We start from the raw sequence: 275,691 nt of genomic DNA on the forward strand, positions 1-275,691 counted from the left end.
GTAGTAACAGTCATTTGATTACTGTGCAGTGTCTTGAGTCAGAGACATGAAGACTCCTAGGCGGAACCGAAGGCTGAAGGAGACCACTTATGTAGGAAAGGGTGAGATCATGGAAGCACTAGGGATGGGCAGCAAATACTGACCCAGCTTGCCACAACCACATCCCATGAATAAACTAAAATAAAACTGAAGGTGAGGGTTTAAAATACAATGTGTTGAGAGACACTTGAGAAATCAAGTTGATGAATTAAAACAAAATAGTGAAACGTGTATTTCAACAGTGCTAGAGGAAGGTTGCACAGCCTTTTGTGATATTGTGACAGTGGAAATAAACAGTTTTTGGAATGGATACAATGTGAATTTTGAAGCTACATTTTGGATTTGACAGTGAATCAATGTTTTACCAGTTGACTGGATAGGCGGAAGGCTAAAATTAGTGGTAAGATAACATTTTATAGTTTCAATATTTTCCACATGTAATTGTTTTGATATATACATTATTTGCTGTGGTGTGCACTGCCTCTCCCCCATGCCCGCCCCCCATCCCCTTCCCACTGGTTATCAATCTTTCACAAATGGGAACAGTCTATTGCTACCTGCACTGTCCACACTCCACGTGAGCTTGAATATCTCTACTAAATCCCCTCTCAACCCTTTCTTTTACAAGAGAACAGTCCCAATTCTCTAATCTCTCTAGCTGATCAATATTCCTCATCCCTGGATCCATTCTTGGGAACTATTTCGACACCCTGCAATCCCCCACCCCACCGCCAATGTCTTCAAATCTTTCTTAAATGTAGTGCTCAGAACTGGACACAATGTCCAAAGATGAGCCACTGTTTTAAGTTTAACACATCTTCCTTGCTTTTGTACTCTGTGCTCCTGTTGACAGAACTTGGGATGGTGTTGGTTTATTAGCTGCTTTTTCATTCTGCTATTCCACCACACACAGGCTCATGAAAACCTTTTCAAATTGCACTCCTTAGTTATTACTGTCTTTCTGTAGTTCTTCCTACCAAAATAAATTGGATCACACTTCTCTATATTAAGATTCATCTGCCCGTTCCAGCAATCTGATTGTGCCCTTTTCAAGCTTTATACTGTCCTCCTCGTGGGTCACAATGTGTCCAAGTTTAACAAAGTTAACAAATTTTGAATTCTTTTCCTGTACATCAAAGTTTGGTCATTAATACATGACAGGAAGAACCGGGATCCTAACACTGCACCTGTGGAACCTACCATAAACTTTCCTCCTATTTAAATGAAAATTGTTCATTTTGTTTCATATTTTAATAGAAAATACAAACAAGCAGCAATTTCAATAGGCTGTGACTGAAGTACAAGAGATGGGTTTTTGATTGAAACATTCTCTCTCTTTGCTCAAGAAGAAAGGCCTGGTATAAACAATGGCCATAAAGAACAAGAGAAAACAGAACCTAAAAGGTAATTGCAATGTTGTCCACTACTAACTGCTCCAGAAATCAACTAACCAAGTGTGGTGATAATGGGAACTGCAGATGCTGGAGAATCCAAGATAATAAAATGTGAGGCTGGATGAACACAGCAGGCCCAGCAGCATCTCAGGAGCACAAAAGCTGACGTTTCGGGCCTAGACCCTTCATCAGAGAGGGGGATGGGGTGAGGGTTCTGGAATAAATAGGGAGAGGGCGGAGGCGGACCGAAGATGGAGAGAAAAGAAGATAGGTGGAGAGGAGAGTATAGGTGGGGAGGTAGGGAGGGGATAGGTCAGTCCAGGGAAGACGGGCAGGTCAAGGAGGTGGGATGAGGTTAGTAGGTAGGAGATGGAGGTGCGGCTTGGGGTGGGAGGAAGGGATGGGTGAGAGGAAGAACAGGTTAGGGAGGCAGAGACAGGTTGAACCAAGTGTGGTCTCAGGTTAATCTTCTGCACCTCATTGATGCCCAAAAGATTAAACTGCAGACACTTTAATCTTTTTGAGTGCCGGATACTATCCCCTTTTAACTTTGTATGTATGTGTCAGTGTGTGAGAGATATTACATTAAGGCAATATGCATAACATACATCAATTAGTTATTTTTTTCAGAATTATGAGATAATACTGTTGTTGTTTGTGAAACTAAAGAAAACCTTCTTACCTTTACAGTAACAACTAGTTAACTGCATTTGAAGTGGAGAGAGGCGTAACCTCCCCTCACCTACCAAGATAGGTAAGAAAGTATATTGTTAAGCAGAGGTAAAGAGCATGCAATGGAAGTTATTTGATAGAGTGAGTGGACAAATACGTAATAGGTAAGTATAATGTGGAAAAATGTGAACTAGTCTACTTTGCCATAAAGGACAGAAAAGCAGCATTGTATTTCCATGGAGAGAGATTGCCAAACTCAGACGTACAGAGCGATCTAAGTGATTTGGTGCATGAATCAAAAGAGTTAGTTTATAGGTACAATAAGTGATTTGGAAGGCAAATTTCTGTTCCTAATTCTTACATTCCTATTAACACGCATTTGCTCAGGGGACTCATAATTTAGTTCTGACTTATTCTTTTTAAAAGGTTCTCAAGCACTGAGGGTAAATTAACGTTTATAACATTTGCAATTCTCCAATTCCATGGCACCATCTCTGTGTTAAGAAAGATTGGAAAATTATGGCCCGTATTTCTGTAATTTTTTCAAAATTCTTTGGATACATCTCATTTGGTCCTGGATTCTTATCAAAGTTAAGTACAAATAGCCTTTCCAATATCTCCTTCTCATCAATTTAACACAATCCAATTGACTATACTACTTCCAGTTTCACAATGATTTCAGCAGCATCTTCTTCCATGGTGTAGAATTCATTTGTGGGAGGGGTGTCATGCAAGATTTTGACCTAGCGACAGTGAAAGAATGGTGATATATTTCCAACTCTGGATGGTAAGTGACTTGAAGGGGTATTTGAAGGTGGTGGTGTTTGCATGAAGGTATTGCCATTGTCCTTCTAGACAGATGTAGATCGGGGTTTGGAAGGTGCTGTCTAAGGATTTTTGGCAAAATTCTGCAGTGCTTCATATGGATAGCATACACTTGCCAATGAGCGTTGGTGGTGGAGAGAGTAATTTTTTTTTAGTATGTGGTGTCAGTCAAGTGGGCTGCTTTGATCTGGATGGTGTCACCTTCTTGAGATTTTGGAGTTGCACTCATCTAGGCAAGTGGGGAGTATTCCGTCACAGTCCTGACATGTGTCTTGCAGATAGCAGACAGGCATTGGGTAGTTAGGCATGAGTTACTTGCTGAAGTATTCCTAACCTCTGACCTGCTTTTATAGCTACTATATTTGTATGATGAGTTCAGCTGAGTGTCTTGTTCATGGTAACCCCAAGAATATTGGTAGTTCTCAGTTCAGTAGTGGTATGCCATTGAATGTCAATGGGTGATGGTTAGATTGTCTCCTGTTTGAGATTGCTACTGCCTGGCATTTGTGTGTCACAGATGTTAGTTGCCACTTTCGCTCCAAGCCTGGATATTTTTCAGATCTTGTTGCAATTGAATATTAAGTGCTTCAGTAGGTATGCCTGGTGCTGCTCTTGGCGTGCCCTCCTGCACACTCCATTCAACCAGTGTCGATTCCCTTGCTTGACGATAATGGTTGAGTGGGGGATTTGCTGGGCATGAGGTTTCAGATTATGTTGGAATACAATTCTGCTGCTGTTGATGCCACAGTGCCTCATGGATGCCAAGTCTTGCGTTTCCACATTGATTTGAAAAACTGTCAAATTTGGTACAGCCTCATGACACAATGGAGGGTATTCTCAATGTGAAGGTGGGATTGCTGCAAATAACTATTTTCATATAATTTGACCATGGGAAATAATGTTAATTGCAAAGTTGGCACTATTGACGGTGAGCTGCACTGAAGGGGAACACTGGTTGGAATGAGGTCTCAAATACTGAATATCAATTTTACTCTCATCCATTTCTCGTTGTCTGTAGACACAAATCTTTAGATCCTACCTCAATAAATGTGTATGTTATTCATTACACATTTTGCTGTTCATTACATTTTCTATCATTACCAGTATGATCCTGACAAACAAGTTTTTTTTTTAAAAATTTGTTGTTCATTACAGAAAGCTTCATGCTTTCATGCATATGGTATTCTAATTTAAAACACTGCAATTAATATATTACCTCCCTAATTTATAATATTTTATTGTACTACTTCCCATTATTTGCTCATAATAGATACGGGAATTTCGTTTTTATTAAGGACTGAACAATATTGTTAGTTTGTGCCACGTCACATAGCTAACACTGTGATATTAACACTAAGACTGGCACTTTACGGGAATCATTCTCTCGAGGGAATCGCACAAATAACTGGCATTTTTTTATCCTTGTTGTGGAGATATCAGTGTCAGACTGGGGCGGACGAAGACAGAAGACACGTGACAGCAGGTTATAGTCCAACAGGTTTATTTAAAATCACAAGCTTTTGGAGTGCTGCTCCTTCATCAGGTGAAGTGGAAAAAGGCCACTCTCCACTTCACTTGATGAAGGAGTGGCGCACCAAAAGCTTGTGATTTTAAATAAACCTTTTGGGCTATAACCTGGTGTCATGTGACTTCTGATATCTTTTTTCCAGACTTTATTGAAGCCAGTGCATCATTGTCACCTATAGTGCCAAATTTGAATACTGCTTAGAATACAGCCATATTTCCGAAAACAAAACAACATTTTGTTATGGGTTTAGATTTACCTGACTACATTAGTTGCAAAGGAACTTTTAACTACTTCTCAACACATTTAAAGGACAGGGTTCTTTGAAGCAGAAAATCCTTTTGATATCACTCTGGAAAACAAGTATGTGTAGGTAGACATATTTCCTGTTAATTCCTATTATGTCCTGTTAATTAGCCAGTTGATGGTGCCACATTTCTTTCTTTGAAGTTCTCTTCCCCTTTCCTTTCCTGCTCTACATACTTCTCTTTCTAGAATTAAATTTCAAACTTCTGCATTTGCCTTTCTTTTCACTTTTCCTCTATTTCTAGTTCAACTTTCTCATTTTCTATTTCTAGTTCAAATAGCTTCAAGCACGTTCAAGTAGTGTCAGCAGTGGTACAAATTGAGATTATTGGTGCATTCCCCGTGCAGACAGCCTAAAAGCCCTCCACTTCTTCCTCTCCCGCAGACCCGACCAGTCCCCCTCCACCGACGCCCTCATCCGCTTAACTAAACTTGTCCTTACCCTGAACTTCTCCTTCAACTCCTCCCACTTCCTACAGACTAAGGGGGTGGCCATGGGAACCCGTATGGGCCCAAGCTATGCCTGCCTCTTCATGGACTATGTGGAACAGACCCTCTTCCATAGCTACACTGGCCCCATCCCCCACCTCTTCCTCCGTTACATCGATGACTGTATTGGCACCACCTCGTGCTTGCACAAGGAGCTTGAACAGTTCATTAACTTTACTAGCACCTTTCATCCTAACCTCAAGTTCACCTGGACCATCTCTGATACCTCTCTCTCCTTCCTGGACCTCTCTGACTCTACCTCTGGTAACCACTTGGAAACTGATATCTATTTCAAGCCCACCAATTCCCACAGCTACCTAGACTACACCTCCTCTCATCCAGCTTCCTGCAAGAATGTGATCCTCTACTCCCAATTCCTCCACCTCTGTCGCATCTGCTCCAAAAATGGGGGGTTCCACTCTCAAATATGCCAGATGTCCTCTTATTTCAAGGACCACAACACTCTTCAGTGGTCAAAAATGCTCGCAACTGCCATTCTTGCGTTTCCCACACCTGTGCCCTCAGAACCCCTCCCCCAACAAAAACAAAGACAGAATATCCCTTGTCCTCACATATCAACGCACTAAACTCCACTGCTTCTGCCACCTGCAATCTGACCCCACAACCAAGGACATATTTCCCTTCCCACCCCTATCTGCCTTCTGTAAGGACCGTTCTCTCTGCAACTCCCCTGTCTGCTCCATACTCCCCACTAGGTCCACCACCGCCGGCACCTTTCTCTGCAACTGCAGGAAGTGCTACACCTGCCCCTACACTTCCCCCATCATCTCCATCCAAGGAACCAAAAAAACCTTGCACATCAGACAGAGGTTCACCTGCACATCCACCAGTATGGTTTACTGCATCCGCTGCTCCCGATGTGGCCTCCTCCTACATCGGTGAGATCAAGTGGAGGCTCGGAGATCACTTTGTAGAGCACCTGCGCTCTGTTCACAACAAACAACAACACCTTCCAGTCGCAAACCTTTTCAACAACCCCTCCCACTCCCTGGGTGACATGTCCATCCTGGGCTTCCTCCAGTGTCACAGTGACGCCAGCCAGAAACTGGAGGAGCAGCACCTCATATTCCACCTTGGGAGCTTACAACCCAATGGTTCAATGTGGACTTTAACAGTTTCAAAGTCTCCCCAACCCCGGCCTCATCCCATGACCAACCCTCCCTCTCATCCCCGCCTCCTTGACCTAACACAACCTGTCCATCTTTTCTCCCACCTATCCACTCCCACCTCACTGACAAATCCCCACCACTGCCTACCCGCAAACACCTATCACCATCCAACCTCACTTCCCTAACTGTTCACTGGAGAAGTACCAGACGATTGGAGGGTAGCAAATGTCATTCCCTTGTTCAAAAAAGGAAATAGGGATAATCCTGGAAATTACAGTCTTACTTTTGTGGTGGGAAAATTATTGGAGAGGGTTCTGAGAGATGGTATTTTTGATAATTTGGAAAAGCACAGTTTGATTAGAAATAATCAGCATGGCTATGTGAGGGGGCAGGTCATGCCTCACAAGCCTTATAGAATTCTTTGAAAATGTGACAAAACACATTGATGAAAGTAGAGCAGTAGATGTGGTGTATATGGATTTTAGCAAGGAATTCAATAAGGTTCCACATGGAGAAGGTAAATTCAGAAGTAAGAAGGCATGGGGTTCAGGGAAATTTGTCTGTATGAATACAAAACTGACTGTCCAATAAAAGACAAAGGGTGGTAGTAGATGGAAAGTATTCAGCCTGGAGCTCGATGACCAGTGGTGTTCTGCAGGGATCTGTTCTGGGACCTCTACTCTTTGTGATCTTTATAAGTGACTTGGATGAGGAAGTCGAAGGGTGGGTTAGTAAATTTGCAAATGACACAAAGGTTGGAGGAGTTGTGGATGGCGTGGAGGGCTGTTGTAGGTTGCAAAGGGGCATTGACAGGATGCAGAGCTGAGCAAAGAAGTGGCAAATGGAATTCAACCCAGAAAACTGTGAAGTGATTCATTTTGGAAGGTCAAATTTGAATACAGAATACAGGGTTAATGGCAGGATTCTCGGCAGTGTGGAGGAACAGAGCGATCTTGGAGTTCATGTCCATAGATCCCTCAAAGTTGCCACCCAAGTTGATTGGGTTGCAAAGAAGGCGTATGGTGTGTTGGATTTCATTGGCAGGGGAATGAAGTTTAAGAGCCATGAGGTTATGCTTTAGCTGTATAAAACTCTGGTTAGACCACATTTGGAATATTGTGTTCAGTTCTGGTCACCTAATTATAGGAAATAATTGTAGAAAGCTTTAGAGAGGGATTATAGGAAATAATTATAGGGAGCTTTAGAGAGGGTGCAGAGGAGATTTACCAGGATGCTGTCTGGACTGGAGGGCAGGTATTATGAGGAAACGTTGAGGGAGCTAGGGCTTTTTTCATTAGAACGAAGAAGGATGCGAGACGTCTTGATAGAGGTTTATAAGATGATGAAAGGCCTAGAAAGAGTGGATAGTCAGAGACTTTTCCCCATGGCGGAAATGCCTATTATGAGGGGACATAATTTTAAGGTGATTGGAGGAAAGTATAAGGGAGATGTCGAAGGTAGGTTCTTCACACAGAGAGCAGTGGGCGTGTGGAATCTGCTGCCGGCTGTGGTAGTGGAATCAGATACTTTTGAGACTTTTAAGCAACTCTTGAATAGGCACATGGAGGATAGTAAAATGTAGGGCATGCAGGGTAGATTGATCTAAGGAGGATAATAGGTTGGTACAACATTGTGGGCCAAACGGCCTGTACTGTGTTGTACTGTTCTATGTTCAATGGAACTGGAGGTATACAAAATCTTGAGGAGGATAGGTCGGGTTGATAGGAATAAACCTTTACCCTTAGTGGAGGTGTCAATTAATAGGGAGCATAGATTTAAGGCAAGGTCTGGAGGTTTAGAGGAATTCAAGGAGAAATATATTCACCCAGTGGTTGCTGGGTAATTTGAACCATCATAGCATCCCACAGTCCAAAGATGTGCAGGTTAGGTGGATTTGCCATGCTAAATTGCCCATAGTGTCCAGGGATGTTTAGGTTAGGTGAGTTAGGCAGGGGTTGCAGAATGAGTCAGGGTGGGATGCTCTTCAGAAGGGCAGTGTGGACTTGTTGGGCTGAATGGCCTGTTTACACACTGTAGGGATTCTATGATAACCCCAACTTTCCTCTCTCTATTTATTTCTGAGCTCCCTTCTCGCTCCCCCTTTTCTGAGAAAGGGTCCTGACCAACTTTCCAGCTCTGCTGATGCTACATGGTCCTCTATGTTTCTCCAGCTCCACACAATGTTATCTCCAACATCAGCATCAGCAGTTCTTACTATCTCTGAGGTTATTGGTGTGATCTTTTAACCATTATGGAAATTTGGTCACAAGGAGCTCAAAGTCAAGAATAACATATTCAGCAGTGTAGTGTCATAATGAGGTCAGCCAGGTGGATCTCATAGAATATGAGTTCCCTGATTGGTGCTGTTAGCCTGGTCCAATCAAGGAGCCCTGACTGACAGGTATAAACAGGACTGTAAGAGTTTCTGTTTACTTGGAGAGCTGGCCCCGAGGAAGCCAGACCAGTGTCAAAAACTTTCCAAGTAGCAAATGTGGATGCCTTGAGTCACCTCCATTGGCAGATACACCACCAGTTGTTCTGCCACTGAAAGAGTCCATTCTGGTTTTAAACTTTCTGGACACCCTTCTAGTCACTGCTGACAATATCAGACAGTGGACACAAAATGGTCTGGTCCTGGCCAAACTAAAACAGCTGACATTGATGGGAGAAACAAAAGGGCCATCACAACCAGGATTGCAACCTTTCTGGATATGGTAAGACCAGATCACTGTAGAAGATGGAGTGTAATTGTGGGGAGCAATAATAATTATTCCAAGCGAAGGTTGCCACCAGCTACTGGCTGAACTGTATCAGGGTCATCCAGGTGTGTCCATGATGAAGATGTTAGCGAGAACTTATATGTGGTGGCCAGGATTGGATAAAGACATAGCTGCATTTCTGGGCCAGGGCCCAGAGTGGCAACGAGGATAAAAATCACCACCAGCAGCTCCCCCACATTCGATGAAATGGCCAGGCTAACCCTGCACTTGGTTATGTATCAATTATGCCAGTCCATTCATGGGCTCAACATTCTTAGTCATTGTGGATGCCCACTCAAAATGGCATCAAACATGAGGATAACGATTGAAAAGCTGTGAGGCTCTTTTGCAATATATGGATTCCTGGATGTGTCAGTCACAGACAACAGGCCATCATTTACCAGCAGGGAATTTGAGCATTTCCTCAAGTCAAATGGCATTCAGCATGCAAGGACAGGTCCATACCATCCATTGTCCATTAGTCTGGCAAAAAGAACAGTCCAAACTTTGAGGATAGGCTTAAAGAAACAGCCTACAGCTTCACTCAATCCCAAATTGTCCCGGTTCCTATTTGATTATCCGACTACTCATCCTGCAACTAGAAGGATAGCTCCGACAGAGTTGCTGATGAGGAGAAGACTCCACACCAGGTTAAATCTGATCTTCCTGAATTTGGGAGAGGGCTGGGGGAATGGCACGAGGAACGTCAATGCCAGACACAAGACTCTTCTAAGTGAGAAAGACAGTTTGCTTCAGGGATGAAGTTTGGTGCCAGAGCCACAAAAATGGCCCTGCACGGGTAAGAGGCATGGCCGATGCAAAGATAGGTTTTGTGACATACAAAGCTTGGGTATGTGAAGTGATCCTAAACAAGCACGTGGAGCACATGAAAGCAGCAAACTTGCAAACATGGCAGGAGCAAAACACACCACTCCATCTAGCGTCGAAGAAACCTCAGAGTCTGAGATGGACGCAACAGATGTCACAACTTAAATGCCCTAACCGCCTGAACAAGATGATTTCACCCAAGGTGATCCGGGTGGAAGAAGCAGGTGACAGTCCAGTGCAGGTCACCCGTATGAGAGGCAAAGTCGGAGGAACCAGGCCTAGTGCAAGAATGCCTCTGGGAGAGCTATAAGAAAAAGAACAGGCCTATATCCCCAGACTTCAAGTGGGAAGGATGTAGTGATTATAATGAGGTCAGCCAGGTGGACATCATAGAATATGACTTCTCTCATTGGGGCTGTTAACTTGGTCCAATCAGGGAGCCCCGGCTGACAGATATAAACAGGAATGTCAGAGGTTCTGAGATAACAAGGTGTAGAGCTGGGTGAACACAGTAGGCCAAGCAACATCAGAGGAGCAGGAAAGCTGATATTTTGGGCCTAGACCATCTAGGTCTGAAATGTCAGCTTTCCTGCTCCTCTAATGCTGCTTGGCCTGCGGTGTTCATCCAGCTCTACACCTTGTTATCTCAGATTCTCCAGCATCTGTAGTTCCTACTATCTCTCACTAATATAAACCCAATTAATAAGAAGCAATAAATTATAACTTAATCTCCTCAAGTTAGCACAGACTGTTTTCTGGAATATTGTATTGTCCCCGCTGTCTTCACAAACATCATTTTTCCATTAATTCTGCTGTCAGGGATGTTTTATTTCTATAATTTCTTCAATGAGGATTTTGAGCTAAAATATTGTGGTATCTGTGGTTAATTAGATGGGCTTTCTCTGGGAGCTGAACAGTACTAACACTGGCAGATGGTAGTTATCTCTCTCTTTCAGATGACAGTTGGCTCTCTCTGATTTTCCGAATGCCCTTGTCTTACATACCCGTCATGTCAATCAAATGCTTACAATATGATTTGTTTCAAGTTGTCAACACCATCAGTTTTTAAATTCAATTGGCTTTGAATTGCTGAGTTTGGTTTTAAATTAATTGGCCAAATTCAAACTTGTTGTCATAACATCAAAACAAGACTGCTGCTTTGCCTGCCACCTGTAATTTTTTTTGATACACTTGTTTCACTTTTTGAGGCTCTCTGTACTAGCGACCTCAGTTGCTACTCAGAGACATACTTTTAAAAATATTTCTAAGTACAGACAAAGCACGAATATTTTAAAGAAACCATATATTTTAGCTTTTTGCTTTCCACTTCACAATTACCCTTCCCAACTTCTATGCTGCAGGGAAGCATAAAAAATCGTGAGGCAAATAGGGAAAATGAAAAGATAGTACATTGATTGTGTGTCAGTGTAAAACATCTTCTCGGGAACAGTGACCATAACATGATGCAATTTAACATTCCATTTAACAGTGAGAAATCTGGGTCAGAACCAATTGTGATAAACATAAGTAAGCATAATTACTTAGGACAGAGGACAGAATTAGCTGGAGTGGATGAGTAAGGGAATTTAGCAGAAAAGATGGGAGAGAAACAATAGCAGGAATTTATGAAAATAATTCATGACTCATAAGAAAGATATATGCCAGTAAGGAAGAATGATTATGGGAAAGGGACAAGTTAGCCATGTTAAATAGATAAGTCAACAATAAAGTAAAATATGCAATGAGGCAAAGATTAGAGTTAAACCAGAGGTTTGAGAAGGTTTTAAACTAACAGAAAAAATTGAGTTAAAAGGGAGAAAATAATCTTGAAGGTAAACTCGCATTTACCATCAAAATGGACAGCAACAGCATCTTTAAATATACAAAATGGAAGAGAAACACCGAAGTGAAGATAGGCCCTTTAGAGAATGAGGCTGGGGAAATAATAATGGTAACTAGGACGTGGCAAAGGAGTTGATTAAATACTTTGCACAGTTTCATAGTAGAAGACATTAATACCATTACAAAATTACTAAATAATCACGGAGAAAAAGTGAGAGAGGAAATAAATACAATAACAATCACTGGAGAAAAAAGGGAAACTAATGAGGCTTAAAGCTAATACCTGTGGGTTGCATTCTAGGATATTATAAGAAGTGTCAACAGAGATGGTGGATGCACTGGTAATAATCTTTTGAGAATCTTTAGATTCTGCAAAAGTCCCAGACAATTGGATAACTACCAATGTAACACCTTTATTCAAAAAGGTTGGTGAGGGAGCCAAAAAAACAAGTAATTATAAGACCATAAACTAAAGGAGCAGAGTTAGGATACTCCGCCCATTGAGTCTGCTCCAAAGTTCAATCATAGCAGGTATGTTTCTCAACTCCATTCTCCTGCCTTCTCCCTGTAAGCCCCAAACCCCTGACTAATCAAGAACCCATCTCCATCTTAAAGACACTCAATGACTTGCCCCTCACAGTCCATTGCAGCATTCAGTTCCACAGATTACCAATCCTCTGAGAAATTTCTCATCATCTCAGTTCTAAAGTGTCATCTCTTCATTCTAAAGTTGTACCCTTGAGTCCTAGTCTCTCGTACTACTGGAAACATCTTCTCCATGTCCACTCTGTCCAGGCCTCTCAGTATTCTTTCAGCTCCCCCCTTCAACCTTGTCAACTCCATCGGCGACACACCCAAAATCCTCAAATGCTCATCATATGACAAGTCCTTCACCTCCAGGATCATTCTTGTAAACCTCGTTTGGAGCCCCTCCAAAGCCAGAACATCCAGTCTTAGATAAGGGGCCTAAACTGCTCACAATATTCCAAATGTTATCTGACTGGAGCCTAATATAGCTTCACCAGTACAGCTAGCCCTCTTGAAATGAACAACATTAAAGTTGCTGGAAAAGCCCAGCTGGTCTGGCAGCATCTGTGAAGGAAAAAAATAGAGTAAGCGTCTCAGGTCTGGTAACCCTTCCTCGGACCCTTCCTCTTGAAATGAATACTAACATGGTATTTGCCTTCCTAATGGCCAAATGAACCTGCATGTTAACTTTAAAAGAATCCTGATCTAGGACTCCCGAGTTCCTTTGTGCTTCAGATTACCGAAGCCCTTCTTTATTTATAAAATAGTTTATGCCTCTTTTCTTTTTACCAAAGTGCATGGTCTCACACTTTTCCACATTGTATTCCAGCTACCACTTCTTTGTGTACTCTTCTAGTCTGTCCTTCTCCCCACTTCCCCAACACTAACTGTTCCTCCATCTTTGTGTCATTTTCAAACAATAGCAGCAATGGTCGTAGATCATTCATTGAGATCACTCATGGATAACCTGAATTATTGTCCTCACACTGACCCCGAAGGAACTCTACTAGTTTCAGGCTGCCATCCTGAAAATGATACACTTATCCCCACTCTCTGCCTTCTGCCAGTCAGTTAATCCTCTGTCCATGCCAGTACCTTGCCCCTTATACCATGGGCACTTGTCTTATTTATCAGCCTACTGCATGGCACCTTGTCAAATGCTTTCTGGAAGTCCAGATAGATAATGTTCACTTTCCCTCCATTGTCTAACTTGTCTATTACCTCCTCAAAGAATTTTAAGAAACGTATCAGGCATGACCACCCCTTGATGAGGTTATGCAGACTCGGCAATATTATACCTTGCACTTCCAAGCACTCTGTAACCATATCCTTAATATAGGTCTCTAAAACCTTACCAATAACTGAGGTCAAGTGAACCAGCCGATAATTTCTTGTTTTCTACCTCTATCCCTTCTCTGTGACCGTCCCTGACTCCAGTGATTCCTAAAAGATCATCACCAATTCCATCACAATATTCTCAGCTATCTCCTTCAGAACTCTGGGGTGTAATCCATCTGGTCCAGGTGATTTATCAACCTTCAGATCTTTCAGCTTCCCCAGAACCTCTTTAGTAATGGCCGCTACACTCACTTCTGTCCTGTTTTGAAGTTCTGCTATGTTACTGGTTATCCCCACTGAAGACTGATGTGTAGTACCTGTTCAGTTTTTCTGCCATTTCATTGTTTCTCATTACTACTTCTCCAGCCTCGTCTTCCAGCAATCCAATGTCCACTCATCGTTCTCTCTGACATTTTATATAGCTAAAAGAACTATTTTAATCTTTTTTAAGTCACTAGCTAGCTTACCCTCACATTTCAAGTTCTCCATCCTTATTGCTCTTTTGGTTGTCATCTGTAGGATTTTTTTAAAGGCTTCCCAATTCTCTAGCCTGCCACTAGTCTTCACGACGTTGTCTTTTGCTTTTATGTTGTCCCTAACTTCCCTTGTCAACCATGGTTGTCTTGTCCTCCCTTTAGCATGTTTTTTCGTCCTTGGAGATGAATTTCTACTGTGCCTCATGAATTACCCCCAGAAGCTCATTGCTGTTCCACTGTCTTCCCTGTTATGCTCCCCTTCCATTCAACTCTGGCCAGATCCTCTCTCATGTCTTTGTAGTTACCTTTCTACAGTCATAATACCATTATATCTGATTCCAGCTTCTCCCTTTCAATCTGCATTGTATCGTACTATGGTCACTGCCCATTGGGGTTTCTTCATCTTAAGCTCTCTAATCAAGTCTCCTTATTACACATCATCAAATCCAGCCCTACCATAAGCAGTTTCAAAAAACGTCTTGTAGACATTCCACAAATTCCTTTCCTTGGGATCAGCAAACAAGCTGATTTTCCTAGTCCACATGCATATTGAAGTACTCATAGTTATTCTAACACTGCCTTTCTACATGCCTTTTCAATCTCCTGATTTATTTTCTGCCCATGTCCTGACTACTAATGGGAGAGCCAAGGATTGGGAGCATGAAATTGCTTTCCCAGTCTTTCCCCCTGCCCATAACACCCATGGTTTCTTTGCATCTGTTTTACATTTGTGTAGGGATAGTTTTATAATAGTAGAGTTATTTGTTGGCAATCTACACTACAATCTATTTTATGTGGAATAAGTAATGATTCTTGCTAAGTGTTTAACCTAGTCCATGCTTTCTGTCAACCTGGATCTAAGACAGGTAAATTTGAGAATTTTGCTGAGTTTAAATATAGACTTTAACTTTGTGATGATTCTGGGAATATCAGGACCTGATTTCAAGCACACTACCCCAGTGAGTTATGACAATGTAGCAGGAACATTTAAAATATTAAGATCACTCTACCGTCTGAAGGGAGTTCCAAGTATAATTGTGTCTACAGAGACTAGTGAGAGGCAGGAATAATTTCCACCTGTACTTCAAAAGGATCGCATACCACCTGAGATGTATACCTTCATGTTGTAGTAGGGGTCAGAGACTCATTCTTTTAACTATTTTGAAAACAAATTGGAAAATTCAAGAGGAAACACAGTACAGACATAACAAGGTGTAGCTGGATGAACACAGCGGGCCAAGCAGCAACAGAGGAGCAGGAAAGGTGACGTTTCAGGTCTAGACCCTTCTTCAGTTTCTACTATCTCTCACCACAGTACAGACATGTATGTTTATGTGTTTATTTTAAAAATCATAAAAATTCTTATTCTTCTTATCAAACCATTTAGTATTCTACAGTCTTTTTTAAAAAAAATGAAATCTTCTGTGTTTAATCATATAATAAAGCTGTTTTCTCGAGTGTTGAGGAACTGACAGCGAGTAGAGTTTTTGGACTCATCTGCAGCTGCTTTGACTCGCCCGGAAGACTTTTATTGGGAACTTGTAGCGTGAACTCGGATTCCTTGACGGAATGATTTAGGTGTTACATAAGGCCTAAAAGGCCGAAATGAAGATTTAGGATTTGCATTTTACATACACTCGGGGAGTGAAAAAACATTGGAAGAAGAAAGATTAGCGAAGCCCAGCGAGACGCGGCCGGGGTTTTGGTTGAGAGGAGATGGCGGGGAATTTCTGGCAGAGCTCGCACTAGTGAGTGTTTGATCTTTAGGCTGAGGCCTAAACACCAACAGAAAAAGTAGATTCTAGAGAATTATTTTCAAAGCCTCTTATTTCAGACGCGCACGTCTTGCTGTCTGCATTATTTCTGTAATTTATTTCGGTGAAGCTGCTGCATTACATTCCGGCCTGTTCTTCTTGTTCCAATCTCTTTTAAATGTGAAAACAGACTTTTTTTGGGCGGGGGGAGGAGAGGCGATGAAGTCATTCGTAGCAAAGAGATAATTAGATTCTTCATGTATCTGTTTCGGAGTGGGGGTGTTGGCTTTTGTTTTGCCTAGGGATAGCAAAGCCAACCTATAATTGCTGTATTTATAAACATCTTCAGAAAATCTAGTGTAAATGTAAGTGAAATATTACCATAACCATCTGATATAATGGGACCGTAGGGCTAAGTGGGAATTCTATAGTGAAAGTCTATAACGTCTTAATGCTGTAATTTTTTCTCAATGATATGATGAGGTTTTATATATTTCTTGCGTTTTTTGACTTCTAACATGTTATTGTCTTCGCGATTTCGTGGCCACGGAAGCTGCTTAAGTATTTGCTTACGTTTAGAGGTGATTCATTTTATGAATGAATGTTTTCAAGAGATGTGATGCATTTTGTGCGAACTGCATAACTGTCGTCAGTCGAGCTGTGTTTTGTATATTTCTACTGTTTCATTGTTTCAATGTGAAAGCTTTTTGCGGTGGCCAAACACGAGGTAGCCATCCACACAAACAACAATTTGCCTACAAAATAGTGTGTCAGCAGCTTTTCTTCCCGACAAGTCTAAAATCCGATGAATAGCTGCCGAACAAAATTTTCACAGCCCATGACTTGAAATCCTCGAGTCTTCATAATATTACCATTTTAAACGTTTCATTATCAGAACAAGTAATCTCTTTATTAGTGCTGCCTGCAAAAATAAACACATTCACACACTTTGGAATACAGATATTAATCTCTAACAATCCCTGACAGATCGTGGCTCTCCAAATGCAGATGTAGTCTGTCAGAATTCTGATTCTGCAGATGCAGGAATAGGCTTGAATTTTAACCTAAAAATTTGGTAAGCAAGTTTTTTGCCATTGGTTGGTTGGAGTCAGTTAGTTTGTTCAAGAGGCTTTTATAAAAGAAAACAAACTGTGAAAAGCTGATCTTTAAATAGTTATTTTCTGGGATGCAAGTGCTGTTGGCATTTATTAACCGTTATTTTTTCTAAAAAAAAATGTATTCATGAGCTCCTCATGAGAAAGTGGTAGTAATCTGTGTCCTAGAACTGCTGCAGGCAATAGAGTCGTCGAGCTGTCCAGCATGGAAACGGGCCCTTTGGTCCAACTTGTCCATGCTGACCAGATATCCTAAATTAATCTGGTTCCATTTGCTGGCATTTGGCCCATATTCCTCTGAACCTCTGTACCCATCCAAATGCCTTTTAAATGTTGTAACTGTACCCACCTCTACCACTTCCTCTGGCATCTCATTCCATGCATACACCACCCTTTGTGTGAAAAGGTTGCCCATTAGGTCCCTTTTAAATTTTTCCCCTCTCACCTTCAACTATGCCCTCCAGTTTTGGATTCCCCTATCCTGGAAAAAAGACCATGGCTATGCACCCTATCCATACCCCTCATGATTTTATAAATCTCTATCAGGTCACCCCTTAGCCTCCGATACTCCAGGAAAATAAGCCCCAGCCTGTTCAGCCTCTCCTTGTAGTTCAATCCTCCAATCCCAGCAACTTTGGAAATGGATCTGGCTTTTGCTCCGAACCCTGGGAAATAATCTCCCCCAATAGATTTTAAAAACAGTATATCTCTGATAGAGAGGGAGATGGTTCCCAGAGGACTCCGGAACTAACTGCCTTCCTCTTCTCTGCCTGATGATCACTTATCCAGTTTCTGCCTGATCCATCTTTAGCTGTGAAGCTGGATAAACACAGCACGTCGGACCACATCGGAGCAGGGAAGTCAACATTTCAGGCTGATGTGGCGTTGGTATACCTGTAGCGCTGTTAGTAAGGGACTGCAGGTTTTTGATCCAGTGACAGTGAAGGAAGATGAAATATTTCTAAGTCAGGATGGTGTGTAGTTGCTGTGGTACTTCCAGGAGTTTGGTTTTCCCTTGCATTTGCTGCCCTTGTTCTTCTTGGAGTAGGTGTGGAAGATGCCGGCAAGGGATATTTGGTGAAGTGCTTTATTTTATAGATCATACATGTGGCTGCCGTTTTGTGTTTAGTGGTGAAGGGAGTGAAAGTTAAGGTCAGGGACAAGGTAGTAACCTCGTGGGCTGCATTGTTTCAGATGGTGTTGAGGTTTAAAATGTTGTTGGGACTAAACTCCTTTGGGTAAGTCAACAGTATTCCATAATTGATAATGGGAACTGCAGATGCTGGAGAATCCAAGATAATAAAGTGTGGAGCTGGATGAACACAGCAGGCCAAGCAGCATCTCAGGAGCACAAAAGCTGACTTTTCGGGCCTCGACTTTATTCCATCATATCCTTGGCTTGTGCTTTGGGTAGTGAGAAGATAAGTTAGCGAGTTTTGAGAAGATTTTGTAGCTCAGGTTGAGGTTCTGGATGTGAGTTTGCTCGCTGAGCTGGAAGGTTCGTTTTCACTATCCACTATCACTAGTATCCTTACATACAGATGAGGAAGGGCACCACTTTGATTGGGACAACACATCCATCCTAGGACAAGCCAAACAGAGACACGCACGAAAATTCCTAGAAGGATGGCATTCCAACCGGAACTCCATCAACAAATACATTGATTTGGAGCCTATCTACCATCCTCTGAGAAAAAGAACAGGAAATGACATCACCAATGCAGGAAATGACATCACCAACCCAAGGAAACCTAAACAGATAAATAAAAAGCGGGACATTAACACCAGCGCTTCACTGGCGGCTCACTGATGTTACCTAGAATGGTGACGAAACATCTGAAAATGAACCTTCCAGCTCAGCAAGCAAACTCACATCCAGAAGATGAGTTCCCTGTCTCAGAATTTCCAGCCTCTGACCTGTTCTTGTAACCATAGTACGTGGCCAGTCTTGTTCAGTTTCTGGTCAATACTAACTCCAGGACACAGGATATGATTTTTGTTGACAGATAATTGAATGATTTTTTACATAATGATGAAAGAGAAGAGCAATTTGTTGTATCCAGAGTCCGTTCTTTTAACGCAGCAAAATAAAGCATGATTACTGCTTCAACTGATGAATGACTGCTTATCAGTTACATTTATTACTTTCTCAAAAGTATTGGAAAAATAGGAGACAAATATTCTCCATCTTATTATATAGGTAAAATGTCTGTGCATGTTATTCGGTATAAATCTGGAAACAGTCTTTGGGGTTTTACGTGATCACCAGTCTGAATCTCTCAAAATTAATTTGTAATATATTGAAACATGTCATTTGCCTACTGTGTAACACACTGGCATCTAACACCGTTTTCAATACTGCACTAAATGGCTGCTTGTTCTGACTCAGTTTACAGTGGATCCTTGATAAGCAAGATGTAATGAAGGAGCGACAGAAAGACTTGAAATTCCTCACAGAAGAAGAATATTGGAAACTACAAATATTTTTTGCAAATGGTAATCCTGTTCGTCAGTCTATGTCCGTTGTTGTTAAATGAGGAGTTTATGTGAGAAAAGCTAGTATAATCCATTTTTCAACAGTAATTTTTTGACTTTAGGAGTGCATTTTTCTAGCTTCACCTGTTGCTAATAATTATCAAGTCTGAATTTGGCAACTTACAAATCCTTAAATTATTGCCACTATATTCTCACCATTATTTCCATATCAATGGAGAAAATATTAAAGCACATCTCTTTATTAACAGTATATTGTTACACTGTATGTTTTAATAGTGATGAAGGGGGTAAATAGGGTGCTATTAAAGTACAGCGTTAAATCTTGGAAATTACAGATGTGAGCGACAGGACACTAATTACAATACTGCAAGAACAAGACACTGCAGATGTTGGAAATCGGCAATAACACAGAAAATACTGAAAATGCAGAAAATGAAATGCAATTATAGAGTTGGAAACAGACCCTTCAGTCCAACTCCTCTGTCGACCAAAAGACTACATAAATCTAGTCTCATTTGGCCCATATCCCTCTTAAACCCTTCTTGTTTATATACCCACCCAGATGCATTTTAAGTATTGGAATTATACCAGCCTCCACCACTTCCGCTGGCATCTTGTTCCATACGTGTGTCACGCTCTACGTTTAAAAAAAAATTTCCCCAAGGTCCCTTTTTTAAATCTTTCCTCTCTCACCTTAAACCTATGCCCTTTTGTTTTGGACACCCCACCCCGGGGAAAAGACCTTGCCTATTCCCCCTCCATGCCCCTAATGATTTTATAATCCTCTAAATTCTCCCCTGAGCCTTCATGGCTCCAGGGAAAATAGCCCCAGTTATAGAGTCATACAGCTTGGAAACAGATCCTTCAGTGCAACCAGTCCATGTCGACCATAATCCCAAACTAAACTAGTCCCACCTGCCTGTGCTTAGCCCATATCCTTTCTTATCCATGTACTTATCCAAATGTCTTTTCAGTATTATAACTGCACCCACATACAGTACTTCCTCTGGAATTTCATTCCTCCACATGTCAGAAAGGAGACACAGGCTGGGAAGAATGCACGAGGGAACAGCTGCGTTCTTTGGCGTTTGCAAGAAATGGATTCTATTCCCACCATTCTTTTTGAATCTCTGATTCAAAATTACAAGTTCCACAATGTACAGTTCTATAATTTTAATTTGAAAAGGGAAAAAGAATGAATGTGTGGGAAAAGTCAAAAGGATAGACCCAAGTAAACTGCCCTTTCAAAAAATTCTTTATTCCATCCGAGGGCTGAATTACCTCCTTTGTGTTGCAGTATCGTATGATTCTAAGTTTTTTTTTTCCCTTCTGAGGCAGCACTGGTTCAAATTATATTACAGTTCCAAGTTCCACAATGCTATTGAGATGTTGACTTCTAATAACTTTGATAGATACATAGCAACACACTTTTTAATGTACATGTACAAAAACAGAAATGAAGAAAAGTCTTTTTTTACACATCAGGGGGGCCCCCCCCCACCCCATTCAGCTGCTCCCTGTAGCTAGAACCCTCAAGCCCTGGCAACGTCTTTGTAAATATATTCTGATCCATTTCACGTTTCACAACATTCTTCCTATAGCAAGGAGACCAGATTTGTATCCTGTATTCCAAAAGTGGCCTAACCAATATCCTGTACAGCCACAATGTGACCTCCCTATACCTATTCTCAATGCACTGACCAATAAAGGCATTGTAACTTCCAAAAAAAATTGTTTTGCATCTTTTGACTACTGGGGCAAATTAGTATCAAGAGCCAGGCTAAGGTCCAGCATTGTATCCTTTTGCAATGTAATGCATTTCTGTACATCGCTAAATGGTGAGCAAATAAAGTAAACATTTCTTCTTATTTCTTCTTGTTTCACCAATAGTGATCCAAGCTCTTGGCGAACACCTCAAATTGAGGCAACAAGTTATTGCAACCGCAACAGTTTACTTCAAGAGATTTTATGCCAGGTAAAGCACTTACTAAATTTTACATTAAACTCCTCTGTCAGTATATGTTATACACAGGTCTCAACCTTTTATCATCATAACCTTTTTGAGACCAGTGATCTTCAGCTCAAGATCACTTTTTGAAATTAAGTCAACTTGGGATCTACTCTGAAAATGTAATAGAATAAACAGTTTATTGCTAGTGTTATATAAATGTAATTATAAACAATTATGTGATTATTGATTTTTCGGGAGGAATGATTGATTTTCCTTTGTCTTTGGTTTTTCTCTAGCATTTTCTTGGGAAGTTTGTGTGTCACCTGAGACTGTACATTATCTGCCAATTCCTTGAAGTCTGGTTAGTAGTTTGAGACCACTAGCCATGCACAGTCCAGTCATGGCACTCTGAGTTGGGTTCCTTGGATTTGTTTGTCATCATCTGGAGGAATGCTGTCTCACAGAGATATGTGCTGTCAAAAGTAAGCACAGGTGATAGAAGTGGCTATTTCCTCTAATTATGAATCCCCAAAAATCACTGTCCCTTTATCTTTCAATTCCAAATCATCTTATATGGTTATTATCTCCACATCAACGCCACTGCTTTGTAAATAAATGCCTAACAGAATTTGGTGTCCAACCCACTCATGTCTGCTTGAAGCACTGGTATGAAGTGGGGGGATCGGGTAGGGAATTGTTTCCCTTTGTGGTGGGAACAGTGACCAAGGGGCAGGAAGTTTCGAGGGGATGAGGGCAAAATGTTTTTCACAGAGGGTGGTGGCAGCCTGGAACTCACTGCCTGTAAGTGTGGTAGAGGCAGAAACTATCGTAACACTTAAGTATTTATATGTATAATTGTGATGCCAAGCCATTCAAAGCTATGGACCAAGAGCTGGATGTTGGGATTAGAGTAGTTAGATGGATGTCTTTGACTGGCACAGACTCGATGGACTGAAGGGTTTTTTTCTGTGCTGTAGATCTGTGACTCTGACATAACATGATGAGTTGTTCCATCATATTTAATTACAGAAATAACTTGTTTAATTCCTCAGATGACCACTTCCAAAGTGCAAAGAAATTTTTCGGGAGGAATGATTGATTTTTCTTTGTTTTTCTCTAGCATTTTCTTGGGAAATATTGCAGTGTTTTTTTAGTTCGGGAGACCACAAGTCTCAGTTCAAATTTTTGCGTTCACTACAAACAAGATCAGTTTATTCTGTTTCAACATCATATCTCGAAGGAATCCAAAGTAAAGCAACCACGCATTTACTGACAGATCACTGCATACTTCATTTCTTATTTTAAGAAAGGTGATAGTATGAGGCATCAGGCCTCAGAATCTTTTGCGGGACCTTCCCTCAACTTGTCCTCCAAACTGATGTGAGGTGGTTAAGTTCACCGTAATCTGGATATGCCATTGTTGGACTGGAGTGGACAAGGTTAGAAGTTGGAAGACACCAGATTATGGTCCAGCAGGTTTATTTGAAATTGCAAGCTTTTGGAGCTTTTACCCTTCAACTGATGAAGGGACAATATTCCGAAAGCATGTGATTTCAAATAAACCTGTTGGATTATAACCTGGTAATGTCTGACTTCTCACCTAGTTCACCATTGGCAGCATCAGATTCACTGAGTAAGGGTTTAAATGTGTAGTGCTTTAGGGTTCTTGTTCAAATTGGGATTATAATTTAACAACTTCCTTTATGTGAGAGAGGCTATAAACTGGAAATGCTTGCTGGTAGACAAAAGAGAAGAATTCAGAATATTTCTGCAAAATGTAACCAAGCCTGCATTTGCACCAAGCATGACTGGTGTACCATCAGTTGTGATGAAGCTGGTTTCACTAGGCTGTTGGTCATGTTGATGGATTCATCAACCTGCAGTGAGAAGCATACACGGTCTTTCGTGTTCTGCAGTAGTTGCAGAAAGACATGTCCAGTCTTGTTACTGTGGAAGTGTCAAATAACGTGCTCTGGCTTGGCAACATTACTTCTTCTTTGTTCTTAATGTCTTTGAGTAAAGAATCAGCAGCCGTGTCCATTGCTTCTTTCATTATTTCACTGCCCGTGAATGATTTCTGGTGTTTTGCTGGAAGGTGGCAAATGCTAAATCATGTTTCTGTGCGGCCTTACCTCTTGCTACTGGTTTGAGGAAACAAAACTATTTGATCCTTCAATGTGGCCTTCAACTCATCAAATTTTCTTTTGTCTGAAGTATGCTGTTCAATGGAAAACAATTCTTGAATTTACTGTGCGTTGTTATGTAGTGTTGTTCCGAGCTTCCCTTTTTATTAATCAATACCCTTTTCATGACATACAAGACTGGAGCAATTCAGCTATGAAGAGAGACCATACAGGCTGAGGTTGCTTTCTGTAGAACACAGAAAACTGAGGGGTGATCTGATTGAGGTACATAAAGATTTTAGGGTCATATAAACGGAGATGGAATTACAAGTTAATCTTCGATAATTGAGTGTGGAAGCCAAGAAACATAAGCTGTTTTTTTTTTAAGTGTTATGCAAAGCTTAATTGAATATATTTTAGTGCAAGGAGCCTGTGAAATACATGAACTGAGGGCTCAGAGACACAGAAGTATGATATCATCAGGTATGTCTGAGACTTGACTGAAAGGTGATAACAAAGTGTGGAGCTGGAGGAACACAGCAGGCTAGGCAGCATCAGAGGAACAGGAAAGCTGATGTTTCAGGTCGAGGCCTTTTCTGAAGAGGGGTCCTGGCCTGAAACATCAGCTTACCTGTTCTTCCAGGTCCACACTTTTTGTTATTTCGAACTCCAGCATCTGCAGTTCTTCTGAATGGTCAACAGGATCGGCAGATCAACTGATCCCTGGCTAGAGGGTGTTCAGACACGACAGAGTGTGGAATAGGGGTTGTCACAATCTTAACAAGGATTCAATTGTAGCAGTGAGGAGGGTTGATATCCTGGAAGGATCATGAAATGAGGTGATTTAAGTAGAAGTGAACAAAACACAGTGGGCCAAAATGTTGGTAGGAATGCAGTATAGGCCTCCAAACAGTTAGGGAGGAATAGAGAATCAAATCTCTGACCAAGTTCAGAGAAATTTAAGAATAATATGACAGCCACAGTAGGGATTTTAATAGCTTTTACTTTAAAACTGTGATAAGTTTGTATGCTAATAACAAAGTTCACAAATTACATTCCGAAGAACTTATTTAGCCAGTACATGGACAGCCCAATGGAGGAGTGGGCAGTTCCAGGTCTGATGTTTGAAAATAAGCCCAGGCAGGTAGAAGGCATATGAATAGGGGGACATTTGGAGGTAGTGACCATAAATTAGATTCAGAATTCTTATGGAAAATCATGAGGATGAACCAGGGATGAAGGTTCTAAGGTGAGAAAGGACTAATTTTACCAAAAGAAGAAGTGGACAGTTATCAGCTTTGATTTAGATAGCATTCGAGGAAGAAATAGTACAAAGACGGCAAGTATGTACCCGTAAAAACAAGAGGTGGGGCCAAAGACCAAAGATACCTGAATGTCAAGGGATATAAAAGGTTAGTATTAAGTGGGGGTGGGGGGGAAGAAGCAGACACAGAAGGTTGCTACAAGCGATAACATGGTGCGAAGCTGGATGAACACAGCAGGCCGAGCAGGAAAGCTTGACGTTTCGGTTCGGGACCCTACAAGAATATGTTTTTTTTAAAAAAAATGTAGGGGAGATTGGAGAAATGAAAATTAGAAAACAGTCTATAAAAAGTATTGGTGGGTAGAATAAAAGAAAACCCAACAATATTTTTTAAACAGAGTTCTATAAAGAGGAAGAAAGCAACTGGGGAAAGAGTAGGACCCATTAAGGACCAAAAAGATGTTGTGTGTGTGGATCCAGAAGACACAGGAACAATCCTCAATGAATACTTTTGTGTCGGTCTTCACATTGGAAAAGAATGATGCAGATTTGACATCAGTGGATGACTGTAAAACATTACAAGAAATTAACTTGAAGTGAGAGGAGGTGTAGCTGATATAGCAGCCTGATAAGTGGATAAATCTGCAGGCTTGGATGACATGTATCCCAAGGTTGTTGAAGAGGCAAGGAAGGAGCTATCAAGAGCCTTGGTGTAATTTTTCAAATCCTCTGTGTCCATAAGGAATGTGTCAGAGGACTGCTAATGATGTTCCATTATTGAAAAGAGGAAGGGAGGGATAGACCAGGGAATTGCAGGTCGGTCAGTCAGTCAGTCTTAATCTCAGTGGTGGGTTAGTTATTAGAATGCTGGGGTACAGAATACGTCTGCACTTGGAGAGGCAAAGATTAATCCGGGATAGTCAGCTTGAATTTGATACGAGAAGGCTATGTTTGATGTGTTTTTTTGGCATAACTGGGAGTATTAATGAGGGTAATATATTCAATGTGGACTTTGAACAGGGCTTTTGATAAGATCCCTTATGGCAGACTGGTTGAGAAAGTATGAAACCTTGGGATCCAAGGCAAAGTGGCAAGTTGGATCCAAAATTGGTTGAGAGGCCACAATTGGAGGGTGATGGTAGAGAGAGGTTTCTGTGACGAGAAGTTGGTTTCCAGTGGGGTTCTGTAGGGCTCTGTTCTGGGGCCTTTGTGTTTGTGTTGTATGTAATGTTTCGGACTTGAACGTAGGGAGTATTGAGAAGTTTGCAGATTGCATGAAAATAGTATGGTGGCAAATAATGAAGGGGATAGCTCTGAGCTGCAGGAGGATAGCAAAAAACTGCTTGAGTACACAGACTTGTGGCCACCAGAATTCAAATGTGCGGTAATGCCCTTTGCATGGCCCAACAAGACAAGGGATCCTGCTATGAAATAGTAGGACTCTGGAAAGTATTTGATAATCCGAGGGGGCCTTGGTGTGTGTATCCACAGATCTTGTGCGGAGTAACTGACTCTTGTGGTCAGGTGTCCCTTGGAAGGCAGGTCTGTCCAGTTACCTTTTATGGGAATTTTACTTAGATTCGGACTGCTTTAGTCGCACCTCTTTGGCTCTGCTGGACATGCCAGCAGCATTACCTCTGGGTGGCCAAATGACATTGTGAGAAAAATCACAAGCCTGCTGTAGATCTGCTTGAATCAGGACACTAAGGTGTCAAAAACCCAAATCACGTATTGAAATAGAGGGTCCCCTGAATAACCCATATCAGTCCAGTTGGGATGTGTCCTGGAGAAACAAATCTTACAGCTGCATTGTGGCAGCAACGTGTGCAAAATGCCTCAGAAATGCCTTTAGAAATTTAGATATTTCAGTGATAGTGAAAGTAGAGGATACAATGTGATACACCATTATCCAGTGCAATGGTGCAAAACCAGTTGAACAGCAGGGACCTAAACATGGTTGAAGTGCAAATTCATATTTACGTCAAAAATTGGCATATGCCAGCATGAGGAACAGAGCCACCCAGATCTACTTAATGAAAAGCACCTGGAATTACTAAGTGCCAAGGTTAAACCAGAGAGGTGGGAATATAAATGTCCAGAAGAGGAAACAAGTCTTGATTTGCCAACTGGAGTAAAAATATGTTGGATGTTCATTTAACAATAAAAAGATTGTGGACATCCTTGCAATAAAAACACCTAAGTGAACTTTGGATAAGAGAAGGATGTTCCAGAGCACCCATGCAGCAGCCCAAACTACAATGCTGGATGTTCCTGAAGATGATAATCCTGAGGACAAACTTGAGACTCCTCCACCAGACGATGAATCCCATCAAGAGCCCTCTCATCCATTCAAAAGCATTATCTGATGTCTGGCCCCTGCCCCCAGACATCATGTTTTTGATTAATTAATTCATGCCAGAGAAACAGTAAACAAGAGAAGTAATCAGGATTGCAGGACACTTGGTTTGAGCCTTGTGGATAGTACTTTTTGAGTAACAGAAAGAACCCCTGAAAAGTGACCCCAGGGTCAGTGATGGAAAGACAAACAGATGCAAGAGGACAAAATAAAAAGAACACTGGAGCACAGATATGATGGGCAATCAAAAAAAAATCAAGTTTCAGATAGACTGTTATTCTACAAACATAACAGAAGCCTTTTGGCACGGCAAATTATGGTGAGGCTGGCCATAATGTTATCCCCCATCTCAGTGGAAGAGTTTGAGAAAATGTTCATTACAGAAGTTTTTAATACTGTATTAGACAACTATGATGATTGGTTAGTGAGTGGATTCTGATTGTTAGAGGCAGTGTTGAGAAGAATGCACCAGCATTGAGGAGAACTCATCAAGAGTGGCATTGAAGGCAATTCTGCATAACAATGCCTCTGTTTAGTAGAGCCCACTTGCCAACTAATCAGTGCCTCTCCTCGACGACTCTAAATACTCCTTCCTTTTTCACTTGTACTGTTAACTTCTTATTTGTGACTCTGAATTTTTTTTCTATGCTGGGAAACCAAATGCAGGTAGGGAAACTGCTGTGTGGAAGTTGCCTTTTTAGAGCCTTCTGCGCTCCATCCAGTACCATAACTTTTCCTCTGCACATTCCTCACCTCTCGTTACATTTTACGAAAGGGTTTTCCTTGTGTCACCGCTGATTATTTCTTAATCGCCTTATTTTGTGCTCTGTCATTATTGATTCTTCAGTCATTAGTAACAGTTTCTCATTACTTCCATTTTAAGCCGTTTTATGATTTTAAATACTTCTATCAAATTTCCTCCTGTAAGTTGAGACCCTTAGCTTTGACACTACATTTGCGTAAGTGTAATTCCTCATCCCTGAAGTAGTTCTTGAAAGTCTGTCCTGCGCCTTCTCAAAGCCATTTGTGCTTCCTAAAATCGGGTGCCCAGAATTAGTTGCAGTATGTTGCGTTGATATGTACGGATTTATCAATGGAAAGTTGAATTGTCCATTATTACTTGGAGCAAATATTTTTGCATTAATGAATAAGCTGTTTTTGTAACCTTTTTTATCATTTCAGATATTCGCTGAAAAGTATAGATCCAGTACTGATGGCTCCAACTTGTGTATTTTTAGCATCAAAAGTAGAGGTATTTTCAAATAATTTATTGTTAATCCGGTTTCTGATTATAGACACTCAAATAATAGAGCCTCAGCACCTCAAGTACTAGGTTTGGAATATGATATTGTTCTAACAGATTAAGTGTACAATTTTTTTAGAAAATTCATGAGGGAATACTTAACCCAGAAGTAACTATAAAGCACTAATTTGTATAGGCTTTAACTTGGAGTCAACACTGACGTGTTTTCTAATAACTCTGTATCCTGTGGAGCAGTTACTACATTCTGTTTGTGGTTTTGGGTAGTGATTCTAGTCCTTTTATGGGACAAGTGACCTGCAGGGTCCCTAAAAATATTTAATGTTGTCAAGTGACGTTTTCAACAATATTATTTGAACTCTGGGGGGACAAAAGGACAAGAGATAAGAATCAAAAGTACTGCAGACAACACACCAAAACCTAAAAGGATTCTTGACAGCTAGTTCTAATTTAGTGCCAGATGCTAGTTACATCATGGATTGTCAATGTTGAATGATAAGTTATGTTAGCGAGTTTTGAGAAGATTTGTAGCTCAGGTTGATGTTCTGGATGTGAGTTTGCTCGCTGAGCTGGAAGGTTCGTTTTCAAACATTTCATCACCGTTCTAGGTAACACCATCAGTGAGCTGGTGTTATGTCCCGCTTTCTATTTATTACAGAATAATAAATAGAAAGTGGGACATAACACGAGTGCTTCAGCGGAGGCTCACTGATGATGTTACCTGGAATGGTGACGAAATGTCTGAAAACGAACCTTCCAGCTCAGCGAGCAAACTCACATCCCTAAGTTATGTTAATTAGTGGAATCGTTGCAAATAGGGGCATCTCTGATTTGTTTGTTTGAAATGGAATTTACTTTGAGAATCATAGGACCTAAAAAGATATTCTGGAATTTTATCAAAGGTTCTATTGATTTTCTGCTTTGGAAGATTACGAGAAATCTAGAACGATGAACAAGCCGATCTTGTTTCATTAAAGTAGATTGCATGGTTTAGTGGTTTCTTTATTTATATTTTTGTACCTGTTTGTAGGATTTCTTTTCTGGAAACAACAGAGAATACCTGATTATAATGTTGTTTTGGCATTTGGCATTCACTGAAAAAAATTAACATGCCTGATTTACTGCAAACATTTGAGCCATTTTCTATATATAACAGAATATTCTTGCACTGAGCTGTAGCTACCACTGATAAATATAGGGAGTTTCTATTATAGAGGAAGTATTGGTCATTCATGTTCTGTAAATTTATGCTGTTCAAATTACTGATTTAGTTCAATTAATGAACACAGTGGAATGTTTAGCCTGTATGTTTGTAACTAATTGTTGAAGTATGGAATGTAAACTAAAGATTCAATTAAATTTATTGCCATTTTAAAATTATTTTAAACTGCCTTTCATCCATTTAGGAATTTGGTGTTGTCTCAAACACACGTTTAATTTCAGCTTCAACTTCCGTGTGTGAGTACAAAGGTTTTTTTAATACCTTTCAGAGCTAAAAGTTTTGATTTCATCATTATACCGTTAATAGGAGATTTGCAACACATAGAATAAGTGCATGAACAACAACTGTGAGAAATCTGTTTCGGTATAGACGGATGTGAGGACAACCACTTTAGGCCTAAAAAGAAAAAGGGCATTTTCTAAATGCTGAAAAGCTATACACTGAAGATTGAGTCTTGCAGATCCATGTATGTGGATCTGTAAAATGTTATGAACAGAAATAGAATGTAATCAGAAAGGCCAAATGAAGATAGGCCTTTGTACCCAGAAGACAAGAATACAGAGGAGTACAAGTCATGCTTCAACTATACAGACCCCCTGTTTTACCGAATCAGACTATTGAGAGTGAATGGGTGTGCCAAACCTTTAGGAAGGATATTTGTGTCTTCAGAGGGTTCAAGATGACACCAGGACTCCTGGATATAGTTGGAGGTATTTGGTAGACAAGGGTTGTACTTCCTGGAATTTAGAAGTTGAGTTATTTGATTTTTACTTACTTGAAAATTGAGGGGAAAAAAAATTCAGGTAGGTGGAGAGAAACTGTTTCCACTGGGACTCTCGGCACAAAATGCACAACCTAAAAATTACACTGAAATTATGAGACACCTATATACATAAGTAGGAGTTTGGAGCTTTTTCACAAATAATAGTTCATGCTAGATCAATTTAATGTTCTGATTGACAGATTTTTGTTAACGAAAGCTTCCTGCATTGTGTATAAATTCTTGGTTAGAGTCAGTTTTGTTGCATGCAAAAGAATCACATAACTTGTGAACACTAATCACAAATGTGCACTGGAGACTTCTTCACAAGTGGAATAATTGTAGTGATTAATGATTTCAGTTATGTTTTTGTTCAATTTGTATATGATTGTTATCAATTTCCTAATAAATATTCGCCTCAAAAATGTAACTTCAAATTCTTTCCTGTAACACTGCACATTGTCATCACTGCATTTAAACATTTATCAAAACAGACAAGTATATAGTGTATGATGTGGCAGCTTTTTGGAAGTGTTGCTTTATGTATTTATTTGGAGGGCCTTTGGCGTATTGGTTTGTGCATCAACTTGAATCAGCTTGTGCATGGACACTTACCTATCACTGACAATTTTTTTGAAGCCAGCCATGTTGAGAGCATATAACAAGTTTTGTGCATTTTTAAGCTGTTAGTAGTAAGTGGTAAAATAGCTATAGCTATTATTTTGGAAATTGTTTTTAAACACGTTTGCACACTAACTTTCAATTTTATGTGATGCACGTTAGTTCTTAATTTGGCTTGTTAATGTTACTTGATTGCATAATATGAATATTTGAAGACTTAGCATGTCAGCTGTGGCCCAGTGAAGTAAGCTGTTAAGTTTCAAGTGCTACAGTTGAGGGGAAAATTAGTGCAAGGGATGTCAAAGGTTTTTTGTTTTCTGGGAAGCGTAATTTCATGTTATTGGATCCCATAGGGTTGGTGGAGGCGGGGGAAGTTTCCTGGTTAACCCTTCTTTCAAGCATTGTCATTTGTGAATAGAGAAAGAATTGAGAACATGCCTGCTGCATATAGTATATATAAATCTGTTGGACTTTTTTTGTTAATTTTAAATTAATCACCTTCTCTTTTACAACATAGTAAAAACCAGGTTTTCTTATGCATTTCCTAAGGAATTCCCTTACAGAATGAACCATGTAAGTAGCAAAGTTTATTTTTTTAATAGCTTGTAATTGCTCACTGTAATCTTTCTCATTCTGTGATACGAGCTCAATGAAACTGATCTCGTCAAAGCTTTTCTTTATCTGTTGTCACTTTGAATTGGGGCTGACTGTTGAAATGGTGATTCATTTTGGGTGGGGTTTTAACATGTCTACAATATTGTAAGAGCTTGTCACATGCCATTCATGTTTCACAGTGCAGCGAATGGAATTAATAATATTAATAGGATGGAGAATTTGAGGTTGGTCATCTTTTGCATATTTCAGACATGTTTGTTAATCTGAGACGCTGTTATAAAGAAGTGAAATGCTGTTATTTCGCAGATGTTGAATCAACAGACATTTTAATATTCAGCCTTCTCTACTTCAGGCACTGCATCATGATTATATTGCCCAGCTTAAATTGTGTCTTTAAAGTTTTTAACTTTTTTTGTTTTGCTTTTTAAGGAAAACCAGAATGAATATTGCTTATTTTTCTTTGATTTTAGTAGGTTATGAAATAACATGACTTTATTTTTAGAGATAACAAAGTGTGGAGCTGGATGAACACAGCAGGCCAAGCAGCCTCTTAGGAGCACAAAAGCTGACGTTTCGGGCCTAGACCCTTCATCAGAAAAGGGGGATGGGGAGAAGGTTCTGAAATAAATAGGGAAAGAGGGGGAGGCGGACTGAAGATGGATGGAGGAGAAGATAGGTGGGGAGGGGATAGGTCAGTCTGGGGAGGACGGACAGGTCAAGGGGGGTGCGATGAGGTTAGTAGGTAGGAAATGGAGGTACAGCCTGAGGTGGGAGGAGGGGATAGGTGAGAGGAAGAACAGGTTAGGGAGGCGGGGACAAGCTGGGCTGGTTTTGGGATGCAGTTGGGGGAGGGGAGATTTTCAAGTTTGTGAAATCTACATTGATACCATTGGGCTGCAGGGTTCCCAAGCGGAATATGAGTTGCTGTTCATGCAACCTTCGGGGGGCTTCATTGTGGCACTGCAGGAGGCCCAGGATGGACATGTCATCTCTGGAATGAGAGGGGTAGTTAAAATGGTTCACGACTGGGAGGTGCAGTTGTTTATTGCAAACCGAGCGTAGATGTTCTGCAAAGTGGTCCCCAAGCCTCCGCTTGGTTTCCCCAATGTAGAGGAAGCCACAACGGATACAGCGGATGCAGTATACCACATTAGCAAATCTGCAGGTGAACATCTGCTTGATGTGGAAAGTCATCTTGGGGCCGGGAATGGGGTCCAGGGAGGAGGTGTGGGGGCAAATGTAGCACTTCCTGCGGTTGCAGGGGAAGGTGCCGGGTGTGGTGGGGTTGGAGGGGAGTGTGGAGCGGACAAGGGAGTCCCAGAGACAGTGGTCTCTCCGGAACGCAGACAAGGGTGGGGATGGAAAAATCTCTGATCCCATTATCTCTGCTTTATTTTTAACAGTTTTCTAAAATGCAAGGTGAACATTTCTAGCTCTTTTTGGCAACACAGATTGAATCTGTTTCTCAAATTGTACAGGTCTACCATTCCCTTTCACCTGGTGGCTTTTCTTAAAAGAAAACTTTCTTTAAATCTCTTCAGACATCATGGATTATAAATTTCAATAACTCTTGGATACCTGCACCCCTCAATCCTGCTTCCTTTTTGCTGTCTTCTGATTCGGTCCTTCTGTCTGGTTATACCCTTTGTCACTGGATGAAAGGGAATGGCCTGTTGAGCCTGCTCTGCCATTCAATAAGTGCGTGGCTGATACGACTGTGGCCTTAACTCCACTTTTCCTGCCATCCCTCCCAAATCTCGACTCCCGTACGTAAAATGTCTGTCTAACTCATCCTTGACTATATTCATTGATTCAACCTCCAATGCTCCCTGTGAAGAGAATTCCAAAGATTTAATAAACCTCTCGTTTCAGTTTTAAATGAGCAACCCCTTTCTTCTGAGATTCTGCCTTTTTGGTCCTAACTGTCCTACAAGGGAAAACAACCTTTCCATGTCAACCTTGTCAACTCGCCAAAGACTCTTTGTATGTTTCAGTAAGGCCATTTCTTATTCTTGTTCCCAATGCGTACAGGTCCAACCTATTCAACGTTTTCAACATAAGTCAGTCCTTCTGTACTCTGATATCAGCTCAGTGGATCTTCTCTGGACTGCTTCCAATGCAGTATATCTTGCCTTAGATAAGGGGCCCAAAACTGCTTAAGATATTCTCACTATGATTGGTGCCTTGTAGTTTTTGCAAAGCATCCATTCATTTATAGTCCACTCCTTTTTTGAAATAGGACCAACATTCAATTTGCCTTCTGTACTACCTTTCGAACCTAGATGCAAGTGTATTTTGATTTGTGCATTAAAGACTCTCAAATCCATCTGTTGTGTAGCTTTCTGCTGTCTTTCTCCATTTTAAATAGTATTTAGCTCCTCTGTTCTTGCTGGCAATACATAACTTCACATTTTCCCTCATCACGTTCTATCTGCCAAATCTTGCTCACTCACTCGTCAGAAGGAGTCCTATTGCCATTTTGTCTTACATTGTTTTCCTTGCACCACATCAGTTCTACACCCTATCACAGACATTTCCTTCCTCCCTCAATATTAACTTCAAAGTTGGTGCATCTCAAATATTTTCCAGATGTGATTAAAGGTATACAACCTGAAATGTTACATTGTTTCTCTTTCCACAGATACTGCCAGACCTGAATATTTTCAGATTTGTATTATCCTCAATATTTTGCATTGATATACTTTGCTAGAAACGTCATTAAAGGGGATGAAATAACTGTTATTCTTTCTACTATAAGCAGCTGAGTCAAAAGAAACCAAAAGAAGCAATGTACTGAACGTAGTTCAAAATGTTACAAAAGCAAATTTCATGTGGATGCTGAAAATCTAATGTAAAAACTGAAGTGGCTGAAAATACTCGGCATCTGTAGCTGGAAAAAGGAGTCAACGTTTCAGATCGATCACTTATCAGATTGTCACCCTATATTGTTCACTTTGTATGGATGCTGTCTAATCTGCTGAGAATTTTCAGCATTTTTAATTTAAAATATTAAAAATAAAATTAAGGATTGCATGAATATTAATTGCTGCACCATTGTCAGTTGTGCTTTCAAACTGGAAGCTTTGAAATTTTGACATTAAACCCCTCCGCCTCTGTACCATTATCTCTTTTATAAGATACTTGTCAAAACTACAGCCTCTCTTATTTATTGCAACAGCCTCAATGCCTGTCCCTAATTACCCCTGAGCTGGTTGGCTCTTTCTGCCATTTTAGAGGGCTGTTAAGAGTCAGCCATGTTTCTGTGGATTTGAAATAACGTATGTTAGATCCGGTAAGAATGGCAAATTTCCTTCCCCCAAGGATGTTAGTGAACTCCATGGGTTTTTATGACAAACGACAGTGGTTACTGGTTGCCATTAGACTAGCTCTTTTAATTCCAGTTTTAGTAAACTTCAAATTTCACCATCTGCCATGGCGGGATATGAACCCATGTCACCAGGACACTGGTCTGAGCTCTGGATTATTTGTTCAGTGACAATATCACCACCTCCCCCCTCCATGCCCTAACATGTGGCACTGCACCAAAGCCTGTGTACTTTAGGACATTATACAGTGACAAGTACTATATTGTTGTAAATGTTGTGAGTGAGATTAATATATTAACCTCCAGCCAGTATGGTGCATTACTCTGGCTAATAGAATTATTGAAAATTTCTATTACATATGGTAGGAAGGTGTGTTTTTTTTATTCTGTCTTGCCGTTTGGTGTTTAGCGTTTGATTTGTTCATTTTGACATTGCCAAAATAAATCTTCAATTGAAGACAATTCATAGAAAAATAAAACGTTTTAATTTTATTTTCTTTCCAATCTTTTTGATGTGTACAATTCCCCCCCCACAATGAGAGCTGGTGAAATGCCTGCCCTCAGACTTATCAGTCTTGTTCCTAAACAAATGTTCCTGTGCCATGCTTGTTGGTGTGACTTTCTCACCTATCACTGTTATCACTGCTTCGGAAGTAGGCACTTGATAAACAGTGAGTGAAATAATTTCTAATCGGTGGCTTTTCAATGTTCACGGTTACCTAATGAATAACTTCATTCTGCTGCAAAAAAATGATTTACCTACAGTTAGTTGGCAGTCATGAAGGTGTTTAAAACATCCATTTATAGAATGAATAAATATAAACAAAAGTATTTATAACTTTGCAAAGGTACTTTTACTAATTGGAAGCTTTTATTTAATATTTTACAGATATTGGAATGTGAATTTTATTTGTTAGAGTTAATGGTGAGTACTTTGGAGTTTTTTTTATATTTGTAAGGGATTTTAGGTCTGGAAAGCAGAAAATGACATCCTATGTGAAGGACCCATATTTAATACCAAACACCCCAAGCCAGTTGTAGATGTAGAATAACCTCCCCTTTGCTGTATCAGTGTTTCTCATCACCAAACTCACCAACAGTGTGACATTATCATCCTATGATCTCTGAGTGAGACTTCTGTGTTATTTGTTTTGTACTGCCATTTTGGGCTGATTATAAAATGACCAAATATATTTCAAATATCACCCATACAGCTATAAACATGAGAGAAGTCAGTCTCCTCAGTTTGGCATGGATTCAAGCCCTGATTCCAGACATGCAAAGATATTTTGCTAACCTACCACACCATCCAGTTTTGACTTTCTTCTGAAACTGCTTTATATTCTATAATAGGATTGCTGTTTAATAGTATACCATCCATATCGACCATTGCTGCAGTATGTACAAGATATGGGACAAGAAGACATGCTGCTGCCATTAGCATGGTAAGATTTTCTAATGATCAATAGTCTTTATATGCCTGTCCTAGTAAGGGATCAAAGGAGTTTCAATTTACCATATGGTTTTACTTAGTAAACATTACTGATTTCATTTCATATTCCTATGTTTACAAATGTTTGGGATTATGGTTTGGTTCTTTTCTCTTCTGACAAAATGCCAGAAAGAGAATTTGCATTTGTTTAGTACCTTATCACATTGGCTGTTAATAGCAGGATTATTTTGACGTGAAGCAGTAATATTAAAACGGTGAAGAATAGAGTTGTTATCAATCAGTACAGTTCAAATAGGAGAATGGTAGTTGCAGCTGCGTCTGTTAGACTTTTTTCTCTTCAAATATGTAACATACAACTTCATGTTAATGAATTGTTCATTGTCCATTCTTAACAATCTCCCTACATTTAATGAGCATATCTACTAGAACGTAGCAAAGAGTAAAGGAGAAAGAATTTGCATTGATTTTAGCACCTTCCATGGCCTCAAAATATCCCAATGTGCTTCACAACCAGTGAATGATATTTGAAGTGCAGCCACTGTTTTGTGTGAAATGGTGGCAGCCAATTTGCACACAGTAGTAAGATAAGTGACCAATTAATCTGATTTGGTGGTGTTGGCTGTTCGGCAGGACACTGGGAAAATCCCCTGCTCCTCTTCGGAAAAGTGCCATGGGATCTTTTTCGACCACTGAACAGACAGACAGACAGAGCCTCGTCTGAAAGATGGCATCTGTAACAATGCAGCACTCCCTCAGTACTGCACTGAAGTGTCACCCTAGATTATGTGGGCCTGTCCTGGAGGTGAGACTACTAGCAACTGAGCCAAAATAAATGAAACATTAATTTTCTTTACACCTGCTACTTGCAGGAACACAGATGCCAGAAATTGACTGGTATTTAGATACAAATATACTACTTTCAATGAGATTTTTGGGTTCTGGCAATAAGGCTATTTGGAAGTAGCATTGCTTAGTTTATAAGACAGATCAGTTAGAAATATTTGTAATTATATATAGAAAAATACCTTTTTAAAACAACATTCCTTAATCTGCGCAGGAGGATAGTGAATGACACCTACAGAACAGACCTATGCCTCATGTATCCTCCGTTCATGATAGCCTTGGGTGAGTATGTAGTCACTGGACTTGGCATATAGTTTGTTGGGTATCATCATTCTGTCTGTCAAAATTGATCATTTCAATGATTTCTGAATTGGTATTTTCAACTAGAATTCATATGTTTTGTCAATTTTCCATGATAAACGGTTTTAATAATTATTGTTAATTTGCAGCTCAATTGTTGATTTATATTTGGAAGCTAATTTTGAATAGAAATCTTGACATTGGTGTTAAAATAAGGAACATGATTAATTTTGAAGGACAAAATTATGCTGGGGTCTGAGCATTTGAGTTATTTGTACCAAACCAAAGTACTTGAACTGCTAAAGTGGAGAATTTGGTGTGCAAGCTTACTACTACATCTGTAAGCCATATTTATAATTTCCACTTTGCTGGCACCAAGCATAATAAATAGTTTTTTTTAAACACATTGAATAGATTTTTGAACCAGACAATCTCTAGAATATGTTGGTTTCAAATTAAGTGACTACTCGTGAGACCTCACTTCTGTTAAGTTTCAACTTTTAATTTCTAAAAGTCAAAGTTTAGAGGACTTGAAGAAAAAGGCTTTCGAAACATCTTCACCTCTGATATCTGTCCTGAGTGTGAGGGTTGGACTGAACTATAGATGTTTTGACACCAAGAATCTACCACCGTAGAAATTCCCAAATAATGGTTTTAGAGATCCCTTATGAATGGAACCTCTGTTTCACTGCTGGATTCCCTTGTCAAATGTTTTGACTCTCTCTAAATTAATCAAGAAGATAATACTTAGTAGAATAAGCAACTAGGCTGCCTACCCACTTGATCCAAAATATCATTAACTGGGGTACCTGCCAATTTCTTATAATTTTTTTTTGTTTAACAGGTGGCAGTACTTATGTGACTTAATACTTTACGTATTCCAGAATGTAGTTTGTGAATTATAAGAATCATTGTAGTAAGAACATATTAAATAGGAGCAGCAGTCGACCATTCAGCCTATCATGAAGTTTGCTTTTCCATTTGGTAAGATCATGGCTAAAGTGATTGGAACCTTAACACCATTTTCTTGACTATTCTCCATAACCTTTGACATCCATCTTGATCAAATATATATCTAACTCGCCTTGAATATAGTCAGTGCCAACCTCCACTGTTACTTTTTTCAAACCGATAGATCAAGTCTCATTTCTGAGCCCATGTAATAACCATGCTGGTCTTTGTTTGCCGAGTGTTAGGCAAGAGAATTTCAGTTAGGCAATCACATTTGTACTTTATTTTAAGTTAGCTTTGGATAGGTTAATGCCATTTAACTGGACATGTGAATAACACCTGAGATTAGTGTTAGATTTTATTTGGCAATGTCGCAAGCACGCAGTTTATCCATGCATTTGTTATAGATAGGGATGATTTGTAAAAATTGAACAAGTAGTAAATTGAACATGTTTCATTTCCCTTTACAGCCTGTTTGCATGTAGCATGTGTGGTCCAGCAAAAAGATGCACGTCAGTGGTTTGCTGAACTCTCAGTGGATATGGAGAAGGTGATGCAATTATGCAGCAATCAAACTGATTGTGTATTTTGTCTTCTAGTTTTCCAATTTTTAAAAGACCAACCACATATTAATGAAATTTTGACCTTTTGTTTACTTGATAAGCTTGCGTTATTACACCCAGTTGTTTAATCCTTCACAACATTTCCACAGGAAGACTTTCACCATTGGTCAGTTTAAAAAGTAGAATAAAAGTACTTTCCCTCGAACAACAGCATATGTTATAGAAATTGTAACAGAAATAAAATTTCTCTTAGCTTAGTTGTGTACTTCAAACTTTTCTGTTGCATTCACTGCTAATTCCGTTGTTATCCTCCCATGTTCTGCAGTTATTGCAATTGGTACATTTTTCTTTTTTTTTTGTTTTCCGGTTGCTAAGTATTCTTTGCATTGCCCACAAAACATCAAGAGTTTATTTCTGAGAGAAGAAGCATCTACCTGTAACTTGTGTAAGTTTGTGGACTTCCTTGACTTCCATATTTATCAGATATGTCTCTGCCTTGGCTCTCTCCAGCTTGGAGTTAGTCATACAGCATGGAAACAGACCTTTTGTTCCAACCAATCCATGCTAACCATAATCCCAAACTAAACTAGTCCCACCTGCCTGCACGTGGCCCTTTCCCTCCAAACATTTCTGATTCATTCATTTATCTAAATGTCTCTTAAATGCTGTAACTGTACCCGACCCACCACTTTCTCTGAAGTTAATTCCCACACAAATCATTCGGTTTTTCTCTTAGAATTGTCCCTGGTATCTTGTTTAAATCTTTCTTACCTCAGCTTAAAAATCATTATTGTGATTGTAATGAGGTCAGCGAGGTGAATCAAATGGAATGACTTCCTTGACTGGACCAGATTAACAGCCCCAGAAGTTCACTTCACACTGAGAGCTAGCTCTGAGGGAGCTGGATCATTGTCAAGGACTCTCCACATCTAAATAAAGGGTGACTTGGTGATGGGATACCAGCTTCTGGAGTTACTTCACTTTATAGTAGGAATATATTTATTCTGAATACTCTAAAACATCTTTGTTTGCCACCATGTGCCTATTGATCTATCCCCTAGCCTAGCACACCAATTCCCGTCAACAAGCTCAACATTCATGCCCGTGTAGTTGCCCTTATTTAAGTTTAAGCTGCTAGCCTTGGACCTAATCTTCTCCCACTTTTTTAAACTGGGTGTAAAATTCAATCATGTTATGGTTACAGCTACCCAGCGATGCCTTCAATCTGTGATTATTAATCATAGAAAAGTACAGCATGGTACAGGCCCTTTGGCCCACAATGTTGTGCCGTGGAATAATCCTAATCCAAAATTAAAATAACCTAACCTACATTCCCCTCAATTCACTGCTGTCCATGTACAGGTCCAGCAGTCGCTTAAATGTCACTAATGACTCCGCTTCCACGACTACCACTGGCAAACTATTCCATGCACTCACAACTCTCTGGGTGAAGAACCTCCCTCTGACGTCTCCTCTATACCTTCCTCCTAACACCGTAAAACTATGACCCCTCGTGGCAGTCAGTCCTGCCCTGGGAAAAGGTCTCTGGCTATCGACTCTATCCATGCCTCTCATTACCTTGTACACCTCAATCAGGTCACCTCTCTTCCTCCTACTCTCCAGAGAGAAAAGTCCAAGCTCAGTCAACCTCTCGTCGTAAGTCAAGCCCTCCAGTTCAGGCAGCATCCTGGTAAACCACCTTTGCACCCTCTCCAAAGCCTCCACATCTTTCCTATAATAGGGCGACCAGAACTGGACACAATATTCCAAGTGTGGTCTCACCAGGGTTTTGTAGAGATGCAGCATAACCTCGCAGCTCTTAAACCCGATCCCCCTGTTAATGAAAGCCAAAGCGCCATATACTTTCTTAACAACCTTATCCACCTGGGTGGCAACTTTGAGGGAGCTATGGACTTGAACACCAAGATCCCACTGTTCCTCCACACTGCCGAGAATCCTGCCTTTAATCCTATATTCAGCATTTAAGTTCGACCTTCCAAAATGCATCACTTCACATTTATCCAGGTTGAACTCCATCTGCCGTTTCTCAGCCCAGCTCTGCATTCTGTCAATGTCTTGCTGAAGCCTGCAATAGCCCTTGATACTATCAACGGCACCTCCGACCTTTGTGTCATCAGCAAACATACGAACCCACCCCTCAACATCCTCATCCAAGTCATTTATAAAAAATACATAGAGCAGAGGCCCAAGAACAGAGCCCTACGGGACACCACTAAGCACTGACCCCCAGGCAGAATACTTACCATCTACAACCACTCTCTGCCTCCTGTCAGCCAACGAATTCTGAATCCAGACAGCCAAATCACCCTGTATCCCATACCTCCTGACTTTATGAATGAGCCTACCGTGGGGTACCTTATCAAATGCCTTGCTGAAGTCCATGTACACCACATTCACTGCTTGAACCTTGTCAACCTGTCTCGTGAGTTCCTCAAAGAACTCAATAAGATTTGTGAGGCATGACCTGCCCCCCTCAAAGTCAGGGTGACTCCCTTTAATCACGCTATGCTTTTCCAAATAGTCATAAATCCTATCCCTCCGAATTCTTTCCAAAACCTGGCTGACCACAGACGTAAGACTGACTGGTCTGTAATTTCCAGGGAATTCCCTATTCCCTTTCTTGAAAAGAGGAACAACATTTGCTTCCCTCCAATCTTCCGGTACGACTCCCATGGAGAATGAGGAAGCAAAGATCTTCGCCAACGGCTTAGCAACCTCCTTTCTCGCTTCCCGGAGCAACCTCGGATAAATCTGGTCTGGCCCTGGGGACTTATCAATCTTAATGTTTGCCAAAATTCCCAGCACATCAACTTCCTCAATCTTGATCTGTTCAATCCTGTTTTCCTGCTCCTCAAAGTTCTCATTCAGAACAACGCCCCTTTCCTTTAGTGAAAACTGAAGCAAAAAACTCATTTAGGGCTTCCCCTATCTGCTCAGAATCCACGCACAAGTTCCCTACTCTATCCTTGATTGGTCCTACCTTCCCCCGATCATTCTCTTATTCCTTACGTATGAGTAAAATGCCTTCGGGTTCTTGCTAATCCTTCCTGCCAAGCCTTTTTCGTGCCCCTTCCTGGTCCTCCTCAGTCCACTTTTGAGCTCTTTCCGAGCTCTAAATCCTCTAAAGCTGTGCTGGATCCTTGCTTCCTCCACCTTACGTACGCTGCCTTTTTCTTTTTGACAAGAAGCACCTCTGTTCCCGTCATCCGAGGCTCCTTAATCTTACCCCTTCTTACCTGTCTTAGAGGAACAAATTTATGCATCACTCGCAACAACTGCTCCTTAAACAGCCTCCACAAGTCTGCTGTGCCCTTTCTGTGGAACAATTGCTCCCATTCTGTAATTCCCAACTCCTGTCAGATAGCGTCATAGTTTCCTTTACCCCAGTTCAATATCTTCCCCTGGTAACAGCTCCTTTCCCTTTCCATGGCTATGGTACATGTGAGGCTGTTGTGGTCACTGTCACCAAAGTGTTCTCCCACAACGAGATCTGACACCTGTCCTGGCTCATTGCCGAGCACCAAATCCAAAATGGCCTGTCCACATACTGAGTAAGGAAACCCTCTTGAACACACCTGACAAAAACGGCTCCATCCAATTCATCAGCACTAAAGAGGTTCCAATCTATATTGGGAAAATTGAAGTCACCCATAACAACAACCCTGCTACGTTTGCACTTTTCAACAATCTGCCGGCCAATGAGATCTTTGATCTCCCTATTGCTATTTGGGGGTCTGTAGAAAACCCGCAATGAGGTGACTGCTCCCTTGCTGTTCCTAACTTCCACCCATACTGACTCAGTCGACAAACCTTCCTCCGCAACCTCAGCCCATACCACCTCAGTAGACGAGTCCTCATCAAAGGTTCTTTCAGCTGCTGTTATACTGTCCTCGACCAACAAAGCCACTTCTGTTATTTTGTGTTAATTTTGTAAAGTGTGATTATAACCTGCTGTATGAATAGTTCCAGAAAATGCTACTCTAAGAAACCATCTTCAAAGCATTCCACATATTCCTCTTTCAGGCCAGTACTGCCAATCTAATTTTTCCAGTTTATATGTAGTTTAAAGTCACCCATGATTTACTCCATGCATCCAATATTTCTTCTTGTAGTTTTTTTTTTAAAATCCATCTATCCAGACATGTTATGACACACTTCTTGAACAGGTGGGACTCGAAGCTAGGACACTGCCACTGCACCACAAGAGCCTCCTAAACAGAACTAAGGTGTGAAAACGTTAGTTTGGGGCCTCTGGGTTACTAGTCTAGCAATATTACTAATGCACCACAACATCCCCTGTATTACGATTTGTATACTTCTCCTACATTGTGATTAGAATTTGGGGGCCTGCAGATTACTTCCATTAGTGAATGTTGTCCCTTCCTGCAATTCTCCGATGGTCATTTCACTATTTTCCTCTCACCTTCTGTCTACTGTACCATGTCACCCAATACTTGATTTTTACCCCTGTAATTTAGTTTAAAACCCTTTCTATTTCTCCAGTTAAGTATTTTGCAAGAACGCTAGATCCAACAATATTCAGGCATAGATGATTTCATTTTATGAAACTTAATACTTACACACCAGTTTTGAGCTGCAAGTTCATCTCTTAAATTTTAAGTACCGACAGTACTATTAACTGATTAAAATTATGGATGGACAATTACTCCAAAGTATTCAGAATATAAGATGCAATATATGTACATATTCCTGATGGTGAAAACCTCTGATTTTAGTCAGCAAGGGAAGTGAGATTATATAAAATTTATATGAAGGCAAATAAGAGGACTGGGAGAAATATAAACAACACCAAACGAATGTGAAATATGTGGTAATAAGGAATAGGAGAACAAGCTTACTAGAACTGCCAAAAAATGACACAGGTTTTTAGGAATACATTCTTTTTAGCCTTTATTTAACAGTAATCTCTGCCACCGAAACAGATACAAATGTTACTGACCTTAGAAGTCAGGAAGTGGTACTTAGAGTATGATGACTTTGAGTCAGTCTTCACGGCAAATGAAATAAATGACTTGAATGAAGGAAAATGAGCTGTATGTCTGAGGTGCTAATCATACTAAGACAGGTGACCGTTTGGAGCGGATAGTTGCAAAGGGACCTTTATTAGATTAAGTAAATGAGCAAGTCAGGCACATGAAATGTTCTCAGTGGCTGATATGGGGGTGTGGAGAAGGTGTTGGTGAAGGCTCGTGACAAAGGATCATAGTTTTAGGTTACAGGATGAACCATTTAGGATTGGATGAGAAATTTCTTTGCTCAAAATGCTGACTTGTGGAATTCTCGACCATATAAGGTGGTGGAGAAAAAAAATCCCTTTTTAGACACAAAAGGGAGAATGTTGTGTGAGTATGGTGGTGATATAGAAGATCAACCACATTGGATGGCCTACTCTTGTAACAATTTTGAGTTCCTCTGTGTTAAGAGTTATGAAACTGGGACAGGTATAAATCTGCCAGGAACTAATAAAACAGTTGAACAGGCTTGATGGGCTGAATGACTTAGTCGTGTTGCTATATCTGTGGTTTTCTCTTCTGAAGTTATATTTCAGACATCATATTGTCTTTGATAATAAAGTATACATTTGATGTTTGTAAGGGATTTCAGTGCCTAAAGACCATAGATTTCAATGATGTGCAGGTTAGGTGGATTGGCCATGCAAAATTGTCCATAGTGTCTGGGGATATTTATGTTAGGCGGATTGGACATGGAAAATGCAGAGGTAGGGGAATGGATCTGGGTGGGATGCTCTTCAGAGGTGCAGTGTGCACTTTGTTGGGCAGAATGGCCTGTTTCCACACCGGAGGGATTCTGTGATTCTGAATAATGATGAGGCTGATGGTTACCAGAAAATAATAGGAACGGACAGAATGTGTGAATGTCATATTTCACCAAGAAATTATATTAGAGAAGGGAAATTTGAATAAATTTTTAAAGGCTTTGTATCTGAATGCATGAAAGAATTGGAATAAAATTGATCTCCTAACAGAGTAAGTATACACTGGTGTGATTTGAGATTAATTGAATATCTAAAGGATACTCTGTTTTGGAAGGCAGGAAGGAAAAGAATGTGGTGTCGCATTGTTAGTAAAGGAAAATGTCGGAGAAATGATACAGGCACCAGAAATCAAAACATTGAATCAAAACCGTGGAAGGGTCACTGGACCCAAAATGTTAACTGATCTTTCTTTGCAAATGCTGCCAGACCTGCTGACCTTTTCCAGCAACTTCTATTTTTGTCTAAGACATAGAATCCATCTGGGTATAAATAAAAATATTAAAGAAGTCTCTAGTGGGACTACTGCAAAGGTCCTGAAACAGTATTTCTGTGATGGGGCGCAGCATAAACCAGGAAATAGTGGGGAGCTGTAAGAATGGTATGGCAATAATGATAGGTAATATTAATATGCAAATAGACTGGATTAATGCACACTCGCCAGGGTAACCTCTCAGGAAAGTGTTTCTCTGGAGCTATATGTTGTGGAACCACGAAGGGAACAGGCTGTTTTGAATTCAGTAATGTGTATGAGGTGGGATTAATAAAACGTCATGTCATGCTAGAATTTCAAATTCAGTTCGAGGGTGAGAAACTGGAGTTCCCCACTAGTGTTCTGGAATTACACAAAGGTAATTACACAGGCATGATGACAGACTTGGTCCTAGTGGATTGGACCAGAAGACTAAAAATTAAACTGGTCCAGAATATAAAAAGGAATAGCAAGAGCTTATAAGTATATTGAAGGAAAAAAGAATAGCTAAAGTGAATGTTGGTCCTTTGGAAGCTGAGACTGGGCAGTTAATAATGAGAAGCATAGAAAAGGTAGAGACACTGATTCAATGTTTGGCATTTAGTTTTCACAGTGGAAGACAGTAGCATCCCAATATAAAGTAATACGGAAGTTGTAGGAAAGAAGGAATTTAGAACAATCTTCACTAGACGAAATAGTACTGAGCAAACTATTAGGATTGAAAGCAGGCAAGTCCCCTAGGGTCTCGAGGATGTGGCAACAGAAATAGTGGATCCATTGGTTATAATGTTCCAGGTTCCCATGCATTGAAAGAGTTCTAGTATAACATGGGAGGGAGGCAGAAAGTAGGAAACTAGACTGGTTAGTTTAAATTTCCCAATGACAGGTGTTAGAATCTATTATTAAGAAGTACAAACAGGACATTTGGAAAGACAAAATTCAGTTTGTCAGAGCTAGCACAGTTTCATGAGGGGTAATTGACAAATTTGTGAGTTCTTTGTCCCTATTGCATGTAACATCTTCAATGAAGATCCTGAAGATATAGTATCCTTGGATTTCTAGGAGGCATTTGACAAAGCACTGCATAAAAGGTAAATGCATAAAAGGTAAATATACAAGGCAAGATCACAGTGGGGTTAGGGATAATTTATTAGCTTGGATAAAGGATCTGTTAACCAACAGAAAGCAGAGAGTTATGATAAATGGATTTTGTTTGGTTGACCAGATTAACTAATGAACTACAACATGGTTTGATCCTTGGGCCCCAACTGTTTACAGTCTTTATTGGTTATTTGGATGCAGATGTAGAAGGTACTATAGCCAAATTTGCAGATGACTGAAAAATAGTGGGAAAGTAAGTTGTAGTGAAGAAATAAGAAAATGATAGATACGTTGATGTGTCTTTCTTCCCAGCGGATTCGCAGGATCTTGCGTGGGTGACGGTGGTACTGCTCCAGTGCCTTGAGATGTCAGCCGTAGACAGTCCTCTTCTCAGAGCCATATGGGAGGGTGGGAACAACCACAGCTCTGCAAACCATGAACTCGATGCCAGCTCTGATGTTGTCCTTGTGCACCCTTTTCTTCAGATGGACAAAAGTTGTGCTCGCATACTGAAGGCATAGTGGATCTCTTCATCAATAGCTGCTTTGACCAACAGGACATTCCTGAGGTATTGGAAGTGGTCAATACCTCAGGCCTGCCTGTGGACCTTGATGATTGAAACTTTGCTCCGTGTTCCGGGCCAGGTTGTTGGAAGAACTTCATCTTGTGGGTGTTCACGGTGAGATCCATGCTGTCAGCAATATGTCTCAGAAATGGTACTGATGATGATCTGGAGTAGATCGGCTGAGATTGCATGTATGCAAGCATCATCTGTGCACTGCAGCTAGATGTCACAGGTTGGGGTGACTTTGGTTTTGACTTGACAGCAGAGATTGAATAATTTCCCACTGGTCCTGTAGTTAGCTCCAGTCTAGCGGCGAACTTGTCACTGGTGGTGTGAAGCATTGTAGCTTCATTGGGCCTCTAGTGTGTTCTCCACTGACCACCTGTTCTTTGTATCACTGGTTTGTTTTTGGACCTCTGCCTTGAGACACCTGTAGGCCTGCCTTTTCTCTTCTGAGTGCAGTTGTTTTATACTCAGAAATGCCATGTGCTTCTGACTTAACAGTTAGATCATAAGACCAAAAGACAAAGGAGCTCACATTAGCCCATTTGGCCCATTGAGTCTGCTCTGCCATTCAGTCATAGCTGATAAGTTTCTCACCCCCTTTCTCCCACCTTCTCCCAAAAACCTTTTATCCCCTTAACAGTGAAGAACCTATCTATCATTGTCTTAAACATACTCAGTGACTTGGCCTCCACAGTCTTCTGTGGCAGTGAGATCCAAAGATTCACCAGTCTCTGATTGAATAAGTTTCTCCTTATCTCTATTCTAAAGGGTCTTCCCTTTACTCTAAGGCTGTGCCCTCGGGTCCTAGCCTCTCCTGCTAATGGAAACATCTTCCCAACATCCACTCTGTCCAGGCCTTTCAGTATTCTAAGTTTCAATTTGATCCCCCTTTATCCTTCTAAATTCCAATGAGTATACACCCAGAGTCCTCAAACATTCCTCATGCTAAGCCTTATATTCCTGGGATCGTTCTCGTGAACTTTCTCTGAACCAGCTTTAGAGCCAGTAAATCCTTTCTGAGACATGGGGCCCAAAACTGTGCACAGTACTCCAAATATGGCCTGACCAGATCCTTCTAGAGCCTCAGAAGTACATCCCTGCTTTTATAATCAAGCCCTCTCAAAATAAATCCCAACATTTCATTTTCCTTCCTTATTACCGACCCAACCGCCAGTTAACCTGACGACAATCCTGGACTAGGACTCCCAAGTCAATTTGCACTTCAGATTTGTGAACTTTTCTCCCCATTCAGAAAATCGTCTATACCTGGAATTCCCTACCAAAGTACTACCTCACACTTTCCCACGTTGTATTCCATCTGCCACTTCTTTGTCCATTCTCCTAACCTGATTAAATTCTTCTGTAACCTCCCTGTCTTCTCAATGCTACCTAACCCTCAACCTATATTTATACCGTCTGCAAACTTAGCCAGAATATTCTCAGTTCCTTCATCTGAATCATGAATGTATAAAGTGAAAAGTTGTGGTGCCAACACTGATCCTTACAGAACACCAATAGTCACTGATTATCATGCTGAGAAGGATCCTTTTATCCCCAATCTCTGCTTTCTGTCAGACAACCAATCTTCTCTCCATGCTATTCTTGCCTGTAACACCATGGGCTCTTATCTTACTCAGCAGCCTCCCGTGCAGCACCTTGTCCAAGGCCCTCTGGAAGTCCAAATAGATGACATCCATTGGCTCTCCTTTGTCTAACCTGCTCATTACTTCCTCAAAGAATTCCAACAGATTTGTCAGGCATGACCTCCCCTGATGAAGCCATGCTGATTTTGCCTTATTTTACTATGCACTTCTAAGTATTCAGAAATGGACCCCATATTCACAATGGACTCCAAAATCTTTACTAATGACTGAGGTCAGGCTTATCAGCGGGTAATTTCTTGTCTTTGCCTTGGTTCCCCCTCAAACAGAGAGGTTACATTAGTGATTTTACAGTCCTCTGGGACCCTCCCTGAATCCATTGATTCCTGAAAGATCGCCACTAACACCTCCACTATTTCTCAGTTATCTTCTTCAGCACTCGGGTGTAGTCCATCTGGTCCTGGGAGTTTATCCACCTTTAAACCTTTCAGGTTTTCTTGCAGCTTGTCCTTGGTGATGGCCAGCATATTCATCTCTGCGCCACAACTATAGAATTTTTAGGATGTTACCCATGTCTTCCACCATGAAGACTGACGCAAAGTACTTGTTCAGTTCCTCTGCCATTTCTTTTCTCCCCATTACAATTTCTCCAGCGCCATTTTCCAGTGGCCCAATGCCTCTCTTTTTGCCCTTAATATACCTAAAGAAGCTCTTTCAATCTTCTAGCTAGCTTACTCACATATTTAATCTTCTCATTCCTTATTTCTTTTTTACTTGCCCTTTGTTGGTGTTTAGGCTTCCCATTGCCCTAAGCCACATTATATGCTTTCTCTTTTGCTTTTATGCTGTCCCTAACTTCCTTGTCAGCCATGTTTGCCCTCCCCTTAGTATGCTCCTTCTTCCTAAGGATGAATTTTTGCTGTGTCCCCTGAATTACTTCCAGAAACTCCTGCCATTGCTGTTACACTGTTTTTCCTACTAGGTTCTTTTCCCAGTCAATTCTGGCTAGCTGCTCTCTCGTGCCTTTGTAATTGCCTTTATTCAACTGTAATACCATTAAATCTGATTCCAGTTTCTCCCTTTCAAATTGCAGAGTAAATTCTATCATATTATGGTCATGGCCCTTAAGGGTTCCTTCACCTTCTGCTCCCTTATCAAGTCTGCCTCATTGCCAAAGGCTAAATCTAGTATTGCCTGTTCCTAGTGTGTTCCACCACAAGCTGTCCAAAACGCCATTTCATAGACATTCCATAAATTCCTTTTCTTGTGATCCAGTACCAATCTGATTTTCCCAGTCCATGTGCATATTCAAAGTCTCCATGATCACTGTAACTTTGCCTTCCTTACATGCCTTTTCTATCTCCTGGTGTATCTTTTGCCCCACATCCTGACTATGCTTGGAGGCCTGTACAAAAATCACATTATGGTTTTTCTTAACTTTGCAGTTCCTCAACTCTACCCACACAGATTCCATATCATCTGCCCCTACGTCGTTTCTTGCAATCGATTTAATGTCATTTCTTCTAACAAGACAACCTCATTCCTTCTGCTCACCTACCTGTCTTTTCAATGGGATATATAGAACATAGAGCATAGAAAAGTGCAGCACAGTACAGGCCCTTTAGCTCACAATGTTGTGTGTGGAATAATCCTAATCCAAAAATAAAATAACCTAACCTACATTCCCCTCAATTCACTGCCGTCCATGTGCATGTCCAGCAGTCGCTTAAATGTCACTAATGACTCTGCTTCCACGACTTCCACTGGCAAAGCATTCCATGCACTCACAACTCTCTGGGTGAAGAACCTCCCTCTGACGTCTCCTCTATACCTTCCTCCTAACACCTTAAAACTATGACCCCTTGTGGCAGTCAGTCTTGCCCTGGGGAAAAGTCTCTGGCTATCGACTCTATCCATGCCTCTCATTACCTTGTATACCTCGACCAGGTCACCTCTCTTCCTCCTTCTCTCGAGAGAAAAGTCCGAGCTCAGTCAACCTCTCAAATATGACCTTTATATAAATATGTGTCCTTAGATATTTGTCCTATATGTCCTTAGATATTTAGCTCCCAGTCCTGAAGCTCTTGCAGTCATGTCTCTGTGATGCCCACCACATCTGCCAATTTTAATCTGTGCCACAAGCTCATTTATCTTATTCTTTATACTGCATGTATTCAAATACAACATCTCCTGTCCTGTATTTATTGTCCTATTTCTCCTTGTCATTCCTTTTATCCAATATACTTGAAGTTCGATTCCTAACCTTTTCCAAACACTCTGCCCTATGTTGTGTTCTAGAGATTTTAATAAATTCTCCTGAGTTCTCCTTTCTTTTCATTTTGTTTTATACTTTTCCATGCAGTTGAATCCACCTGCACAGATGTTAACTTGCTGCTATGTTTCCCATTGGCCATTATACTTTTTAGAGTTTTACCCTTCTCTTCCTCCACCTCAATTCTTATACCTCCTGATCATTCTCCTCAAGCTAATCTTGGTGTTTCCTGATTGAGTGACTGACTCTGTTTTGGTGGCATTGATGATGGTGGCCTTGAGGGGAGGTCAAAGGTTTTGGGATTCTGCGATTTGGTGCCATGGAGGGTTGCTAGTTTTGTGGATAAGAATTGGTTGAATGAGCCTGTTTTTTCCAGGTCTCGTTGAATTTCTTGTGACACATCTTTTATTCCATCAAAGAGACAAAGACAAGACAACATGGCAGCACCCTTGCTCCAAATACTGGCAGCTGTTTGACTATGTCATCGACAGTGAGGGAACAGAGTGGCTTTAAAATCATGCCCACCAAAACAGTAGGCGATAACTACTGGATGGGCCATTGCTTTATCTGATCAATGTAAATGTAGCCCTGTTACAGTGGAGACACAGTGTCAAAGGTATTGGGATCCCAGATGCCTGACTCAGCAAGAGGCAATACTGTTGTCAAAGGTGAATTGTTTTTGAATGAATAGTAATGGAATCCTGGGCTATGAAATTAGTTCAGTGGCAAGAAGAGTAAAGTACGGTCCCGAAGAAACTCGCATGCAACTGTCATTTTGAATTTGGTATTAGGAATTTTCTTGCATTACGCCTCTGTTTGTGAAGCTTGACTTGTTTAATCCTGCCATTGAGGACATAGCCCAGTATGTAGAAAGAATACATTTTTTTTCTGGGCAATGACATTGTGGCAGACAGAATAAAATGACAATCTTCCTGGCAGCCTGTTGAGCAGCTGCTTTTTCTGTCATTAGGAGTCTGACTTTTCCTGAGGCACCAGAGTCTAAAACCTTTCAAGAATTGACTGACAAAGTTAAGGAATATTACGACCCCACACCTCCTCTAATCCCAACGACTGGCAGATGTGTGTAAATTTGGTTTAACCCTTGATGAAATGCTTAGAGACCATCTAGTAAGCGTGATTAACGTGTGACTGTGCAAAAATACCTACTGTTTCAACTGGACTTCAAACAGGCGTTTCAGCTGGCCTTAGCATTGAAAAATGCAATAAGTGTAACACTTGACCTGTGAGGTATTCTGATGGAAGTGGACAGCCTCACAAGTCTGCCTGAGCTTGGGGAACACTACTTGAGTGCAGCTGCACAGCCTTGTTCAGGAATTATCCTGATGAGAGTAACTGTAGATTGCCTTGGCTATTGTAAAACCCCAAAACAAAGCCAAGTCTTTGCCAAATAGCTGGAATTTTCTTCAGGATCCTGCCCGAAAAGCCATTGTTAATTGTAGTCATTTTGCAGATTTGGAATAGTAACAGAGTTCTACCAGATTTAAATAGAGCAACAAAACTCATAGGATGGTATCTGGGAGCATACCCAGAAGAGTTCATACTCTCGAAATTCCACGTGCATCTGGTTTGGAACATTTAAATTGCTTCCAACATCTAAATCAGAACCAATCAAGATGAACAACTGGTTAAATGGCCAGCTGGGTCAAATGGAAGATGATACCGGGGCCGCCATATCAGTGGTTGCGAGACCAGTTTTTATCAGAATTCACTTGGACACTAGCCCTTTAATTTGTGCAAGATTTCAGCTAGGCTGTGAACCAATACTGGCAGAATAAGTTGAGAATTAGAATTAGATTTATTATCACATCAGATAGGGTGGACAGTAAGAGCCTTTTTCCTCAGATGGAGATGGCTAACACAAGGGGACGTAGCTTTAAATTGAGGGGTGATAGATATAGGACAGATGTCAGAGGTAGGTTCTTCATTCAGAGAGTATTAAGGGCAGGGAATGTCCTGCCTGCAACAGTTGAAGACTGTTTAAGGGCAATTAAATGGCCATTGGATGAATATATGGATAATAATGGCATAGTGTAGGTTAGATGGGCTTCAATTTTGTTTCACTGGTCAGTGCAACATCGAGGGCCGAAGGGCCTGTACTGTGCTGTGGTCTTCTATGTTCTATAGGTTAGGTAAATGGGCCAAAATTTCATAGATGGAGTTTAATGTGAATAAGTGTGAAATTATTAATTTTGGTCAAAATAGAAAGGCAACTTGTTATCTAAATGGACAGAGACTTCAGAGTGCTTTGGTGTGGAGGGATCTGGGTGTTCTTGTGCATGAATCGCAGAATATTAATCTGCAGATACAGCAGATCATAAGGAAGTCAATGGAGTTTTGGCATTTTGATACTAAAGGAATACAGGGTAAAAGCAGGGAAGTGTTGCTGCAACTATGCAAGGCAATAGTGAGAGCATAACCTGGAGTATTGCTTACAGTTTTGGTTTCCTCACCTTGAGGGATGTAGTTGCACTAGAGGCAGTTATAAGAGGTTTACTAAATTAATTCCAGAGATTAGAGTTTGTCTTCTGAAGAGAAATTGAGCAGTTTAGGCCTATACTAGTTAGATTTTTAAGGAAGTGAAAGAATATCTAATTGAGTTATAAGTGATTGTAAAGGGAATTAATAAAGTAGACGTAGTAAGGACATTTCCTCTTGGGGCAGTCTAGAATGAGAATTATAGCTTTGGGATAAAATGTAAACAGATCAGGAGAAATTGTGAAGCTGTGGAATCTCTATGCCAGACGGCGGTGGATGCTGGGACATTGAGTAAATTTAAGAAGATAAACAGATTTCAATTTAATAATGGGTTGAAGAGTTACAAAGAGTGTGCAGGGAAGTGGAGTTGAAACAGATGAGGTTAGCCTTGATCGTATTGAATGGCAGAGCAGGCTTGAGGGGCTGAATTACCTATTCTTCTACTTATGCTGTGCTCATATGTACTGATGCCTGATTATTGCTAAACTGCAGCCCTGTAATAATGTTTTTCTTACCCAAAGACCAGCCCAGTGCTCTCAACTCTGTCCCTGCCACTTTAGTGCATTAAAGTGGAGTCACAGTAGGAGTAAGGCTAGGAAGCACTACTTTAGGATCCCTGATTTTTAATTGCTGTATTATTTATTTTGGTTTCCTTGACTCTCAGCTTTGGAATTCCAGTAACACACAAGCTCTTTTTAAAAAATGTCGTCCTATTTATAACCAATGTAATATTTGTGACAGGACATACGTTTGGTTTATAGTAACTTTTAACATTCTGGCTATTGTGTGGGCAGATCCTGGAGATAATCAGAGTCATTCTAAAGCTATATGATCTTTGGAAGAATTTTGATGATCGAAAAGAAATGGCTGCAATACTCAACAAGATGCCAAAACCAAAACCACCTCCAAACAGGTACTCAGTACAAAACACAGGAGGCCCTTTGGCCCATGAATATATTGATATTTGAGGGTAAGGCTGTTTTAAACATAAGGTGACTTTCTATGAAAACAAATGCTTGGGGAAGATTGTTCCACAATGAGCTGTTTCTGAATTTTTGTTGTACAATGGAACTAAGCTTACAAAATATGCTGTTTTGATTCTTCTGCTTCCCACCTGGATATTTCATCACAAAACAGAGGGAAATTGCCACTATCGCTTGGGTAGATGGCTATTATAAAGATGGTTAACTGGGTCATGTGATTGTTTTGACCATTGACAAGGGCAGAAAATCAAGAAATGGCTTTCAAAATGTTGCATTAATCTTTGCAATCTTTTTGGGTATTTTACTTGTACTTTAATTTATTTTCTTCCTTTTAACAGTGAAGGAGAGCAGGGACCGAATGGCAGTCAAAATTCAACCTACAATCAATCCTAATAAACTGGCAGTTTCATGTACCAAAAGCTGTGAAATGGAATGGATTCAGACTGTCTGATAGACAAGGGAAATTCCTTTCACTTCAAAAAGACATTCTGTCGGTTAAGGTGGTGGAGAACACGCTTGGGTATGGTTTGAAAAGCTGGACGTGAAATTATCGTAATTGTTCAAAGAAAATCTCTTGTTGGAAACAAAGAAAATTACTCAGTTGCTGCTGCAAAAACACTCGTTTCATTCATGCTTGTAACTTTGTTGTGTGTTTCAGGGGGCATTGCCCTGCTCAAGCTGTGCTTTAGAACTGTGTACAATAAAACTATGCCAAATTTTAAGATTTGTGAAAATTCCCTATCAAGTGAGAAAAATCCATGGAAAAGTAACTGAGCAACAGGGAATGATACAGTAGCTTAATATTTATAAGCTCTTGAAAATAAGACAGTAGTGTTATACCTTTTAAAAAAAACCAAACACTCTTGTTTGGTACTTGAGCTGTTGTATGGAATCAATTTCCATAATTTTTGAAATGCAATCTGAGGTTTGAAAAGGCATTGTTAACCATATAATCAAGTCAAAATCAGACCTCCCAATGCCACTTTCCAGATATAATGGTAAGCATTGATCCTTCAGTTTTGAAATTAAGTAAAATTGTTGTTTTTCATCTTTTTTGTTAAATAAAATCTGAAACATATCATTTCCAAAATGGAATTTCAAAATGAGTTATTTCTATCTTCAGTGGACGTAGGGGGTCCTATACAGGGTCAGTCAGTTAAGGTGAAACTTATTTTGGATTGCTGTATTTGTTTAATAAACTCAATTAGCTGGCAATATTTAAAAACTAAATGGATCGCTGCCACAGTGAGTTTACTGGTGGTTCTTCAACTGTATTGCCATTAGTATTGCATAAATGTCTATTTTCCACTTATCTAGCTGAATTGTGACCCTCACACACTTTCCTTCTCTGTTCCTGCACTTTGGTTATAACGTGCAAAAATAAATTTGCCAGCATTTGTGGTGTCAATTTTTATTGACTTAACAAGTATAATTGAGAGATTGCAGCTGTTATTCCTACAGTGATGAGACTTCAGTATTTAACTGACTGTAAAATGCCTTTGGATATCTTGAGGTAAAATGCACTATATAATCCAAGTACTTTTTATCCAGTCTCTTACAGAAAATGATGCACATTTGTGAAGACAGACATTAGTATATTTTGAGCCATCCAAGAACATGATTTTAACATTTCTTTACAAAATATTACAGCATTTCCTTGAAATGTATTAGTTGAAGAATCATTCTAATAGAATGTTACATGAACAAAGTGAAAGTTTTACAAACATTCTTAGCAAAAATACATCTGAAGAATGTGCTGTTACAATGGTTTTTACAGCTGTGAATTGCTTTTGTGGAAAAATCTGATTAGGATTAGGGAATGTGGCAAATAAAATTTGTATTGAATTACCACATACCCAATTGCAAACCACTAGTTGCATTTGATAGGTTTGAAAATGTTTTAGACTGAATTTTCAACCAACCAAGAATACAGTACAGTATGGACTGTCATATCTGCCAAAACTAGCATAGTTGTGTAGTTTTCACTAGGGCACACTAGTGTTGCAAGGGTGGTGTTCTCATTTAATATCTACCAGATTTGTTCTTTTAAAAAAATCCATCTGTGCTGATGATACTTTCTAGCTAATCACAGCTGGTTACAAAATTCAAATACTCACCATCAAGGGAATCAAACATAATCAGGTGTCTGAGAACTATCTTTACTAGAATAGCTATAAATAATGAAAATCAAGCATTCAAACCTACTTGTCCAATACTGTAAAAGTTGGAGTTTTTAAATACCTCTTTAGTTGATGTTTACAAAAGATGTAAAGATTACAGAATAAAACAATTTAATCACTTAAACAGATGGGGCTTTGAAGATTTAATGTTCTGCACTAATTTCTAATGTTACATTTGAGAATCATGACAAATGGTATAGCATTAAGTTACAGTACACACGTCTACATGAAATTACTCCGATCTTGCTGTTCATGTGCTTGAGTTTTTAAATAAGAGCATGAAATTTGGGAGTTAACATACCTCTAGCTGAAATCCTTCAGTATCTTAAGTAACGTTCAATCTCTAGCTGAGTGGATTCAGAAAAGCTAGATTACTGTTTGGAGCAAACTAAGTTGTTAAACATTTTCCTCATTCTCACAAATATCCAACAAAATTTAGAGATTTATTGGTTCACTGAAGAAGGTTTTTATGTTCTGTTAGGTAACATCCTTGTTTCTAAGCGAGAGTTATCTAAGTGATAACTGAGTATCACTCCCAGACTTGCATCGCAACAAGATGCATTTGCAATGAGGCCACGTGTGTATTAACTTGATACAAATGGCACATCTCAAGATATAAGAGATAATGGGAACTGCAGATGCTGGAGAATCCAAGATAATAAAATGTGAGGCTGGATGAACACAGCAGGCCAAGCAGCATCTCAGGAGCACACCTCAAGATATAGTCTCTCATGACTTACCTGTTCCAGTAAGAAAAGTAGCCACAGTCAAGCATACTTAGTATGCCTCACATCACAAGGTGCAGGAAAGCTTCAAACTGATTTTGTAGTTGCCATTATTGGATAAATTGTTTCTAGTGACTGCTTAGGCAGCATAGCAAGTTTGTGTTGCATATATTTACAGGGATTTAAAAAACAGGTGTTCTTATTTTTCCTTCATTTTACTTAAACTGGATACTTCTCAGAACAAAGATGGTCCTAGGCCAATAGCTTTTGAATAATAAACAATGATAAATTATTTGATCAGGCTGGCTTTTTTTTGCAGTGTGGTGTTGACATGAAGTTTTGGGGAAGGTACATGGTGGGTACATGGTGTTCAATGGTAATTGTCTCTCTCCACAGATGCTGCCAGACCTGCTTGGTGGTTAATTGTTAGTTATCATTAACTGATACATACATCATGGCAACACATCCATCACTAGGCGCACTTGCCAACCACTGTGGTTTGGCGTAAATGCTGTTTTCCCTTTCCTTTGATGTTTCTTGTAATCTGTTCTGAGTGCAAGTTAAAATTTCAAAGTGATTTTCAACAATAATTAAATATTCAAAGTTGTAAAACTATTCCAAAATATAGTTCCTCATGCAGTTGTTTCAGGTAAAAGCTCATATTCTATGCACAAGTGGCTTTCTGAATGTGGGACAGCTTTAACATGACCAAATGTGCATAAAATACACATTAAAAGAAAAGCTATACATGCAGTGACACCGCCAGGCGTAAGACCTTAGATGAAGTTAAATTGGGAGGGCGTGGCAGAAAGTAATTCCATGTGAACCAAAGTATTCTTAAATTTTAGTGACAACTTAACCTATTATTTAGCTGTCTGTCAAAACAGGTGCATGAAGTTTTAAAAAGTACAATTCTGTCATACAGAAAAACTTAAAATGCAGAGGTTTGGTTAATAGTTATAAATCACAGCTTAATACAAATTCTGCTGACTCTCAAATAAAAATACAGTAAATTGTTAAATTTAGCCTACTGGGGTTTTATTCCAAAAGCATAACATGGTAAAGTTTGTTGCCAGTTTTGAAAAAACATATCTCAAATCTTTCACAATTCTCAGCTATACATTTTAGCTACAGAAAAAGAAGTGATGTTTAGGCAAGAAAAGTTCAATTATTAGAAGTGAAGATTTAATGTTCCTGAGTAGTGCTCATGATGGAGAATTTTTTTTTTATTTCTTCATATTTCTTTGGGGAAAAAAATTCTCAAAGCAGCTCAGCGCTGACGTTCAGCAAATTCACGTTTCACCCATTCTTCCCAACCACCAGGGAAATGTAGAGCTCTGAAACAAAAAAAAGCACTCACTTCTTGATGTCAGATGATGAAAGGTCACACAACAGTATGAATTTATATTTCACTAATAAATAGGGGAATGAAGTATAAAAATATTAAAAGTGATGATACAAATTGTTTCAAAATATCTGATACCACTTGGAGTACAGTATTTGTTCTGGAATTGAAGATAATCACTTGTTTTCATTGAAGAATGACATGTCACAGACATATGAAGGTAAATTAACATTTCCTGAAAAACAATATTATTCTGTAATATCAAGAGGTAGCTGGATGCACTGAACACTGCAAAATTTATGGATCTTGACAATATTCCAATAGCAGTATTGAACTTAAGACTTTAAACTGCATGTATGTTAGCTAAATCGAATTATTAATACGAATGGCAGGATATGCTTATAATGTGAAAGGGACAGTTTTCTGGATAAATCTGTTGAGAAGCCACCTCGAGAATGGGCTATCCTAGACTGGGTATTGCATAATCAGAAAGGAATAATTGGCAATATAGCTGTGTGAGGCACTTTGGGGAAATGTGACCACAAATAATGATAGAACTCTATTTTAATGAAGAGCTCTATCTTTGATTGAGACTAGATAAACAGCAATAATATCAAGGCACAAGCTCGCTATGCTAAATTGGAGAACTTTACTTAAAGGATGTGGTTCACAGGCAATGGCAATCATTTAAGAAGGGTACGTGGGGTAAAATATTTTAGTTCTCTCTTCATAGAAGTGGACATAAATAACATTCCAAAAATGTCAGCGAATGAAGATTTTAGTGAGATGGAGGAACTGAAGGATATCAGTATTAGAAGGGAAAATAATGTTGGGTAAATTGACGGGATTGAAGGCCACTAAATCCCTGGGGTCCAATAATGTACGTCTCGGATTACGCAAGGAAATGGCTTTACAAATAATCGATGCATTGGTGGACATCTTTCAAGATTTGAGAGAGTCTGGAACTGTTCATATGGATTGGACTAGCTAACATAACCCCATTATTTAGAAAAGGAGTTAGAAAATAAAATTATAGATTGATCAGTAGAGGTAGATCTTAGAGCTAATGGGATCAACACTACACAGAGAAAACAGAAACAAGTTACTGATTTGGATGAACAGCGGTGAAAATATGAAATGATTAGCAGGCTTAAGGTGTCTACTGGACAACTCCCTGTTCCTTTTTTCTAAGTTTCATTGAAGTTTGTTGGGGCACAGACTCAAGATCCGTACGTTATCAGTGTTTGATTATTACAGCTAACCGAAGAGGAAAGACCATAAGACACAGGAGTGGAAGTAAGGACATTCGGCCCATCAAGTCCACTCCACCATTTAAATCATAGCTGATGGGCATTTCAACTCCACTTTCCTGCACTCTCCCCGTAGCCCTTGATTCCTTCTGAGATCAAGAATTTGTCGATCTCTGCCTTGAAGGCATCCAACGTCCCGGCCTCCACTGCACTCTGTGGCAATGAATTCCACAAGCCCACCACTCTCTGGCTGAAGAATTGTCATCTCATTTCAGTTTTAAACTTACCCCCTCTAATTTTAAGGCTGTGCCCACAGGTCCTAGTCTCCCCGCCTAACGGAAACAACTTTCTAGCGTCCACCCCTTCTAAACCATACATTATCTTGTAAGTTTCTATTAGATCTCCCCTCAACCTTCTAAACTCTAATGAGTACAATCGCAGGATCCTTAGCCGTTCATCATACGTTAAAACTACCATTCCAGGGATCATCCGTGTGAATCTCCGCTGGACATGCTCCAGGGCTAGTATGTCCTTCCTGAGGTGTGGGGCCCAAAATTGGACACAGTATTCTAAATGGGGCCTAACTAGAGCTTTATGAAGCCTCAGAAGCACATCGCTGCTTTTAAATTCCAACCCTCGAGATAAACGACAACATTACATTCGCTTTCTTAATTACGGACTCTACCTGCAAATTAACCTTTAGAGAATCCAGGACCAACACTCCCAGATCCCTTTGTACTTCTGCTTTGCGAATTTTCTAACCATTTAGTAAGTAGTCCATGCCTGTATTATTTTTTCCAAAGTGCAACACCTCACATTTACTCACATTGAATTTCATCAGCCGTTTCCTCGACCACTCTCCTAAACTGTCTAAATCTTTCTGCAGCTTCCCCACCTCTTCAGACAGGGATCATTGCTGTTGTGTAAAAAATTAGAAGTGTGTTCATGGAAAACCTTTGAAAATTAAGTGGGGTAGAGGCTCCTTGGATACACAGATGATCATAAAGTTTAATCAGCCAGAGTGAGGAGCCATGAAAAGATAAACTGATAGTTTGGTCTGCAAACTGGGGATACAAAATTAATCTTGAGCTGCAGTTGGATTATAGTGTGCAATTTTGAATTTCTCAATACAACATGAAAAAACGTACAAACTGGAAGTAGGTTCATAATGATCAAGCTTTATGGGTTGCTGTTTTGAAAAGACTCAAACTTAGTAATTTTTCATGACATTTTGGAAGACTCTGCAGCCATGAGAACATTTCAACATTCTGAAGACCTATAATATCAATAGCAAACACTTTCCACAAGACAGCTAGTAACAAGGCATCAAACATTTATGAATCAGAAAGAATTAAGTAAATGCTAGAATAAAACAATTACCATGTGGTTGGATTATTGTTTTCTTTGCTGAGTGCATCAGAGAACCAATATTTATTTCCATGGAGAATTACAGTTTTTCTTAAAAAGCAGCAAAACAAAGCTACAGGGTACGCATGGGATTGGGAGTAAACACTATAGCTTTTGTGGATAAAATACTAGCAGACTGGATATGACAGGAAAAGAACAGGGCGTGCACGGTGGCTCAGTGGTTAACACTGCTGTCTCAGTGTCAGGGACCCTGGTTCAATTCTGCCCTCAGGTAACTGTGTGGAGTTTGCACATCCTCCCAACATCCCTTTTGGTGCTTTGGTTTCCTCCCACGTCCAAAGATGTGTGGGTTAGGTAGATTAGCCAGGCTAAATTGCATATTCAGGGGCATGTAGACTAGGTGGAGGGGGTCAGCCATGGGAAATTAGGTTACAGGGATGGGGTAGGGACTGAGTCTGGGTCGGAATGCTCGAGGATTAGTGTGGACTCATTGGGTCAAATGGCTCACTTCCACACTAAGAATTCCAATGATTAATGCCAATGCAACCACAATTCAGAATCTTTTTCTTGTACTGTAACACAATTGTGAATGCAGCCTCATTCAAACTCAGAGCTATGATTTAATTTTGATTAGCAGTTTGCTTAGGTAACTGAGCAAGAAAGTAAAAAGGAACAGTATTTTATCTTGCCACTGCTCACCTGCTGTAGCCCATTGATGCTGCAGTATCTAAAGCTTTCTTGCTCCTGACTCCTGCCAAACATGAAAAGACAATTTTGTCGGATGTGGATGGCATCTTCCCATTGTAGGTTTCCATGAATTTGCTTGGATCCAACTTCAAGGCTTGCTCCACTTGTCCCACTTTAGATAATTGGACAATTAAAATCAGTGTAATCTATGTTTAATAAAAATCCAAAAGAACTGCAGATGCTGTAAATCAGGAACAAAAACAAAGTTGCTGGAAAAGTTCAGCAGGTCTGGCAGCATCTGTGAAGGAAAAACAGAATTTTGCGTCCGGTGACCAGGTCAGTTCGAAGGAGAGTCACTGGACCCGAAACGTTAACTCTGTTTTCTTCCTTCACAGATGCTGCCAGACCTGCTGAGCTTTTCCAGCAACTTTGTTTTTGTAATCTATGTTTAAACCATTCCACCAAGAAGATATAAGAATATTGCTATTAACCTTTTATGTGTCAGATACAAAGAAACATTAGTTGCATCCATACTGTAGCAAATTTTGGAACAATCTATTCAACAATGCTTACAAACTTGGATAATTACCATATTTACTGTTAATAATAAACAATGTTCCATGTTCATGGAAAAACGCAAGGAAAATTATTCCACAGGCATGCTTCTTGATTTACCATAGCCATGGAAAGGGAAAGGAGCAGTTACCAGGGGAAGATATCTAACTGGGGAAAAGGAAACTATGACGCTATCAGACAGGAGTTGGGAAGTGCAGATTGGGAGCAATTGTTCCACAGAAGGGGCACAACAGACATGTCGAGACTGTTTAAGGAGCAGTTGTTGCGAGTGATGCATACGTTTGTTCCTCTGAGACAGGTAAGAAGGGGTAAGATGAAGGAGCCTTGGATAACGGGAACAGAGGTGCTTCTCGTCAAAAAGAAAAAGGCAGCTTACATAAGGTGGAGGAAACAAGGGTCTAGCACAGCTTTAGAGGATTACAGGCTTGCTCGGAAGGAGCTCAAAAGTGGACTGAGGAAGGCCAGGAGGGGTCATGAAAAAGGCTTGGCGGGAAGGATTAGGGAGAACCCGAAGGCATTTTACTCATACGCGAGGAATAAGAGAATGATCAGGGAGAAGATAGGGTCGATCAGGGATAGCATAGGGAACTTGTGTGTGGAGTCTGAGCAGATAGGGAAAGCCCTAAATGAGATTTTTTGCTTCGGTTTTCACTAAAGGAAAGGGACCTTGTTGTGAATGAGAACTTTGAGGAGCAGGAAAACAGGCTTGAACAGATCGAGATTGAGGAAGTTGTGCTGGAAATTTTAGCGAATATTAAGATTGATAAGTCCCCAGGGCCAGACCAGATTTATCCGAGGTTGCTCCGGGAAGCGAGGAACGAGGTTCCTAAGCCACTGGCGAAGATCTTTGCTTCCTCACTCTCCACGGGAGTCATACCAGAAGATTGGAGGGAGGCAAATGTTGTTCCTCTTTTCAAGAAAGGGAATAGGGAAATCCCTGGAAATTACAGACCAGTCAGTCTTACGTCTGTGGTCAGCAAGGTTTTGGAAAGAATTCTGAGGGATAGGATTTATGACTATTTGGAAAAACATAGCGTGATTAAAGGGAGTCAGCATGGCTTTGTGAGGGGGAGTTCATGCCTTACAAATCTTATTTGGGAGGTCAGGAGACAGGTTGACGAGGGTCGAGCAGTGGATGTGGTGTACATGGACTTCAGCAAGGCATTTGATAAGGTTTCCCACGGCAGGCTCATTCATAAAGTCAGGAGGTATGGGATACAGGGTGATTTGGCTGTCTGGATTCAGAATTGGTTGGCTGACAGGAGGCAGAGAGTGGTTGTAGATGGTAAGTATTCTGCCTGGAGGTCAGTGCTGAGTGGTGTCCCGCAGGGCTCTGCTCTTTGTAGTTTTTATAAATGACTTGGATGAGGAGGTTGAGGGGTGGGGTCGTATGTTTGCTAATGACACAAAGGTTGGAGGTGCCGTTGATAGTATCGAGGGCTATTGCAGGCTTAAGCAAGACATTGACAGAATGCAGAGCTGGGCTGGGAAATGGCAGATGGAGTTCAACCTATATAAATGCAAGGTGATGCATTTTGGAAGTCAAACTTAAATGCTGAATATAGGATTAAAGGCAGGATTCTCGGCAGTGTGGAGGAACAGTGGGATCTTGGTGTTCAAGTGCGTAGCTCCCTCAAAGTTGCCACCCAGGTGGATAAGGTTGCTAAGAAAGCATATGGGGTTTTGACTTTCATTAACAGGGGGATCGAGTTTAAGAGCCACAACGTTATGCTGCAGCTCTACAAAACCCTGGTGAGACCACACTTGGAATATTGTGTCCAGTTCTGGTCGGCCTGTTATAGGAAAGATGTGGAGGCTTTGGAGAGGGTGCAAAGGTGGTTTACCAGGATGCTGCCTGGACTGGAGGGCGTGACTTACGAAGAGAGATTGACTGAGCTTGGACTTTTCTCTCTGGAGAGTAGGAGGAAGAGAGGTGACCTGATCGAGGTGTACAAGGTAATGAGAGGCATGGATAGAGTCGATAGCCAGAGACCTTTCCCCAGGGCAGGATTGACTGCCACGAGGGAGTCATAATTTTAAGGTGTTAGGAGGAAGGTATAGAGGAGACGTCAGAGGGAGGTTCTTCACCCAGAGAGTTGAGAGTGCACGGAATAGTTTGCCAGTGGTAGTCGTGGAAGCGGAGTCATTAGTGACATTTAAGTGACTGCTGGACATGCACATGGACAGCAGTGAATTGAGGGGAATGTAGGTTAGGTTATTTTATTTTTGGATTAGGATTATTCCACAGCACAACATTATGGGCCGAAGGGCCTGTACTGTGCTGTACTTTTCTATATTCGATGTTCTTCACAGAAATTTTCTTCCAACTTCTTTTTCGCCATTCAATCATGGGATGTAGACTTGCTGGAAAAGGCAACATTTATTGCTAGTCCCCACTTAGTCACTGCAAGGAGATGGCTAGTCCCGCTACTGAACCACTGCAGTTCATACTGCACAGGTACACCCCCAGTACTGTTAGTGAAGGTGCTTGGGAACGTTGACCCAGCGACAGTGATACCACCCTAGGACATAACAACATCCGGCTAAGTGTAAAATTTGTATAGAGTGGTGCTCTCACGGCTGTTTCTTGTCTTTCTAGGTAGCAAAGGTTATGAATTTGGAAATTTGCACTGTAAAATTTCAGAGAATCCCGTTTTTACTTTTGTTGATAAAGGGAAGTGTTTGTCTTTGAAAAAAAATCTTTTATCATTACCAAACAAATGGTCAAACATGCACTATTTCTAATCAAAAGGCAGGGTAGCTGGGGGTGTGGCAAAAATACAGGGAACTACAGGCTGATTAGCTGAACATCTATTGTTGGAGAAGTACCGGAGCCAAGGGAATAAAAGCAGAACATTCGAAACATCAATCTTATCAAGCACACTCAACATGGCTTCATGAAAGGAAAATTACATCTGTCTGATTTTTAGAGTTTCTTGAGAAGTCTTAAGAGAACAGATAGAGATGCATTTTATTTAAATTTCCAGGTGACGATTGACGAGCTACCTCCCAAAAGGTTAAGTCATGAAACTGCGTGTAGGTTTAAGGAGCTCCTGTTCAAGTTGGCAACTGTAACCATTAGGGTTCCAAGGGATCACTGTTGGGACTGCAACTATTTATAAAACAATGACTTGGAGGAAGGAAGTGAATGTACTGTAGCCAAATTTGCAAACACCACAAAAATAGGTGGTAAGGCAAGTTACAAAAAGGATCCAACAAGTCTAGAGATATGATAGGCTAAATAAGTGGGCTAATTGTTGGCAAATGAGATACAATGTGGGAAGGTGTGAAGTTGTTCATTTTGTAAGAGAGAACAAAATAAGCTTTTGAATGGGGATAAATTGCAGAAGGCTGTTACATGAAAGGGAGTTGGGGGTACTTGAGCACAAAACTTAAAGCTAGCACACAAATGCTGCAGGTAATCAGGAATTCTAAAAAAAAAATTGGCCATTATTTCAAGGGAGTTAGTATAAGAATGGGGAAATATTACTGCAACCGTAAAAGGAGCTGGTGAGACCACATCTGGAGCACTGAACAGTGATAATGGGAACTGCCGATGCTGGAGAATCCAAGATAACAAAGTGCGGAGCTGGATGAACACAGCAGGTCAAGCAGCATCTCAGGAGCACAAAAGCTGACATTTCGGGCCTAGACCCTTCAACAGAGAGGGGGATGGAGAGAGGGAACTGGAATAAATAGGGAGAGAGGGGGAGGCGGACCGAAGATGGAGAGAAAACAAGATAGGTAGAGAGGAGAGTATAGCTGGGGTGGTAGGGAGGGGATAGGTCAGTCCAGGGAAGACGGACAGGTCAAGGAGGCGGGATGAGGTGGTCGGTAGGAAATGGAGGTGCGGCTTGAGGTGGGAGGAAGGGATGGGTGAGAGGAAGAACAGGTTAGGGAAGCAGAGACAGGTTGGGCTGGTTTTGGGATGCAGTGGGTGGAGGGGAGATTTTGAAGCTTGTGAAGTCCACGTTGATACCATTGGGCTGCAGGGTTCCCAAGCGGAATATGAGTTGTTGTTCCTGCAACCAATTCCCAATTCCTCCGCCTCTGCCGCATCTGCTCCTAGGATGAGGCATTCCACTCCTGCACATCCCGGATGTCCACGTTCTTCCAGGACCGCAACTTTCCCCCCGTGGTGGTTGAGAACGCCCTTGACCGCATCTCCCGCATTTCCCGCAACACATCCCTCACACCCCCCCCCCCCACCACAACCGCCCCCAGAGGATCCCCCTTGTCCTCAGATACCACCCCACCAACCTCCGGATACAACGTATCATCCTCCATCTACTATCCGATCCCACCACCCAAGCCATTTTTCCATCCCCACCCTTGTCTGCCTTCCAGAGAGACCACTCTCTCCGCGACTCCCTTGTCTGCTCCATACTCCCCACCAACCCCACCACACCCGGCACCTTCCCCTGCAACCGCAGGAAGTGCTACAATTGCCCCCATGCCTCCTCCCTCATCCCTATCTCAGGCCCCAGGATGACCTTCCATATCAAACAGATGTTCACCTGCACATCTGCGAATGTGGCATATTGTATCCATTGCACCCAGTGTGGCTTCCTCTACATTGGGGAAACCAAGCGGAGGCTTCGGGGCCGCTTTGCAGAACACCTCCGCTCGGTTCGCAACAAACAACTGCACGCCCCAGTCGCGAACCATTTCAACTCCCCTTCCCATTCCTCAGACGACATGTCCATCATGGGCCTCCTGCAGTGCCACAATGATGCCACCCGAAAGTTGCAGGAGCAGCAACTCATATTCCGCTTGGGGACCCTGCAGCCCAATGATATCAATGTGGACTTCACAAGCTTCAAAAATCTCCCCTTCCCCTACTGCATCCTAAAACCAGCCCAGTTCTTCCCCTCCCCCCACTGCATCACAAAACCAGCCCAGCTCGTCCACTCCCCCCACTGCATCCCAAAACCAGCCCAGCCTGTCTCTGCTTCCCTAACCTGTTCTTCCTCTCACCCATCCCTTCCTCCCACCTCAAGCCGCACCTCCATTTCCTACCTACCACCTCATCCCGCCTCCTTGACCTGTCCGTCTTCCCTGGACTGACCTATCCCCTCCCCACCTCCTCACCTATACTCTCCTCTCTACCTATCTTGTTTTCTCTCCATCTTTGGTCCGCCTCCCCCTCTCTCCCTATTTATTCCAGTTCCCTCTCCCCATCCCCCTCCCTGTTGAAGGGTCTAGGCCCGAAACATCAGCTTTTGTGCTCCTGAGATGCTGCTTGACCTGCTGTATTCATCCAGCTCCACACTTTGTTATCTTGGAGCACTGAACGGTTTGGATCCCCTATTTTAAGAAAATATCATTTCATTGGAAGCGGTTCTGTAGGATGATCCCTTGTATGAAAGGATTATTTTATGAGCAAAGTCTATATAGTTTGGGACTCTACTCACTGGGGTTTAAAAAAAATGAGAGGTTATTAAAAGACAAAAATAAAGGATTCAAGGGGCTTGACAAGGTAGTTGCTGGGAGGATGTTTCGCCTCACAGGAGAGTCTAGGACAAGACGACATTGACAATTTGAGACGGAGATGAAGAGAAATTTCTTTCAGAGGACTGTGTCTTTGGAATTCCTGCTACAGACAGCTTAGTAACTGAGTTTTTGTGTATATTTAAGGCTGTGGTAAACAGATTCTTGATCAAGGTTATGGGGAAATTGTAGGAAAGCGGACCAGGCCTGAGGTGCCATGTACTCTCATTCTGGTTTATTATGGTCTTGTGCTACTATAACATTTAAAAATTGCAGCTTGAAGTGAAGTCCAAATGGTACAATTTCATATTTTTTATGCATCAATTTCCTAATACAGTAAATACAACAGGAAGCCTGACTGTTCAGAGTGAGCAGCATCAAGACCAAATTCTGGAATTCTGTGTCTAAACCTGGTCACATTCCTTTCTTTAAGATACTCTTTGAAATCACTTTTTAAACACCTACCACTCTTTAAAACTATGAATCAAGCTTTTGGTCATTTGTTCTAAAATTGCTTTCTGTAGTTCAATGTCAAATATTCTAAGAATTGTGCAACTGTGAAACACTTAAACATTCCAAAATATATAAAAAGTACTTTTCATATTCACAAGTTATTTTTGAAAAATGTCTTTATTTAGACAGATAATGTGAACCATGAGCAGCTATTTCGTCCAAACTCAGCAGTGAAGTGCTCAAAAGAGAAGAAAACAAAACAAAAAGGCAGCCAACATACGCAAACTGCTGGAAAAAAAAAATCAGCAAGTACGGAGAGAGAACTTGAATTCATGGTGAACTTAATATGACTAGATTAAAAATATCTATTGCAAACTCAACTGTGTACAAGAACTGAGGCATGTGAATTAAACAGTCCACATAAAGACAAAATCTTCTCTCCATCATGAACTCCCCTCCACCACATTGCACGGTACTGCAACTGCACTAATTGGATAAAACAAGGGTAAATTCAATGTACACAAGAACTTACTAGCCATGAAGTTTGATGGGCTAGTAGCACTTACAGAACCATATATCATTACAAACTGCAACATCATAGTATAACAAAAATTCTTCGTTAAATATGAAACAGGGCATATTCAACAACGTCAACATGGCCAAAATTGCATGTATTTGACTTTGAGATGGTCCCAAAAGGTGGCATTAAGCGTCAGCCACATAGGATACCGAAAGTCACATATGTACACATGGGGTGGCAGACTTGCTTTAAAGAATTCTAATGAAGTAAATTCTGGCATTGCAAAAGCTATCCTTAAAAGTGCAGACTTATTGAACTCTACTCCATAATGTGCCAGGGAGGGTCACTGGTTAATTCTGTTTTCTCCTCCACAGATGCTGCCAGACCTGCTGAGCTTTTCCAGCAACTTTGTTTTTGTTCCTGATTTACAGCATCCGCAGTTCTTTTGGTTTTTCATCAGAACCTGTTATTTCTTTCCACAAAGTATCTATGACATGCAGTTATATCCCACTGTCCAGGTCTGTACACAACAATCTAGGCTCAGTCTAGGGGCAGTGACGGTGTGGTGGTAATGTCACTGGACTAATAATGCAGAACTGCAGGCTGATGTATTGTGGAAACAAATTCAAAACCTCCCATGGTGAAATCTGAATTTATATTCAAAAAAATTGGAATCAGAGGCCAGCCTCAATGGTAAAAAGTAGTGAATAATCATAAAAACAGAGACATCTAATTCAGAAACCTTTCTGAAGGAAGGTAATCTTCCACCCTTACCTGGCCTTATCTACATTTGGTTCTAGATATGCAGCAAGGTTGACTGCCTCCTGAAATGGTTTGGGAAGCCACTCAGCTGAAGGCCAATTACAAACTGGCAATAAGTGCCGGGAAATCCAGCAATATCCAATCACATCAACACAAAAGCAAATACAACATCACCATTAGCACCAGGAGCTGGATTCAAGCCAGTTGATAAAACAATCCAGAATTCTATTTCTTTCATTATTACTCCAAACTGTTGTAATAGTTATAAAAATTCAGTGTGGCAGAAAATGAATTATATTCTATGATATACTTACACGGCACATTTATAGATCCGGGAATTTGTCCATACTCCTTGATCTCCCAGGGTTCTCTGACATCAATCACAATTGTTTTTGATTTAAGCAACTGTTTCAGTTCCTGGTAGGTGACTGTTTCAGAGGGAGCTGTACAAACACTCCGGTAACTGTTCTGCCGGGTTAGATAAAATGGAGCTGTAAAAAGTATTTAAAAAGTTTGAAATTATGAAAAACCTCAAGATCTTAGATATTTTGGATCAAGTACAGAGACTTTAGTTCAAACTTCGGAGCATGGTTACCTTGAAGTAAGTTAACCATACAATAATTAGCAAAATCGTTGAAATTGCAATGACAGCCAAGTATAATGTAATGCTAGCTCTCACTGTAAAACATCCTTTTACAGGCTGACAATAATATGAGTTAAGCAAATACATTGCTTTCATGCTCATTGCGTACAGGAACTTAAGTTTTTTAAAATTTTATTCGTTTGTGGGAGGTGTGCGCTGGCTTGTCAATATTTCTTGCCCATCCCTAGTTGCCCTTGAGAAGGTGGCGGTGAGCTACCTTCTTGAACTGCTGCAGTCCACTTGCTGTAGCTTGGCTCACAATGTCATTAGGGAGGGAATGCCAGGATTTGACACAGTGACAGTGAAGGAACGGTGACATATCTCCAAAGCAGGATAGTAAGTAGCTTGGAGGCGAACTTGATAACGTAGCGGCAGTCCCATGTATTGCCACTCTTGCCCTTTTAGATGGAAGTGGTCATGGCTTTAGAAGGTGCTGTATGAGGATTACTGGTGAATTTCTGCAGTGCATCTTGTAGATAGTCCACACTACTGCAACTGAGTATATTGGTGGTGAAAGGAGTGGATGCAATGCCAATCATGCAGGCTGTTTTATCTTGGATGGTGTCAAGCTTTGAGTGTTGTTGGTGCTGCACTCACCCATGCAAGTGGGGAGTATTCCATCACACTGCTGCCTTGTGTCATGTAGATGGTGGACAGGTTGTTGGGAGGCCCAGCCTCTCACTTGCTCATAGTCCATGTTTATGAGGTGGGTCCAGTTGAGTTTCTGGTCAACGATAACTCTTAGGATGTTTACTGTGGGGGATTCAGCAATGATAGCAGCATTGAAATCAAGGCGCTATAGTTAGATTGACTCTTATTGGTGATGGTCATAGCCTGACATTTGTGGCATGAATGTTCTTGCCGCTTGTCAGCCTAAGCCTGGATATTGACTAAATGTGACAAGATCTGGACATGGGACTGTATTTGAGGAGCCACAAATTGCGCAACATTCAACACTATCAGCAGCTAACATCTCCACTTCTGACCTGATGATGGAAGGAAGGCCAGTGATGAAGTAGCTGAGGATGGTTGGGTCTAGTTGGGCCTAGGACAGTACCCTGAGGAACAGCTGCAGGGATGTCCTGAAGGTGAGGTGACCGACTTGCAGCCACCAAAACCATCTTCTGACATGTCAGGAATGACTCTAACCATCAAAGAGTTGCTCCGCTCCCCCCCTGCCACCCCCACCGACACCCATTGATTCCAGCTTTGGTAGGGCACCTTGATGCCACACTCAGTCAAATGTAGCCTTAATGTCAAGGGCCATCACTCTCACCTCTGGAATTCACCTCTTCTGTCCAAGTTTGAATCAAGGCTGTAATAAAACCAGGAGCTGGGTGGCCCTGCAGAACCCAAACTGGGCAGATTATTGCTGAGCAGGTGCTGCTTGATGGATACTGTCAGTAACACTGCTATCACCTTACTGATGATCAAGAGTACGCTAATAGGGCAGTAAATGGTCAGTTTGGATTTGTCCTGTATTTTATCTACAGGACATACCTGGGGTAATTTTCCACATTGTCGGGTAGACGCCAGTGTTTTAACGGTTTTGGAACAGCTTGACTAAGATAGTCTTCAGTACTATTGCCGGAATGTTGTCAGAGGCCATAGCTTTGGCAGTAGCCAGTGTCTCCAACCGTTTCTTGATAGCACATGGAGTGAATCAAATTGGCGAAGACTGCTATCTGTACTGCTAGGAAACACTGAAGGAGGCAGAGATGGATCATTCAATCCGCACTTCCGGCTGAAGATTGCTGCGAAAGGCCTTTTCAATCATTGAGGATTGAGCCTCATCCTCCAGTGAGCTGTTTAAATTGTCCACCACCATTTATGGCTAAATGTGGCAGGACTGCAGAGCTTACGTCTGATCTGGTGGTTGTGGGATTGCTTAGCTCTGTCTATCACTTGCTGCTGATGCTTTCTGGCATGCACGCAGCCCTGTTTGGTGGCTTCATTTTGTCTCCAAAAGGATGATGCAGTGGTCCCTCTTACCGAAACCATCATGACAGATGCATCTGCAGCTGGCAGATTGGTAAGCATGAGGTCAAGTATGTTTTTTCTCCTTGTTCCCTCACCACCTGCCGCAGACCCGGTCTAGCAGCTGTCTTTTAAAACCCCACCAGCTCGTTCAGTAGTACTGCTGCCGAGTCACTCTTGGTGGCAGAGATTGAAATTCCCCCAGAGTACATTTTGTGTCGTTCACATTCTCAGTGTTTCCTTTAAGCGTCGTTCAACATGGAGTACCATCAATTCATCAGCTGAGGGAGGACGGTACATAGTAATCTAGAGCACATTTCCTTGCTCATGTTTAACTTGAAGCTATGAGACTTCACGTGGTCCAGAGTCAACGTTGAGGGCTCCTAGGGCAACTCCCTCCTGACCGTATACCACTTGTGTCACAACCTCTGCTGGGTCTGTCCTGCCAATGGGACAGGACATATCCAGGGATGGCAATTGAGGGTGTCCAGGACATTGTCCATATGTTATGATTCCACGAGTATGACTATGTCAAGCTGTCACTTGATTAGTCTGAGAGACAGCTTTCCCAATTTTGGCACGACCCCCCAGAAGTTAGGGAGGAGGACTTTGCAGGGTCGGTCAGGCTGTTCCTGCTACTGTCTCTTCCATTGCCTCAGTCAATTCCAGGTCATCTTTCTGGTTTCATTTCTTTGAGGCTTTGTAGCAATCGGTACAACTGAATGGCTTGCTCGGTCATTTCAGACTGCAGTTGAGAGTCAACCACATTGCTGTGGGTCTGGAGTCACATGTCGGCCAGACCAGGTGAGGATGGCAGTTTTTCCTTCCTGAAGGACATGAGTGAACCAGATGAGTTTTTCCGACAATTGATGAAAATTGTAACAAACTCAGCCACATTAGGGGCATTTAAACAGTCCTTGGATAAGCATATGGATAATGATGGGATAGTGTAGGGGAGGGGCTTAGAATAGTTCACAGGTGGGTGCAACATCGAGGGCTGAAGGGCCTGTTCTGCACTGTACTGTTCTATGTTCTAAACAAAAATATACAAAAGATAAACAGTTGGTAATTTGATAGTATATAGCATAAAATCAAAAAACAATCACAGCATTTTCTTTTAAGTTTGTGAAGTATTTTATCTATTTTCTTCAGTGAGTGATTATGGTGATCAAAATATTTTATATTTTGTTTGACCAAGGTGGTTTGGCTCGTCCTGACGACGTGCCAAATGGCCTCTTCCTGTGCTGCAGGGATTCTGTTAGTAATGTCACATCATATTAGTGGCACCAAAACTGGGTCAGAACCATACTATTGTCATGGGACTTTGTGGTTATGTATTAGGATTCACATGGCATTTTTAGTTCAGGTTCAGTGTGATGATACTATGGTTTTAAGGGGTGTATTTTGTTTTTTGTTTGGAAAAAAGTTTTGACCCTCGGTGTCAAGCTGTCTCCTCCAAGCTAATAAACAGCTTGTGAGGCAGATTTTTTTTTAAAAAGTTAGAACAATAGAAGCATGAATGGTTGGAATCAGGTGGTTAGTTTAGCTTTCAACAGCTGCTGGAGTCTTGAAGCTGGTTGTGGAATCTGTTGTTATTCCACTCTCAACAGCGAAATGCTGGAGTTCTCTCTGCTGTAAGATTTGAATGCCAGACAATCTATTTTACTGAATTTTCCTTTGCAAGGGTATATTTATAGGATATTATTTTGCTACTTAGTCATTAAATAATCTATTATTCTGCTAAATTTATCAATTCTTCTTTCTTTTGTATGTATTTTAAATAATAAATTGTGTTTTGCTTAAAGCCAAGAGGTGTAACTAATCAAATTATCTCTGGAGCACAGTACCTTATACATGCCTTTAAACAAGATAAAAGTTAGCCTAGACCCTATCTCTTTGATAGATCTGAAGGGGGCTGGGCTGTTCTCTAACAATTAGGAGTTGGAATAAAGTTCAGGATTAACATTCTCATTTTTGTCCTTGATCTAAGATTTAAGGGCTTAGGGTCAGGATGAAGATTACATATTAGTTAGGTTAAAAATAAGTCTAGTTAGAAAAAATTAGGCTAGTAAACAGCACTGGATGTCACAGAGTCCAAGTGCTATGCAAAATACAACAAAAATGTAATTAGGTCTCGTTAATCTAGCAATAAACTAAAATTGGCATTTGTGGATTGATAGAGTGCTTTGCAGTGCCCAAAAGCAATACAAGATCCAAAGTCTACTCACACCCTTTAGAATTGCATCCTTTTTACCATACTGCTGAACATCTTTCATACCTGGAGAACTGCATCTCATTTCAAAGATAATGCCCAGTGCATGAACAATACACACCAATCAAGCTCAGACTCAATTCAAACTCAAGCCAATGCCATGTGATAGTCAGATCTAACCTAATTAGAATTAAAAGGGAAACGACCAAGCTTTACAAATTGCATTGATTTTCTATCCTGCTGTTCTTTCAATAAAGCTCAATGCAAACTTGAGGTGTACGGACTCGTGTCTGTCTACTTGACATTTTAAAGCAAAGTCTGTAGTTTTCAAATTAAACCTGGCTTTTATTTTCGTTCAAGCATGTAATAATGAGGATGACTGTGCTACTGCCACTGGAAGTGGAGGACGTCAGGCAGGGCAGGGCAGGGGGCTCTGCAGTAAGAGATCATCCATCAGTACTGCACAGCCAAATACGGTTTAGGCCTCTCCTTTTTGTTACACTTCTCAGTAGAATTTCTCCTCTATCAAAATTTTCCAAGAATTTCCCCTTCTCTACTTGGGCATAAGCATTTACACCTTTTGTTTCTTTGCCTCAGTATCACATCCTTAGCCTTGCACCACAATGTTCATGAAATAATCATATGAACTGACCATCATTTTAAAACTCTGCAATACTGCACATTTTACAGTAAGAAGAGATGCAAATATATAGTTATTTTCCTCAAACCCCATTTAGTTCTGGCTCTACAGTTTTCCACAGAAAAATAATTTACATTTATATATCTTTTGCAATTCTGAGATGTTTCAAAGTGCTTTTGCAGCCAGTTAATTCGGTTTTTGCAATGTAACTGTTGCCACAATTTAAGAAAAATTCAACAGCTGCTTTGTAAACATCACTGCAAGAAGCAGAAGTACCACTGCATTGCTGGATACATTCTATAGGTCACTAAATTGTAAGAAAGATACAGAAAAGCAAATCTGCAAGGGGTTGGCACAGGAATCCAAGAATTAGATTACTTATAATGTGGGACATTTGATATCCTAGTGATAGCTGGGATAATAATTATTATAGAAGAGTTTGAGGTATGATCATGAAAAAATTTGCTGCCATATGTTTCCAGTGAAATAAGAAAGAGATTTCTGAAGAAGGGTCTAGGCCCAAAAGGTCAGCTTTCCTGCTCGGCCTGCTATGTTCATCCAGCTCTACGTGCTGTTGTCTCAGATTGTCCAGCATCTGCAGTTCCTCCTATCTCTTAAGAAAGAGATGTTACTGGATCTGGTTATAACTGATGAAGTGGGTCAAATGTATCAAGTATCAGTAGGGGAATGTTTAGGGGAAAACAGTGAACTTTATGTAACATAATGCAGGTTAGCTACAGAAAAGGACAAAGAATAGTCCAGAGAATTAAAAAAAAAACAATTAATTGGCAGAGGGTCACTTTAAATGGGGTGAGAACGGACCTGGCCCAGGCAAATTAGAATCAAATATTGGCACACAAAAACTCTGAGCGATGGATTGTTAGTAGACAGGAGATAGTTCACTTATTAGTCAAGGGGATTGCCATGAGGGAGGAAAAAAATAGGGGAAATAAATGAGAACAAAACAGATACAGTAAGATCCATAAAATGGATTTTTAGGACAGGTGCCATATTGAGAACTAGGCTGTATATAGAGGGCTAAAAAGGGAAGTGGAAAAACAAGTGTAAAAAAGCAAAGAAAGAGTATGACAAATATCTGGCAACCAAAGAGAGAAATATATGTCTTTAGAAGAGTGAGGCTAATTAGGAACCTAAAAGGAGATTTACATAAGGAGAAAAAAAGGGCATGGCTGAGGTACTAAATGAACAGTTCGCATCTATTTTACCAAGGAGAAAGATCTGTCCAAGTCATAAAGAAAGCGAATGTATTGCATATGCTTGATGGTCTAAAATTTGAGAAGGCATTGTTTTAGCCATACTTATAAGTCACAGAATATGTCCAAGGATATGGGAGAAATAAGGGAGACAATTGAAGAAACACTGGCCATAATTTTCCAAACCTCTAGATACAGGAACGGAGCTAACAGACTTGAGACATGCAAATGTTATGCCTTTGTTCAAGGAAGGGTGCAACAATAAACCAAGCAACTGTTTGCCAGGCAGTTCCATCTCAGTGGCGGGAAACCTTTTAGAAACGATGATTCACACTAAAAGTAACTGTCACTTGGGCAAATGTTGATTAGATTGAAAGGTAGCAAAAATTTAACTCTTACTCAAAAATAGGGAGACAGAAAGCTGGAAACTGCAAGCCAACTAGCTCAACATATAAGTCATGGAAAAAACATCAAAAGCTATCACCGAAGTCATCATAGAAGGGTAACTGGTTAAATTCAAGGTAAATAGGAAGAATCAAAATGGTTTTGGAAAAGGGAAATCATGTTTAACGAATCTATTAAAGTTCTTGAGGAAGTAACATACTGTGGATGATGGGAACTGATAGATGTAATGTACTTATATTTCCAGTATGAGAGTAACATATTGGCAAGGACAAATGATTGGCTAGCAAACATGAAGAGTAGGCATAAATGTACCTTTTTCAGCTGTCAAGATGTAATTAGTATACTATAGGGATCAGTAATGAAACATCAACCCTTACAATTTATGCAAATGACTCGTCCTTTATTCTTTCATGGGATGAGGGTGTCGCTGACTGGGCAGCATTCATTGCCCAGGGGGCAGTTGAGAATCAACCACATTGCTGAGAGTCTGGAGTCACATGTATGACAGACCAGGGAAGGATGGCAGTTTCCTTCCCTAAAGGGCATTAGTGAATTAGATGGGTTTTACCCGGCAATCGACAATGTATTCATGGTCATCATTAGACTGTTAATTCCAGATTTTTTTTTTTAAAACTGAATTCAAATTCCACCATCTGCCATGGTGGGATTTGAACCTGGGTCTCCAAAACAGTATCTGGGTCTCTAGATTAACAGTCCAGCAATAATATCACTAGGCCATTGCCCACTTCCCGCTCTACCCCACCCCCCAACCCCCTGAAGTCATGGAGATATGATCACCAAATTTTCTGATGACAATGTAAACTAGGTATGAAAATTGTAAAGATGACATAAGGAAGATATAGAATGGTTAAGTGAATGGACAAACATCTGGCAGTTGGAGTACAATGTAAAATTGTCCATTTTGACAGAAATACTGAAAAAAAGCATGTTGAAAAGTAAGAGATTGCCTGGGCGTCCTCAAGTTTAACCCTCAAAAAGGTTAGTATGCAGATGCAGCAACTGATTAAAAAAAACAAATGGAATAAAAAGGGAGGCTATGCTTCAGTTTTCCAGGGCATTGATGAGATCACATCTGGAGTACTATGTACAACACTGATCCTTATTTAAGGGAGGACATAAATGCTTTGGAAGCAGTTAAGAGCAGGTTTACTAGGCTAATATCTGGAAAGGGCTGATGGTTATCTTTAAGAAAACAGTCTGGACAGACTAGGCTTATATCCAATGGAATTTACTAGAATAAGATCACCATTCCCTCCATTTTTTCCATTGCTCAAAACTTGAAAGGTCTGTGTGGCAGCAGGTTCTGAACTGGAATTCAGTGTTGTGAAAACTGTTGGCACGCATAGAACTTCTAAACAGATGTGCAACTATGTTGTTTAGAGGGAACATTGAGTAAGAAGCTACTCGTCTTACTCAAGCAAAAAAGTGATTGATTCAGTAGTATAATACCTTGAAGGGTCTTGTCAAATTAAATGTGGTCAGAAATCACATGACACTAAGTTATATTCAAACAAATAAACCCATTGGACAATAACCTGGTGTCATTTGATTTCTGACCTTGTCCACCCCAGTCCAACACCAGCACCTCCAAAATCAGATTAGATGTGAGGGGGGTATTTCTTACAGAAGAATCAAGAACTAGAGGTCACTGTTTAAAAATAAGGGGCACCACAGTTAAACCAGAGATGAGGCAAGTTTTTTCTGAGGGTTGAGTGCCTTAAGGATACTTCCTGAAATAATGCTTGAAGAGAGTCATTGAATATTTTCAAGACACAGGCTGACAGATTCTTGTTACTAAAGCGGGTGAGATTACTGGGGTTTTGGTTGGGGGGGGGGGGTGGAGTGCAGGAGGGGAAGAAGGTTGTTGTCATCTCATTAACAGCAGAGCAGACTCAAAAGTCAAATAGCAAACTCTTGCTGCTTGTTTCTACAACAGCCAGAAAGGATTTGAGATGGGTACATCGTGTTTAACTACATTTGCTTCAGGTTTCAATGAGCTATGGAGAGGGTGATGAGGGTAATGCAGTTGATGTGGCAGACATGGATAACGACCCATCCATACTGTTTGTCAAAGTTCAAGCCCATATAACAAACAGCAGACTCAAAGTTGGCTCAGTAACAAGAAGCAGTGTGATATTGCTAAGGAAACATTTGTGGAAGTTTTTCTAGACGATCATCTCAGCAACTGAATTCCCACCAGGGAGGAGGCAATTCTGGATCTGGTGTTGTGCAATGAACCAGATTTGATCAGGGACCTCAAAGTAAAGGAGCCATTAGGAGGTAGTGACCATAATATGATAAGTTTTATTCTGCAGTTTGAGAGGGAGAAGGGAGAATCGGAAGTGTCAGTATTGCAGTTGAACAAAGGGAATTATGGAGCTATGAGGGAGGAGCTGGCCAAAGTTCAATGGTACAATACCCTAGCAGGGATAGCAGTGGAACAACAATGGCAGGTATTTCTGGATATAATGCAGAAGGTGCAGGATCAGTTCATTCCAAAGAGGAAGAAGGATCCTAAGGGGAGGCAGAGGCGGCCGTGGCTGACGAGGGAAGTTAAGGACTGTATAACGATAAAAGAGAAGTAGTATAACATAGCAAAGATGAGTGGGAAGCCAGAGGACTGAGAAGCTTTTAAAGAGCAACAGCGGATAACTAAAAAGGCAATACCCAGACAAAAAATGAGCTATGAAGGAAAACTGACCAAAAATATAAAGGAGATAGTAAAAGCTTTTTTAGATATGTGAAAAGAACAAAAAATGGTTAAGACTAAAATTGGGCCCTTGAAGTCCGAAACAGGTGGATTTATTATGGGGAACAAGGAAATGGCAGAAGAGTTGAATAGGTACTTTGGATCTGTCTTCACTATAGGGAAGACACAAGCAATCTCCCAGATGCAATAGTGGCTGATGGACCTAGGGTAATGGACGAACTGAAGGGTATTTATATTAAGCAGGAAATGGTGTTGGATAGACTGTTAGGTCGGAAGGCCGATAAGTCCCCGGGACCTGATGGTCTGCATCCCAGGGTACTTAAGGAGGTGGCTCTAGAAATTGTGGACGCATTGGTAATTATTTTCCAAGGTTCTATAGATTCAGGATCAGTTCCTGCAGATTGGAGGGTGGAAATATTGTCCCACTTTTCAAGAAAGGAGAGAGAGAGAGAGAGAGAGAGAAAACAGGAAATTATAGACCAGTTAGCCTGACATCAGAGGTGGGAAAGATGCTGGAGTCAATTATAAAAGATGAAATTACGACTCATTTGGATAGCAGTAACAGAATAGGTCAGAGTCAGCATGGATTTATGAAGGGGAAATCGTGCGTGACTAATCTTCTGGAATTTTTTGAGGATGTATCTATGAAGACAGATAAGGGAGAACCAGTGGATATAGTGTACCTGGACTTTCAGAAAGCATAGGAGATTGGTGAACAAAATTAGGGCACATGGTATTGGGGCCAAAATACTGAGTTGGATTGAAAATTGGCTGGCTGACAGGAAGCAAAGAGTAGTGATAAATGGGTCCCTTTCAGAATGGCAGGCAGTGACCAGTGGGGTACCACAAGGTTCAGTGCTGGGACAACAGCTGTTTATGATATATATTAATGATATAGACTAAGGCATTAAAAGTAATATTAGCAAATTTGCTGATGAGACAAAGTTGGGTGGCAGTATGAAATGTGAGGAGGATGTTATGAGAATACAGGGTGACTTGGACAGGCTAGGTGAGTGGACGGATGCATGGCAGATGCAGTTTAATGTGGATAAATGTGCAGTTATACACTTTGGTGGCAAGAACAGGAAGGCAGATTACTATCTCAATGGAGTCAAGTTAGGTAAAGGGGAAGCACAATGAGATCTAGGTGTTCTTGTACATCAGTCAATGAAAGCAAGCATGCAGGTACAGCAGGCAGTGAAGAAAGCTAAGAGCATGCTGACCTTCATAACAAGAGGAATTGAGTATAGGAGCAAAAAGGCCCTTCTGCAGCTGTACAGGGCCCTGGTGAGGCCAAACCTGGAGTATTGTGCGCGGTTTTGGTCTCCGAATTTGAGGGAGGACATTCTTGCTATTGAGGAAGTGCGGCATAGGTTCACGAGGTCAATTCCTGGAATGGCGGGACTATCATATGTTGAAAGGTTGGAGCAACTGGGCTTGTATACTCGAGTTTAGAAGGATGAGAGGGGATCTGATTGAGGCATATAAGATTATTAAGGGATTGGATACTCTGGAGGCAGGAAGCATGTTTCCACTGATGGGTGAGTCCAGAACCAGAGGACACAGTTTAAAAATAAGGGGTAGGCCATTTAGAACAGAGTTAAGGAAAAACCTCTTCACCCAGAGAGTGGTGGATATATGGAATGCTCTGCCCCAGAAGGCAGTGGAGGCCAACTCTCGGGATACTTTCAAGAAAGAGATAGATGGAGCTCTTAAAGACAGTGAAATCAAGGGTTATGGGGATAAGGCAGGAACAGGATACTGATTGTGGATGATCAGCCATGATCATAATGAATGGTGGTGCCGGCTCGAAGGGCCGAATGGCCTACTCCAGCACCTATTGTCTATTGTCTCTTGTCCTAGATGATCGTACGAAAAGGAGGCCTCTGTCCAAGAGTCTCCAGCATGGAGGCTATCAGAAGGTGAATGGGTACACTTTTAATCCAGACCAGCGTTAATTGTTTCTCTTTCCACAGATGCTACTTGATCCGAGATAATGGGAACTGCAGATGCTGGAGAATTCCAAGATAATAAAGTGCGAGGCTGGATGAACACAGCAGGCCAAGCAGCATCTCAGGAGACACAAAAGCTGACGTTTCGGGCCTAGACCCTTCATCAGAGAGGGGGATGGGGAGAGGGAACTGGAATAAATAGGGAGAGAGGGGGAGGCGGACCGAAGATGGAGAGAAAAGAAGATAGGTGGGGAGGTAGGGAGGGGCTACTTGATCCACTGAGTTTCTCTAACATTTTCTATTTTAATTCAAATTACCAGCATCCGCAATCCTTTGCTTTTTTGCTCTAATGGGAGTGGCAGTTTGGACAATGTGCTGAAATGCACGGATTGAAACGTTCTGCCAAGATGTTCATCAAGTCCACACAGCTTTTGACATTTCCCAGTGGGGAAAAAGAAAACGATCCACTTGAAATGCTCGCTTTCAACACCACACACCATCTCGGCCCGCCCGTGGTTGGGGGTAAAATATAGAACGAATTGAACATGGTAATCCGAAACAAACAAAAACAGAAACTGCTGGAGAAACTCGGCAGATATCTGTGGAGAGAAAATAGAGTTAACGTTCCAACCCTCCTCACTCACCCCAAGAAAGAGGCCGTTGGTTTCTGAGTTGTCGGCAGACCTCGACTGCCGAGCCCCGGTACACCGCCCGCAATAGTAGCGCCGAGACGAAACCCAATACACGAGACATGCTGCGAGACCAAGACGCTCTCGAGACCCGGACCAACGTTCTAAGTCCAACCGCCACCAAGGTTAAAGTAACCGAGATAGTAGGAACCGTCTTTCCGATGGGGGAAGGGAAAAGTGAAAACTAGCACATGCGCTCTCACTCACAATCCCCACGTATTCGGTTACGGAAATCAGCTGGAGGTCTCACCCTCTGACCGGTAAAAAATTAAGTTTAATAAGGAGGAAGGGGTGTTAGTATCGCTGACTTCCGGGCACCTCAAGAGTCAGTAGCTGGGATTTGCGGCCGTTGCAAGTTTTGGTGCTGGTCCGCCGGGTTCTGCATATTGAAGCTGCTGGAAGGGCAGCGGCTAGAGGCTTTCCCTTCCGCCTTTCTCCCGAACACCGCCAAGCCCACCGTCTTCATACCGCATCCCCGCGCCAACTGTTACCATTTCAGGTGCTAACCCGTTTCGAGAGCCGAGAGTGTGTGAGACAGACCAATCCAAAAGGTTCGAGAGCAAGTGTCGCAAATTCACTCAATGAGTATTCAAAAGCCTGCGAGCAAGGCCCGCGTCTTCTGAACAGTTACTGTCTTCCCGTAAATAAACTACTGTCTTAAAATAGATACTGAAAACTACAAATGCTGAAGATCACAGCGGGTCAGACAGCGTCCTTGGAGAGACAGCAAGTTAATGTTTGGAGTCTCTGCTCGCAACATTGCGGAGAAATCTAGAAGCGTCCTGACCCGAAACGTCAACTTTGGTAATAAAATGTGAGGCTGGATGAACCCAGCAGGCCAAGCAGCATCTCAGGAGCACAAAAGCTGGTGCTCCTTTGATGCTACCTGGCCTGCTGTGCTCCTCCACCTCCATGCTGTTAAATCTTAACCATGTTTTGTGTGCACCGTTTACACTGGTTGAGTGCTATTTGGATGCAGTCCTTTTTTTAAGCACCATAAGTTGAAATATGGTTGCTGTGGGGGTTTGCAGTTAAATTTAGTTTTATGCCCCGGGTCAGCTCCACTATTAAGATGTTATCGTCTCCAGCACTGCTGCTAAAACTGCAAATAGATATAATATGGAAACTTCATTTTGCGCGAAGAGGATTGTTATGAAAGCGCGTCACCATGACGGGACTTGTACAAATTGTAGCTTTTTTTTTGCAAAATTAACTTTGTGATAAAACTTCGCCAAACAAAAACGTACTAAATATCAACTATGACGATTTCTTGGGATTTAAAAATAGTGCAACAAATGTTCCAACTTTGGATATAAGTTGCCATAGTTACACGTCCCTGGAATTTCTTAGAGCTTGAGGAATACGTTTATTAAACGAGTCCATACCAATTTAGATTTGGGGGAAAAAAATACTCAGTTGAATCAATTTCTAAATCTAATGGTACGAAAGCGGTTAATGTATGTATGGGGGCGGGAGTAAAAGCCCAAAATTTAAGCTTCGCCATGACTAGTTGGAGCTACCTGATTTTTACCGATTCTTCTGATTTTATTTTACTTCTTGATATACAATGTAAAACTGATAAATCATGGCATTTGGGAGAAACAAAAACATGTTTAAAGTTAGCATTGCAACGTGAAAAAAGAGACACCTTTAGCTTTTGTTATTGGTCATGTAATAATTTTTTCCTCTTGCCAGTCATGTGGCTTCACTAAATTTGCCTGCAATTGACACGTTCAGCAATTGCAAGCCTGTAGTAATTGTCAGTTCCATCCTAAAGGTGCTGGACAACCTTTGAGCAACAATATAATAAACTGTGAAGCTGGATGAACACAGCAGGCCAAGCAGCATCTCAGGAGCACCAAAGCTGACGTTTCGGGCCTAGACCCTTCATCAGATCCCTTATGCAGTTCCCATTATCTTTGAGCAACAATTGTATTTTTTGTTTTTATTTATGAAAAAGTATCTAATTGTTTTATCTGTGCTTATTTGTTTATGATAATACAGTTAAACATACTTTTCTGAGGTGGAATTGTATAATTCTACTTTGTGATGGATCAGTTTTGCAAGTGTTGTCAAAGAATTGCATTGAATTCAAATAAACTGTGTTTCTTTACATTCTCATGCTATAGCCACACTTGGATGTTAAGTGGGACTGCTATCACAGAGCGTTGTAAATGAATAATCTTTGTTCTTGCCCTCAAGTTATTTTGCTCTGATGTTCTGAAAAAGCTGTGATCTCAAGCCCATTCTTTGAAACTTTAAACAGCCCTGCATTCTGGGTCTTAGATTTTAATTTAAAAATTTATTCACTGACTCTGTGTTCAGTTTCTTGTACCTGTGCTCTCTTGTGAATCTATTCATGTGGCATTTTAAATTATCAGTGACAGATGAGGGTGAAAGACCCATCTTCCCGATGTAATGGCGAAATGACGAAAAAGTGCAGAAGGCCTGCGAGATATCAAGATGATGATTCTTCTGATGAAGTCACAGGTAAGATAGTTTTTATTTTTATTTAGTGATATTTTTCATGGTTGGGAAGATTATTGCATAGAATTGAATAAAAGACAAAACCAGTGCAAATTGCAATTGAGTATTCATCATGAGCACTACTGAAGGTTTTTATAAAGGCAAGTTACAAATCTTGCTGAATTGCCCTTCCTCTGATCAATGCCTACTTTGAGAGTAAGCCTCTCCCATGTACTAATGCACATTTTAAATTGTAACATTTCAGTAAACTTGGTGCATTAATCCCTTGTAATGTCTCAGTTGTTCTGTAAAGCTTTAGGTTTTAACATTACTGATTTAGGTGTGCTGCTTAAAGACCTGCAGGTCTTTAAAATTTTCTATTCAAGCTTGTAGCTCATGTGACACTAAAAGTATGACATTCTTGTGGTTAAGAGATAACAAAGTGTGGAGCTGGATGGACACAGCAGGCCAAGCAGCATCTTAGGAGTACAAAAACTGACATTTCGGGCCTAGATGAAGGGTCTAGGCCCAAAATGTCTGCGTTTGTGCTCCTAAGATGCTGCTTGGCCTACTGTGTTCATCCAGCTCCACAATTTGTTATCTTGGATTCTCCAGCGTCTGCAGTTCCCATTATCTCTGATACGTTCTAATGGTTGTTCATTGTTACTTTGAAGTAACTGAATTTAAAATACAAACAGAGATTGTTCAAAATGCATAGCAGATCAACAAGCATCTGTGATAGAAAATTGACATGAGTTGCTTATAAGCAAGTGAAAATTGTATCATTGACTTCTGTCTTTCCACAGAATTGGCCTCTTCCTCCTGTATGTTGATTTAATAAGTCTTTCGTAATGCAATGTGCACGATAAAATATGCATTAAAAGGTCCATTTGTGACCACTCTGTCATCAAGTTTGATTTGCACCAGTAGCCAGAATTAGTTTTAAACCAACACTGTTTACAGTTAAACTGCTTATATAACATTTTGATATCACAAAGTTAGTTTCAGTGTTGTTTTATGTACTTGTACCACAGTCTAGGTATTTGAAGGACAAAGCAGTCTTGGGTGCAATTTTTGTCTGCTTTACAACACTGCACCACTAAAATGTGCATCTTTTTTACTATTACCCATTGTCTAGTTAGAAATTTAGTGCAGCTAATGGATATTGTCTAAACTGGCCATCTCTAGTCCTTGTCTTCTGTACTTTTACATCCATTAAACTTGGTTGTTTCTCTGCTATATTTTCTTCAGTAGATCGTGGTTTTCAAATTTTGATTGTGTGAAGGGGAGGGCTGTTCTAGGTGCAATTGTCTTGTAATGGTGGATTTATAATTTAAAATCAGAGCATATGTACACATGAAAATATGTACATATTAATAAGAACAATTTAAACATTGCCTCCATCATGTGCATATGTGATCCATAAATGATTTGGGGTTTGCATTGTAGTGAAACAGATCTGCATCTTTTCCTGAAGAGAACCAAATGTAGTCTTGTGTGGTTTGTTATGCTGCACACGCAGAGCGTAAGTTGAAGCTAAAATGAAGTGTTTGATTATTACTGCAGTTGTCTTTTAAGCAACAGTTTGAATTGTTAGAAAGGAACTTGCCAATGCACTGCAGGTGTAATGTATACCATTTAGGGTTTGTATTACGTAAGTGTATTTCAACTTGCTATAAACTAAATCAAAGCAAAATTTAGATATAAAGTAGATTTTTGTGTTTTCTAAATTCCATATATTTGACTATGTTTTAAGGTTCTACCTGCCAGCATATTGGAGGCGCAGTAGATCTGATCCAAGTGAAGAAGGCAGTTACTCAAAACCACTGGTCAATTTGCACAGAGTGTGTCAGAAGTTTGAAAGTACATGATGAAAAGCGTGGTGCTTCATCAAATACTTGGATGTGTCTGAAATGTGGGTACCAGGTGAGCAGCATAAAATGTTAAAATATTTTATCTAAATCTAAACCCTTCTTATACAGAATTAATTTGTATTTGAAAGTTCAATTCATAGGATGACTAAGCCATAAAACAATTTTAAAAGGAGTAGGCTGTTAGCCCTATGAATTTGCTCTGCCATTCAATATGATCATAACTGATCCCACATGCATCATGCCCACTTTCCTGCCCTGTGCCCATAACCCTTGATTACCCTACTGATCAAAAATCTACTTCAGCCCTTAATATACACAAGGAGCTCCAAAGACTCTCAACCTTTTGAAAGAAAAATATCCTTCTCATCTCAGTCTTAAATTTGTGCTCCGTAAACTATGGGACCAAGCCCTCCGGTGCTAAACTTTCTCACAAGGGGAAGCACCTTTTCTGCATTTACCCAGTCTAGCCCCTTGAGAATCCTGTATGTTTCAATAGATCAACTCTCATTCTTCTAAATTCCAATGAGTATAATACCATGCTGTTTAACCTTTGCTTATAAGACAATCCTTCCGTAGCTAGAATACTCATACTGAACCTTCTCTGAACTGTCCCCAGTGAAATGAATTTTTTCCTTTTTTAAATAAGGGGATCAAAATTGCTTGCAGTATTCCAGATGTGGTCACAGTGATTACTTGCTGTACCTATGTGCTCACTTAATGTTTTGCGCATAAACACCTCCAAGCAGTTTTCTGCAGTTTTTTCCATTTAAGTAACACACTGTTCATGAAATAATCAGTGTTTGTCTCACCAAACCTATTCATTTCACATACCATTACAATTCACACCTTTATTGACTTGTCTCAAGCTAAAATTAATTTTATGAGATAACTCTTGATTGTTTAGAGCTTGAAATTCTGCAATCATTCATTGTCACTTTTCTTCCAATCCTCATCAACTTATGAATGCCACTGGTTTTGTGCCCAAGGCAGTCATGACTTATTGCTAAAGTGATGCTGCCTTTTAACCTAGGCAAAGTTTGAATAACTTGCTTAGTTAAACGGGTGGAATAGAGGAGGATCTGGAGACAATCATCAACACATTAACCACAACACAAAGCTGGTTGAAAGCGTGAATTGTGAGGAGGATGCAGAAATGATTCAATGTGATTTTATCAAACTGAGTGAGAGGCAAATGTGTGGAAGATGAAGTGTGATGTGGGGATAAATGTGAGGTGATTAAATTTGGAAGAGTAATGATGGTCTAAATCTTTGTCTTTTTTTTAGCTCCTTCACCATTTGCGGTGGGCAGATGGTATTCAGAAAAGGAATATTTAGTCACAGTTGCGGCTGACCAAAGACACTCCTACCCTAACACAGGTTTCTGATGAGTTTATACATCTGTCACTTGTGAGCAGAATATTGACTAGGGCTTTCGAGGTTCACAGTCTTGTGCTTGTTGCAAATCTCCATCATCACTAGGGCTTTCGAGGTTCACAGTCTTGTGCTTGTTGCAAATCTCCATCATCACCACACTGCATAAGACTTTGTTTAATATGGGGACTGAGCACTGTCATTGTCAGCTTGATTTTGAACCACTTCCCCCACAACCCTTTACAATTGAACGACACATGGTCTTCCCCTTGCTGTGTTCTGCTGTTCAGGGCTTGGCTAAAGAAGGAGAAACTTTTTCAGATGGCAGATGGGTTTGTAAATAAATGATGCAGATTTAGGCTAAATGGTAAAGAAAAGAAGGAGTTGCAGATTTATAGAACCAGCAAAAACCTGCCCTATAATTTTCCTGGTGAACAGGGATTGAAATATACAAGTATAATGGTTGCAGTATTTGGAGGAATTCCAAGTTGTGCAAGACTGAAGGTCTCCACAAGCAAAATTGGTGACCCTATAACATGTCCTTCAATTTCGATGGATAGACCCAGGCAAATTGGATCATGAACACTGGTGCATGTTCTCAAAAGTGGGTAGAAATGATAGCTCTTGCTTTGTCTGTGGCATAGTTGCCTCAGAGGTAGATGCTTTCAGTTTCAAGTCTCACTCTAGAACTTGAACACAAAAATGAAGGCTGATCCAGTTCAGTACTGAGAATGTTGCACTGCCTGAGATTTCACTTTTAAGATGAAATGTAAATAGAAATATTTGCTTATATTGTGAGCCTCATGAGGAAGAGTAAATGAAAATAACCACATTTATCAAATGACCCCTAAAGAAGAAATTGCTAATGAGATATCTCTGTCACCTTTGACATATTATACATAGAAGACTCCTTTTAAGAAAAGTCTCTCTCCCCTTGCTCACTTCGGTAAGATTCTCTTTTCTTGATTTCATTCTTACTTATCCAGCGGTAGTCAGAATATGTCTAATAAAAGCTTCTCTTTCTACAACTGTGCCACCAATTTCCTTTGGATTCTGTTTTATCTTTCTGTCCAATTGCTTTGTCCATCTCAGCTAACAGTGCACAGGTGTTTGCTTGTAATATGGAATTGTACTTCTCCCTCCTTTTCCAGACCCCTTTACTATCTCTGTCATTTTGAAGTGCTTGTCCATTTTGAACGAGCTGCAGTTTTATCAGATGCGAAACTAGATATATGGTAGGTTATTCACTTCCTCGTTTCCAAAGCATTGCTGATTGATGTCTGTTGGTATGGTTGAAATACGTCCCAGTTTATTGGAACAAATTTAAGTGCATGTGGCAGAGGGATAGATTAAAATTTTTCAATCCTTTCTGGATGGAGGAATAGTGTTGCAGGGTTACTAGTGTTACATCATCAGTCAAGAAATGAGAGAACGATAAATCAGGAAACTGCCGTTCAGTCAAATTATATGATATGATATTATAGCAGAGAAATTATTGAAAATCCTTACTGTTATGCCTTGCTGGTATAGCATGCTCAAAATTAATCCTCGCTATTTCCAGATTTGTCATAAAAGTTAAAGATTTTTTGAAAAAATATGCATAACTTCCCAACTTAGCTATCTTTTAGACCCAGGTTGACAGGAAGCACAGACCAGGTTTCTGTACTTAACAGAATATTTTTCACAGAAAAATACTAACTGTAGCTTAATATCAAGTTCAATAATTTTAGGGCCTAAACTCTCCGATGTCCAAGCCCCCTACTCACCTCACCAGGCCTGCCATTTACACACCTCATGTTGTTAGTCACTCAAGTCCCCATGAACAACTGTTCACCCTCCCAGCCTGATTATTATCAACTCTTTGTCTGTACAATTGCTCTTCTTTCTCTTTAGGCTTTATCCTATCATTTACTCCCTACCCCATCCCCCTCCTTTTTTCTGAATATAAACTGACATTTTCCCAGCCACCATCAGTTCTGAGGAAGGGTCACCAGACCCAAAACGTTAACTCATTTTTTTTCCCTTCACAAACGCTGTCAGACCTGCTGAGTTTTTCCCGCAACTTTTTTTTGTTGTTGTAGCAAGCAATTATGAACCATTTACCTATAGCTCTGCGAGTTAAAACTTTAACACTCTAAACCCCTATAAGAGTTCCCTTACATACAAATATAGTCGGACAAAAATAGGATGGAATGTACGAAGTGGGGAGAGATTAGAAAACCTGTTCACTAGTCCCTGTCCACAGAATTTTGAGATGAACCTTCTACCTTGTCAGTTCCTACTGCTCTTTGATATTCCTCTTCCAGGTACTTGCACTTGTGGTTCACATTTATGAATTCTCTGACTTGCTGGCAAAAAGCCATAGCCTATTGTAACTGATAAAGAAAGCTGGCTTTCTTCAAGTTCGAGGTCGTTTTTTTTCTGCAGATTTAATGACTTCTGCCAAAACATTCGCGTCCACAAGTTGTTCTGTACCAGGGAGCCAAATATGTAGTTGTTGGCAGACAGAGGGTCTTTGTTGTTGGCCTAGGGAATGGTAATCAGTTGTCAGTCTGGTATATGGGGCTTTTCAACTCTGTTCTTACAACTACAACTACATCTACAGCTAACTGTTCCCCCATTGCTTGAGGAAACAGCTGTGTAAACAACACTTTACTATGTATGTCGGGAAATTTTGAAAAAGTGTAGCCATCCTTTCCACAATCCTTGAGCTTTTAAATATTCCTTTTCCCATTTCAGTCCACAATTAAAAATAAAGAAAGATAAAAATATAGTCTTTACATTGTAAGGGATAAAACAAATATCTGTTTGGACAAGCTTGGGTTAGTCAAGAAGAGGAAGAGTAGACTCATTAAAGTAAGCTGTGACTGACAAGCTTTGTTTAGATTTTTTGAGATAATAGGGAAGTTGGCGATTTGTGTGTAAAAATGGGAGCCATTCTGCAACATGCCACATGGCTATTATGAGCTGCAAATTCATGAAATTCAGGGGAAAATGGTAGTGTGGGCACGGAATTGGCTCAGTGAAAATAAACTTTGTGGTAGTGATTGAATATTTTTTAGACCGAGAGGTGGTTTGCATTAATGTCCTCTGTATGCGAGTTTGAGGTCAATGACTTCTCAGTTTTTATAAGAAACCCAAAGTATTCTGCACAGGTTAGGCGCCATATTTTAGGAAGGAGGTAAAAGCCTTAGTGTAGAGACATCACCAGGATGGGAACAAGTTTGAGAGGATTCATCAGGATTGTTGTGATTTAGAGCACTGCCTGAAAAAGTAGTCAAACCTGATTGTGTATATATAATTTAAAATGTTCATGGATCCTAAATGAGAGACAGGGATTGAAATTCAACTATGACAGCTGAAGTAATTTAGAAGTTCAGTTAATAAATTAATTTGGAATAAAAAAAGGCATTAATGATGGTCATGAAAAACCATCTGGTTCACTAATATTTATCAGAAAAGAAACTTTTCTGTATTTACCTTGTCTGGCCTTGCTTGCGATTCCAGACATACAGCAATGTTGTTTACTCTTAATTGATTTTAATTAATCTGCAATGGCTTTGGATGCCACACAGTTTATCAAACCACTGCAGCAAAGTTGTATAAGAATGAAACCAGGCAAACTACTTGGCATTGACCTAAACATTGGTAAAGCACATGGTATAATCATCTGGGGAGTTACAACAAAATAGTTGGACAAAATCATACTGTTGTCATACACGTAATCATATCTAGCAGGCAGACCTAGACCCCTCCATTACATTCTCTGGGTATGTCCGTGAGTTCCAAATCCTTTGTATGAAAACAATTTGCCTTCAAATTTCCTCTCAACTTCCTATCTTTTACCTTTAATACTTGCCTTTTATTTGTGGACCTCTGAACCAAAGGGCTTGAGATATTCCTACTTACTCTTCACAAATCTCTCAAGTGTATATACTTCAAATATGTCTCCCTTTGTTCAAAAGAAGACAAACCCTAGGCTCTGTTCTGCTCACCTGATTCATTCATTGATACCTTCTGGCAATCTACCTTTTTTTTCCCTTATGAACACTGGCCAATTTTTGTATTGTCTGTGAACTTCATAATCTTACTACCTATGTTCAAATCCACATCATTTGATTACATAAGCACAAAAAGCAAGAATCTAGCAGAGTGTTCTGGGGAACCCCACAGAAAATGGAATTACTCAGAAAAACATCCATTGACCATGAGCTTTTACCTTGCAGCTCTGAGTCAATGTGGAATCATTTTGCCTTGGATTCTATGGCATTTTACTTTTGTGACGTGAATGCTGTGCAGGACCTTATCAAAAGCCTTGCTAATACCCGTTGGACCAAATTAAATGTACTTCTCAAAGGAGCCACTTTATTACCTCCCTAAAAAACATTCAACCTATTAGCCAGACATGACTTGCCTTAAATGTGTTCCCTGCTGACTGCCCTTGATTAATATGCATCTTTCTGAATTATAGTATGATCTTATATACCAGAATCTTTTCCAATAAATTGCCCATTATTGAGATTAGGATAACTGGCCTGTAAATACTCAGTCTATCCCCCTCTCTCTTTTTAATCAATAGTATTTCATTAACTATGCTCCAGTCATCTGGCATCACACCAAAACCAAAGACAATTAAAAAATTGACCACCATCACTTAGAACAGCAAGAGAAGCAGATGAATAGGAACACCAACCAGTTCCCATCAAAGTGAATCCCCATCTTGAAATGAAGATGTATCACTCTTCCTTCATTATCACTAAACCAAAATCATGAAGCACCTTCCTTAACAACCTCCTCGCAACATCAGTTCTGGTGGTTTAAGACAGTGACTCACAACAGCCTCCAGTACAAACAGGCAATGAATATTGGCCTTGCCCAGCTATGAACAAATACGTAAGAATAAAAAATGGTGGTGTGGAACAAATCATGACTTCTCTTTGAACGAACCAGTGTGAGCACAATATCTGTAAATCCCCTTCTGAGCGCTATGATTTAATGATTTTTACAATCCTTGTCCTTGTTGACCTACATTTGGCTCTTAGACCGTAAAATTCTCAGTATCACTGTAACCTTCTATTGTCCCTACACTTCCCATTCCAGAACTCTGCTCTAACAATGCTGCAATTCCTTATCCCTTTGTCTCTCAATTGTTGGCTATGCCTTCAGCCAATCAAGGCCCATATTTCAAACAATCTAAATTTTCTGCTTCTATGCCTCTATCTTTTCTTCTTAAGATCTAACACTTTACATTGTGCACCACATTTCATACTTCTCTCCTGTGAAGTTTATTTTCTTACCTTTCCTAATATCTTGTTTGGAATGGCATCCATTTTTAGCTGTTTACAATTCTGTGACAACTTTTCACATGTAAGTTGTAAGATAAAAGCAATTTGATGATATATTGGACAATAGCTGAAGATATTTGGATACTTGTTCAAGTAACAGTGAAAATTTGACCATTCTCCATTGACCATTAAATTACGCAGGTAACCCTGAAACCTATTAAGATTAAGAACTTAGGAGATTGTCACGCTTTGTTTGTCCCTTTTTTTGTCTGTCTTTTACTCTTAGGGTTGCAGTCAAAACTCAAAAGATCAGCATTCTTTCAAGCATTTCCAGACTGCACGCTTAGATGCACATTGCATTGTGATCAATTTGGACTCCTGGACTGTTTGGTAAGGCAAATTGACTCTTAATAGTGTTGTAAATGTAATTGATAAAATTACGAGTTTTGAGAATAGAAAGCGGGACATAACACCAGCGCTTCGTCGGAGGCTCACTGATGATGTTGCCTAGAATGGTGACGAAACGTCTGAAAACTAACCTTCCAGCTCAGCGAGCAAACTCACATCCCGATAAAATTATGTTTCAAGTTGTCATAATTGAAAGTTCAAGTTTACTAGTAATGAGCTTACAGAATTTTCTTTGTTTTTCCTTTTTGTCCAATTTTCTCTTCGTCTTGCAGAAGTCGGTAATTCATGGTAGGTGCAGGTCCAGTAGCAGTGTCAGCACATTGCGTCGTATCATGGTTGAGCCCCTTTTAACTTACATTTTCAGCAGCGGTCCATAGAAATTAGGAGAGGGCAATAATGAATTACTTCATGACCATTGGCTCAATGAAGCCTCATGTGGTATCAGAGGATGAGCCAATTTCCTTTCTTTATTACCAAGCAAAATCCAATGATGTACATTTATCACCACCATTGTTAACAAGAAACACTACAGCATCCAAAATAACTTTTGTGGACTAAAATCTTGAAATCTGGTTATGTTTTTGTAAATTTGCTTTAATTATTTTTGTATACGTTTTTCTGTTTTTGGTTTGAGAACTTTGACAATTCAGTCTCTTAACTGACACCTGAAAGGATTACTGATATTTGCAAGATTACTACACTGTTCCTGTCAGAGTGACCACCTGACCTATACATTTTCTCCATTAGACCAGTTCTGAAAAAAAACCTGTTTGTGGGAGGAAAGAACTAGGCTACTTGGGAATGCCAGACCATGAAAATAACTGACACTAGAAGCTTGTTGTCACTCTGGCATTCATAGAATTTGCTGGTGTGTTGAAGGCTCTTAATACATAATTTTTTTGAAAACTTTGGTTCTAAAATGGCGGGAAATGGATTTTCATTTTTAGTTCTATGAAGGTCAGATTTTTTTTCCCTCTAGGGCAGGGAGTTCAAAACTAGGGAGCATGTTTTTAAGGTGAGAAGAGAAAGTTTTAAAAAGGACATGAGGGGCAATTTTTTTTTTACACAGTGTGGTGCCTGTGTGGGACAAATTTCCAGAGAAAGTGATGGATGCTGGTACAATTACAACATTTTAAAAGACATTTGGATAAGTACATGACTAGGAAAGGTTTGGAGGGATATGGACCTAGTGCAGGCAAGTAGGACTAGTTTAATTTGGGAACATGGATGGTGCATACTGGTTAGACTGAAGGGTTTGTTTCCATGCTGCATGACTCTGACTCTATAAATGTTCAAAATACAGCATTTCCCGGAAATCGTGTCATTTAGCTAAAATCAGTAGAAAATCACTTGAGGATATATCTGCTAAGACTTGAGTTTCTCAACCAAGCAAGTTGGAGGCAGAAGCAGGTTCACTCAAAGAAGTTTGAAGCAGCAGATGCTGTTAATAAATATCTCCAAAAACAGTTCATGCACAGTCCTTAGCTGCTTAGGAGAAAATCCAAGAAACATAAAGCTGTGGAGGTGTCAGAATGAAAGGTATCTGCAAGACAGTTGAAGACATGAGTTTGATGAACCCATTATCAATATTAGTAGTAATCACATGGAATACAGAGAGGACTAGCCATTTGGATACAGAACTGGCTCAAAGATAGGAAACAGAATGTGGTGGTAGAGGATTGTTTTCAGACAGGAGGCCTGTGACTAGCAGTATGCCATAAAGATCAGTACTGGGTCCACTGCTTTTCATCATTTCGGTAAATGATTTGGATGTGAACATGGGAGGTACGGTTAGTGAGTTTGCAGATGACACCAAAATTGATAGTGTAGTGGGCGACCAGGAAAGTTATTTCAGAGTACAATGGGACTTTGATCAGGCGGGCCGAGGAGAGGCAGATGGAGGTTAATTTGGATAAATGTGAGGTGCTGCATTTTGAAAGGGCAAATCATGGCAGAACTTATATACTTAATAGTAAGGTCCTGGGGAGTGTTGCTGAACAAAGAGACCTAGGGGCGCAGGTGCATAGTTCCTTGAAGGTAGACAGTATAGTGAAGAAGGTGTTTGGTATGCTTGCCTTTATTAGTTAGTGCATTCAGTATAGTAATTGAGAGATCATATTACAACTGTACAGGATATTGGTCAGAGCAGTTTTGGAATACTGCATTCAATTTTGGTCTCCCTGCTATTGGAAGGGTGTTGTGGAACTTGAAAGGGTTCAGAAAAGATTTACAAGGATGTTGCCAGGGTTAGAGAGTTTGAGCTATAGGGAGGGGGGAATAAGTTGGGGCTATTTTCCCTGGAACATCAAAGCTTTAGGTGCTCACCTTATAAAAATGAATAAAATCATGAGGGGAATGATAGGCGCAGTAGCCAAGGTCTTTTCCCCAGGGTAGCAGAGTCCAAAAATAGAGGGCATAGATTTAAGGTCAGAGGGGAAAGATTCAAAAGGGACCTAAGGGGCAATGTTTTCACGCAGAAGATGGTGCGTGAATGGAATTAGCTGCCAGAGGAAGTGTTGGAGGGAATTACAGCATTTAAAAGGCATCTAGATGGGTCGATGAATAGGAAGCGTTTAAGAAATATGGGCCAAATGCTGGCAAAGGGACTGGATTAATTTACGTCGGCATGGACGAATTGGACTGAAGGTCCTGTTCCCCTGCTGTATAGGTCCATGACACACTAAGCTGAGTTATCAACTTGTTTCAAAGTCTCTAATTGAGTCATTAATTAAGAAAATAACATTGCAGAAAAACTTGCCAAGAAGGAAGTAGAGTATAGCAATGCAGTCTGAGCAAGTAGCTGTCACGTGAAGATAGGAGTGACACTTTGCTGAGGTTTGGGTATCTGTAAGGTTATTGCTAAGGTAAACGGGAGGAACAGTTTTTTCAGTATTTGAAATTAGTTTGTTCCAATAGTTCATGTTTAGTGTAACATAGTTTGTATTTTCTCTTGTGTAATTTTTTATTTGTTAAAAGTGCATTGGCATCCCCCAGTGAATTTGTTCAGAGATTTTTTTAAACTGCAGAAATCAATCAATCAAGCTAGGTCTTGGTCTGGGATCTGATTTGTATGGTATCAGTGGGGATCATGACAATTATTTGAGTTGAAACCATTGGCCTTTCTGTGTTTACTTCACTGAATTTGGAATGATTTACTGAGCATCATTCAAACCAAGTGGGAGGCTAAGTGACTGTGACTCGAAAGGAAATTGGGTAACTATTTGAGAAGGGAGAATGCAAATTCCATTAATCTAAACAGTTCACTTTGAAGAACACCAGTAAAAAGAACCAAATAGTTTTCATAAACTGCCTAGTGCATTGGTTGTAAGAATAGTTTAACTTATGAAGAATCAAAACCTGATGTAGTGACCTACAATTGTATGTAAGTTTTCTAAAGTTTTTGCTTCCTCGGCTTTTTAGTTTAAGACTTTTTTCTAGTTTTCAATTGTAAGCCAACTAATTGTTATAGATCCAAAAGTTGAAAATGAAAATCTGAAATAAAAGTAGAAAATGCTAGAATTGCTCAGCAGGCTGGGCAGCATCTTTGCAAAGAGATATAATGAACATTTCAGACTATTGACTTTTCAGCAGTACTAGGAAAAGTTAGAAATATAATTGATTGTTTTAAGTAACTGAAAATGGGAGGATGGGAATAACGAGAAAAGGGAAGTTCTGTAATGTGGTAGTGAGATAGTGATGTGGTGATATTTTCACTGGACCAGGAATCCAGGTTAATTTGACATGGGTTTAAATTCCATGAAGGCAGATGTGATGAATGTTCGATTGAAATAATAAAACTGGAATTTAAAAGAAAGTTGGTGTGTTTGGTAACTGCGATCATTGTCAGATCTTGTTCAACAATTTCTTGTAGAAAGGGAAAACCTTGTTTGGCCTGCCTGTGACTCCAGGCTTGACAGTACTGTGGTTGACTCTTCACTGCTCTATGAAATGGCCAAGTAAGCCATTCAGTTTGAGTACCATTAGGAATAGGCAACAAATGCTATCCTTGCCAATGATCCTCACATCCTATAAAGGAATCAAAAAATGGAAGACAGGAGAGTTTAAATGTGAACTTCAATGAAGCCCTGCAGGAGACCATCTTCAGCCTCCCACATGGTTTGAATGATGCTCAGTATAAGCTCATGGAACAGGACCATACCTTTTAAATTTGCTTTTCAACTTTCTGTACTCAACATAGAGTTCAGTAGTTTCAGACCGTAGTCCGTGGCCCCATTTTTCTTCACAAGGGGTGGCACCGTGGTTAGCACTGCTGCCTCACAGTGCCAGGAATGGAGTTCAATTCCAGCCTTGGATGATTGTCTATGTGGAGTTTCCAGATTTTTTCCCTGTGTCTGCATGGATTTCTTCTGGCTGCTTCAGTTTCCTCCACAAACCAAAGGAAACTTAGGTGGATCAGCCATGCTAAGTTGGTGCATTGTGTCTAGGGATGTACAGGCGAGGTAGATTAACCATGGTTAGTGCAGAGTTATGGTGATAGGCTTGGGGAGGAGATGTGTAAGTCTGGATAGGATGCTCTTCAGAGAGTCAATGTAGACTTGATAGGACAAAAGGCCTCCAGCTCCTTTGTGGGGATTCTGCAATGCTGTGTTTTCCTTCAAACTCCTTTTTCTTGTTTTCACTTTCCAATGACAATGCTTTATCACTTTGCCAATCTCACCTCCTCCAGACACAGCTTTTCTTCCTTTACTTGTCTCATTACCATTCCTTTTGGTCTTGCATCACCAACCTTTGTGTCATTTAATTTCTCCTGTCTTATCTCATAACGGACCTTCTGTTTTCTTCTTTTCAGCTATCCTTCCCCTTTTATTTGTTTAATTAATACTACATTTTAACATCTTTCAGTTCTGATGAAAATTCTGTTTTAGCCCATCTATTGCCGCAACTGTCTCGTCCATCTACTTCGACAGCATCTACTTCCTTGGTAAATGTAGATATGCAGTATTTGTGTACTATAGCCATGCCTTCTACCTTCACGTGTAAAAAACCTATTTCTTAGATACCTGTAGATACATTTTGTATTCTCATTTTATTTCAGCTGTCAGTTAATTCCCTCAACTGTCTTAGCTGCACCTTTTTTTTTGCGTTCTTCTCTGAACTTTGTATTTTCAAGATAACGAAATGTGAGGCTGGATGAACACAGCAGGCCCAGCAGCATCTCAGGAGCACAAAAGCTGACGTTTCGGGCCTAGACCCTTCATCAGAGAGGGGGATGGGGTGAGGGTTCTGGAATAAATAGGGAGAGAGGGGGAGGCGGACCCAAGATGGAGAGAAAAGAAGATAGGTGGAGAGGAGAGTATAGGTGGGGAGGTCCAGGGAAGACGGACAGGTCAAGGAGGTGTGATGAGGTTAGTAGGTAGGAGATGGAGGTGCGGCTTGGGGTGGGAGGAAGGGATGGGTGAGAGGAAGAACAGGTTAGTGAGGCAGAGACAGGTTGGACTGGTTTTGGGATGCAGTGGGTGGGGGGGTGAAGAGCTGGGCTGGTTGTGTGATGCAGTGGGGGGAGGGGACGAACTGGGCTGATTTTGGGATGCAGTGGGGGAAGGGGAGATTTTGAAGCTGGTGAAGTCCACATTTATATTTTCAGCTTGGTTCCCACTTGTACTTGGCATTTGTCATATGCACCTTTTTGTTTCTTCATCCAGCTCTCTACGCCTTTCATTATCCAGGGAATTCTGATTTTATTTGTCCTACCTTTCTCCCTTATGCCTCGACTTTGCTTAAATTATCTCCTTTTTCAAGGAAACCAATTGTTGAATTGCTGTTTGGCTTGTTAGTCTTGATTCCAGTCTTCCTGGGCCAGATTTGTTTTCATACCATTGAAATGGGCCATTCTTAAGTGAATTGCTTTTACTTTGGATTAATTATTGTTCTGTTCAAATTGGCTAAAGAACATTATGATAATATGATCACTAACTCCTCAATGTTTTTTGACTGACAGTTGATCCTCTTGACCAAATTCATTGTCTGGAAAGAGGTCCAGCAATGATTCCTTCCACATGGGAATGGAAATGCAGAAAATTGCTCTTCACACATTTTCAGATTTCTTTCTCCCTGCACCTTATCTGCTGATAGTGTTGTTATACCTATTAATATTAGATAAGTGCATATTAGTAATGTGGTTTATATTAGGATAATTAAAGCGGCTCTTCTAACTTCTGTATTACAGACCTAATGCAATAAGTTGTGCTTAATTCATAATATGTTTCACCTATTGTCATTCTCTATATTAATGTCAATAAGAAATTAGGGTCAGTATTTTTAAAACAAATTTTGTGCATAATTTATCCTTCGGTATTGTTTCTTCTAAATCTCTTAATTTTGCAGGTGTTATGAGTGTGATGAGGAATTAAAATCATACCATGAGAAGGTTCTTTCTCACTTGCTGGATTTTCTGCAAAGACATGCTACTAAGATCCACTCGGGTAAAGCATTTTCATTTTATTATGACCTGTGAACTCTACTTGGGTATAGGAGTATAATAGGACTGAAATCCAATGACATAATTATCATTTATTACAATGAAATGTGGAAAACAAATTCCACCTATCTAGAACATGATTCAGAAGTGAAATGAGTCATCAGGTATTTTCTTGATGAGAAAATGTACAGAAAGTTATACAGCTCAAGTTCAGATTTTTATTTGTTTATGAACTTCACCTGATTATATCTGTTCTCCAGTACAGTGAAACAGCCACCACATTCTATCAATTTAGCGCAAAATGTGCTTCAAATTTTAATAGGTCTACATGACCAAAATAGAGTATTGTGACACTGTTTTACAACAGCATATAAAACTGTTGTAAGTTGCTTAGTGAACGGAAAGAATGTTTCAGTTTTTTTTTTGAAATATTTGGTGAGTTAACTTTGTTTCTTAATGCATAATCTTACAACATTCTTCCAAATACATTTTTAAGGTGAGCCTAAGTTCGAACATGTTGTTTGAATGACTCGTGTCTAGTAATTCGACTGTTTCTGCATAAAAGTAGCTCAAGCTGACTTATGTTTCCATCTCCATTTACTTAGTAAAATAAGCCTTCTACTTGTTATCTCCTAATAATACCAACAAGTGCAGAAACGCACTATTGAAGACTGACTCGCAGCAATTTAAGTTCACTTTTTAAATATTGAAACTACTGATCCAGTTTTGAAATATGGAAGCTGTACTGTGCTGAGTTCACTTGAGGCTCTTTATATGCAAGTGCATGAAATTATAACTTTAATATGTTCTCTTTTGGGCTGTAGAAAATCAATACTTAAATTTTGTGCTAGCCTGTACTTATAAAAGGTACCAGAGTAATATTTGTTATTGCAGAGTATTTTTTTTCCAGAAATGTTGTGTTGCTACTGGTTCTCATGCAAATCTTGATACAAAGATTAATAATTAGAATATGGTGCTGGATGACTGCAAGGTGCTGTGGACTGTTCTCATGAATCTCAGAAGTATTGGTTTGGTACAAAGTATGAGTGTCATTTAACACTTCGGCATGCTTCCAAACTCCATGTGTGAATCATCTTTCCAATTCCTAATTGACCCTACTCCTTTTACAGTTTACACCCCGTAGTAGAATTTGAGATTTCCCTCCCAACCTTTTCTTCATTATCCCTCTTCAGTTCTCTTCTTTGCTTATCCACCTCTCACTCTTGTGAGACCTCCATATTCAGCATGGTTCTCAATTGCATATTCTACCTTGCACCTGTAATAAGTACAAATTTTCTTCCTTAACTTAATTTCTATCTCCTTTGTCACTTAGGGAATTCTGCTTGCCCTACCTTTTTTTTTGAGGGAACATACATTGACTCTGCCTGATCCGTCTCGTTAAAGGTAATCTTTTTCTGAAAAAGGGTCGTAACCCGAAATGTCAACTTCTCTGCTCCTCTGATGCTGGCGGGCCTGCTGTGCTCCTCCAGCTCCACATAGTGTTAACGCTGATGCCAGCGTCAGAAGTTCTTACTATCTCTGAGTGAGCCATTATTCAACTCCTGTTTTTTTCCCATCAACTTTTGATTTCAGTCTATCTAGCTTAGTTTGTCCTTGCCCCATTGAAGTTAGGTTTCCTGTTCTTAATTATTCTTAATTATTCTTAATCTACATTGTTCATTTTCATTTTCCACAATCATCCAATACCTTATGATACCATGATCACTGTCCTCTAAATGGACTCTCACTGACACTTGCTGTACATGTCTCATTTAATTTCCCATAACCAGTTCTAGCAGTGCCTTCTTTCTTGTTTGACTATATGCTGACTGCTGGAGGGAATTCTCCTGAACATAGTCTAAGAATGCTTGGTCCCTCACTACCCTTGACACTATCATTATCCCTATCCCAGTCAATATATGTGGGTAAAGAAAAGGCAACATTCTAACAAATTTATGATGTTTGCACTGATCTGTAATTCCCTTTCTGATTTGTTCCTGTATATCCTTCCTACTTGTGTGTGTTCTACAGATTCTGCTGAATGATGTAATTGTACCTCTTTTGTTCCTTAGCTCAAGGCAAATCAATTTTGCCCTTGAACCCTGGAGGACATAGCCTTTCTTCAGCACTGCATTCCTTACTTAAAAGTGCCATGCCTCCTCTTTTACCTTTTCTAACTTTCTAAATACCTTGAAATCCGAGCTATTAAACACCCATTCCTGCTTTATGTTGAGCTAGGTCTCTGTTGTTGCCCAACAAGATAATCTCATAAGGTAAACTATGCCTGTAACCTGACCATTCTTATTAAATATACTAAATACATGCAGCATAATTTTGATTTGTCTTCATTACTTTTCTCCCTGACTCTGCCTCCACCTATTAATAGGCTCAATTCTTGTGTTATCTGCCTCTCGGTATTTTGTGTACCCTGACACTATCCTCTCCTGGCTCCACACCTCTGCTGAGTCCATTTAAGCTCTCCCCAAAAGCAACAGCAAAAGATCCCACAAGAAACTACACTCTGGATCTGTTCATGTGCAGCCATCCCAGCTTTTACAGGTGGTATCATCCACAAAGCCTATCTTGGTGTATCAGGATCCTTCCACCTTTGAAACTGTCCTATCAACACTATTCATCCAAGCATACAGTTCTTCACAACCTTTGTTGAGAGAAGGCTAAGGAAATTCTAGTTTTTCTCATCCCTTCAGTATCAGCAATTTCTGAGCAGAAGTTAGTTTATTGCTTTAGTTTTGATTGCTGTCTTGTTGCCCATTCCCAGGACCACCACACATGCATGGGACTGTCTGTGTTATTAGTCATTAATCCATGCGATGATGTGTTGGGCACAGCAAGAGAAAATAGGGAGAATTAAAATGCTCTTGATAGTATCTTGATGAAACTTTTACATGCAAGGCAGAAACTGTACATTCCAACTGATCTAATATTGAAAATATTTTTATGCTAGTTAAATAATTCACTTTGATTCCAAATAAATACAGATGAGGAATTAATTTAGTTTGCTGTAACAATTCAAATGTGAATTGTTTCTTAGTGAGATTATATTTAATTAAACCTAATAGTTTTGTTGTATTATGCAATTGTATATTGTATCAATGCAAGAGTCCCCGAGGACCGTAAAGCTGCTCTTCCATCAGAGATGACCGGTTATAGTAAGTTTAACCTGAGGGTCGTCACACCTCAGGCGAGGGGCAAGGTTGAGAAGGTGGGTCCTTTTTTGAGATCTCAGCTGGTGCAAGAATTGAACCTGTGCTGTTGACATCACTGTCCACTGCAAAAAAAATATAGCCAATTGAACTAACTGACATGCCCCTCATGCTGTGTATGTAGGCCATCTTAAACCCCAACTGGTAAACTGGAAAGTAACCTAGCTGAAGACAAAGGGTAGGGAGAGTTAGTCGGAAGAGGGTGGTACATTCTGGGTCAAAGAGTTTGATCACTGATTGTCCAGTGATGTAAGGTAAACTTAGCCACAGTTTCTTTCCTGTTTTGGTGAATTAAGGGTGAGGGTTGCAAAGGAAGCATCCAGGAAGAGATGGCTGTTCAAGACATGGTCCATATGGCAGGAACCTTGTATGCAGGAACATGTCTGGTAGTATTTGCTTTGGACGGTATGGTCATAGTCATCAGCAAGTGTTGGATGCTAAGTCAGGATGGGCAGCATACAGTTTTTTTTAGAGGCGATGTTGAAAGAAATGAGGGTGCAGGTGGCCTTGATCAGGGGTGAATAGAAGATCAGAAGTATTGGAAACTAATTAGTGATTGACTCTGTGTGGATGGGGGAGTTGAATAAGTAGTGACATGAAGTGGATCAACTCTAATGGATAGAAGGGATTGAATGAAGATAAAGAATGGGCTAAATTTGGTGAGTTACAGCAGAGGAACAAATAAAGTTTCACCATCTTGAAACAAAAACAACTGCAGAATTCCTCTTTGAGTTGGAAAAGATGCCTCCTACTAGACAAGGAAAGGGGTGGGGAAAAGGTTGGCAGCTCAATCAGACTATGGCATGATTAGAATGGTTCCGCAATCTTCCTGTGGGGACCCTGACTATTGTGGATGGGAGGATTCACTGACATGCTTTAAGAATTCCAACCAATGTACACTGTGTCCATGTAATTTAAGTTAGGTTTGGTCACAAAGAGCTGGCTTCGGAAGCCACACAAGTGGGATCTTCCTGTTGTTTGCATGATTATTGAAAAGGAAGACACACAGTAAACACTGCTGTTTGAAGGGTGTACCTTGGGCCTAATCAAGCAATCTTGAAGAGCAAGGTCAAAGACAGACAGAATGATGGCATAGATTGACCCTGCCATTCTTCCGCTTATCTTGCAGCTCAGGAGAAACCATTGGTGAAGGTTGGTGATGCAGCAGCAGCCATCAGTGACAGTCAAACCTGCAGACGAGCAATTGCCAGGACAATGGGGGCAATGACATTAACGTAAAACCTCATTTACAGGTTTTGATGTAGCTGTTTGCAACTTAGAGGCAATACCAAAGACAGCATAAATGTTTCCAAGGGGTTACATTACATTAGAAGAGATTCTCACTTTACTAAAAACGCTCCAGTTTAGTTGTTTCCCCTGGTTCCAGAGAATCGGGCAGTCAGGGCAGTGTCCTTGGCTACCTAACAAGTTTTTAGCAGGAACAAAGGTATAATCAGTTGCACTCACATAATGATGAGAGCACCATATCAACAATCAACAGTGTTCATCAATAGGGAAGAACTCCACTCCCTGAATATGCATTTGTAATCACACCAACCAAATACTATCAGTCTATGTATGTTATCTGGGAAGCTATCATGACTGCTATGGCATGAAACACTCACAGATGTCTGCATCTTCTAGTATCCTTTGTCACGTACAAGACAGGCTACCTCCAGGCCTGGCTGATGACATCTGTCCTTAGCCTGATGCCAAGGAGGGATATCAAACTGCAGATGGCTCCACAAGGGCCTTTGACGAGCAAACCACAGACACTGCTCTATGACTCAAACAGACTGTCCCAAGTCACTGTAGGATGCTGCTCCTTCACAATCTCACACACCAATGTGTGGAGATGTCTTTGGAGTCAAAGACATGGAGGAGTATGATGCTCTTATGGATAAGGAAAGTGAAGGTAGGGGATCCTGAGAGATGCCAGGAGGAGAAGGAAACAGGGCAATGGTCTGACAAGGCCAACTCCATCGCAACCTTACAACAATCGACTTCCAGTGCAATTTAGCTACTTGGACACGCTTGTTTAAATGTACCATCCCTTGTATAGCAGCCGGTGGGTGGGATGCTCCAAGGGGTGGTGTAGACTTGTTGGGCCAAATGCAGCAAAATGTGGACAATATCCAGGCAGGGGCAGAAAAATCGCAAGGAACATTTGCACACACAAGCAATGGGAATCCCCAGTAAGAGACAATCTAACTATCACCCATTGATATTCAGTGTGTCTCTATCACTGAAATCCCCACCATCAACATCTTGGATGTTTACAATTGAACAGAAGCTTAACAGGACTCACTGTATAAACAAGTAGCTACAAGAATGGGTCAGAGGCTAGTAATATTGCAGCATTAATTCACCTCTTGATTCCCCAAAGTCGTTGCACCATCTACAAGGCAAAAGTCAGGAATGTGATCGAATATTCGCCACTTGCCTAAATGAATGCAGTTCCAACAACACCATCCAAGGCACAGCAGCCTGCTTGATTGGCACCACATCCACAAGCATCCACTCCCTCCACTGTCAACACTTGGGCAGCATGCTGTGCGGAAATTGGCGAATGTTTCCTAGATAGCACCTTCCAAACCCATGGCCACTTGCATTTAGAAGGACAAGGACAGCAGATACATGGGAATACCAACACCTATGAGTTCATCGCCAAAGAACTTGCCGGTCTGATTTGGAAATGTTACAGTTGCAGTCCCTTCAGTGTCATTGGATTAAATCCTAGAATTCCCTTAACAGCATTGTGGGTCTACTTACAGCACGTAGACTTCAACTGTTTGAATAGGCAGCTCACTGCCACTTCCTCAAGAGCATCTATGGACTGGCAATAAATTCTGGCCCAGTCAGCGATGCCTAGGTCCTACAGGTGAATAAGAAAAGGTCATTGACCGTACTCTGAGCATCCTCAGCCAATGGCTCATTTTCCCTCCATGCTTCCCCCAAGTAGTTAAGTCATTCATTCAGACCTTGCCTCCTATACTGAGAATATTTATCCTGGCTTTAGAGACTCCAGCTAGGGAAAGATCTTTTATTCCTACACCTTGCAAAACCCAATCACATTTCCTCATTACTTTTATAACTCATCTGTGTTGTGCGTATACCATTGCAATCCTTGATTCAGTGTCTTTGTTTTGATCTCACCAGACAAAGTCAGTGTCCGTTAATTTAATCTCTGGATCGTTGACTGCGTCCGGAAGTGCTAGGTCTGTAGTCTGTTGAGTCATGAGAACAGTGTTAGGCACACACATTGCAAACGATGAGACAATCAAAAATGTTCAGAAGGAAGACCAGCATCTCCTTGTGATAGATGATGATGCTCCATTCCTTTCACGTCAGGCAGCTTTGTTGGCATCTATCGTGTTAACCTCAGAACAATACAAGTGATTCTATGTTTACAGAAGTACAGACTACATTGATTATTGATGGGTGCCACAACAGTTCCCCTTAAAAGGCCTTCCTTCTGCCTACTACTACATGTAGGTGCTGCTTGACATGCTACACTAAGGTGGAGGGAACCTGCTGATTTCTATGCCCTAGTAACACTGATGATTTTGGCAGGTATACCCAGGGTGTTGAGAACCAACAGGGGCATTCTGGTGAGTGTCTCCTGAACCCAATGCAGTACCCCTTGCTGCTTCAGCCAGTGATAGCAGTGAGATGGGGAGGCTTAGCAGATCTGGAGGGTCCTGAGAGAAAGCTTTGACGTTCCTGGTTCCTGGCTGTATTTTCTCCTTCCTGTTGGGGTCTGCTGGTACCACCCTGTCTCCTTGTAAGATTGAGATGCTTTGCACCATGCTCACCTTGCCACTGATGCTGCAAATCCATGGTCACAGCGATCAAGTGCATGTCCATTCCATTTTTGGCAGCCACTGAGCATTCTGTTGCACCTGGATCTTCAACATTCCTGCCAGCCTTTCTAATGAACTCCATATCTTTCACTCAAGGCTAAGTTATGGGGAGGCAATGGCCTAGTGGTATTATTGCTGGGCTGTTAATCCAGAGACCCAGGTAATGTTCTGGGGATCCACGTTCAAATCCTGTCGCAGCAGATGATTGAATTTGAATTCACTAAATATCTGGAATTAAAGAGCCTTGTGATACTAATGAGTCTATTTTTGGAAAAACCCATTTGGTTCACTAATGTCCTTCAGGAAAAGAAACCGCCATCCTTATCTGGCCTGGCCTACTTGTGACTCCAGACCCACAGCAATGTAGTTGGGCAGTTAGGGATGGGCAATTAGTGCTGGCCTAGCCAGTGACGTCCTCATCCTGCGAATGAATAAATAAATAAGAAGTAATGGCCTTAGACATCACTTCCTGATGTTTCCCTCCCTCTGTCTGTTGATTGATAATGTTTTTTATGACCGAATAAAGAGGCATGTCATCTGCATGGGACCGAGCAGATGCCTGATCTCCAACAGCCCTGTCATCATTGCTTCCTACACTGGCTGTGTGCCACTCAGTATTGAGCTCCCCGGGTACCATAGGCTCAGTTGCACAAATTGGTGTGACCATTGAGGTGAATGTTTGGTGGTGAAAGGTGCAAATGTTGGTGCCTTGTTTGGCATCATCCTCAGAGATGGTGGGGGTGGAAGCTGTGGTGTCTTTTACTTCTTACTCTTCTATTGACTGATGTAGAGGAGAAGAGGAAGAATTAGTTGGTCTCTCGGAAGCTTTGGAGGTTGAGGGTGATCTTACAGAGGTTTGTAAAATCATGAGGGGCATGGATAGGATGATTAACCAAGGTCTTTTTCCCAGGGTAGGTGAGTCCAAAACGAGGGGGCATAGGTTTACAGGGAGAGGGAAAAGATTTAAAAGGGACCCAAGCAGCAATGTTTTCATGCACAGGGTGGTGTGTGTATAGAATTAGCTGCCAGAGGAAGCGGTGGAGGCTGGTATAATAACAACATTAATATCTGGATGGGTATATGAATGGGAAGGGTTTAGAGGGATACAGGCCAAAAGCTAGCAGACAGGGCTAGATTTATCTAAGATACCTGATCGGCGTGGACAAGTTGTTGTACTGAAGGGTCTGTTTCCGTGCTGTATGTTTCTATGATTCTGTGAATGCTTTGGAAGAAACTAGAAGGAAGATTGAAGTCAGTTATGTCACACAGGAACAAGTTGGTAAATTTTGTCTACTTGGACAAATTATAACAGAAGATGGCAGATATGCTGTAGCAGAAGAGTAGTGATAACCAGAAATAATTCTGTGATTATGAAGAATGTATCAACACCAAGAAAACTCAAGCCTCTGACAAGGAAAATAACTTGAGACGTCAAACATTCTATTCACTTTCCTGTATGCCTACGAAACTTTCTAATTATTCACGAACTTTGGAAGAAAATTGAGGTCTTTGAAATGTGAATAGTAAGACATAGACTAAAAATTCCATATACAGGCCAGAAGGCAGGCAAAGAGCTATTTGAAATTACAAAAGCAAAAGTAACCATTAAGAGGTGTACAAATTGTATGGACAATGAAAATGAATAGTCAGTAATTTGGCTCATTGACCAGTGCTGAAAAAGTACAGTAATTCCTTGTAGAACACTTAGTGGAGGCCAGCAAGAAAAAGGGTCAGTCTAGGTGCTGTTCCGTGATGGAGGTTACATATGAACTATAGTGAATGTGAGGGCAGTGCAATATAGACATGTGTGGCGTACCATGACTGATGATCTGGCAGGAGTGGCTACAAGCAGCAGCATCAGTAGCAGTATGCTTGTATAGAGTTTTATTACTGAATTTATTACTGTGCACAGGAAGCTAAGGTTTCCTATAAAAACACAAAAAGAAGCAACTTTTCATGGCGTCTGCTAGTAATGTAAAGGAAGAAGATTAACTCTTTTTCTTTGCGATCTCCAATGTACTTGGCTTCAGATATACAAATGTTCTAATTATATTATTAGTACATGAATGGTTGGAGTAATTACATTAATCGGTTGAAATCACCCTTTCCACCTCCATGCTGGGATCCCAAAAGAATGTAAACAGCTGCTAACAACACATTGCCAATTCTACAGCTCACTGTAACTAGCCTAGCTTCATTTAGAGAACTGTGTCAGATTGTCAGAGAACAAAGCGACCTCATTAGCCACGTAAAAGATGAGGCCAAGGGCTTTTATTTTCAAGATGTGCCACCCAGAATGTTGTACTCTTAAGTAGGATAGCAGGCCAGCGGTAGCTTTGCACTTTGCAGTTCATAAAATCATTTGCTACCAAAATAGGTGTACTACTGGCCATGTGGCGCACACATATGTTTTGTGCTTAACATATTTATGCATTGTATTAAATCATTAGTGTTACAAAGAAATGCTTCATCATTTGATGTTAATAATTGTAAATGATCTTCAAACCTATTTCTGGAGCCCTTTAATTGTAGAAGGTTTAGTGATGTTGAATTCAAAATTTGCGTAAACACTCATGAACTTGGATGAAAAAGATTCTTAAAAGCTTGCTTTGATAATTATCTTTCAAATAGTTTTACGTTGTACCTTTCCCTTTCATGAAAAAGGGAGCTCTTTTATCATTTGTCAAGTATATGGTTAGCATCATTTTCTGAAAGTAGCTTCTATTATAGGTCTGTTGTTCAGTATTTTATCTGAAAAGAAAACACCAGCATTAAATAACTGGAACTGGGTGTGGATGGCAGCAGTTGAATTTTAAGGTTTGAGGCACTGTAGTCAGATGAACATGAACGGCTGCCCTTTAACAAAACTTTGCCTCATGTATACTTGTGGGATTTTCATTATTATGCCATAATTGATTTAATTTTTAAGGCAGGTAACAGTAGTGTCTCTTTCAAATGTTTCTTAAATGAAATGTGCCTAACAAAAAATTGATGATTTTAATGTTGAACCTCCTGATTGCAAATTGAAATTTGTTTTTGTATGATAATGTTGAACATAGGCACATAAGCTCCATATTGTGCAACTGAGTGATTGCTGTTTTCCAATTATTACATACTGGTGAGAGAAGTGCTGTTTTTTGTGGGAGCACAATTTTCAATAAAGTGTGACTGATGTTTTGTCAAAGATGCTTGAGATGCTCTTAAGAGGAGTATTTTGTTTTTTCAAGAATAGATTTCGGTATTGCTGCAAGTTAATAATATTAGGTGCTTCAGATAACTGAGGTTGACTTAGTTGTTTATTGTATCAGCATGCTTCCAGAGCAATGTGTATGAGCTTGTCGACATGCAATTTGATTTCACTGGTACCTTTGCACGATTAGTAAGAAATGCCTTTGATTCAAGGTGTCCAAAGGTTTCTTAAAGGTAAAATGAATAAGTTAAATAGAGGAAGTATGTTATTTCTTGTCTTGATCATTTAACCATGTAAACTTTCATTTGTTCATTGAATGCAGTATTAATTTAGGAGTTCAACAACTGAGGAATACACTGTAAAAGTAGAGACCTATTGCTTTCAGAATGATTTCCAATGGCCTGTGGTATTGTTGCGTTATCAATGGTTTGGTGATATACTTGTTGGAAACAAAAGTTTTTTTTTTAAAATAAAGTTTTGTTTTAAATCTCCCTCATAAATGCTACAAGTGTGGCCTTTACTGTGGGTCAGATTTGCTCAGAGTATTGTCTTTTTATCTGAAACATAGAACAACTGTGGTAAGTAGTGTTGGAATGTTATCGCCAAAAGGACATGTAGACAGTAGAGTTAATCTGCTTTGCTGACCCTTTAGCACAACTGCATCGTAATTTAAAAAAGAATCTATGGATCTCTAGAACAATATGCATAACCTAAAGTACTTATTTTAAAATGGAAAACTCATGCAAGCAAAAAATAAGAACAATCTGATTATGTTGCCAGAAGAACTGGTTGAACTGAATACCCAGTTTTGAATTGTGACATACCAGATGTCGTTGATATATGTAAATCCGTATTAGCTAGGTTACTTTTGTTTGTTTTTGTTTGGGATGTCAGTATTGCTGGCTAATATCTATATGCCATAGCATTCGTATCCATCCCAAATTGCCCTTGAGAAGATGTTGAAGAGCTGTCATCTTGTACCACTCAAGTTCTTATAATGTATTATTTTGTATTTCTATATTATTCATTTCCTTAAATATGCTACTCGAGCCTCCCCAATAATCTTTTGACTGCGGGACCTTAGAATTAGTTGTCATTTTTATATTTCAAACTATTTATTATTGACAGACAAGTGATTTGACAATGGATCATGAGTGCTTGAAACAATGAATGGTCGCTATTCATGTAATTCCAGGTTGGCATTTCCTATCGGCAATGTTAATCAGCATGTCCTAAATTGCTAATAACATGCTTCTCATCGCACAGCTGACAGGCAAGGAAATTTACTAGGTACTATTGAAGTTGGTCATACAGTTGGCAAACATCAGCAGAATTTAAGTTTGAAGTTTGGATTTAGTGTAAGGCTCATGCCAACTGTACAAGCAACTGCCACAGGAATCAGCCCTAAACTACTTTTCACTTGAAGGTTGAGAGGGAACAGTAAAACTGCTTCAGTGAGTTCAAAAATTCAACCAATTAAAAGTCAATTAGTAGCAGAGAGATTGTTGAATTTAAGAATAGAAAAAACTGGGAATTTGTCATAAGATTTCATTGTTTCTCAGCTTGTTTAAAGTTTTAATCACTCCTGATGATCTATTAAAGAGAAAACTGGATTAAAGACATCTTGGATGAACACCTTGTGATGAGCTTCCATAAACCATTATACTTTTGTACTGTGTTTTCACATGGAAGATTGGATTTGAAACAATATATTTTCTGAGTAAATCATAAATTTAGCACGTGATAATTCAAGAAATCACCAATAGGCTAGGGTGCAATATATTTTTTTAAAATCATGGAATAATTTAAATTTTTGGCACTACTTTAAAATGAATGATTGTGGATTGGTTGCCTGCTTTTTTTTTAAATCTTCAGAGGGGAGGAGAATTGGTAGGTGTGTAGTGAGCACTCAATCCAATATTTATTTCGCATATTTTTACTAAAAATTAAATGACTCATCATGGTGGTCGGCATTCTAGTAGACTTGCTAGGTAATCTGTAGTGAAGCAAGACTTTCTATTACCATAGAAAACTGAGAATGATGAGAAATGAGTATTTAAATATGATAGTTTTGATATCTAGGCTCAAAGATTTTAAGGTGGCACTTTTTTATGGTAATGCTCATTTGTTGTAGGATTCATAGTTAGCAGTTAGGCTGCCTCTTTGTAGACAAATATTTGAAAACCAATCTATCAAAGGACATGGAAAATCCTCTAACTTCTAATTCTACTTATGTTTGCCACTGTAGTTTTCACTTTGAGTAACTTTACCTGAAAAATTGTTAAAACCTGTGTCTGGTGTTTGCTGATGAAAACGAATAATGAATTATGCAAGTCAAGCATGAGGATGTATAACAAAACATGTGACCAATAAGGTTTTAGCGAAGATTTGTAACTTGGTGGGTGGGGTTGTTGACTTGCTCACAGAGCTGTCTTGTTTTCATTCAGACGTTTCGTCACCATGCTGGGTAACATCATCACTCAGGCCTCCGATGAACCGATGTTGTTCTATTCTGCTTAGAGTTTACACTGCCTGGCCTGTTATGGTGAGTAGTGTCATTTCTGGTTTTGTTCTTGACTGGTTTGTATGTGGGGTCCAATTCTGTGTTTGTTGATTGCATTATTGGTTGCAAACCATGCCTCTAGGAATTTTCATGCATGTCTACATTTGGCTTGGGCTACTCTGGTTACATTGTCCCAGTTAAACTGATGGCTTTCATTGTCTGAGTGTATTTTTTCCTCTGTGGTTATAGTTCAGTACGCGTAATAGGACAGCCTTCTCACTTTCTGTGAGTCGTCTGCTGGGTTGGTTCCTTATCCATGTGTCCAGTTTGTTGTTGCCCTTGTCTTTGTGGAGGATCAGTTTGGTAAGTTTCTCCTGTAGCTTGTGCCTCTTCTTAGTTTTGGTCCTGTGTTCGTGCCAGAAATCATAGTACCTAAACACTATGGACCAGCAATGGACTGCGACCCTAGAAAAAGCCATCACCTTCGAACAACACAGGACCAAAACTAAGAAGAGACACAAGCTACAGGAGAAACTTACCAAACTAATCCTCCACAAAGACAAGGACAACAACAAACTGAACAAGTGGATTAGAAACCTATCCCGCAGATGACTCTCTCAAACTGAGAAGGACGTCCTACTATGCGGACTGAACTATAACCACAGAGAAAAAATAGACTTGGACAACGAAGGTTATCAGTTTAACTGGGACAACGTAACCACAGTAGCCCAAGCCAAACATAGATACGCACGGGATTACCCAGAGATATGTTTCACAATCAATAATGCAATGAACAAACATTATAGATTTAGACCCCATATACAAACCCATATGGAGCAAACAGGGAATGACACTACTCACCATAATGGGCCAAACAGTATAAATTCCAAGCGGAGTAGAACAACATTGCTTCATTGGAGGCCTCACTGATGGTGTTACCTAGCATGGTGATGGAACCTCTGAATGAAAACAAACCACCTTGGCGAGCAAATCAACAACCTCCTATGACCAATGAGTCTAAAAGCTTAATCTTAAGATTGTATTAGTGCTCCAGCAGCAGTGTCAACAAGTCCTAGGTACTATTTTGTCCTATTTAGAGGAATTTTGGAGAGAGTCCAGAGCGGGGTAAAGTGGCAGCTTTCTGAACTTAGAGAATTTAGTTATGTTGACAAATTCTCAGCCTTAGAAAAAGCAGATTCAGGAAATGTGCAGAATTGAAGCCCATATTTATGTAATGGACTAGAGAACAATTTAGAAATTATCAAAAGAAAATAGGAAATGTAGACAATATTTTTATTAAAATAATGAATTATGGAACAGAATATTTAGCGCAACAGAGAGACTAAAATGCAGCAAAATGTAGCGTTTTGCAGAGTCAGGGAGGCAAATTATGGCTTGAGATGATGCTCCTGTTTCAGGAGCCCCTCCACCTCAGTGCGTATTGATTTCTCCCCTTTTAATGCTCACCAAGCAATTCATCAAACAATCCCAGAAAGATCTTTGTAAGATCACAACTCCCATCATTGACAACTAGTTACAACTATCATCAAATGTATGTGGAACATCCGTCATCGCTATTAAGAGCAGTTGCAGTATAATCCCATTGTAATTGTTTTTAAACTTTAATTTTAAATTAACAGCATTATACAACATTATTAATCTTGATGTGAATATGTCCTATTAATATGATATTGTGCAGGTAAAACATTGATTTTGGTGACTGCCTTATTTACCTGTTCTGCACAGAGCACCAAATGCATCACAGTGCATGTAGCCAGCAGATCATAACAGCAGACAGCTCATCCTCCGCTGGATGGAAGCAGTGGGGCTGGAATTAATGAACCAGATTAAGCTATTTTTGTACAATTTCCTGGAGTTAAATTACATCAGGTTTCAAGGGCACTGAATATTATTTCACTTCTGTTTTGTTTATACTCAGCATTAGTTGCATATCTTAAATGGCTCTTGAACTGAATGACTTATTAGGCAACTTCAGGGGCCATTAAAGTGTCAACTACATTCCTGGGTTCTGACATTACACATAATACAGACCAGATAAGAATGGCAATTTCCTTCCCTAAAAGACTTTGGAAAACCAGATGTTTTTAGGAAAATTGACTATGATTTCATGATTTTAATTCCAATTAAGTCCATGGTGTTTACCCTCTTACAGAGACAGTATTGAAACAGGTTAGTTATGTGGTCAAGATATATTTTTCATACCCAGAAGTGCGGTGTTAGACAAGTGAGCATTTTTCTTTCCACCAACAAATCACACATGGTACTTTTCACCAATTCTCCAGTGGTGCAAGTTTAGAATGTTTGTTTATAATTCAACCTGTTCAAATACATGTTTTTGGCATGTGACATTTGAACCCAGGTTCAATCAATTTGGTCAGGTGTGTAGTACTCCTCTGCGATGGGTGAGAATTGAACTTGGACCTCCTGGTCAAAGAGAGTGACACTACCAATCTATGATAAGCACCCATGGCGAGACTTTATTTTACCTATTCTACTAATCAACCTGCTCAGAGATGTTGCCACACCACTAGAACACATAGGAGTTGAACCCAAAACATTCAGTCCAGGTGCAGGGACTCCACTGCTCTGCCAGAAGAAAATGCTTATGGTGATATTTTACACCTTCGATATAAACACATACCACCTGAAATGAAATGCATTGCCAACCGATGTTGTAGTGCAGTTTCTGAAATGAATTTTATTTCCTTCCACAGCTACAGTTTCTCACAACCTTCAGATGAAGCAAATGATCATGATAATAATCCTAGTAGGATAGGTTTCCCATTATTGGATAGAAACTTTCACCAACCCTGCTCAGCTAGAAAAGGCGTAGAGGCCAGGTGCAGATTTTTCTTTTTTTTTTAAAAGAAATTAGCTCCCTTACCAGTAGCTCAATACATCACATCAAAAAATAGAAAGCTGTGCAGAATGAAGGATTTTCTAGCTCTGAAACATACAGTCAGCATCAGGTTCTCCTCACCAGTATTACTGTCACAGATGCAGGTCAAAACTACTACGGCCGTGTCCTCTAACACCATCTTCAGAAAAGCATCCTTAGACCTAACCTATCAGTGGACCACATATTGCCCCACACACCGTGTTATTTCACAGATCATTACCAAGTTTACAGATTGTAATATCACATTACGTGAGGCTGTGTTATGGAAGTTCCCACTAAAAACTGAGTCCAAACTATTTAAACTAATTTTATTTGTGTCTCCTTGACAGGCTAAAAAAATCCATCAGAGTTACAGTTAGGCCTCAATTCTAGCTAATATCTCATCCTCTCGTTACCACTAAGCATGTAAAGTTTGATTCATGAGGGACCACTGCATAGTGTGGCGTGGAGTTTCACTGCACGCAGAGTAGTACTTTGGAACATTCTACAACTGATGTGATCATCCTGTCCACCTCTTAAAATTATCAAAAACACTTAGAATGTCAGTGGTCAGTGCACAAGCGGCAGAAGCCAGATCAGTGATAGGAGAAGGAACTCTATTTTTCCCCATACTTGTTGCTCCTTCAATCACTAATCCGCAAGCCGTTTCCTGTCTCAGCAACCAACCATTTTTAAAGAAACATGACAGTTGCAGACAGCAGGTGAGATTGTCAAACGGGAACCTGAGAGACAGGCTTAAAAAATAGAAGCGACAATTCTGGTATGTTATTGACCCAGGCTTTCAGATCTGAAGGCCTGGCTGCTTATTCTGGATAACCACAAGAGCTCTGTTTATGGCACTGAACCCAAGATCACTCTAGGCCCCCAAGTGTCTCCCTATCATGGGCCACTATGTAATGCAGTTCCAAGTTATCTGTAGTAAACTTCGCCATGTCATCATCTTTTAAGAATTATTGACATGAAATTTAAGTTTGGATTACACTGACGTGTAAGGGAGGGACATAAATATCTGAGTAGTTTGCTTAAAACTGTGTACACCTCATAGAAAGATGCAAGGTCACAATTGGCTGTTTGACTAATATGTGCAACGCCAAAGGGAACCCAGGTTAGATAGAAAATAATGATTTTTTTTAACGTTAACATTATTTTAAAAGTGACGTAAAAATGACTGGAACAATGTCCTTGTCTATAAGAATAAAGACTGTTTTTAGAACACTCAAGATGTATGGACCAAAGCATCTTGGAGAAGGAAGCAATCCAAATGGAGGTTGGGCCAATGAGATGTTGTGGTGTGAGGAAAGAAATTATAATATGGTAATTCAATAATTATGGGGTAAGATCGCAAGAGCAAGAGTTCCACTGACTAAAATGAATAGTGGATGAGAGCAGCCCTCGTGGTCAATTTTAGAATCAACAAAATGGAGAAAAGCTGGAAGACAAGGAAATTGGTGTCAGGCTGAACAAATTCAGGAGATGAACACAACTGAGAAATGGTGTGAAGAAGAGAGCTTCGATTCAAGGAATAGTGACATCACTATTGGAAGAAAGGACAGGGAATCAGGAACAGGGGCACCAAAATTAATGCAAATAATGAAAAAAAAATGGATTTCAAGGATGATAATGTAACATGTGGTCCCAGTACCACACGATTTTTATGCAATGTTTTAAAAGAAGTCAGTAAGAACATTACAAATGACCTAATTATAATCTTCTAGAATGCTGTCAAGTCAGAAACATGTCCTTTAGATTAGAAAATTGTGTTTGTCACACCTTTGTTTAATAAAGGAGACAGAAACAAACCAGGAGATTACAGACTAATTAAACTACAATTTATCATGAAATTACTACAGTCTACAATTAAGTATAAAGTGGTAGAACACCTTGAAAGCTTCAAATCAGAGAGAACCAGCGTGGATTTGTAAAGGGTAGTTCAGGACTGACAAATCTACCACAGGTTTTTGAAGTGGTTACTAAAATAGTGCATTTCTTATGAATGTAATTTATATGTATTTACAGATGACGTTTGGACATGTCCATTTTGAAAAGAAGTTTAGCTAATGTTGAAGCTCAGTAAATTGAAAGTAAATTGTTAACCTGGTTAGGAAATTGGCTGAGATAACAAAGTGTAGAGCTGGATAAACACAGCAGGTCAAGCAGTGTCACAGGAGCAGGAAAGCCTATGCTCGGTTCACACTAAACAACTGCACCTTCCAGTCGTGAACTATTTTAAACCGTCTCTACCCAACCCCCAACCCGATTCCACAGACGACATGTCCATCCTGGACCTCCAGCAGTGCCATAACGATGCTACCCGAAGGTTGCAGGAACAGCAACTCATATTCCGGTTGGGAATCCTGTGGCCCAATGGTATCAATGTGGACTTCACAAGCTTCAAAAGCTCCCCTCCCCCTACCGCATCCTAAAACTAGCCCAGCTTGTCCCTGCCTCCCTAACCTGTCCTTCCTCCTACCTCAAGCTCCACCCCCATCTCCTGCCTAGTAACCTCATCCCGCCCCCTTGACTTGTCCGTCCTCCCTGGACTGAACTATCTCCTCCCCGCCTACACTCACCTTTACTGGCTCCATCCCTGCCTCCTTGACCACTCTGTCTGCTCTCCACCTATCTTCTCCTTTATCCATCTTCTATCCTCCTCCCCTCTCTCCCTATTTATTTCAGATTCCCCATTTCTGAAAAAGGGTCTAGGCCGAAGTGTCAAGCTTTCCTGCTCCTCTGCTGCTTGGCCTGCTGTGTTCATCCAGCTCTACACCTTGTTATCTCAGACTCTCCAACATCTGCAGTTCCTACTATCTAGGAAATTGGCTGAGTGGCAGAGAGTTGGGATAATGAGCATTTATGTTTAAAGACAAGATGTGACTCGTTGTGACTAACAAGGATCTGTTTTATGGCCTCACATTTTGGCTATATTTATTTATTTAATGGCTAAAATGATCGACTATCGAAATTTGCTGCCTTGCAGAAATTAGTAGTATTGTAAGCAGTATAGAAGAAGTCCAAAAATGAAATGTGATGTGATAGAAAAGTGAATGAGCCTGACTGTGACGGGTTGATTTCAGTATAGACAAATGTGAGGGCATCCACTTGTTCGGAAAAGATACAGCAGCAGAGCACTTTCTAAATGATAAAAAGCAAAAGTGGTATAGGTCCTGGGAGACTTGTGGGTCCAAGCGCATCAACCATTGAAATATTGTGCACAGAAACAGAAAATATTCAAAAGATTAATGGAATGCATGCTTTTATATCTTATGGACTGGAATACAAGAGGGTGGAAACACTTTGTATAAAATCATGGTAAGCACAAATTTGAAGTGTTATGAGCAATTTTAGAGGTCATCTATGGAGAATCCAGTGTAGATTTACCAGAAAGATAATTAGTATTTAGAACTTCAACTGGTGATTTGATCAAAGCTTTCAAGATATTAAAAGGAACAAATAACTCAGATAGAAATTTGCTTAGGAGTTTGGTTCTAGGAGACCTATTCTAACAATTAAATCTGGACCTTTCGAGAGTGAAATTCAGAAGCATTTCTACACACTGATTGGTAAAATTGTGAAACATTCTTCTGCCAATGGCAGTTACTATTAGTCCAGTTGTTAAATGAGAGGTGGATAATTAGAATTCAGTCACAGGTCAGCTCATTTGAACCTCCATGCTGCCTTGCTCTAATAGCTTTGGAATTAGACATTGATTCAATGAGAAACCTAGGCACTTAACAAAATTATTCATGAAACTTAAATGTGGGGTCTCCACATAAAACCAGCATATTTTATTCTGACATCTAATTTTTACTGGTGTTCAGTACCTAGAATGACTGGAAAAGTTAACACCAATACCGATGTACTCTCCGTACATTTGGAAAATTAATTGCACAGATGTGAATTGACTTCACCTCTCATACAAGTATCTTTTATTGCCTGGAGTTATGCAAGGGAGGTAGATTATCAGATCAGGCCTACATTTACACCACCATAATACTGGTGTCATACCGGTAGAAATAACCACGACCAGAGGGTTAACTGTTCATATTGCTGCAATATCACTTGGAAGAGGTTTGTTTTTGTTTGAGTGGAATCATTCCAGCGCAAGCTTGCCACTTTGTTAAAAATTATCCCAAGCAATTACCTAAACTGAATAAGTTTAGTATTTTCGGAATTTTAATTGCTAAGTAATGGGTAATTAGAATTAAAGCTCAAAAATATTCAATGCATTGTGTATTTTTAAACTTCCTCCTGGGAAGCAATACGTAGCTCTGCAAAATTCGTTTGCTAGATGTCAAAAAGATAATATGAAAGAAAGTGTTACCATTACTCTGGAACATTCTTAGAAAGAGGCAGACAACTACAAAATGTTCATGGATGAAACCCACATCTGGGACAGCATCTTAAAGTAAACAATGTTCACAGTGCCATCTGGACAAAACTGCAGGCAAAAAATAAACTAGTAACATATGGAAAAGCAGATTTTTCTCTTCCCTGCAGCAATACAGAATGGCAAATGTCAGGCCTGAATTTGGCTACGCTTCACTGTCCTAAGCTTTACAGCACCACCTGGTTCTTCTTGCTCAGCCACCAAATATGGATTGCACTGGCGCTTTGGACCATATCTGCAGGGCAGACACAATAAGTATATTCCACTTCATAGCTAAATGGAATCTTAACACAAGTATCATAGTCCTCAGTCATCCCTTAGAGTTTTGTTTTTATTAAAACAGAAGAGGAACAAATTCATTCACAATACACAATTGTCAAATGATATTCACAAGACATCTGTTTATTTTAAATTCAAGCTAATTAAAATAGTTTTGAGAACAAGCTGACTATGAAAAAAACTGTACTACAGAATATAGAATGTATACTGATAACTAACATAGAACACTGTTTAGCAGCAAATTGATCTTCCAAACCAACAGCAGTGAAATCACTAAATAAAAACTGAAAGAACTGAGGATCCTGTAAATCAGTTAACAGAAACAGAAGTTGTCCTGAAAGCTCAGCAGGTCTGGCAGTATCCGTGAAAAAAAATCAGAATTAACATTTCGGGTCCTTTCTGAGGGAAGGCCACTAGAGACAAAACTTAAACTCTGATTTTTCTTCACATTCTGCCAGACTTGCTGAGCTTTTCCGGCAATTTCTGTTTTTGTTGGAGTGAAATCACGCATCGATTCTGAAACTACATCTTTCTAATTAATTATCTTTTAGATTTAATTATTTGCTATCAGTTTTATTAAGAAAATTAAAAGTAGCTAAACCATTCACTATTTCAGACACAGAAGGGTTGTTCCAATGATATGAATGGGGTCAGTTTATAAAAAAGGAAAAATAGGTCATTATTCCCCATAGCCACATAACAGATTTGCATAGTACATGATTAATAAAACAGTTCAGCATTTTGATGTGGAAGAAAACACCAGTGGTGCATCCAGCCTACTTTTTCAAATTTTACATTAGTTTCCAACAGGGGTAATGTCATCTTTCTCAACAAGAGTTTATCAAGTCCTTTTTGTAGAAACTTGCCTTGGCCTAGGACAAGGAACAGACCAATTAGCTGTACATGTTTGTTCCACATTTATTGAAGTCACTTCACATCTGTCCAAATGTACAGAGAGTACATTGGTATTGGTGTTAACTTTTCCATCATTCTGGGTGCCGAATGCCAATAAAAATTACATGTCAAAATAAAATTTGCTGACTTTATGTGTAGATCCCACATGTAAGTTTCATGAATAATTTTGTTAAGTGCGTAGGTTTCCCAGTGAATCAATGTCTAATACCGAAGCCATTAGAGCAAGGCAGCATTGAGGTTCAGATGAGTAAAAGATAAAATCATTTAAAGAAAGTAGTATCTAAGGGTGGAATCTGCAGTTCCTATTATCTCGACTATCTAAGGGTGGTCCTGTTCTGAGATGGTGAGTAAATTGGGTTCCTGGAGTCCGAAAAATGTAAGGTGATCTTTTTGAGGCACAGAAGATTTGGAAAGGACTTGACAGAGTCAACACTGAGAGGTTATTGCTCCTGGCTCGAGAGTGAAGAACAGAGGTCCCATCTCAGGATAAGAAGGTAATCATTTAAACTGAGATGGAGAGAATGCTTTTTTCACCCAAAGTATTGTGATTGTTTTAGAAATCTAAAAATCCTGGTGGATACTTCATCAGTGAATGCATCAATAGCTGCAATAGACAGATTTTTCGTGCCAAAGAATCAAGGGATATGTGGAGTGGATTGAAAAGCAAATAAGGAGCAGGAGATCAACCAGGGCCACAGTTAAGCAGATCAACAGTAGGCTATTTCTTAGCTTCATATGAATCCTGGGTGGAAAATTAAAGTGAACAAGTATAATACAGCAAGCCTTCATGAAGAACAGCTTTTTAGAAAAAGTAGTTTAGGAAAATCAATTTTAAAATTTGATGAAATATAGGAGACTTCAGTTGAAAGATGAATTGCATAGTAGAAACCCTTTCATATATTTTGTTCATACATGTGAGATGTGTTGGAAAATGATGCACAGCAGCTGAAGCATTGATGTCTTCTGAACATTTGTCTTTATCTTTTTGTGTTGTCCATTGAGACAGAGAAAACAACGTATTTCACTCAAAGTATTTAGTTAGTTTCCAGTGAGTACCTGAGTGGCTGCTACTATTGACCAGTACCAAGAAGTTCTGTTTTAAATATGACCGGATACCACAGATGATGGAATTGTGGATGAACTGTTGGTTTGGGATTTCCTATTTCTGAGTTTTCTCTGTATCTCAATGATGTGCTTGCGTTTGAAGAAAGCCAAACTGTTTGTTTGTTGCATCAGGTGCAGTATCCTGGGCAAGCTACTACCAAAGCTCAAAGACTATATCAACACACAAAAGTGAAGCCTTCAGGCTGTCTTTGTAGTGCTTTCTTTTGATCACCATGAGAGCACATCCATAGAATATTTGTTTCAGTAAGCAAAAGGGGCCTTATACAGTTGAATTAAAAAATAAATATTTGGAAAAGAATTGAAATCAGACTTGGAGGCAACTTTAGCAATGGCGATATTATAAGATGTTGTGTAGTAGGCAATGAAAGACCAAGAATGTTAATAAATGGCAAAGGATTATGGGGAATCCTTAAAAGTGGGAAGGTAGAACTCAAATCTTTTGAGATGTGACATGTCTGCTCATCACACTCGTTTTGCATTTAATTAGGATACTCATAAGTTATAAGTTATGTTAGACTTGGGATATCCTCAAAAATTGAATTAAGTCAGCTTTTCAATTGCCATAAAATGCATAGAGACTATCCAGATTTAATGATTTAGCAAATACATTGATAAATAACCCTGATTTTCGGCAGGATAGAGAACGCCTCCACTATGAGACAAATGCCAGAATTTGCCTGTACGAGAAACTATAGGTCAGTTAGCTTAACATCCATTATTTGGAAAATGTTAACATCAGTTAAAAAGAATGTAGTAGCATAGCACTATGTCTTGGGTATGAGGCTAGAAAAGCACAGCACGTCAGACAGCCCTTGTCCTTGATAGTAGCAGCTACGTGTTTGGAAGGTGATGTTCAGGGAGCCTTGGTGAGTTTAAACATATTACATAAAGAAAGTCAGTTTGGAGTTCTTGGGAGAACCTTGGTTAACTTGCTGGAGGCAAAAGAAATTTATTAAGGCAGTATGTTGATGTGGCATTCATTGACTTCTATAAGGTAGTGATGCAGTATCACTGAGTACAATCAAAGCTTTATTGTTATCATATTCATGGAAGCGATGGCCTAGTGGTATTATCTCTGGACTGTTAATCCGGAGACCCGGTTCAAATCCAGCCACAGCAGATGAAGGATTTGAATTAAATATGTATCTGGAATTAGGAATCCAATGATGACCCTGAATCCATTGTCGATTGTTGGAAAAACCCGCCTGGCTCACGAATGTCCTTGAGGGAAGGAAACTGTCCTTACCTGGTCTGGCCTACATGTGACTCCAGAACCACAGCAATGTGGCTGACTCTGAACTGCCCTCTGGGCAATTAGGGATGGGCAATAAATGCTGTCTAGCTAGCGACACCCTCATCTTGTGAATGAATAAGGAAAACATATCATCTTATTATGCATGCCAAGAAATAAACTTTTTGTTAATTCTTCAATAAAAGATGTGATTATTTCTTAACTTCCAAATTGAGTCATTACTTTATGTACACTTACACTGTGGCTTCCAAAACTTATTAAATCCTTGGATTTTTAACATGGTCTTTATTTTTGACATGCAGTGCTCATCAGTACTCAACAATGTAGTTGCCAAGAGTTCTGATTTATTGGTTAGTCACTTTTGCATCATAGAAGTTGCAAAATACTGCAGTAGTCCAGCCAAGTCCATGCATTCCCGTTGGCTAGGATTTAATGATGCTTGACTCCTTGCCCACTCAACTCTGAAGTGATATGGCAAATAGATTGGCTAGGTCTCCATGCTGGTTGCACTTATTGCTGGGACATTTCAGACATCTGTGTGGTTTTCGAGTCTTAGTGAAAGAGTGCTTCCTTTTGCAGCTGGGACCAAAACAACAGAACTTTCGCTGGCGGCAAAAAAAAACTTTCAGCTGTCATCTGTGATCACAGATGAGTGCAACTGTGTTCACAATTGAATACTTAAACCTAATGAGACCTTACGTACTTATACACAGTTTAGAATATACGTATGATTGTACAGAAGTAATCATTGTAATTTATAATTGAAACATCTCACTGCTTGAAATGCATTTGTTAAATTTCCAACAGAAGTAGCTCAGAAATGAAAACAAATTAAGATATTTTGTTTCTTGATGACCTGTTTATGTTTAAAATGTCCATAACAAGCTCAAGTTCCAGGTTGTTTATAACTTCACCTACTGGCTAGTTGCAGAGGCTTAGGTTGATTAGCTACTTCATTTGTTTGTATCTTAAGTGAACAGCTTCACTTTCTTGATTTCACAGCTTGAAAAGCTAGAATTCTATAAGTGCCTGTGTCAAAATGAATCCATACTTTATTGTTTCTTCTGTTTGATTGCCATGACACTCTGCATTCCAGTTCCAGTTTCAAATGTAGAATGTTAAATTTGATAGGCAAATTAATTGCTGTATATTCTGAAAATCATTCTGCATATAGACAGTAATAAAATATGGCCATATGTAAGTGTAACCATGTTAAGGCAGGGGATTAGTGGGGTAAATCCTTAATATTTTGAACAAAAAAAGTTCTAGGTATAATCAGTATTTTTGACTACATAAATGTGTTACTTTTCCATCAAAAAGTCTTTATGCATATACTTACTAACACAGTAGAAAAAAAATTGCCTCTGTTTGAATCTTTTTACAGGTTCAATTTCAAAATTAATGAAGGTTCAAGATGAAAATTCAGATAGCAATGAAACAGAGAGACGAAAGCATATGATCAACAATGTAGCTGTTCCTGTCAAAGGCTTGTGCAATTTAGGAAATACCTGCTTCTTTAATGCAGTTATGCAAGTAAGGAAATATTTCCCTTTTCTGTATGGTTCAAGTTTATTCACCTTTTGTGTTTTGCTTCCATTTCATGCCTGTACAATACTGTGTGTCTGGAACAGTGTCACTGATCAAGAGGGAAGGCAGTGTGAAACCAGGGAACTACACACCAGGTAGCCAGACATCAGTCATTGAGAAAGTTTGAATCTATTATTCAGGAAGTTTAACAATACAGTAAGAAAAGCGTAGCATGAAGATAACAATTGAACATGGTTTTACAAAAGCAAAGTCCAATTGGACTAATTTACAAGAATTATTTAAGAATGTGTAACTAGTTGGACAAATAAAGGGGAACCGATGGATGTAGTGTACTTGGATTTCCAAAAGGCATTCAGTAAGAACAGTTAATGTACAAGACAAGGGTTTATGATGTTTGTGGTTTTATTAAAGTGTGGATAGAGGATTGTTTTTTAGACAGGAAGCAGAGGATAAATATGACATTTTCAAAATGACAGGCTTGGTCAAGTGGAATATCGCAAGGATCACTGCTGGGCCCTCAACTGTTTAGAATCTATATTCATGACTTCAATGAAGAGTCAGAGAGTAATTAATCCAGGTTTTCTGATGATAACAAAACGAGATAGGAATGCCAGCTATGAAGAGGACACACAGCACATCAAAGAAGTGTGGGCCAGCTTACTGAGTGCCAGATGGAGCATAATGTGAGGAAGCATGAGATTACTCACTTTGTTCATTAGAATAGAAAAGCTGAATTTTTTTAAATATCTTGAAATTTTGTACTCATGCATGGAACTCAGGAAGTTCACATGCAAATACACCTAGCAATTAAAAAAGTGAATTACATGTTAGCCTTTGTTGGAAGAGGATAGAAGCACAAAAATTATGACACCTTGCTTGAACTGTGTCTAACTTTGGTGAGATCCCACCTAGAATACTGTGTGCAACTTTAGTCTCAATAGTTAAGGAGGGATGCAGTTGCATTGAAGGCAGTACAGCAGAGGTTCTCAAGGTTGGTCTTTGGGATGAGAGAATTGCCGTATTATGAAAAGCTGAATAAATTAGGCCTTTATTTGCTTGAGTTTAGAAGAATGGGGGTGATCACATTGAGACTTTCATGGTAATAAAGCAGCTCGATCAGGTAGATCTTGAGGCAGCATTACTCCTGACGGGGGTATCTAGAACAGCAAGACACAGTTTCAGGATAACTGAGTCTGCATTTTGGGATAGAATGAAGAAAACCGACTTCATAGAGTCGTAGAATCATACAACATGAAATAGACCCTTCGGTCCAACTTGTCAATGATGACCAGGTACCTAAAATGAACCATCCCATTTACCTACATTTGTTCCAAATCCCTCTAAACCTCTCCTATTTATGTACCTGTTCAAATGTCTTTGAAATGTTATAATTGTACTTGCCCCTACCACTTTGTCTGGCAGCTCATTCCATGTACACACCACCCTTTGTGTGAAGCAAGTTGTCCTTAAATCCTTTTTAAATCTTTCCCCTCTCACCTTAAACCTATACCCTCTAGTTTTGGACTGCTCTACCCTTGGGAAAAAAACTTTGGCTATTCATCTTAACTATGGCCCTCATGATTTCATTAGCCTCCAAAAGGTCACCCCTCAGCCTCCAACACTGCAGGAGAAAAATGTCCCAGCTTATGCAGCATCTCCTTACAACTGAAACCATCCAGCCCTGGCAACATCCTTGAAACTCTTTTTCTGCACCCTCCCTAGCTTAAAGACATTCTTCCTCTAACAGGGCAATTAGAATTGTATGAAGTATTGTAAAAGTGGCCACAACAATATCTTGTACAGTCACAACATAACTTCCTAACTCCTATAATCAATGCTGTGACCAATGAAGGCAAGTGTGCCAAACGCTGTGTACTTGTGAGCCAGTTGCAAGCAACTATGAACCTGCACCCCAAGTCCTCCTGTTCAACAACACTCCTCCGAGCTCTACCATTCACTGTGTAAATTCTACCATGGGTTGTCTTACCAAAATGCAACACTTTGCATTTGCCTAAATTAAATTCCATCTGCTACTTCTTGGCCCATTGGCCCATCTGATCAAGATCTTGTTACAGTCTTAGAATACAGTCCACCATAACATAAATTTTGGTATTATCCACAAACTTACCAACCATTGTTAACCAAATGTTAACAACTATGTTGTTAACCAAATCTTACTCAAAAGGTTATGAATCTTTGGAATTTTGTAGTTCAGAGGGTTGTGAATATATCATCATTGAATAAAGGTAAAATAGACATAAAAATGAGAAGCAAAAGAATGTACAAAGCACAACATATATTGGAGAAAGCCAAAATTTGTTTCCAAAGAAGGTTTTAAATTCATGTATCAGGAAGTAGGAAATACAGTGTCATCTAGTTTATAAGGAATTGAACTGTACAACAGGCACATTTTTTTTGAGCTTGATGGTGTCAAACTTAAGTGTGCAAAAGTGAACCTCCTAAAACTGAAATTTTTTTTTGTTCCAGCATGACATAATTGAGTTTCTTTTTATTCATCCCTTTGTATTTTTCATTATGTAAATTTGCTCATGGAGTGTTGTTATCATGTTTTTTTCAGAACATGGCTCAAACCCATATGCTTTGTGATCTTATGCATGAGATGAAGGAGAAGGGGACAAAGCTGAAGCTCTGTCCACCCACCGATTCGAATTTGGTAAGTGATGAAATTGTCAAACGACATATATTACTCCAACTCAATAGGCACAGATGGCTGAAATTGAACTAAATTCGATTCATAGATCAGGGGAAAGAACACTGTGAAGCACCTAGTGATCTTTCATTACCAGTTGACACCAGATTATTTTTGTTGCAGATGCTGTGTAAAGCTATATGCATATGTCAAATCTTGCTTCCCCACTAGTCCAGGAATAATATTCTGTAATAGTAGCATCTTCATTTGTGGTACCTGACATTTTTTTCATTGTTAATTTGTTAGTGTATATAGAAATAAATAATTTTAGTAGATTTGTTACTTTAAATTTTGTATTTTTCAAATGCAGTTTCCAAAAGCAGCAGAGTATTCAAAGCTGAATTATGTTCAGTTTTTCTGTGCAAGCATTGATGGAATTTTGAAAATAAATTCTGAAATGCTTATTATTGTTACTGTATGCTTTGGTTTTACTTTCAGTATTAACTGACCCAAATCTTTACCTTTCTTAATTGTTCCCCACTTTTATTTTGTCCCTGCATTGCAACAACTCACAATGACTGCGTTCCAAGATGTGGATCTCAAATCAATCAGTGGCTTCAGTCATTGGAACCAATGCAACAATATTTACATGAACCAATGAAAAATGCTTAAAATGCCTTTTCTGAAAAACAATCTAGGCCTGAAACGTCAACCTTCCTGCTCCTCTGATGCCGCTTGGCCTGCTGTGTTCATCCACCATCCACCTTGTTATCTAAAATACCAGCTGCCTGATACAAAAAGCTATTCGGGAGAATAGCTATCGAGGAGAAAAATGAGAAAAACAATCTCATTACAATCAAATGCAATGAAATTCCTCTAGATCCTTAGTTATCAACATTTTTCTGCATGACTACGACTTGACGTTATTCAATGCTACTTATTGTAGCAAGAAAGCAGTGTCATGTTTCTGGATTCAGGAAACCAGAGACAGGTTGACAATGCACAACATTGTCAGTGGCACCACCCAATATCAACTGACAATAGTTTACAAAAGCAAAATCCCAGGAATACTAGAAATATTAAATATAAAGAGAAAATGCTGGCAGCAGGTAGCAAGTCAGGCAGAAATCTGTGGTGACCAAAGTGAAGTTAACTTTTCAGGTTGATCTGCCATTGGAACTGGGAAAAGTTACAAATGTAATAGTGGAGGGGTGAACAAAAAGGAAGGTACGTGATAGGGTCGACCGGAGGAAAGAGTAAATGATGAGTCAGTAGCACAAAACCAAAGAAAGAGTAAAAGAACAAGTAAAGAAAGAAAAGATATATCAAGAGGAGACATGAACAGTTGTTATGTGGAAGCAGGAAAGGAAGAAAAATGAGTCTAAATCTAAACCCTTATAAAAATGGCAAATTGATTGGGAAACACAGGATTAGAAGTGGGCCTTTTTACCCCTCAACTCTGAAAACAAAAAAATGTTGGCAGTCACAGTGGATCAGGCAGCATCCATGGAGAGAAAGCAAGCTAATGCTTCACGTCTAGATGAGCTCTACAAATTCCAGCATCTGCAGTAATTTGTTCCTAACCCCTTAAGACTCTTCTGCCATTCTATGAGATAGAACATAGAACATTACAGCACAGTACAGGCCCTTCGGCCCTCGATGTTGTGCCGACCTGTCATACCGATCTCAAGCCCATCTAACCTACACTCTTCCATGTACGTCCATATGCTTGTCCAAATCATTGGCTGATCTGTGGCGTAATGCCATATACTTACCTTTGGCCATACCACTTAATACCCTTACATAACAAAAAAAAATCTATCGCCGATTTAAAATTACCAACTGGTCTAGATAATTGTCTATTCTCCTTCAAACCGTATACCTCGTTTTTCCTTCTCTGATTGATAGCAATAATTAAGGAGAGACCATGGCCTAGTGGGTACTATAGCTAAACTGTTAATCCAGAGACCCACATAATGTTCTCAGTACCTGGAGACAAATCAGGGCAGCATGGTGGCTCAGTGGTTAGCACTGCAGCTTCACAGTGCCAGGGACCCGGATTCGCTTCCAGTCTCGGGTAACTGTCTGTACGGAGTTTGCACATTCTCCCCGTGTCTGCGTGGGTTTTCTCCGGGTGCTCCGGTTTCCTCCCACAGTCCAAAGATGTGCAGGCTAGGTGGATCGCCATGCTAAATTGCCCGTAGTGTTCAGGGATGTGAGGGTCATAGGGGGATGGGTCTGGGTGGGATGCTCCAAGGGGCGGTGTGGACTTGTTGGGCCAAAAGGCCTGTTTCCACACCATAGGGAATCTAATCTAATCCCACCATGACAGACAGAGGAATTTGATTTCAATAGAAGTCTGGAATTAAGAGTCTGACGATGACAATTGTTTATTGTCAGACAAGTCCATCCAGTTCACTAATATCCTTTAGGTAAAGAAGCTGCTGCCATTACCCTGGCCTTCATGTAACTCCAGACCCATAGCAATGTAGTTGACTCTTAACTGCCTCCGGGCAGTTAGGAATGGGCAATGAATGCTGGCCTAGCCAGCAATATGTACCTTTCATACATGAATCCAAAGGGTGATTTTTATTTTTCTTTATTCATTCATGGGATAAGGGTGTCGCTGGCTAGGTAGCATTTATTGCCTATCCCTAATTGCCCAGAACGATGTTAAGAGTCAACTGCATTGAATCATAGAATCCCCACAGTGTGGAAACAGGCCCTTCAGCCCAACAAGTCCACACAAAACCTCAGAGCATCCCACCCAGACCCGTTCCCCCTAATCTACACCTCCCTGAACACCACGGGCAATTTAGCATGGCCAATCCACCTAACCTGCACATCTTTGGACTGTGGGAGGAAACTGGAGCATCTGGGGGAAACCAACGCAGGCACGGGGAGAATGTGCAAACTCCACACAGACAGTCCCGTGAGGCTGGAATCGAACCCGGGTCCCTGGCGCTGTGAGTCAGCACTGCTAACCACTGTGCCACCGTGCCGCGGTGCTGCAGGTTTGGAGTCACATCTAGTCCAGACCAGGTAAGGATGGTAGTTTCCTTCCTTATGGGACATTCATGAACCGGATGGATTTTTCCAACAATCGACAAGAGATTCACAGTCATCATTAGATTCTTAGTTCCAGATATTTATTGAATTCAAATTCCACCATCTGCTGTGGTGGGATTTGAACCCAGGTCTCCAGAACATTATCTGGGTCTCTGGATTAACAGCCCAGCAACAATACCACTAGGCAATCACCTCCCCTAGTGCAAGAAACTAGAGACACATTATAAAACCTATTATGGATATGTAAAAAGAAAGATGAGTAAAACTAAATTGCATTGAATTAGCTTTAATGTCACATGCATTCAAATGAGTAGCGTGAAATGTTTAAAGCCTCCGCATTACAGCACCATCTTGGGTGTAAAAGTACCTAGATATAAATACTTAAAATCAAATTAGGAGTAAATGTGGGAGCCTTAGAGACAGTTAGGTGCCTTTAGGCGATATTAAAGAAATACTTTGTAATTGACTTACACAGTAGCAAATATAAAACACTTTCTGAAAGTAGTGGAGAGCAAGGGTTTATGAGAAATGTAAAGAAAATAGTGTTAATAAAAAAAATTATTGACAAATTCCATCAGGACCTATGACCATATCTTGGGATAGTAAAGGAAATTGCTAACTAGATACTAGGTAGTCCATTATTTCTGATCTTTTCCTAGATTCTACAGTATAGGGACTACAGTACGATTGGCCTGACAGCAATGAAATGGAAATGCTAAATGCTATTATCAGGGATATTGGAGTAATGCATTTGAAAAATCGTAATACCGTGAGATAGAGACAGGATGGATTTATGAAAGAAAAATCATGTTTAATAATAAATCTTAATGTTTTAGAGACCATAGCCAGTAGACAGATAAGCAGCACCAGCAGATCTAGAATTGTTTGGATTTTCAAAAAACACTCAGCAGTTTTCCATTTAATTTACTCATTGGCTGGGCCAGCATTTATTGTCTGTCCTTAGTTGCCCTTGAGAAGGTAGTGGTGAGTTGCCTCCTTGAAAATGTGATGATACTTTAGTTATAAGAGGTATATTTTGTCTGAGGTTTTTTTTGAATGAGAAGTCCTGACCGAGCTAGTGAGCATTCTGCTCAGAGCTATTAGACCTTATGTGAACTTAGTTGGAACAATAGAAGCAGCCTGAATGGGTAGGGTCAAACTCCCATAGAATCAGAATTCTTAGTTTTAGCTTTCTGCACTTACTAAAGTCTTGAAGCTTGATGTAGAAGTTCTTATTCCTTTCTCTGATGCAGGTAAAAGCTGGGGTTCTCTTTCTGTTGCTTGACTTGCATGTGAGACAATCTGTTTTACTGAATTTGCCTTTGCCAAAGGTGCATCTATTGGATGTTACTTTGTTGAAACAGTTAATTAATAGTAATTAATATATCTATTAGATGCATTTGCAGTTAAGCCAATTCTTTTATTTTTATTTTGTCTGTATTTTAACTGTAATGTAAAAATAAAGTGTGTTTCGCTTAACAATCAAGTAGTTTGGCAAATCACATTGCATCAGGAATGCAATGCCTTATACTTACTTACCTTTTAAAATAAGAAAAAATAGGGTCTAGGCTATCTTCGTAATATCTTTTGAGGGGGCCTGGTCTAGGCACTAACAACCACAGTGGTCCATGTGTTGTCGGTGGACCCACAGTGCCACCGCGGAGGAAATTCTCCGATATTGTTGCAACAAACATTCAAGGAGCAGTGCTGTATTTTCAATTCATGGTGGTGAGTGGCTTAGAAGGGAACTTGCACTTGGTGGTGTTTCCATGTATCTGCTGCCTTCTAGATGTTGCTGTCGAAGGATCTTTGGCAAATTTCTGCAGTACATCTTGTAGATGGTACACACTCATCTTATTAAAATCAGTCTACCGCCAGTTGAGAAATTTGAATTCACATCATCCTTGCTTTGTTTGTACACCACTTTTAACCTATGCCTCCCTTTTTTTCTTCTACACGTAGGAATAGCTTCTCCCTATCTACTTTGTCCAGCCTGCTTATACGTTTGAAATACCCTAACAAATCACCTCTCAGCTTTCTTCCCTATAAAGAGAACATTCCAAACTTCTTCAGTCTATGAACTGAACTTTCTAATTCCTGGAATCATTCTTTTAAATCACTGTGCATTCTTTCCACTGCATTCACATCTTTCCTTCAATGTGGCATCTGCAGGTGTGCATTGTACTCCAGCTGAAGTCTATCAAGTATCTTGTACAAGTTCAACATTACCTCCTTGCTCTTGTGCTCAATGTCCATATTAATAAAGGCAAGAAAATTCTTCTTCATTAACTGTTCTCTTCCTCTGCTCCTGAACACGCCTTAGAATTGTAGCCCATATTTTGTATTCACTGTTCTTCTAACCAAACTGCATCACCTCACAGTTTCTACATTGAACCTCATCTGCCACTCCAACTTGTCAATCTCCTTTTGGAACCCCGCATTGTTTTCTTCACAGTTTGCTCTTCTCCCAAATATAGTTCCATGTGAAAATTTGAAATCATCCCTTGCACACCAAGATCCAGATCATTCATACATTTCAAAAACAAAATGAGCCCCAATACTGACCCTTGGGGAAGCTCTTTCCAAACCTTCCTTCACCCTGAAAAATATTTATTGATTGTTACTCCATTTCTTGTCAGTCAGCTAAATTTGTGTCCACTTTTGCTTCTGCTACTGATAATGTATTGTATCCATGTTGCTAATTATGTAGCCACGTTGTTTTCAGTTAAAGATTCAAGAGGGAATTAAACTAATGGCTGAAAATGAAGAATGCTTAGCACCACAAGAATAATGGTGACCGTGTTGTACTGGGTGAATTGCTCATTTGAAGAACCCGTAAAGCTATGGCAGGGTAAATGACAACCATCTGTGTGGCAGAAGTTCTGTGTTTCTGTAAATTACAATCTGAAGTATATCTTCATCCATCCTTTCAGAGGTGGACCTTATTGATTTGGATCTCACTGTCCTAGAAAGATTTTCCTTAACATAGAGTAACAAATGGATTGCCTAGTTCTTTGCTTAAACTAACGGGTTAAAACCAGCCTGATATTATCCACCTTACAAGAGCTTCTAGAGCCTTAGCACAAGCCTTCTCCCCTTTATCAACTTAGCTTTCCATTCCCTATAATTACTACCACCACTTGCTGGAGACAGCCCATCTCCCTCTCTTAGACTAACTTCCAGGGCGTTGTCATTTGTGTATGCAAGTTGTTGGTTGTTTATCCTCAGAATTGTTCATCAAGCTTGCTAATAAGCTGTTTATAATGACTGGGTAGTCCAACTATGCTCACTTCTTATGCTCCCAATCGTGGAAGTAAATTTGAAATTTAAATTAATTAATTAGGATTAGTATCCAATTTATCTTTTCATTCGTTTGGTTATCATTCATAAGCCTCAAAGCCGAAATGCCATCTGGAGATGTCTTAGTTTTGTGTAACAGTGAAAAGCAGCTTCTAACTTTCGGCAGTTTTTTTTGCCTTGAAATGTCTTTCATTGTTGTATAATATGTTGATACATGAAATCTAGCTGTTTAAGTTTAATACAGTTACAGCAAGCTGTACGACAATAATCTGTATTCTTACATTATATGCTAGCGGGTATTTCCCCTGGCTATAGAACTAGAGGTCACAATCTTGGAATTGAGCTTGGCTATCTCAGACAGCAATTAGCAAATAATCCTTGACTGAGGATCTTGGAATCTACCACCCAGAGAGCTGTGAGTGCTTAGTTATTGGATATTTTAAAATTTCGTTTCCAAGTTCTGGTGCAGTCCTGATGCAGCTCAAATCACTGAGAGCTGAGCCCCAGTCAGCCTTCAACTTTCTGCCGGCTCTGTAGCAAACAAATTCAAAGGCCCTTGTATTTCTTCTGCCGGTCCGTCTGTTTCTCACCTAGATGCATACATTCTTTTAATTAATCCCGTGATAGACTAATTGCACCTGAACAAATACATGAATGAGAAGGCAATAGAGGGGTATGGAATGAAAGGGTAAAATGTGATGGCGCAGGCTTGGAGGGCCACTGTTCCTGTGCTGTATTGTTCTTTATTCTTGGATACTGAAGGAATTAAAAGTGTGGGAACATGTAACTGAGCGGGAAGATTAGCCTGATTACATTGAGTGGCAGAATTTTTTCAAAGGGTTGAACAGCTAATGCTTAATACTTAGGATCCCCCCCCACCATGCGCAAATGCACACACACGTGCACACTCAAACATAATCAGAGATTTATGTTTTATGTTACTCATTAACTGATTGTAACATACAATGCAAGTAAAAGTGAAAGTAGTACTATAACATTCATGAATGGTTCTTCCCCCCCTTTTTCTTCATGCACAGGATCCGTTGATGATAACACTTCCTAGCCCTGGATCATTGACATCAGCCGTTTATTTATTCCTTCACAGTATGAAAGAAGCAGGAAATGGGCCATTGGTTCCAAGAGTACTTTTCAGTCAGTTATGTCAAAAGTAAGTCTATTGTATTAAATTGATATACATGCTTTCTAAAGGTCATCATTGTCAATTAATTACTTTCAAGTGTAGTCACAATTACATAAGCAATTGTAGCAGCCAATTTCAGCATTATAAGACTCCACAAACAAAATATTTCAGCTACGCTACAAGATAATTTATTTTTGTTTGTATGATACTGTGAGAAATTGTTTTCAAGCATAACCATGACGTAACAGATTTCAACTTTTACACAGGGCTCAGTTTTACCCTGACATCAGAAGGCTGACATTCTGACTTGATAAACACTAAGGATGTTGGATAAAGCAATAACTGAGGCCTGACTTTTGCCAAATATCTGTGCTTCGGAAGTAAGCGGATCTATAGTTAGTTTGGTCCCATGCAAATACTAGAACAATTTCTGCCTGACAAATCTTTTTCTCAATTATAGTGAGGGGTTGGTATAGAGAACCTAAGCAATGTGTTCTGACCACTAAAAGCAGGATAGATCCAATCCAACCAATTACTGATCATTAAACTACTCTCAGTCATTAGCAAAGTGATGGAATTATTGTCATTTGTACTATTCAGCAACACTTGCTCAATTTTAGCCTGCACAGTTTGGATTCAGCCATTGCCTTTAACTGTTTCTTGATATCACGTGGAGTAAATCAAATTGGTTGAAGACTGGCATCTGTGGTGTTGGGGACCACTCGAGGTAGCTGAGATGGGGGAAAGATTTTAGGGAGGATGTACTGGTTTTGGAGGGAGTGCAATGAAAAGATTTCCCAGTCTGATTCCTTGAATGACAGGACTGACATCTGAAGAGTGGCTGGATCAGTTCAGACTATATTTACCGGAGTTCAAAAGAATGAGGTGGTAGCTCATAGAAACTTACAAAATTCTGACTGCACTGGACAGAGTAAGTGCAGGAAAGATGCACATGATGACTAAGCAGTCCAGATCCAGGGGAAAACGGTCTAATACTGTGGTAGGCCATTTAGGATTGAGATTTTTACAGATGGAGAATGGTGAGCCTTGGAATTCTTACCATAGAAAATAGTTAAGGCCATAACATTGCATAATTTCAAAAAGGAGAGATATTGAGTTTTCATGCCTAAAGAGATCAAAGGGTGTGGGGAGAAAGCGGAAACAGGATACTGAGAAATCACATTGAACAGTTTGAATGGAGCAGACTTGAAGGGCTGAATGGCCTACTTGTATGCCTATTTTCTATATTTCTACACAACGTGTAACTACAGGCTATCTCTGAATCCACTCTGAAATTAAACTTCCAATATGGAATGCACCACAGAAGAGGATAGGACTCCTGAATCTCTGATTTCCTTCAACTCTTCACCTTTTGTGTAAAAATTGGTTTTAGTCAATTTATGTAAGATAAAACCTTGTAAGGACAATCGCTTGAAGTATAATGTATAACTGCTTTTCTTTACTTTTCCATTTCAGAAAACTCTGAACCTAACATTAGTAAATTTCTGTTATCAACAGTATGACTGTATCTTCGTCATTGGTAGAAGCTTCAAGTATTAATAGGTTTGTGTTTGGAAGCCCAGTTTGCATCTTTGTGTGTTTTTTTTATTTATTGCTTTGCGCACAAAGCTGAGAGGTTTTGCTTGCACATGATCATCACAGTTATAGGGATGAGTGATTGTGGATCACATCGTCCACAATTGTCAGCAGTCACTTGCTACCAAATATGATGGTTCACTTAGTAAATTCTGTACTGCTGGTCGTGGGTTCTGTGGATCTTTGCTGATGAGTTTGGCCCTAGAGTTGCATCTTCAACCACACGCTTGGCAGGTGACTCTGAGAGGCAGAATTGGTCCTTGAGATCGCTGGCATTCCTTTCTCTGGATCCTTTTCTGTTTATCTTCTTGCCAAAAGGGTGTCCCAAAGAATTGGTTGGTTTCTGCTGAATGAGGATCTCCCATACATAGATACCTGTATTGGATTGTTTGGGAGAAGCCTTCAGACAGTCGTTGAACGTTCCTTTCTCCTCCCTTGTTCAAGAGATTCCTTGAGCTGGGCAAAGAAGATTTGCTTTGGCAGCCGAACTCAGGCATCCTAAGTACGTGACAAGCCCGGTGGAATTGGCTTGACATAATCATGACCTCAATGCTGATGCTATTGGCTGCTTAAAGAACATCTGTCCTCCCACCTAATGAGGTGAGTTCATCCAAATTGCATTGATGGTATTTGTAAAGGGCCTCGAGGTGGTGTCTATATGTAGTTCAAGTTTCAGAGCCATGTAGAAGAGTCAGTAGGATCACTGCCTTACACATAAGGATATTAGTATTAGAATGGATGCCATCGAAGGCGCTCATGTTTTGGTGTCTGAAGGCAGAACTTGCAGACAGAATGTGCTGTTGAATCTTCGCATCTATGTCAGCCTGAGATGAAGTGGTTCCACAGGTTGGGGGAATAGCCCACCTTTAGGAGGATTTCTTCTTTAATCTTAATAGAAGGGTGGGTTGGAACTTGCCCTGGGATGGGCTGGTAAAGCACTTGAGTCTTCTTGAGCTTACAGTTGAGACTAATTCTTCAGTAAGCTTAGATACCTTGCGCAGGACATATTTTAATGTGGGAATGCTGTTGCACATCAACAGACATACAGCCTTTAACAGAATGTAGGCGCAGTCTTTCTATTGTTCATCATCATCATTTGCAGTGGAAAGATTTGATTGTTCCGTTGGTACCAATAGCAAGTTCACCAGAAGTACCACTCCTTGTAGGGCCACCCATGGTGGTAAGGTCAGATGGGAAACACCAGAAAGAGCTCAATCCAAAACAAGCTCTCAACAGTGATTCAAGTGAAAGATACTGATGTGATATTGTGATGCTTCTGGTTGTGATGTGGATAAAAGTCGCAGGAGATTGCTATTAATCAAAGTTTCCTTGCCACTGGAATATTTACAATATCCCTAACCGCAACGATTGGGGAGTCCAAAACAGCCGTGCGAACAATAGAGCTGAAGCATTTGCAACAGTCTTCAGCCAATGGTGCTGTGCAGATGATCCATCTTGTCACCCTGCAGAGATCCCCTACATCACAATGTCACTGTTCAGCCAATTTGATTCATTCCACATGATTTCAAGAAATAACTGGAGGCATTAGATACTGCAAAGGCTATGTGGTCTCACAGCATTCTGGAAATAATCCTGAAGATGTTCTGTGGAACTTGCCACGCCCCTAGCCAAGTTGTTACAGTACTGCTGAATACTGGTATCTACCTGAAAACGTGGTAAAATGTCCAGGGTGTGTCTCGTGCACAGAAGGCAGTACAAATCCAACCCAGCCAATTGCCCCATCAGTTTGCTCTTGGACCTTGATAAAGTGATGGAAGGAGCCAACAACAGCATTATCAAGCAACACTTGTTTGGCAATAACCTGCTCAATGACGTTTAGCTTAGATTCCACCAGGGTGACTCACTTCCTGACCTAATTCCAGTTTAAATTCAAAAATGGACAATATTAATTCCAAAGCTGAGATTCACTGTCCTTGAAATCAAGGCTGCATTTGACTGAGTATGCCATCAAGGAGTCTTAAAAATTGTGGAATCAATGGGAAAACTCTCCACTGTTCAGTATTGTGTGTGGCATAAAGAAAGATGGTGGTTGTTGTTGAAGGTCAGTCATCTCGGCTCTGGGACATCATCTCTTTCTCCATTATGCCGGCATCCTCAGATATTGAAGCACTGTATGAAAACATAGAAAAACTTGGGCTAATAAGTAGCAATTAACAGTCATGTCACACAAGTGATGCAATGGCCATCTCCAAGAAGAAACAATTAACCATTGGCCTTGACATTCAATGACATTACCAACACTGAATTCCCCATCTATGCCAAATGGATTGCAGTATTTAAGAAGGTAGCTCACCATCATGTCCTCAAGGGCAACTAGAGATTGGCAATTAATGCTGGCCAAGTCAGTTACACTTAAACATCACAAGTGAACAAAAAACATTTTTGAAAAGGCTTTATTCAATCTGACGGTCAGGGTTGTGGTTTTCGAGAGACAAACTGACAACATCCATTCAGTATTTTGAAAAGAAATGAACAGATATTATTGCTTTCTTTGGCCTGTAGAAAGGTTCCAAAAACTGTTTCCTGATCATTCCGTTCAGAGGTGATATTAACGCACATGTCTCCTGGCTCATGGATAGAGATAATATCACTGTACCACAGGATCCCCTAGAGACACAATCTGCTTTAGAGGTCCAGGAAACATTTGAGGATGCGCTGGCATAGGAGGGCCAAATGAGTGTAAGCCTTTGCTTTTTGAAGCACAGCCTCTCTAAAACTCCTCCTAGTTGATTTTAGACCATAAGACAAAGGAGTGGAAGTAAGGCCATTTCGCCTATCGAGTCCACTCCGCCATTTAAATCATTGCTGATGGGCATTTCAACTCCACTTCCCTGCACTCTCCCTGTAGCCCTTGATTCCTTTTGAGATCAAGAATTTATGGATCTCTGCCTCGAAGGTATTCAACATCCCGGCCTCCAATGCACTCCATGACAATGAATTCCACAGGCCCACCACTCTCTGGCTGAAGAAATGTCTCCTCATTTTCGTTTTAGATTTACCCCTCTAATTCTAAGGCTGTGCCCACGGGTCCTAGCCTCCCCGTCTAACGGAAACAACTTCCCAGCGTCCACCCTTTCTAAGCCATATGTTAACTTGTAAGTTTCTATTAGATCCCGCCTCAACCTTCTAAACTCTAATGAATACAATCCCAGGACCCTTAGCCTTTCATCATACGTTAAACCCACCATTCCAGGGATCATTCGTGTGAATCTCCGCTGGACACGCTCCAGCGCCAGTATGTCCTTCCTGAGGTGTGAGGCCCAAAATTGGACACAGTATTCTAAATGGGGCCTAACTAGAGCTTTATAAAGTCTCAGAAGCACATCACTGCTTTTATATTCCAACCCTCTTGAGATAAACGTCAACATTACATTCGCTTTCTTAATCACAGACTCTACCTGCAGGGTAACTTTTAGAGAATCCAGGACCAACACACCCAGATCCCTTTGTACTTTTCCTTTACGAATTTTCTCACCGTTTAGAATATAGACCATGCCTGTATTCATTTTTCAAAGTGCAAAACCTCGCATTTGCTCATGTTCAATTTCATCAGTCATTTCCTGGACCACTCTCCTAAACAGTTTAAATCTTTCTGCTGTCTCCCCACCTCCTCAGTCCTACCAGCCTGTCCACCTATCTTTGTATCATTGGCAAACCTCACCAGAATGCCCCCAGTCCCTTCATCCAGATCATTAATATATAAAGTGAACAGCTTGTGGCCCCAATACTAAACCCTGCAGGACACGACTTGTCACTGGTTGTCATTCCAAAAAAGAGCCTTTTATCCCAACTCTCTGCCTTCTGTCAGACAGCCAATCCTCAATCCAAGCCAGTAACTCACCTCGAACACCATGGGCCCTCGCCTTACTCAGCAGCCTCCCGTGAGGCACCTTATCAAAGGCCTTTTGGAAGTCTAGATAGATAACATCCACTGGGTTTCCCTGGTCTAACCTACTTGTAACCTCGTCAAAGAATTCTAACAGGTTTGTCACGCACGACCTCCCCTCACTAAATCCATCCTGACTTGTTCTAATCTGACCCTGCACTTGAAGGAATTTAGAAATCTCATCCTTAACAATGGATTCTAGACTTTTACCAGCAACCAAGGTTAGGCTAATCGGCCTATAATTATCCATCTTTTGCCTTGATCCTTTCTTAAACAAGGAGGTTACAACAGCAATTTTCCAATCATCAGGGACTTTCCCAGACTCCGGTGACTTTTGAAAGATAACAACCAAAGCTCCCACTATTTCCTGAGCCACCTCCCTCAGAACTCTAGGATGTAGCCCACTGGGGCCAAGAGGTTTATCGATTTTTAGACCTTTCTAGCTTTTATAGCACTTTCTCTTTTGTAATGCCTACCATACTCAACTCTGCCCCCTGACTTTCCTTAATTGTTGGCATATTGTCTTAATCCTCTACAAACGTACGTTCTTGTCCACAAAGTTCAGAGTTCCTTTTATTTCTTCTCCAAGAGCACTCCATGTCATCTAGTAGATATCTACAGCTCAAAAGAGGCAATTTAGCCATCATATCTTTGCCAAGCTTGTACTGAGGTCACATTCCTTGATTGTTGAGCTGAAACATCTTCCCAAAAGTCTCTAATTAATTAATGTAAGTAAGGCCAATTTCACTAATTCACTCATCACTAAATTGTGTTGCAGTGACAATGACAGCACAGCGTAATTGTCACTGAACTCGTAATCAGTGGCCCAAGCTATTTCCCTGAAACTTGGGCTCAAATCCCACCATGGCAGCTAGAGAAATACGAATCAAATTATTAAATCTAGAATTGAGAACTTGTCTGATTAATGTAACCACGAAACTATCATCAATCATCATAAAAATCCATCGGATTCACACCTCATGTACTTTAGGGTCAGAAATTTGCCATTCTTGAATTAGAGTTGGTGGCATGTTTATTCATTTGATGCAAATACAATAGGCTGAACGTTTCTATGTTTCTGTTATCATCTTGCACATTGCCATTTGATACCATACTACCTCCTGTGCCAGTCTGAAGACATATTATTAACTTTTGTTCAATGAGTCAACAGCATTTAGTAAATTTGAAAACCATGAATCAACTCATGGTATTTTGTGACTGCTGTTGCCTAAATTTAACATCAGCATTTATGAAATTTCAAAATGTATGTTCAGATATTTGGTTATCCAGACACTCAGTTAAATACTTTGGCTCTGTTCCCACATAAAGAACTCCTTGCATATTAGCAAGAGTGCTGAGGTGGCATATGGACACAGATTGAACAGAGCTTGCCTGCCCCATAGGACTGCATGTTTCTTGGGGCAGAAAATCTCCACAGTATCAAGCTGTAGGTATGTTAATTATTGCATGTTGTTATTCACTGTCAGTGAATCACCTGTAGAGATAACTGGGAAAGTAATATATAAAAGGACTAAGAAGACTAAGAAGTTGAGTGCTTCATTCATGAGAGAGTCAGTTTTTTTCGTGATGGATTTATAATTTTCAGCATAGTTAATTTAGTAAGGATTTCACTATCAGATTGATGAGTTTCATACAAGATGAAATACAACAGAAAGTTTTAAACAGTCAGTTTGCAAAACACAATAACTTAGAATTATAGAGGGTCTTTAACATAGAAAACCATCCAAAGGCATTTGAAGGAAACAAACTCAAACAAAAAAAATGACAGAGTCAAATACAGAAATGTTAGCACAGTTGATCCATTGTGTTATTTTGACATCTGAATCTCTTACTCCTAATGTCCTTTTCTCTGTGTACTCCCTGTATGCTTTTTTTAAATGTTTTCTTCAAATGCTAAAATGCTTCTGAAATCCTCCAATGTAGCATGGCTTCAGAAAAACTACTTGTATTGACTTGTTCCATGTACTTACAATTCTGAGCTTGTTGAGCTAAGTAATACATAGAAGGAGGAGCAAAATTTATTATCTGTACTTTTCCTACATTTTGCAGTATTATTAGTTTTGAATTAGATTTAAGTACGCAGTTAACAAATTGCAGTGATTAGTGATAGCTTAATATTAAGATAACATTGGTGACTGCTTCTTTCAAACATTTCATCTTTTGGTAATCTCTCAAATAGTAGACTCTTGATTTTAAAGCTTGAATAGCAGTATGCAGTTTTTAGTGTAAGAACAGAAATATCAACAAAATTGTGCTGCTGTCAGTCAAAAAAAGTGCAATGGAAATAGTCGAGCAGTTGTGACTAGTTTCTTTGTGTGTATATTTTCTTCATCAATTTCTTCCTTCTGAGCAGCAAGGACATCTGCTGCCTGAGGATCTGAGAGTGTAGCAGTGAAAGTAACTAGTGTTTGACATCAGCTGAGTGGATGACATCCCAAGCTAATAATCTTCTCTAATTGCCCAGCGGTGTCTTCCACGAGGGACTTTCGCCCTTAGGAGGAAAACTACAGTTGAACACAGCAGCCCTTTCTGCTCACATGACTTGCAAGTATATGACATTTATAATAACAGCCTAAATATAAAAGTATTTCAAACTAATAATGTATTATCCCTTGGCTATAGTACAAGTTATTTGTTATAAATTACATATTTCATGTAACTTACAACATTCGCAAATTCTGACTTACCAAAATGAATGAAAAGGTTTTGTCAGTTCAGTCATTTCAAATTGATTACAGACGGCGAGGTTTCAACGGTATACTCCTAATGAGAAGTGTAGAATCACTGTCAACAACTTGTGCATTTCTATGTTTAATTATGCATATGTGAATGACAGAGGTTAGTGCTACTTTTACAGGAGTAATAATGGAAAATCCTGGCAGATTTGCTCTCTATAGCACAGCAAAATCCAAACCAGTATTATTTGGTCGTCTCCCAGGTTTGGACCCGTGAGTCTGACATCAGTGGTGGCAAGTTGTTGGAGGTCATTTGGAAAGATAGGATTTGCATGTGTTTGGAATCGCAAGGACCGATTAAGGATAGTCAGCATGGCTTTGTGCGAGGGAAATAATGTCTCACAAAATTGATTGAGTTTTTTGAGGAAGTAACCAAAAAGATTAATGAGGGCAGAGTTTGCGAATGACACCAGAATTGTTGGTATTATGGACAGTGAAGAAGGTAATCTCGGATTACAGAGAACTCTTGATCCATAGGCTGAGGAGTAACAGATGGAGTTTAATTTGAACAAATGTGGGTATTGCATTTTAGTAAAACAAACATGGGCAGGACTGATACAATTGATGGTAGAGCCCTCGGTCGTATTGTAGAACAGAGAGACCTAGCGGTTCAGGTACATAATTCTTTGACATTTGCGTCAGAAGTAGACAGGCTGGTTAAGAAGGTGTTTAGCACGCTTGTCTTCATTGCTCAGACCTTTGAGTATAGGAGTTGGGATGATATGTTGTGGCTGTACAGTACATTGGTGAGGGACAACTTTTTTACACCCAGAATGGTTCATATGCAGAATAAACTGCTGGAGGAAATTGTAGATGCAAGTATAGTTGCAACATTTAAAAGACGTTTAGATAAGTACATGAATAGGTAAGGTTTGGAGGGATATGGGCCAAACACAGGCAAATGGGACCAGTTTGATTTGGGAACATAGTTGGCTAGTTGAACCAGAGTCTGTTTCCATGCTGTATCACTTCGTGACCATGACTAAAGCTATTCTCTGTAGTTTCATGCCATTCAGTGCATTATTCAAAGTGAAAATACATCTGAGTCATGAAAATACGCTTAGCATTCCAAAAATGACCAAATTTTATTTTCATAATACATCATATTTTTATATATTTGAATATGGGGCTTTTTTCCCCCAACTGACATCATAATTTTCGACACTGCACAATTGTACAAAAATAGGTGAAAGGAACAGACTAATTTGAGCCACATTTCATTTTTTATATTAAATACTGTAGTTAATTTTTTCATTCACTCATTAAATGTCTACATTTTAATAAGCTATAAATATTAAGTTATTTCTACATTAACTAATATTGTTGCCCAGGTGTCAGTTTTGTGGAAGTTCTTGTGTTGAATCTGCATTCATTTCCAAAATTTTGAACTCTATTCTGCCTATTTGTATCTCCTTACAAATGGTTCTAAGGCAACCATTTTTGGTCTTGAAAAGTTCCCAGTCCACCTCTCATTACCCTGGAAGAGTAAGATGTCGACAACACGTGAAGGTAGCTGTTTCTTGCTGCTAGAAACTTGAGTGGCATTGTTTGTTTAGAGTATATTCTCTGGTGCTGAGATTTTTATCTTTCAGCTGCTTGCTTCAGATGCTGTTTGTTACTTGCAATATAACATTTGCCAGCGACAGGAAGCTAATTTGCACGGTAAAAAGCATAAGCTAAACAGGATGTAAAGCATTTTTTTTTATTTTTCCTTAGGACATGGGCCACAAACAATGCCAGCATTTTTGCTCATCCCTAATGATGGTAGTAGGCCACCTTCATGCAGTCCATGTGTTATATTCACACCTGTAGTGTTGCTGGGAAGGGAATTCTTGGATTTTGATCCTGAGACAATTAAGGAATATAGTTCCAAGTTAGGATGATGTGTGCCTTGGAGGGAATTGAGCACATTTCAGAATACATCTGATGCTTTTGTTCTTTTAGATACATGAGGTCTCAAGTTTGGAAGGTGCTGTTGGTGAAATATTCCTGTGCCATTTATTATAGAGATGTGCAGTGCTTCCACTGTACCTCGATGATAGAGACACTGAATGATGTTATGATTACAACTGATGTTACTGGACAAGTCAGATCCCAGACTGAAATCTAACTTAAACGAATCAGATTTTGATGTTTTTTGTTGTAATGAGATCGTCTTTACTGAAGCACAAACATGCAGTGATGAAGTTTGGGGTTCAGCAATAAATCAGAAGGTTTATTACACTAAAGAAATCAAGATAATATAGAATGAGCTATTTAAATATAACACAAATTTAAAGATTTTAAAACACATGGTAAAATGCAATTCCATTAATCCTATTAACAGTATTTTACAGCACTCACACCAGATAGAATTTCCTTTCCTTACACATCATTGGGCTTGGTTTAACTGTTGCTTCAATTTCCTGACTTAAGAATCAGATATCCTCATACTGGTGCCTTCATACCACTGAGCTGATACTTCCTTTGCTTCAAATAACCCCTTCGGTATTTTAATCTAATGCTTCTGGTTTGAAACTTTTAAACTAAACTCCTTTTACTCAGGTAGACTCTTTCTTATAGCTCTAAACTTAATTCACTTTACCGGAGGAACTGTTTTACACACCCAGTTTCAGCCAAGACTTCTCCACCAAAATGAAACAAAGAACTGGAGATCTGAAACAACCAAAAACAAAGTGCTAGAGGAACTCAAACATAAATTGCTGGAAAAGCTCAGCCGGTCTGGCAGCACGTGTGGTGAGAAATCAGATTTAATGTTTCTGGTTGAGTGATCCTTCCTCAATACTACAGGTCTGGCAGTATCTGTGGAGAGAGAAAACTGAGTTTGTGTTTCAAGTTCAATGATCCTTTGTTAGAAAACTGCCGCAAACTGAAACCAAAAATGCATTCATTTCAAGGAATGGGTGTTCACCTAAGGCCCGTAAAATTCATAAATGCTGTTTGAAAACCTACAATATACCTCCCCTTGAAGAAGAATTAAAATGTATCTTAGAGAAGCTAGAAAATTGTAGTATAAGGACACTGAAGTTATGTTGGAGCTATTCAGATCCCTATTGAACCTCGCTTGGAATATCATGAGCAGATCTGCGAACCACCCCTTCGGAAGGAAAAATTGGCCTTGGAGGGAGCACAATGAGATTATACAAATTAGGCCAGTTTTTTTCCATAATTTAGAAAGTTAAGGGATGATCTGTTCAAAGCCTTCAAGTTGCTCACAGGAAAAGACAGAGTAGATAAAGATAAACTATTTCCACTGGTTGGAGATTCTAGAATTAGGGGACGTTATCTGAGAATTAGGCGCAGATTGTTTAGGAAAGATGTTAGAAAACATTTGTACATGTGAAGAGTGCTAGAGGCTTCCAACAGCCACAAATGGAGGATGATGCTTGATCAGTTTTTCATTTTAAATCCGAGTTAGATGCAATTTTGTTAAATGAGGGAATTAAGGGATATTGACCAAAAGCAGGGATACGGAGTTCGGTACAGATCAGCCATGATCTCATTGAATAGCAGTTACAGACTCGAGCAGCTGAATGGCTACTCCTGTTCCTATGTCCCTATGTATTTTTCATTACATAATTAAAAAATCTAAACACCTCTGCCATGTCACACTGACAGCAGTAATGTTGACATTAAGCAGAAGAGGGAGTTACACAGCAGCTATATTTTAAGTTCATCGGCATCATATTGGATAGCTCTTAATAAAGTGCATGCTGTAATGCTTCCTTTTCTAGACTCATGAACAGTTTTAACATCATGCTGTTGGACAGTTTATTTCCATCAAAATAATTGTAAGTTCTGGTCCTGAAAACTTTCTAAAAAAAAATTGAAGGATTGTGGACTATAAACAACAGTTTCTGGTTGTCAGTAACGTAAAATCTCAAAATTATGGCAAGGCACCACAAGACTCAGTGTCTCGATCTCTACAGTAGGATATTTTTACTGACGCGCATTCAGTTTCTTTTGAAAATAACTGGCAGGCCATTCAATCAACATCTCATCATCTTGCAGTGTAACAGTCTCCACACCTATGATATCAACAGCCAGTTTGAATGGTCTGCCTTAATTAGGCTCAACTAAGAACAGTTCGGTTGTCAACATGGCTTTCAGATTTTAAGGCACTTGGATACTTTTATGTCAAATTTCCTTTTCTTAATCAACAAGTCTATTCAAAGAGCAACAACACTGCTGAAGTTTGGAGCAAACTTGCAATAGAATCCACTCATGCTAACAATCCAAATTTCACATTTTGTCCGAGGCATGGATCATTCAAAATAGTCTGTACTTTCATGTCTCCAGGTGCTAAGAGACCTTGTCCCACAACTAGCCCAAATAATTTTCACCGTTATCATAGGACCCTTAAAGTATGGAAACAGCTGTTGCTTTGGGAAATACACTCTCAGCCAGATTTATACTCAAATTGTTACTTTGTAGCCAATCAAAATGTTCATTTAAATGGTATAAATGTTTTTCCCAGGTTTGGCTATTCTTTGAAATGTTGCTAGAGCATTTTTCAGTTCAAATGGCGTGACTTCACACTGATAAAATCCTTCAGGTGTTACAAAAGTCAGTAGCTCTCGTGCTGTGTCAGTCAATAGAACTTGCCAATATTATTTTAGCAATCAATTTTTGTGACAAATCATGCTTGTCCAATTCATTCAATGCAGTCCTCCAGTCTTGGAATAGGACTTGAGTTTTTGTTGTCGCATTTATTTTACTATATCAGTGCAGAATCATTCTGATCCATCTGGTTTCAGCCTCATGTCAATAGTTGAGCTCCAGCTAATATGACTTGGTTCAATGATGTATTGAAAATAGTCTGTTCCTGTGCTTGAGCAAATCTGTCTGAGATGAGTCTGCAGGATGTTGTTTTTATTGAAATGGTTCTCCACATGAATGTCACGAACAGCCAAAATAGTTCTTGTGGCCTATTCCCACATATGGATTTATAATTCTGTAATAGGCTTCATGAATCAACTCACTAGTTTTCTGGAAGATAAAGCATGATGCTGTTTAACTTGTGAAGCATTTGTATGTTTTCCAGTCTAATTGTTGGAAGAGCAAATATTGAATTTTCTAATTACTTCTCTAATTGCTGTGATAATTCTGTTCCAGTCTCTCTGTCTTTCAAGGTCACACAGATCATGTAGAGGCACGTGGGGCTGGTTTATAGTTGGCGTAGACATGGTGGGATGAAGGGCCTGTTTCTGTGCTGTACTGTTTTATGTTCTATCAGGAGTACACTTTTCTCGTATCTCTGTCATATGAAATTCCCTGAATCTTTCTTTTTCCTTTGTGACATCGTTGTCAGCAATCATTCGATTGTTCAGCCAGGAAATTCTGTGCTATTTGCCTTGGGTTCTGTGGATCCTTGTGTGGCTGATGAGCCTGATTCTAGAACCACATCTCCAACCACATATTTGGCAGGTGTTTCTGCAAAATGGAATTAGTCTTTGGCCGTGAGGTGGAATTGGTCCTTGGCCTCAGGTCCACTGGCATTCCTTTCTCAGGTTTCTTTTCTGTACTTGGAATTGTGCCCGTTTATAAAGGAGGTTCCTCCATGTCAGTTTCTACTGAGTGAGGCTCTCCCAGACATTGATGTTTACATTGCATTTCTTGTGATAAGCCTTCTGGGAGTCTTTCAAGCACTTCCTCCTCTCTGTAAAATGACTTCCTTGAGCTGGGAAAACATGATTTCCTTTGGCAGTTGGAACTCAGGCTTCCTAAGAATATGGCCTGCCCAGCAGATTTGATTTCAGACGATCATGGCCTCAACGCTGGTGCTACCATCTCCTTTAAGGAAGTTGATGCGAGTATACCTGTCCTCCCAGCTGTTGCAGAGAATTTATCTCAACAATGTTGATAGTACTTCTGCAGGGCCTTGAACTAGTGTCCAGATACAGTCTGAGTTTTGGAGCTATATAGAAGAGTCAGAAGGATGATTTACTTGTATACAGGCTCTTGGTATCGATACAGATGTCAAAGCCAATGAAGACTCTCATCCTTAAATGTCCACAGGCAACACTTGTGGATTGTTGGCAGTGTTCAATCTTCACAACAATTTCAACATTAAATCAGAGTTGGTTCCCAAGGTAGAGGAAATGTTTTATATTTGGAAGGATTTCCTCATTGATCTTAATGGAGAGAGAGAGTGGCAATTGCCCTGAGATGAGTTGGTAAAGGACTTGAATCTTCTTGAGGTTGAGGCCGAGACCAGTTTTTTGGTAGCCTACCGCAAAGACATTAAGCAAGACTTGATGGTAATCTGCATTCTGAAGTTCCAGGAGTGATGGAGATGTCATTTTCTTCTTGGAATTCACCTGTTTCAGTTCTCAAACTTTTCCATCCATGCTGTAAATAATGCCCATACCACTGGGAAGCATGTCCCTGACAAGATGATAATTGATGGTGACGAAAATGGAGGAAAGGGCGGGAGCTGTGATACGTAACTGCTTGACTCCTGTCTTGATCTTACAGAATTCTGCCAAATTTCATCAGAGAGGACTGTTGCCAACATTTTGTTCCAGAGGAGATGGATAATGTTAATGAATTCTTCTGGACATCAGGCCTTTGCCTGGGTCCCATAGTACTTTCTGATTGATGAGCCAAAAGCCTCTTCAGCCCATGTCCCTAAGAGTGAAAGGCAATGGCAAAATCACCACTAACAAGAACAGCCAGGGAAACAACTCAGGCTAATGCAACAGTCAATGAACCAAGGATCTACCTGCTTTTAGGTGGAATGTGCATGACTTGACAATACAAATGCGCCATCTGAAGATGGTTGTCAGTGGTGAGGGAGGCTGGTCATCAATGAGCCATAGCATCTACAAACTTTTAACTTCATACTGTGTGGGTCCTGCTAGACAAGTGCACTCTTCATAATGTCACAAAGTTGGTGAGAATCCATGGGTTGAAGGAAATGGAGTGTGGGCTTGGGAGAGTTGGGATTGTAGATGAACTGCACCTCTGCCAACTCACCAACATAGGTGACAACCATTTTTGCTTGGTTCACTGTTCAGGGTATAGCCTTGACCAATCAGAGTCAACCTACCTGGTTTAAAACATAACCAAGGCCTGACAGTTGATGTAAAATCATCATTAGCTGGTGAATTTCATACCTTTGCCTCCAGCAATCAGAGTCGACTTGGAGAGCATGCACCCCTCATGCAGTATAAATGTCGATTTTCCCCTTCAGCCCAGTTCTTTCCCCAGGTCTTGTGAATTATCCTGATGAGTGCAAGATGAAAAGCTTTGACAAAACGTGACTTGTTTCAGCAATACTCAGAAAATACAATCCTCAAACTCAGACACCATCATCACAGGATCTTAGTGCCAGGATTTTGACTTGAAGCATTAACACCAGGACAAAAAAGTATTGAATTACTGGCCACCAAGATAGTGGAATCGAAGCTACAGATGGCATAATATCAGAAGTATAACGTGACATTAGGGAAAGTTTTTCTCTCCTGTCTTTTAAAAAAAATTATATAACTGCCTTATCTCCACTGCTTCCATGGAGGCAGAACACAGAGTTAGAGAATCGAGTGCAGAACTGGAATCCCTATTACAGGAGGGATTTGATTGCACTGGAGAGGGCACAGAGGAAATTTGATGGAGAGTTGGACAATTTTCTGAAACATGTCCTTATCTATGATCATATTGTGATTTAGGAGTTATTTAAAGTATTCTGTCCATCAGAGGCTGATGTTTGCTCTTCCTCTCAAAAGGATTCCATCTTTACTGTACACCAGTTTGAGGCCCAGGATGTTGGATCTGTATTTTGCTTTGTGGCACTGAAGAATCATGCTTGTCGGCAAATAGTTGTAGCTCCTTAGCTTTCTCTGTCCACCATTGGTTCTTGATTTCCATACTTCTGCTTTTAGCTTTGCCATTGCTGTTCGATGAGTTCTTCTCTTTACTGGTGATGTAGTTTGGCCAGGTACAGAAAGCTTTTCTCATCTTGTCAGTGAGGTCATGGATGATGTGGTCTTTCTCATTGAGCTAGTGTTGGTGTTTCTTGATGTTGCAGCTGCTGGATTATTCATAGCATGAGATGAAGGCTGCCTTCAGCACTTTGTAGATTTATTCCACTCCATTGAAATAAAAACTTGGAGATTTTTCTGAAGACATTGGAAGTTCACTAGCTTGCTTGGCTCTCGAAGCCGCTCAGTGTTGAATCTTTTATGAATTGTTTCTTCATCGTTAAGTATTTTTGGTTGTACTTGATGGACATCGAGGAGCAGGTGAGTCAGTGGTCTGTCCAGCAGTCGTTTGCACTGATTGTCGGTTTGGTAATGCAGATATTCTTTCGTTCTTAGTATAAAATGATTTTTTTAAAAATTCATTCATGGGAGGTGGGCATCACTGAGTGACCAGCATGTATTGTCCATCCCTAGTTGCCCTTGAGAAGGTTGTACTGAGCTTCCTGTTTGAACTGCTTCAGTCTATTTCCTTGTAGGTCAGTCCACAATGCCATTAGGGACGAAATTCCAGGATTTTGATCCCCAGTGACAGTGAAGGAATGGTGATATATTTCCACGTCAGGATGGTGAGAGGTTTGGACAGGAGTTTGTAGGTAGTGGTGTTCCCATGAATCTGCTGCCCTTGTCCTTCTAGATAGAGGCAGTCATGCATTTGGAAGGTGCTGTCTGAAAATGTTTGGTGAATTTCTGCAGTGAATCTTAGAGAAGATACTATTACTGAGCATCTTTGGTGGAGAGAGTAGATGTTCGTGATGTTATGCCAATCAAGTAGGCTGCTTTGTCCTGAATGGGTGTCTAGCTTTTTGAGTACTGTTAGACCTTCACCCATCCAGGCAAGTGGGGAGTATTCCATCACAGTCCTGACTTGTGCCTTGGAGATGATGGATAGGCTCTGAGAAACCAGCAGGTGAATTATTCCCTGCAGTAGTCCAAGCCTTTGACTGACACTTGTAGCGGCTGTGTTCTGTGGTAAGGCCAGTTGAGTTTCTGGTCACCGGTAAACTGCAGGAGTTTGATGATGGGGATTCTGCGATGGTAACACCATTGAATGTCAAGGGGCAGCAATTAGAATGTTTTTATTGGTGATGGTCATAGCCTGGCATTTCTGTGGTGCAACTGTTATTTGCCATTTGCCATCCCAAACATGGGTATTGTCCAGATATTGTTGCATTTGGCCGTGGACTGCTTGAGTATCTGATATAAGCTGCAAGTGGTGCTGAACATTATATGTTCACTGGAGAACACCCACACTTCTGACCTTATGATGGAGGGAAGTTCATTGCTGAAGCAGCTGAAGACAGTTAAGCTGAGGACACTACCCTGACAAACCCTGCAGATGTTCTGGAGCTGAGATGACTGACCTTCAACAATTACGACCATCTTCCTATGTGTCAGATATGACTCCAACTACTGGAGAGTTTGCCTTGATATCCATTGATTTCAGTTTTGATTGGACGCCTTGATGCCATACTCGGTTGAATGGAGCCTTGATGTCAAAGGCTGCCACTCTCACCTCACCGATGTAATCAACTGTGTGCCAGTGCTTTAATTGCAGATGCCTCCAAGCAGTCTGAATGTGTCTTTTTAGCAGGACAACGTGTGGGAATGACCAGCTAGTGTGAACAGGAGAATCTGTTGGGGTTGTAATTCCTGTCTTCTTCCTTTTATGATGTTCTTTTCCAGAGTTTGACAGACCTTTCTAACACTGTCTTTGTAGACCCCAGGGACAATAATTTTATTTTCCTCTGGGATGTTGATGATTGTGGAGTAGAAACTTCCTTTGGACTCATCAGTAACTTCAAGGCCTAGGGCATAGGCACTCACACCTGTTATCTGCTGGTACTTGGCAAGCTGTAGATAGTGGGTCATGAGGTGAATGTTAATGATGTATTTGTTCATGATGGCAAATTAAATTCCATGCATCTTTGGGCATTCGTCTTCAGAAGGAGATGTAGTTTGCCTACTCTTCGAATCTCATCTCATGCAGGTCAACAATATCAATGTTGAAGTGCCCAAGTTCACCAGCAACCAGGGCAGTTCTCCATTCTGCTCAGTTGTTCTGCTCATCTGTGAAGGTTTGTATTTTCCATGTTCTGACACCGAATTTGACTTCATTTTCAGATGGCAGGTAGATGAACTCACCGGATCCAGCTTTCCAGCTGGTTGGGGATGGATCAGGTAATTTTTAGGACACATTTTTAGCCCCTTCCACATGCAGAGTGAGCAGTGCAGATGATGGAGGGCTGCTCAGTCAGGAAGAAAACATTCAAAACCTGTCCTGGTCCTATCCCAAGAGCAAAATGACTGAGTCAAACTCCGCCACCATCATGCCAATCTAAAGCTACGTACTTCCAGAATTCTCAATACTATCCCAGTCACCTCTTGCCAGTCTTTGAGCGCTTGTGTTTTGTGGGAAGATGGATTGAATTCTGTAGCTATGCACCTTGTACAGGACATGTTTTAATGTGGGACTGTTGTTGCCCATCAGCAGACACATGGCCGTTGACAGTTCCAGTGGTAAGGAGGCCTCGACACTAGGGATCTCCCTACTGCTGCAGCCTTTATGTGCCATCACAGCTATTGATATCGCACAAACATATTCTGCCTGAATCACTGTAGTGGACTTGTTTTAGATTGTGCTTTATCTGATCTTGGTGTCATGGGTAACCCTGCCAGGAGTTGAGAACTCCTGATGGAATTGCTTTCAGTATCAGCGGAACACACATTTCCACCACATCCAGTGTTGGCAATCCGCAGGAATAGTGTATGGAGAGTTCACAACATGTTTCACATCATTGAGTTTCTTTCAGTTTGATAAGGTCCAGGAAACCTTGCTTTTAATGATTCCTCAGAGAAACATGACTCCACTTCGGCATGAAGAATAGAGCAACTGAGTATTATTTACATGACTGCAGGAAGTTACAGAACAGACAGATGTGGCGTTCTCCTCCATGAATCACAAAAAGCTAGCATCCAAGTTCATCAGGTAATAGGATAAGCAAATGGCCTGTTGGCTTTTAGTCTAAAGAGAATGGAGTATAAAAGTAGAAAGTTTTTGCTAAAACTGTACAAGGCACAAGTTATACCATAGGTTGAATACTGTGAACGGTTTTGGGCTGTTTACCTAAAGATAGTTATACTGGTATTGGAGGTATTCCAAGAGAAGATTCACTAAATTTGTACTAGGTATGAAGGGGACTGCCTTATGAGAAGAGCTTGATTAGATTGGGCTTTTACTCATTAGAATTTAGAGGAGTGAGAGGCAGCCTTATTGATACATTGAAGATTCTTAGGGGACTTAACAGAGTAGATGCAGAAAGGTTATAGCTTTATATGGGGATATCTAGGACCAGAGTATGTAATTTCAGTTTAAGTGATCACAAATTTAGGTCAGTGATAAGGAGGAATTTCAGATGATAATGAATCTTAGATTCATTAGAAGGCTGCCAAGACTGGATTGTTAAGAATACTCAAGGTTGACATAGACAGATTTTCCATCAATAAAGGAATCAAAGAATATAGGGAAAAGGCAGTTAAGCGGAGTTGAGAATCATCAGACCAGCCATGATCCCATTGAATGGCAGAGAATGCGCAGTGGGCTGAATGGCCCGCCTCTGCCTCTTAAGTTTTATGGTCTTGCACATCCTATATTGTTCTAATTGTCCATCTCTGATTATAGCAAAAATATGCCGAAGGCTTTTTTGTACATTTTCAAATGTATGTCTTATTTGAAATGGCCTCCCTAAGCCACGTAGGTGTGCAGCAATGCAAATGTTTGTGCATAGGTTGAGCGCAAGTTATCCCAATTTAATTTTTTTATCCATTTCAAGAGATATGGATGTTACTGGCTAGGCCAACATTTATTGCCCATCGCTAGTTGCCCAGAGAGCAGTTGAGAGTCAAATATATGACTCTGATTCTGAAGTCACATGTAGGCCAGAGCAGATGAGGATGGCAGTTTCCTTAGTGGACATCAGTGAACTAGATGGGCTTTTCCAGCAGTCAACAATGGATTTGTGGTCATCATTAGACTCTTTTAATTCTGGGTTTTATTTTATTCAAAGTCCACCATCTGCCATAGCGGATTCAGACCCAGGTACCCAGAACATTACCTGGGTCTCTGGATTGACACTCCAGCAATAATTATACTAGTCTGTTACCTTTGTTAAGAAATCATCTCCACAATCCTATGTCTAGTAATTTTGCACAGTATTGTTTTTCCTGATGTCTTTTTGAGTGCTTATTCAAAGTTCAGGTCACGACATAGATTATTTCATCTTGTTTACTCTTTAGCTACATCTTCAAAATCAAATTTGTCAAACTTAATTTCCCTGACACAAATCTTTGTTTGACTGTGCGCTGATTTTTTTGTCAGGTGTTCTGCAACAGCTTGTCTAATAACAGATTATAATACTTTCCCTACTACTGATGTCAGGTTAATTGGCCCATAGATCCCTGTTTTCTCTCCCACTCTTTTATTAAATAGTAAGGCCATATTTTCTATGTTTCAGTTCACTTATATTATTCTAACATCCAGCAAGTTTTGGAAGATTCAAACTAATACATCCACAATCTCTCTAGCCAACTATTTTAAACCCCATCAGACCCAAGGTTGTCTCAGTTTTACTCATTTTTTCAGAGAGGATCTTGGCGTTTGTTACAAATATTTTGAGCCATTGTTGTTACTAACTGGGATTTTAGTTGAGGGAACTCGTCAAAAGTATTTCACGCAATAATAAAGGCAGCTGCTGGCTGTGAAGAAATAGGTAATAAGGTCTACATCTTTCCTAACTGCTTTATGATTCAGTAGGATTGAATTCTGATTATACACATATAAATTTGGAGCAGGAATAGCTATTTGGCCCCTGTAACCTGCTCTGCCATTCAGCAAAGTCATGGTTGGTCTGATGTTTTGCGTATAACAACCAATTCACTTGATGTTCACAGACATTGCATGTGCACTTGTTTAATACATAACTAACGTAATGAAGAATTTAGCGCATAACACGATGGTTGTGATTAGTGAAATTTGAATCTTTTAAAATTTTCACAGAGCATTGATATGTTGTTACTGATACGATAGTGTTTTTATACACTACCCACATAACATCAGCATATTCTGTTAGAAATTTATAACTTTTAATTTGCAAGCCCTCTTTGCATTTGTTAAAGTTAGCGGTCACTGCAGCAGGATAGGCTGTTTTCATGGTAAGCTGCTGAGTGTCTGGTACTAATCCATGCGCTGTTAATTTTATTAGTGTTACAGCTGGCAAACGTTATGTTGGGGCAGATTGTGCACATCGCTACAGGGCCCTTCTGTTTGTTTTCCACTGTGCTGAATTTTAGGATTGCTGACTTCTGACTGATCCTATGAACAAGTGATTGACACTTCAATTAGTCATTAAGCACTATAATAAGCTATAAATAAAGATAATGCCAGTATTCCTGTTGAAATAATTTCTTGTGATTTCTGTTTGGGAAATTTGCAGTACATTGCTCTTCATATCGAAGAGAGAATTCTTCATAAGTGCTTGTTTGCTGACTTGAATATATTAATCTGTATATTGCTCAAATTTTCTTTCTTTCTGTTTTGTTTTTATGTATAATCGTTCCTTTTCTCCTGTTATCTTCCAGTTTCTTTTTCTCCCCCTTATTCTAATTCTTCATCCTTGATCATATTTTCATCACAGTAAATATAAATTACCTAGCCTTGGTTTTAATCTTTTCATTTTTTTCGATGGTTACTCGTTCTGCAATGAAGATGTTTAAAATATTTTGTGTTCTGTTCTCCATTCTATAAACAGTAATGTGATCATAACCTAAGTTAGCCAAGTATGAAAAGTTTATTGTTTTCGGGCCTTGTTCTGTAAGTGTGGGTTAGTTGAATGATGCAAAGCACAAAGATTTGTGCTTTATGCTTTCAACTTTAAAGCAGTACCTCAAAGAGATAAGGGCATGAAATAAGTTAATGGAATGATGTGTATTATGGTAAGAAGTATAGTATTTATAGAGATATCACATCTGTAAACTACTTCATAAAGTGAGGTTTCCATCAGGTACATAGATATGAATGTAAGGCCAAAGATTTGCAATGAAACTAAGGAGAAATACCTTTTTTACATGAATGAGAAGATGTGGAGTATACATCTAGAGATTGTTGAACAACTAGCAGAATGCACATGGCAGATAAACCTCAACTGGGATCAAAAACAAACTGCATTGGAAAGAAAAACATAGGATAGAATCTTAGAGGCACCGAACAACATGGTTGATGGCAAAAAATCAGGCAAAATCACACTAAAAGTCTGGTGTGGCCTGCCTTGATGTTGGAAATAAACTGTTGCATTTTATAAGCAAACACCTGACGTTGGGGTGAGTTTCTACTAACCGTAATGAATTATCTGTTATGGAGAATTGTTATTCTTTACCTTATTAAGGACATAAGAACTAGGAGCAGGAGTAGGCAGTTCAGCCCCTCCAACATGCTTCGCCATTTAATACGGTCATGGCTGTTCATCCCGGCTTTAAATTCACTTTCCTGCTACTTCCCATAATTCTTTAACTTGCTACTAATTGAAAATCTTTCAGTCGTCTTAAATTTATTCAGTGCCTGGCACTCTCGGGTAGTGAATTCCACAGATTCAGGGTGATTTGAGGGAAGTAGTTTCTCCTCATCTCTGATTTAAATCTGCCACTCCTAATCCTAAAACTATGACTTCCTGTTCTAGATCACTCCACAAGGGGAAATGTCTGCTGTTTGTCTACTTTGTCAATCCCTTTCGCACCTTCTATACGTCAGTTAGATCTCTTCCCATTCTTCTAAACTCTAGCAAGTATAGGTCTAAACTGCTCAATTTCCCGTCATAAAATGAGTGTTTTATCTCTGGAATCAATCCAGTGAACCTTCTCTGAATTGCCTGTAATGCAATCATAAATTCCTTCAATGAAGGGAACCAAAACTATATACAGTATTCCAAATGAGGTCTCACCAATACTTTGTACAGTTGTAACAACATTCCCTACTTTGATACAGCATTCCTCCAGCAATAAATGCCAAAATTCTATTTGTCTTGCTTTTTAGCTGCCAAACCTGCATACTAGTTGTAGAGTCCATCGAGTCATACAGCATGGAAACAAACACTTCAGTCCAACCAATCCATGCTGACCATGTTCCCAAACTAAAATAGTCCCACCTGCCTGCATTTAGCCCATGTCCCTCCAAACCTTTTCTATTCATGAACTTATCCAAATGCCTTTTAAATGGTGTAACTGTACCTGCATCCACCACTTTCTCTGACAACACATTCCACTCTCTGTGTGTGGAAAAAGTTGCCCTTCATATCCTTTTTAAATCTTCCCCCTCTCCCCTTAAAAATATGCCCCCTAGTTTTGAATTCTCCCATCCTAGAGAAAAGACCGTTGTCATTTACCTTATCTATGCCTGTCATGATTTTATAGACCTCAATAAGGTCATCCCTCAACCACTTATGTTCCAGTGAAAAAAGTCTTTCCAGTCTATTTTTATATCACAAACTCTCCATTCCTGGCAACATCCTGGTCAATCTTTTCTGAGCTCTTTCCACTTTAGTAATTTCTACAATAGGGTGACCAGGAGTGCACACAGTTCTTCAGTACACACAGAAGAGGTCTTCGCAAAGTCCTGTACAACCTCGACATGACTTCCCAGCTCCTGTACTCAAACGTCATTAAGGCATGCACAACAAATGTCTTCTTAACCACCCTGTCAACCTGTGATGCAAATTTCAAAGAACTGTGGACCTGAATCCCTACGTCTCCCTGTTCTACAACACTACCCAGGTCCCTACCATTAATTGTATAAGTCCTGTCCTTGTTTATTTGGCCAAAATTCATTACTTCATATTTATCTGGATTAAATATCATCTGCCACGCCTCAGCCCATTGACCCAATTGATAAGATTTCTTCGTAACCTGAGATAACCTCCTTCACTGTCCAGTATACCACCATTTCTGGTGCCATCTGTAAACTTATTAATTATGCCTCCTATGTTCTTATCCAAGCCATTTATGTAAATCACAAACAAAAGTGGACCCAGCACCGATCGCTGAGGAGCACCACTGGTCACAGGCCTGCAGTCCAAAACCAAGCCTGCACCATCATGTTCTGTCTCCTACCGTAAAGCAAATTATGTATCCAGTTGACAAGCTCACTCTGAATCCCATGTGATCTAACTTTACTAATGAGTCACCCATACGGAACCTTGCCAAAGGCTTCACTAAAATCCAAGGAAACAATGTCTACCGCTCTGCCGTCATCAATCATTTTGGTTACTTCATTAAAAAACTCAATGAAGTTTGTGACATCCCATATCCCTCTCACAAAATTGTGCTTTTTTTTTCGCAATCATACACAAAGACACCCAGATTCCTTTGCATTGAAGCATTTTGAAATTTCTCTCCATTTCGATAATAAGTTGCCTTTTTAATCATCTGACCATTTAAACTCCAATCTGCCAAATTTACCACATTCCCCGAACATAGACATAACCAATTGTAAATTTCTTGACGCTTTTTGCAACTTGACTTCCCGCCTATTATAGTGTTCTCTGCAAATTTGGCTAGAGTACATTCTAACTCTATATCTAAGTTAGCAGTATAGATTGTAAACAGTTGGGGATCGAGGACTGAACTTCATGGCACCCCACTGTTTACAGCTTGCCAATTAGAAAAAAGATCTTTATCCCAACTTCCTGATTTCTGCTAGTTAGCCAATCCTCTGCTCAAGCTCATATATTAGCCCTAATCTCATGTAATCTTTCTTGTGTTAGGCTTTTACATGGCACCTTATCAAATGCACATCTCACCTCATTAACGACAAAGTGATGGCATAGTAGTATTGTTGCTGTATTAGCAACTAGAGAGACAGATAATATTCTGTGGACCCAGATTTGAATTGCACCACAGCAGATGGTGAAATTTAAATTCAATAAAATCTAGAGTTAAAAGTCTAAGTACCATGAAACCATAGTCCATTTTTTGTAAAACCCGCCTGCTTCACCTGATGTCCTTCAGGGAAAGAAACTGCCCTCCTTATCTGGTCTGGCCTCCGTGTGACTCCAGACCTATGGTAATATGGTTGACTCTTAACTGCCCACTGAAATGGTCTATTCAGTTGTATGAGCTACTAGAAAGGTTAAAAAAAAGGAATGCAATCAGATTCACCACCTGGCATTGATTAAGGTACTTGGAGGAAAAAAGATGGCAAATGCAGCACTGTTGACCTGCAGAGTCTACCTTGTTATCTTGTGAATGCAAGGGTCAAAATTGGGAGAGCTGTCTCGCTGCCTAATGTAGTCATAATCATTAAATCATGTCTCTCACACTAGGTTTCCAGACAACACCATCACCATTCTTGGGTATCTGATGTCCCAATGGCAGGGCAGACCCAGCAGAGATGGCGGCACAATGGTATACAGTCAGGATGGAGCTGCAATTGGAGTCCTCTACTTTGTCTTTAGGCTTCATCAAGTCTTGTGGGACTAAATCAGGCATGGGCAAGAGAACCTTCTGCTGATGACCAAACATTTCTGTTGTACTGATGAAACAGTGCACCATGTTGAACATCACTGGGAGGCTGACAAATCTGGTCAAGTCATAAGGAACATAGCTGCCAGACCAGATGTTTGACATGTTAAACCTGACGGAGTCCTTGCCATTTGCCTCTCACAGATACTTCTGTCCATGACAGTATCAGTAAGAAGGGCCACCACACAGTTCTTCTTAAGACACAGTCTTTCTGGAGACATTGAGAATACTTTCCATCAAGTTGTGTGGATCTAGAATCTCAAAACAGAATTCATGGCACGCCATGGTCTTCAGCAGCAGCCAAATTGTAGTCCCAGCACATCTGCAGCCTCACGTACTGGTGTACTCCCCCATTCTACCATAACCATCAACTAAGGAGATCAAACCTAGTTCAAAGAAAAATTCAGGAGACCATGCCAGGAGTAGCACCAGTCATACCTAAAAGTGAGATGTCAACCCTGTTGAACCCACAAAACAGGGCTACTTGCATGTCAAACAGCATAAGCAGCTCGTGGTCAATAGGGCTAGAATGCTCTCTGAACTGCACAGCCACTCTGAGATTCAGTGAATGACGTACCAATGCGTTGACTTTCCGTGTTAGAAGTTGTACTGCACAAGGACCTCCAGACGTCCATGCACTAAAAGAAATTTAGAGGAAGTACTGCACAGGGCCAAGCAAATCCACAATCAACAAATCAGATCTAAGTTCTATAGTATTGTCACGTGCAGGTTTGAATGGTGGTGGACACGTAAACAATGCATAATGCAAAAGATAAAACTGTGAGGCATTTGCATCTCACAGGAGGAGGAGGAGGCAGCACAAACATCCCTATTCTCACTCATGGGGTATTAAGCACATCAATGCAAAAGATAAGGCGAAGCATTCACAACAGTCTTCAGCCAGAATTTTCAAGTGAATGATCCATCTCTGTCTCCTCCACGTGTACTCGGCATCATAGATGCTAGTCTTCAGCCAATTGAGTTCACTACACATAATACCTAGAAACAGTTGGAGGCACTCTATTGTAAGACTGAGAAAATAATAGTGATATATGATTCTACAGCTAGAAGTTAGGCAGTTTTTGCAACTGTAGATGTGATTCTGGACCCTGACAAGGTGCCTGTAATTATGCTGAAGACTTGTTGTCTGAAACTTGCTGCATCCCCAGCCAATTTGTTCCAGTGCAGCATAAAACTATCCTACATTCAGCACAAACTGCCGGTGTCATTCAAATAGATGGGGGTTTGATATGAACTTGCGGAGAAATTGCTTGACTGGAATACAAATGGTCGTAATTGAGACATAGGGCCGAATTGTCGTAATTTAGAGTTGTTTTGGTCATTGGGATCATTCTAGTCCTGAACCTAATCTCAACAGTGTGCTTCCAACTTGTTCTTGGCCAGAGCAAACCAATGATCCATAATGCAGGATTTGCAGCCTGTTAGCAAACTATGCTGAATTATGTTACATTTTGTCAAAAAGCATTTCTAATCAAAGGGACCACAGAATACTTGAGCGATGCTTTCATTGTTTAAAAATATGGAGTTGCCCTCTTAAGGCAGATATGAGACACCTTTTGTTTTAATGGAGGATTGACATCCTTGACATTCTCACATGCTGTCAACGTTTTTTTGGGGATTAAATTCTGATTCAAAGTGGTGGCTCTTGTTTCAGTGAACCATAAGTGATTTTATACTGCTTTTCAGAGAAAATGGTTGGTGGCTTGAAACTGTATATTGTAGTTCAACGATGCGATTGTCAAATCAAGTTTAATTTTCATAACAGATAAGTGCAAGTAGCATTGTTAAATCCATACCGTCACATTTGAGATAATTCATCATAGAATGTTATTGCTACTAACAGCAGTTCAACCTGTTCAGTCATGCTACTGCTGGCATTGTACAACAGGTTGTGGTGCTTTGGCACTGGCTTCCATATGTCAGCACATCTGTGAATGTTGTATTTAGCAACATTACTAGGGTCCTTGGCTAAAGCAATGATCTTGCTTACAGCAAGTTTTCAAGGAGAAAAGAGTATATACACTTAACTGTCAGATATCTGTTTATTTCATGAATAGGTGGAAACCAATAGTAAGTGTTCTGGAATTTTCTCCAAATGGAATTTTAAAGTTCACAAACACAGTTAATTTAACTGGTTTGAAATGTTATTTTGCACTGTTGTTTTTATAAAGAAGTGCATACAATAAATAGTGATTGTGACATTACAGCCATTATGGAGATGCTGCTGTCACAACTTCTTTGAGAATTCCAGGATATTAACCGAATGTGAAGCATTAGTATATGCCCACATCAAGATTGGGTGTAACTCTGAGCTGATGGAGTTCCCACTGCTTTGTTAGTTGTGTCTTTCTCAATGATAGATCTTGCAAAAAGGCAAAATGTTGTAGACTTAACCTTGTTGAAGTCTGTCTGTGTAGTTTGTCTTACATACTGTAGTCATACAGGAGATTTCAATCAAATGACTTCTGTTACATGAATGGGTGGTCACCTGATAAACAAGAGGATAAGGCAGATAGTGTGGGAATCCACTAAGTGTATTTTGGTCTCCATCTCCTATCAATATTCAATTCTAAATACTGATGGGAATGAGGCACGTTTTGAGATGTGCAACCAAAGCCAAGTCCACAGCAGCACAGGTCTCTCAGCTGTAAAAGCTGGCAAGAGAAAGACTGAGAAAATAATAGTGATATATGATTCTACAACTAGAAGTTAGGCAGTTTTTGCAACTGTAGATGTGATTCTAAGGTGACATGTTGCTTCCTTGGCATCAGTGTAAGGGTGTCACTGAACAGTTGTATTCTGATACCAGAGCATTATAAACTAGAAGCTGTGGTCCACATTAGTACAACAGTATACCTAGACAGACGGATGAGGTTCAGCAGGTAGATTTTAGAGAACTAATATTTTAGGAAGGAGATTAGCAAGTAGGACCTCAAAAGTAGTATTCTCTGGATTATTTCTGGTTCTGTTTCCAAATGTTTACAAAAGCGGGAGGATAGAGCAGAGGAGAAGAAGGAAGAGTGTGAGGGTTCTTGAGAAGCTGCTGAGGAAATTTTCCAGAAGGCTTCAGGGATTGGGATTTTCAGCTACAAGGGTTTGATTGGTTGGAAAAACTGTTTCTTCTCTTTGAATCAAAGGAGATTAGGTGGAGATCTGATGGAGGTTTACAAGATTAAGACAGCCTTAGATAAAGTAGAAAAAGTTCTTCCTGTTAGTTGATGGTACAAGGATTTGAGGTTTTGGGCAAGAGATGATTGGAGGATGACAGCAATAAAGCTTTTTGTCCACACAGTAGCTAGTAATGACCATGAACCCATTAACTCAGGTTGGTAGAAATGGAGAAATTTGATAATTTTATAAGGAAATTTTTATGACCACTTGTGTGAAGTAATCTTCTTCCATCCCTCATCCAAGATGTGCAAGTTACTAGACTGGCCATGCTAAATTGCCCATAGTGTCCAGGGGTGGACATGTGGGATGGATTAGCCACAGGATGTGCATGGTTATGGGCATAGGGTGGAATACTCTTCAGAGGGCTAGTGAGTATTCAGTAGGCTGAATGGCTTGCTTCCAGACTGTAAGGATTCTATGAGATGTGGATGACACTGCATAGGTCGGTATTTTTTGCCCATGAGCTGAATGACTGACTGAGAAGGCGGTTAAGAGTCCACAGCATTTCAACATGAATGATTCTGTGAACGAATGGCTGAAATGATGGTGCAGAAGGAAAAATTTAGATTCCTGAGGTATTCAATGTTAGTGAGTCCTATGCAGTCTGCAAAGGTTGTTCTTAAACAGGACAGGAATAGCATCTTTGTGAGATGTTTTGATGGTTGGGAAGAATTTAACTAAATTGTCAGGGAGCCGGGGGTCTAGGATGTTGTGTTAAGAAGGAAAAATGAAGTGTACAAATGACTGGTAGATTTAATAATGCTAGAGTAAAACAGTGAAGTGTTAGGCAGGGCCTAGCTAAGAGGAAATTGACTAAGATCGAATCCAGGTGTATAAGGCCTATATTAAGTGCAAAGCACGCTAGATATGGTTGGTTTGCTTGACTGTAAATATCTGGGAACCTGCCATAGTGATGATGGGTACCAGCTTCAAAAAAAAGGACAGGTCAGAATGCCACATAACCCATTTACATGGTGTTCAGATAGATTATGAAAAAAGAGGAGGTTGCAATGTTGATAAAGGAGAATATAACATCAACTTGTATAATGTATTTGTAGTATATAGCACCTTTAACATAATGAAATATCCCAAGACATTTCATCAGTTGTAGGTAATTTTAATAAACCTGTTCAGAGGTGATACGACACACACCTGGAACAGGTGGGACTTGAACCTGATATCTAATTTATTATAGTTTTTCAAGGAAGTTTCAACCAGATTTGATAGAGGGAAAGCAATAGATGTTTTGTGTTTGGACTTGCAGAAGGCATCTGACAAGGCACCTCAAAGGTTAAGTCAAAAGATAAGAGTCCATGGTTTTGGAGGTAGTATATTGGCATGGATAGAGAATTAGCTACTGGGCGGGAAACAGTGAATGGGGATAAAGGATCTTTTTCAGATTGGCATCCTGTAACCTGTGAAATTCCACAGGGATCAATGCTGGGACCACAACTATTACAATATACGTTAATCACTTGAAGCAAGAAAGCCAATTTACTGTTGTCAAATTTTCAGACAACACCACAGGTAGAAAGGCAAGCTGCAAGAGGGATACAAACAGTTCATAGAGAGATTTTGATAGATTAAGTAAGTGGGCAAAAAGTAGGCAAAGTGAGTATAATGTGGGCAAGTGTGAAGTGCATTTTGGAAAGCAGAACATAAGATTTATTTAAATAGTGAAAAACTACAGAAAGCTGGGAATTGGGGGTACTTGTGCACGATACACAGAAAACTAGCACACACATGTAGCAGGTAATCAAGAAGGCTAATGGAATGTTGGCTCTTATTTCAAGGAAGTTGGAGTGTAAGAGTAGCAAAGTCTTAATGTAATTGTACAAGGTCCTAGTGAGACCACATCTGGAGTACTGAGAGCAGTTTGGGTGCCCTTATTTAAGGAAAGATATTGTTTCATTGGAGACAGTTCAGAGAAGGTTCATTAGGATAATCCCCTTTATGGAGGGATTGTCTTATGAGCAAAGGCTAAACAGGTGGAATTGTACACAGTGGAATGAAGGAGAATGAGAGGTGATCTCATTGAAACATACTCTTAACAGACTCGACATGGTAAATGTTGAAAGGATGCTTTCTCTCATGAGAAAGTTCAGGACCAATGGGCACAGTCTCAGAATAAAGGCGTGCCACTTTAAGACTGAGATGAGGAGGAATTTATTCTCTCAGAGCATTGAGAGTCTTTGGCACTCCTTGCCACAGAGAGCTGTGGGCACAAGACCCTTGTGTTTCCTTACGGCTGAGATTTATAGGTCTTGATTTGGAAGGGAATCAGAGGTTATTCAGAAAAGGCAGGAAAGTGGACATAACGAATGTCAGTCAGCCATAATCCTCTTGAATGGTGGAGCAGACTTGAGGGGCCAAACGACCTGCTCCTGTTCCTATTTCTTATAGTCATATGGTCTAACAGGTTGATTTGAAAATACTTTCACCAAGCTTCGATAAACTCAAAAATAATCAGTCTACTGTAAGCAAAATCTGCTCCTAAACCAATTGGTAAAACTGGTCAACAAACTGTAATCTGGAATTAGAACCATATTGCCTTAATCCCAGACAACAGACACTGCAGACGTATATTTTTAAAACAGGTGAGAAATGGTCTGTGAAACAAGAAAATAAAAACATTTTGTAAAAGCTTTACAAAACCATATCAGCCCATGGAAGGGAATCCTAGATATTAAAATCAGATGACAAACTTTTTTTATCGTCATATTGATATATTTCTGTATCCAACAGAGCACCACGTTTCAGAGGGTACCAGCAGCAAGACAGCCAGGAATTGCTTCATTATTTGCTGGATGCCATGCAGATTGAAGAAACTAAGGTAATACATGAAATTCTCCTCTAATAGAGCCTTACTCAAAAATAAAACAAGAGCAATTAAAACCTTTTGCATTCATATTGTACTAATATTTCTATGTGGTTAATATGTAAGAAAATTTCTATCTATAATTATCATTCCACATCATTCACATGAAACCATTATTACACATCTCTGAATAGAGACTTCAGTCCAGGCCTTCTGCTCTATACGACCATAAGTCTTTAATGTATAAGTGTAGAATTAGGCCATTTGGCCCAGCGGGTCTGCTCTGCCATTTGATCATAGTTGATATGCTTCTCAATCCCATTCTCCTCCTTCCTTCTGTCTTTAAATGCAGTCAAAGACTTGGCCCCCACAACCTCCTGCAGCAATAAATTCCACAGATTTACCAGCCTCGAGCTGAAGGAATTTCACCTGATCTCAGCTGGAAAGGGCCTTAACTTTGAGGCTGTGCCCTCAGGTCCTAGTTTCTCCTACTAGTGAAAACACATTCTCTACATCTACTCTATTCAGGCGTCTTAGTATTCTGTAAGTTTCATTTGAGATCCTCTCTCATCATTCTAAAGTCTAGTGAGTAGAGTCCCAAGCAGTTTAGCCTTTACTCACAAAACAATCCCTCCATACCAGGGATCATTCCAGAGAGCCTTCTCTCAACAGCCTCCAATGAGTAATGCTGTTACACTCCTCCAGTGCAGGTGGGACTTGAACCCAGGTTTCCTGACTCAGAAGTAGATGCACAACCGCTGCAGCACAAGAGCCTCCAAATTCCTCTCAGTAGTGTCCCAGGACCAACCATCTTCAGCTACTTCATTCGTGACCTTCTCTCCATTATAAGGTCTCCCACCATTATAGATCATAAATGGGGATTTCACTGATGATTTTGCACTGTTTGCTAATGTTTTGCTGATTTTTGCTAATCCTCAAAAACTCAAGCTATCCCTGTCCAAAAGCAGCAACACCTGGACATGATCCAGGCTTGGGCAGAAAAGTAGCAAGTAACTTTTGCACCACACAATTCCCAAGCAACAACCACCTCTAATAAGAGACAATTTAACCACCAGCTCTTCAATACACAATCAATAACACTACCATCTTTGAATTCCCCACTGTCAGCTTCTTGGGGAGGGTTACCACTGGCCAGAAATTGAACTGGACTAATTATTTAAATGCAGAGGCTATAAGAGCAGGTTTTTAGTTAGAAATACATGCAGCATGTAGCTCACCTTCGGACTCCTCAAAGCCTGTTCGCATCCTCAAGGACAGCCAGAAGTGTGATAGAATACTCGCTGTTTCCCTGGATGAGTATAGCTCCAACAACATTCGAGAACCTTGACACCATCCAGGAAGAAGCGGTCCGCTTGATTGCATCATATCTACAAACGTACACTTGCTCAACCACTAACTCTCAGTAGCAGCCAAATGTACACATCCATGAGACACACTGCAGAAGTTCACCAAAGTTCCTTAGGCAACACCTTTCAAACCCATAACCATTAACATCTAGAAGCTGCATTTCCTGTATTTTTCTTAGTAGCTGCGTGAGCCTCTGAGGCCCATGTGCAGCAGTGACTTCCAGAACTGGAAGTTAATGTGTGATTGTCATGTCACATGGCATGATGGAAGGGTGGATACCGATCAGTTTAGAGGGAACATTGCCTAGGAGGAGTAAGCTGGGCAACGTATGCATGGGAACACCAAGACCCACAAATTCTCCTCAAAACCACTCAACATCCTGACTTTAAAATATGTTGTCATTCCTTCAGTGTTGCATGGTTAAATTCAGGTACTCCCCTCCTAATGGCATTGTGGGTGGAGTGCAGCAGATCAAGAAAGCAGCATAACATCATTTTATCAAGCGCGAGTACAGTTTGGCAATAAATGCTGGCAGTGAGCGAAACACGTGAGTGAATAAATAAAAAAATTAAACAAGAGGCATTTGAGACATGATGGTAATGAAAGATGCAGTATAAATGTAGATCTTTCCATATTTTTGAGTTTGCCAGCATGTCAGGAACAGCCATGGTTGCTAGAAGGTGTCACCATTATCTTCTTAAGAACATTTGACAATGGTGACAAATTCTGGTCTCGATAATGAAGTGACATCCTTTGAATGAATACATTTTTAAAGAACTCTATTTTTGCACATCAGTATTTCTGTTTTAAGGCCAACTGCTGAATGTTTTATTTGAAGTATTATTTACATTCTTGAAAATTAAAATATTGCGTATCTTCAGCACTTCTCGGAGCAACATCAGTCTTCAGTATTCTCGTTATTCTTCAACAAGTCAACTAGGATATTAGAGAAAGTCAGAACTGAAGCAAAACAGAACACTAATGATGTGAGGAGGGAGTAAGATGACTGTTAGCTGGTCAGGATGGATTTTAATTCTGACTTTTGGAAAATCTTCCAAGAAGGAACAAAATTTCATTGTGGATTTCATGAAGTGCCAGAAACTGGATTATCAGAAAGGGAAATGTATGAAATTGTAAACATTGTTTAATTTAAAATTTCGTGTTTGTGACAAGGAAACTGCCTTTATATTATCCCTGCACCAGACAACAACTTTTCTCTTTGGGTCTTGTTGGCTGGCCAGCATTTACTGCTCGTCCCTCGTTGCCCTTGAGAAGGTGGTGGTGCGCTGCCTTCTTGAACCATTGCAGTCCCCCTGCAGTCGGTTGACCCACAATGCCATTAGGGAGGGAATTCCAGGATTTTGGCCTAGTAACAGTGAAGGAACAGGAACCAAGTAAGGATGGTTAGTGGCTTGGTGGGGGATCTTGAAGGTTATCTGCTTCCCTTGTCCTTCTAGATGGAAGTGGTCGTGGGTTTGGAAGGTGCTGTATGAGGATCTTTGGTGAATTTCTGCAGTGCGTCTTGTGGGTCGTACTTGCTGTTGCTACTGTGCGTCAGTGGTGGAGAGAATGGGTGCTTGTGGATGCAGTACCAGTCAAGCAACTGCTTTGTCCTGGATGGTATAATGCTTCTTGAGTGTTGTTGGGGCTGCACTCATCCAGGTAAATGGGGAGTATTCCAGCACACTCCTGACTTGTGTCTTTAGATAGTGGAATTGCTTTGGGGAGTCAGGAGGTGAATTAGTCGCCACAGAGTTCCTAGCCTCTGACCTGCTCTTGTAGCCACTCCATTTATGTGATGTGTCCAGTTGAGTTTCTGATCAATGATAGTGAGGTATTCGGTGATGGTAACACCATTGAATGTCAAGGGGCAGTGGTTACTGTCTGTTGTTGGTAATGGTCATACTTGTTAGCCCAAGCCTGGATATTGTCCAGATCCTGTTACATTTGGACACGGATTGCTTCAGTGTCACAAGTGGTGCTGAGCATTGTGCAAGCATCGGTGAATATCCCCACTTCTGACCTAATGATGGATGGAAAGTCATTGATGAAGCAGTTGAAGATGGTTGGGCCTAGGATACTACTCTGAGGAACTCCTACGGAGATGTCCTGGAGTTGAGATAATTCACCTTCAGCAACCATGACCATCTTCCTTTGTGTCAGGTATGACACCAACCATCAGTGAGCTTGCCCCTGATACCCATTGATTTCAGTTTTGCTGGGGCTCCGTGATGCTACACTTGGTCGAATGCAGCCTTGATGTCAAGACCTGTGGCTCCTACCTCCCCTGTGGAATTCAGCTCCTTTGTCCATGTTTGAACCAAGTCTGTAATGAGGCCAGGAGCTGAGTGGCCCAGTTGGAACCCAAACTGGGTGTCTCTGAGCAAGTTATTGCTGAGTAGGTGTCACTTGATAGCAATATTGATGACACCGTCCATCACCTTTACTGATGATCAACAGTAGACTGATGGGGTGGTGATTGGCTGGGTTGGATTTGTTCTGCTTTCTATATACAGCACATACCTGGGTAATTTTCCAATGCCAGTGTTGTAACGGTACTAGAACAGCTTGGTGAGGGGAGTGGCTAGTTGTAGAGCACAAGTCTTCAGTGCTATTGCTGGAATGTTGTCAGGGCCCGTAGCCAATGTGGTATCCAGTGCCTCCAACGGTTTCTTGATATCATGTGGAGTGAATTGAATTGGCTGAAGACTGGTATCTGTAAAGATGGGGACCACTGGAGGAAGCCAAGATGGATCATCCACTCCGCACCGTCTGGCTGAAGATTGCTGCGAAAGCTTTAGCCTTATATTTCACACTGATGTACTGGACTGTTCCATCATTGAGGATGGAGATTTTTGCAGGGCCTCCTACTCCACCACCATTCACGACTGGATGTGGCAGGACTACAGAGCTTAGATCTGACCCATTGCTGTGGGATTGCTTAGTTCTGTCTATCACTCGCTACTTATGTTATTTGGTGTGAAGTAGTCTTGTTAGGTGGCTTCACCAGGTTGAAACTTCCATCTTCAGCTATGCCTGGTGCCGCTCCTGGCATGCCCTCTTGCACTCTCCATTGAATCAGGGTTGATCTCCTCGCTTGATGGTAATGGTTGACTGGGGGATATTCCAGGCCATGAGGTTTCAGTTGTGCTGGAGCATAGGTCTGCTGTTGATTGCTCACAGTGCCTCAAGGATGCCCAGTCTTGAGTTGCTAGATCTGTACAAAATCTATCCGGTTTAGCACAGTGATAGTGCCACACGACATTATGGTGATTATTCTCAATGTAAAGGCGGGACTTTGTCTCCACAAGGACTGTGTGGTAGTCGCTCTTACAGGTACTGTCATGGACAGATGCATTTGTAACTGGCAGATTGGTAAGGATGAGGTCAAGTATGTTTTTCCCTCTTATTCATTCCCCCACCAACTGCCACAGAGACCCAGTCTAGCAGCTATGTCTTTTAGCACTCGACCAGCTCAATCAGTAGTACAGCTGCTGACCGACTCTCGGTCATGGACATTAAAGTCCTCCACCCAGAGTACATTTTATGCCCTTGCCTCAGTGCCTGATGAGATAAACTGTTCAGTGAAAATTAATGCAAGGTGCCCAAAACATGTTCTACGTCCTGTTACAGACAGTAGAACTGCAATTGAGGAAAACGTATCGATTCAGATTATTTATTTGTACTTTAATTAACGTGCAAGCAAAAAATAACATTGCCGTATTACGAAGTTGGACTCAGCCCATAAAGGATTAAACATCCTTTTAGAATGCAATTCTTAGTCTGTTAAACGGCAAGATATTTGAACTTAAAATGTGAAGTGTATTTCTTCGCCAATCAACTGTACATGAATGTCTGTATTGTGTTTGTGTTTATGCATGTGTTTGATCTTTTTGTTCATCAATCCGTGAAATTTCAATTTCCTCCCAAAAATAAAGCTAGTAGGAGAAACAACACTTTCGATGATTGTTGTTCATTTTAGATTTAAATTGCTTATAAAACATCCCAAATTCACTTACTAAATTAACAAGTCAAAAAGCTTCACAAGCCACAGTCAGCGTGGTTAAATGAACACTGATATATACTGATAAGTAGCTGTGTACACATCTGGTTTCTTAAGTGCCAGTTAATGTCCTAGCCGTATACAATTTGATTAGCACTAATAATAAAGCCCTCACGTCCTGGCTAATTTCCAGGTCACTCAGTCTGGTCTCATCTTGCAGACAGTCCTTTACTTTGACTGAGAATAAGAACTAATTGGAAGAACTATAGCAACTTGAACACTGGAATAAAATGCAGAACATTCTTACTTTGTCATAAGCTCTAATTTAGGTTTGGGTGAAGTGACTCAGTACATCAGTGTGCTGGAATATTCCAATTAGTTATTTCTATTAATTTGACTACAGTCAGAATTTCCAACAATGGAAGACGTTACCTGGGAAAGTGCCAGAAAACTACCACCTTCAATGAATGAATGAATTGAATGAATGAAAAATATTGAAGAATTAATCTATGTAATTTTGATTCCTGTACATTTAATAACTTACAAATACTATATAGATGTCCTAAGTAGATACTCTGCCTGCTGCCTTACTGTTCAGGAAATTTTAATGTGGGAGAAAAATTAAGCTTAAAAAAAAAAATTGGAGTTCTTGTGAAGCCCTCTACCAGTTTGATATTCATTAGGTGTAAAACCACAACTAATTTTTCATTTTTAGAATTGCACCAGTGATAAGGCTTTGTATCATGCAGTGAAGTCAGTTTTTACTTTAAACTCTAAATTATTTTTGACTGTCATTCAGTAACCTTGGGCAGAGTAGGAAGGGACACAGCTACAAGGCAGAAACATAGCAATGACTTGAAGGGCTCTAGACAGTGTGACAAAATTAGACTGGCAGGTCCGTGGATCTATTCAAACTGCACAGCAGTGACAGTTGTGCCAGTCAGAACCACGGGTACCCGAGTAGCACAGTATTGTCTGCCCTGGGAACACCACAGCTGTTAATCGAGTTATTGTTGTGGAGTGTCATAACCATGTGGTGTCGAGAGAGGGAGAAAGCCTGCAGCGGCGTGCCTGCCACCAGAATCCTTTAGCAGGATTGCCACCACGAACGTTCTCTTGTTCACGTTGTTTAGAAACCCCATGAAGGATATGTTGTAATGTGCATGAATTATCCTTGCTAGTGAGCTTAACAAAACCCTTCTAACCTGACAGTCGAGTTTGTCTTCAGTGAAACACAGCTTAAGGAGAAAAGTTGATTATTGTTACCTTTTATTGTTCAAGTTTAGATGCATTATTCCTAAGCTGTTTACACAAAAACCCACTGTTGTGGATTACAGTTGTAATTTGTATTTTGAGTTAGATGAAAGGGGAAGGGAACTTTAAAGATGATAGGAGAATGATAATTGGTAAGTCCCGTAGGGCAATTCTTTCCAATATTATTTGTAATAGATTGGTTAGTGTAAAGGCTTAGAAATAGTTGAAGCCTGCTGTTTATTGATTAATGCCTTTCATCACAGCCACTAGCACCCTGACCATGCAGGGATGATGTCTTTGTTTGACCTAAATAAATGGTTCAGTGCACAAAGCTTCACAAAAGGGGCTGTTGATAGTCCGAAACCTATTTAGCGGTACTCAGCTGAGCAATTACCAATTCACTGCTAGTGTGACTATATTGTTGGTCACAGGGTGGAAAGGGCAAATTGAAAACACACTGACCGACCAGACCCCCATATTCCCAAATTAGTTAATACTTCTTAAAAGTAGGGCGACAAAAACATTTAGTTATATTGAATATGATTTTATTTAAGGAATATCTATATACCATTTGTTTTTGGGCATGTAGCTCAGTATAAAGTATGGAATCTAAAAGAATGCCATAAGTAAGAGATTTTCTTTTCTTAATTTAAAAACTCAGTCATGTGACTTACAAACTGGCCATATTGACATATTAGCCTTGGATATTTAAAGTAATTTTGGAATTCTTCAATCCTTCAAAATCTAGTGCAGGCATTTGGAATTATTCAAGTAAGGAGCTTCTGTTACATAGAAAACTATACAGGTCATAAATGTTGAGCCCAGAATTTTCTACTTTTTAAATCCCTAATTAATAGCATCACATATTTCAAATATAAAAACAAGACTTGCAATGACTGCCTCACTGGAATAACGCACTGGAATTAAAGCCTTTCTATTTCTGGAATCATTACAAAAAGTATAAGATTTTTAGAAGTTTGCAGAATTACCCAATTTACCTGTCTTTTAGATCCAGGTTGACTGAAAGCATGGACCATAGAGTCATTGAAATTTACAGCAGAGAAAAAGGCCCTTTGGCCCATCAAGACTGCACTCGTCAAAAACAACCACCTAACCATTCTAATCCGATTTCCACTGCTTGGCCCATAGCATTTGTGTGGTTTGGCTTCACAAGTGTACGTGTAACTACCTCTTAAATATTATGAGAATTTCTACTTCTACCACTTTTGCAGGCAGTGTGTTCCAGATTTCCACCATCCTGAGTCATTTTTTTTTTCCCGTCACATCCCTTCTAAACCTCCAGCACCTTATCTTAAATCTGTGCTAGGAGTATTAATCCCTCCCACAAGGGGAAAGGTTTCTCCCTTCTATCCTGTCTATGCCTCTCAGTTTTATAGACCTCAATCATGTCCTCACTCAGTTTCTTCTGCAACCTATTCTATCTATCTCTCTTCATAACCCAAGCAACATCCTGGTAAATCTTCTCTGCAACCTCTCCTGTGCAATCATTATTGGCCCTAGAATGTGATTTCTAGAACAGCACATAGTAGCCTAGCTTTAGCTTAACCAATGTTGTATACAGTTCCAGCGTAATTTCACAGTTCTTGAACTCTGTGCCTTGGCTAATAAAGACAAGTATCCTATAAGTGGTCTTAACCATCTTAGGTACATGTCCTGCTTCCTAAAGGGACCAATATACATGCGCATCAAAGTTCCTCTGATCATTGGTGCTTCTCAGGATCCTACTGTTCAACATGTATTCCCTTAAACCATAAGACATAGGAGCAGAATTAGCTAATTCGGCCCATCGGGTCCAGTCCATCATTTGATCATGACTAATATGTTTTTCAACACCATTCTCTTACCTTCTACCTGTAGGCTTGACTCTCTTCCTAATCAATAGTGTATCTATTTCTGTTTTGCATACACTCAATGACTTGGCCTCCACATGCTTCTGTCGCTGAGAGTTCCACAGATTCACTATCCTCTGGCTGGAGAACCTCCTCCTCATTTCAGTCCCTTCACTCTGATGATCCGTCCTCGGGTTCTCGTCTGTCCTACTAGTGGAAACATCATCTTCACATCCATTCTATCCAGGTCTGTCAGTACTTCAGAAGTTTCAGTGAGATTCCCCCCTAATCCTTCTAAACTCCACTGAGGACAGAGTCAGAGTCCTCAACCATTCCTCATACGATAAACCCTTCATTCCCTGGACTCTTGTAAACCTCCTCTTGACCCTCTTTCGTGCCAGCACTTCTTCCTTGGACACAGGGCTTGCGAAAACTACGCTCATTCATCCTGATGCATTCAGCCCAAAGCCTATGCAGTCTCAGCTTACATCTCTGCTCTTGTATTCTCACTGTCTTGAAATGAGCGCGAACATTGCTCATGACTTCTTAATTACCAACTGAACGTACATACTAACTTTAAGAAAATCCTGAACTAGGACTCCCAAGTCCCTTGTGCTTCAGATTTCCAAAGCCTTTCCTGCCTATAAAATAGTCTGCGCCTCTATTCTTCTAACTAGTGTGCATAACCTCATACTTCCCTCCATTATATTCCATCTGCCACTTCTTCGCCAGCTCACCAATCATGTCTAAGTTTTGCTGCAGCATTCCTGCTTCATCAACATTACCTGTGAATCCACCTATCTTTGTGTTGTTTTCAAACTTAACAACAGTACGCTCAGTTCCTTTGTCTAGATCAATTAAGGCATCTCATGAATAGTTGTAGTCACAACACAGACCCCTGCAGAACTCCACTAATCACCTGCTGTCATCCTAAAAAAGGCCCCTTCATCCCTACTCTTTGACTTTTGCCAGTTGGCCAATTCTCTATCGATGCCAGTACCTTGCCTAACACCATGGGCTCTTGTCTTATTTAGCAGCCTGTGGAAATCTGAATGGATCACATCTACTGGCTCTACTTCATCCAACTTGCTCATTACATCCTCAAAGAATTCCAAACAGATTTGTCAGGCATGACCTATTGACAAAACCGTACTGACTTAGCCCTATTTTACCATGCAGTCAAGGAGGCTTGAAGCTGGGGCAACAAATGAAGAGAGAGAAAGCACAGCAGTCTTAATGGAATGGGGTTCTAAGTACTCTGCAATTGCTTACTTAATAATGAATTCTAAAATTTTACCAGTGACTAAAGTCAGGCTAGCCAGCCTACAGTTTCTTGTCTTCTGCCTCCCTCCTTTCTTAAACAGGGTTGTTATATTTTTCCAGTTTATTTTCTGGTTCTCTGGGACTTTCCCTGACTCTGCTGATTCCTGAAAGATTACCACCAATGCCACTACAGTCTCCTCAGCTATCTGCTTCAAAACTCTAGTCCATCTGATCGGGGCGATTTATCCATCTTCAGACCTTTCAGCTTCCACGCCCCTTCTCCTCAGTGATGGCCCCTGACTCTGTCGAAGTTCTAGTATGCTGCTGGTGTCTTCTACAGTGAAAACTAATGTGAAATACCTATTCAGGTCCTCACGATTTCTTTGATGGCCCATTACAACTTTTCCCAACCTCATTTTCCAGTGGTCCAATGTCCACTCTTGCCTGTCTCACTTATTTTTTATATATCTAAAATAACTGTCTCAATCTTCTTTTGTATTGCTGGCCAGCTTCCATTCACGTTTTATCTTCTGCCTTTTGCTTTTTCAATTATCCTCCGCTGGTTTTTAAAAGCTTTCCACGAATCACTACATTTTATGCTTTTTCTTTTGCTTGTATGCTGTCCTGACTTCCTTTGTCAGCCATGGTTGCCTCATTCTTTCCTTCGTATGTTTCTTCTTCCTTTGGCTGAATTTCTGCTGTGTCTAACTTGTTTGTCCTGCCCAAGTGCACCATCTCACAATTATCTGGATTGACTTCCATTTGCCAGTGATCAGCTTGCCTGACCAGCTGTCTTCATTCTCCTGCAACCCATACTTGAGTATTACTACTTATTACAATTAAATAGGTTTTAATTATAGTTAAATAATTACAAACCATCAACATTTAACTTTACTAGCTAAAATTGTAAGCTCCTATAAAACTCTCCTGTATACACATACAGACAAGCACAAACAATTTTTATATTGGCATTATGCTCAGCTGGAAAGTCTGAGAAGGCAGTTTAATGGCCCCTGTCCACAGGGTTTGCTGAAGTGATCCTTTTGCTGATCAGATCATTCCTCCTCGATCTTCCTTCTCCAGGTATTTTTACATGCTTGCAGGAGACACAAAGTGACTGATTCACACCTCTAAAGGTCTCTGACTTACTCAAAGTCATAGCTTCCAGCAACTAATGAGGGGAAATAAACTTGTTATCTTCAGGCTTGAGATGCTTTTTACTATAGAGCAGAAACAGCCCTTTTCTTTCTAGAAGTCTAATGACTTCTGATCCGAACTTCCATACTCCCAAGCTATTTAGCTACCTGGGAGCCAAACACATCGATAGAGGCCTGCTGCCTGCTAACATCAATAACTGGTCATCATTTCACAGACCAATTAGCTACTTGTTGTCAGCCAGATCTCCATTTGCATGTAGCTCGCTGATTTCAGCTTATCTGGAACTAGGCTTTCTCCATTATTTGAATTAACTCTGGAGTAAACAGCACTTACAATGAGCACTACTGACTTGCTTTCAAACTGTGCAGTAATCCTTCAACAATCCTTGACTTTTAAAACATGTCTTTTCCCTATCCCTCCACTATTAAAAATACAGAAAAATAATAAGGTGCACCTTTTACACAAGCTTGAATCAAGATTGTTCATTTTTATCCATAACTGCACTAACAATCAGTGAATGTGATATCTCACATGAAAAACCTTCTAATCCTTATACCAGTGGCATTCAGCTCTCAGGATCTTGGGCGAGAGTTACAACTGTTGCTTCCAAGTTCAAAATTAATGTTGCAAAGCATAAATTGTGTGCACTTTTTTTATGTTGCCTCGGACTGCAACCAGGTATGTTTTATCTCCTTTTTTAGATCTCTTGCACACTTTATTTCTCTCTCCTCCCCTTCTCCTCACTTGTAAAGCTTGTCATTTTCCACTCTCAAGTACTTGCCCTCAATCCCCATCCCGCTTCATTAATACTGCCATGCTTTCCTTCTTTCCGACTGTTGCCCTGGCTTCAGGCCTTCTTGAGTACAAACATAGCATTCTGTGTCTCTTTCAGCATCCTCCAGAGTGTCCTTTACAACGCTCATTGTCATTTGAAGAGCTGAACTCACAACTGTCAGATTCATTTATCTCGTTGATATTGTGTCAAGTATAGCCTTTGGGAGCGATGTTTATCAGAATCCTCTTCCCTGTTGCAACCTTACTCGTTCCCTGACCCTTCACTCCACAGGAACAACTTGCATTTGTATAATACCAGTTAATGCAGAAAGACATCCTAAAGCATTCCATAAAAGCACAAGCAAGGAACATTAAACAGAAGTGGTGAGGTGGCTCAGTCAATGAGAAGGAAGTAGACAGAGCAGGAAGGGTTAGTAGTTTGGATGGACAAGATGGGTGAGAGCTGCTGTGTAGATATCATCCATGCAGTAGTGAGAGTTGTAGTTCATGAGCCTTAATGAGAGACTTGTACAACAACAGGGTTAGACTGAGTCGTGGCCCTATGAGTGTGAGGTTGTTGATAGAAGATGATGCCACTTCCTCTTGTGGAGTGCAAAAAAATCATTCATGTTCTTTCTGCTCTGCTGTGCATTGTGTTTTCCCTGGCATTGATTGAGGCTAGCGTTTCAGTCCATGTGACTAAACCACCTTTGTCAGTCACCTGGGTATTGCAATGTCCTTCTCTCCACTGGCACTTAAAGGTCCCTGTCAGCTAGCTTCTGTTTCTGGGCCATGTCCTGAATATAGAAACTCAAGCAACACAGTTTGAATGGCAGTTCTTGGCTTACAGCACCTGCAGATGGGTGTTAAATATTGTGCCAAAACTGGAAGGTCCCAGCAGGTGTGAGTGCTTCCATCTCTCCTGCCATGCACTTCCACGAAACAAGCTGTATAAAGCACAGATGCATAATTTGACAGCTGAAAAGCAGTGTATTTTCCTGAGAAGAGTAAAAAAAGTTGCTGTAAGCCATTTTGACTATGCACTGTGTATCTTGAGAAGACACTTTTATCTGAAAATGGGAAAATTCAGTCTTTTTTTCTGTTTCTTCCCTGGCATTAGGTGCAGTACAAATCGAGTAGACCAACCAACTTCAAATATTTATCGTTCTTGGAGAATCTGTAATCAGGAATAATTCGGATTTTTTTTTTGCATAATTTGCTCGATTCCACATGGTATGTTTCTTCACAGTGGCAAAGTGGAAAGTATCATGAAACAGCTGGAAATCCTTCAGAAAAGGGAAGAACAGCAACTGAAATTCATGTTCCACATTGGAATCAATTAAATATATGCGCTTGATACCTTGCAGAGGGTACTTGATGGATGGAGGTCACAAAATGGAAAAAAAAGATTTCATAAGTAGTTGTATCTGGACCTTTCATTGACCTGAGACAAAATCATTTTCTTTTTTCCAAAAAAAGTATTCTGTATCCAATCATATTTCTAGTGTCTGCAGTAGTTTGCTTTCACAATACAAAAAGCAAGAATTTGTGTATGTCCCAATTCACTCCAAATAGTTGTAATTAAACAAAAGATATTGACCTTAAAGAAGGAGAAATTATCTCACATGAATAAAAACTTAGAGGTGGGAGTTGATGAGCTCTGCAATTCAGAGAGGGATGTGGAGAGACAGAGCTGATTTGACTCACATTAAAAGGGTCTAAAAATTAACTTAAAGATCAGTGATGGAAGTTTTCAATTGTGAAACGATATAGAATGTTCCTGTAAGTTAAAACAAAGAGAAGTGAATCACTGAAGAAATAAAAATCAAATTATAACTTAAAGGCATGTTATAAAATGAAGCTAACAGTAACAAGAGCAACTAATCTGGAGCTGTAGAAAAGGGAAGACTTGAAAGGTAACTTAATGGGGAAATTGATTGCAGTAGGCTCAGATGTGTTTACATATGGAAAGTACCTCCACATGAAGGAAAGCCCAAAAGTAGGGCTCGTAAATACATGATTGTAATGAATAAATCCAATTCAGGAGAGACTTCTTTGTCCAGTTAGTGTTTAGGATACAGTAATCACTACCAACAGGAATAGTTGAAATAAGTAGAAGAGATGCATTTCAGGATGGATAGGTAAGTAGAAAGATAGAATAGACTGTTACACTGTCAGGATTAAATAAGCTATAGGATGACAGCAGCCTTGTGTGAACTGTAAACGTTAGCATGAGCCAGTAGCACCCAAGGAGGTTTTGGCATTATACATTCTATATGATAATCATGTAGATTAAATCCAACTCAGGTACGATAAACCCAAGGATCTCCTCCTGCACTGTTTTGTTCCTTGATTCTAAGGCAAAAACTGTAGTGAGGAGGTGAGAACAGAGATTGCAGAAAGATGTTAAGAATGGTAAACTGCTCATTGCCTTAATAGGTGCTGACTGACCTGTGAAATATTCATATTTTCTTTTCTCAAATCTCGCTTCAAGCAATTTTTCCTTCATATTTTTCAAACCTAACTGTTTTAAATGTCTTAACACAAAGGAAAGCATCCTTGATCTTCTATTTTTGGACTGAAGGTGTGAATTGAAAATAGCGCCTTACCAAAAGCGTCTCAAAGATATGTTGTTAAAACATTCTAAAAACTAATGTGAAATCTAACTAAATTCGATTGTTAAAAAATTGTTTTCAGTGATATGGTGCTCATTTCAATTTTGGTAGCTTGAATTTAATTTGTATTGTAGTTAATATATGTTTATGCTTTATATTCAGTTGTGTTGGACAGTATAGTAACCACAAATGGGGCGGAATCTTTCAATGTCAGCTGCAGCAAATAAACAAATATATATGCTGCATTGCCCAGGATGTAGAAACTTCCTGCAGAGCTGACCTGCGTGCCTGTGTTTGTCCAAAATGTCTCTTGCGCTGACTTTAGTGTCAGAGACCTGTGCCCATGGCATGACGTAATTATACTAATGATCCTATTATTCTCCTGCTGTTAATTTTTGGTGTAGTCTTAGATTAATGGTGAAGCCCACCCCATCACATCCCCCACATTCCCAACCTGACTAACCATGGCTTTACCTGCAAACTGCACATCCCTCCTCCAACTTCCAATACCCGCTATCCGTGTCCATTCCCCTTTTACAACCAATCACTCTCAATGCTACCCACCTCTATTCACTTGACTACCTGTACATTTCATCGCTGACCACATTCCCTTAACACTCTGAAAAAGTATACCCCTTCAACTCCACCTCTAAACCAGTTAAAAATCCTTCCTTGACTGGAAGATCTCAGCCAAGTAATTTGTAATCTGTATACTCACAGATTATTTGTCTTATTTTATATCTCAGCGCATACAGAGTGCAATCTTGAAAGCCTTCAACAATCCAACAGTCAAAACTGCTGATGAAGAGACCAAACGTAAAATAAAAGGTAGAGATTTATATATGGCTCAAGGTTGCCATCTAGTGCAATTATAATAATTTATGATATCTTACAGGTGCAATAAGGATTGCTTGCATTCAGTCGAGTGGGATTTGTTATTCTTTTGAAAATGTAATAATGACTAGTTATTTGTATAAATAAGGTAAATTAATAATTTTGTTTGTATTAACAAGGTTTCTTTCGAGGTGTAGCATCTAGAAATTAAGGTGCAGTTTGCAGTGTATGTGGATTAGAATACAATAGAATATAGTTTATTGTCATGTGTTGGGTTCTTAAAAACAAAGTGATATGTTTGTAGGAGAAGTTATGAATACAAAAGTTAGAAGCGAAAATATTTGACTCTTATATTTGTTATTACAGTATATGGTAGAGAAGGTGTGAAGATGAATTTTGTTGATCAGATTTTTGTTGGAGAACTGGTCAATACTATCATGTGTGAAGAGTGCTCACATGTAAGTACTTACTTGAATAACTTTCTATTGTAAACAAATGGAATAGCATTTCAACTTTCTTCCTAGTGGTATTCTTTTATCATGAAAATTGGTAGAATATAAATGACTGTATGAACAGAAAAATACAAAATTGCTCAGTAATTTTATTTAAGGTTCTTTATATGCCACAGTATGAATTATATAGTGATGATGATACCTTTATGTAGAAATGTCTTCATGTTATTTTATTATCCATTTCTACATCTTCTGAATTTACAACTTGTTTGAAAGGGGCTACAGAAGAACAGAATAGCCTTTCTTGTCACATATACTAAATGAGCATAGTGAAAAGTTTACACATCATCAATAACAGCGCTGACTTAGCTACAAATGTGCCTAGCCACGGCTACTTGTGTTACAAGATTTTAGACTATACAGAAGTAAAATGTCCAATATTACAAAAAAAGAGTTCAGAACAGCAGAACACACTGGCACTTAGCTTCCAGTCCTGGCTCCATACTACGTCAGTGACATGCCATGCTGGGAGACCGCTGTGCCAGGCCAGGAGGTAGCCATGCCACCATGGAAGGCCCCAACCGGAGGAGGCCACTGCGAGAGGCCAGAAGATCACCACCCCATGCTGGGATGCTCTTACAGGAGGAAGTGACTGTGCCAGGCTGGGAGGTTGCCATGCCACACCAGGAGGCCCCTACAAGAGAAGCACCCTGCACCAGGCCGGGAGGGTGCCACATCAATGCCAGGAGGCTGCTGCGGGAGACTGGCAGATTGCCATACCATGCCGTGAGGCTGGGAGGTTGCCATACTATGATGCCACTGCGCCAGGCTGGGAGTCATCACCAGAGGCTAATGATTGTCACTCCTCACTGGAGGTCACTGGAGGCCAGGAGTTGAAGGGGAAAACAAGAAGAAAACAGCACTGGGAGGAAGAAAAAGAGAAGAGAAAGAAGAAGAGCAGGCAGAGCAGATGAGTTGTTGCTGAAGCATCCTACTCTGCTGCCATCTTGCTCATGAGAGCTTTATTACTGCTAGAAATGGAAAATGTCAAAACCAATTGCCCTATCTCAATTCAGTATAGGCACGCCTTGCATTTATATAACACCTGCCTGCAATAAGCTAATCTAAATAATCACAGAAGGGAATAATGAGAAGATTAAAAATCATGGAAATGAGGAAGCATGCAACCAGCTTCTAATTTACTGATGTAGAGTGATTGTTTTTAAATTTAAAGTTTCATTCATAATCTACAGGTGTTGAAACACTTTTCATTTTAAAATGTAACAAATTATTTTCTAAAACAACAAATCCTTGAATTTTTAAAATGTTTCAGTATGATTTGCAAATTTTGAAGTTTCATGTATTTTAGAATGGAAAGAAACGTGATCTCAAAGTATCTTGTGGTAATTGCTTAAAAATATGAAGAAAATAAACAAAGCTAGCCAACTACATGTTGGATCTAGAATAACTATCACAACTTTTCAGTTTATTTAAATTAAAATCTTGTACCAGTACATTTACTTCATTCATTAAAATTTGATTGTTTTTGCATCTCAGATTAGCAAGTGGAAAGAATTTCCTGAATATGAGCTTAGTTTTTTGGTACTGTCAGCAATTGTACATGATCTTTGATATTATTTTATTTTAGATTTCAACTGTTAAAGAGCAATTTATTGATCTTTCACTACCCATTGTAGAAGAAAGGGTAAGAAAAATAGTTGTTTCTGTGTGAAAACTAAATATAGAATTTACCATCTATCAACATTTTAGATCTCAGTTTTCCATTATCAATGATGTATTGACCTAAAAATACGTTTACAGTTCTCCAGAATAGCTCTTAGTACTGATTTTAGTTTTTTTAATCTGTATATCTTAGCAAATGAATTTGTCTGTATGTGATAAATTCTAAATTGATATTTAAGTTCATTCAGTTCATTTGTCATTTTTCTTTTTTTAAATGCAGTAATCAATGTTTATGTAATAATTTTATGCACATTTGATACAATTTGTTGTTGTTATATTACAAATCCGAATTTACAAATGATATTTCTTTCCCAAACAATAAGGCAGCAAAACGAGGGCCATCAGAGAAAATAAATAAAAGTCATGATGGAAAGGATGTGGAAATTAAGGAAAATATTTTGGCTTCAAGTAAGCAGGACACCTGTGCAACATCTCTTACTCCAAACAGATATAAAACAAAAAGTTCTAAGAAACCACCATCTGCGAAATATGCAGTAAAGGTATGTATTTGTTTTTTCTACTGAGAGAATAAGTTGTAACTATAAGATTATAGTATTTAGCAAACTACTAAATAATTTGATGCTTTGAGTATTTGTACTTCCCCATTTCTTTGCAAGAACAATTAACAAATTGGTTCATACAGTTCAAAGTTCCATTTGTCATATGTGCACTCTTGGAATTCAAACAGAGTAATCAGCAACCTGCAGAATTTGATAATTATTAAATGAATACACAGGAAATTCTATAAGATGTGTTTACTTCCTCACTTCAGCTACTGAAAAATGCCCAACTATTTGAGTCGCAACATCAGATAAGCAGATTCATTACACCTTTAGAATCCTAAGAAAATCTTTAGTTTGCACTTATCTGTGGTGCACACGATGGTTCGCTTTTTATATTCAGCCTAGGAAGCTTTTACCTATTCCATCCTTTGAATATGCAAAGCAAATTCAACTGCTTCTGTTCCTTTGGATAGATTGTCTCTCGACAAGCCTTCTTTCTCAGACTTTCAGGCCCAAACCTTTTGACCATTGCTGCTCGCAAATTTTCTTCTTTCAGGCAGTGGGAAGACAGTTACTCTGCAGCAGGTGGGGAAGCCTTCTTATGTTTTGGACAGGGATCTAACTTTATGCATAAAAGAGTCTAGCTCTTTAAATAGGATTTTTTCTGTTTTATGCATGCAGGCTTGTGGGAATTGTGGTCAGCACAAGACAGGATGATGGACAAGCCACTGGTACATAATGGAGCTGGATGTTCTTTCTCAATCACCAAATTAGTACATAAAAAAGGACACAATTGTTTGGAAAATAAGGGCCAAATATATTTGTGAAAGTAGTGAGGCTTCTGAGGTTTTTTTAGCATACATCATTGTTGATAATGATCATTTAGATATTTGCCCGAGGGCTAGAAACAAAAATGTACGCCATGCAGTGACATAGTGGAAATGTAAGTCAAATTCTCATGTAAATGATTAAAATGTTGATAAAGAAGTGCCAATTTTTATTTCAGAATCATTAGATCTGGTTAAAACTAACCCATGCATGACTGTTTCAGTCAATAACATTTTTAACCGCTTGTCTCAAAAATAGACTGCTTTGACTTAGTTTACTGTGTGACATATCAGTCATCATTTGGCCAATTGCAAAAAACAACGCAAGATATGATTTTTCACTATTCTTTATAATAACATGTAAGTGGAGAGCACCTACAAGCTTTCTGTTCTAACTACTAAAATTTCTCCAGGGTAATAATAAGCTATTATATCTTTAATGTACTTTAGCAGTGCCATGCAAGCAAACAAAGGATGAAGGAAATGAAGAAATCAACACCTGATGATGATGATGACAGGAATTGTCGAGTTTCTGCAGAGCAAAGTAATGGACACCGAGAGGACAGTAACCGGACACTTTGTTGCTCTCATCTAGGAGAAATCAGTAACCTTAGTCAGTCAGAAGGTAGTGATAAAGATGGAGATCAGTCAGATGGAAGCAATGATGCAGATAGTGAAGCCTCAGAATCCGAGAATCTGTCAAAATCTGTTGAGTCCCTAAGTTTTCACACCAACTCCAATTTTGATTTGACAACTATCAACCATAAGCTGTCGAACAATGATTTAGTTCAAACTAAACAAGTGGAGTTTAATTGTAATGATTCTATTTCCAGTGCAATAACAAAACTCAACCTTGGCAGTCCCAAAAATGAAAGTCTAATAATCAATACTGTTTACGAGGAACAGACAGACTATGTTTCATTCTGCAGTGAAGACGCAAAAGAAAGATCAGTAGTTTCAAAGAAAACAGCTGCAGCGTTTCAAACATTGTCCCAGAACTATGAACCAAGATCCAAAGAATGCTCACTCCAATCCTGTCTTAGCCACTTTACGTCTGTGGATCTGCTCATGGGTAATAACAAACTGTTATGTGAAAAGTGCACAGAAAAAAGGCAGAAACAACACAAGAAATCACATTCAGCAGGTGGGTATAGTAAAGGTGTCAGAACCACTTTAAAATTTCAGTTGATTATCGATGATAATTGAAGAATACATTTTGCATTATACTTATGGAATGATGAGGACACAGGCAAATATGTTGATGCAAATAGCACTTTACTAAATTAGTCAGCTAGTTTTTTTTTAAATATAGACAGTCTGAAATGAATAGTACTGATACGCCCAGCATTTATTGTCCATTAAGTTTCCTGTGGAAAAAATGGTGTTGGGAGCGCCCGTTGAACTGCTAAAAGGTCTGTGGTAAACATGTTTCCACAGAGCTGTCAGGAAAAGAGTTCTGAGATTTAAATTCCATAATAAGGAAAGGACTGTGTTCAAAGATAATGTGTGCCTTGGAGAGGCTCTTTAAGCAAAACTTGGGAACTGATGAGTTTCCATAGAGCTGATAATAAGAACTGCAGATGCTGTAGAATCCAAGATAACAAAGCGTGGAGCTGGATGAACACAGCAGGCCAAGCAACATCTCAGGAGCACAAAAGCTGACGTTTCGGGCCTAGACCCTTCTTCAGAGAGGAAGGATCTAGCCCCGAAACGTCAGCTTTTGTGCTCCTGAGATGTTGCTTGGCCTGCTGTGTTCATCCAGCTCCACACTTTGTTATCTTGAGTTTCCATACAGCTGATGCCTTTGACTTTCTATTTGATTGTGCTGCAGTTATGGGAGATGCTGTCAAAAATGCCTTAGTGAATTGTTCAGTTCCTCCTCTAGATAGAACGCGCTGTGGCCTATGTTCCATTTGTTTTTGGTTCTGAGATCTGTGCATGACAGTGACTTCTGGAACAGGAAGTTGACACGGCTGAATGACGATCACCATGCATGGACCCACCAGCAGCTGCATGGCCAAACCTGAGGGGGAACATTGTGGCTACATTACACCCATGGTGGTGAGATTGTGTTTAAAAAAAACTGTATGAAAGTTAGTGGAAGTAAAAAGTAGAAATTATATTCATACCCATTTTTAGCAATCCTCTTAATATCATCAGAATCTTCCTATGAGTTGTGTCAAACTCAAAGTTGTACAGGATATTCAGTGGTATTTATTCACAGCCATAATTTAAAATGATAATTTGCATTTATTTAGCACCATTCATAACCTCGGGGTGTCCCGAAACATTTTACAATACATGAAGTGCTTTTGAAATGTTATCATAGAAAAAAGATGGCAGCCTCTTTCTGCACAGCAGGCTCCCACAATCTCCAATGTGATAGTGACCAGATAATGGAACATAGAACAGTACAGGCCCTTCGGCCCATGGTGTTGTGCCGACCTATCATCCTACTAAGATAAACTACCTTGCATACCCTACATTTTGTATCGACATGATGTGCCTATCAAAGAGTTGCTTCAAAGCCTCTAAAGTATCTAACTCCACTACCACTGCTCAGCATGCAGGATCTGTTTTGTGATGTTGTTTGAAGAATAAATATCAGCCAGAACAACAGGGAAACTCCCCTGAATTTTTTTTTTAATTATCCCACATCACTATTTTATATCCACTTGAGGAGACAGACATCATTTTAACACCTGTTCCATAAGTGCTTCAAAAGCATTAGTGGTTAGCACTGCAGTATCACAGCGCCCAGGGACCTGGGTTCGATTCCAGCCTCGGGTAACTGTCTGTGTGGAGTTTGCACATTCTCCCCATGTCTGCATGGGTTTCCTCAGGGTGCTCCGGTTTCCTCCCACAGTCCAAAGATGTGCAGGTTAGGTGGATCGGCCATGCTAATTGCCTGTAGTGTTCAGGGATGTGTGGTTATAGTCAGATGGGGGTGGTGTGGACTTGTTGGGCTGAAGGGCCTGTTTCCACACTGTAGGGAATCTAATCTAATCTAAACAAACAATTTAATGTGAAACTCAAACAAGAACATAACTTTCTTCAAAAATATAACCCTCACATCTGTTTGTGCAAATAAAGATGCTGTTTTGGATTCCTTTATGCAAATGAACATTGCACTGAATTGTTTCCAATCTATATTAAATCCTCCAATAACTCGTTTGTATTGATCATAATATTTCATCAAACTCTTTCCATGTCTTACTTGGAACTCAAGCATACATTTTTTGTTGTTGGATGTTGAATTTTTTTGTACTTCACTATTCTCTCACTTTTGAAAGTCCAAATTCCTGGGCTTTTGCTTCTCAGAAAAGGCATGCCACATGTCTTATTTTGTAAAAACTTGGAAAAAAATTGTTTGAACATTCACTTTGATACATTCATCTGCTACTTCAATTCCTTTCTCTTCTTTCATGGTTCTTTCCTCTTTTCTGACTGTATGCTTACTGTTAGCATACAATAAAAAAAACTTTACTATCTCTCTTTGTCGCTTTGACCACATTCTTAACATGTTCCAGTATCTGCTGTAGGTGTCTGCGTTCAACACTGAACCTTGTTCCTTGCGCCAGTCATTTTTTCTCAATAAAGTAATAAGAAGTGAAATTAATCCAATTTGTGGCTATGTTTATTTAGTCTCTGCTTGCTGATCATTGGTGCATATTTATCCTGCATGCTGAGCATTATATCATTAAATCTGTTCCACTTGTTCTCTACTGAAATACTGTTCGAGAGTCATAGAGTCCTACTGAACAGAAACAGACCCTTTGGTCCAAACAGTCCATGCTGAACATAATCCCAAATTAAACTAGTCTCACCTGCCTGCTGCAGGCCATTATCCTTCCAAACCTTTCCTATTCATGTACTTATCCAAAAGCCTTTGAAACATGGTAAATGTGCCTACATCCACCACTTCCTCGGGAAATTCATTCCACGTGCGAACCACTTTCTGTGTAAAATGTTTGCCCCTTTTATGTTTTTTTTTTAATTTCTGCCCTCCTCACCTTAAAAATGTGTCCCCTAATCTTGAAATCCCTCATCCTGGGGAAAAGACACTTACCAATTACACTATCTATACCCCTCATGATTTTATAAACTTCCACCAGGTCAGCTCTCAACCTGTTACATTCCAGTGGGAAAAGCCCTAGCCTATCCAGCCTTTCTTTATGACTCAAACCTTCCATTCCCGGCAACATCCTGGTAACTCTCTTCTGAACCCCCTCCGGCTTAATAATATCCTTTTAACTGGGTGATCAGAACTGGATACAGTACTCCTGAAGAGGCCTCACTAATATCCTGTAGAACCTCAACATAATTTCCCAACTCTTATTCTCTAAGAACTGAGCAATGTTGTTTACAATGCCTCACCAGAACCAAATCAATTTGTTTTGATTGTTTTCATACACATTTTAAAGTTATATTTATTGCTCTCTGCTTGTCCTTTCAAAGTTGTTTATCTTTTTGTATTTAAAAATATAGACTAATTAAAGATAAATAAAAATAAACCTGATGTTTTCAATTATTTCAATGACAAATGTCAAATAATAGACAAAGTGATTAATGAAGATATATTGGTTAAATGCATTTCCACCATCTGATTGTCCAAGTATTGAGGTCCACCTTTTTTCTAAGACAGAAGTGTTAAGCTGAATATGCACATTTCCTGGAACTATTTCTTCAGCCAACTGTGGATCCTTTATCTCTTTCTCCTGTTCCATCATCTTCAAATCTCCCCAAAGCCAAACCAGAAAGTTCCTTTTCCATAATATTATGAGGTGACAAAAGAGGGGAAAATGTTGAAGGATGTATATGAAAACGTATATCTTATAATTTAATTGCTAAAGCTAAGTGATTGATATAAATATACTTGGACATTGCCTCTGCACGCCAGGAACATTGTGTGCAGTTTTGATCTCCTTGCCTACATAAAGATATACGTGCCGTAGAGGGAATGCAATAAAGGTTCATCAAGGATATTCCTGATGTGAAGGATTTATCTTCTGAGGAAATACTAAATAGACTGCGTATTTATTCTCTGGAATCTAGATGAATGAAAAATGAGAAGTGGTTTCCTTCAAATATACTGAATTACTTCAGGGCTGAACAGAATAGATGCATGAATGATTTTTCTCTGAATCAGAGTAAGGATGCTTAGAACCAAGGGCACTACTTTAGAATAAGAAGTAGGCCTTTTAGAATTCAGAAGAGGACAAATTTATTTATTCAGAAGATGATCAGTCTTTGGAATTATTCGTCTAAGGGCTTGGGAGGCTCAGTCATTGAATATTTCCATTCCTCGAATTGATAGAATATTCTTACATAGAAACATAGAAGATAAGAGCAGGAGGAGGCCATTCAGCCCTTGGAGCCTGCTCTGCCATTCTTCACAATCATGGCTGATTGTCCAACCCAGTAGCCTAATCCTGCTTTCTCCCCATAACCTTTGATCCCATTCACCCCAAATGCTATATCTAGTCACCTCTTGAATACATTCAATGTTTTGGCATCACTTACTTCCTGTGATGATGAATTCCACAGGCTCACCACTCTTTGGGTGGAGAAATGTCTCCTCATCTCATCCCAAATGGTCTACCCCAAAATCTCATACTGTGACCTCTGGTTCTGGACACCCACCATTGGGAACATCCTCTCTGCATCTACTCTGTCCAGTCCTGTTAGAATTGTATAACTCTCTACGAGATCCCCCCTCATTTGTCTGAACTGTACTGAAAACAATCCTAATCTAGTCAATCTCTCCTCATACAGACCTGCCATTCCCAGAATCAGCCAGGTAGACCTTCGCTGCACTCCTTCACAAACAACAGCATCCTTCAGAAAAGAATACCAAAATTGCACACAATATTTCAGGTGTGGTCTCACCAAGGCCCTGTACAACTGCAACAACCCATCCCTGCTCCTGTACTCAAACCTTTCGCAATGAAGGCCAACATACCATTTGCCTTCTTTACTGCCTGCTGCACCGGCATATTTACCTTCAGCAACTGGTGACACTGCACACTCCCCTCTCGCAATTTACAGCCATTCAGGTATTAATCTGCTTTCTTGTTTTTGCTTCCGAAATGAATAACCTCATATTTATCCAAATTATACTGCATCTTTTAAAAATATCTTGAGATGCAGGAAAGTGTTGTTGAAAATCAGCTGTGACTGCATTGAATGACTGAGCAGACTAGGCTGAAAGGTGTACTCCTGCTCTGATTTCTTATATTCCACTAAATCCTTAACTGTTCAGCTATCTGAAAAGAATACAGTTTGTTTCCTCAGGTTTAAGTTTTTCTCACATTTGACTTTATTTTTTGTTTTAATAGAGAAGAAATCTGAACATGTGTACACAAATGCTCGTAAACAAATGTTGATCTCTGCCATCCCACCTATATTAAGTTTTCACCTTAAAAGATTCCACCAGGTAATCGTCAGTGCAGTGTTTGCATGAATTTCATTGTGTTCTTTTTTCCCCTTAATCATTTTAAGTAAACATCTTATCGGATAACTGTTATTTTATAACGTCTCAGACTTTTCTTCTTGTACCAGTGTGTTTATAAGCATTTCCAAATATATGTTCAGTAAATGGATAGTTTGTTTCAAAATGCGTATTATAGAGACATGATTACTAATTTCAAACATTGATTTGAGGAAGTAAGTGGATGTTGGAAGTTAATAATACAATACAGCATGCCTTAATAATAGGTTAAAATCAAATTCCTTGCTCTAATCATAGGAAAAGTCTTCGAATTTTAAAGCAAAGAAGAGAGCCTTTTGGCCTTTCATGTTTATTGTCTGTTTCTCAAAGCATAATGCATTTAGTCCCATTCTTCTTGCCTTTCCCATAAGATGTTTATTTTCACCAGGCTTGTAATTGCACGTTGGAAAAATATAATGGATTCTTTTCCATCATGTTTCTGTTAGAGTATTCCATATTCCATGTACTAATAAGTTTCTATTTTAAAAATATGCAAACTTTGTTTACTCTTACGGTCATATTGTTAAAATCACCAATGCTCTACAGCTTCAGTTCCAATTTACTTAATCAAAACTCAAAAGTTTGATTGTGTGTATTACATCTTCTCAAGGTTTGTCGTTCTAATGTGCTCCAGTTTTTCCAGACTCTCCTCATTCTAAAACTTTCCATCTTAGAATTATGCAATGCATCTCTAATGCACCTTGTCCAATTTTGTAATATTCTTCATTAAGCTAGACACTCAAGAATTGGAGCAGCATGGTGGCTCAGTAGTTAGCACTACAGCCTCACAGCACCAGGAACCTGGGTTTGATTACAGCCTCGGGCAGCTGTCTGTATGGAGTTTGCACATTCTCCCTGTGTCTACATGGGTTTCCTCCGAGTGCTCCGGTTTCCTCCCACAGTCTAAAGATGTGCAGGCTAGGTGGAGTGGCCGTGCTAAATTGCCTGTAGTGTTCAGGGGTGTGTGGGTTATAGGGGGATGGTCCTGGATGGGGATGCTCCAAGGAGCGGCGTGGACTTGTTGGGCCGAAGGGCCTGTTTCCACACTGTAGGGAATCTAATCTAATCTAAATATATTGCATGCTTAACATCTGACTTGTGTCAAATCTACTTTGCTTTCTTTCGTACTGTGTGTCCCTGCATATAAAGGCCAAAATCCCATAAGTCTTTTGAAAATATATCTTGACCACTCACTTTTAAAGAAGCAATATAGTGTCCGTAGATGTAGAATCTGTGTGGGTAGAGTAGAGGAAAGTACAAAATAGACTTGTCTATAGGGCTCCTAGCAGTAGGCGGGATATGGGGCAAAAAGTAAATCATGAGGTTTAAAAAGCATGTAAGAAAGGCACTATTACAATAATCATGAACACTTCAAGATGCAGGTGGACTGGGAAGATCAGGTTGGTAGCAGATCCCAAGAAAAGTGTAACAAGATGTGCCTTTTTTAAAGTTAGACAAAAGAATCATTAAGTGGATGGAGTTGGATTTCTCAGACCCAGGGTTTTAGTTTTGATTTCAGTTGTTGATGTTGGGGTTTTGGAGTTGGAGTTGCTGGATACCGCTGTGTCTCTGATGCTACAAAAAGCTGGAGCTCTTTCTCTGCTGCTAGATTCCTTCTGTCAGTTTTCCTTCTGAACTTGAGGTATCAAGTGAGGGAAATCTGTTTTGCAGAATTTGCCTTTACCGCGGGTGTATTGGAAGAGTTGACGAGTCGTAGTTAAATAATATATTATTTTTTTAAGTATTTTGATAGAAATAGAGTTATGCCAATTGCTTTTTCTGTTTGTATTTTATCTGTGGTATAAGAATAAAGTGTCTTTTGCTTAAAGCATAATAGTTCGATGAATTGAATCACATTTGGAAAGCAGCACCTTTATGTTTGCCTTTAAATAAGATAAAAGTTATGGTCTAGGCTACCTTCTTGATATATTTTGAGGAGGTTTGGTCTGGTCCATAACAAAAGGAATTCTTGGAATATTGACAAGACTTTTTTTGGATCAGCTTACGGTAGCGTTGAGTAGGGGTCAGACAATTATGGATTTGGTGATGTGTAAAGATTTGATTAGGGAGCTCAAGGCAAAGGAACCACTCTGGGTCAGTGACCATAGTACAATACAATTTGTCCGACAGTTTGAGAGGGAGAAGCTGGAATCAGATGTAACAGTATTATAATTGAGCGAGGACCTGGCCAGAGTCGATTGGAAGGGGAGCCTAGCAGAGAAGCAGTGGAGTAGCAATGGCAGGTGTTTCTGGGGGTAATTCGGGAGGCACAGAAATTCTTCCCAAGATAGAAGAAACAAAATAATGGGGAGGACAAGACAAACATGGGATGTCAACAACCGCATAAAAGCAAAAGAAAAAGCATACAGTGTGGTGAAAATTACTGAGAAGACAGAGCATTGGAAAGCCAGCAGAGAACAAATAAAAAAGCATTAACAGGGAAGCTAGCTAGTAATATAAAAGATAGTTGCAACAGTTATTTTAGACATAAAAAAGGAAAGAGAGGCAGGAGTGGAAATTGGACCACTGGAAAATGAGATTGGACAAGTCACAATGAGAACAAGGAAATGGCAGAAAAACTAAATAGGTACTTTGCATCAGTCTTCACAGTGGAAGACACCAGTAGCATACATCAGAGGTGAATGTAATGGCCATCACCCAGGCAAAGGTGGTGAGAAGATGAGAGGCCTGAAGATGGATAAATCACATGGACCAAATGGACTAAACCCCAGTGTTCTGAAGGAGATAGCTGAGGAGATTGTAGAGGTATTGGTGGTGATCTTTTTACAATTCACTGGAGTCTGGGAGGTACCCTGAGGACTGAAAAATGGCAAATGTAACACCCCCTGTTTAAGAAAGCCGGGAAGCAGAGACTAGAAATTACGGGTCGGTTAGCCTGACCTAAATCATTGATAAGATCTTAGAGTCCATTATTAAGGATGAGATTGTGGAATACTTGGAAGTGCGTGGTAAGATCATGGTGAATCAACATGGTTTAATTGAGGAGCAGTCATGCCTGATAAATTCTGTAGAATTCTTTGAGGAGATAATGAACATGTTAAACAAAGCAGAGCCAGTGGATGTGATCCATTTGGATTTCTACAAGGCCTTTGACAAGGTGCCGCCCAGGAGGTTGCTAAATAAGATAAGAGCTCATGGTAAATAAAATGTGAAAGAACTGTAGATGCTGTAAATCAGAGACAAAAATAGAAATTGCTGGAAAAGTTCAGTAGGCCTGGCAGTATCTGTGGAGAGAAATCAGAGGTCACGTCTGAGGGAGATCACTCGATCCAAAATGTTAACTCTGATTTCTGTCCACGGATGTGCCAGGCTAGCTGAGCTTTCCTAGCAATTTCTATTTTCATCAAAGATCTCATGGTGTTCGGGGCAAGGTACTGGCGTGGAGACTGGCAGAAGGCAGACGATGGGGATAAACAGGTCTTTTGCAGGATGGCAGCTGGTAACTAGCGACGTTCCACAGAGGTCTATGTTGGGACCACAACTATTCATGTTATATATTAGTGAGCTAGATGAAAGAGTTTTGAGCATTGTTGTTAAGTTTGCAAATGACACAAAGATAGGTGGAGGGGTAGTGTTGAGGAAACAGGGAGGCTGCAGAAGGACTTGGACAGGGTAAAAAAGTGGCAGGTGTAATTCAGTGTGGGAAAGTTATGGATTTTGGGTGGGAGAATAGAGATGTGGACTGTTTTCTAAATGGGTGAAACGTTTTGGCAATCTGAGCACAAACGGACACAGGACCCCTAGTTAAGGATTTTCTTTAGGTTAATATGCAGGTTCAGTTTACAGTTAGGAAGCCAAATGCAATTTTAGCATTCATTTTGAGAGAGCTAGAGTGCAAGAGCAGGGATGTATGTATTGCTGAAGCAGTAAGGCTTGGGTCAGACCACATTTTTGATCCCCATATCTAAGGGCGGGTTTACTGATCTTGAAGAGGGTCCAAAGGTTTTACCAGAATGATCCTGGGAATGAGGGCTTGTCAGATGAGGAGCAGTTGAGGACTCTGAGTCTGTACTGAATGGAAGTTAGAAGGATGAGGGTGGAATCCCATTGAAACTTACAGAATACTGAGAGACCTGGATAAAATGGATGTAGAGAAGATGCTTCCATGAGTAGGAAAGCCTCTGAATGAAAGCAAACCCTCTAGAACTGAGATGAAGAGGAAGATCTTCAGCCCGAGGGTGGTGAATCTATGGAACAGAAACTTATTGAGGCCAAGTCATTGAGCATATTTTAGACAGAAATATATAAGTTCTTGCTTAGTAAGGGGATCAAAGGTTACAGAGAAAAGGCAGGAGAATGGTGTTGAGAATCACATCAGTTCTGATCAAAAGGCAGAGCAATGGGCCAAATGGCCTAATTCTGCTCCTATCACTTAAGGCCTTCTTTGTTTAAAGAAATAAGAAAGCAATTTTAAATTTGTCAAATTATGGTTGGAATTCCACAGGGATATAAACTTATACCTCTACTATTCTAACATAACTTTTATTCTTCAGACAGGTTTGAGTTTGCGGAAAATTAATAGGCACGTGGATTTTCCTTTAGTTCTGGATTTGGCACCATTTTGTTCATTCGACTGCAGGGTAAATTCTTTGCATACGCAGTACTATGTGTATTTTTCAATAATCATTTTTAAATCATTCAGTAGGTCCTGCTTGTTATGCTATCCACTTGAATGCTAAACAAAATCACGTTTTACAATTTGTGATTATGTTTGCTTGATAATGTTGAAAGTATTAAACAAATTTATAGAATGTCTTAAATAGTTCATACACACATGCATTTACACACAAGAATAATAAAATCCATAGCTGCATAAAATTTAATTATGTTGAAATGCTATTACTGTTCAGTGGATGAATACAGCTGAATTAATAGTGTCATTGATTGTTGTGATTACCTTGGTTCTAAGGCATAGAAGTGCATTATTTGGCCTAACTGGCCTACAGCAGTGTTTCTAAACCTCACAACATTCCTCCTTCCCCTCTGTATCTAATCATAAAGAATGTCATTTTATTCTCTTCTATCTGATATACTTATTCACCTTGCCCATAAATGCATTATATTTCCCCGACCACTGCATTATGTTGTGTTTCATTTCCTATCATTAATTATAATATTTACCTTGAATACCCTATTGAATTTAACAGAGATTACCTTTTACATTTATGGACACTGGTTTTTTGGAAACCCACAAAAGTGGAATGATGGGCCAGAATTTTCTCACCTCTGTGGTGTCCCACTGCTTAGACTGAAAATGAGTCACAGATTTGGGCGAATGGTCAGCATTTTACTGGTAACAACTAATTAATTGGTATTCAATTAAAGATGCCAACCTGCCTATTACGGCAATGAGCTTGATCAGTAGCTTTAGCAGTGCTGCCAATGAACATGTTTGCTGCTGATTGCTTGGTGAACTACCCATGCAGTGGGAGGTTATCCAGCTGCTAAAATGGGCTTAATTAGTCGATTAATCAGCTTAATTTTCGGTCCAACTCTGGCATGTGGCTGTACCATTGTTATTTCCATCATTTATAATATCTTATGGTGGCAAGATGATGTCAGATTTTCCTTCCCATGTCTGTCATCTTCTCTTTTTTTTAATTCTTTCAAATGGGCTTTGAAGCACAGGCCATTTATTCCCCATCCCCAGTTGTCCTGGAGATGATGATGAGCTGCTTTCTTGTCTACTTGTCCCATTACTATCTTGGGTCGCTTAATATTCTGACCTTCACCCTAACGAAAACCTTCCTTTTGTTTCTTCCTCACCACTTTGAACCACTGACCATCTTTCCCAGAACTCCGTGTTTGAATTCCTTCAATCGGTTGCCCGTTAGTTGTTCGTTTCTCAAGCAATGTCAGCATTTTCATCTATTCTTATTTGCCTTCGACAAAGTGATGATACCACATTACCACAATAGCTCGTACTGAATGTTATTTGTCACTTTGATGTGACAATGACAAAGGTAAACTGTTCCTCCATTTCTCCGTTATCTTCTTGACCTGTCTGCAGTCTTTGTAATAGTTGAGTACACCATCCTTTTCCAGTGCCATTGCCACTGTCATCCAGCTGGTGAATCTTCAATTCCTAGAATATTCTTAGCTCATCATAGCCAAAGAATTACCTGCAATAACTTCTGTCCCAGCGTCTTCCCCATAAGCCTCCAGTTCTTTAAAGTCTTCCCTTGGTCTTCTCCTTTTTCTCACTGACATGCTAATCCTCAGTGACAATATCTGAAAACACAATGTTATTTTCCACATACCAACTATGACACCGAGGGTTACTTCATTCTCTATAACTGGCTGTTGTTCTGAGTTGTCACACTATTTGTCCAGATCTAATACTGATTGAGAAAAAAACTTTCCCTAAACTAAATACTCAGAAGACCAAGAACACTGTCTTCAATCTGTGCTAAAACTGTTCCTTGTTTGTTTATCTCCCTGGCCACTATCTAATACCTGAACCAGATGGTTCACAATTGGTGTCCTATATATCTGTCAAGATAGGTTTGAAAAGTTGGAACAATTCTTCTCGGAAAGTAGAAAGCTAAGTGGAAATGCAACTGAAGTATTCAAATTCATGAGCGGTCTGGACCGAGCAGATAGGAAGAAAATGTTCCCAGTCGTGAAAGTATTGAGAACGAAAAGATACAGATTTTAAGGTAATTGCTGAAAGTGGAAAAATGATACAAGGAAAACCTTTTTGACATAGTAATGGTTGTGGTCTGGAATGCCATTGCCTGAGAGTGTGATGCAGGCAGCTTCAGTCGAGGCATTCAAAAGGAATTTACGTGGTTATTTGAAAAGAAGCAATGTGCATTGTTACAGGGAAAAGGAGGAGAATGACACTTGTTCAGATACTCATTTGGTAAACATCTGGATGAGGCAAGTGGCCTCCTTGTAACGATTCTATGATTTTGTGATATTCGACTCCAAGATGAGCTCCACCTAGCTGTTGTTTAATTGGTAGCTCTCTCACCTTAGAATCTGAAAGCTATTGATTCAAGTCCTGCTCCAGGAAATGAGCATGGAAAATTCAGGTTGCTGCTTTTATATGCCAACACTACTGCCTGCAAGCTTTAAGATAATTCTTGTTTTCAGTATGGTTTATGAACATAAAGAAAAATATTTGGGGAAGACCAATTTTAATAAGATCAAGTTTAGTGTGGCTAGAGTGGACTTGGAGCTGACAGATTTATGTAAATTTGTGTCAGAACAGTGGGATACATTCGAGAAGGAAATAGGGAAAATACTGGGCCATCTTGTCCCAAAAAAGATAAAGGATGGGACCAACAAATCCCATGAAGCCTAAATATCAAGGGATATACTGGATTTGATAAAAAGAAAGGAGGCTTATGGCAGACACTGAGGATTCAAAACAGGAGATGCCCTAGAGGAGTACAAGATCTGCAAAGGGTAACTTAAAAAGGAAAAGGAGAGAGCAAAAAGGATATATGAAAGAATGGTGAGAGGTAAAATAATGGAAAGTCTTAAGTTACTTTACAGTAAGGATAAAAGGATAATTGAGGGAAGAGTAGAGCCTGTTTAGGACCCCAGTAGTAATTTTTGTACCGAGCCAAAGGGCATAGATAGGGTTCTAAATGAATACTTTGTGCCAGTATTCACTAGTGAGAGGAATGATGTGAGTATAGAAGTCAGGGAGAAAGACTTTGATATAATTATAGAAGTTAACTTTGACAGAGGGGAGATTCTAAGAGGTATGGCTGGCTCAAAACTAGATAACTATCCTGGACCAGATAAAATGTATCCTTGCCTGTTGAATGAGGCAAAAGAGGAAATAGCTGAGGTGTTGGGAGTAATTTTTAAGTCTCCCTTAGCCAGGAGGGGTGCTGGAGGAGTGGAGTTCAGTAAATGTGGTACTGTTAATCAAGAAAAGAGCAAGAGATAAAGAAACTACAGATGAGTCAGTCTGACCTCAGCAGTGGGTAAGCTACAGGAAGTAATTCTAATGGACAGAATTAATCTTCACGTGGAGAGGCAGGATTAATGAAGAATAGTCAGCATGATTTTGTAAGGGGGTAGTCATGGCTGACCAACCTGAGTGAATTTTTCAGAGGTGTGAAGATGAGGATAATGCATTCAACTCAGTATACTTGAACTTCCACAAGGCTTTTGATTAGGTCCCTATGTGAGACTGATAGTGAAGGTATGAGCCAAAGGTATCTAAGGAAATTTGCCAATACACAATTAGCTGAATGGCAGGGAGAAGAGATTGATGGTCAAAGGGTGCTTCTGTGACTGGAATGCTGTGTCCAGCGATGCTTTGCAAACACCACTTTTGGGACCTTACTGTTTGTGATATATGTCAATGATTTAGACTTGAATATGGAAGGTTGATCTGTGAGTTTGTGGATGATATGTAAATTGGCCGGATGGTAAGTAGTGAGGAAGATAGCCTTCGATTATTGGAGGATATAAATGGGCTGGTCTCATGGGCTGCCCAGTGGCAATTGGAATTCTGTCAGATCAGTGTATGGTTATACACTTAGGCAGGACAAACAAAGCAAGGATATATATGAAGAACAGTAGGAACCTGGGAAGCATCGAGGATCAGAGGGACCTTGATGCCCATGTCCACTGGCACATTAAGATAGACAGCGTGGTTAAGAAGGCATATGGAATGCTTACCTTTATTAGCCAAGACATGGCATTTAAGAGCAGGAAGTTATGATGGAAATGTATAAAACATTGTTTAGGCCACAGCTAGAGTATTGTGTGCAGATCAGGAACCCTGACTGAGCTGATTGATCCTCAGGTGGACGAGTGGTAAGTGACATCTGCACCATGCAGATGCCTGGCTATGACCATCACTAATAAGAAATAAACTAACCACCTCCCTTGACATTCAATGGTGTTACCATTACCAGAAATGTGACTCTCCACGTAAACTCAATGGATAGAAGAGCAAGTCAGAGGGTAGGAATACTGTGGTGAGTAACTCACATCCCATAGCCTGTCCAGAATCTACAAGACACAAATCAGGATGGCACCTCTCCATTTGCCTGGATGAGTGCAGCTCCATCAACATTCAAGAAGTTTGATACCATCCGTGACAAGGCAGCCCACTTGATTGGCACCACCACCACCATTGACGTTCAGTAGCAGCACTATCTACAAGGTACGTTACTACAATTCACCAAAGATCCTCAGACAGCAACCCATGACCACTTTCTAGAAGGACAAGTGCAGCAGATACACTGAAACACCACCATCCGCAGGTTTCACTCCAAGCCACAAGCCATCCTGACTTGAAAATGTAACATCATTCTTTTACTGTCACTGGGTTAAAATCCTGGAATTCCCTCCCTAAGGGCATTGTGGGTCAACCTATAGGACACAGACTGTAACAGTTCAAGAAAGCAGCTCGCCACAACTTTATCAAGGGCAACTCGGGATGGGCAATCAACGTGGGCCAGGCAGAGACACTTACATCCCATTAATGAATAAAAAGTTGTCTACATTATAGGAGGGATGTGATGGCACTGGAGAGGGTGCAAAGGAGATTTACCAGAATGTTGTCTGGGCTAAGGAGTTTTAGCTATGAAGACGGATTGGGGCAGAGGACTCTGAAGGGATACGTGTTTGATATGTATAAAATTGTAAGGAGCATAAACAAGGAAGCTAGGAAGAAACGTTTCCCTTCAATTGAGGGATCAATGACAGTGTGAGTGGGGCTGGGGTGTACGTAGATTTAGGTAAGGGGTTGGAGGTTTACAGGGGATGTGAGGAATGTTATTTTCACCCAGAGCACGATGGAAATTTGGAACTCACTGCTTGTAAGGGTGATAGAAACAGAAACCTTCATAACTTTTAAGAAATATTTGGACGTACACTTGTGATACCAAGGTACACAAGGCTATGGGCCAAGCTCTGGAAACTGGGTTTATAATATTTAGCTGATGTCTTTGATCGGCACAGGCTCAGTGGTCCGAAGGACCTTTTCTATGCTATGTACCTCTTTAGTACACATCTGCATCCTTGCTAAGACTACATATTTCCAGTTCCATCATACCTGTGCCTCAACTCATCTGTTGAAATCCCTGCCTTTGCAATCTCTAAAATATACACTTTTGGGCAAGTTCCATTTTTTAACCTTCCGTGAGCTTAGGTTCATCCAAACTTCTGATTTTGTGAACTAGGTTCTGTTCATCCATCACCCCTTTGTAGTTGACTTACAATGGTTCCTGCTTAAACAACACCTCAGTCTTAAAATTTTCTTCCCTGTCTTCAGTTTTCTCCAAGGCCAGGTCTTATCTCTGTACCTGTTTCCAACCCGCTAATTGTCTCAGATATCAGTAGTTCTCTAATTCTGACCAATTCAGTATTCTCAACTACAAAAACCCCTACTTTTATAACACATTTAATGTAATAAAATGTCCTGAGGTACTACACCAGGACAACATGAGCTGTTTCAGCAGATGGCTGAAAAGTTGGTCAGAAATTTTAAGGAGTGCCTTAAAGAGCAGAGTTTGAGAGGTGGGGTGGATAAGAAGGGAGCTGCAGACTTTAGGGTCTTGGAAGCTGAAGACTCCAGTTCCAATGGTGATGGTTTTAAAATCAGGGACACCAGAATTGGAGGGTTGAAAGGCTAAACAAAATTGTAAAGAGCGAGAGAGATTAGGCCATGAAGGGTTTTGAAAACAAGAATTAGAATTTTAACAAAAAACATTGTTTAATCAGGAGCAAAAATAGGTCAGTGAGCACAAGAGTGAATAGGACTTGAAGCTAGTTCGGACACAGGCAGCAGAATTTTGAATAACTTCAGGTTTGTGTTATTGAGAGACTGGGCTAAAGTTAATTGAAATGTTTATAAGAATGGAATTATTAAAGACGTGAGTCAGAATTTTAGTAGATGATGAACTGAGGCACGGGTGGAGTTGTGCCATGTTAAGATGTTCCTCAAAACCCCTTGGACATTATTTTTGCACGCTTTCCTTAATATCTTCTGTTTTATACCACTCACGTGAAGCACCTTGGGACCTTTTACAATGTTAGGAGTGCAACAAGTTGCGTGAGCATTGATTGGGCATCTGACTCTTGAAGCCCACTTAAACCACAGGTTGATCTGGAAATTTATAGTTTGGCAAGGTTTATTTTGAGCAGGTGTGAATCATGTTTGCTTCTACTTCCGCTCCTGGTTGTAAAATTCAGAATGTTGTATTCTTAATTACAAATCTAGCACTCTACAGAAATAAAGTATTTGTTAATTTCAGAAACTGCTATGTCGAGATAAGGGCATAATTTTTGGATCCCATCTGTGTGCAAAAACTTCTCATACTGGAATACATAGTTAGTTACAGCATCTGGAGAAAAGCAACAATTCACATTTCAAGCATTATTTGACATCAGAACTGAAAAATGTCACTGATAAGCAGCTCGTAAGAAGCATCAGAAAAAGAGAATCAAAGGAAGACAAATATACAGGCCGAAAGAGTTAAAATTGAGCTGCCAGGTAATTCGGAGAGCAGCAAATTGTTAATCGACAAACTATACTAGTAGTTAAGAAAAGTAAAGGTAGTTAAACTGGTCTTGGTAACCATTCTGGTGGTATACTGATGCTTAATTCCCATTTATACAATGATCACTTTAACGTGGCCGACTTGTCAGGGAAAATGAGAGCCGTGGCTTAGGTTCAAAGTAATTGAAGTTGTTCAGGCCAAGTAATTGAAGAATATTTTGTAGATGTGTAAGGTTCTGTTCCTTAAACTTGTATTGTGTTTCGTGGAAACAGCTTAGAAGTCCAAGGACAGAGTTCACAGTGGAACAGAGAATTTTAGTAGCAGGCAACAGGACGTTCAGGTGTGTTTGTGGAGAAACAAGCATCAGTTGATTTCTGAAGAAGCACATCTTGAACAGTGAACACAGTACAGTAGGTTGAAGAAAGTACAAGAAAGTAATAGGTTTATCTCGAAGTAATATTTGGAGCTCCGGATGGTGATGGGGTGAGATGAGTAGGCTTTGCACTAACATTAGCGGTTTCATTCCCCTGGAAGGAAGTGTTAGTGTCTTTGAAGCGGGGTCACAAAGAACTAGCCCTTTGGAATGCAAAAAGGAGAAAGTGAGAAAATGGGTTTAATTGTTAGTTCATAGAGATGGTGGATCCAATTGAAATCCTATCACATTTTTTAAAGGAATTCAGTTGAGTGCTGAGGATAAGAAAATTGGATGAATTTCAGCAAAGCCTTTTCATTGAAGAGGTTGGTTAAAATAAAGGTATGTGTGGTGAGGTGGAAGTGGATGGTGACCTTTGCAGATGAGTTAGGCCATGGTGTGGAGAGATTGTATGGCATAGTTGAGCAGTAGTTGATTTGGGACCAGAGAACTGGGATTGGTCAATGTGGTAGAAGGTGTCAATAAAATTGTCAATGGAGGTAGACTGAGCCTCGTCAAAGGGAGAAGAAATTTGGGTTGAGATCAGAGAAAATAAACAATAGGTCTAACAGCATAGTTATGGAACTTAGGAGTGAGGGAAAGCACTCGTTGCAGAACTCGAGCATACTGTTGAGCACAACTTAAGAGTTTATGACTAGTTATGGTTCTCCAATATTCAAGAAAGCTTTTTGTTATTAAAACTATGATCATTGTGTTTTGAAAAATGTACTTGAGTAACTGACTTGAGTTTTCTTTTAAACAAGAATGTTGGAGTGGAAAACAGAGCGCTATACAGTCTATATGGAGTAGTTGAACACTCTGGATCTATGCGCGGAGGACACTATACAGCATATGTGCAAGTCAGAGCAGCCAACAAAAAAGTATCTGAACATATCCCTGGAAACAAGAATGTACCAGGTAAAATGGACAACAGTGTCCTCTATATCAAGTACAATCTGACTGCCACACCTTGGTTACACTTCCTTCTACCATGCTTCCCATATGGACTTGCTGCCATTTTTGCACTTTCTCCATTCCCTTTTGCATCATTTCTCCATTCCCATTTGCTATTTACTGCTCCTCTGAACTTATCTTTTACTTATCTTTGTGTGGAGCTGGAAGAACACAGCGAGCCAGGCAGAATCAGAGGAGCAGGAAAGCTGACCTTTTGGGTTGGGATCCTTCTTCAGAACTGAAGAAGGGTCCCAAGCCAAAACATCAGCCTCCCTGCTCCTCTGATGCTGCCTGGCCTGCAGTGTTCCTCCAACTCCATACCTTGTTACCTCAGTCTCCAGAATCAGCAGTTCCTACTATCTCTCTTATTTATCTTTCTTGTGCATTACCATTTCCTTTTGCCCTGCAGCGTCATCTCCTTTATCATTTAATCTTTCTTTCCTATCATCGTATTACAGACCATTGCTTTTAATCCTTCCATCCTCACTTTCCCTGTCCGTTAATTTCTTTTAAACCTGTGATATCTAACTTTTCCCAGTTCCAACAAGAGGTCATTAACCTGAAACATTGACTTTGTTTCTCTCTCCACCAGGTATTACCTGGTATTCTGAATATTTGAAGCATTTTCTGCTTATGTTTCAAGTACCCATAATTTACGTTTACAGTACCCATAATTTTTACTTTCAACTAATGCCCAGATACATTCAAGTTAACTAAGGAGAAAAAATACAAAAGCAGAACCCGTCAAAATTATAATCTGTTATACATTAATTTGATATTATTTGTTTGATAGGAAAATCCACCATGGCCCACATTTGTATGAGAGTTTGGGGTAAACTCAGCCTGTCCACTCTTGTCTGTTTTGAAATGCAAGATGCATATGCGACTTTGCCCATAAGTTTTGTCTTTTCACTTAGAGTTGGGTTTGCAAAGTTTACAAGAGGGATATGGGTGTGGGGGCAGGCAAGTGTGGAGATGCCAATTAGGTGGCCCATTTTGGTTTTCCGACACCGCAGTCCAGTTTCCAACATCATTTTGAAGGCCTGTAACTTCACTCACCAGCCAATTCGGATACCCCTAAATTTCCCATCCTACTTCCATTCACCTCCAGACTCTCCAGATATCTTCTACGTTCACTTACCAAATATGCACAATGTGCAGTCCTCAGGAACCATCCTAAAACACTAGGAATTATTTTAAAATCATTGGAATATAACCTGAGCAAGCTAATAGTCAGCCCTTGTTTAACATTGCCCTGTTTAATATTATTGTGTTTTAATGTTTTTTTTTCTGGAGAGCCTGCTTTTTCACTTGCTTACCTGTTTTTGTTTTAGTTTTTGTTTGCATGTGCTTTTGTATTCATCACCATCACAAGTCAGCATCTAATATTGTATTTCCTGTTACAGTGGCCTTGGCAAGGATCCTTGTTTCCCTCTTGCCTTTGCATCCTGCCTTGTCTCTCTGCTTGCTCACCTGGCTTTGTCTACTGGCTAGCTCCACCCTAGCCTGCCTTCCCAGTCTCATCTGGCACTGCCAAATCTCTTTCTTCCTCACTGCCCTCCTCCTGTGACCCCGCCCCCAACACACTCTCAACCTCTCCCCACATCATTCTCCCAGTGTAGCTTTGCCTCAATCTTGCCAACCTCTGCCCCCACTATTGCCTTTAGGGTCAAGTTCTGGTCTTCCCCTTCGCTGTTAGTCAGTGTGTGTAGTCATGGGCATCACGTTGCACTGACCAAGTTAAGTTGTTAAGATATAGGGGCAGTAGTTGGCCATTCAGCTCATTAAATCTGTTCCATTGCTCAGTGCAATCACGGTTGATCTGGTAATCTTCAACTCCACTCTCCTACCAATTTCCTTTAACTCTTGATTTTCTTACTGATTAAAATCTAACTCTCTCATCTTTGAATATACTTAACAACCCAGCCCTTTGCAGTACAGAATTTCACAGATTTGCTATCCTCTGAGTGAAGAAATTCCTCCTCATTTCTGTTTTAAGTGTACAATCCCTAATGCTGAGATTATGCCTTCTGTTCCTACACTGTTCCAAAAGGGAAAACAGCTTTTCTGCACCGACTCTTTCAAGCCCCTTAAGAAGCTTGTATGTTTAATAAGGTCCCCTCCCATCTCTCTAAAACACAATGAGCAAAGGCCAAACTAATCAACTTGTCCTCCTAAGACAGTACCTCCATACCTGTTATCAGCCCAGTGAACCTTCTCTGGATTACCTCCAAGGTCAGTAAATTTTCCATCGATAAGGGGTCCAAAATTGATCACAGTATTGTGCTCTGTGTAGTGCCCTATATAGTTTTGACAAAGCCTTACTACTTTTATACTCCATTCTCTTTGAAATATAGGTCAACAGTCTATTTGCCTTCCCTATTACCTGCTAAATTTGAATGCTAGCTTATTGTGATTCATGGACAAGGACTCCTAAATCCCTCTGCAGCTTCCTGCAGTCTTTCTCCATTTAAAAAAAGTATTTTGATCTTCTGTTCTCCCTGCCAAATTTCATAACCTTATAGCTTTCCCCAATTATATTCTATCTACCAAGCTTTTGCTCACTTGCTTAACCTATCTATATCCTTCTGCCAACTTTTTGTCAACTTCATCCACCTATTTTGTGTTTTCTTCTGCCACTAGATGGACCCTTGTCAGTTTAAAAATATAGTGTTGTAGAAGAGTATAGTTTTCTTTTGTTTTTTAAACTTTATTTTATGCAACACTTATTTATTTTACCAGTGTGGGAATTCAGCCACTCAAACTACAGGTGGTATTATATTTCAAATTGCTGGTACCAGTATAATGTTTTAATTACTTTCTCTGCTAAGGTTGGCCCTCCAGAGCCAAACCTGTGTTTTAACATGGATTCCTGTGGGAATTGGCACTTCACTTATTCTTTTTGCTCAAAGTTACAAGATTTAACAATGTAAGCCTGACTTTGTGCAGACACCCTGTAAAACACTAAGTTTAAATTCAACTATCATTGATAGCAATTATTCCAATGCAGAAAGTGTATATTCCTTTAGAAATCTGTTTTGTTTGTATAAAATAAGAAGCCACATCAAAGGCAAATTCTGTTATAGAGCCTCTTGAATTAGTAATCCACCAGAACCTTTCCTTAGCTTTTGAACCACAGTCCAAAAAATGGATAAAACAATTCATTTAATATCTTTGTAAAAAAAGTGGGTCCATTAACATCTCCAAGGGAAAAATATTACAAATATACAAAGAATCCTCATACAGTTGGGCGTAATTTTTGAAGTTTTTCCCTTTTTCTTAGTGGTGTTACTTTTAAGAAGTAACTTCATTACCTTTGAACTGACGGCTCTTAAATTTTGCTGGAAGAATACAGTGCAGTTTCTAGTCTGCTTATTGACAATCTTTGCTTTTCAGGTGTCAGAGATGCTGGAGCACCGTCAAGGCAGTGGGTTTACGTCAATGACACCCATGTACAGGCAGTTCCTGAAGCTCGAGTACTCAATGCTCAGGCCTATCTATTGTTCTATGAACAGCTTCTGTGAAAGCATTGTTTGGGAAGTGTACATTAATGCACAAAGTTGATAATATTTTCTAATTTCTAACAACAACCCATCTGACTTCTCTGAACTTTTCATTTTACTCTTTATTTATTGAATCAGTTACAAGGACATCATGATTAAAATTTATTACACCCAACAGTAAAATTAAATGCTAAAAAAATGTAAATCCATTGAAAATATGTTTACTCACAAATGATGCCTTCAATGTTGCATTTTTTTCTCCCCCAGATTTTTATTTTGACTTATTGAAGTGCAGGCATTTTCATCACGGTCACTTTCATTTAACAAATATTTTTTCACCTTTCAAAAGATGCTGCTTTTATTGCATTTGTGCAAACAATGGCCATGCACGTTCAAAAATAAGGAAAATTATTGTTTATGTATTAGAGTAGAAATAATTAAATTTTCACATTTCATTAGTGATTATATTTACTGTCCAAGACAGAAATAAGAGTACAGGCTATATTGCCTGACATTGAGTAATTATGAATTACTATCTAACAGATTTATTTTTTTATGGAAATAATTTGATTCTTCGGAAGCCATCTCACTTCATCCATGATCTTTATCTTTGAAGCCATTGTCACAATTTTTGATTCCAAGACATCACAGCTCTGACTAGAAACAGAATATGAGGAATGTTGTGCATCTGAGATATTATGTCTATGTTAATTCACACAACACACAATACCAGAAAGGCACATCATTGCTTAATACACAGAAGGTCTTTTTCGGTACCCATACATTTTTTTTTCCTTGAATTAACTTGCACTTTCACCGTGCCATTTATTTATGTTTTTTTGTTCATAATCCTTATCAAAAGCTCACTGTGATGAATAATTTCATCCTGAAGAATATTTTAATAAATAATTATCTCCTAGCATGCGTATTTTGAATTATTAAAGAGAATACCAAAAAAGTTCGACTTTTTCAATTGAAAGTAACATTTTAAATGAAACACTTGCAATATTGTAGTTACAAAAAGAAGATACAAGGTCATGTGAAGAAGACTGTGATATATATTAGGGATGGAATAAACACCCATCTTCTCCAGTACACTTTTAGCTTTGATATTTAGTTACTCACAAATTTGCAGAATATTTTAACAATTTTTCAAAATTAAACTAATTAGAAAAAATTTTATTGGCCAGAAGAATGACTACTGAATGCATTTCTTTATCCCTTAAATGCTCTGATGTACAAATGCTAAAACAAAAAAAGCACATTATATTAAATTTACAAAGTATCGTTGAAAAACAGAATCTCAAAATACCATCTGGAAAACACTGCTAAAATTATTAGTAAACTAAGCAATAGAGATGCATTTGAGTTATTTAGTTAGCATATCAGAGCCTGGTTATATAGAGCAGCCCCCTTTTTGTATATATGCAAACAAAATGGCTGTTTTGTGTTTGAGTACTTTGCTTAAATTGTGATTAGCTTTTGGAACCATGGAATAGAATTGACTTTCCTTTCTGAAGTGTACGAGCTCTGAGCCCTTCTTGAAAAGCATTTAATTCTTGAATCACAGATTGAGTTGGGACATTTCCACAGATAGTGCACTTGAGCCTGTTAAACATGCTAGGTACTACAAGACATTGAAAAGGGACTGTTTCTCCTGCGCAAATTTGTTACACTTTCCATGTAACGAGGTGTGGAGCTGGATGAACACAGCAGGCCAAGCAGCATCTAAGGAGCAGGAAAGCTGATGTTTCGGGCCGAGACCCTTCATCAGAAAAGTGGGATGGAGAGAGGGGGAGGCGGGTCAAAGATGGATGGAGGAGAAGATAGGTGGAGAGGAGACAGACAAGTTAAAGAGGTGAGGATGGAGCCAGTAAAGCTGAGTGTAGGTGGGGAGGTAGGGAGGTTGGACAGGTCAAGGGGGTGAGATGAGGTTAGTAGGTAGGAGATGGGGATGGGGCTTCAGGTGGGAGAAGGGGATAGGTGAGAGGAAGAACAGGTTAGGGAGGTGAGGACGAGCTGGCTGGTTTTGGGATACAGTAGGGGGAGGGGAGATTTTGAAGCTTGTGAAATCCACATTGATACCATTGGGCTGCAGGGTTCCCAAGTGGAATATGAGTTGTTGTTCCTGCAACCTTCAGGTGGCATCGTTGTGACACTGCAGGAGGCCCAGGATGGACATGTTGTCTGAGGAATGGGAGGGTGTGTTGAAATGGTTCGTGACTGGGAGGTGCATTTGTTTATTGCAAACCAAGCGTAGGTGTTCTGCAAAGCGGTCCCCCAAGCCTCTGCCTGGTTTCCCCAATGTAGAGGAGGCCACAACAGGTACAGTGGATGCAATATACCACATTAGCAGATGTGCAGGTGAATATCTGCTTGATGTGCAAAGTCTTCTTGGGGCCTGGTATGGTGGTGAGGGAGGAGGTGTGGAGGCAGGTATAGCATTTCCTGCAGTTGCAGGGGAAAGTGCCAGGTGTGGTGGGGCTGGAGGGGAGTGTGGAGTGGACAAGGGAGTCACGGAGAAAGTGGTCCCTCTGGAAGGCAGACAAGGATGGGGAGAAAAAATGTCTTTCGTGGTGGGGTCAAATTGCAGATGGTGGAAGTGTCGGAGGGTGATGCATTGGATCTGAAGGTTGGTGGGGTGGTATGTGAGGACGAGGGGGATTCTTTTTTGGTTGTTATTGTGGGGACGGGGTGTGAGGGATGTGTTGTCGGAAATGCAGGAGACACGGTCAAGGCATTCCCGACCATTGCAGGGGGATGTTGTGGTCCTTGAAAAACGAGGACATCTGAGATGTACGGAAGTGGAATGCCTCACCCTGGAAGCAGATGTGGCAGAGGTGAAGGAATTGGGAATAGGGGATGGCATTTTTGCAGGAAGATGGGTGGAGGAGGTGTATTCTAGGTAGCTGTGGGACTCGGTGGGCTTGATATGGAGAGAGATAATGGCAACTGCAGATGCTGGAGGATCCAAGATAATAAAATGTGAGGCTGGATGAACACAGCAGGCCAAGCAGCATCTCAGGAGCACAAAAGCTGACGTTTCGGGCCTAGACCCTTCATCCTCTCTGATGAAGGATCTAGGCCCGAAACGTCAGCTTTTGTGCTCCTGAGATGCTGCTTGGCCTGCTGTGTTCATCCAGCCTCACATTTTATTATCTGGGCTTGATATGGATATCAGTTTCCAGGTGGTTGCCTGAGATGGAGACAGAGGTGTCCAGGAATTTGAGGGAGGTGTTAGAGATAGTCCAGGTGAACTTAAGGTTGGGGTGGAAGGTATTGGTGAAGTGGATGAACTGTTCGAGCTCCTCGTGGGAGCACGAGATGGCACCAACACAGCCATCAATGTAATGGAGGAAGAGTTGGGGTTTAGGGCCAGTGTAGCTACAGAAGAGGGATTGTTCCACATAACCTACAAAGAGGCAGGCATAGCTTGGGCCCACGCGTGTACCCATGGCCACTCCCCTTTGTCTGTAGGAAGTGGGAGAAATTTTTGAAAGAGAATTTGTTGAGGGTGAGGACGAGTTCAGCTAAGCAGATGAGGGTGTCAGTGGAGGTGGACTGGTCAGGCCTTTAGGCCATCTGCATGGGGAATGCAGGTGTATAGGGACTGGACATCCATAGCAAAAATGAGGTGTTGGGCACCAGGGAATTGGAAGTTCTGGAGGAGGTGGAGGGCTTAGGTGGTGTCACGGATGTAGGTAGGGAGTACCTGAGCCAAGGAGGAGAAAATGGAGTCCAGATAGGTGGAGATGAGTTCAGTGGGGCAGGAGCAGGTGGAGACAATGGGTCGACCAGGGCAGGCAGGTTTGTGGATTTTGGGAAGGAAATAGAAACGAGTGGTATAGGGTTGGGGAACGATGAGGTTGGAGGCTTTGGGTGGGAGGTCCCCTGAGGTAATGAGGTTGTGGATGGTTTGGGAGATGATGGTTCGGTGCACAGGGTGGAGCCATAATCCAGGAGACAGTAGGATGTGGTGTCGGAAAGTTGGCATCTGGCCTCAGTGATGTAGAGGTCAGTGCGCCATACTACAACTGCGCCTCCCTTGTCTGCGGGTTTTATGGTGAGGTTGGGATTGGAGCTGCATGTTTTGCGGGGGAGATATTGGAGTGGGTGAGAGGGAGGATAGCGGTGTCCAGGAGGAGGGCTTGTGTTGGAGGCGGGAGAAGGGGTCAGTAGAGGGACGGTTAGGCTCACTGTTAAGTAAGCGTGGAGGTGACGGCGGCGGAAAAACTGCTCAATGTCCAAACATGACTGGTATTCGTTCATGTGTGGGTGGAGGGGAACAAAGGTGAGCCCTTCACTGAGGACTGACCGTTTGTCCTAAGTAAGGGGAGGTCTGGGGGTAATGGTGAAGACTCGGCAGGACTCTATGTTTCTGTCTCCTCTGGGGCTGCTGGCTGTGGAGGCTGTGGGCGGGGTTGTGACGGTGGTGGTGGGCAGAGTTACACCGGTGTCAGCTGTGGGCGGAGCTAGCACTTCATTTTTACTATGGACGTCCAGTCCCTATACACCTGCATTCCTCATGCAGATGGCCTACAGGCCATCATCCTCCGACACTTCTGCCATCTGCAATCTGACCCCACTAACACAGACATTTTTCCCTCCTCACCCTTATGTGCCTTCTGGAGGGACCACTCTCTCTGTGACTCCCTTGTCCACTCCACACTCCCCTCCCACCCCATCACCTCTGGCACGTTGCCCTGCAGCCAAAGCAAGTGCTACACCTGCCTTTATACCTCCTCCCTCACCACCATCCCAGGCCCTAAGAAGACTTTTCACATCAAGCAGATGTTCCCCTGCATATCTGTTAATGTGATATACTGTGTCCGCTGTTCCTGTTGTGGCCTCCTCGACTTCAGGGAAACCAAACGGAGGCTTGGGGACCGCTTTGCACAACACCTCCACTCAGTTCGCAACAAACAGCTACACCTCCCAGACGTGAACCATTTGACCTCCCAGCACCGCCCCCCCCCACCCACTCCTCAGACGACATGTCCATCCTGGGCCTCCTGCATTGCCTCAATGATGCCACCCAAAAGATGCAGGAACAGCATCTCATATTTTGCTTGGGAACCCTGCAGCCCAAGGGTATCAATGTGGACTTCACAAGCTTCAAAATCTCCCCTCCCCCAACCACATGCCAAAACCAGCCCAGCTAGTCCCCACCTCCCTAACCATTCCTCCCACCTCAAGCCCCACCCCCATCTCCTACCCACTAACCTTATCCTGCCCCCTTGACCTGTCCGTCTTCCCTGGACTGACCTATCCACCCCCCAACTCCCCACCTACATTCACCTTCACTGGCTCTAGCCTGCCTCTTTGACCTGTCTGTCTCCTCTCACCCTATCTTCTCCCTTATCCATCTTCTACCCGCCTCCTCCGTCTCCCTATTTATTTCAGAATCCCTTCACCTCCCCCATTTCTGAAGAAGTGTCCCGACCTGAAACGTCAAACTTTCCTGCTCCTCTGATGCTGCTTGGTCTGCTGTGTTCATCCAACTTCACACCATCCCCTTCTCTCAGATTCTATAGCATCGGCAGTTCCTATTATCTCTATGCCTGCCTCTTTGTAGGTTACGTGGAACAATCCCTCTTCCGTACCTAAACCCCAACTCTTCTTTCATTACATTTGATGACTGTATTAGCACCGCCTCGTGCTCCCATGAGGAGCTCGAACAGTTCATCCATTTCACCAATACCTTCCACCCCAACCTTAAGTTCACCTGGACTATCTCTAACACCTCCCTCAACTTCTTGGACCTCTCTGTCTCCATCTCGGGCAACCACCTGGAAACTGATATCCATATCAAGCCCACCGACTTCCACAGCTCCTGAGAATACACCTCCTCCCACCCACCTTCCTGCAAAAACGCCATCTCCTATTCCCAATGTTTTCGTCTCCGCTGCATCTGCTCCCAGGATGAGGTATTCCACTCTCATACATTTCAGATGTCCTCGTTTTTCAAGGACCGCAACTACCCCCACTCCCCCCAGCAGTGGTCGAGAACGTCCTCGACCGTGTCTTCCGCATTTCCCACAACCCATCCCTCACACCCCATCCCCACAATAACAACCTAAAAGGAATCCCCCTCATCGTCACATACCACCCCACCAACCACCAGATCCAACGCATCATCCTCTGACACTTCCACCATCTGCAATCCGACCTTATCACCAAAGACATTTTTCCCTCCCCACCCTTGTCTGCTTTCCAGAGGGACCACTCTCCATGAATCCCTTGTCTGCTCCACACTCCCCTTCAGCCCCACCACACCCGACACTTTTCCCTGCAACCGAAGCAAATGCTACACCTGCTCCTATGCCTCCTCCCTCACCACCATCCCAGGCCTCAAGATGACTTTCCACATCAAGCAGATGTTCACCTGCACATTTGTTAATGTGGTATACTGCATCTGCTGTACCCAAAATGGCCTCCTCTACATCGGGGAAACCAAGCGGAGGCTTGGGGACCGCTTTGCAGAACACCTACGATTTGTTCGCAATAAACAACTGCACTTCCCAGTTGCAAACCATTTCAACTGTCCCTCCCATTCCTCAGGCAACATGTCCATCCTGGGTCTCCTGCAGTGCCACCATGATGCCACCTGAAGGTTGCAGGAGCAGCAACTCATGTTCCACTTGGGAACCCTGCAGCCCAATGGTATCAATGTGGATTTCACAAGCTTCAAAAAGTCCCCTCCCCCGACTGCATCCCAAAACCAGCCCAGCTCGTCCCCACCTCCCTAACCTGTTCTTCCTCTCACCTATCCCTTCTTCCCAACCCAAGCTGCGCCCCCGTTTCCTACCTACTAACCTCATCCCGCCTCCTTGACCTGCCATCCTCCCTGGACCTGACCTATCTCCTCCCTACCTCTCCACCTACACTCATCTTTACTGGCTCCCTCCCCACCTCTTTAACTTGTCTGTCTCCTCTCCACCTATCTTCTCCTCTATCCATCTTCGATCCACCTCCCCCTTTCTCCCGATTTATTTAGGAACCCTCTTCGCCTTCCCCATTTCTGATGAAGGGTCTAGGCCCGAAACGTCAGCTTTTCTGCTCCTAAGATGCTGCTTGGTCTGCTGTGTTCATCAAGCTCTACACCGTGTTATCTCGGATTCTCCAGAATCTGTAATTCATTTTATCTCTGATACACTTTCCATGTAAGTTAGGGAGTAATAGGAGAAGGAACTTTGAACAACCCCCAAACAACATTGGAGACCCTCATCTTGTTGCGTTGACATTGCATATCCATCCTCCAATTATTTGAGTCGAGATGGATATCACTGTAAATGGAGTTAAAAACGTTGGTTTGTGAACATTAATTTCATATGACTGCTAATGATACATCCATAACTGCATAATTTATCCATCAATATTCTCTCACATCTCCATCATTCGGTTTTCATTCTCCCCTCATACCATTTCCTTTTGTTTTATTTCCTTTTTTAAAAAATTCATGACTTTTCATTTCTAAGTTTCTTTTAGGTAATTGCAGCTGTAACATCCCAATTTTAAGTTTCCTTTTTCCAAATTCTAAATCTTGTTTAATCTGTTAAGATATCTCATCCATATGCGATCCGGCTTCTACTTCTACTTCTACTTCTACCTTCAATTTATCTGTTAATCTTTGAATTTAACTTTTGTCAAAGATTTTAAATAGAGAAACAAAGAAATAGAAAAGAAAAATAAAATGCCAAAATCTTTAACTCATCAACTGGATCTGTACATACCTTCTTCTGAGAGCTGTGATAAACCTGAGATTAAGCATACTCTTCTTTAAGCAACTTATTCAGGTATTTATCCCAACACTTCTGGCCTGTGTCTATCACTAACTCTTTATTTAAGCTAATCTGTTTTACCCATATCCTTCCCTTGTTGGGCACACTGGTTTATACAGCTATTTTCATCCAAGGATACAATAGAGACTGCTCAAAACTCAGAGTAAAACTGAGAAAATCTCCTTCTAAGCTATGCCCTTAAGCCTGCAAAAAACACATTTCAGAAATCTCTAACGAATATTAGTGTCCCATTTTTTAGCTTGCTGCGTTACAATACAGTTTAAGATACACAAAAATCTATTAGTGGTGCTCAAGTACCTCTCTTGAACAGTTTTAACAGAAATACTTCAAGTTAATAATTAACTTCAGATAAACCCACATATTATTAATTCAAAGCCACAAGCTTACAATAAACAACACTTAAAACATAAATAAATTATAACGTTTGTAACACTTTCAGAGAGATTTAATGAGATTCAGTTTGAGAGAGAACTTGCCTGGACCAACAGCCTTTGCGCTTTCTCTTTCTCTGAAATGCCTCTTAGCAAAGGGTGTGAATCAAAAATTCGCTGGAAGACTGGTCATCTCCAGAAAAGCAATTTCAGCCAGCCATTGCTGATCTAAAAAGATTCCTTACTGCCAAAGCTTGTATGCAATATCTCTTTAGCTTTGAATAGATATTTGAACAATATGAATAATTCTTTTTCCTGAACGTGTCTGTTACTTGGCCAAAGTGTTGTTCGGACACGGAGAAAGGTAGATGAACCAAATCACCTTTCTACCTCTATATTTGCAACATAGTCAAATTAAAACCATCAAAGACCTACAATGGTAATTTGAATGGTTTCTGAGCTGATTTTTAAATGAACAATCCAAGACTTTGTGAATAATTAACCCCTGACATGGTTTTGTATCTTAAACAAAAGCAACAACAATTTTTAAATACGCCATAACTTTGGCAGGGAAAAATTGAAGTCGGTAATTAATTAATGTCTATGCTTTAAACCCACACATTTATGATCAGTCTGCATTCATATAAAAGACAGGTAGATCCTCCGAGTTCAGGGATAAATCAAGTAAAATAATGAAACTGACAGGATTACTTAAATGGTTTTCATGATGTGATGTTTCACAGGCATAGACGTGGACTGTTTGGTTGCTTTCCAGAAATGTTGATCAATGTCATCATTTCAGTTCACTCAGGTACAGGTAGCAATACAGCTTGTTCAGCTTTCTACTTTTCTGGATTCTGAAATAGGGTTCAATAATTACTACAGATATAAATGTAAATCCAAATCTAATACACTTTGGACAGGCAAAGAGTTGAATTAGTCTTCGCTTACTCAAAATGCATAGACACTAATAACAAAGACCAGAATTAAGATACAGAGAATGGATAACCGAGCAATTCAACTAAAAAAAAATGAGTATAGCCATAAGAGTAGGTAATTTAGGAAGTTTTATAATTAGGAGGATGCATGAACATTTTGTGGGGGCTTATAAGCAAAATACCTAATCTTAAAAGCACGGGGAAGGAGAAAGAAAATAGAGAGACGTAAATAAGGGTTTAACATATAGCTGAAGGATATACGAATGAGGTCTTGGAGGGAGGTTTTGAGAAGTTAGGTTCTAGACTGAAAGTCAATGTTGATCTTTGTGCTACAAATTAAACAAATTATGAAGATTCAAGGTAATGGCTGCAATTTTCCCATTTTCAGTTCGTGTTTTTGTTGAGTGAGACTCATGATTCCCACTATAGCCTGTTTTGTTTTATACACAATCTTTCATACTTCATATCATTAACATTGCAAGTTGTTAGGAGAGGCAGAAGTGCCTAACCACAGCTGGAACCTTATGATGTTCTTGTCAACTTCACGTGACATCTTGCAAAACAGGAGTTATCCTTCACATTGTGGCACTCAACCACTATGGCACAGAGGCAGGAAAAGCTTGCACACTACTTCGTAAACAGAGACCAAGAAGGATTGATGAAGGAAGAATGGTGGATGTTGTCTATATGAACGACAATAGAGAATTTGACAAGGTTTCACATGGTCGACAGGTTAACAAGGTTGGATCACATTGGAGTACAGGGAGATCTAGCCATTTGGTACAAAATTGGCTTGAAGGTAAGAGACAGAGCGTGGTGGTGGAGGGTTGCTTTTCAGACTGGAGGCCTGTGACCAGCAGTGTGCTGCTGCTTTTTATCATATATATATATATGATTTGGATGTGAATATTGGAAGTATGGTTAGTAAGTTTGCACATAACACCAGAATTGGTGGTGTAATGGACAGTAGAGAATGTTACCTCAGACTACAATGGGGCCATGATCAGATGGACTAAGGAGTGGTAAATGGAGTTTAATCGAGATAAATGTGAGGTGCTATATTTTGATAGGGCAAATCAGAGCAGGACTTACATACTCGATGATAAGATCCTGGGGAATGTTGCTAAACAAAGAGACCATGGAGTACAGGTTCATAGTTCCTTGAAAGTGGAGTCACAGGTAGACAGGGTAGTGAAGAAGGCATTTGGATTGCTTGTCTTTGTTGGTCAGTGCATTGAACTTAGGAGTTGGGAGGTCATGTCATGGTTATACAGTACGTTGGTTAGGCCACTTTTGGAATACTGCCTTCACTTCTGTTGTAGGAGGGATGTTGTTAAACTTGAAAGGGTTCAGAAAAGATTTACAAAGATGTTGCCAGGTTTGGAGGTTTTGAGTTAAAGGGAAAGGCTGAATAGGCTGGGACTATTTTTCCTGGAGTGTCGGGAGACTGAGGCGTGACCTTATAGAGGTGTATAAAATCATGAGGGGCATGGATAGGTTAAGTAGTCAAGGTCTTTTCCCTAGGGCAGAACAGCCCAAAACTAGAGGGCATAGGATTAGGTTGAGAGGGGAAAGATTTAAAAGGGATTGAAGAGGCAACTTTTTCATACACAGTGTGGCAAGTGTATGGAATGAACTGCCAGAGGGAGTGGTGGAGGCTGGTACAATTGCAACATTTAAAAGGCGTCTGGATAGGCATATGAATAGGAAGGATTTCAAGGGATATGAGCTAAATGTTGGCAAATGGGGCTAGATTAATTTCAGACATCAGGTCAGCATGGACAAGTTAGACCGAAAGGACTGTTACCATGCTGCACATCTCTGATTCTAAGCACTTGTGAATGGATTGATGAAGAGGAAGGCTAACCTTAACTCTGTAAATGATTACAGGAGGTCAGACCCCTCGACCTGGCCAGCCCAGAGATTTCTGCATCCCAAGACAAAACAAACACCTATCAGTGCAGGAAAAAGGCCAGTGAACTTTTGCACTCTGCGGGGCCGTGTTCCACCATTTCTCTATACCAGCTTACAGTTACAGGACCTCCATTCACTTGATCTCTGCCACTGTGCACTCATCTCACCAAGGCTAATGGACTACAGTTTTCACCTCTACTTGCCTCATGTCTATTCAAACACTCTCACTTACATCATTCTCCAATACTACAAACTCTTCTTGCCCTCTACACTATCTACACACTCACTAGGGACACTTCTTCATCTCTCCTGCTTCTGTATCACAAACTGCCCTTTCATCCAAAACTATCATACTCATCCTCTCCCTTCATTTCATTACAGGAGTAATGGGACCATATGTCTGGTGGGGAGAGGGGCAATGGGAGGGCAATATGGAACTGTGGGAAGGAATAGACAGTGACAGATGTCTGACTTCTCAGCACAAGGAAATGTTTCTTGAATTGTCTAGAGAAGTTCATGACCATTCACGCAGGGACACCAAAATCTCAATGACCAACCAACCCAGAAAGCTTCATTGTGCAGTGCTACACTGCTCTCCCATAGACACCAGAGCTAAACAAAAAGCAATGTACCTTCACCCAGCTATGGAAGTCCACACTATACTTAGAGGTAGTGGGAGGCAGAGGAAGAAAGAAAGCTTATTGAGGGTACAAAGGATGAAACGTAGTTGTAAGTAACCTGTATTGTTAAAGTATCTGTTCTAGTGTAATTTTCATTGTCACGTGATTAAGTTGTACCTATAAGATGGAGATAAGCAGCTTCTTAAGATATTCCAAGATGAAAGAAATCACAATAGCTAAGCATTACTCTGGTCTTTCAGTCTGGTAAGCTTTCTTTGCTCTCCCTCCATAGCCAGACCATCCTTCCTCTGTTAAGGAGATCAAAACCACATACAGCATGACAGTTGTGATCTTACCAATGCCCCATACAGTAGCAGCAAGATATCCATGCACCTCTACTTGAATCTTGTCACTGTGAAGCTTACATTCAGTGACTAGTGCATCAGAACAACCAGGTCTTATTGCACCACCCAGTTCCCCAGATAATAAGCTGCCTGCCTGTTTTATTTTCTGCCCAAGTCGATAACCCTACACTTATCCCATTATACTGCATTTGCCATGTATTTACCCATTTATATAACAAATCACACTGAAGCGTCTCTGTATCCACTTCACATCAGACCCTCTCAGCCAGCTTTGTGGCATTAGCAAATGTTAAGATATGACACATAGTCTCCTCAACTAAATCACTAATAAATATAGTGAATAGCTGGGGTCGAAGCACAGATCTCCATGGTGCCCCACCAGTCATTGTCTTTTGCTTAAAAAGAGATCTTGTTTATTCATACTGTTTGTTTCATGTCTACTACTTTCATGTTCAATCTACTTCAATACACAAACTCCAATTCCATGTATTTTAATTGTGCATGCTAATTGCCTATGCAGGACCTTATCGAAACCTTTTGAAAATCCAAGCAAAAAACATCCACCGGCTCTCCCTTATCCACTGTACTAATCACATTCCCAAAAGATTCCAGCAGAAAAATCAAGCATGACTCCCTCTTTTTAAATCCATGCTGAAAATGTTTGATCCTGTTATTATCTTCCAGGTGTTCTGCTATTCCATCTTTTCTAATAGATTCCAGTGTTTTTCCCACTGCTGATGTCAAGCCGATAGGTCTATAACTCATTGTTTTATCTCTGCCTCCCTAGCCATCACCAGACCACTTTGTCCATGCACTCTTTAAATGTTTAGCATGCATCATCCTTTACTGTCATTCTTTTAATTAATGCTCTCTATTTTATCATAGCTAGCTCATGGGTACTTCATAATTTCCTTTATGTAAATTCAGAACATTAGAAACAACTTTGTCACTCTCCACCTTAATAAGGAATCGAATCTTTTTATGGTCACTCCCTCCTAAGCACTTACTCAGAACTAGATGGTCAATTATTTCTTTCTTACACAACTCCCAGTCAAGGATGACCTTTTTTCTCATTGGTTCGTCAAAGTATTAGTTCATAAAATTAGCCCATATATTCTCTAAAAATTCTTCCACTACAGTATTGCTGCTAATTTGATTTGCCGAATCTAAATTCAGATTAAACTTGCCCATAATTATAGCTGTACTTTATTACTTGCATCTCTGTTTCTGAACGCTGTACCCAGTATTACTACTACAATTTAGAGTACTATCATTTTCTTTTCCTTGGTGTTTTTTAAGTTTCTCCCCCACTATGTCTGACCGACTCTGGTCCCTAGTAAATAGGCCTCCAAATCCTTGGCTATAAATTTACACTCACTGCTCCATGTTCCTCCTTTACAGGATCTGGTGCTGGCTCTGCTCCCTGGTAAGTGAAGTGGTAGTGTCCCACCTGCTCAAGATGTCTGTCATAACATTGCTGGACAGGTTCATTAAAAATATCTACAAATTATTTCAGTGCCAGTACAATATTAAATATATACCTATATTGTCTGTATGTCCCAAAGACATGAAGATGGTATGAAGCGGTGTATCCTTTCAACTATTTGCAACAAGCAACGTATAGACCGCACGCAGGTATTCCCCCCTTGCACAAATCTCAATACCGTGTTCAACATTAGTTGTCATTTTGTGATTGTGAAATATTTGCTAAATGGTCCTGATTGTGCTCAGAAAAAAGTGGACAACCAGTTCAGAATGGTCTGTCAGGCTCTCAGTATGGTACACTCGTGTGTCCTGGAAGCTGTATATATTAATGCAGATACACTATTACCTGCAGACAGGAAATGCACACACACTGTTTTTGCTTCATCTCAACAAAATGTTTTACAGCCATTCACTGGTTCATTTCTCCAGGCAACACATTTACCAATCAGAGTCAATCCAAATTGTTTAAATTTTAAACAAAATAATTAACTTTTTTGTTTTTGTTTTATTTTGCCTTGAACAGTGCAAGATGAAAATTTTTAACGGAGTGAATATTTTATCAATGTTGCTGAAGGAATATACAATTGAAATATTCAAAGTAATAAGTCTCTGGGATGTTGCTAACCATCCAAGAACATTTGATGTAGCTGAAACTAGCTGAAGAAATTGATATGGGCTACAAAGGAACAGGTTTCAGACAGGACAAAAGAAATCATGACTTTATTGAGAAGATCGAATAACTTACCAAGTGAGGCTGCAATGACTTGGATCAGTTGAAGATAAAATTGAACATCTATCTTGAGAAGCTAGGTTAGCTGGAAAAGGGATGAGAGCAAACTATATGACCTCAAAACTATTTTTCTTCACTACCCAGTTTTAGGATATTACAATTAGACCAAGTGTTAATGTAAAGGCCTAACATTGCTACAATGTTTTATTAGATATCTCATTCGGAAAAATATTCCACTACAACAGTGAAGTAACTTGGCAAAAACAGAAATAACATGTTCTTCCGCGAAAGAAAAATAACAAAAAAATTCAGATGCTGAATTCTAAAATAAAAACAGAAATTACTGAAGAATGTCAGCAGGTCTGGCAGCTCCTGTGGAGAGAAAGTGGAGTTAACACACTGGTTCCAGTGACCCTTAATTACAAATTGTTGCACGAAAATGATTGGTAATATAAGCTGTAGATGAGGTGAGGAAATGGGACAGGGATAAATAATAGGTGGACATGGAGCACAGAGAGAGAGAACAGCAGCTACATAGACAAACAAACGGGTAAAGGTCAGCCTGGGAAAATCAATAGCTGCTGATGATAGCTATCAATGGGATGATTGTGGTGGCAGCCCTGGTGGGATTTAGGGAAAGGACGTGGGGGAAGGTGCTCAGGCCCTAAAATTATTGGATTTGATAATGAATCCCAGAAAATGAGATGTTGTTTTTCCAGCTTGCATTGAGCTTAATTGGAGAACTGCAGCAAGACTGAGATAGAGGTGTTGGCTAGTGATCATGGTGGTGTGTTGAAGTGACTGGTTCTGCTGTTGAAATTGAAGTTCCCCCATTCCTCCAAAATAAGGAAAACAATGCTGAATCTTTACAAAAGCTTTATGTAAGCCCACAGTAAAGAATTGTCTGTAGTTCTGGTCACCACACTTCAGAAAATATTTGGAAGTCTTTGAATGGCAACAGTGAAGATTTATTGGAATGGTTCCAGGAATGAGGGAATTTAGTCACAAGTTAGATTGTAAAAGCTGGGTTGTTCTGCATGGGGCAAAGGAGATTGAGAAAAGATTTAGTTGTGGTTATGATTATGATAGACTTAGATAAGGTAAACAAGGAAAAGTTACAACTTTAGTTAGTGGTACCTGATCTAAGAGGTATAAATTTAAGATGTTGGGCAAGAAATGCAGCTGAATTATGTGGAAGAAACTTTTTTATACTGTGAATGGACTTGACCTGGGAATTTGTTGCCAATGAGAGTGGGGAAGTGGAAACCGTCAATGATTTCAAAAGAGAAAAGGATGAAACTTGAGGAAATAAACTTGCAGACGTACAGAGACCAAGTTGGGGAGTGGCACTAAGTGAATTAATCTGCAGGGTGTCAGTATAGATTTGACAGGCCAAGTGACCTCCTTCTGTGCCATCAGGAACAAAAACAAAGTTGCTGGAAAAGTTCAGCAGGTCTGGCAGCATCTGTGGAGGAGAAAACAGAGTTAATGTTCTGGGTCCAATGACCCTTCCTCAGAACCTTTCCTTCTGTGCCATAACTGTCACTATGACTTTATGAAGGTATTAAATGCTTTGCCTGTATGGATACCAGGAAGTGCTGCTATTTCATACAGATGCCCATTATTCGTTTAAACTCTGCAATTTAGTTGACCATTGGAAGCATCACAACCATGCCCTGAATCTGTTTAGTTGAGAGCTGAACTGAAGAATTTTTACACAATATTTTCAAAATGATCCTTGAATGCTTTTATGGATGTGAAAGTATTTGACAGTAGATGAAGTTGGCTCTGAACAACTTGCTGTGAGAACTCCATGTCTCTCATTTTATGTCCCCTATTTTGACCACTAGGAAGGTTATGCTGCAAATGCTATCTGTTACAATGTGAGCTTTCGTAATGCACCTCTCATGTTTTATGATATTTTGTATTTCAACTACTTATAAATAACACAGTCTGTTACAATACCATCATTGGATTTTCCTGTTTACAAATTGAACTAAGTAATAACAGTTTAACTGGAGAGGTTTGGGGAAAGACAAGGATATAGGTTCCTCCCTAATCCAGCAGCCTCAGGGCAAGACCTTTACCAGTCCAGAGAATTTACCAGACCTCAGGAAGTCATGGATCAGAGTTAAAAAAATTGTAAATCTAATACAAGTTACTTTTGTGCCACGATAAGTGACTGAAGTATTTATGAAACCTTTTAAGCCAGCAAAAATATAAAGTATATTGATTGCACAAACACTTTATTCCATAATTTAATAAAGACCTCACCTCACCTTAACTTGTATCAATCACATGCTTAATGAATGAATGATTTTCCAACTGGACACCAAAACAGGATTTAAAGTGTACAAACTGCACAAGATGTAATATGAATAAATATCAATGAAGAGCCACTGGATGACAGTACAGAGAAAACTAGAAGTAATGTATTGCTGCACTAGATAATGCCTGATTAAGGAGGTGTAAAGCTGTAATCCTGAAAATACATCTAAAATTTATGTCTATAAAGCCAGCTTTTTATTCTCCTTAATATATTTCCTTTGTTCGAAGAGAGCAATAAGTAATTGTTTAAGAGATAACAAAGTATGGAGCTGGATGAACACAGCAGGCCAAGCAGCATCTTAGGAGCTCAAAAGTTGATGTTTTGGCTCTAGACCCTTCATCAGAAAGGTTTTCGGATGAAGGGTCTAGGCCTGAAACGTCAGCTTTTGTGCTCCTAAGATACTGCTTGGCCTGCTGTGTTCATCCATCTCCACACTTCGTTATCTCAGATTCTCCAGCATCTGCAGTTCCCATTATCTCTGATCACAATAAGTAATTGTTTGTTGACACACTGTGCAAAAAGCATTGACTGTAACATGTTTAAAGACTGGCATATGTTGTATAAATACTGGAAGAGACCATTTGGGACAAATGAGAATTAGAATTTTAAACTTAGGGCACTGGCAAAGCAATTTAATTTAGCAAAATGAATGAGTGTCAGCAAGACTTAGTGCAAGATAGCATATTGGCAACAGAGGTTTTAGCAAGATAGAGTTTATGGATAATAGGAGGTCAGATGGCGAAGGCTAGAGAAGTCATGTTTCAAATTTACATACGGTTTTTATATTGTAGGGGATATAGGCATGGAATAGTGGTTGCATATCATTTAATTCAGCCTGAGAAGTTGTCGAAGTGTAACGAAGTGAAGTTTATAGTGAAGTTTTCTTTCTAATGTTAAAGTAGAAATATTTGGAAAATTCTCCACAGTTAGTTCTTTTCTTCCTGGAAACATATCTGTATGTTTTATTTCATTGTTTTGTGTGATGTGGGTGTAGCCCACTAATTGCCCCTGAACTGAGTGACTTTCCAGACCATTTCAGAGTCAACCACATTGCTATTGTGGGTCTTGAGTCACATGTAGGCCAGACCAGGTCAGGTTGCAGATTATAGTGGCATCTTCTTGGCAACTGGTTGGAAGTGGTGCCACTAAAACTCAAGGACCATGGATGACAATCTAGATTTCACCACTAGAGATGCTGGGACCCTGCCACCTTTCCAACATAGTATTCCTCTTTGCACAAGAATGGATTTGAGATTCTGAAAGAGTCCTGCAGGTTTGTTGAAATGTCTACATTCAAGACTGGCAAGCACAGGACTGCCAAGATTAACATGGTTGGTATTGACCCATTCGCTTCAAAGTAATACGAAGTTTTCTGCCCATCTACCAAGAACATTTATCTCCCCAAAGTCCAAGTAAATAATTATCAGTTGATTGGAATTACCAATGGCTATTTCTCTCTGATGACAGACAATGATAAGGTAAGCAAATCTGAAAATAGCAAAATATGATCTGGGAAAGGAAATACTGCACAGATTCAATGCCGGTGAAGATAGATTGCTAATTGCGCTGAATGTAAGGAATGAAGAGGCTGTGGTTGGCATCAAGCCAATGACCAACAGTAAAGATCAAGAAACTAGACCTCACTATTCATTTTTAAACTTTGGATCTGAGTTAGATTAATTATCATCAAAGTAATAATCTTTACACCACACCCTAATATCCTTAATTTTTTTATTTCCAAATGACACCAAACCATACCTGACTTTGCTGCCCAATCAGCTGGCCAGTTGTTGCTGCAAACTAATTGGCTTTATACTAAACCATCGGTGTTGGTGCTCCCAAATAAAAGTATAGTGATGTTTAAAAAAAGTGAAAATGTCTTTTGCTAAAGGACACTATTAATTCAGATACTTCTATTATGACAAGTAATGATAATTTAAAAGTCAACATCATCGTGACATTTAAAAATATGTAAATTCCTGATATAAATAAAATTCATTTTGCCATAGTGAAATCTGAACCTGTTTTCATATAACCTGTGCCTATGGATTGCTACTTCACTGCAATTACTGCTAGGCAACCATTGCCTCCCAAATATATATTGTGTGTAGATGGAATGTAAATTTGATATTGAATCACGTGTATCATATTTATTATTTAAATGGCCTTTGGATTAGAAATTTATAGCTTCTTGCCACCCCTACTGATAATGAAGTCTACTTTGCACTCAGTGAAGCAGATGTCTAGGTGACACTCCAAACAACTGTATGGTACAGGCACATAAATTGTATTTTTCCCTACACCAATGAATTAGAGTTGCAATTTCCAATTGGTTGGCAAACCACTACTCCATCAGAACCACTTCCTTATAAAAGAGAGGCGACTTGAATCAAACCAAAAGAAAATAATTATCAGGTTCCAATGATAACATTGGCATAAGACATTTAGTGAGTCTGCATGTTGGTATTCATCTGAGCTCAAAAATAATAATGTAGAGAAATACTGACAACTATCCTGAGTTAAAATTTATTGGGATAAAAACTCCCCCTCATCGTACAATGTGGTAATGAGAACCACAATGCATTCATTTTCTCCAGTCCGACTGAAACAACTGGGACCCAATTAAATGAAAAGGGCCATTAGCTTAAATCTATCATGTGATCAAACCTCGAGAAAGCAATCAGTTGGATTTGGTGACCCATGTCTGGATACCTGTGAAAGGATGGAAAGGGAGCGTGAGTTACAAGCCAAAAGATAAAGTGATGAAAGCAACTTGGTGAATTCCACTGAAGGGAAAGTTTTTGTTTTCTATTCATTTCGAATTCTGGACAATGCTGGCCAGGGTAGGATTCATCACCCAGCCCTAATTGCCCTCAAGAAGGTGACAGTCAACCACCTTGTGCTGCCGTTATCCAAGGGATTTAAGTACACTCATAGTGCTGTCATGAAGGATAATCCAGCAACTTCACGGAGCAATGGTTAGATTTTCTCTTGATGGAGACGGTCATTATTTGGTATTTTTATTGTGCCAATATTTCATGTCATTTATTAATCCAAGCGTGGATATTGTCCAGGCCTTGTCATATATGGATACAGAATGTTCAGGTATCTGACAAGTCTTGAAAGTTGCTGAACATTGTGAAATTATCCACACTTTAACATCAGCACTTCTGATCTCATAGTGGAATGACGGTCATTGTTGAGGCAGTTGAAGATAGCTGAGCCTCAGACCATAAAGTGTAGGAGACAGCAGAAGTCAGCCATTGAGTCTGCTTTGGGATTTAATGAGACCATGATGAATCTGCTGAGCCTCAGCTCTACTTTCCTGCATTTTCCCCATTACACTTGTTTCTGTTACTGATTAAATATCTATCTCAGCTTTTAATATACTGAACAATGGTAAAGAATTCCACTGATTGATTCTTTAACCTCTAATAGAAGAAATTCCTTCTCATCACTGTCCCAAATGTGCAACCCTTTATTCTGAGATTATGTCCTCTGGTCACAGGCTCTCCTACAATTAGAAATAACCTTGCTGCATTTACCTTGACAAGTCCTCAAAGAATTTGAGGTACTCTCTTGGGTCGAAGATGACTGCCCTCCAATAGCAATAACCCTCTTCCTTTGTTTTAGGCATGGCTCTAACTTTTCCTCCTGATTCACATTGCTCTGGTTCCTTGTTGCCACATTTGCTCAATCGCTTCCTCACCTACGGAGTTCAACTCCTTTGTCCGTGTTGGAGACAGGTTGAGATCAGAAGCTGAGTGGCCAAGGAGGAAGCCAAAATAAACATCTGTTATAAGTTATTGTCGACCAGCAATTCGTGATGAGTGAGAGTAGAGTGATGAGGTGGGGAAATGAAAACTGAAAGTGCTTGGGAAATTCAAGCACTAAGCTTGCAAAATCTGTGGAGCAATAACTGGACGTGAGTTTGCTCGCTGAGCTGGAAGGTTAGTTTTCAGACGTTTCGTCACCATTCTAGGTAACATCATCAGTGAGCCTCCGACGAAGCGCTGGTGTTATGTCCCGCTTTCTATTTATCTGTTTAGGTTTATGCAGAAATAGAAAGCGGGACATAACACCAGCGCTTCGTCGGAGGCTCACTGATGATGTTACCTAGAATGGTGATGAAACGTCTGAAAACGAACCTTCCAGCTCAGCGAGCAAACTCACATCCAGAACCTCAACCTGAGCTACAAATCTTCTCAAAACTAGCTAGCAATAACTGAGCTTAACATTTTGAGTCCAATATGAATCTTTTTTGGAACTGAAAAGTGGTGAAAATGGGATGTAATTTATGCTGTTGAAATAGAGGTGAAGGGCAAGTGGAATAAAAGGGATGGTCAGGGAAAGGTTGAAAGACAAGGGAGATTATAAATCAAAGGTATCATTGAACAAAACACAATCCAAGTAGTCCATTTCCAAAGAATGATACTGGACTTGAAATGCTAACTCTGTTTCTCCTTCTACAGTTGCTGTCAGACCTGCTCAGTTTCTCCAGCACTTTTTGTTTTTGTTACAAACTGAGTGGCTGTTGTTGCAGTGAACAAACAAATCACTGATCTAAATCAAGTGTATTAGCAGAATAAAGATCAGCTCTGACTGAAAGCAAAAACATGAAAACAAGCTACACTGTGGAGAAACAAAATAACAAAATGGGCTGAAAAATTCATGATCTGAATGTGCTGAACTCAGTGTTGAGTCTAGAAAGCTATAAAATGCCTAAGTGGAATATGAAGTTCTCTTTATCCAGCCTATCACAGGCATCATTGGAACACTGCAGCATGCCTCCAACAAAAGGCAAGAACTGAAACGTTAAGGTCGTGCTTACAGCCTGAGTGAAGTGAACCAGCAAAATGATCACCCAGCCTTCATTTGGTCTCTCAAATGATTCACTGACTAAAATGAGAGTTAAGGCAGGAACCCTCAAATCATTTAAGAAATATTTAGATAAAACACCATGATCGCTGTTTGATATTTGTATGGTGCCAATATTACATGCCATTTATAAGCCCAAGCATGGACACTATCCAGGCCTAGTTGCACATGTACACAAAATGTTCTCGTATCTGAGAAGTCTTGAAAAGCTTTGAGTCAAATGCTGGAAAATGGGATTTGAGTGGATTAATACATCACGACCAGTGATAGCGTTGATGACAGGAAGAGCCCAATGTTATTATACCATGCAGAGCACTCTTATCTTTGCCAGCAGCGGTTACAGTTGAACAGATTGACAGAAGTACGAACAAAAATGCTCCTTCTCTTGTGACTGAAATTATGCAAGGTGTATGAAATTGTGATCAGTGATAATGGGAACTGCAGATGCTGGAAAATGCGAGATTGCAAAGCATGGAGCTGGATGAACACAGCAGGCCAAGCAGCATCTCAGGAGCACAAAAGCTGACGTTTCGGGCCGAGACCCTTCATCAGAGAGGGGGGGGGGCGCTCTCTGATGAAGGGTCTAGGCCCGAGACGTCAGCTTATGTGCTCCTGAGATGTTGCTTGGCCTGCTGTGTTCACCCAGCCCTACACTTTGTTATGTTGTATGAAATTGTACTTTGTCAGGATATAGGTAATTGTGTTTGTTTGGTGGAAGGGGGGGGGGGGGGTGTGGCGGAGGTGCTGTATTTATGGCTGGAAACCACTCCTCCTGTTTACCGGGTGATATTTAGGTCTATCACCCTTCGCGGTACAGACATGCCCAGGCCCTACGTGGGGTGCAAACACGACCTAGCTCTTCAACCATGGGTTGGTGCAGAACACTCCAAACCTCACTCTATCACAGGGCGCGGTGTAGATCCCCCATGGTGTATCTGCACCCCCCCGCCCCGACCCCACCCCAGTACGGTACAGACCCACCCCCACCGTTTCTCCGGGTACGGGGTCTGCGTCCGTGGCGCGGGGGGCTCCTCGCACCAGCACAGGAGGGGCCCGGGTTTGTTTCCGGGTCAGGGGTGACGGCGCCATATTGTCGGGCTCGGAGCGAGCGGGCGGCCGGCCGGGAGCGGGAGGTGAGTGAGTGAGTGGTAATCCGGTGGAGGCCGGGGCGGGGTAGGGAAAGGAAGCTGGCAGCATGATCCCGAAGACCCGCGCTTTTTCCCGGGCGGGGTGCAAGGTGAGTGAGACACCGAGCCCGGTCTGCAGCCGCTGCTTTCACCCCGCAGGCTGCTGAATATGATGGCGGCGGTGGGCTTTTGGCCTGTTCTGTTCCCTGGGCACTGGGAGGGTGCCTGGACGTGACCCGGGTTCCCGATGCCGGTAATTAACCCCTTTCCATCCCGAGGGGTGGGGCAGCCAGGCCTTATTTCAGACTCGGTAGGGGAGCCGCCGGGGGGATCTGAGTTTGGCCTGGGCCTTTTCCCAGGGTAATGCAGATCCTGCTCGAAAAATGTCCGTTTGGTCTAAAAAAATAACTCGCCACCGCCTCCGTATCCATTCTGTGATGTTGGGCTAACCTCGTTGGAAATATAGTCAGACGTGTACCTGAAATTGAATAGTTTATTATTAAATGCAATTCCGTTACCTTACTACGGTTAAAATTAGTCTTTGCCTAAACGTAACACTTATTTCAACGATGCATCATGTTTGACGAGGAGATGATTATTTTACCACGAGGATTGTTAACAGTTTATGCAACAAATTGCCCTGTTTTTGGATAATCTGCTGTAGATAATCAGCGAGCCTATTCGTATCAGTAACAAAAGTGAGCTGTTGCTGCCTACACCATAAGACATAGGACTGGAAGTAAAGCCATTCGGCCCATCAAATCCACTCCGTCTTTTAAATCACGGCTGATGGGCATTTCGACACCACTTCCCAGCACTCTCCCCGTGGCCCTTGATTCCTTTTGAGATCAAGAATTTGTCGATCTCTGCCTTGAAGTCCTCCACTGCACTCTACGGCAATGAATTCCACATGTATGTTGCCATTTATATACATCGACTATTGAATTTTATCTTTTTTTTGTCAGTTCAAGTGTTTGATGGGTAGTAAATTATCATCTTTCGATGTCCCTGAATCAAGTTGTTTTCATGCTGTTGCTACAGTAGGCTAATCACATTAGCTTTGTTTTGCAGAGAATCTCAGCGATGAGGTACACACCTCTACTACCTCGTTTTAAAATGCACTTTTAAGTATAAGTTGAGTATGATTTCAGGTTTAGGTACCATCAAGTTTAAGGCAGACTGCTGGAGTTCAAGGAGCAGTTCTACCAGCACAACTGTTGTGTATTTTTCTATTTAAAATTACCCTGTCTGTAAAAGTGTTGACTTACAGGGTTATTTAGAGCTGTCTGGAAAGAATTCAAGGCTCTGGTTACCGGTTTCATTAACAGTTTGGCAGGTGTGTGTTATTCTGTTATCATCATAGGCGACAGACAGTGGTGACCCAATTCCATGCCATTTTAGTATCACCCTAATCTACAACGGCCTGCTTTACTCTTATTGTCATTCTCCATAAATTCCCAGTTTGCCATAAATCTATCTTTTGTCCGATCCTTGGTTTTTCACATCATACAAATAAAATCCTTGTACAATATATACTCCATTGGAGCTTCACTTCTGAAGGAAAAATAATTTCTGAAAAGTTTCTCTTCCTCCACTTTACCTGTCTGTTTGATTCTGCAACACCGACTAGGATTTCCATAAGCTAATGCAAATCAACAGTTCTAACATATGTCTTGTTCATTCCCATTAGTACACTTTGAAATCTATTCTTGAGCTATTCATTACCTTGGTGGAATCCAATATTATATCCAAAATTAGTGCCGAGTATCTCCTGAGATTGCAGTGGTGCAGGAAGTCAGTGTGACTCATATGGCCTTCCCAATGACAAATAAGAATTATCCACATTACAGTGGGCCAGGAGTCACTTGTAGGCCAGATCTGGAAAGAGCAGTACGTTTCCTTCACTAAAGTAGTTAGCGAACCAATTTGGTTTTTACAGTAATTGATGACTTTTTACAGTCATGCTGACAGTGGCTTTCCATTCAAGATTTTACTCTTTAAATTTAAGTTCCTCCAGCATTTGTCCTGGTATTTGAACCCATGTCCCTAGAGCAGTAGTCTTGGCCTCCGGATTACTATTCCAGTGACACTAGGAGTCTGCTATAATCTATCATTAATGTGAGCCTCAAACAGAAAAACCATTTTACATCAACTTCATATTGCCTTTGATTAGGCTGCATTACAACTATTTAAAGTGTTATTTTTCATTTCTTTTTAGAAATACTTGGTTTTTTTTTTGATGCAGGGCTATTGTTATTTGAAGGCTACTCTTTGTTAACAAGAAAGGAAGTACTTGAGTTCTGAAGAACTTCAGAACACTCCTGACTGAATGATGACAGTTTGATTACTTTTGTCCCCTCTTTGGACAATAGCTCGCAAAAACAAAAGTACGCTTAAATGTTTATAAACCAGGCATCATTGAGATGTAAACTCAGTAGAGATTACTGTTGCCACTGAGGTATGTTCCTTAATTTTGATAATTCTTTGAGTAACTCTGAAGTGCAGAAGCACTCTTCAGAATTATTAAATGGACCAAAAAATGATATCTTTAAATTTACACGACTGTAAAGCATTATCCAGCCTGATTCTAAAATGGATAAACGCAGCTCCGATTAACCTATGATTTGATTGTGTCTTATTGACAATGGCCATGTGGTCAGAATGTTACTTGTCCCGGGTTGGCCCAGGCTTGATTGTCCAGATCTTTTGCATTTGATCATGGACTGCTTTGGTATCTGAGGAATTAGAAATGGAATTGATGATTGTGCGTTCATTACTGAACATCCACACTTCTGACTTAACATTCATAATGTGGAAGCAAGCCATTCAGCTATAAAGTCCACACTGACTCTCAAAAGAGCATCCCACCCAGACCAATCCCCTTACACTTTCCCTGTTAGCCTGCATTTCCCATGGTCGACCCACCTGACCTGCACATCTTTGGACTGTGGAAGGAAACCAGACTCCTTGGAGGAAACCCACGCAGACATGGGGAGAATGTCTAAACTCCAAAAGACAGTCACCAAGGGTGAATTGAATCTGGCTCCCAGGTGAGGGAGCAGTGCTAACTACTGAGCCACCCTGCTGCCCTTATGACGGAGTAAAGGTCATTGAAGTAGCTGAAGATGGTTGGGCCGAGGCCACTACTCTGAGGAAGCCCTGTAGAGATGTCCTGGACCTGAGATGTTTGATCTCCAACAGCAACAACCATCTTGCTCTGTGCCAGTCTTGATTCCAACCAGTGGAGCGTTTGTCCCCCGAACCCATTGATTCTGGTTTTGCTAAGGCTCCTTGATGCTGCACTCAGTCGAATGTGGCCTTGATTTCAAGGACTGCCGCTCTCATCTCACCTCTGGAACTTGGTTTTTTTATCCATATTTGAACCTAGGCTATAATGAGATCAGGAACTGAGTGACCCTGGCAGAATCTAAACTAGATGTCAGTAAGCAGGCGATGTTTGATACTGCTGTTGATGACAAGTTTCCATCATTTTACTGATGATTGGGAGTAAACTGGGCAGTTATTGGCTGGGTTGGATTTGTCCTTTTTTTGTGTACAGGACATATTGGGACAATTTTCCACACTGGGTAGATGCCAATGTTGTAACTGTACTGGAAGAGCTTGGCTGGGGAGTGGCAGGTTCTGGAACACAGGTCTTGAGTGTATTGCTGGAATATTGTCAAGATGCATACCTTTGCAGTATTTAGTGCCCCCAACACTTTGTTGATATCAGGTGGATGGAGTTGGGTTGGTTGAAGATCGGCATCTGTGATACTGGGGAGCATTGGAAGAGCCCAAAACAGATCATCTGCTCAATACGTGTGGCTCGTGATTGCTGTGATTACGTGACTACTTGATTACCTTTGCACTGATGTGCTGGGCCCTTCCATCATCGAGGATGGGGATATTTGCGGAACCTACTCCTCCAGCAAGTTGTTTAATTGTCCACCATGCTCATGACTGATGTGGCATAGGGTGAAAAAAGTAGAGTTTGTGATGTAACCATGTGATCAGGAGCTCATCTGTGGCTCAAATATGATCTGTGAGTTGCAAACAGACTGGCTTAGTTTAATTTTGGACTGTGGAAGGAAACCAGACTAGGGGTTGGCAAGGCTAGCGTTTTGTTGTTCTTTCCTAATTGCTTTTGAGCCAAGATGTTACCGAGCCATTGCAAAGGGCAATTACTAGTCAACCATATTGCTGTGGACTCAGCGTTGGATGTAGGTCAGACCAAGTAAGGATCAGGGAAAGGTTGAAGTTTGCTAGCCATCACTTGAAGTTTGGCACCAGAACTTACTGAAAGTTCTGGTCTTAGAAGTTCAGGCTTGCAATAGATACGTTTATGAGAGGTGTGGAAGAAAATTTTCACCTTCGTCGAAAGATCAATGATTAGGTGGGGAATAGATTTAAGATAAGGTACAGAGGTTTAAACAAGATGAGAGGAAAACCTTTTTCACTCAGGGTGGTAGAAATTTGGAACTCACTGCCGAGTAAACTGGTAGAGTCAGAAACCCTCATAACATTTAAAAAGTATTTAGATGTACACTTAGGGTGCCAAGTCAAACAAGACTTTAGTGAAGTGTTGGCAAATGGGATTAAAATAGTTAGGCTGTTGTGTTTGACTGGTGCAAACATGAATGGCCGAAGGGCCTTTTTCTGTGCTGTAAACCTATGTGATTGTAAGGAGTGGCAGAACAGGCTGAAGGGGCTGTATGAGCTACTAATTTTTATTAAGTTATTGTGAAACAGACCACCAGAATAATTTGTGTAAATATTAATCTTGCATTTACTTCTGAGAATATCCTAAAGTATGTTGCAACCAGTGAATTATTTCTGAATTTCAGGAACTATTGCTTTAGAATTAAGTTATAGAATGTAATTGTATTCAGCTTAATTAAAGGAGAGTAAATGTGTATTTGTAGTAAAGTTGAATAAGCATATGATCAGCTGAGTTTTTTTTCTTCACGAGATATGTTTGTAACAGATTTATTTTAGATTTTGTATGCGAGACACAGTAGGGAGTAAATAATGATGTATTTCTTGCAACTAAACAAAGAGAATGATGGAATGAGAACCAGTCATTTAGGACTGTTCAGTTTTAAGACTGTTCCCTCAGCTGATTGTGTGCAGTTTAAAACATTAACCTTTGCTACTTGATTTAATTTATAGCAAATTGTGCCAACTTTGACTTTTATTCCCAAGTGAAAGCAAACTCCGTTATGCATCTTTCAGTGATAAAAATGATGTTGATTTTTGCTTCCTTCTGAAGACGTGGAAGAAATCAGAGTGTAATCCCCAAGTTGCTATTCAAAACTCCAGTACATGTAATAAAAATGGGACTTGACTTATTCACCTAATGTAAAGCTATACCCTTATGCTGTGCTGAATGACAAAGGTCGATGACAAATTGTCCCATTGCTCTGAAAAAGTAGTGGCTTTGTCTTCACTTGAACATCTTATTACCTACCCAAAAAATCTGCAATATCCTAGTACATGCTTGGCTGACATATTTCCTTTGCAAATTGTTAATTGTAACAACATCATAGTTATGCCTAGAATCTGTTCCCGATCTTCACCTCTTGGTTAAAACGTTTCAAATTCTTAGTCTTTCTTGCAGTTTTCCCATCTTTAAAGTATACACCTTGTCATGAACTGAAATCACAAGTTAGGTGGCCTTCTTGAATCTTCATAATCTATTCCCTATGATTAAGTTGGTGTCCAGGATAATGTCTTTCCACCAAGTCTTCTCTTGTGGTGTTACAATTCTGAGATCAGTACCCAGAAAATGTTTTGCCATCCTCTTTTCAATCCTAGCACCAACCTTAATGCAGATAGGATGTCCAAGTTTGAGTATGATATTCTAAATATGACCTTGTTGTTTGTCAATGACCTTGCAATTTCTTTTCCATTTATAGCATATTTGCATTAAATAATCTCATTGATTAGTTCAAATCAGGATTTCATTGTTGAAATCAAGAAATTTTACACTAGAAAAATAGCATCTCTATTTTTGATATGGAAGAAATGATTAGTTGTCTTGGAACTAGGGGTTGGCAAGGCTAGCGTTTTGTTGTTCTTTCCTAATTGCTTTTGAGCCAAGATGTTACCGAGCCATTGCAAAGGGCAATTACTAGTCAACCATATTGCTGTGGACTCAGCGTTGGATGTAGGTCAGACCAAGTAAGGATCAAAGAGTTCCTTCCCTTAAGGATATTTTCAGACATATGTGTTTTGCAACGCTGAGAGTAGTTTTATGTTCCAACTTTATTAGTTGAATTCAAATTCCATCAGCTGCTGTGATGGGTTTTAAATTCCCTTGTCTCCGTAACATGCTAGTCCAGTGACTATTACGCTCCTTACTAACTCCTCCATTATTAACAAAACTACTGCAGGATGTTGGCTGATAAATTAATCTTCGAAGCCTCAAAATCCAGGCTGCTGTTCAATTTATCTCTAACAAATTCCCTGTTAGAATTGGTTGGTTGATTTGTTGGAATGTTCCCATAATAGTAATATGAACCAAACCAAAATCTCAACGTTGTCTGTGACCCAGCTGAATTTCCAGTCTTTGTCCTTGATTTCTTTACTCTTTGTCATGATGATTATACCATCTTTCCAATGTCTTCTCAACTAAGTGCAACTACCCTCACTTCATCTGTCTTAACTGTTTATAGCTAGGTTGTCCAAGAAATTTGCTTCTCTCTTAGCCACGGTTGCTTTTCTAGAGCTTTCCAAGGATATATCCACTTCTTTTATCCCTTTTTGAAATAATCAATTACAAATAGATCATCTTGCATACATGTATTTTTGAAACTTAGCTGTATCCCTCTGTGGCTTGTCAAATATCCAATCTTAGATTAATTTCAAATTTCTATAGCTAAATATTTGAAATAATTTGTTTAACCCTGACTCGGAATTTATGTCCGTACCATTAACTGGATACTGATTCTCAGTAAATAGCATATATGCTGAATCAGATTGCTTATTGCCTCAATGCCTGATTAGGCATTGAACAGCCCCTTGGCTCTTCTCCGTACAGAAACCATCTAATTAGGTCAGGGAAATTTCTCCAAACCTCCCCTGTCCTCAACACTGGTGCCCCACACGATTGTGTACTCAGCCCCTTCTGTACTCCTTATACACTCACGACTGTGTGGCCAAATCCATTTACAAATTTGCTGATGACACCACTGTAATGAGTCAGATCTTGATGAGACAGGGTACAAGAAAGTAAGAGTTTTTAGTGGCATTGTGCAAAGACAGTAATCTTGCCCTCAATGTCAGCAAAACAAAGGAGCTGGTCATTGATTCCAGGAAGCAGAGTGGAGTTGTTTGAGAGCTTCATGCTCCAAGGAGTAAAGATCACACCGTTTTGGTCCATCTGCGTTGATACTATGGTTAAGAAAGCGTACCAATGTCTTTACTTCATCGGAAGGCTAAGGAAATTCAGGTGTCCACAATGACTCTTAGCAATTTTTATAGATGCGTCGTAGAAAGTATCCTGTCCAGATGCATTACGGCTTGGTATGGCGATTGCTTTACACATTACTGCAAAAAATTAGTTGTGAATGCGCCCAGTCCATCATGCAAATCCATTGGCTTGTTGTGTACTTCCTGCTTCCTCACAAAAGAAGCCAACATAATCAAAGACCCCTCGCACCCAGTTATACACTTGTCCACCCTCTTCTAGCAGGTCTGAGATACAAAATTTTGAAAACAGGTACCAACGGATTCAGGAAAAGCTTCTTCTCCGCTGTTATCAGAATTTTGACCGGACTTCACCTGTAATGGAGTTGATCGTTCTCTGCACCTTATCTGTAGCTGTAACAGTGTATTCTGATGTATTCACATACTTATATGATTTGCCTAGAATGCTCGCGAAACCACTTTTCCATTGTATCCTGGTACATGTGACAGTAATAAAGCAAGTCAAATTTTCAAGCTTTTATCATCTCCAACGTGAGTCATGGCATGGCTTCAATTTACACTCTCTGAAGTTCAATACACAGTTACGCCTGCCAGTTTCCAATCTGCGCCATATCCTACCAGCCTCGTGGTTGCTGACCATTATTGGTCTCCAGATCTCCGAAGCCATGAACTCCAAATTTTCACCCCTTTGTTTAAATCTCTCTGTGATCTTGCAATCCCTATTATAAACATATAACAGTACAGCCCAGGAACAAACCTTTCGGTCCACTGTTTCCACACTGATTATGGTGCTATTTGAAACTAATCCCATCTGCCCACACATGGTCCCTATCCCTCTGTTCTCTGCCTTTTCATGCATCTGTCTAAATGCATCTTAAATGTTGCCATTGTCCTTGCTTCTGCCACCTCTGACAGCATTTTCCAGACACCTACCACCCATTGGTTTGAAACAAAATTGCCCCGCCTATCTCCTTTAAGCTTCTCCCCTCTCCTTAAATCTATGCTCCATAGCATTTGACATTTCCATGCTGGGGAAGAAAATCTGTTTACCCATCATATCCGTGCCTCTCATAATTTTATATACTTCTGTCAGGTTGCTCCTTAGTTTTTACCATAGCATCAGAAACTTGAGTTTTTGTAACGTTTGCCAAGATTGTGATATGCTCAGTTCTTGTCCTTCAGTTTAAGATTTTTTTTTTGTATTCCCTCTTGATCACCATATCATGTGGCAGTGTCTCTTGTGCCAGAGGCTGCATCTTTAAAAGTATTCCTACACCCACTCCATCGATTAACTTTCCCATTCTCCTTTTAAGTCAATCTCCTATATTCAAACTTTTGACCACCCCTTCAAATATGTCCTCGTTTGATTTCAATTGCATTGTTTTGACCTGTACTTCTGAAAGTTGGTTTTCTTGATATTTTCAACATTTAAGGCTAATTTTAAAATAAAAGTTTACTGCTGCTGCACAATACTTCATTTGTTTATTCTTCACAGGTGCCTCTTGTCAAAGCGTTCGACAATGACACAAAGCACTAACTGACTTATTTACATTGCACTTTATAAGCTAACCTCTTATACAGTTACTCGTTTGTCCAGGCGTTTTGGAAGAAATATTACAATCGCAATTTTCTGTGTATAGATTTTTGAACATTTGCAACTCAGAAGTCAGTGATGTGGGATCAAGGTGGTCAACCTTGGCAGCAATGGCCTTTAAGCCAACAACAGTGGATGCAGTCATTTCAGCAGCAACAAGATCCAAGTAAGTTCCCATTAATGAAATGAACACAGTATTTGTAATTAACTTTTTTAAAAAAAGTCGACAGACAGTAACTGATTTATTTGAGCATTACTAAAATCAAATAAATTTTAAACATATGCTTTAAAGTTCTGCCAGTAGTATAATTTGCCACCTGTTGCAAGGCAGTGGTTCAGCATTCTTTCATGACAACATCTTCACGACAGCAATGACAGGATCCCAATCTTAACAATTCCTTCTGAACTGAAAATACATAGTTTACCAAATGTGATAAATATTGAATTACATTTTTTTTTAGAAAATCGCCCCTTCACTGTGGGTAATTCTGTAAATGTAAAGACTTAATACTCATCTCCAATTGCCCTTGGGAAAATAGCATTGAGCCGTCAGCTTGAATATAACTGTGAATCGTGGACCAGTGGTGATTTGTGTACTTGTCTGGAATGCAAGTCAGTGACATGTGGATCTGACAGGCAAGGCCATATGAGTAACCAGGTCAGAAACCTCACCATCACCGCCCACTGCCATCTCATAACCAGGCAGGCTTCTGCATATTTATCACAAGTCATCCTAAGCTCAAGCAGAAATGATGTTTCATAAGCAAAATTTAAGTTACTGTTATTCTGTTTGATTAATATAGCTGTAAGATAAGTATGGATTTCTCAAGAAGATCCCTCTAATAATGTGATGTGAAAAAACAGTAAAACATGTTCCTAATATGGAAATGTCTTTCCTTTTGTCTTTGTATGAATTAATAAGTTGTGTGCCTAATTAAAAAAAAGACAAGAATTTATTAGAATTAGTAAGAAAAGAAGAATTTAGTTTCCAAAAATTATCATTAATTCCAATGAGTTCAATGCGGGAGCATGCTAAAGCAGCTGAGGTAGAAGCAGTAGGTGGTCTGCAGTGTCTTTTACCTTGAGTAAGTGGTGTACTGGTGGAAAATACTTTAAGACTATTGTGTTTGGCCCTTTCATATGGTAGGTAAAGAGATATCCAGGTTCCTGTGGACCTGGAATAATATGTAGGCCACATAGGCTAGGGCTAAGAAGATTTCCTTTCAAATGGATTGCGGTGAACCGGACGGCTTAATTTCAACAGCAGTTCAGTGCACTAATTTTATGGACACCATTTGAATACCTGCTTTTTATTTCTGATTTATTTCCAATTAATGTAATTAATTTCCCCACCTTTCTTGGTGGATTTTGAACTCATGGCTCTGTTTCATCAGCGTAAGCACTGGGATTTCTAAACATTTAATGCAACCACAATACCACTCTCACCATGGATTATGATCTTACACATGAAACATCCTGTATACCAATGTGGCATTCCAAGTATAATGAATGTCTTGACTTGTCTTTGGATTTAAAACTTTTTTTACAGGTCAGATTGACTGGGCAGCATTAGCACAGGCATGGATTGCACAACGAGAGGCCTCCGAGGAATCCGTAACAACTCAACAGCCAGTCATAATACCCAATGGACAGGCAGTACATAACATTGAAAATAATCAAGACAATCATGGAAATTTTCCAGGAGATCCTAATTTCAACAGAATGTGGGAACAGGGTTTGTATTTATCACTCTGGAGTCAGTTGGATATGTAATTGCAAATAGGGGTGATTGTAGAATGTTGTCCACTGATGTTGATATAAATAGATTATCTTGTTTTTTCCAGTTGTCTCAATTTAAATATTGATGTAGTGTGCCCCCAGTAAAATGCTATTTTATGTACCAATGAATCAAACTACATTTGTTTCTGTAAATAGAATCAGGAAAAAATATGCAATGAGAATAAGCAGGTTGCACTCGAGCCATTTCCCCAGACCATTTACTGTCTGTACGTTTTTGTGGATTTTAAACCCATTTATACTGAAAGATTCTACGGATTTCTTTCGTTCTTTTACTGTCAGTGATCGTTCAAGACAAACTTCCAAAATGTATCTAACTCTGCCTTTTCCCATTATTTATCATAGATATCTACCTTATGTGGTAGATTCTCTGATAATCTGGTTCCAGCAGGCCTGTGTCCGTCATGTGTTATAAGCCAACTTGCAAAAGTCAGTCTAGTTCCTAGTTAGATATTCATCCAAATTTTTTTCCAAGATGGATCTGAGGCTCTATGAAGGATATTGTGGTGAAATCCTGGGACTGTAGGGAAACAGTAAGAAATTGTCGCAAAAACTATGTTTATTGTGAAGAAATAGACAAACTATCATGAGTAATTAAATGGATATTATTTTATAACTGTATTGTTTTATTATAGATTAAATAACTTGGAGGTTCATTGATAAGTTATTTTACACCTCCATAACCCTTGGCCATGAAAGATAGACCTACTTTGAGGGGGTAGGTGGGCAGTATTCAAAGTTACAAAGATTTTCACCTACATATTGTTTTGTCATAATTACTTGTTAGCCTAATGAATAGTATTTTGAACTTTTTTATACATCTTGCTCATTCTTATCAAGTTCTTTTTGCCCTTCCTGCTTTGGAGTTCTGTCTTTGTGAGCACTCTAAGTATTAGCCTACTGCCACTGTCTAGCCATCCTAAACAGTTTCCAGTTGTAAGAAGTTTAAATTTTTAAATGTTTGTGATCTGTCTCCGCCACGTATCCAGCCTAAAAGTAGAAACAATTCACAATCATTTTATCTTTGACCATCAACATGACCTCTCATAGCACTTTCTAAGGCAGATGTATGAAAGTTTTATATTGTGCAGACCAGGCACCAGGCAAACACATTTTTTTGCAAATTATAAGTTCACGATTCCTTGGTTGTTCATAAAAATTGCAGCAGATAGAGAAAAAGTAAAATGATTTTTTATTCAAAAGAAAAAGACACCATGTCTCAATGTGAATTTAAGGCTATAACAAAGCATCGTATAGAGGATTGTACTGGTGAGCCGTTAACTATTAATAATTCCAAATCAATATTCAGGTTGAAATTAAAAGTAACAAGGTTTTGGAGTAGATCTGTAGCTCGGGTTGTGGGTGTTGAGGTTGGTTGGGTCACTGAGCTGGTTTGTTGTTCCGCAGATGTTTCGTTACCGTGCTTGGTAACATCCTCAGCGCAGCCTCTGATGAAGCGTCGATGTGTTTTCCTGCCTGGTTTTTAAACTCTGGGGTCCATTGTGATGGATTGCCTCACTTGCGGGTTTCCTCCATAGTGGAACATATATGGGTGTGAGTTCCTGGAAGCATGGCACTCCACGAAGCATGCTATTAATAAATGCATTGAACGCGGCCCCATATACATTCCACTACAGAGGAAACCCGCAAGTGAGGCAATCCATCGCAACGGACCCCCAGAGTTTAAAAACCTGGCGAGGAAACACACCAACGTTTCATCTGAGACTGCACTGAGTATGTTACCAAGCACGGTAACGAAACGTCTGCAGAACAACAAACCAGCTCGGCAAGCCAACCAACTTAAAAGTAACAAAAGTATGAAACACAGTTAGCTTTTTAGGTCCATCTTGAAGGTTTTCAAAATTATTTATACTGAATTTTAGTTTGTGTACTTACTAGATTGGGGAATGCAACACCATAGACCACCACCCCCACCACCAGACCAGCAGCAGTGGATACCAACCCCAGCTCCCATGGACATAGTCCCTCCATCAGAGGACAGTAGCCAGGACAGTGGTGAGTTTGCACCAGACTCTAGACGTATGTTCAATCAAGTCAATAACAACAATTTTGGAGGAGCACCAGAAAACTTTGGAATGGGATCTGTGCCGGTCAGCCAATTTGATTATCAGGTAACTTTGTTCAATGCAGTTTTGTTTTTGGTGTCTATTTTGTAAACACTTCTTTTGCAGCTACAAGAACGCTGCATTATATTAAAGGGAGCATTAAAGATCGCAGGAAATTTAATTTTCGATGAGTGCTTTCTGATAATTAGCTTCAAAGGTAGGGCATGTCTCTGGAAGATAATGAAGACCTTCATCCCCTGCATCGCTTAATTGTCTTCTAGTTTGCTATGTACTTTAGGGTTTTTCTTGCTTTTTTTGGTGTAAAATTGACAGAAGCATTTATTACATTAACTATTACATTAAAATGACTAATTCTTCCCCGTAGTTTATGAAAATACTTATGCCCTCTATTTCAGTATTCAGTGTGACATTTGGAGCAGGAAGGACTTTTTGGGGTGTGTTCAACAATGACAACTCCCTTGACTATATCCTTTTCTATCAGCTTCCTCAGGGTCTGATTTTATTGTTGTCTTTTAAGTTCTAGCAGATATCTCCCCAGATATCAAAAGCAGTTTTTAAAAAAAAAAAATTCTTCCAAGGCAGTGCCCTTTCTCTCATCTCAACCAATGTGATTTTGCTCGGAGACTTGCATTAACTCTGTTGCTCCAAGAAGAAAATGGAGAGGGTGCATTTTGACTTAAAGGATGTTTGTGTGCTTTAATATTGATAAATAGCTAATGTGCCTCAGGAAGAAGTAGAAAAAAGGTAGAAATCTAGGCTTGTGCAAATTTGAGTTCTTTGCTATCTGGATATTGATCAGCATGTAACTTTTTCTTAGTCCTTTTGAGGAGCAATAAATATTTTGTTTGCGGATTTTAAGCCATGCGATAGAAATCAATTCAGTGATTTCAATTTGTGGCAAATAATCACCATGTACAAATTGATTAAGTTGTAAATGGCCAAATCACAAATAGGTCTTTGTTAAGGAAGTATTCCAAGCATGTATTTAAAACATTTTGTAGTAAGGAGCAGCTGACTCGCATGGGAAAGAGTAAGAACGTTTATCTGCACCACCGATTTAAGATATTTGAAAAAGCAAGAGGGAGAATAACATGTTTTTGTTTAAAACATTGTCTGGAATGTGCTGTCTGAAAGGATAGTTAAAGTAGGCTCATTAATGACTGACTAAATTGCACATATTCAGATTTTTCCTTTTAAGGTAGGGGGCTAAATTTGTAGCTCTTCAAAGAGCTAACACAGGCACCATTGGTGGAATTGGCTGTATGATTCTAAATATGACAACCCCGATCCCCAATCCTTTCAGGTTTGCAGGAGTACTATCAAACAAAATCTGACTGAGCCACAAGATAGTATCACATGAACCAAAGCTTGATCAAATGAGTGGGTTTTAAAGAGAGTCTTAAAAGAACAGAATGCAGGCCTGTTTCAGAAAAGATGTAGCTGAAGGCATAGCTGGCAGTGGTGGAGCAATTAAAGTCAAGAGATGTGCTAGAGTTGGAGGAGCAGAGATCCAGCGGGGTTCTAGGATTGGAGGCAGTGACAAAGATGGGGAGGGCCAAGGTCATGGCGGGATTTGAATACAAGGTTTAAAATGTAATTGGAGGCCCAGGATCTATATAAGTCAGTAAGTTCAAAAGTAATGGGTGAAATAACATGAGTTCAGGTATGAAATTTTGGATGATCTTGAGTTTCCGTAGGGTGGAAGATGGGGAGCCGAGTAGTGAAGTGTAGAGCTGGATGAACACGGCAGACCAAGCACCATCTTTGGAGCATGAAAGCTGACATTTTGGGCCTAGACCGTTCATCAGAAATTATCTCTATTATCTCTGGAGTAGTAAAGAGTAGTGTTACAAAAGGTATGGATGATGCTTTCAATAATATATACATGTAAGCAATTGAATTGGGAAATATTGCCAAGTAGGAAGTCAGTAAACTTAATGAAGGTGTAAATGTGGGTTGGAATCTCACGTTGCAAACAGATACAACACAATGTTTATGGCATATTTTGCCTCGTGGAATGATGGAGTTGGTGGCTAGGTGCAAAATTTATGGCTGGAGCCCAGGATCATTGTTTTAATCTTTCACCCGTTTAGTTGCAAGAGATTTCGCTCATCAAGAGCTGAATGCCAGACAAATAGCGTGGCAAGAGAGGGTGGGATAGTTGAGAAAAGTGGTGATGAGTTAGAACTCACTACAGGGGGTTCTGTTATAATGCATGTTCTGGCAACATCAATTGGTTAGAATGCAATTGATGAATAGGAGAATGCTGTTTCTAAAATGCGAACTTGTGTTGACTATAATGTGATTCCATTGAGTAGGTATCTTGCTGTCAGGCGCTCTTTGCCAGTGACACCTACAGTATACTTGCACAGTGTTGTCATTCCACGAGTCCCAGAGAAATTCTCCCTGTCAGCCTTCATTAAAACTAAAGATCAAGAAGCCAGCAGGTCTGTTACCAGGAAAAGTAGGGTGTGGGGGAGAGTGAAAAACAGCATATCTAACTTACCTTGAAAGGGCAAGCTGAGAGGCACAGGACTGGGGAGATGATGGCCTGATGGTATTATTGCTGGACTGTTAATCCAGAGACCTAGATAACATTCTGGGGGGCGGTTTGAATCCTGCCATGGGTGGAATTTGAATTCAATAAAATATCAATGCCAAAAGTATCAGAGTGTTCAGGGATGTATAGATTAGGTACGTTATAGGGGGATGGGTCTGAGTGGGATCCTGTGAGTGTCAGTGTGGACTTGTTGGGCCAAAGGGCCTGTTTCCACACTGTAGGGATTCTATGAAATTTGAAGTTAAGCATCTTACGATGACCATGAATCCATTGTCGATTTGTTGGAAAACCCATCTGCTTCACTAATGTCCTTTAGGGAACTAAACTGCCATCCTTACATCTGACCTACATGTGATTTCAGACCCACAACAATGTGATTGACTCTCAACTGCCCTGTGGGTAATTAGGGATGGGCAGTAAATGCTGCCTAGCCAGTCATGTCCTCATCCTGTTAATTAATAGAGGGGGGGGAAAAAACAGGAGGTTCCAACAGCCTGTTTAAGGAATTAGCTAGATTGGAATTGACTTGTGTTTCAACATGATTTTCCCCATCTTTGCTCCAAATCCCTCAATACCCTTGTGGTGATAAGGTTGCTGAAAGAGTCGGAGATGCTCTGGCAACGTGCGCATATGTAGAGGTCGCAGCCTGGAACAATGCTTAGTGGTGGTAGCGTCTCCGGTGTTCTTTCACACAGCTGACCAGAAATCTCTCCCCAGTCTTAACAGTCGACTACTGTAGTATTGGCAGTGTTGGAAGACTTTGCCAATTAGTATTTAGTCTTTTTAGTTACGTTGTGACTGCACCTTCCTTGGCCATTGAGTCACAAGTCAGGACTTTTACCTAGGTTGTCTTGCTTTCAAAGACTTGCATGTTTCACAACCTCAAGATCTTACAAAGAGCATGACAGCCACTGAAGTAGTTTTACAGTGCAGTCATTGTAGAAAAGACAGCAGCTAATTTCCACACAGCACTGTCCCACAAGCGACAATGTGATAATGACCAGACAGTCTATCATTGTGTCACTGACTAAGGGCTAAGTATTGATCAGGACACCTGGGTAATTGTCCTGCACATTTTGGAAATGGCTGCTGACAGTCGTGCTGTCCTTTTGCGTTATGCTTTTTTTGGCGGTCTGCGTTTAACCTCGGATTTGCCATTGGCCCAGTTATTTATGTCACACGATTTTCTGTAACAATGTTGTGCTGGAACACAACTATTGCATTATAGCAGAACCCCTGTATAATCAGTGTACGTGAGGGGCCTGATGTTGTGTATTAACTTGTTGAGCTTTATTAATTTAGCAGCTCTCCACTTGTGAGTCCCTGTCGTCTCAGATGCATTTTTCAGACTAAGTATAGTTTTATGTTCAGTGTCTAGAATTCACATTTGTCTTTTATGAGCCAACTTGGAGGTCATCCATATGCTGCTTTGTGTTAAAGTTCTGCAGAAGATTGTTTCGTCCAGAGTCTCAGCAAAACCTATTTTAATCTTTGGCGGATTTTGTTATTTTTTAACTATGGACTAAACTTGCACAGGTGTTGGAGTAGACTTCTGACCTAATTTCAACAGGTGTCTGCAATCATTAGTCTACCAGCTATTCTACTAAGTCAGAGCCTTGCAACGAACTTCCAGTTGGGTCATTTTTAGAGGCAGGATTGTGAATGACCAGTCAGCATTCCAATAGCTTTACAATTTGCTAAAACCAGTACTGCTGAAATGGTGGTGATAAAGTCCATCTGAGCTAACGCTAACCTTATTGCAGGATTGAGTTCTAGACCCCAGAAAACCTGGCATTGATTTTCTTCTTAATTGAGACATTTTCAGCACACTTTTTTAGGATTAGCTGTGTAAGACAAGATAGTAAGTACATTTAGTGGGAATATAAGATGTATTAAGAAGCTTGTGAGACAAATATGATATTTTATACTTGCAGCATGGAGCAGCCTTTGGTCCTCCCGGAGGATTTCATCCACCTTATTGGCAATCTGGGCCACCACCTAATCGTAGAGACAGGCCCTCTTATAGAGATCGCCCACGTTCACCAATAACAGTAAAACAAGACCCTCCTGCACTTGGTGAGTTGTATTTTCTGCCAGTTTGTATCTTTTATGTGATGCATTTGTCCTTTTTTTGATATCGGGATGAATATAGTAACTCATCCTTGTAGTTTCTATTGAAATTAGATAACAAATTATATATTCTATTTTTACAAACCTTCATTTTGGTCTGTTACAATTTTGTTGCACATCACTTATATATTAATATAGCAAACCCACTACAGAAAAATAAGAGTTGTGGGCTTGGTTATTTGTAGGTTATAATAATGGCGTTGTCTTGCCTGTTTCATCCCTGATTTATGCAATGTGACTGGATTGTGGGTGTTTTATCCTGGTAGCTTTTGGATCTTTTAACAGGCATAGTACAGTTCTGAAAAGCTTCTTGAATCCAGCTTAAGGCTTTTAAGTGACAAAGGCTTCTGGCAGAAGACATTGTTAGGGATATTGCAGCCATAAAAATTGCTTGTTGCTTTGGTATTTTTAACATTTTAAATGTGTTTATTATGTTATAAATCTTACTAATAGTATTAAATCGGTCAGTGTTGTGAAAAACCAGCATGGTAATAAAAATAACACTCCATTGGCCCCTTGCCATTGATAGCTGTGTTCTCATATTTTTACCTTTGTTGCGTTGCCATTTCATTGTTGGTGTGAAGTGTCCCTGATTTACGAATACACATTTATCCGTACAAATGTTAACCCATGCATGGTTTTAAAATTTAAAGACCCGACATACAACTATTTCATGTACTTATAAACAACTGCTTTCCATTTTTTCTGCGTTGTGTTCTGGCTTGTGAATGAACTGCAGAATGCAACCCATTCCCAACTGGACTAACTCCAATGTATATTCTTGACTTCCTCAGAAGTTGAAGACTTGAACTGATTAGGTCCAAGTCTAACACATCTTTGCTTAACAAGTGCATAGTAACCAAAATACATTGTCCTTTCAGAGTTATCAAAAGACCTCTCAGGATTGAAGATTAATTCTCAGTCTACTGAAACAGGAAACCCAAGGGGGAAAATGTGTCCATTTTCATTTACTTTGAACATTTTAGTTGATTAGTGTCAGGACCAAGGGAGACGACTTGAGCTGGCTTCCCTTGAAGTGAACTCTGACGCCACAACCAAGATTTTAAGTTCGTTTTGGCAGAACGCTATACCTCTGTCCAATTTAAAATGTCATTAATTATTACTGTAAGCCATAAGGAGCCAATCAATTTTTTTTTGCTAAAAGAATGAGCAAATGTACTACAAGCTAAATTGGAGAAAAATCATAAAGATGTGTCAAGCATACAGCTTTCATGCAGTCACTTGGGTGAACCTGACAGTGGAATAGTATAGACCCAGAATGATAAAGGAGGCTCTGACATTTGCTTGCATTGTTTAATTCAGTGATTGACTGGCCTGGTGTTGCTTGAAATAATTATATTTCTCAAGACTTTCATACATTTTTGTCGAGCTGTTGTCATATTTTGAAAATGGCTGGTCTTCCACAACATTTATTTAATTCCTATTGGATGCTAGAAGCCTGAAAAGTTTGTTTTTGTTGTATATAAGCAAAATTATTGAGTCCACTTCTGTGCACTGTTGTTTTTCTTTCACTGTCAATCACTTTTTTTTGATGGTCTCTCGAACTGACTCTGGCTCAGATAATGGCCACTTTTATTACTGATTAAAATTTGCTTTCAAAACACTATTCAGAATAAATATTAAATACCCGGAGGGTTTGGGTTATAAGGATACGTTGGGATTTTTTTTCTCTGAAGTGTTGGAGGTAGAGGGGTGAGTCCGTAGAGGTTTATAAAACCATGAGGGGCACAGACATGATGAATAGCAAAGGTCTTTTCCTGAGGGTGGGTGAATTCACAAATAGAGGGTGTATTTTTAGGATGAGAGGAGGAAGATTTAGAAGGGACCTGAGAGGCAATTTTTTTCACCTAGCGGATGGTTTGTGTGTGGAACGAACTGGCAAAGGAAGTGGTAGATGTAGGTATAATTACAACACTTAAAAGGCATTTGGATATCTACATGAACTGGAAAGTTTTAGAGGGATATAGGCCAAACACAGGCAAGTAGGACTAGCTTAGTCTGGGGAAACCTGGTCAGCATGGATTGACGAGTCAGTTCTGTGCTGTGTGACTGTAATGATTGTGCCCCACTCTGTCTTGCAGCAGGTACAAAGTTAGAAGGGAATAGCGTCCGGCACATAGCATGATAAAATGATGTACGGTTTATTGTACTGTGTTTGCCCCTGAGGTGTGCCAGTCTAATGAGACTGTGGTTGCTTAACAGCATGCTGAAGAAATTCAGCAGGTCTAACAGCATCTGTGTAGAGAAAAACAGAGTTAATTTTTGACTTCAGTGTAATTTGTTTGGATCTGAAGAGGATCCATTGGACTCTGTAAAATGTTTCTCTTTCCACAGATGCTCCAGGACTTGATGAGTTTCTTCAGCATTTTATATGTTTGATCTTAACTTGGTTGTCTGGCTAGTGTCTTTGATGCGGTCAGCCGTAGCGAGTGTTACATTATTGCAGCCTGCTGATCCTTGGTTAGTTAGTTTCATGGATGCCGCTTCTTTCTACTTTATGATCTGTTTCCGTCAACTGGATGCAGTTTGAGGGAGAATCATGTGAAGACAGCAGCTGTCATTTTAGTAATTTACTGGAAGCTTTCAGAGCCGAAGAAATACTGGTTCCAGTTTATTTTCCAAGTGGTGTGTGTGGTACTTGGCTAAGAATTTTCTAGTCTGGATTGTGGGGAGTCTTCCTTATTGATCAAAGATGATTCATTTGTTCTGGCACACTAGCCTTGATGTGGCTTCTCGTGGTTTTCTTTTAAGCATTCTGCCCTGTCTTTGTCTAATTTGCAACAGCCCCAATCAGGTGAAAGTTTTAAAAATCATATCTTCAAAAATAAAAGGATATACCTTTGTGACACAAGTTATAAAAATAATGGAATTGGTGCAGTGTGGATGAGGCTGTTGGACTGAACAGGTTGATTAGAAGCAGGAGTTATTGGGATGAACTATCCATAAATGTGACCGGCCTGTTCTACGTGGAAACTGGAGTACAGAAGCAGACTGATCAAACTTGTCAAATAAAAACTAAAAGAACTGCGGATGCTGTAAATAAGGAACAAAAACAAAGTTGTTGGAAAGGCTCAGCAGGTCTGGCAGCATCTGTAAAGAAGAAAACAGAGTTGACATTTTGAGTCCAGTGACCCTTCCTCAGAGGGTCTCCTCAAATTGCTTTGTTCTACTCTTATGTCAGTCACTTCCCTACTCTTGTATGTATCAAGATTCGAATACACCATCAATGTTGGTATGTTTTAGTTAGTTTCTGTTGCACCAAGTTCTACGTTCTTTGGCTAACATCGTATCGTGAGAAGTTTTTCATTTATTTGAGCTTGTGTTGGCTGTCCTTTTTATTTAAATGTTCCAGATCCCAATCCTATCTGAATGACAAGTAAAAACTGTTTCGCCTTTTTTATTTGCCCAGTCTAAGACCTTCCTAATCTTTAAAGGCATTCATCAAGACTACTTTTATTACTTTTCCTTCACAGAGAAAAATGGCCCGACTTTCTACATTCATGAAAATATCCTTTCGCTTCTGATCTATCTGTATATCTCTAGTAATGTGCTTAAAACTCTTTGTACATGTTTTGCTCACAATTATCTGTATTGTTGTGCCATTTTTCCAAGTTTTACTTTGGACTGAACTCAGACATAGTACATGTAAAAAATATTGACTGCTAATTTTTCATTCTTTTTCCACCTTCTCCAAAACAGGCACAACCTCATAAGAGACTCGACTACTTAACTTGTGGCATTTACACATAGAAGTCAAAAAAATAGCTTGTTTACTGAGTGAATGTAGCATTCGTGCCGTATTTTATGCAGTTTTAAACTGTGATTTTTGCACCTGGAATACACTGAGCTGTAAATACCTTAATATATATCAAGGTACCAGCAATGCAGCTGTTTTGACGACTAACAGCTTATTAGCTTCTAACATGAGAAATAGTTAGCCACATCACAGGTTTCAGTCATCTTTGCTCTTTAGTTTGTAGCTATGGCATGTCAAGTCATGTTTATTGTTTTGGTATTCCTTCAATTTTCCCCACTTGGTGTGGGGGAAATAACTACGCTGTATGTTATGTACTTCTCCTGACTGCAGTGTCAATAGTCTATAAAAATTATTGTTCACAATATTATGGACAAAATTGGTTTACTATGATTGACTGTTGAGTAAACATTTTGCAGTTGAATGCTGAAAATGGTATTGCAGTTTATTGTCTATTTTAAAGTACTAGTAAGATTGTTAAGGTTGCCAAAACTTGTGTTTGGAATTTTTATAAAATAATGTTGTGATTTATTACCAACCCTAAAATAAGATTCTGATTGATTTTGTTCATAGTTTTTGAAGTGAAAACTAATAAAACAACTTGGGATTGTCTGTGGAGCTTTGAATCAGGATTGTACAAATTAAATATTCCAGTCCATACTGTGTGATGTGATATAAATGTGATATTTTGATGTTGCAGATGCTGTGAAACGCAGAACACTGCCAGCTTGGATTCGTGAGGGACTGGAGAAGATGGAGCGAGAAAAGCAGAAAAAACTTGAAAAAGAAAGGTTAGAAAAAGAGCGTGCTCAATCGTCAAAGCACAAAAAAGATCCAGAAGAGGTTCCTGAAGAAACTGATGGACCACGATTGCCTCATAAAAGCAAATTTGTAAGTGCATGCTCATGCTATATCTCAAGATGCAGTAGTTAGTATGCACTGAGCAATGTTTACAGATCTGTAGAAACCTCAGTTGGAAAACATTGACTTCTACTAACAAGTTTGCTAGCGATTTACAACAGCTGTTGGTAAAATCTGTATTTTACACCTGAAAAGAATGATGGCTTGACAGCTAGTGTACTTTTTGTAACTTGACATTTCTAGAAAAAGAGTTTGAACTAGATACTGGTGTTTGTAGAAGTACCAGTAAATTTTACTAAATATTCAGCTGTTTATTGAACTTGGTAGTTATATTGAGATGTGTGCATGTGTGTTTGTTCAGATAATTATTACACTGCTAAGCTCAAAATGTATACTAGTTTTGGGCCTGTTGGTTTTTGTTTTCAGCTGTCTAGCTTGGTGAGTGTATATTTACAGAATACAATTTTTAGAGGGATTGTGACTTCTTAAAAACAAATCACTGGATTTTTGTTAAAGTGAGTTTTGAAATTTGTTATTCTGGTTTTGTTGCTTTAGGACAGCGATGATGAAGATGAGGAGTATGAAACCACTGAAACCAAAATTAGTGACAAACCAAGTAGGAGTCCTTCACCAGTTGCTCAGGAAGAACAAAGTGAACCAGAAATGACTGAGGAAGAAAAAGAATTTCAGATGGTATGACAGCTTATTCACAGTATTGCGCTTCTAGTTTGAGTAAAAGCTTACAACCAGAAACATAATCACTTGGAAATAAGTGAATAGTGTATGTACAAAATTTTGTACAAGCATTAAGGAACACTGCAAGTATAGAGAATACTAAAGTTATGAATTTGTTGCATACACAATGTTTTATTTTACGGACTATGGTGAAATAATTTCTACATATTTAATTAATCAATATTTCCCAATGCAGTAACTATAAAACAATGGATTGTAAATTCTTTAAATGCTGCTGATATTTTCACACATGTACCTGCACCGATTGTCACTGTTTGAATTTCTACATCATTTTTATGCTTTTTTCATCATTGATATTACATTTCTTTTGATTATACTTGTGTCTGATACAATCCTTGCAGTTAGTGATACAACTGTCTTTTTCACTTTGATATCTTCTTGGTCACTGTACAATATAGTTAGAAGTGTGAGCAACCTTGATCTCTCAAAACTGTTTCCATACGTGTTATTTCTTATCACTGGTGTGGCTAATGAAGTTAAGCTGCACTTTTTTTTGTCTTCCTTGCAATGCAATCCTACTTGGTCATAATTTGCAATATCTTGGCTAATGTTCTAAACATTTTTGTTTGTTTTTATTTAGTCATTAATTGATTCAGGATTTCATATTCATTGTTCAACTATTTGGCCTAAAGTGTATATATTACTTTCTGTTCATTTTTGGATGTTAATCGCATAAAAAGAGCCATTTGTTTCAATGTGTTAATGCAATTTAAAAAATATTAAATCTCTTTCTGTAAAATAATCTGTCTTGCATCGTTAGCAACCTTATTGTGATGTCAAACTGTATACTGTCTCTGAATTCAGTGATTTTCTTGAGTGGAATGCCCAAAGCTATATTCCTAAATCTTAACTGATCTAACCAAGATTTTGCAGGTGGGACTCTGAGCTTGAGTGTTACTTTTATTTTCCCAAAATAAGCAAACGTGTACATTGTCAACCTCATTCTTTATATGTTTATTATTCTCTATACTATGGTAACTTTTCCTTCCTCTCTATCTCACCATAATTGGCTTTGATTCTTAGTGAAGTATCCAGCTCTTCCCTGTTCTTCCTTTTTTTAAACTATTTCTTTGCTTTGTTCACTGCCTCCGTGTTTCCTTTTATATCACCTGATTTCTCTACTTCTGCATTCAGACCCAAGTCAATTTATGCATGATTCCTTATTTCAATCAAAATATTCATTAACAATGGTACTCTTTTTGGCGTGGCACGGTGGCTCAGTGGTTATCACTGCTGCCTCTCAGCACCAGGGAACTGAGTTCAATTCCAACCTCAGGTGACTGTGTGTGGTGTTTGCACCTTCTCCCCATGTCTGCGTGGGTTTCCTCCGGGTGCTCCGGTTTCCTCCCACAGTCCAAAGATGTGCAGGCTGGGTGGATTGGCCACGCTAAATTGCCCGTAGTGTCCAGGGATGTGTAGATATGGTGGGTTATAGGGGGATGGGTCTGGGTGGCTTGCAAATGGTGCTGCATCTGTTTTTGTTTGTTTTTGGAAAGTGCTGGCAAAAGAAGCCTAGGTGAGTTGCTGCAGTAGAGATGATACACATTGCTACCTTATTCTGTCCAGCGTTGAAGGGAATGTTGATGATGGAGTGGCAGTTAAAAGGTCTGCTTTGCCCTGATTGGCATGGAGCTTCTTGAAGGTGCATTCTTCCAGTCACACAGAAATTATGACATAATACTCCTGACTTGAACATTAGATCTTGGATCAGTCAAACTTAAGTATAACTATGAATGCAACCCTTTCTAATCCGTGAATAAACTTAAGATACCTTCATTCTTAGAAACTATGCAGTTGGGAAAGGATATCTGCTGTGGGAGTTGATGGAAATTGTTGGGTGGTTTAGAGGAGATTCTACTCTGTGAATGGCTTTATCATATTTAAAATGAGAATATCTGATGCTAAGTATGGATGCCAGAACATTCTGTTTCTCTGCACTGAATACTTACGTTTTAATTAACAAAGTATATATCCCAAGATAAGAGAATAATGGCAAGAAACATTGTATTGGCTTGAAGGAATTTGTAGCTTTTAAAATTAAACTCTTTACCACATCAAAGCAAGAAAGTCTAAAGAACAAAGCATTAAGGAGAAATTTTTTAATCCTTTTGTGTGATCTAAAGAACAGTTCACTTGTCTGTTCCCTTAATGATATTACTAGAAACCAATTTCAGACATTTTTAAAAGAAGCTATTTGCAGTGACTTGTCAAGATTGTAAAAATGGATGTTGACTTTTAATATATGCATTTAATTCCAATAAAATCTCCTTTTCCAATTAAAGCTGATATTAAAATTCTAGCTGTTTTACTCTTGCAGATGATAATGATGAAGACGTTGCTTACAGAAGTTCTTTTGGAAGTAACAAACGAAGAAATCTATTATGTTGCCAGGGATGTTCATCGTAAAGCTACTAAAGGTACAAAACCACTTTCAATTAAATAATCAATAGAATATAATTAAAATTGAAGAAGCATAACATGGCCTAACCTTTTAAATCCTTCAGACTCAACATGTTATGGAAATACTGCTATGTTAATTACTTGACGGTAAATTAAAATGCCATAAAGAAAATTGCATTTATTCCTAAGAGGAAATGGATAAATAAGCTACTCTTACATTTAATATTTCCCTCTTATTGTACATATTGTGGGAAATAGTTTCTCATAGAAACTAGGAGTAGGCCTTTCGAGGATGCTCCATCATTCGATATGATCACAATTGATCCTCTGTCTCAGTGTCATGTTCCCGCTTTCTCCCCACACCCCTTAATACCTTAAAAATTCAAGAAATTATCTTTCTCGAATATATTCAGTGACTTGGCCTTCGCAGCCTTCTGCGGTAGAGAATTGCACATTCCTTGGAAAAAGGATCATTTTAAGCAGACAGTACAGTAAAACCTCATTAAATCAAAACTTTTTGGGGTATGGAAACAAGTTTTACTATGTGGCAACAGTGACAAGCTATTACTTAGAAAACAATGTAATTACAACTTCAGGATGTAAACAAGAGAACTATAGAATGTGTCAGGCATGATGTTCAGTCAAAAGAGATGTAAACCAGTAGATCGATCAGTAAATCAGCCAAATTCTTGAATTTGTAAAGAGAATTTGCAGCCACATGCATGGCTTTTTGTCCTTTTGCTGAACTGTCCCAGCTTTTCTTCAAAAATGAATGTTTACAGCAGAGAAATGGGCCCTTCATCCCAGCAGTTCTATGACTTCTTCACACAAGCCTCCTTTCCCCGTATTTCTTCTTGTATCCTCTCATTTATGTACTTATCTAGCTCTCTTAGAAATTATTGGCTAGTCATAAATAGTTTTGCCATTGACAATGGTACATAATTCATATTGTAGCTTATGTGTGAAATGACATGAAATTCATCATCTAAGATTAGGAAGATACTTTTGCATTATTTCAAATTGTAGCTCTTCAGTTATCTTTTGAGGTGATCTACAAGGCTGATAAATGATAACTTTAATTACTGACAAAGCAATTCTGTAACACAGAACTGAAGTTTGGGTTCTGGTGGGTTCAAAAACAGTTTAGACTAGTAGGGTGAAAACTCTTTTCAGTTAGCTGACCAACAGTTTTGTATAAAACGTATTTGGTTTCATTCCAGTTCCTGGTTCATATGGGGCTACAAAACAAAGTGTTCCTAATTTAACACTAATTGGTAACTTAGAACAGACCCCCTGAGTTGATTGCTCTGACAAGTGTGAAAATGTTAACAGTGCTGCAATAACATGCTGTTATCGGATTTCTGGCAAAGTAGTGAACCTTGCGTTTGGTTGTGCTGTTCTGTTCTCAACCTGGTTGTCTCAAATTAAAAGTGCTTTGTTGACAAGGGAACAAAATATTGCGGTTTCAAAGTTACACACCATGATAATTTGCTGCACTTTCTTTGGTTTAAATCTGGGTGTATAGTTGTTTGGAATTCACCAATGATCTGTCCTCAGCTGCCATAAAGGATAATCCAATTTTCACAACCTGCATTAGTTGAAACAGGATTTGTTGAACGCATGTTTCTCTCCTGTTGAATTGGGAGTTTATTTGTGAGGGATTTGGTTGAATGTGATTTTACTGTATGCAAATCTAAATGAGGCATATTTCAGTTAATTTTGCTTTATTTTCTCCGTATAGTATTTGAAATTGCCAAAAATCCACAAAATCTTACCAAAACATTACTGACCTCTCAGGATTTCAGAAGAAAGTTTTATACTCTTGAAATTATAGACACAGAAGAAAAAAAAAATAGATCTTTGCTATTTATGTTAGTTAATAGGGCTACCATTATAAAAATAAATATAGGTATGTTTAAAAAAGTCTGTGAGTAAATGATTAAGAAAGATAGAAGTTTTGTTCTAATATGTAACACTAATCCAGGTAGCTGGACAGTTAGCTCAGGAATTAATGCAATTTCTTTTAATTATATGATTGTTTTCATAATTGCAATAGAAATTGAGAGTTCCATGTCTTTCTGAAGTTTACAAATTAGGGAATACAATTTTGATATCCATTAGTATTTAGTGGATTCAGTCATTATCATTAACGTGGGCATGTGCAAGCAATGGCCTTCAATAGTGTATTATATTTATTGTGATCTGTCTCTCCTAGACTAGTTCAACCTGTAACCTTCTGTCTGCACACTCTGCATTTATAATCCAAGGAATGGTGTACCTTATGTACATTAAAGTTAATTCCTGGATTTAAGAAACAGAAATTTTAGTTTAACCCAAATTGTAAACTTGATGGAATCAGCTGTTTTTAGAGTTTGCATTTGCTACCAAACCAATAGTAATATTGTTGAATGCATACTGAGATATATCACTGATTTACTTTTTAAAGTATCAGCATTTCACTAATTTCAAATTTTGTTTCTAACAATATAGGGAAATTGAGATTTTGTTTTCAAAATCTGACTGCATCACAAGTCCTTTGTTCCTTTTTCATAGTTTATTATTAGAAATGCTAACTGATTTGCTTTTGGTGATATAAAGTTGTAAGCAAATATGCCTGTTTTGTGAAGCACTGTGCTCTTGAATGGATCTTTTTGTTTATAATGTTTCTTCTCTCCCTTGCAAAGCAGCTGTAGTAGTACAGTTTTGCAATGCCATAGCAACTCATGACTTTGAAAAAGTGTTAACATGTTGTTCCTGTTGTTGATGTGATACAAAGCTCCTGCAAAGCAGCTGGCGCAGTCCAGTGCACTGGCTTCTCTAACTGGACTTGGTAAGTAGCATCCTTTAAGAAAAAATGGGTAATGGGAGAAAGGGGATTTGTCCAGAATTTAAGCTTGTACATGTGCTGTACCTTTGTACTTTTTAATTGTCACCATGTACTTTTTAACAGTCAACATGTACTTTTCAACCATCGACAGGTGATTATTATGTACTTTTAGCTCACACTTTGTTTTCTCACCCGGTTATAGATTACTACATAATCTTATGGAAAGCATTCCTTATATAGTACTAGAGGCCAAGCCATCTCGCTGATACTGCAGAGAGCTTCGTCTTTTCCTAGCCTGAACTTTAACCTCTCTGCACAGCACAACCTGTCCTCTTTGTCCTCAACATATTTGTTATAGTGATATTGTAGTGCCCATTTTAATAGAGTCAGTCTTCTGTTTCCAGCTGGAAACTGGTGAAAGAAAATTACATTGTGGGAACCCAATAGTTTGGACTCATCACTAAATCAAATTTACAAAAATAAACTGTAGTTAGGAGCTAGTAAACTTTGCCTTAGTTAGAAGCTAATTGGTAAATTTTGTTTATTCTTAGTGCCACTTTAATCATAAATGCAGTGGTACCAATACCACTTTCCATTACTTTCATAGAATAAAGTTGTTGAGAGTCCTCAGTTTCTGGTTTGTGCAAATTATTTTAAATATTTGTTAAAGCCAAAAACCTATTTTAAATAGCCTTGCTGCTTTAGGCTCCAAAAGGTGTGAGTAGGATCTGTTTCTGCAATAAGTTCAATAAATGAATAGCAGCTTACACAGTTTCCTTTATTAGTTTATTTTTCTGATGTTTCATTTAGTTTATAAACAACTTCTCACCACCTACAAATATAATTTTTTTAAAAATTTACACTGTTATAGTGTTTCTTGTCTGTAGTTTCTTAGTCTTTCTTAGTATAGTTGACAAGACAGATTCAGTAACTTTCCAGTATTCTAAAGTGTATTATTTTTTGCTTCATGGTTGTTTATAGTTGTTTTTCCCATCAAATAATTAGCAGCTTATTGGTCATCTCCTCAAGTCGGGTAAATTACTCGCTCCAGTAAAAAAAAGTTTAATTTCAGAAATTGAATAAATATTTGAATAACAGTAGCTTTGATCCGATTCCTCAACATAAGAGTATAAAGTCTTAACTGGAGACTTTAATGTGTAAAAATCATGTAGTTCAAGCTGTTTCTTGCTGAAATTATTTTTTGCAAAAATATCACCACATATGAGCTTAAAAATCCAGAAGTTACCTAAGCAATGAAGAAAAAGCATTGCATTGAGTTTAAATAAATTGATGTGAAACATGCCTTTTTTTAAAAAAAATAGTTAAAAAATTTTGCTTTGGTGCATTTGTTTTTAAGTTGCCTACCTTCAGGCCACTGATTTAGCACCTGTTTACACGTCTGACAGAGAATGGAGCTCCCTTTTGTACATTGTCTGAGTTATTAAAATAGATTAAAACAGTTGCTTTGTAATTTGAAAATTGCTGAAAGGAGTGGAGGGTTGTGAAGCTTTTCACCTTACTCTAATCAAGATGAAAACAAGGATGCAAAATTTTAAATGATCAAAACAATTTATACTCTAGAGGGAATGGATACTGATAGGTTGAATGTCTACTCTGATTGCCAAGGTACTCCCATGGAGTCGAGGAATTACAAACTTCCCAAATTTTGGGGTAATTAGGAAAGGCATAAACTTGAACATATTATTTTTGTTTGCAGAGAACCAGTCTCTGCATATGATTCTACAATTGTTTTAATCAAGTGTAAATGAACCATAGTTTCTGCTCGATGGATTATCGAAATTAGTAGCTAGTATGGCAGTTGGTGTAAGTGCTTTTTACACGCTTCAACTTGCCAATTTTTTGAATTGCATGGGAAGCCTGTGGTGTCCATTGCCTTGGAGAAAGCCATTTTGTTGATTTGATTGCTAATCAATCTGTACCAGTTTCTCTTGTGTAACTAGTTGTGATCATCTAAAATTTGTCCTAAGTACAAGGTGAAAAGTCTGAGCATTATGTCTCTCTTAGCAAACTGAGTTGGAACCATTATGCTGATCATAATTCCAAGTCACACTTTTTTTTTCTGAAGAGTTTTAGGTAATGATGAAGAGCCAAGATCTAAGAAGATTTTTCTATTCCTTCCCACTCCCTGCCACACTTTTTCTCCCCCCCCCGCGCCCATGCACCACTGATGCAGCTGACGTTAGCACACTGTGCAGGCTAAGGATTCAACTGTTTAACCTAGTTTTCTAATCCACCTATTCAGAGATGTTATTACACACCTCTAGAGCAGCTGGGACTTCAGCCTGGGCCTCCTAGTCCAGGGGTAAGGACACTACTACTGTACCACATAGGGCCCCTGAGAATTCTAATTATAATCATTTTGGCCTGTGTGATACATTAGCAGATGTTAGTGAAGTTTCCAATCGAGCTGTTGGCTGTGTCCCATATTGGCATGTTTTTAATTGTTATCAATTAAGTCAATAAAAGCATTTCTTACCCTTAGAACTGGTGGTATCCACAAAGATGTCACTATCTTTTAGTTTGTCGTCATAAGTCTTTTGAGCTGATATGACAAATCTTGTGAGCTTGTTTTCAATTTAAGCTTTGATAGCTCAGCTTTAAACTGCTGTCATAGCTTAATACTGGAAATTTATAATTTTGAATCTTAATAATTTGGTATCAAATGTTGCTTATTCTAAAATGAAAATAGTTTCAGAACTTCAAAGAATTTGCTCAGAAAATAAATTAAGTGCATAATGAACTGTTTTGCAAATCTGCAAGAAAACAAGTTCTTTCCACTGTGAAAGAAACTGGGGTTTTTATGTGCAGGTGGACTGGGCGGGTATGGCTCTGACAGTGAAGATGAGAGGAGTGAGAGAGCCTCTGAATCCTCTGATACAGATGATGAAGAACTCCATCGTAGAATAAGACAAAAGCAGGATGCCTTCAGACGTAAAGAAAGGGAATTACAGCTTCTACTACAACAGCAGGAGAAACAAATGGAAGGTATGATTATTGTTTGATACGTTATATTTTCCAGTTCAACTTTGTCAATGGAGTCTTCTAATATTTCCTTTATGCACTCCCTAACTTTTCATATGTTCTTGTGAGGATAGTGACCAGTATTGGTCCACGGATGATCACTTTTGACCACAACCTTGCTTGTGTAATTCTCCACACTTGAACTTCAGATATTGAAGGCAGTGTAGCACTTGTTGCCTGGTTAAGTTCCAGCTAGCTCAGGAATTGAACCTGACTTTTCCTTTTCTTTGTGCTTCACTGAACCATTCACAGAACCAAGATTTTCATCTCATCAAGATTGAACTCTGCAAAGATCTTTAATGGATCTTCTACTAGAGCTTCTATAGTATATCTATCATATGTCGAGGTAGGAAATTTAGTGGAACCTCCAAAGCAAGACCCTTTTTATTCTATCCTCTACATTTATTTCTTAAGTTATTAGATAAATCTGTAGATTACAGGTCTCTAAATCTACTGGGTTCCTTGCAAGCCCAATGTCTCGATGCATTTGATTTAGAACCTGCCCCGGAGAGCACATGGTCCTGATGTTATGAATATTATGTACTCTGAATTAGGCCTGATTAAATCTCGAGTCTTTGACATCAGTTTGAATAATTTATTCCCAGCTTAATTTACAACAGTCTTGTGATCATTGAATCCAGCCTCCTTCTGCTGGATTTCCACCATTGAACTGATAAATGCAAAATCGTCGCAAGCATTGAGTTTGTTCTACAAGTGTAAAGAATTGACGACTCTTGTACTTTCTAACTGCATGTTGTATTTTGGATACTCTTAAGCAAAACCTACTTAAACAAAAGCTTGCTTTCCCATATGTATCTGTTTTCATTGACACTTTAAATATTTATTTGCCACTTGCTCCGTAAGCTAAAGTCTTAATGAATTAAAGCCACTGTTGTTCATCAAAAATGTCTTGAGCCATTCAATAGAGCAAAACTCAAACCTGATAACACTGGTAAGAAGTATAAAAGCATGGACTATTTTCTAAATGGGGTGAAAATTCAGAAGTCTGAAGTGCAAAGAGACTTGGGAGTTCTAGTCCAGAATTCTCTCGAGGTAAACTAGCAGGTTGAGTCAGTATTCAGGAAGGCAAATGCAGTGTTGGCATTTATTTTGAGAGGACTTGAATATAAAAGCAGGGATGTACTGCTCAGGCTTTATACGGCTCTGATCGGGCCACGTTTGGAGTTTTGTGTGCAGTTTTGGGAAGGAATTACTGGCCCTTTAGCGGGTTCAGAGGAGGTTCACGAGAATGATCCCAGGAATGGAAAGCTTAACGTATGAGGAACATTTGAGGACTCTGGGACCAGATTCATAGGAGTTTAGAAGGATGAGGGGGGTATCTAATTGAAACTTTCAGAATACTGAATGGCCGAGACAAAGTGGATGTTGGGAAGATGCTTCCATTGGTAGGGGAGTCTAGGACCCGAGGGCACATACGAGTAAAGGGAAGACCTTTTAGAATGGAGATAAGGAGAAACTTCTTTTGCCAGAGAGTGGTGAATCTCTATAATTCACTCCCACAGAAGGAGGTCAGGTCATTGAGTATATTTAAGACTGAGATAGGTTCTTGATTATCAAGGGGATCAAGAGTTACGGGGAGAAAGCTGGAGAATGCATTTGAGGAGCTTTATCAGCAGTGATTAAATGGCGGAACAGACTCTGTGGACCGAATGGCCTAATTTCTGCTCCTATCTCTTATGGCCTTATGACCTTAATTTTGAAACAACATGCACATATAAAAAAAATCCTGGTGTCAGATCTACAAAGTAATAAGCACACATATCAGCCATGAAGAAATCAATTCACACAGTCACAGTAGCGGTCACAGTGACTCACTGCCTAACAAATTCACACCCAACCTTGACAGACACACAAATTTGAGATTGGCCAATCTGATAAATCATTTAAAAACCAAAAGAACTGCAGCTGCTGTAAATCAAGAACAAATACAAAGTTGCTGGAAAAGCTCAGGTCTAGCAGCATCTGTGAAGGAGAAAACAGTTAATGTTTCGGGTCCGGTGACCCTTCTTCAGAACTCATTTTAACTGAGCAAATAAACATGGAAAATTGTATTAAGATTACCACTTCAAATCAAATACCCCCTCATTCGAACAATTTCAAGATACTAACCTTTCTTCAGTTCTTCAAAAGCTGTCACCTGGAGTAATTTTAGAATTTTCAGTTTGTTGCAGCAAATAAGCACTTCATTAAACTATTCCCCTGCCAGTGAAAGCCAACACACTGTATGCATTCTTTACAACCCTATCAACTTGGTAGCAACTTCGAGAGATCTATTGATGTGGATCCCAAGATCCCTCTTCCTCCACACTGCCGAGAATCCTGCTGTTAACCCTGTATTCTGCATTCAAATTTGACCTTCCAAAGTGAATCACTTCACACTTTTCAGGGTTGAATTCCATCTGCCACTTCTTTGCCCAGCTCTGCATCGTGTCAATTTCAGTTGCACCTTGCAAAAGCCCTCCACGCTGTCCACAACTCCTCCAACCTTTGTGTCATTGGCAAACTTAATAACCCACCCTTCCACTTACTCATCCAAGTAATTTATAAAGACCACATGCTGGCTGGTAGATTTAGTAAGGTACATTCAGTAGGGACAGAAATGTTCAGGTACAATTGTCAATGTACAATCTTCACCAAACATATAAAGGTACGACAGCAACAATCAGCAATGATCTAGACTGGCGATTCCTCCCTTGTGGAGAGGAACCTTGGCTTTACAGCTGTCTGTCAATCTGCAGGGAAACAATACATTTTTATAATGTCTCACACCTGGCGAGCCAGAGTTCTTGTTGAGAGCATGCATTGTACATTGTGCAATGTTCCTGTCCTTATTATTTAACCCGTGAGCCCAGCGGAAAATAAGATGTTAATATCTTATTAAAAACTTTTTCCCTGTTGATCTAGATTTTGACATGTCTGTGTTAGAGTCTGAACTCAGAATTTAGGTCTTCAGTTAATGCCCATGTCATAAAAGTGGAGTCTTGGGCTGAGCTGTAAGTGCCTGTAATCTTTCTCCCAGGTGAATGACTTTAAGGAGAGAGTAGAAAAACTGAAATTGAGCTTGAAGCAGAGATGATTAAGGGAAAATTTGGCAGGTGTTTAAAATGATTGAGAGCTTTGACAGAGTAGACAAGAGAAACCTATTTCCTGTGTCAGGAGAGTCAATAACCAGAGGACACAGTTTCAAGGCAATTGACTTAAGAATTAAACACAATATGAGGAAATTTTTTATTTTAGCTGGTGGCGTGCATAATCTGGAATTAATTTTCTTCAAGGATAGTGGAATCAGTTTCAACAATAACTTTAAACTGGGAACCTGATACTTTAAGGGGGTATATTTACAGGGTAATGAGACTCATTGCTCTTGCAAAAAGTTGGTATTGGCAAGGTGGGCTGAATGCCCCCTTGTGCTGCCTCATTCTATGACTCTGTTTAATGCACTTAAGTAGTCATGTTTTGTGAGTGAGTTTAACCGTTGTCTGTTAGCTAATCCAATTGAAATAGAAATCTGTGTAGTAAATAGGAACAAAAATTTGTTCTGTGTCTCATGTCATCCACTTTTCCCAGATATTCTCTGCCCCATCACTATCTGGGCATTTATTCACAAGTCATTTCCTCTAACTGCCAAACCATTCCACATTACATTCAACCATTGCATGTGTTCTTAAAAGGAAAAAATGACTAGATGTATTTTCAAGATTATGTCACTTTATTTTCAATAGATATTTTCTAGGTAAGTGATAAATGTTAGTAAATAGGAAGCATGACCTGTACCTGCAGGCAGAATACTGATTTAAGTTTCACTGGTTAAACACATTGAACTAAACCAAAGGTGTGTTATCTAGTATCTAGCACATAAGTGATCCATATGGAAGAGGTTAAGCCACACAGTAAGAACATTTTGAGAAGGTACCAAACTAAGTACGCTCTCAAATGTGCTACTACATTTATTTGTATCTATGTATTTTTGATTTAGCTTTGTTTAAAATCCTGTAATTTTCTTTTAATCCTTTTCTAAACTGGAGCTTAGGCAGTTCAGCCATAATTGCATATGTTTTACAGTTAGTTTTTCCTGTTTGAATTTTGTAGGGCTAAAAATTTGAGCAGGGCTTTTGATGTAATGCTGGCTTGATGGGTAAATAAACTTTAAACCAAAAGGCTGAAATTAGGCACATTTCACAGCTTCAGTCACATTGAGTGAGAGTGTAAATGTTTGCTTATAATTCCCAAGATTCAACAATTCAAAGTCATCCATTTGAAACCAAACAATAGAACCACATTTTAAAGGTTCGTCTCGTACTTTGGTGATCTGAAATGATTCATGGTATTTTTAAATTCTTTATTTAATTGCTAAATAAAAGGTTTTCTATGTTAATTCTTAATCAATTGTTTTGTTTTCACATATCTTAAGACAACCATTTCACAAAATGTATGAGTAACCGTTCAAGGTCATTTTTCAGTTCAGTTTTATTTTTGTTTTCCAGATGCAAAACATCAACAAGAGGGCAAATATTTCAGGGAGGTGGATATTAAAGAACAGAATAAGGAACATAGTGGCAGTGCAGTAAAACAGGAAGGGAAAGAAAAGGAGTGTGAAACTGTCACTGAAAAGAAAAGAACTCAGAGTGAAATTGACCCCAACTTAGAAATAAGTAAAACTTCTAGTGAGAAAAATTCAAAGGAAAAAACTTCAAGAAACAGAAGCTCCTCCAGCAGCAGTAGTGGGAGTAGTAGCACCAGTGGCACCACTAGCAGCAGCAGTAGATCCAGGAGTTCGACTTCTAGCAGCAGTACAGCAAGCAGTAGTAGCTCTTCCTATTCCTTCTCCCCCAAGAGAAAGAAGAAGTGGAGCCATAGCAGATCCCCTTCCCGTAAAACTAGACGTACGAGCAGAAGCCAGAGTTACTCTCGTAGGCACAGAAGGGAAAGGAGCAGAAGCCGTGATCGACTCAGAAGGAACAGTAGAAATGGGAGTTGGGAAAGGGAAAGGCATAGGCACCGCAGTGGGTCCAGAAATAGAAGAAGTGGAGACAGGCACAGAAGTAGAAGCAAGAGTGATGTCAAGCGTGTAAGTCGCAGTAGGAGCAAAGAAAGACGTCGTAGTCCTGAAAGGCATAGGAGTCATAGCAGAGGGAGGATAAGACAAAGGGGAAATAGTAAAGACAGGGACAGGAAAAAAAATAGGAATGGCAGTGTGGAACGGGTTAAAAAGAGAGAGGAAAAGAAAAAGGAAAGAGAGAAGGATCAGGACAAAAAGAAAGACAAACAGAGAAAGGATAAGCAAAAGGAGGATAAAGACAGCTGTAAGTCTAGCAGTCAAGATGAGAGTAAGCTGAAGCGGAAGAGGGAGTCAGAGCGGACTTACACACGCAGTAGCTCCAGTAAACTGCCACAACAATATTCCAGACAGGATAGCAAATCCAGCAAGAAAGGATCTACAAAGGATGGTAAAAAGTATTCAGACACCGAATCCAGTGCAAGGAGCAGCTCACGTTCTCCAGTTAGCAGTAGAGAGAAGAAGACAAAGAAATCGAAACGCAGTCGTTCAAGATCAGTGGAAAAATCTCAAAGGTCTGGTAAGAAGGCAAGCCGCAAACACAAGTCTAAGTCACGATCAAGGTAGTACACATTTTATACAATTTTCCTTTATTATGTAAACTTCTGTTAAAATGGTGCCAGCATCGGTCACTTCAACGTTTTGTTTCATCTATATGATTAATCTCCTCATTTGAAAATACAGCGTTTCACATTATTCAGCTAGTGTTTAATGTGTAGTCTTGCATGTTATTAATTTGCTGTTTTTCTCCTTTCTACTGCAGGTCGAGGACACCCAATAATCGTAAGCATTAAGGGGGAAAAAAAAAATGTGGCATCCTTGCCATGATCAGAAATTCCATGAGTTTTGGAGGCTTGTCTCATTATAGAGGCATATGTGACAACTGTGTAGGTGTTTATATGTACATAGGTGTAAATTTTTTTCCAAGTGCTGTCTATAGTTCAGTACTTAAGGTTTTATTTGTATTGCATTCTTCTGAGATTATTCACACTGTAAAAACAATTCACTTTCAGTTGTACCATTTTAACATAAAACTTACACTAACTGTAGTTTGCTGTCAATAAACTTTTCAGATTGGTTTTGTTAAACATTTCCCATTGTTTACTGCTGATATTTATGACCTTTTTGGAAAAGGTATGGGTATGGACAGTAGAAAGGATTAACATGAAGAACAGTGAACGAAGAGCAGTTGACTAAAAATCGGTAATATGTAGTAGGTGTGGTTTATATAAAACCTAGAAACAGATTTTAAAAATTATCCCTCCAGACTTCTGAATTGTTGCTTCTAGTTGTATGCTATTTGCAATTAATTAGGTATTTTTATTTTCTACAAGTTTTCTGTACAATGTAATTTGGAACTACCTTTAATGGAAGATAGGGAATAATTACATGAGGCTATGAATTACTGAGGAAATATTCAAACTCTTAATTTTCCGATGAAAACATGCACTTCTCTACTCCACAATAATACAGTAGTCACACTAAGTGCATTTTTTTGGAGATTTGATTTTTCTCTAAATTTTACTTGGTCATTGAGTAATAGTATCATTCTTAATAGAAAATAATTCAGATTCTCACACTGCGAAGTTCAGCGTTATGGCAAACAATTTCCATTTATCAATAAAACTAAGTTCCATTATAGCTGAAAGGCACAGTTGCAGACCACAACTTAAGGCAAAGTCTTGAACTTTGGGCTTTTACGGCATAAAATATAACAATGTCAAATTTTAATCAAAAAAGGCAGTCTGTTAGGCTTCTGAAGGACTTAAGTACATGTATATCACTCAAATATACAGACTTCTTACCCTGCTATCCTTTACATTTCAAGCATGTAGAGGGCTTTTGGGTGCAGTAGAGCAATGGAAGCAGGCTGTAAATTGGTTAAAATTGGTAGCTGCAGTGTAAGTGCACAAACATTGAAATATCAGAATATTGTTTTTGTGTTACAATGTACATAAAAGAAACAATATAGTTCTGAAATGTATTAATTGAACTCCAATGAAATTGTTTCAAAAGCAGAGATGTCGGGATAAATGATTAATTACCTATGGACATCAGATTCACTTCATACGGCTTTTAGCTCAGGCTGGAAGAAAACTATGCTTCTGAAATAAAATTTAGAAAAATAGGTTAATACTCCAATTTTAACCTGATTATGTGTTGTCTACCCAAGGCTATCCCTTCAAATTTGCTATCACCTCTTGATGCCAAGCACTTCTAATTGCTTTCACATCTTAATACCCATAACATTTGCTGATATTAAACAACTTCTGCTTCCAAAACAAAACACTATGCTTTTCCTTGGGAGAAGATTGAAGACCCATTGCTTTTGAGAAGGGGTAAGAAAACAGATGCACTTCTGCCCCTCCTCCCTTCTCTCTTCAACTACAATATCTGCACTAATATTAGTGTTTCCCTCTTTTGTCGTCCTGTCAATGTTGTAACTTCCGGGTGAACAGCTTCCTTGCACTTGTTTGTAATATTCTCATCACCAAATCTCTCATTCAGATCTGGTATATTGACAACCAAATATGCAAATACCAGGTTTATAAATAGCCATGATTGTCAATCTGGCAATATTACCCTGCAAGAACAGAAGTTTACAGTATTACTAATTGGTCAGTATTTGAAAGACCATTTGTCAGGATTTTAAACATGGCAGTTGTTTGAAAATTACGATAAATCTAAATTCACCTGAGAGTAATAAGAAACAATTGCTGCTTTAACAGGCACTTCTCATTTCACTTAGAAAACATTTTCTAAACATAAAATGAAAATCATTTACTTAAGATATGTCTTTTTGATGAATTTTTTGACATGTTTATTTGGAAAAAATACAGCAATGTCAAAATATGGAAATAATTAGACATGGGCTCATATGTACAGGACTTGTGTGAGGCATAATATGTGTTGTTAAAAGTGTATGACTTAGGTGAAAGGAAAAGAATCTTGAGTTTGTTTTAACTGTTTGAAGAAGCATGTGTGACAGCAGGCTGTTCAAGAAGGAAAGAGTATCGATAATGCACTCGTGCATTGGTTCAGCATTAATTGGACTGAGCATTTCTGGTGAGATGTTAATTGCTCAAGCAAAAATTTTCCAGGAAGAATTTAAGTTGCTGCATGTGTGACTATTTGCAAAGATGGCTGCAGAAGTTTATGAACAGGCATGGCATTGGTCTGCATTGTGTGTGTAGTAGCAAAAAAAAAGATGCTGAAGAAGCCGCCAAACTTAAGGAAGAATTTACATGTGGAGAGAGAAGTTATCTCTACAAGTATTCACTAGTGAAACTGCTATTTATTGGTGTTGCATGCCTCATAAAACTTCAGCAACAGATCCTGAGGAGATGCCACCCACAGTGGAGGAGACGAAGGACAAGCATGACTGTTCTAGGTTGTTGCCATACTATAAATATGCATGAGTCATTGGCACAAGTGTGAATCCAAGGGCCTTCAAAGGTGTACATCTAAGTCATAGAAGCAGAAGTAGGTTATTCAGCCCATCAATTCTGTTTTGTCATTCAATAATAACATGGCTGCTCTGATAATTCTCAACTCCACTTTCCTGCCTTTTCCCCCTTAATCATTAATTTCCTTACTGATTAAAAATCTATCTACCCCAGCCTTGTATATGCTTAAGTACTCCTTAACAGCTCTCTTCAGTAAAGGTTTCCAGATTTACTGCCCTATGATAAGAAATTGCTCATCCTCTTTGTCTTAAATGGGTGACTGGTTATTCTGAGATCTCTGGTCCTTATCTCTCCCAAAACGGGAAACAACCTCTCCCTATCTACCCTGTCAAGTCCCTGTAAGTGTCGTATGTTTCAATTGGTTCTATCCCATTCTGTTAAATTCCAATGAGTTTGGTCCGGATCTGCTCAATTTCAACCCATTAGACAGACCATCCATACATGGTATCAACCTAGTGAACCTAAACAAGAGAGAAGTCTTGTCGGGACTTAGGTCAGAGCCAACAGCAGTCTGAGGATGGAGACTGGGGGTACTGGTAAGGGGCTAAACAACTTCTGATGAGAGGGAGCTCAAGATCCCAGAGTGATGTCGCAGCTAAGCTGGTAAGTGATTGTCTGAGGGGTAAATATAATGCTAACTTTTTACTTGCAGTTAAATGACTTGTTGAAGTTACTATACTTATTAGTTAACTGATAATGTCAGTTAGTGAGAATTAGATTTAGTTTTGTTTAATGAGTCATTTTTGGTTTGGTTAAGGGATGACAGACCGGCTCCTTCAAGCAGTATGCTCCACCTGCAATTTGTGGGAGTTCTCAAGACGCGGATTGCATTGATGAGCAGTGTGTGCGCAGGAGGTGTCATCAGTACCTCCAACTCAAGTGCCGGGTTATGGACCTTGAGTGAAGTCCGGAGGCACCGTGGAGTATCTGGCAGAATGAGAATTAGAGATCGGGGTGGCTCAGTGGTTAGCCCTGCTGCCTCAGCACAAGGCGCCCGGGTTAGATTGCAGCCTCGGATGACTGTGGAGTTTGCACACTATCCCCGTGTCTGCTTGGGCTTCCTCGCATGCTCCGGCCCTCCCACTGTCCAAAGATGTGCAGGTTAGGTGGATTGGCCATGCTAAATTGCCTATGGTGTTCAGGGATGTGTCTAGGTGGGGTGGTCTGAGGGTTGGTCTGGACTTGTTGGGCTGAAACGCCTGCTTCCACACTGCAGGGATTCTAAGTTATGCGGATAGCGCAAACAAGGTAATAGTCACCATACACTTTAAAAGCGTGCAGGAGGATTGGGAATGGGTGACCATCTCACACAAGCATTAGGCAAGGAAGATTGTGCAGGACTCCCCTAAGGCCACCCTAATAACCAATCAATACTCTGCTGAATTTTGGTGATGATGCCTCGCAAATTTCAGCCAGAACAAAACCCACAGCATTGTGGGCCACTCTGCTGCACCAAGTGGGGAGAAGAAGGCTGTTTGGATTGTAGAGTGAGGAGACTCAAATGTTAGAGAACAGACAAGGTGCTTCTGCAGCTGCTTTAGTGACAATAGGATGGTGTGGTGGCTCCCTGGTGCATGGGTCCTGCAGGTTGCTGAGTGGCTGCATGGCATTTGGAGGGGAGAGGAGAACCACGTGGCACACATTCCCACTAATACTATAAGTGGGACAAAGGATGAGGTCCTGGGAGTTAGGAGGCAGATTGAAAGCCCGGACCTCTAAGGTAATAATCTCCACATTACTACCTGTGCCACACGTTAGTGAGACGAGGAGTGAGCAGGTTAGGCAGTTTAACGTGACTGGGGAAGTGTTGTGGGAGGGAGGGGCTTTAGATTTTTGCATAACTGGGACTGTTTCTGGGGAAGGTGGGATTTGATATGGAGGGATGATCTTCACCCAAACAGTGGTGAGACAAATATTCTTGCAGTTGGTTTTGCAGGTATTGTCGAGTAGACTTTAAACTAGTTTGACAGGGGAATGGTGGGGCCCATCAGGTTCTGAGGTAGCTAGGGCTTCAGGAAAAAGAAAATCAAGACAATAAATAAAAAGCGAGAAGCAGCTGGGCAGGGTAGTACTAAGATGAGTGGAAATCATGTTGTGACAAAAAAAATGAACATGTTGTTCTGGTGGGGTTATTAAGATTGCTAGTTTTTACATCATTTCATTCAGGAGAAATGGGATGATGGCACAAATACCATCGCAAATGAGTATGATGTAAGGTTGCAGGGTGGTTCCAACTGAGGGTTAAAGATCCAAGGATATTGGACTATTTGGAAGGACAGATGGAAGTGCTGGGACATTTTTACATCCCCACCCTTGTCTGCCTTCCAGAGAGACCACTCTCTCCAGGACACACTTGTCCACTCCACACTCCCCTCCAACCCCACCACACCCGGCACTTTCCCCTGCAAACGCAGGAAGTGCTACACTTGCCCCCACACCTCCTCCCTCACCCCTACCCCAGGCCCCAAGATGACTTTCTACATCAAGCAGACGTTCACCTGCACATCCACTAATGTGGTACACTGCATTCGCTTCCTCTACATTGGGGAAACCAAGCAGGGGCTTGGGGACCGCTTTGCAGAACACCTATGCTCGGTTCACAATAAACAACTGCACCTCCCAGTTGTGAACCATTTTAACTCCCCCTCCCATTCCTTAGACGACATGTCTATCCCGGGCCTCCTACAGTTCCACAACGATGCCATCGAAGGTTGCAGGAACACGAACTCGTATTCCGCTTGGGAACTCTGCAGCCCAATGGTATCAATGTGGATTTCACAAGTTTCAAAATTTCCCTTTCCCCTCCCCCAACCGCATCCCAAAACCAGCCCAGCTCGTCCCCACCTCCCTAACCTGTTCTTCCTCTCACCTATCCCCTCCTCCCACCTCAAGCCTCACCTCCATTTCCTACCTACTAACCTCATCCCACCCCCTTGACCTGTCTGTCCTCTCAGGACTGACCTATCCCCTCCCTACCTCCCCACCTATACTCAACTCTCCACCTGTCTTCTCCTCTATCCATCTTCCGTCTGCCTCCCCAACTCTCCCTATTTATTTCAGAACGCTCTCCCCATTCCCCCCCCCTTTTCCTGATGAAGGGTCTAGCCCCAAAACATCAGCCTTTGTGCTCCTGAGATGCTGCTTGGCTTGTTATGTTCATCCAGGTCCACACTTTGTATCTCGGATTCTGCAGCATCTGCGGTTCCCGTTATCACTTAGTTGATGAGCTCATTTTCATTGCTCCTTCCGAAATTCCTTGATGACCCTGTGCTTCCGTGGCCCAGCAAAGGCCTGCTGAGCTTTGCAGTTCATAACCCATGCAGTTCAGTTCCGTTTTAACACCGCATTAACGGAGTTGAAAGATATTGCCGTGGGATCACAACTAGACCTAATGTTCAAACATCTTTGTCTGAATCTGAGAAATATGTGCATTTGATGGTTGGACATCTGATTTTGTACCCTTTTGAATATTTCCGATGATAATACATTTGCATTATTATAAATCTGCAACTGTGTACAATAATTTCCTTGCTCCGTTCTTCAGTCAAATTCACATTTGAAATAAAACCAGGCAAAGGAATTCCCTTTCCTCTGCCCTAGTGTAGAAATTGGCCATTTGGATTATAGAATAGTCTGTCATTGACCTACCTTCACCAGTCAGAGTACATGTTCAGATTCCTGCAGTTCTGAATGATGTAGAATTAGTTTTATTGGCAACCTTGTAAATAGACCCTGAGCCATTTGTTGACCTGTAAACCTGATCCGAAAATAGGATAAAGCCACCCTGTACGATAATCACTATTACAATGAGATGATTTTATGTAAATTTCTCAAACACATGAAAAGCCAAGACTCTTGGTCTTGAACAGTACGCAGTCTACTTTAGATTACTGTTTCAGAATAAGGGGTAAGAGGTGTTAAACATTTCAGAATCGAGGGGTGATAATGGGAACTGCAGATGCTGGAGAATCCAAGATAACATAGTGTGAAGCTGGATGAACACAGCAGGCCAAGCAGCATCTCAGGAGCACAAAAGCTGATGTTTCGGGCCTAGACCCTTCATTTATAAAAACTACAAAGAGCAGAGGCCCAAGGACAGAGCCCTGCGGGACACCACTCAGCACTGACCTCCAGGCAGAATACTTACCATCTACAACCACTCTCTGCCTCCTGTCAGCCAACCAATTCTGAATCCAGACAGCCAAATCACCCTGTATCCCATACCTCCTGACTTTATGAATGAGCCTGCCGTGGGGTACCTTATCAAATGCCTTGCTGAAGTCCATGTACACCACATCCACTGCTCGACCCTTGTCAACCTGTCTCGTGACTTCCTCAAAGAACTTAATAAGATTTGTAAGGCATAACCTGCCCCTCTCAAAGCCATGCTGACTCCCTTTAATCATGCTACGCTTTTCCAAATAGTCATAAATCCTATCCCTCAGAATTCTTTCCAAAACCTTGCTGACCACAGACGTAAGACTGACTGGTTTGTAATTTCCAGGGATTTCCCTATTCTCTTTCTTGAAAAGAGGAACAACGTTTGCCTCCC

At 40.0% G+C, this 275,691-nt stretch overlaps 4 protein-coding genes across 20 annotated transcripts; 3 read left to right on the forward strand and 1 right to left on the reverse strand.

Moving 5' to 3' along the window:
* The first annotated feature begins 15,671 nt into the window (after nucleotides 1-15,671).
* Nucleotides 15,672-55,830, forward strand: ccnc (cyclin C). 3 transcript variants are annotated; one of them, XM_048530852.2, is made up of 12 exons: nucleotides 15,672-15,899; nucleotides 19,410-19,516; nucleotides 21,407-21,491; nucleotides 28,393-28,462; nucleotides 29,878-29,929; nucleotides 31,592-31,647; nucleotides 35,904-35,939; nucleotides 36,368-36,459; nucleotides 37,525-37,592; nucleotides 39,032-39,111; nucleotides 54,247-54,365; nucleotides 54,774-55,830. In XM_048530852.2, the coding sequence occupies exons 1-12, from the start codon at nucleotides 15,868-15,870 to the stop codon at nucleotides 54,826-54,828; spliced, it is 852 nt and encodes a 283-aa protein (XP_048386809.1). In that variant the 5' UTR covers nucleotides 15,672-15,867; the 3' UTR covers nucleotides 54,829-55,830. The 3 variants fall into 3 exon arrangements, with proteins under 3 accessions (XP_048386809.1, XP_048386810.1, XP_048386811.1); XM_048530853.2 differs by lacking the exon at nucleotides 15,672-15,899 and adding an exon at nucleotides 16,142-16,270; XM_048530854.2 differs by lacking the exons at nucleotides 15,672-15,899; nucleotides 19,410-19,516; nucleotides 21,407-21,491 and adding an exon at nucleotides 21,847-21,949.
* tstd3 (thiosulfate sulfurtransferase like domain containing 3) lies at nucleotides 55,831-83,024 on the reverse strand. Its single transcript, XM_059645345.1, has 4 exons — nucleotides 82,210-83,024; nucleotides 70,106-70,282; nucleotides 62,003-62,162; nucleotides 55,831-58,677 (listed from the first exon to the last, which is right to left on the reverse strand). Exons 1-4 carry the CDS (start codon nucleotides 82,316-82,318, stop codon nucleotides 58,611-58,613), a joined length of 513 nt encoding a protein of 170 aa, XP_059501328.1. The 5' UTR covers nucleotides 82,319-83,024; the 3' UTR covers nucleotides 55,831-58,610.
* usp45 (ubiquitin specific peptidase 45) lies at nucleotides 81,953-209,698 on the forward strand. Of its 9 annotated transcripts, none has more exons than XM_048530844.2 (19): nucleotides 81,958-83,058; nucleotides 84,636-84,744; nucleotides 86,477-86,646; nucleotides 93,537-93,640; nucleotides 100,004-100,101; nucleotides 125,140-125,288; nucleotides 127,882-127,977; nucleotides 135,360-135,490; nucleotides 143,452-143,535; nucleotides 167,206-167,293; nucleotides 182,310-182,391; nucleotides 182,764-182,855; nucleotides 184,498-184,554; nucleotides 184,916-185,092; nucleotides 186,376-187,066; nucleotides 192,261-192,358; nucleotides 196,927-197,013; nucleotides 205,087-205,240; nucleotides 208,673-209,698. In XM_048530844.2, the coding sequence occupies exons 2-19, from the start codon at nucleotides 84,642-84,644 to the stop codon at nucleotides 208,798-208,800; spliced, it is 2,589 nt and encodes an 862-aa protein (XP_048386801.1). In that variant the 5' UTR covers nucleotides 81,958-83,058; nucleotides 84,636-84,641; the 3' UTR covers nucleotides 208,801-209,698. The 9 variants fall into 9 exon arrangements, with proteins under 9 accessions (XP_048386808.1, XP_048386807.1, XP_048386801.1 ...); XM_048530840.2 differs by having other exon boundaries at nucleotides 81,960-83,058; nucleotides 186,373-187,066; XM_048530841.2 differs by having other exon boundaries at nucleotides 81,960-82,805; nucleotides 186,373-187,066.
* A 21,557-nt stretch (nucleotides 209,699-231,255) lies between these two features.
* pnisr (PNN-interacting serine/arginine-rich protein) lies at nucleotides 231,256-268,764 on the forward strand. Of its 7 annotated transcripts, none has more exons than XM_048530374.1 (12): nucleotides 231,256-231,344; nucleotides 240,407-240,526; nucleotides 241,910-242,095; nucleotides 244,057-244,289; nucleotides 248,739-248,880; nucleotides 253,410-253,600; nucleotides 254,126-254,263; nucleotides 256,644-256,743; nucleotides 259,503-259,556; nucleotides 262,383-262,559; nucleotides 267,101-268,235; nucleotides 268,436-268,764. In XM_048530374.1, the coding sequence occupies exons 2-12, from the start codon at nucleotides 240,439-240,441 to the stop codon at nucleotides 268,464-268,466; spliced, it is 2,475 nt and encodes an 824-aa protein (XP_048386331.1). In that variant the 5' UTR covers nucleotides 231,256-231,344; nucleotides 240,407-240,438; the 3' UTR covers nucleotides 268,467-268,764. The 7 variants fall into 7 exon arrangements, 5 of the variants coding, with proteins under 5 accessions (XP_048386331.1, XP_048386332.1, XP_059501330.1 ...); XM_048530375.2 differs by having other exon boundaries at nucleotides 231,334-231,448; XM_048530377.2 differs by lacking the exon at nucleotides 231,256-231,344 and adding an exon at nucleotides 232,018-232,250.
* The last annotated feature ends 6,927 nt before the right edge of the window (nucleotides 268,765-275,691 follow it).

The sequence above is a fragment of the Stegostoma tigrinum genome, chromosome 4, assembly GCF_030684315.1.
Source record: "Stegostoma tigrinum isolate sSteTig4 chromosome 4, sSteTig4.hap1, whole genome shotgun sequence".
In the NCBI taxonomy this organism is placed as follows: domain Eukaryota; kingdom Metazoa; phylum Chordata; class Chondrichthyes; order Orectolobiformes; family Stegostomatidae; genus Stegostoma; species Stegostoma tigrinum.

Excerpts from the sequence above, each read along its gene's own strand:
- usp45 (XM_048530840.2), top strand. The coding sequence starts at position 84,642 with ATGAGGGTGAAAGACCCATCTTCCCGATGTAATGGCGAAATGACGAAA. Across the intron at positions 127,978-135,359 it reads CACCCACCGATTCGAATTTG|GATCCGTTGATGATAACACT; the intron begins GTAAGTGATGAA and ends CTTCATGCACAG. Across the intron at positions 187,067-192,260 it reads CAAGAAATCACATTCAGCAG|AGAAGAAATCTGAACATGTG; the intron begins GTGGGTATAGTA and ends TTGTTTTAATAG.
- pnisr (XM_048530374.1), top strand. The coding sequence starts at position 240,439 with ATGTGGGATCAAGGTGGTCAACCTTGGCAGCAATGGCCTTTAAGCCAA. Across the intron at positions 240,527-241,909 it reads TCAGCAGCAACAAGATCCAA|GTCAGATTGACTGGGCAGCA; the intron begins GTAAGTTCCCAT and ends CTTTTTTTACAG. Across the intron at positions 248,881-253,409 it reads ACAAGACCCTCCTGCACTTG|ATGCTGTGAAACGCAGAACA; the intron begins GTGAGTTGTATT and ends TTGATGTTGCAG.
- ccnc (XM_048530852.2), top strand. The coding sequence starts at position 15,868 with ATGGCGGGGAATTTCTGGCAGAGCTCGCACTA. Across the intron at positions 19,517-21,406 it reads ACAAATATTTTTTGCAAATG|TGATCCAAGCTCTTGGCGAA; the intron begins GTAATCCTGTTC and ends TTTCACCAATAG. Across the intron at positions 36,460-37,524 it reads ATGCTGCTGCCATTAGCATG|GAGGATAGTGAATGACACCT; the intron begins GTAAGATTTTCT and ends TAATCTGCGCAG.
- tstd3 (XM_059645345.1), bottom strand. The coding sequence starts at position 82,318 with ATGTCTCGTGTATTGGGTTTCGTCTCGGCGCTACTATTGCGGGCGGTG. Across the intron at positions 70,283-82,209 it reads CCAACGGCCTCTTTCTTGGG|CTCCATTTTATCTAACCCGG; the intron begins GTGAGTGAGGAG and ends TACTTTTTACAG. Across the intron at positions 62,163-70,105 it reads CGGATCTATAAATGTGCCGT|TGGGACAAGTGGAGCAAGCC; the intron begins GTAAGTATATCA and ends AATTATCTAAAG.